The 287431-nt window shown below is 39.4% G+C and overlaps 12 protein-coding genes across 24 annotated transcripts in view; 10 read left to right on the forward strand and 2 right to left on the reverse strand.

The window, feature by feature from the left end:
* The first annotated feature begins 337 nt into the window (after positions 1-337).
* Positions 338-24065, forward strand: TNFRSF8 (TNF receptor superfamily member 8). Of its 3 annotated transcripts, none has more exons than XM_074925007.1 (12): positions 338-478; positions 612-822; positions 9606-9696; positions 13255-13380; positions 13790-13945; positions 14048-14141; positions 14574-14854; positions 15067-15177; positions 15733-15780; positions 16935-17005; positions 18816-19023; positions 20488-24065. In XM_074925007.1, the coding sequence occupies exons 2-12, from the start codon at positions 751-753 to the stop codon at positions 20730-20732; spliced, it is 1503 nt and encodes a 500-aa protein (XP_074781108.1). In that variant the 5' UTR covers positions 338-478; positions 612-750; the 3' UTR covers positions 20733-24065. The 3 variants fall into 3 exon arrangements, with proteins under 3 accessions (XP_074781108.1, XP_074781109.1, XP_074781110.1); XM_074925008.1 differs by having other exon boundaries at positions 380-481; positions 16935-16960; XM_074925009.1 differs by lacking the exon at positions 15067-15177 and having other exon boundaries at positions 380-481; positions 16935-16960.
* Positions 24066-24752: 687 nt separating this feature from the next.
* TNFRSF1B (TNF receptor superfamily member 1B) lies at positions 24753-42135 on the forward strand. 2 transcript variants are annotated; one of them, XM_074924795.1, is made up of 10 exons: positions 24753-24806; positions 31227-31329; positions 34058-34186; positions 35327-35476; positions 36362-36455; positions 36540-36733; positions 37499-37573; positions 38550-38587; positions 39056-39326; positions 39884-42135. In XM_074924795.1, exons 1-10 carry the CDS (start codon positions 24753-24755, stop codon positions 40180-40182), a joined length of 1407 nt encoding a protein of 468 aa, XP_074780896.1. In that variant the 3' UTR covers positions 40183-42135. The 2 variants fall into 2 exon arrangements, with proteins under 2 accessions (XP_074780896.1, XP_074780897.1); XM_074924796.1 differs by having other exon boundaries at positions 40408-42135.
* A 443-nt stretch (positions 42136-42578) lies between these two features.
* Positions 42579-151390, forward strand: VPS13D (vacuolar protein sorting 13 homolog D). 4 transcript variants are annotated; one of them, XM_074925067.1, is made up of 70 exons: positions 42579-42687; positions 45256-45426; positions 46287-46364; positions 46618-46808; positions 47106-47186; positions 48528-48644; positions 48864-48968; positions 49273-49443; positions 50443-50543; positions 51147-51315; positions 52907-52999; positions 53710-53920; positions 54440-54619; positions 55056-55186; positions 55937-56009; positions 56525-56695; positions 57848-57978; positions 58941-59073; positions 60589-62811; positions 63160-63311; positions 64083-65117; positions 66011-66101; positions 66660-66786; positions 67752-67932; positions 68918-69100; positions 71690-71909; positions 72364-72574; positions 72711-72882; positions 74196-74308; positions 74666-74875; positions 76843-77108; positions 77287-77420; positions 78343-78498; positions 79080-79305; positions 80156-80230; positions 80934-81140; positions 81596-81685; positions 82619-82759; positions 83979-84101; positions 84730-84804; positions 86863-86968; positions 87321-87473; positions 88096-88231; positions 89179-89226; positions 89966-90116; positions 90725-90935; positions 92062-92309; positions 93681-93872; positions 94460-94586; positions 95504-95646; positions 96495-96625; positions 96870-97045; positions 97129-97252; positions 97936-98171; positions 98931-99039; positions 99653-99813; positions 100075-100183; positions 101115-101294; positions 101566-101682; positions 102024-102173; positions 102999-103148; positions 103963-104059; positions 105730-105878; positions 108380-108514; positions 108866-109033; positions 123277-123409; positions 125983-126178; positions 143415-143546; positions 147954-148194; positions 148995-151390. In XM_074925067.1, the coding sequence occupies exons 2-70, from the start codon at positions 45330-45332 to the stop codon at positions 149124-149126; spliced, it is 13185 nt and encodes a 4394-aa protein (XP_074781168.1). In that variant the 5' UTR covers positions 42579-42687; positions 45256-45329; the 3' UTR covers positions 149127-151390. The 4 variants fall into 4 exon arrangements, with proteins under 4 accessions (XP_074781168.1, XP_074781169.1, XP_074781171.1 ...); XM_074925068.1 differs by having other exon boundaries at positions 71693-71909; XM_074925070.1 differs by having other exon boundaries at positions 53710-53824.
* Positions 151391-172503: 21113 nt separating this feature from the next.
* Positions 172504-253237, reverse strand: DHRS3 (dehydrogenase/reductase 3). Of its 3 annotated transcripts, XM_074924866.1 has the most exons (10): positions 253135-253237; positions 217192-217373; positions 215120-215188; positions 207241-207380; positions 203344-203830; positions 180435-180578; positions 180040-180159; positions 179055-179293; positions 177900-178025; positions 172504-176716 (listed from the first exon to the last, which is right to left on the reverse strand). In XM_074924866.1, the coding sequence occupies exons 5-10, from the start codon at positions 203536-203538 to the stop codon at positions 176632-176634; spliced, it is 909 nt and encodes a 302-aa protein (XP_074780967.1). In that variant the 5' UTR covers positions 203539-203830; positions 207241-207380; positions 215120-215188; positions 217192-217373; positions 253135-253237; the 3' UTR covers positions 172504-176631. The 3 variants fall into 3 exon arrangements, with proteins under 3 accessions (XP_074780967.1, XP_074780968.1, XP_074780966.1); XM_074924867.1 differs by lacking the exons at positions 215120-215188; positions 217192-217373; positions 253135-253237 and adding an exon at positions 211506-211593; XM_074924865.1 differs by lacking the exons at positions 207241-207380; positions 215120-215188; positions 217192-217373; positions 253135-253237 and having other exon boundaries at positions 203344-204302.
* On the forward strand, positions 212203-221355 carry LOC141969400 (arylacetamide deacetylase-like 4). The gene is made up of 4 exons (XM_074925131.1): positions 212203-212860; positions 217149-217365; positions 218847-218910; positions 220584-221355. Exons 1-4 carry the CDS (start codon positions 212690-212692, stop codon positions 221353-221355), a joined length of 1224 nt encoding a protein of 407 aa, XP_074781232.1. The 5' UTR covers positions 212203-212689.
* The window catches only part of LRRC38 (leucine rich repeat containing 38), an 87368-nt gene continuing 17259 nt past the window's right edge, over positions 217323-287431 (reverse strand). Inside the window, exons 3-4 of one of the 4 annotated variants that reach the window (XR_012635014.1) lie at positions 286505-286660; positions 217323-217373 (exon numbers count right to left, since the gene is read on the reverse strand). The gene's annotated coding sequence lies outside the window, so the exon portion shown is untranslated. Of the gene's footprint in view, positions 217374-224238; positions 224352-256104; positions 256429-281373; positions 281578-286504; positions 286661-287431 lie in introns of those variants that run through there. The other 3 variants (XR_012635012.1, XR_012635013.1, XR_012635016.1) reach the window with 3 other exon arrangements.
* LOC141969321 (arylacetamide deacetylase-like 4) lies at positions 226391-233728 on the forward strand. Its single transcript, XM_074924965.1, has 4 exons — positions 226391-226546; positions 230867-231083; positions 231873-231936; positions 232951-233728. The coding sequence occupies exons 1-4, from the start codon at positions 226391-226393 to the stop codon at positions 233726-233728; spliced, it is 1215 nt and encodes a 404-aa protein (XP_074781066.1).
* On the forward strand, positions 240105-246565 carry LOC141969267 (arylacetamide deacetylase-like 4). Its single transcript, XM_074924864.1, has 4 exons — positions 240105-240287; positions 240671-240887; positions 244174-244237; positions 244574-246565. Exons 1-4 carry the CDS (start codon positions 240105-240107, stop codon positions 245346-245348), a joined length of 1239 nt encoding a protein of 412 aa, XP_074780965.1. The 3' UTR covers positions 245349-246565.
* Positions 247640-251978, forward strand: LOC141969264 (arylacetamide deacetylase-like 4). Its single transcript, XM_074924860.1, has 4 exons — positions 247640-247816; positions 249076-249292; positions 249659-249722; positions 250446-251978. Exons 1-4 carry the CDS (start codon positions 247640-247642, stop codon positions 251218-251220), a joined length of 1233 nt encoding a protein of 410 aa, XP_074780961.1. The 3' UTR covers positions 251221-251978.
* On the forward strand, positions 252397-255907 carry LOC141969266 (arylacetamide deacetylase-like 4). The gene is made up of 4 exons (XM_074924863.1): positions 252397-252573; positions 253463-253679; positions 253960-254023; positions 254864-255907. The coding sequence occupies exons 1-4, from the start codon at positions 252397-252399 to the stop codon at positions 255636-255638; spliced, it is 1233 nt and encodes a 410-aa protein (XP_074780964.1). The 3' UTR covers positions 255639-255907.
* LOC141969265 (arylacetamide deacetylase-like 4) lies at positions 257253-261681 on the forward strand. The gene is made up of 4 exons (XM_074924861.1): positions 257253-257513; positions 259482-259698; positions 259904-259967; positions 260660-261681. The coding sequence occupies exons 1-4, from the start codon at positions 257346-257348 to the stop codon at positions 261432-261434; spliced, it is 1224 nt and encodes a 407-aa protein (XP_074780962.1). The 5' UTR covers positions 257253-257345; the 3' UTR covers positions 261435-261681.
* CFAP107 (cilia and flagella associated protein 107) lies at positions 261786-266310 on the forward strand. 2 transcript variants are annotated; one of them, XM_074924869.1, is made up of 4 exons: positions 261786-262213; positions 263234-263347; positions 264234-264411; positions 265045-266310. In XM_074924869.1, exons 1-4 carry the CDS (start codon positions 262115-262117, stop codon positions 265341-265343), a joined length of 690 nt encoding a protein of 229 aa, XP_074780970.1. In that variant the 5' UTR covers positions 261786-262114; the 3' UTR covers positions 265344-266310. The 2 variants fall into 2 exon arrangements, with proteins under 2 accessions (XP_074780970.1, XP_074780971.1); XM_074924870.1 differs by lacking the exon at positions 263234-263347.

The raw sequence follows: 287431 nt of genomic DNA on the forward strand, positions 1-287431 counted from the left end.
CCAGAGTAACACATGAAAGTGGGTGAAATGACGAGTAGCAGTCCAAGACATGATGGTCAGAACAGGAATTGATTTCAAGTGGGATTGGAGGAAAGAGAAGGATTCTCAAGAGGATAGTCTGTTGGTGTTTAAATGTTAATGTGTAAAGCCTAAACTTTTGTGAAGTCACCCTGCTTGGTTGTGAGTTTTCAAACACTCATTCAAACAGGAGTAAAATGACTGTAGTGAAAAAATGAGTGTTTCTTACTGGGAACTCTCTTGAGGCTTGGTTGCAGCCCTTGAGAGTGTGGCAGATGGACGGGGCAGGGCTTGGACTCCCGCCTGGCTGAGGCTTTGAGGTAGCGAAGTGCTCTCTGAGGGCAGCCTAGATGACTCGGAAGCCTGGGTTCCTGCGCAGCCAGCTGTGTACTTCGGGCGACAACCTTGATGCGTGCGACCGACTCACAGAAACCCAACGGCTCCAGGACTAGTGATTGACGTGGTTTTGTTTTGTTCTTTTTTACTTTTCTTTTTTGAACAGCCCCCCCCCCCCCCCCTCCCGCCCCTTCCTTTTAATTTGTTTTCTCAGCTTGCTGGAGTCTCAAAGCCTGTCTCCTGCTTGTCTTGAACAGCTGGAATGGCTCTGGACTGAATGAACAGACACGGAGCAAGACTGGGCTGGACCCTGGGCAGATCTCAGCCTCCAGGAGGAGCAACCTGGCTGGTCTAACCTGCGATGCTGGGAGCTAGGGAGATTTAACACCGCTGCAGATGGCTGCCTGCAGCCTGGCACAAGGACTGTGGCTGCTGCTGCTTCTCCAGGATATCCAGACAGCCCCACAGGTAAGGCAGGGTGGCCCCAGGGTCCTGCAGCCCCTCAGGATGCAGGAGCCTGGCGAGGTCTGGGAGCACCCCGGGCTGCAGGGCTGTCCTGCCCACAGGCTGGGTGCTGGGTGGTGGGCGTCCCCAGAAACAGGCTTTGTGCAACACAGTGTGATAAAGGTGTAAAGCAGAACTGTCAGGAGATAAAGGTATAAAGCAGAGCAGCCAGGAGAGTTTGCCTTCTCTGGGAACTTTGCAGGTAGGGGCAGGGAATACAGATTATAATCTGCATCTTTTTATTGGCATGGCTAGTGTTGCTGCACCTCCAGGCACATTACAGCTAGGGAATGAGGAAGGATTTGAGGCGGGGGGGGGACAGACGGACAGACTGTTCTCATTTGTTTGGGTGGCTTTTATTTTCACCTGGATGACCAGGTGTTCTGTGACAGGTGTATTCACTGTGGAGCTTGGTCCAGAGGGCTTCTGCTCAGTCTGATCAAGTGAGTCAGGGCTGGAAAACTGAAAGATGTAAAGGCAAACGAAACAATAAAATACCTTCCTCTTTATAACCACCCACCCCTCTGACACTGACTTTCTCATGAATGGGCTATTAATTCTGCATCAAGTTGACTTAAAATAGACATAACCCTCTAGTTGCACTCAGCTGATGCTGTAGATGCAAGCTAGGTCCCTGCTCACATTGTGTCACCTCTTGTGGGTTTGCTCCCCACCTCCCCTGCCACTTACTCCTCTCCCTAGTGGATCACGTGGCAACGAGCCCTCAGCACCTGGCATAAATCCAGGTGATTTCCCTGGCTGACACTTATGTACGCACATTAAAAAAAAAAAAAAAAAAAAAGGTCATTTGCAGAGACTCTTTGCATAGGTAAATTCAAGTAGGTGAATAACCGTGCTGTGCTGGATCCTGAAATTGGCCATTTTCCCTTGCAGTAGAAATATGAGCATGTATTAGCCTAAGACACCTGTCTATATATTGCAACTGAATGATACAGCACATCACTTGGGCTCTCAGGAAATTTTTTACAAGTAACTGACTCTGATTAGATCTTTGAAAATAATCAACTCCTGCATCCTCTTCATAGATATTTGAACAAGATCCTCCTGGCTCTTTTGGTACAAGAGTAGGAGTTTGCCCTTGTGTCTTTAGCTGTAAATTCCCCTCCCACATTGCAAGTTTGCTCTTTTTGCCCTGGTTATCTGTCCTGCCACTGTCTCCTTCCTGAAACATAGAGAGATCACTGTTCTGCTATAGGACTGGAGTCTGTAGTCCTTACCCACCTGAGGAATACTTAGGAGGGCATTCAGGTAAGCTTGCCCAGTCTGCTGAACTCAAACTACTTTAGGAGAAATGCGGTAGGAAAAAAAAAAGATGGTATTTTTGCTATTTGACATCATTTTTGGTGATCACAGAATGAAAGGGACAGAGAGAAAATTTGGGTTTTGGATTTGGATACTCATTGTCAACATTCAGACTCACTGAAAAACCATCAGTTACCTGGAATAAATATGTAGGTCTTGCTGGGATAAGCAACTGGCTTTTCACTGTCTTTCTGTATTGCCTCTATCACAACAACCTTTGCTTTTCCTGCCACTGGAGTACAAGTGGTATTGTTTCATGTGAGCAAGTCACAATTATCAGTCATATTTTAAACCATATTCCACCTCACTTGAGTTCACAATTTGGGGTTTGTTTTAATATTCAGTTAACTCTCATTTGTTAATACTGTCTTTACTATCAAGCAGATAAAGCTTGACTACTTGAAGTCTTAGATTATCATCTTCATTTGTACTGTCAGAATTTGGATAGAAGCTTGAAAGGGAGTCAACTGTTTTGCTACACTATTAGTCAGTTCTAGAATAGCCAATGCTGGTAGAAGATTTTTTTTTTTACCGTAATATGGTTTCTTCCTGACTTACAGCTCATCTGTAGCAAGCTGATTTCTTACTCTGCCTCACCATCACATTTTCTCTCAGACCTCAAAAGACCATAATTAAATGAGTCAAACCTTGTACTGACTGAATTGCAGAGTAGCCCACTGAATTCAGCAATATCTTTAAAATTGCAATTATTTAAATTGGAATAGCAAATGTGCGGAAAGTGACAAGAGCTACAAAAAGCCTATTTTCTAAAACAAATTATCAAAAGCAAGCACTGAAAAACCCCAATGCTTTGTATCAAATGTGTTTGCTTTATTTAATTGGGCCTTGATCTCCAATGCTTTAAAAAAAAAAAAAAAAAGTTCCAATATTTATCTGTTCCTCTACAGCTGGCGTAAAGCAGTATTAACTCTGCATCATGTCTCATGCCCAGTCCAGATCAACTCAATTCTGATAAGGCATACAGATGCAGAAATAATGTCTGTGAGGTTTCCCGTTACAGCTGTGCCCATCAGCAGAGACCTGTCCCACAAAGCGGGGGCCCTGCTCCTGGCTACACAGTCCCACCAACTTCCTTGCACTGAATTTAGTGCAAGGGACTGTCCAGCCACAGGGTGAGTTGTTTCAGTGCACTGACCCCCTGAAAACCAACTTCACAAATTCAGAAAGCAAAGTTTTCAGTCAAATGAACTCCTAGAACTGAGTTATCCTCTGGAAACATAATTACTCTGGTCTTTAAATAATCAAGGAGTTGGATGGGAAAGAAAATGTGGGTAAAGGCAAGAGAGGGGAAGTGGGATTGCACCCTTGGATGGCAAAGAGCCACAGGATTAGCACAGCTGTAAGAGACACGTATTCCCACTTCGCTAATCCATTCTTAGTACAGGCCCATCCATTGAGAGTTTCCTCAGAAACAGAGAGAAAGACAATGACCTACTGTCCTCCACAGCTGGATTCCTCGCCCCTACTCACCAACACTTCTGTGATCTTCCTTGAATTTTAAAGTTTTTTTATTATACATATGAATGAACAGAATTCTAAGTACTAATGGGCTATATGTCATTGGCGTAAAATTGGTATTTCTTCATTGAGACTGGATTATCTTTTGGAGAGGGGACAGGCAAATGTACATCTCCTTCTCTTCAGGAAATACTAGGGAAAGATGCCTTAAAAAGTGAAATTGTACTAGAAATTTTAATTTCCCTGGCAGAACCTGAGTTCTGTTTCTGTCTGTCTTGAGATTCAGACAACACTGGATAAGGAGGAGGGACAATCAAAAGATGAAAGAGAAAAATACTCTGAATGTTAATGAAACAGGATTTGGGGGTTGCCGCATTTCATTCGGTGCCTTGCAGAGACGATGAGTTTGTTCTGTAAAACTTATTGGTGATTTCCTTGATGAAGCAAAGCCGCATTCTAGTTGCTGCTGAGTATGGATCATACCACAGTCTTCGGTGTTTCTAGGCATTCTTGGAAGAAGAGGAGGGAGTGGGGCAGAAGTGAAAGTTCTTACACACAAATCCTTCCTTAAAAAAGAAGTAGTAAGGGACAAAGGGACAAAAATGATGAAGTGAATCTTCTCTCACTGGCTAATTGAGAATTTCTGTAAGCATACTGGAGCCAGGAGAAATGGCCAACACTGTAAGTGAAGAATTTCTTAGTCCTTTCTTTTTTGTGGGCCTCTACACACAGGCACTATGGAATGAAGAAGGTGACCCCCCACCCCCACCCCAACACTCACAGCTAATGCTTTTTTGTAAGAAGGTGATAGTGTTGAGGTTTTGTAATGTGAGGCTGAAATTTTTTTTCTGTCTCTTTTGCTCTAATTTCCTTTCATTTCAAGAGCTATTTATGAGCAACTAGGACCTGCTAAGTCAAACCTTAACCTTCAGCTTCTGCCTAACAAAGAGTCTTAATTTAAATAAACTGGTTTTGCTCTGGAAAAATTAGTTTTATTAGTGATATTAACACAATCCTGAGTCAAAGTAATTAAGTTTTTTTGTTTTTTGGTTTTTTTTTTTTTTGAGGCAGGGTTACATTTCCACTGTCACCCTAGAATGTCTTAAAATATTACTCTTTGACTTAAGCTCATACTAACAAATGGGATAAAAGTCCAAGGCAGAAGACTTTCACTATTTTGTAGTTAAATCTCATGTGTCTTATTTAGTATTTTATAATGCTTGGATTTGTCCAAGCACTCAGTACCAGAAATATATTAGAAATGTCTTAATGCTGAGGGTTTTTGTTGGCAATGCAAGCAGTAAGAACTCATATGTTGTATTCTTGAGCCATCATATGATAAAGTATCCCTTTTTACATTAATATTTCCTTTTTCCTCTCACTGCCCTTGTGATTCCTTCTCTTCTTATGATCCTTGTTCTGACTAAGGCTTGACAAGAGGGACATTTTCTTTGAAACTTCCACTGTTGGCTACCATCATCTCAGTCGCAATGCTGGAAACCCAGTACATAGCAGGTTTCCACAGTTGCAGCCGTTGGTAACGCAGCTCAAAACAGGTCTACGCAGCTCAGAACAGTGTGTTTCTGTGCTGGGGAGATCAATGCTGCTACTGTTGATGGGAATTTTCCTCAGAATTTCCCTCATCTAAACAGAATCATTCTGTGCTCTCATCAGATTCCTTTGTAGCCACAGTGTTAGAAGACAACTAGCTTTTCCCTTCTCTGTTTTGATTACAAATAGCATGCGATGTCCTGAGCAAACTGCTTATCCAAGTTTTTGAGTGGGAAGATGCTTTTATATTTCACTGGAAGAGCTAGAGAGAATGTAAACTCTAAGTTCTGCTCTAGCAAACTGACCTGTCCTGGTAGCAGTTTTCCTTCCCTTAGCAATTGAGCTGCAAGTGTTGGCAGGATAAGAAGCGTTTACAGCACCACTGGGAACAGTTTGGACGAGATTTGGTAAAAGCAAGCAAATGTAAAGTTGAGGACCCAGTGGGACTGGAGTGACAGTATGTCCTGCATGCCCTTACAGAGCCTATCTGGGGTTCCCTCGTGCTACCACCAAATTTGAATGGATTTGATGGCTGATGGCTACTCCTTTTTAGCAGAAATCTAGATAACAGCTGAGGAACAAAAACCCCAAACATATTCATATTACTTGGAGTCTTCTTGCAACAGAGACTTAAGATGATGGTCAAATCAAGAAAATCCATAAGGTATCTTTCCATAAATGCTGAGTCATGAAGGGAGTTGGACTAGAAAGTGTTTCTTGATGAATTGTTTTCAGTGATCTCTTCCTAATTAGAAATACTGAGCTCATCAAAATGAAAGATCAAACAAGCCAATATTTTATTGCAAACTTGCACCTTAATTTCTCTAATTGTAGATGAGATGTCAGAGGTGGTATTTTACACGTGGGAAGAGAAGTTACAGGTGGTGAAACAGTTAATTCACATGGTCAGGCACCGAGTGGGTAAATTACTTCAGTTCAGGACTATTGCTACCCACTAATAATGCGTAGTTTTGTTCCCTTTTCACTTCATATCTTTGTCTGGGTATCTTTTGTTTTAGTTAATTTACTACCCTGATATTCATTACACATAGACAGAAAAAGGAAAATTACGTTATCCTTGTATGACTGACTTCCCTTCACCCTTTTCCCAGAAGTGGCCTAATCAAACCTCTGCAGAAGATGAGTTTGCACTATAATTTAATGGAAGATTTAAAACATTTTGAGACCTTCACCTCTGCCATTTCTTCAAGGCATGTTCTTTTTTGCATTTAGGCACCAATTTGTTTCAATCCCTCAAGAACTTATGGAAGTTTTGGTGGGTTCTTAGTACAAGATTTTTTAATTCCAGATGCCAAAACCCTTGAAATTTAGCTTACAAAACACCTTTTATAAGTTAGAAGCAGAGCCTATATAATTTTTAGTGACACTTGCCTTTCCACACTGCCAGTATGTTTATTACAAACAAAATATTACATTTTGCTTATGTAATTTATTTTGATCTTTTAACCCTGAAGTGCTAGAGGTGTGGGGGCTTGGTTTATACCCAGGTCCATACCTTAAAATACACTAGCTACAAAGGGCCAAACTTTCTGCTTAGTTTAAGAGCAGAACTTCGCATCATTGCGTTGCTGTTACAGGTCACATTAGTTATCATTAGGATTTAGAGGGGAAAAAATGACAAGAATGGGGAGATAACGACTGATGCTGGGCATTGATGTGTACATTATTTATCACTAGAAGGATCTATAATAAGTTTCATACTCATGAAACACCTCTACTGAGCAGAGGGCAACTCTTAAAGTTTGCAGATAGCTACTGATTAGAAGTGGTGGGGTCTTCAGAGGGTGGTTTCTCAGCCGTAGAAATCCATCATGATTTGTTAAAATGACTTCTTTTTACATCAGAGCACCTTGGGCTTAGCTCAGTAAGCGATAAAGGTGGCTACAAAGCTGTGCATAACTAGATATTTGAAAGCAGCATTTGTTGTGAAGATGTGGGTGTCACGTATTACGTAGGTGGCTGTAGTATATAGCTGCCCTCTTGTGGAAAGGAAAAAAAAGATAAGGTTGAGTACTCTCTTTTGTATGTATATTTTCATAATTTGTATAGTATGTATGCATAGTTCATGCAGTAATTTACCACAGCACTAGTATCAGGTCAAATTCATAATCAGAATTTGCACTTTGGTAACTAAGAGCAGAATCTAAACTCCTGATTTCAGTATTTTAGGCAAGGTAAAATGCAGCCCTTCCCTCACACTTTTACACAGACACTATTCCTTTATTTAAATCTGAAAAGGGACATTTAACTAATCTGTAAGCTGCATAAATCATTCAAGAATTTTGTTCCTATCCCAATTTAAAATTCAACATGGTTTGCAGCCGGAGTTGGTTGCCCAGGAGAACCAGGAAGACAAGATCAGGCTTTTGTGGTGACTTCCCATAGCTCTTACAGAGAAACTAATCCAGTTTTTCCTGGATTTTTGGTTACTTAGCTACAGACAGGATGCTGTTGTTTCTTAAATTTTCTTTATAAAACTAGTTAATTCTCTTCATATGACTGAAGTGACTCCTGAATGACCCTTTGCCTAGTGACTGGTCTCGTGTCATTTCCTGTTATTCAGTTTAGTCTCAGAGTGTCTGGCTAACTGGGGTGCTTCTCCACACAGATGCAAGGAGATTCCACTTCCTTTTCCTACAGTCTAGGGCTTCCTGTTCAGAAAAGAAAAATACGGGGTGCACATTTGTAAATTTGATTTGAGTCAGGCTGAGCAAGCACACATCTGCTATTTCCTCTGCAGAGTAAACTAGAAAAAAATGCTCTATAGGGAGGCTGTGTAGCCCAGTGCTTAGTGCAGAAATGTGTCAGGCAGAATTTCTCAGTTCTATTACTGGAGCTTGATGAAATTTAATGCTTTCAGTATGTTTCTATTTCTTGTCCTTTTGTTAATTTCCTCCTTGACTGAAAGTTCCCATTTTCTGATGTAACCTGGGGCAAGTTAAATAACTTCTGTGTTTTATGCTCTTGTGGTGAAAAGAACAGTGTATTAAACAGGAGAATACAGCTGTGGAATTAGGTAGTGAGATTCTGCACTGCATACAAAGGCAGTAGGAGACAGTAGGTGTTATTTCGAAGGCTGATGGGAAATTCATCTGCAGAAAGTGAGATGTAAGCTTTCTGAAATGTTTAACTGCTCTACCAGTATCATGTGGGAAAATCTCTGGGGAATCTACTGCTTGAGTCTTAACAAAAAAAATGCCATTTATACCTTCTAGCAAATACTGAAAATGAAATTCAGATAACAATATTTTTAGGGGATTATTAAGGGAGATGCCAAATTTTTAAAATTACATTTTCTCATCAGAAAACTTGTAACAGTGTAATTTCCCAGAGCATGCAGTGGCCCTGCCATATAAAAACGAAGTCTTATTATATGCTTCTTGATACAGTTCACCGCTGAGTCTCATTTTTTTAAGCTAATATTAGAACTATTGTGTGGGGCTTTTTTAACTAAACAAGTATCAGTTATCTAGTCAAACCAAAGGTTGCTCCTGAAAACCTTCACTCACAACTGAAGCGGGATTAGTTATTTGAATAGGGGCTTCATTGTATGAATATTTATAGTATTCTCTTCAAGGCAAAAACCTCTCGCTGTCAGTGTAGGATTTGTTGCTGATAAGTAAAACAATTTATTGGGGTTTAATAAATACATTTTTAGGTCACTAAATTCAAGCATTATGACTGCATAAATAACTTATTTGCTGCAAACAAGAATTACCTTTGTGGATTACAGCCAATCTAGCTAGATTTAGATGGTGCTGTCTATGACACCCTCTTAGTCCAGTGCACATAGAGCTGGAAATCTGTTACAGATGTTAGGGATTTTTATTTTATTTTCTAAAAAATCCTTATCTCAAATTAACATGGCATCATTTCAGACAGTTATTTTTAGCCTTTTGATTTTACTTGCTAACTGCTACAAGATTTCTAAAAGAGATAGGAACTAATTTCTTACTGATCCTGCAGCTAGATTTCAAAGGGTGTTTGGAGCATTGGCTGAAAAACATTTTTGTAGGGCAATGCCACTACCCTTTTTATTGTATGAAACAAGGAGTTCGTTTCTGAGCACTGAAATACTTGATACTTGGTTGGGCTATGGTCTTCCATTCCTAGGTTTAAGTGATTTTCAGATAAAAGAGCCTGCTGAGTGAAGATACATACTGAATTGTTGCTAAATACACTGATTATTGCAATCTTTGCTTAAGCATATGGGCAACAGTCGTTTAGTTGCTTGAGGATACTTGAACTTTCAAAAAACCGTAGGCTTTTCCTTACCATCTCCAACTACCACCACTTGAGACAGATACCGGGATCTGCTCTAACGCAGAACTAACTGTTTTCTAACTGTGTCTTTTTTCTGTTTCAATTTCTAGACATCATTAACCCCATCTCAATTCTGTGATACACTTGAGAATTGGTTTTATGATGAAACGTCACGAAGCTGCTGTTACCAGTGTCCCTCAGGTCAGTATGTTTATAATTCAGTCAAATTAACATGGAGCCTTTCTCGCAGAGATAGGTGGGAACCATGTATACCTGCAGAATTGCCTTTTGTCCCTGGAGAAAAGTGCAATTTCATGAATCCCTGTCTAGTGTGGATCCAGATGTGAACTTGTTCCCCACTGCCCTGCCTCTGTTCAGTCAGCATGCAAACAATCTGTAACTTACAAACAAGAGAACTCGCTAAACTTTTTAATGTGTTTTTTATCAGTTTACTTGACACTTTGAAGTAGCAAGTAGGCAGGTCTAAGAATTCATTTCAACTTGCCTCGGGGTGTGAAATAGCACAGTGAAATTAGGCTAAATAAGTTTCTGATCAGAGAGCAAAAATATAAAATGAAGGTGTGGAAAATCTGTCATTATCCTCATCGTCAGAAGAGTTTAGAAAGCGTCTCACATGAGGAAGGGAACATCCCCTTGTCAGGGGACACAGTGGGCCTTGCACAAAGCTAGTTGTGACTCAGAGGCACTTGAGGTCAGAAGCAGGAAACACCTTGGTGAGACAAGACTTCTGGAAATGTCTCAAACTCCCCCTGTTGGCCAAAAAGCCCCGTGGTAGGTGGGGCATTTTGTGGTACTTCACCGTCATCAATCTCTTCTTATAGAAATGTTTTCTCTTTTTTTTTCTTTTTGAAAGGAAATTTTTGACATTTATTTGTGCTCTAATAATAAAGAGGAGTTTAGCACTTGATTGCTAGAGTTTGCATGTAGTTACATCAGGGTTCCTGTTGGGACATCTTGTACTGCTGGCCACACCACTAGAATCATTCAGAGGTTGTATGAGTAAACAAGACCAAGGGATGGAGAAACTGGCCCTGTAAAAGAAGAGGGGTGGGGATCTGACTCTGAGACAGTCCCAAGAAAAGTTCTTCTCTCCTTCAAAACCATACTCTGCAAAAGCTCCCATAATGACAGATGTCATAGCATGGTCTTGTGAAAAGCAAAGATCTGATTTACATCCGGCTGCAATGAGCCACCAGCTTCGATCATTTCACCTCTGCTTATTTCTGAAACTCATTTTGTTGCCACATCCTCATGTCAGTCTTAGACATCCCTTCACATCCTCCAGGAGCTCCTTTGTAAGAATCCTTTTTCATTTTGATCTTCCACTTCTCCTTCAAGCGATAACCTGTTCATATCTGCTGCTAACTCAGCTGCTCACTGCAAAGAAAGAGAAGCTTTTCTAAAATTCTACTTAATCAAAGTGGAGCATCTCGAACCTTGATGCAGACTGACTTTACATTCCTTAGCGTTTCAGCCCACAGATGTACGGCTTTCAGTCTGAGCACACTGACCCACATGCAAGTCATCCTCTCTTTCAGTTATTTTCAAGTTCAATTTCAAGATAGACTTCGAACCAAACCTCAAAAGATCATTCTATCAGTTTCTACAGTTGCCCCATCTCTTCTCATGTATTTAATTCTTGTGCAGGTAAAATGAGACTTCATACCTGGGATACTAGAAGAATATTTTCTTTCTGTCATCACAGAAAAAAATATTTCCCTCCTGTCAAGGGGAGAAACAAAGTTTCATGGAAAATAATGCTAGAACAACTCATGTTATGCAGAAGTTGGTATTCTACTTCATTTTTGTTTATTCTGTTTAGTTTTTTACGTTCTTTGTTTGGGTGTTTTTTTGTGGTGGTGGTTTTTTTTTTTTTTCTTGGTTGGTTTTGTTTTAGACTCTCAATCAGATATCCAGCTCCACAGGATAGTGCTGCAGTCAATGCTCAAGATAATTTCCCACGCACAGTTAACAGCAAATCCTCAGGAGTGAATGAATCCACATACAAAATAAAACACTTAAACCACTTATTTAATCTACTTTCAGCACATTTTTCTGTACAGGTGGTTGCAGCTGGTATTCCTACTGCTCAGGCTTTTATCTGGTTGGTGAGCTGTGAACACAATCAGTGGAGAGCAGCACCAGAAGACACTGTTAAGCAAGCTTCAAAGCTACTGCACCTGGGGCACTCATCCCCCAAGGGAGGGACCCATGTGTACAGGAAATCTCAAATAACTGAAGTTAAAGCTTTTCGGTCGTTGGGGGAAGAAGGGCAAAATGACACACATGTGCAGGTACACGTGTGTGTAGCTTGAGTGCTGAGATTCAGCAGTCAGCCCTCACCTTGGAAAGAATAGTCTCAGATGAGTAGTTTTAAGGAGGTGGGTGTGATGTGGTTTAGGCTTGTCTGATGGTATTTAGTGGGCCAAATATAGCACAGCTGTTTTTACCTGCACTCCTACATCATGCTTGCCAAAATGCATAGTAGGTGAGTTATTTCCCTGCCAGGTTCCCCCTCCCTGTGATTAATTCTTTGTGACTGGGTGGTGCAGGCTGGATGCTGAAACTGGGATTAGTTTCTCTCCGATTTTCCATCTGTGAAACGTGCAACTCTTCTGATCTTTATGTTGCTGCTTTAGCTTTTCCTTTTGCTTCTGCAACTGCTTTCTGGTAGTTATTTCCACCTTTTGTCAAGGCCACAAGGTCACAGCTGACCACTGTGCCTTCTAATATCTGTGGCACTACAGCCAGTGGTAGAATACCTCATCTCTTGCTTCAGGAGCTGAAACGTTAGGAATGCTTCTGTCCCGACATTTCCCATACTCCTAGCTGGTTATTGTTACCTGACTAACCAGATGGATGCTTTTAAAAACTAGTCACTAGAAAATTATTACCAGACATAGAGTCAGGGAATAGCTTAAATTTGGCAAAGACCTGTAGAGGTCTTCTAATTCAGCCAGCTGCTCAACTTCATGCATGATGCATATACACAGAAGGTCTGTGAGGTCCAGGGTAGTGTGCTTGCAAACTGGGAGCACTGAGTTCAGGGGAGTTGGAAGTGTTGAGCAGAGAAAGTGTATTGCATATACATCCAGCATCGGAAAGACATACATGTGTAATCTGATTTGTTTGAAGGAAAACAATTGAAAAGTTAAACTATTAAACCATAACTAACAAGGCAACTGTAAAACTAGCAGGACTGCTCAGAAAGCACCCTACTGCAAACCTGCTAGGGGTGTACAGGGCACAGCTCAAGAAGTACATCTCGTAACCTCCCGTTGTGAACATGGGAGATGGCGTCATCCCTGCATGAATCCATGCACACCTAGGTGATTCTGGCAGCTTTTGAAAGGAAAAGCGATGCCTTAGGTAACAAAATATCAAGACTCAGTTGCTGTAGTCAAGAAGAAAACATGAAAAACAATTGCCTGTGAGTAATGGCAAGACAATATTGTCCTCTCTGCAGACTTGGCAGTCTTTTCTAACTGTCAGCAAATGCCCATTGTGCAGCAATCCCAACCAACTGTGATGCCATGCATGGCGTTGTTGCAACAGGACAGCTGTGATCCCTTCACACTTCAAAGAGAAAGACAAAAATTTTTGCTAGAGACACAAATGACAGGTACAAAGAGAAGACTGTGGTAGTGTGTCTGACAGTTAAAAGAGCATACAAGAATACTTCAGGATGGTTGTCTCCTGTGAGACAGGTATCTGCATATTTTGTGTTTCTTTCTCCAGGCTATGTTAAAAAGAAAGAATGTCCTAGGGACCCAGATGAAGACTGCATGAGATGTGGACCTGAACAATATGTGAATGAAGCTTTCCAAAAGCCACAATGTGATGCTTGTGTATCATGTGCAAAAGGTTTGCTTTCCCTCACACTTACCTCTCAGTCATATTCTCTCTTTACGCTTTATTTATATTTTATTCATTTAGAATTTCCAGCAGCAAAATTATCCATCCTTGGTTACTGATTTAGAGAACAGAATGCTACCTTGCACATAATTAGTATCACTTCCTGCGTGACCTGGGACTACCAAAAACTTCTCTCATCCAGTGCTGCCCAAGTCTGATTTCTGCTTTCTGTCTTATATTACAAGCCATTGTCTACAGGCTTCTCCAATTATTCATGACTTAAGTTGCCATCGTGAAGAGTGCCAGCAGCTTGTTCTGTTTCCTGAGCCTTTGAACTGATGTTGCTCAGCTCTGGCCCCTGCTTTGCGTTTTCCTTGCAGGGTGATCCTTTGTTACCACATCTGTTTCTTCCCCACAGAATCCGACCTTGTGGAGAAAGAGCCCTGCTCCTTCAATTCCAGCCGTGTGTGTGAGTGCCGGCCAGGCCTGTTCTGTCAGACCCCTGTTGTGAACACCTGCATACGATGCCAGCAGCACACTGTTTGCAAACCTGGTTTTGGAGTCAAAGTCAGAGGTAGGAATTACTACCTGCCTAGCTTACCTTTCCTGATCGTGGCCATAGGCCTGGACATGATGCATTTTGTTTGGTTGGTCCTCAGTCATTATTTTTATTCAGGCACCTCAACAAATGACGTTACTTGTGAAGAGTGCCCTTCTGGGACCTTCTCTGATCAAAACTCCAGCACTGACATCTGCAAGCCCCACACAAAGTAAGTCCATAGTTCTTTAAAGTGACTAATTAATTAAAGTTAATAATGAAAAGGGACTCCTGTCATTTCTGGTACAAAGTATATAAATTTATCTTAGAGGCAATGGGATAATTTTGAGCCTCCATGCAGAGCTTAGAAGGCCTCTGTACCTGTGGCACAGCTCTGTACTGAAGGAAGGAAGGAAGGAATCCTTCTTGCCTCAGTTTTAGTTTTAGTTTACCAAATTGTACACATGTGCAAGTATCAGGTTTGCACTCAGGTCAAGAATTAATGCCGCAGGGGTGAGAGGAAGGTTAGACTTTTTCACTGAAAGCAATAAATGCAAGTGGTACAAAAATGACCAAAGGGATGTTTGTCACATGAAAAATACTCCTACCATGTACCATGGCAGGTTCCTGTAGCCCTGATCCACTGTTCTCTTTCATTCCCCAGCTGTGCCAAGTTAAACAAAGTGACACTAAGCGAAGGAAATGCCACACATGATCAGGTTTGCCTAGACCAGTTGCCCACTTATCTCAGCCCAAGTACTTTGTCCATGAGATCCAGCAGTGAAACAAACAACTCTGACCCAAGAAGGTTTCACAAGAACCTCGTAACCATTGCTACTATCCTCTTAAGTGCCACAACAACTGAAAACCCCAGTTCAACTCCTGAGGATAAAGCTCTGACTGGCACTTTTCCCACCTTGGCCATGGGGGAGATGACAACAGGAGGTAACAAAGATAAAGCATTTACTCTGTCTAGCATGTTTTATTTGGATGTATCTTGGGTAAATGCAGTTTTTATGTGGGATCTTCTTGCATATCCCCTACAATTTGTGAAATGATGTCCATGGATCTATGTCCAAACACATAGATCTACTAATAGTTTCCCCTCTGCCTTTTCTTGGCCTTTCCTGTACTCCCTTTCCCTTTCTGTGCTATAGGTGTAGTTGTTTGGGGAGTGGTTCTCCCTGTGATAGTGCTACTTGTGGGCACGCTGTTATTTTGGAAATGGAAGGTTTGCAAGAAGCGGATCCTCATCCTCAAAGGAAAGCGTGAGTTTTTAAAGCTATAATACATAGCATGCTGCTTGATCTCCAAGTCTATGCCAACCGGGAACTTGAATATCCCCAAATTGTTGGAGGTCATTGGGGTAGAGGATGTTCACTACTGCCTGGTGAAGGCAAATAAGGGTTCTAGGCAAACTGTTGATGCAGCATGTTGGAGAACATGAGAGAAAGATTGAAGCAGCAGAGAACTTATGGAAGAAGATGCTGTAGGCTGGGTGGGGAAAGGGTAACCAGTGGTTTCTTTTCTCAGCACAGACACTAATATTAAGTGATACCTGAAGTGTTTTGTGAGTATTTGTTTGTTCCAGGAATGGGGTTGGACTTTGAGCATGAGAGGAAGAGTGATTTTCACTGGTAGTGACTCTCAATAGCTTTGCCTAGAGTTATACATGGGGTGTGCCTGTGGAACCACATTCCGTCTTTTATAGAAAGCAGGATGTGCACGTTGTAGGTTGCTTGTAGATCTGTGGGTGTGGTAAAGTTGTTAGAGCCTGCATGCTCCATGATGAGTTTTGCTAAATGAATGGTTTGTTTTATCAGCACATCTGCATTCTGTCACTTCACACAAATCCGGGCTGAAATCTCAAGGTGAGTGACTGATGGCCAGGAATCGTCATCCATGCGTGTAAAGAATAAGTGGATAGTTTTAATATGGAACGTTATTATATGGAATTTTAATTTAAAACATGGAACTTTTTCATGTCAAATGTACGTCTCTGCTGAGATGCTGAAGGGCCATCCTGGCTGTGCTGCGCAGGCGGGTGACACCTGGATATGTGACAAGCCACTAGATGGCACATTCTTCCCATGGCACCTGTATGCCTGGGCCATCTGTCAGTGCAGGGAGGCTTTGCTGGAAAAACGCCCAGTTCATTTCTGGGCACTCAAATGTGGGAGACATGTTCCAAAAAAAGTGGGTGTTAGCCATAGCAACCCGTGCAGATCCCCTCGAGTACACACATTTTGCCCAGTTAACTGGTCCCCTCTCAGCACGTCCATTTCCATTGACTGATCTGTTCTCTTACATTAGATTCTCCTAATCACCACACATTAGAGCTTTTTATACTCATTTATTCAGGAATATGGTTTAAAACCTCTCGTGTGTAATTTTCTCCAAGTGGAATTTTTGCTTCCTCCCTTGCCTTACACAACAGAAACTGTTACTGTGCAGCATTGCAGAGGTGATGCATTGTAAATAAAGGTGGCTGCATGTCAGGGTGAAATTAGATAGTGAGCCTGAGCCCATCTAGCTTCATGGTACTACGGAAGGATGCTGTACACTCCCTCCTTCTTACCTCTCTTTTTTCCCCAGTGTTCTCTTCCTCCATCATGGCATAAAATCCCATCCCCTTAATCTGACCACACAATGAATTGATCCAACTTGTTAATCCAGTAGAAAGTTACTAATATTTTTTTTAATAAGCCTGTCTTCTGCTTATCTAGAAAGTTTAATCACTTCATCATTTCATTAGATTAATACCAGTGGTGGTGTGGGGAAAGTGATAGGGATGGCCACAAAGGGCTCTGGGGAGGGCAGGATCTCACAGTCTTGGCAGCAACATGTTGCTGGTTCACCTCAGCCACATCACGTAATGTGCCCTCCGTGGTAAAGAAAGCATGCAGGTGGGTTGGGCAGTAGAGTCCTTTAGGACACATGGCTAGGTGATCTTTCATAGTAAATATTAACATTCTTGTTGTTGCTCTGAAGTTTCTTCTGACGATTTTTCCTCTTTCCATTGCAGGTTCTGATCTAGTGAACAAATGTGCAGTAAGTGTGAACAATAATCCAAAACAGATCACTTTGCATTCCAATGTAAAAAATGATATTTTAAAATGTCCTGTTAAAGAGTTTTTGTTTGGACTTGCCTCTACAACATGTGATCCTCTGGGTGCAGCAATGAGATGTACTAGAACTTGCTACTTTCATGTCTTGGGCTGCATTTAATGTGGCGCTAAATAATATGATGCTGCAAATCTTGCTGGTGAAGGGAGTATTTGGTTTGGTCTTATGCCATTCGTGTTGCATTCTATGGGACAAGATCCAAAATCACAGGATGAACACCTTCTACCTTCTGGGAGAGCTTTGTCAGTCCCATTTTACCTTACTGCTCCAGTCACTCAGGCGGGATTCGTACTCTTCTTCTGTCTCCCTCCATGTCACCTTCCCTCTTTGCAGGATTTAGCATGACTGTAATATGGTACACAGTGGGTGTGGTTTGTCTCCAGACTCTCCATCAAGACCAGCTTCTGGTTTAACAGTGTAGTTTGCAGACTGTTACAAGGCGAAGGTCAGCCAATACGGTAACAGCAGAAAGTTCCTCAGCTGCTGAAATCATTGCAGCTCTGTTTGATTCCCCAACTTTCAGTGAAATTACAGCAACTTTCATCCTCTGAGTCGTCTCAGTTTTAGGCTTGTTATCTTTAGATGTCTGTATCTCCTAAAACACTCTTTAGACTGTTCCCTTTTTTAAAAAATCAGTTTTCTTTTCAGTGTTATACATCTGCACACGTACAAGATACTACTTATTTTAATAAATCTGATTGCAATCAGCTATCATAATTTCAGTGTATCATTGCTCATTCCTGAATTGTGGGGAGCTTCCACTCTTGCTTTCAAAATTAGTCAGACAGGAGCAAGAGTTTTAAACTGCACGTTTCAAAGTCTTACTGTGTTTTTATTTTTATTTTCCAACCCTGTGGAAACAGAGCTAGGAACGATCAGAAATTTGTGATGCAGGACCCTGAACCTCTCTCAGATTCTGGCTCCTCTTTTAAAGGACTGTTTGTAATTAATTCTTCCCATAATAGTCTGAGTTTGTTTCTCCTACCTGACGTTCTGCTGAGGCAATTCCATTGTGAAGTTCAACCAGTTCAACTTCTGGTTGGTTTTGCTGTTCCATAGGAGCATGATAGGTCTTTGCAAAATCTAAGAGGAAGTTAAACCATACGTTTTCGGTTTTGACTGTTTGACTCTTTCACTGTATGACTACACATCTGTATAGGTTTGTCCTCTGATACTTATCTTGCACCTAAATATGAAAAATATCTTGTTAAAGTTCTTTCTGAGCAAATCCCTTAAAATTCTTACCTCCAGCATCTATCTTGCCTACTGATGTTATACCCTTTGCTGAAAGGTGCTACTGAGCTTCAGCCCCCAGAATGCTGCTGCTGCTCTATTATAGGATAGCAGACTCTGCAGCAGAGCATGCAGTGTAAGACTTGTGGCAAAAAGTCAAAAGGACAGATAGGTGGATTTACAAAAGTTCATCAGCACCTAAATTGCGGACAAAGCAGTGGAATTTACCAAAGCATCCAAGCAGGCCCAAGAAACTGGATTTCAGTGGAAGTGAGGTACATTCTTGCAAACGTCATCAAAAATCTGTGCATTTAGTTTAGAAATGATATTTTCAAATATGGCCTTAAGTGATGCAGGGACCTAATTCAAAGAATCTTAAGTTCCTATATCCGTTAGGCACTTTGGAATTATTTACTCCCTGTGACAGTGGTGCTGAAGTACATGATGTCGTTCTGACTGCCACAGAAGGAGTCTGTAGACCTACTGCATTCTTCACAGCGTTGTTTTTACATTCACCCCACTTCTACTTTCCTCTTTGTATTGGCAGAAGATCATACTGAGTACTGACAGTGGGCCAGAAGAGAAGGAGTTAATCGACAGAACCCTCCCTTTGGAAACCAACAATAACTTGGTCTCCAGCACAGACAAAGCACATAGTCCTGATCTGAGTCTGACTGACGTGACACAGAGCAATGGGAATAACCCAGATTGCCCTATTGATTCTCGAGTCAGAGACCACACAAATAATCGAATTGGTGAGTCTTGCTTTTTTTTTTTTTTTCCCCCTCTTGCCTCTTCAATTTTTCAATCATGGGCACATAATGTCATTCTGAGATTATTAGTAAACCGCAAAGTGTCCAAAGCTTCTAACAAAGGTTGGAACCTATGACATACAAATTCTGGTATTTGAATGTAATGCTTTCTTACTTTCACGTTTACCTTAATCACTTCTGAACCTGACAGAAAAATGCTGCTTTCCCTCTTTTTCATTCCAGAAGATGTAAATTTGCAGAAGAAATTTGAAATCCAAAATATGTCAGCTGGACAGGGATGCTGTAATACTTAATGACAGTTTTACTTCACATGTCTGAAGCTATCATTTTCTTCTCTTGGTTTCACAGTAATGGCTTGAAATGTTTCTCCCGTATGTTCCATAAAGTCTTTGACCATGGCACAGGGGAGAGGATAAAGTCAGGCAAGGAAGCCTACTCCTGGCGGGAGAATTGTTACCTGAGACACAGGCTACAGGAGACATTCTGACAGTGTTTCCAAACCCAATTTTGAGATATTTGAAGGGGGTTTTCTGGTATTACTAGAGCTGACCTTTCCTTACTAAATGCCCTTTCTGTTTTTTTTCTGTGAGTGATGGACTTGGGATGAATGTGATTATTTGACTTAACATACCCAAATATCTCCAAGCAATTGTGACCAATAACCTGCAGTGTCCGATCTGCAGCATCCTTCTGAATAAAATGTAGTGGTCCAAGACATAGTAAAGGCCTTATTTACATTTGTTAAAGGAATAGGGTCAACAAATTGGACACAAGATTCAAGCCTACCCCAGCTGATTCTCTGCTGGAAATAAATTAATTTTTTTGCTGGTCCTAAGACCCCAGATAACTACCCAGAATTTTTGTACAGTGCTGATCCTTGGCCAAAGGCTCCTTTTAACACAGGTATTGTTGCATCTTGAAACAGCAGGAGCATAAACCTTGGACTCTCCATATCTATCTTCCCTAGATGCCGATTAATTGCTGCTTCTAACAGACTCTTGTGAATATCTTACTGCCTTTTCTAACTTGTCTTTCTCCTGTAGTCCTAGCTACAGTGCAGTGACTTCATCACATTGGAGCTAGATCTACTCAATCTAAAATGCCCAGAGTTCCATTGACAGTGGTCCGAAACCAGACAGTGTAGTACAAAATGTGCAGGACTTCTTTATCACTTGGTATGTTCAGTGCTTTGTTTTCAAAATAAAGCACTTTATAAATTAACAACGAAATAGACAAAATATGTGAATTCCAAAAGCTTTAGTGAGTTACTGAATTCCGTGTTTTTACAGTGATGGGCTTGATATGCATGCCTCTGATTAAAAAAAGAACAGGAGAAAAAAAACCCACCTGTGTACTGAATAAAGATTTTGCATGAAAAGGAACCATCTCTAGAGTCAGCAGTGATTGTTAATTACACTCAGCACTTTTTTTTTTTTCCTTCCTCAGAAAAAATATACATCATGAAAGCTGACACTGTTATTGTGGGATCCATTTCAGAAGTGCCTAGTGGCAAGAACTGTGCTGCTAGAGGATGTGAAAGTAATGTTGATGCCCAGGAAAACATGGAAGAAGAACTGGCAATGCACTATCCAGAGCAGGAAACAGAGTCTTTTCTAGGGAATGATGTAATGGTTCCTGTGGAAGAGGAGGGAAAGGAATTTCATCACCCCACCACTGCCACTGAAAAGTGATAACCCACTGGGAAGATGTGTGAAGCTACAGAAACATCCAGTGTGACACTAAGCCTGAATCTGTGACAGGGGAAGTAAACACATAGTGCCTTAGATTATCTGAAAACTCATGTACATCACTGAAACACATACAAACAAGGAGTGCTAGAACCTATTCCATCTAGCAAACAAGAGGATCATCCAAACTGTTGGCCTTCGTAGCTGATGTCAAATATTTCTCTTTTCCTCTCTCCCAGTATCATGCTGGAAACAAATCTGAATCAAAGCTACAAAATTCAGAGGATGTCTGAAGCTCAAGTTTCACAGCTTGCTTTCTCTGCGTGAAGGAATGGATTGAAAACTAGGTCTGATTACTTGTTAGTTACGAAAATTCTGGCCAGAATTCCAAGTTAAACTTGAGACTCAGCTACGTTTCATACATTATTCCTATTCCAATATTACCAGTACTTCCAATTTTACCATATTTTACAACATCTGTTATTTTTCTTAAGGCCTCAACTCTTGACTGAAAGTAATGACAATTTCAGTTTTCCCTAACACAAACAGAACTCTTAAGTTTGTGGACTTCATTTTTCTTGAGGAAATGGGATAAAAAGATGCCACACAGGCTCAGAAAACAGAAGGTAAACACAAATAATTGAAGTCCACTCTACTTTAGACCATTTTTTCTACGTTTTAAAGTCTGCTGATTCACGTTTTTTTGACTACTTCAAATCATCAGTAAGTGTACAAAATGGCCTCTTCTGATGGAAGCCAGACTGGCTGAACACTTGGATATTGGACAAACTGTGCGTTTAGTCCAGTGTGGAGTCTGTAAAAGGGGAAAAGGAGAAAATTAATTTTCTATAAAAATGAAGGACTAAAAGCCAGGCACATCAGTTATTTCATATAACATTGTTAATATCTGCTTGTTTTAGAATTGCTCATAATCATCATATTGACACTGATTTGCATATGCTTTAAAAAGAATCTGGTTTGTGGTCAACCTGTCTTGTGTTGTGCTATTTCTCAGTCTTTCATGCTGCTTGTTTGATAACTGTAAATGTAATAGTGCTGACTATAATTTTGCACAGGACAATGGAAAATGAGCAAGATGACAAAGTGTGCCTTAATAGTCAAAAAAAGGAACCACAAAAACAATTACTTGCTTTGTAGTTTTACCCTGGACAGAATACTGTAATAACAGCTGTGCAACATCAGCATCTTTTGTCTTAGAACACACAAAAGGAACATAAGGGCACAAATAACACCTTCTTGGGCCAGACTAGTAGTACAACCCCAACATTTCCTCTCTGACAGTTGCAGTAAGAGATGTTACTTAGGAAGAGGACATGTCTGGTTAATATCTGCTGTTTGCATTCCTCATAGTTTGGCAGCAACAGCTGTAATAGGATTAAGGATGCTAAAAGAATTTGTCCCAGCCTTTAGTATTCATCCATATTGCCATTAATTTTTTTTCTCTTTTAAATTTCCTGGTACAATCTGCCTCCGTAAGTGCTGTGGCAACAGATTACAAATAATTACCATTCATGGTGTAAAGAAGTACTTTTACCACTTAAGTGACCTCTTACTTATTTCAGTGAGGGCCACCAGTTCTTGTATTACAGAATTTAGTGCAATACTGAGTTGCTTTTAGAATACCTGACTGTATCCTCCTCAGCCTCCAAGCTGAGTTCCCATCTTTTTATATTTCTCAGGTAAGTTAGATGCTCCACTGCCCTGATTGTTTTAGTTCACCTCTTCCACATCGTCTCTAACTTCACTACATTCTTCTGGACATCTGGAGGCCAGAACCACGCACTGCACTGAAGAAGAGGGGTGGGCCAAGGCTCTGAATAGTGGCAAAATCGTATTTTCTGTTTTGTTCTCAATACCTCACTAGATGATGCATACCACTTGTTTGCTTTTTTGGCTGCCCCTGCACACTAAGCAGATGATTTCAGAGAACCATCAAGCATGACCCCAAGATTTCTTTCCCAGGTGATAGCTGCTAGATGTGAATTCAGCACCATGTATACCTGGTTCAGATTATTTTTCCCTGAATGTATTGCCTTATCTATATAGAAGCTTATTTGCTACCTTTTTATGAGCTGCTTCTGGCTTTATGTGCCTTCTTTACGTCATGTAGCCACTTGGAGAAGTTTAGTATTGCCCTCACTGTGTGGGGACTCTTTTACCCAAATCATTGATGAAGATATTGAATAAAACTGGCCCCACCAATCCCCCTTGATAACTGTTCTCTATTCTGAAAAATCACCTTTATGTTGTGCTCTTTCCCTCCTGCCTTTTAAACAGCCATTACTTTTGTATCCTGTAACCTTTTAGCAAATCCATAAAATGACCTTTCCTCCAATCCTGTGACAACTTCATTTTTCTACCACCTTAGGTGTGGAACCTCATCAAGGGCTTTTTGAAAATCTCCATGTAGTAGGTCCTCTGGATCTTGTTTATCCATTAAGCCTCACAATATAAGGGAAGGTATGTTATCAAGATTTTGCGACTGGAGAAATCAATCTAGAGAAATTAATACATTTCTTGGAACCACAGCCCCAGAGATGAAGTGGGAGAATCTCAGCATTCTGAGATCTAGTCACTGACTTCCATCAGTGGATAATCTACCTGTAGTATGTTTGAAAACTGGTTGTAATTTCAAGTGTTAGTTCCAGTATTCTTCAATTCCATTCTTCTTTACAAGAACATAAAATACTTTCTAAAAACAACCGCTGCCGGTGTATGTTTTGGTTTGTCTACAGAGCCTTGCAAGAGAGGCAATTAGTGGATCCTTTCAGTGTACTTCTGTGTTTGTACTTGGTTTGTTTCATGCAGAAGGTAAGCTGCTCCTAATGCTCTGAATTGAAATTTGACTACCAGTATTGCCATGTCAGTGGCTGTTACATGAGGTGAAGAAGGAAATAGGATAAACATTTTTTTGGTTTAAGTGCTTGTGCAACAGAAGGTCAAGTCACCAAGTACTGACATAAAACAGCAACGCAAGGAAGAAGAAAAAGCTGTGTAGGACAAATACTGGTCACCCATTCCTCACTTCCAGCCAGGGTAGTTCATTGTTTTCCAGTGCATACACTTCATTGTTTTAGAGAGCACCAATCTGTGTATCCACAAACTGTGAATAACCGTGTTCACCTGGCTGGGATTGTTAAAGGATGTTCTGTAATGACAGCTAATTGTATATTTCAGCTCTGTATATAAATTAATCTTTTTTAGTGGAACAGCTTTCTAGATGAATCGTATGCATTGCAACCTGCTAGATATATTATAGTTGATTAGTTTAGTAATGCTGGTAATCTTTGAATTAAAAATTGCATGGATTTTGGCCATACTTTTCTTGTCTGATATGTAAATGTTTAACTGTTGGTAATTTCAGTGTATGCATCAGTTGCAGAAAAAAATATTTTTGCCAGAGAGCCATTCAAAGCTCACGAAGCTATTTGTCGACTGGAGTTTTTCCTCAAGAGCAGAGCGGGTCTGAATTTGCGTTAAGTCTCTCTATGGCATCCCAGCAGTGTGTATGAGGCATGGGTGAAGGTGGTGCAGCGGTGGGCATCAAGGAACGCTGGAATGCTGCAAAGGGCAAGTGCAGCCTTTCAATCAATCATCAGTCACAGGATGGTTTGGGCTGGAAGGGACCTCGGAGACCGTCCGGTCCCACCCCCTTGCCACAGCCCAGGTTGCCCAAAGCCCCGTCCGACCTGGCCTTGAACCCCTCCGGGGAGGGGGCAGCCACAGCTGCTCTGGGCAGCCTGTGCCAGCGTCTCCCCGCGCTCCCGGTAACGGGGCACAAACGGGGCTAAAGGGACCCTCCGCTGAGAGGCCGAAGTAACTCTCAGGCCCGGGCAGCGGCCGGCACCGGGCCCTGACACCGGGCTGACACTGCGCGCAGCCCCGCGCCCCCGCCCCGCCCGGGGCGGTGACCCGGGGCGGTGACCCGGGCGGGGGCCGGGGCCGGGCCCGGGGGGTGGCGGCAGCCCCGCCCCGCCCGGCGGAGCCGCACTCGGCGGCGGGATGGGGCCGCGCTGGGCGCTGCTCGCCGCGCTCCTGCGGGCCGCGGGCGGCGGGGTGAGTGCGGGAGCCCCTGCGGGGCGGTGCTGGGGGCGGGGGGGGTTACCGAGCGGCCGGGCACCGGGTGCCGTGCGAGGTGCGACGGGCTGGGCTGTCCCGGCGCGGTGCTGGCGGGCGGGCATCGTTTGGGGGCCCGTCTGCCCCCCTCTACCTGTGCGGAACTCGGGGGGGGGGGGGTGTCTGTGTGTGTCTGTGTGTGTCTGTGTGTGTCTGTGTGTGTCTGTGTGTGTCTGTGTGTGTGTCTGTGTGTGTGTCTGTGTGTGTGTCTGTGTGTGTGTCTGTGTGTGTGTCTGTGTGTGTGTCTGTGTGTGTCTGTGTGTGTCTGTGTGTGTCTGTGTGTGTGTCTGTGTGTGTGTCTGTGTGTGTGTCTGTGTGTGTGTCTGTGTGTGTGTCTGTGTGTGTCTGTGTGTGTGTCTGTGTGTGTGTCTGTGTGTGTGTCTGTGTGTGTCTGTGTGTGTCTCTGTGTGTGTGTCTGTGTGTGTGTGTGTCTGTGTGTGTCTGTCTCAGCCTCAGGTCCCCCCCATTTGGGCTTCGTTAAAGCCCATCCTGCGCCCTTCAGCTCCGGCGCTGCCGTTGCCTGCCTTCCCAACAGTGTCCTGGCGAGTGCTGAGTGTAAATCTGTATTTTACACCGCTGCTTAAACAGGAAGAGCTTGTTACGCTCTGTTAGAGCCCTAAAACTACTCCTTATTTACATGGAAAAGCCCTTTAATTTATGTGTAAGACCTGATGTGATCCAGCTGTGACTGTTCTCGTTTATATCCAGCGCTACCACTATTTGGCAAGGAATGCTTTTAGCTGTTTAAATGGAAGAGCTTGGTGGGCTCTATTCGACTTTGATTGTGTGTACGCTGTACTGGTACATCGAGAGCATTTTTCTGCCTGATTTTAAAGTGTCCTGGATCGTGAAGATAAATATAGAGATGCTGCTGAGATGTCCAGGTCATCGCTTTGTCATGGGATGTATATTTACATGCTTATTTAATCATATTAATTGAGCCTTGATAAGACAAGGGTTCAGTGAAACCAGGTGAGGATGTCAGAATGCACATTGAACCTGCAGTGGTCTTTTAAGGCTTGCTGGGTGCTGTAGTGACTTGATAATGTTTTAAATTAATTCTTCTAACTGCTTCTTACTAATTTTGAAACCTGGTTTGTAAGGTGATAGTATTTTGAACATGATTTACTGAACACCTTGAAGTGTATAGGATAGAGCAGTTAAGGAAATGAGTCACAGAATTGTACCAGACCTTATCACCAAAATTTAAGTATAAAGTTTTGTCATGCTTCTTGCTGAACAAAGGGCTTTGACTCGAAAGGAATTAAGTTTCCTCTCTCCCTAAATGTGACCTCAACGTAATGATGGAAATCATGAAGGAAACTTTCAGCATCACTTTTTGCATTGTGACAAACTAAAGAAAGGTCCAGATGTACATTAGGAAAACAAACCCAGTCGTTTCAGAAATACTGCGTCTGCCACAGAGCTGGAAAAAACTTGCCTATCAGTGTTAAAAAGTGGTCAGTTAAAGAAAGCTTACTTTTTATTTTTGAGGGAGAGAAGCTAGCAAAGCAATAGTTCTTTGGTGACACTATTTCTTGTTTTTTCTCATTCAGCTGAAATTAGACTGAGCTTCTAGCCTCAGTCCCTGTGTTACTTGCAGGATCTGAACATTATTTTTGCCATTTTGAACAACACAGTCACCAGATAGTTTTAACAGAAACTTTCTCAATAGCCTTAAACCTAAATAACTGTCCTTCGCAAGCAGCACAGTGTGCTCCGCAGTGTAGTTGCTGATGTGTGCAGAGAAAGTCACCCTCTGGATGCTGCTGCCTGGTTGTAGGGAAATGCTGCTGGTACATGGAAGGTGTGTTGATAGCCATGCACATACCCTGAGCTGCAAAAGGATGAGCATAAAGGAGATCTTGGGGGAAAATCCTGAAATGAAACTGAGCAGACTGCTCCAATGTCCCTGCTTTTTTGTGGTCAGAGCCAGGAGGGCTGTGGGTGACCTGCAGCTTTGCTGTTGTATGTACCCACATGCATGGTTTTTGCATCAAAGTTCATGGTGATTAAAAGTCTTAACAGAGCATTGCAAAAGCCATCAGTGATAGAAGCAACACCATCACAAGAACAGAATTTGTTTCAAAATAATAGATAAATGCTAATTCTGGCATTTGGCCTAGATAGAAGACAGTTATCCCCTCTGGCAGTGTTTTTGGCTGGTACATGTGGGGCATCTTGGGAAGGTTCTTCCTCCGCCATCTCTACACTTAGGGCTGACATAGCTTCTCCTTTCCTGCTCTGCGCTCAGGGTTAGGTATCACCCGTCTCCCTTGGGTGCATCTTCTAGGATGTCTCCACTTAAGGTCAAGCCTAATGTGGCCAACCCTGTCTTGCTCATCTTTTCTTGGGAATTTGCTCATCACCTGCCCTTCTCTGACAAGTGATGAGGATACAACCCATCTTCCTCCCTCTCAGGCCTGCAGTCTGTTGTTCCTCTTCTTTTACTAGGTCGTGGTTATACTAGGTCTTCCTACAAACTTTGACTCACTTCTATAATTTTTGCATGTTGTGCATAGCTTTTGTATTCTATGCAGCCTCCTGTCATCCCATTCTGGGAAAATGTTTTCATATTGTGGTGAGTGGCAATGAAGTAGGATCCCTAAACATAAGCAAAAAGATAGTATTTTCTCAGGGAGGGGGGAATGTGGAGTTGTAAATCTGTTTATGTGTGACTATGCAAGGACTCCTGCTTTAGAAAGTAAAGTACAGTATAAGGTGGGAGAACAATTAACATAATAGACCCATAAGCTTAGAGAGATATCTGCATGAAATCAGCTTTAAAAGAAGCTCTATGGTTTGAGTATCGTTGGTACAGCTTGTTACAACTCCAGCTGAATTTGGTGAGGCTTGCTGTTACCTGATAACTAATCTTCAACAGAATTATTTTTGTAAATTACCAGTTTAAATATTTTAAAAGAATTCTGTTTTTTCCTATCTTCAGCAGGTTTGATAGCTCAGCAAATGGTATCTCTTTCCCTCAAGTCCTTTCCACAGCAACAGCTTTTTACATCAGAGTCCTTGGTGACTTCATTGTGGTTTCACATGCGTGAAGAACGTTGCATGCCAGATGTAGTTCCTGTTCAGACTCCTTTGTTTGATAGCTTGAGTCTGAAGGAGGCAACTGTGTGAAAAGGAGATGTAGACATGTGAGTTAGGATTAAAATATATGCTTAAATATGTTTATTTAAACGGCCTACTTGAGTGAAAATTAATGTTATGTGGATGGATTAATATATATCTATTCATCCCTTATATTAGCACATTTTCAAATGTAATTACACATAAAGTCCAAGGTCTCAGCTGGTGTGGAGACTGCTGTTAGCCCACTCCTCTCCAGTGGTGTTAGCTCACATATCTGAGGGATTTCTGTAGTGCAGATGGGAAAATGATTCAAACAATGCAGGGACTCTGGAGAGTCTTGAGACATTGGCTTTTCACATGTAACGTCTTAGTTATTGCTTAATACACAGATTGCAAAAATCTCCCTAGTGAGTTGTTTAGTCAAATGCAAGCATAGTTTACTCATTTCTGTGCCAGATATATTGCTTAATTTGATTGATATGCGTAGAGCTAGACTAAATTTCACGTTTAACGGTGTTTCTGCCTCTGCTGCTAGATAGATGAGGCATTTTACTGCTATCTGTACCTGTCAAATTAAATGAAGTCCTCCAAAATCTTCATTTTGTCCATATAAGTATCTTAAAAGTCTGCTGCCATTAGACACTGCTACCTAATCTGAGAAGTTCCAGGGCTGTAATGCAAAAGATGCAGCATCAGGTTAGTTTTCCTCCACACAATCTGTCTATGGAACATTGAAGCACATTAAAAGCAGAAGGCAAAATAAGGACTTATGAGAGATACAAGCAGTAACAAAATGCAAAGATTGTAGAATAGAATCCGGCGCCTACTCATCAGTCTTTCAGCCCAAAGTAGCCAATGGATCTGGTTGCCAGATACAAATATTGTACAGCGCAACTCAGACCTTAAAATTGGTGAGAAGGCTAGAAAAAGTGGGGTCTTCTTGTAGCCAAGAAACCCAGAGAGTTTTGTACCTGTTAAGTGGCCTACGCTTCCTCTGGCAGAGTAGGAGATTTGACTGCTGGCCTTGTCAGCTTTGATTAAACTAGTTTATATTGGAAGCAACCGCTAAAATTAATGGCATCCTTCCAGTGCAAACAAAGCTGAGCTCGTGTCTGTATATAAATTGTACCTAAGTGAGTTACGAGTCCGTTTCAGTTTCCCATAATGTTCTTTGAGGACAGTTGGCAAGAAATTGTCAATTGTGTGTCGTGGAGAGCCACAGCTCATCAGATAAAATTTCGGGGAGATTGTATCAGACAGCAGAGATATCCTTTCAAGCACAACTTAAGAGAAATAGATGTGAACCCATTAACCAAAGAGGTTTTCCTGTGTCTTTAACTCACAGGACAGTATTTACAACAGAATGCAGAGGATGTGATAAGAACATTTTTTGCCAGGAAGCCTCACCAACAGGATAATTTGTGATGCAGTTTATTGTATTTCTTACCTTTTTTTTTTTTTTTTTTTTTTTCCTGTGTCTGCTCTGGCAGTAAAGTTTCAAGTTTTAAAAAGACTCTCAAGAGCTTGTTTTAATGAAGTTGATCATCATGGCTACAAAAATGTGACAACGCTTGACCTTTCTTCTTTTAATAAACAAGAAAGTAACTTAAATGAAAAGTACTTTTGATGAGAGCAGAGCTGTTTTCTTCTTCATCAGATTTTAGTGTCATCTCACATGTGCAAATGCTATGGTTTATCATTGCCCATCGTGTAAGGGTATAATACCCTAATTATTACTGAACCTAGAAAGAATTGCAAACCCTTGGGTTTCTTTTTGAATTACTACAGTTATTATTCTCATTAATAATAATGAAACTGCTAATGTTGAAACCAGCCTCCTGGGTTTTCTTCAATGTTTTCAATCCTTGTGCAAGCCCCTTTTAAAGGGGGTGCATCATGGTTCCTGCAAAACCGACTTTATTCTCATCAAAAGACAAAGAATTTGAAAATGCAGTTCGTGCTCAGCAGCTGTTTCTTTCTTACTTCACCTGCTCTAGTGTTTAAGAAGGAGAATGATTTTTGATTTTTTTTTTTTTTCCCCCGGTCATCCTTCCCCACCCCATCACAGTTTCTGGCCCTTTAAAAAGCATCTTTACAAGTTTGTTCTTCAGTTTGCAGCTTGACTGTTTCTCATTGATCTGGCTGTGAGAGAATGGGGCTGGTATTGGTGAAACCCATCCCCAGTCTCCCTGGTTTTAAGTCTTTAACTCAACTGACTGATCAGAACAGATCAGAATTGTGCTGATGCCTGGTCAGCGTTACCAGCTTTCACAGTGTTTTAAATAGGAGTGGTGAAACTTCTGTTGGACTTGTTTTTGGTTTTTCTTTTCTGGAACTCAAGAGGCCTTTCGCTGCCTTCACATTCCCAGGAAAGGTTCATTTTGACAATGACCATTGAGTAGATGGGTGAAATCCTGTTTCTGATATAGAGCTAGATAAGAGGTAAAACACTTCATCAAACAACTTAAGAAGATGTTGGATTCTTTTTAAGCAATTGTTGAGGGTGGGAAGTGTTAGTCCACCTTGTCGGTAATGTGAAAACACAATAGATAATCAGCGTGTTCTTTCAGTAAGGAGGAAGGATATTTTTATTACTGGCCTCCAAAGAGCTTGTTCCTGTTTTGATTTCTCTTTTTAATAATATTTCTAAATGACTTCTCTAAATGTATATAGATCATACATGGAGCAATCTTCAGACTGCAGAAAACTGAGCAATGTCACATGCTTTTTGAACAGCATCTTTCTGATCTAGCAGGGAACTCCTATGCTTGTGCTACCTAACATTGGCCCTTTTCTTTTGAGTGAGTATATTTTTCCCTTTGAAAACAGATGGCAGGTCCTCAGATATTTTGACACTTGTTCACTGAAGTCGTTGAGCTGTGCTGATTGGTGTGGGCTGAAAGTTAGGTACACTGTATTCCAGGACTGGTTCTTATGCATTTGACCTGCCATATGAGGTGGGTTTTAAATTTTTATTTAAGTCTTGTAGCCAGTTGGTCCTTTTCAGAAGCAGCAGTGCAGTTTTTGGAGAGATCGTTTTTAAAACATCAAGGGCTTTCTTATTCAGAAAGGAATCTGGAATGATAAAAGCCTTTTTTTCTTTTCCTTTGGTGAAACAGTTCTAATAGTACACGTTCTTTGACTAAAGGGACAGTGCCTTGTAAAGGAATGTGGTTATAATTGCATCGATCTTTAAGTGTTTGTCTCTCTTGAATCTCTACTTTAGGGTCAGAATAGACTTGTTACTCATGATTTTCCATTAATTTCTCCTAGGAATATTCATTGCCTTATACACCACAGTTCGCACAATGCAAGGATCCCAGCACTGAATTCTATGAAGAAAGACTTAATAAATGTTGCAGCCAGTGCCCTCCAGGTAGGTTATAATTCAAACTATTACTTTGCACAGCCAAATTCAGTCAATTTTCAGATGAGCACAGTACACATTTTGATTATTTACACATCTGAAGAGCATCAGATTTTTACTGTTGCAGTGCGCTCTAGCTGGAAGACAATAAAATGCTGTGACTAAAAATATCTGCAGAAGAGACACCTTCATCAGAATAGGAATTCTCATACAAGGTTAAACTGGCTGGGGCTTATCAGGAGGTAGGCTGCTTTTGTAAGCACAGCCTTCTGCTGAGCTCTTCTAAGCACAGCTTGGCATGGTGTTTTGATTAAAGTATTTTTAAGTCAGCACTGGGGAGGAGCAACAGCCTACGAAGGGAATTGCACAAATCAGACAACATATGTCAGACCCAAGCCCACTAATAATAACTATATTGTAAAACAGGACGTGAGGTAGAGCTTAGTTTCTGTACTTTGATAATATCATTTATGTAAGGAGCTTTTCACTGGACAGGTTACTCTGTAATTGCTCATTCAGGGAGTTTTGCTGTCTTTTACTGTAAATCAGACACTGCGGACCACTTTCAGACTACAAGACTACAGAAACTGTCAGCTTTGATGTGTCATGTCTTACACTCCAGTGATAATTATTAGTGATCTTTTGTTAGCAAAAGATCTTGACTGCAGAAAGGTGGGCGTGGAGGGTTGTTTTTCTGGAGGATAGTAATACCATTTGGATATTTTGATATTTTGTCACTGTTACATTAGACACAGCAAAAAAACTGCCTTTTTTTTTTTCCACATTACATGCTGAGCAAACAAAATATGTTTCCATAAATGATGAGTTCCTGTCAGAGAGATCCGGAAGTTTAAGCAGGAAATCAGTATATGCTGAAGCAGCCGCAGTTGCTTGAATTAAACGAAAATGTCTAGATAGATGTGTCAAACTTCCTTTGTTAAAAACACCACAAGTGAAAGATGATAATTCATAGGTAAAATGCTTTTCTGTTGCGGTATGTACTGTTCAGTCTATTTCTCCTTAATTTTGATTTTTCCCAGTAACAAACTGGACAACAAGTTGTAGGAAGTCTAATTTTTTTTTGTTGTTGTTATTATGAGTTTAATTTTTTTCACAATAATTTATCAAAAATTGAAGCCTAAATCATTAGCAGGATATGGGAGGCAGACCTTTAAGCTTCAAGTAAGTACATGTCAAAACACAGTCTTTGGAAATAATTCCTATGGGTCACCTCCAGGGCCCCTTCTGTTGGAGAACAGAGATTCTCCAAGCAGCTCCAGTGTTACTCCTGCTTTCTCAGTATATTTTCCAGGGTGTTTCTGAACAGGATATGAGACATCAACTTTTATCTCCTTCCTTCTAAGCAAGGGAGGAATGGCAACTGAGGTGTTTTCCTTTCTCCAAAATGGGTATGTTGGAGCTCATTTACTTTTTCCCACTGTGAGCCAAAACGTCTCACTAACATTTTTTTACTGGGAATAGAATAGGTCAATGTAACTTTTGGAATGTGCAGACACGCTGAAGGTTGGTGCTTTCGTAAAAAAGAAAGGGGTTTGAAGATAAGAAAATAATAAATAAGACAGTCAGAACCTGTTCTTGAAGATAACAGGAACAAGGATGGGACAAACTAAAACGAACCAGCTCGAGACACCACAGCAGTACAACCCCCCCCAACAGACCTTTGTGAGCGTGCAGGAGCACTGAGGTCAGCCAGCACACACGGTGAGGAGGACCAACAATCACCAGAGACCACCACCCAGCAGGAAAGCCCATGCGTAATTAGGATGCAGATACTGTAACTAGTTCCAGGAAATCTAATGCATATGTAACACACTTCTTCGAAAAATTATGAGTATGTATGATCTCACTGTATATTAGCTGCTGCTTATAGATCTGGGGTGTGGTCACTTTTGCGAAACAATTTGCATGTGCACCCAGTGCTGCAATAAAGGGTCCCTGCTTCCAAAACTCCAAGATGAGTCTCAGAGAGTTCCTCTGCCAGCTCTCACAGTAACACCACCACTGCATTGAACTCTGTTGTTGGTGAGGAGCACTGGAGAAACCACCTTTGACAACTTCTGATTTTGTCTGGAATGCCACTGGCTTCAGAAACCCGTTGCTTCGATCTGCTGGGGCTGGCTGAACGTGAAGGAAAAAGAGTGAGCTCACGTCCCTTCAGTAGTCACAAGTGGTGACGTTCTAGTTCAGGTCTGTTTGTGATAATACTTTATTATGCCTTTTTCACTTGCTGCCTGTAAGTGTAGTAAGGGCCTCACCATCATTCTAGCACGTGCTTGACTTTCGGCATGAAACACCATCCTGTGTTTCACCACAAAACACAGCTTCTGTGAGGGTAAAACATACATTACGTACTGCTTAGCTGCATCTAAGTATACATTGAGGGGTTTTGTTCGGCACTGAGACTGACTGACTGGTTTTGAATATGGCTGGAATTCACTGAACTGAATGTAGGAAAAGGAGTCAAACATAAATAACATAAAAGAAATCAGTTTCCTTGGATACACATGCAGTCCTCCTTTAAATCGGTACTTGCTTGGTGTACATTATGGATCAGATAGTGCCAGTGAAGGCAACAGGTTTCTACAGCTAAGAATGAAACTTAGCTTAAACAATTCCTAGTGGTCTTTTCCAATGAGATGCTTTCTCTGTTTTGCTTTGTTTTTGTTGGGTTTTTGGTTTGTTTGTGGGTTTTGGTTTTTTTTTTTTTTTTAAATAGGTCAGTATAAGAGAGCGAGCTGCACTCACACTGTGGACACAAAGTGCAGTCCCTGTAGACCTGACACGTATACAGCAATCTGGAATCGGTCTCCTCAATGCTTTGCCTGCTCACCACCCTGCAGGAAAGGTAGGCTTGGAAGAGAGGCCTTTGTGATTTTAACAGCCTGCTCAAAGTGGGCTTGGTTTAACCTAGTCTTCTCTATTAGAAAACTAGGAGGTTTTGTCTATCACTTGTGTAGTCCCATTCTTATGCTTTTGGTACTTGGAAGATTTGGGGAGGAGAATCAGGGAAAAATTTTTCAGGGGGCCTTGCCTCTTTTTCTTTCCGAGTCCTAAAAATGTGACACCCATCTTACATTCTTGGAGGCTAAGGCACTGCATTACTCAGATAGATCCAAATGTCACCACTGGAGTAACTTCCTGCTTATATTCTCCAGCCAAGGGAGCTTAAGACTCAACTTGCACAGGCATAAATGGATAATTACATTTCCATCATCCAGTCACTTCTCGGTTTGTCTGCTGAGCTGACAACAGCAAACACCAGTTGTGATATTCCTATATTATTTTTATTTCTTTTGCAAAGCAGTATAGTCACTGAGTATGCCAGTTCAGTTCATTAAAGCAGATTAACAGTATATAAGGTAACGACATTCTACATTGTACCAACATCTGTACGTTGGTCTAACAGATCACGTGCATTAACAAATTCAGTCATACCGTTGTCCATCATTTCTAATGGCAACTGGTAAAATGATCTACTTGACTCACTGGCAAGTAATTTTTAAGGGTAGAGTCTAAGCTGTTCAAAGGACCTTTGGTTTTATCTGAATAGATAATTGTGCAAGGCTGGTTAATTGCAGTATGAAAATATCTGTAGTAAGGTCTCCGATCCCTTCAAATACAGTTGCATGATCTGCGTAGACTACAGACCTTAGTATGGCCCCCACATACTCCAGTGATGAACACATGTAACAAAAATGTGCGTATTTATGGTTGTAATACAATATAATGCAACCACAGGTACAGAGTTTCAAGTGTGCAGCCTACAGATGCAGATCTCTCCTAGAGAGAGAGAGGAAACTCTTCTGAAAATGTTTATGTTGAGGCATACAATGTATTTGTTTTATGATGGTATACTAGCCAGAAACTGCAAAATTGTCTTCAGTTTGTGGTATGTGAACATCACCTTGCATTCACTTGAAAAATTGCAGGCTACGATTTTAAATGTTGCTGATGATATCTTGCTTTATTCTTATTTCAAAAACAGGATTTGTGCAGAATCAAACATGCACTGAGTCACAGGACAGAATCTGTAGCTGCCCACCCAATGAGTACTGCATTTCAAAAATATACGAGTACTGCAAAATATGCAAAGTGCATAAAAAATGTGGAAAAGGTTACCGAGTTTCCAGAAGAGGTAATTTAATTCTGAACGCTCTACACACAAAATAGCTTTACTATCTGAAGAAGGATATTTTTTTGTGTTAATAGTCCATAAATATTTCTGAATCTACCTCCAACTCAGTAAATTACAGGAATATGATCTTTTAATCCCCTGCAGTTACGCGTTCTTTTCAGTGCAAGCATTATCTTAGTAAGTAGGCAGTAACTAGAGCAACAGTATTCTCAAGAGGCATATTCAAAGGGACAACATGTTGCAATCTGTTACTAACATATATCATAAAGTTCCCCAATCCACCTTAATCTTCCTTTGTTTTACTCTACTGTGTGATTTATTCCATACAAGTGACTCAGATTCAAGACCACTTAATTCCCCCTTAAATCCTTGAAACAGGGCTTCAGGTTAAATTTGGTTACAGGAAATAATGATGACTCTATGCTGTTCTGCAGAATTTGTTCTCATTAGATGATGAAATTCACCACTCTGATAATGTAGCTGTTTCAAGATGATAAATAATATTCAAAGAGGTGGAAGACTGAATATTTTTAAGAAATTCAGAGTCATTCAAAAAGATACAGAAGTCCCAACAGAATGGAATTGGTGGTCAGTCTGTCAAGGACTGGTGAAAAAGCTCAAATTTGTCTGCAGTACCACGTTTTAGCCTTTTGGTGGGTTTTTATAGTCTCTTTCAAAGACTGACTATCAAGGGCATTAAACTAACAGACACAAATTATGATTTGTGTTTGGGTTGGGTGTTTCAGATGAATCTCTTCTGTGACAGTTGAAGACTATTTTGTGTACTGCCTCTGTATCACTTCCAGGATCTGTACCGCAGACCTTGATTTATTCGTTCTTGTTTCTCACTGGATGACTAACTGGAGACTTTCTATTTGTTTAAAGGGACAGAGAGCACAGATACAGAATGTAAACCTTGTCCTCCCGGCACTTTTTCACGTGAGGAATCTTATGATACCAGCTGTATACGACATACGGTGTAAGCCAGTGTTTCTGTCTAACAGCAACCTTAACTGTGCACAGGCTTGCTTTGTTTCCTAACTTCTCTTTTTGTTTCTTGCAGTTGTAAATCAGTGGCTGTTCCTGGAAACAGCATAAATGACACCGTTTGCAATGACTCAGGAACAGCAGTTGCCACAGTTCTACCTCACAGTATTTTGAACCTGCTTCTGACCCAAAGCTCTGCTTCCAACAAACCTGAAATAATAACTCAACCTGTCATTTTAAAATCTGCACCTGACACGTCTTACATCATCGGTGAGCTATTAACTCATTTATAGTCACTTTTATCTGGCTAGGAAGCAAGTTTATATTTAGTTCTCAGTTTCTTTCCAAGACTAATTACCTGTACCCAAACAGAACCTCAGAAGAGCTGAATTAATGCAATATGACACTGTAGTGAGTTGCATAATATTTACCTATACATCTGCACTACCCCAGTGCATTCTACAGTCCTCCTAATTCTGGAAATATTTCTAAAAAGCCCCAAACTAGATTATACAAGGCATTTCCTAAGAATTGCTACTATGAAGGAGCTGGTAGTAAAGGTCACATCTTAGATTCTGGACCAAGGCAAATTTGACTCCATAAACCTCCTGGTGAGAGGTCTTTGGAGACGTCAGCCAGCCTTTCCCAGGAAAGTCCTTACAGCATTCACAAGTGTGGATGTCTTCTCTCCTATTCACAACCTATCTAGAAAGTATATATGTTTAGAAGCATTCTGGGCTGCCTGGCCTTGTATTTAACAAATTGTTCCTAGCCTAGAGAGATGTCTTTTGTGACTGGGGCCAAAAGTCTGTCCTCACTTTCCAGGACAGGAAAACTCAATATTATGAAGTGGTGAACTGAAATCAGACCTTGGTATCCAACAATAGAAGCATCAAATGTGAATGTCAGACACACCTGATACTTGTAAATTTAGCTTTTGTAGCCATGGACAGATACTACATAACTACTTCTTTCTAATTAGATCCTTTGTTAGATGGACCTGCTAAATCATTTATCTTTTTTATTTATTTTCAGGATCAATAGCAGGGACGTTGGTTTTGGTCGTGATAATCATAATTTTGGGGTATTGCTTAGTGTCCCAAAAAAAAGGTAAGATTGATGAAGTGAAAACAAGCAGATCTGTAAATATGGGAAAGAGTGTCACCTTATTTCGTACTAATTTGAGCCTAGTGGTAGACTAACGTTAGTGTCTTAAAAGATGCTAAGCTCTCTTTGAAGCTTTTCTCATGGCTGGATATGACTGAAGTATCACTAGTGCAGACATACTTTAGTATCTAATAATGTATGAGTTAATTTTATTTTTTTTTCAAGGGGACAAGGCAATGATTTACAGGCTTCTGCCTCACCAGCCAGCAACTTACAGCTTCTTGAAACTCTACGGAGCTTTTGACACCATTCCCTTGTTACTTTGGGGTGAAATAGGCAAAAAGGTTCAAAGGTCAATAGAACAGAGACTAAGAGAAAACTCATGCAGATCAGCTTGATCATATAAGCTTTGTGGCTACAGAAAAGCAGAATTAAAAAATACTCCATGAATTCCATATGTATTATGTATTTAGAGTAAAATATCTTTATTAAATCACATGGGGTGAAATTAATCTTAGTACAGGGATACAGTGAGGCAAAAGTGCCATTCAAATCTCTCTTGTTCCTCAGACTTTAGATAATTGTCTAAACATACCATGTCCTAGTGGAGTTGGGACAACTGTGCAACAGTTGCGCTCCTACTGGAGCTTGTTAAATATTTCGTACTTCATCATTTAAATATTAGACATCATCAAATGCTATCGTTAAGCAGTCATGACCGTAGTCTGTTGTCATCAGTACCTTTTGTCACTGACATTATCCTAGAAAGATTAATTCATGCAGAGGGTCCTCTACTTGCTGGCTAAATTTAAGTCAACTTACAAAATTAATAGCTTTCAACATTTTCAAACTGTGTGTAATAAGTGTACGTTTGGAGTTTATTTCGGGAGCAGAGGATATCACTCAGACTAGTTAAGAAAGCAGCTTTTGCAACTGAAACCAATTTGGGTGCTAATGAACTGTCTTTCCTCACTTGCAGCCCTTGTATACTCTCCGCCGACTACAGAAGCAGATTTGGTGAGTGTCACTCCTTCCTTTACATTTTTTTCCATTTCTTTGAAAAGTCACATAGAATTCATGCAGTCTTATCTAATTCAAGTAGAAGAAAACTGCACAGCAGAAACACAGATGGAATAAGAATGGGGTGGTTTGGTCCCCAAGCTAGAGTGTAAGATGTACCTTACGTAACCCATAGGTACCATCCTCCCTTTATGTTAGGCTGTATGAGCAGTAAACCACAAGTGTGGCTCAGAAAAGCAGATTTTAGAGCCTTTGTTCCGGGGGTGATCAGTGAAGTAGTGTAGGCGCCTTCAGGAGACAGGTTCATTTTGTTGAATACCTAATGAGCTGGTATGAATTTTGCTTAGTCACCACTATACAAATGGCAATTCTCAGTGGTTTCCCTAGCTGCCCAAGTACTGACCAGTTCTTTGATAGTGTTTTTCAGAAAGATTAATGTTTTCCATTTCTCTGCAAATGTTCCAGCCTTTTTCCCCTGCAGAAAAGCAGTGTGACAAAAAAGTAAGAAATACGGGATCGCAAAACTCCAGCAGTTCTGAACAAGAGGAACAGCATCTCTTGGGAACTTCTGGGTCTAGCAGTAGCTCCCTGAGTAATCCAACTGCACCTGCAAGAGTCAGTGTAATAAATAACAAGAACAATGAAAAGAAAGAAAAAGAAGGATTTCAGCAGCAACATTCAGCTCCAGAAGGTTGTAAACTTCACAGTGGAGACAGGCACAACTCTGCAAGTTCAGGTAAGAATGTATCAGAATGATCCAGAACCTCTGAAATTTCATTATCAATTATGAGTCTTTTCAGCATAATTTTAAAAGGCAGGATAAAACATCAGACTCATGTTCATCCGAGAGAGTATTTAGTTACTTCTGAAAGAAAAAACAATTGGTTGAAGTTGTCAGCCTGAGACAGGAAAGAGCGTGTGCTCAATGGAGAAAAAGTTATTTGCAGATCAGTGTGATGGTGGGCACTTACCTGTGAGTGGGAGTAAGAGCTGAAGGGAGCAGGTAGAAAACATTGTCAAATGCATCAGAAATGGCAACACATGGCTGTGATCTAGGGCTCTGTATTAATTTTTGTGGCTTTTTCATTTCTGGGATGACATGTGGGTTATTTGGTACCAAAAAATCCTGAAAATGTTACAGAACCAACTCCACCAACTTGTCTAAATTAGCTGAAGCAAGAAGATATTTAGTGTCTGTTCTAACTTTAAGTCAGAGAACTGGATAAAGAATGCAACCATCCTGATCTGGGCTTCATTCTTCCATGTTTGATGTGTTTTCTGTTTATTTGACAGAACATTCTGCTAATGGAGGAACGCAGGTGAATGTGACTTGTATTGTTAAAGTATGTAGTCCAGACTGCAGTTCCCAGTTCCTAGAACAGACTAGTTCAGCTAGCATGGATTATGGAAACGGTCCCTATTATTCCCCAACAAGGGAAGAAATTCCTCTCTCCAAAGAAGAAAACCCCTTGAGAAAAGAAACTGAAATTCAGATCTCAGTGGACAATGAGGACAATTTACTTCAAGACTTACTTCCAGAAGAAAAGAAGTTTCCTCTGGGTATTCAAGATGCGGGCATGAAAACCAGTTAAAGGAAATTGCAGATCATATACTGATTGTCTGATAAAAATCATTAAACCACCCTTATCTTCTAAAATAAACCTTATGTTAAATGTAGCATTCCTACAGAGACTTGAAATTTCAGATGGATACAGACACTGATGCTTTTGAGGCTTTTAATCTCTTTTGGCAGCTTTGAGAGCTGAAGGATGATCTTTGCAGTTTTAAAAAATCTGAACACTTTTTCTTTTAAACAGAATGGCCAACTCCTCCCTCTCTTATGTGACACCCTAAAGAGACAATTACCAGATTTGAAAAGGAACATGTTGTAACTTTATGCCATTGATTTTTCTGCTGAGACTTCTTGTGATGATAATTCCGATTCAGATATGCCACCTGTCAAGAACATGGCTGTGACCACCACTTCTAAGAGACCAGATTTAAATTATCATTCATTCACTGCTAATGAATTATGCATTTGATTTTAGTTTTAAAACTGTTGCATTCAGTTTCCTATCCCACATCTTCAGGGACATACTTTCTCTCATCCTCCTGGATATTTTATTATTACAGTTTGCTTTTGCTTATTAGTGGACTGAATTTCTCAAATCAACCTTAAGTATATTAAGGAGTGAAATCTTTTACAGGAACTTTTTTTTACTAGATTACAACTCATGTCTAAACAATAGAATTTAATTAGCTGTACATATTTCATTTTATTTTGGAAAAGAAATTCTTGACTAAATAGTTGTTATCTTGGAGTAGGAGGCGAGTTCCTTTTATTGACAGCTGTAAGGTTTGTCATCTTTGTGTCCTGGCTGATTTAGTATGCTTCCCTGATTGATTCTGACCTCATTTCTGAGGTTAACCATAAACCCGAAGTATTTTTCCCTATGTTCTAGTGAATATTAGAGAGGATCCATGTGAGTATGTATGCCAGGTAGCTCACAGGCACTGACCTCAGGAGAAGGACTCCTGATGATTGCGCAGCATAATCTGTAAAAAGTGGAATTGACTCAAACCTCAGAACCAGAAAATCCTGTTCTTCCCTTCTTGCTTGATGCTGAAGATGCAACCACGTCTTACAGAAAATTAGTTGAGGTTCTCCTTGAATCAAGTAGGAGTCTTTTGGTTTTGGAAGTCCATTTTTAGGATCCCATTTCCCATAATTATGTTTTACATGTGTGACTTAACCAACAATTGTGGTGTCTGTGTTCAACCAGAAGTTGCTGTACGGTGTCAGAATTACATTTGAGTGAAGTCATACAGTAGGCATAACTTTTTAATGCCAAAAAACCAGTATGTTGGACTCTGATCACTGTGCTTCCCTTCCAACTGAACTATTCTACCTCAAGAGAAACTAAATGCCGTCATTATTTTTGAGGCCTTAGACTCAAAAAGGCTATTTTGGAATAGCATTTATTCTACAGCTACAGAAGAGGTACAGGTTTTAAAAATACAAATTTTAAACTTTCCCAAAAGCTCTGAGGTTTACTAACATTTCTGGACCTTGTGAACTGGCAAACAGATTTTTAATTCTACTTTGAAGAAACCTTTTACTACTGTGTATTAACCTTGAAGATAATTTTCAGAAAGTGCTTTGAAAATGGGCACACCGAAACTATTACAAAACTGAAGGATTTAGGCAAGAAAAGAAACTACTTGTATACAGTGCTTTGAACCTCTCGCATGGAATTGAGTATTTTCATGTCTTGTCAGCTCCCAGTATAGGGACCACATTGAAGCAGTGGAAGATTTTTGAGGAAGTTTTAAAAACGTTAAAAAGGAGGATCCTGTTACAGCAGTTAATTTACTGGGTTTTTAAATAGAGGAGGTGGGTGACAGAAGGAAAAATCCAGGTTTTATGTTTAAATAGGTGAAATGTGCTTGCATTAGCTTGTAAAATGTAAAAAAATAAAAGAGCCTGTGTATTTTTGTAATTATGTCTACCCTCGAGTTTCCTGACCTCTTCATTAAACAAATTTCTCATTTCTAGAATGGGTTCTTTAATTCCCTAGCTTCATCTGCCGCTTTCCAAACAATTTCGTTTCCTACGTTACTGCCTCGGGACAAGCGGGGGCTGCCCCAGGCCCAGGGCTGAAGGGGACCCTGACAGACACCGCGCCCCCCCCCTCAGCGCCGACGGATAAAGCCAGAACCTTCCCCCCGCGCCGGGCCGAGCGGGCCGCAGGCGCCTCCCGGAGCCCTCGGGCCCTGTCTGCCGGCCCGGCCCGCCCCGGCCCGAGAGCGCTGCGGGGCCGCCGGGGGGGTCCCGGCCCGGCCCGAGAGCGCTGCGGGGCCGCCGGGGGGGTCCCGGCCCGGCGGGATCCGCCCCCCCGGTGCCCCGACAGGCGGCGCGCGGCGAGCGCGGGCCCCGCCCCCCGCCGGCTCCGCCTCCCAGGGGCGGGGGCGGCGCCCATCGGTAGCTCGGCGCTCCCCTACGCAGGCGTCCCCCCGCCGGTTGGCTCGGGATCGATTGGCGTGCGGCCCGCCGGCCCCGCGCGCCATCCAGGAGGCGGCCGCCACCGGGAGCCCAGGTGGGTACCGGCGGGCCGGGGGCGGGCCCCGGCTGCCGTTTCCTCCTGCGTCAGTCTCCGCGCCGAACTCGACCGCGGCTGCACGGCGCGGGCCGGGCCCCGAGGGGCCCCTCCCTGCCGCACGCCCCTCGCGGGGCTCCGCCCCACCGTCCCGGCCCCGGGGGGGGGGCGAGGGGCGGCCGCGCACGCCCTTGGCTTTACGCCTCGGGGCCGGGGAGAGGAGCGTGACCCCCCGCCGCGGCTCTGCGTGGCGCCGCCGCCCTCAGCCCCGCGGCCGGGCCTCCAGCGTGCCCCTCCGGCGCCCTCCCCGCGTGGCGCAGGCCATTTCCCGCCGGCCTCTCCTCAGGGCTCGCTCCGGCCGCCTCTGGGCAAGGTGACCTTTCGCTTCGCCTCCGACACGAGCTGCGTGCCAGCAGGTCTCCTCTCCTGCCTTATCTCCTCCCCACGATGTGGTTGCTTGCGTGGAGAGAGAAGGGCGAGTGTCCTGAAGGCTCATCCCCGCCCGTTTTCGGTGTAACCCGGCGCTGAGGGAAATGCCCCCTCTCCCTTGCGCAGACCGGCGGCACCGGCCCCGCGCGCTCCCCTCCTCCCCGCCGGGCCTTTGAGCTGCCCCCGGCCCCGCTCCTTCAGGGTCTGTCTCGTCTGCCCTCTTGGAAAAATGGCTTGCTTTTTTTTTTTTTTTTTTTTTTTTTTTTTTCCCAGAAAAAGCCGGCTATGAGTGAGTTCCTGGTTTGGACTTTGATTCTTATCTTGATAAGCGCTTACTGTTCGTTTCTTACTATGTATGTTAAGGAAATAAAGCCACTGTCATAGAAAATAAGTGTTTTGTTTTTCTTTCCAGTGGCACAGCAGTGGACTAGAAAGTTACAAATGTAAAAGACTTAAAACGTTTGAAGGGTTCCTGAGTAGTTACTTATGTTCCACAATTTTAGGTTAAGGAGGTGATTTATCTTATTTACAGTTCTTACGATGACTTCAGGCATGGAATTGTCCATGTACCCGTGGTTTTCAGTCACTGGGATGTTAACCTGTTCTGTGCTTCTGAATCTTCAAGATCTTTTCTCGCCTTTGTCTCCTAACACTTGTAGATTTTTTATTTATTTATCTTTTAAAGGGTAACATGACGAGGGTTACTCTATTTGCTTTTGTTTGATCTGTAGCTTTCTTGTTGATTTTATTAGAATAAAACCCTACAATTTAAGGTGGTGGTCCCATGTGCATGAATGCTTTGTCTTTATTATGTGGTATAACACTGTTGTTTTTGAAAAATGTTGAGAAATTTTACAAAGATAAAAATGTTAAACGTGTTTAACGTGAGGATGTGCTTGATTCAAATGTAACTTCCCTGTGTTATCTTTGATACTTGCATTTCATTCTGCATGACAGCATAGTTTCACTTTTCAGCCTTCAGAAAAAGCCTTTCATTATTTGCTTAATTCTGTTATAGTTAAATATTTTCACTGGCTTTTTTTGAAAGGAAGAAAGGTTTAAATGGGGGTGCCTAAAATCAAGCAAACCTCATTATGGGAAAATCCTGAATCTTAATATAAAATTTAAAACTTAACTCGAGAAGTTTTTCTTTTCTTCTATTGTCAGATGTAAATAAGTCTGACATATCTTGCTTTTCTGCTCTGTGGAATTCAATTTTATGTACACTGCTTTAGAGAGGTATGGGTGATCGGGAGACTTTTGTAGATGCAGAACTGATAACATTTACTGCTTTCGAACCACAACGTGTGGCCTGCATGGTCTTTTTCCTTACTGTAGTAGCATGCTTGATCCAGTCCTTGCAGAAGCTAAGAGTTTTGTAATTCACTGGGTAAAAACTTGAACAGGTACTTAGGGGTTTTGATGATCTGATTACCACATAAGTTGAAACAAGTCCTTGGAGAAGAGTGTGAAGGGAAATGTTAGAATGTATGACCAGTGTTGCTTCAGTAATGCAGCTTTTTTCCCTCGATGCAGTCATCTATGCTATTGCTTTGAAAACCTGTTAGAGTAACTGTTGATGAGCTATATATGTGACTTGTATCTGATTACTTCCCACACATACGCTGTTCCCAAAAAAGGGGTTTGGGTAGGGTGAGTTGTTTCACAGATGTCGTAAGAACTCTACAAAAATACAGTCGAAGGCTCTGGGCTGTTGCTTTAGACCAGGCTTCCAAAACCAGAATGCTGGCAACTTGAAGAAAATACTGGCAGCAGAAATCGAGGAAACCAGTATAAAACTGCTTCAGATCAACATAGAATTTTAGTCTTCCCTTTTCTGGAAGAGGATTGTGGATTGGCCTTCTTGATTATTGCAACAAAATGAAGTGTTTTGATTAGAAAAAGGGTGGAAAGATGAACTTAATTTGCAAATGGGAGTGGTTTGTAATCATCAAAGCTCTATATGAAACTCTAATTTGAGACTTAAAGGGTATAGCATAAAGCATTTTTTTAAGGTAGAAATCAAGCGTGGTTTTACTGCTTTTTAGATTGATTACAGTAAGAATTACAATGATAGCAGTGTATGAGTTCTGCTGAGAGTATAGATCTCAGTCATTTTCTTCGTGTCTTTTCTTTCAGAGTGAGACTGTAATTATGGAACAGAAATCCAGAAAATGACAGCAAAACGTTAGTTGCCCTCTTCTAGGACAGTCATGTTGGAAGGATTGGTAGCCTGGGTCCTGAACACCTATTTGGGCAAATATGTCAATAACCTGAACACGGACCAACTTTCAGTTGCTCTTCTAAAGGGTGAGGCTTTGTGGTATTTTCTGTAGGGGTGTACTGTGATTTTACAAGAAAAAAAAAGCCTTATGTTTTTGTAATGACTGGAAGGTGGAATAGAAACAATCACTTAAATGTGTTTAACCTTTATATAAGCGCCTTTAATACTTGTGCTAGCATTTTACAATGAATAGTAAATTCTCTTGTGTTCCTGTCTTTGTTCCTTCTTATCAACACTGTTAAATGAATTTGTATGAAACATTCAGAAGTCTGCTTAGCATATCTTATCAGCAGGTTTAATTTATATAATATTTGAGTGTCATTTTTCTTAATACTGTTCAGTAATTTTCCTACTGAGGGACTGTGGCAGGAAGTATTCTGTAGCCATTACCTCTTACGTGTTGGTGCTGGTAGTTACATCCCTGTAATTAAGACCTGTAGTTTACGTCATGTCTAATTTACCTTTTGCTGCTATTTGCTATTTTAGGAGAGAATACTTTGTAACACTTCAAAGCTTTTTTCTTCCTGCTTTTTGTAATATTGAGAAAATACTTAACTTAAAGTATCTATTTTGAAAAGTCAAAGAGTGGAAGCTTTCTCCTTGGTTACAATAAAGTTCAGATCTAAAACTCTGCAGAAGATTGCTTCTATATGACCTCATCAAATAGTTTGAGCACGTGGCATTGGAAAATTAAGTAGTATATTAAATAACCACTGCAATTATTACACAACCTGAAAGTGGTAGGTTGGCTGTTTTCGTGAAATCGTATTTGATTGGGTTTTTTTCTTTGAAAGTTGGTGCTAGTCATTTTCAACTTAGTGTTCAACTTGGCATCCTTTATCATAATCTTGTTTAACAGACTTGTCTCTTTTTCCTCTTTGTATAGGTGCTGTTGAATTGGAAAACTTGCCCCTAAAGAAAGATGCCTTGAAGGAACTGGAATTACCATTTGAAGTAAAGGCAGGTTTGTATTTTGCTTGTGTGTGCAGGACAAATATTTATAAACAGGAAGTATTGCATATTTTAGAAGAACCTTTACCTGTGAGTCAGAAGCTTGAACGAAGGAGGTAACCTGGTTTTCAGGTAATCCAGTTCTATTTTAGCTTGTTTGTTTCTACACTGCTTTTTTTTTTTTTTTTTTTTTTTTTCCAAGTTTTCCAAGGGTGATGAAGTCTGTTCACAAGGAATCTCATGGACTCTCTGTTTTGTATATACAGGTTTCATTGGCAAAATAACACTACAGATACCTTTTTATCGCCCACATGTGGATCCATGGGTCATATCTGTCTCAAAACTGCACTTAATTGGTGCACCAGAAAAAAAAGAAGATTTTGATGAGGAAAGGGAGAAGTTGCAAGAAAGAGAGTACAAGAAAGCCCTTCTTCTAGCACTTGAAGAAAAATGGAAAGTGAGTCAGACTTGTCTTTCATGGTGAAGAAACCATTGTGGTAGAGGGATTGCATTTAAATCTCCTATGCATAGGAAACTAAATTAGAATTTGATTTGTATGTGCTAACATAGTGCAGTTTCTGTCCCACTCCACCCCCACCACGTCATGTGTCCAACATATGTTGGAGATGGTGAATTTGTTGGTTTTTTTTTTTTTCTTTCTTCCTGTTCACGGTAATTTCAGTGTAACAAGGTATATGTTTCCTGACCAGTTGTTACAGTGGTGATTAATGCTTATCCCTATTTTCTCTTTTAGAAAGAGCGACAACAGAAAGGGGAATCTTACTGGTACTCAGTTACTGCATCTGTGGTCACAAGAATTGTAGAAAACATTGAAGTAAGCCTTTGCGTTGTAGAGCCTTTCCCACTTGTTAAGAATTATCTGTGCCCACTGTGCTTCACATTGTGTAGTCCTCAGAGAAGAAATATGTAAATCAAAGGTAGATGTTTGGCAGAGGACAGTCCCTTCTCAGACTGAACCTTCATAACTTCAGTCTTAAACTAGTCCTGATGGGGACTTGTGGAGAGGAAAAATCCTCCATCCTGCTTTTACAAAGGGGAAAATTAACTTTTTGGTTGATAACAGTAGGTGGATAATGAATTTGCATGAAATCTGATGGGTTTTGCTCACATTTTAATTCTCCTAGTTATAAACCCATCGAAACACTGAATTGTTTATGAAGTAGAAGAGCATGTTTTGTTTCGATAAAAAGATGATTTGTAAAGAAACAAATCTCAGAGTTTCTGCTGACCTGTGATTTTGATTATTTGACTGTGTGTTGTCTCTCAAGTTCTTTAATTAGTCTTTTTCTACTATTAATAAAAATCTGCCATATGTCTTCTAAGTATCAAAATGACTCCAAAGTATGGCTGTTATACTCTGTTGCTTTTTCTCTTTGAAAGTCCTTGTAGTTCATGACATTAGCAACATTTACATCATTAATCATTTGTGTTTAAGAACCAGAAGCTTTCTGTGTATTACTTGCTAAAGTTTATCTGCTTGCCTCCATGAAAGGACTATCCTTCTTTTTTCTTATGCGCAGATAGACAGACTATGTTTTTTGTTTGCATTTCAACTCACTAGAGACAGTTTAGAAACAAGATACCTCAGACTACTTGCTTTTCCTGATATGATTGAGAAGAGTGTGTTTGGTGCGGGAGCTCAAGGAGAGTGTAGCTATACTTTTCTCAGTCCTGGACTCTGCATTCTCTGAGAAACCACAGTAACTCAGTGCTCTCACCAGTGGGGACACGACTCTCTGCAGAGGGGACACAGGGTTTTACCAATGTAATTTAGTTTGGGTGACCTTGCATTATTATTAGTTTGTAATTCTGGCCTATGTTGGTGATTCTAATACGTAAATCAAATTTGAGTCTTTGGTTGACAATTACACATTTGCCTTTAAAACGAAGAATAACAGCAGGTAGCAAAACAAAGTACACTGTCTTGTAAAAGGGGCTAGATGATTTGGGGCAGAAGAGCAGGTACTAGTGGTGTCTGAGAAGACAGAATCAGAGAGTACAAAATCAGATTATGAGATCTAAGTAACTACCAGAAATTTGTTGGAGACTTGCAGAAATTGAATATTAAATTGTTTCAGTATTAATGAATAGTACTGCTGTCCACTCTAATGATGTAAATAGTTGTCTCTAGTAATGTTTTTTCTTTTCTGTCTAGTTAAAAATTCAGGATGTCCATTTGAGGTTTGAAGATGGTGTCACAAATCCTTTGCAGCCATTTGCATTTGGCATATGCATCAAAAATGTATCGATGCAAAATGCGGTGTTTGAACCAGTAGGTATAACTTTTTGTACAAGAACTCATGGCAGCTAAGATGTGATGCTGTGTTTTATGGGTCCTAGTAAATATTTAGTAAAAAGTGTGGCATTTTAGTAATTTTGTGGTTATTGTAATAAAGTGATTCTGGGCATTTTATACTGTTTATTGAGTATGTAGAACTAAAACCAACATGACTGGTGTGATCTTGACTTTATTCCACTTTTTCTACTTCAGATAGAGAAGCTGATGCGGAAAAAGCAGTTGGATGTTGCAGATTTCAGTGTTTATTGGGATACCAACTGCACTTTATTGGGTGACCTGCCTCCTGGTCAGCTGCAGGTACAAGAGGGAGATTTTTGTTGTTGTTGTTAGTCTGCTTTCTATATTGCAGACCTAACTGACTTAGAATTTATTGGATCTGGTGCTTTTAAGAGCAACAGAAGTTTATGGTTTCATGCTGTGATGATAGGATACATGTGCAACCCACAAAGGCTTGTTTTACCTTTAAAGAGAGAATATGTTTACGAGGTTTTTGTAGTGGACTGGCATGCTAATAAAGTGTATCCTAGTATATGAAACCAGTGCATCCTAAAAAGCATTGTACAATCACTTCTTATAGAATAAATTTGCTTGTAACCCGTAGGAAGCAATGGATAAAAGTATGGAAAGTCGTGATCACAATTACATCATGGAACCTGTGTGCACTTCTGCTCTTCTTAAGCGAAATTGTTCTAAGGAGCCTTTAAGATCACGCCAGACTCCACGGCTTGAGTGTGACATTCAGCTTGAGACTATACCCTTGAAGCTTTCACAGGTACATACCAAACATCTTCATGGAACTCTCAGTATCTGAAACAGGGACTGTTGAGAGGGGGGTCAGGGAGGCTGTCAGGAGCTCTCTGCTGTTAACTACAGCAGGCTGTGTTGGGTGTCCAGACTAGTCAGTCTTCAAGATCACTTGTCATTTTCTAACAGAATGACTGATTAAAGAAGATATTCTTTTATGTTTTGGTTATCACAATGTCTACAAATTCAGATGGGTAGTTTGACATGGGCTGTGTTTCTTCCTTCCTACGTGCTCCAACTGTTGTTTGTATGTCAGTGCTTCTGAAGATTCTGCTGGTAAAATGCCATCTTGAATTAACCAGTTCTAAGAAAACAAGTTGCTGATTGTAACAGGGAAATACTTGTAGGGGTCATAAAACTGCGGTAGTGTTTGTAACAGTGTAAATACCAATTATTGTAGCATAAAATTAATACTTTCTTAAAGATTTAATTTTAGAGGCAGCTGAAAGGGATATACTGGAGAAGTTGTTTGTTTTAAAACCAAGCATTCCAGAATATTTTAATTATTTTACTGCAACTGGTTATTGCACAAAAATTACATTCTTGTTTGTTAATTGTAGTAACAGGAGGGATGCATATGGGGTTTTTTAGTCTATAGAATATACAATAGTGGCCAATGTTAAGTTGATAATCTGACGTGGAAGGAGATGTCAATCTCTGCATTGTAAGTAAGGAAGTAAATTGGATGTCACAACTACTAGCTGCTGGGAGAAGATATGTGACGCTGGAGAACCAAATTATGAATTGTTATTAACATTAATCTTAATTGTTATTAACATTAATCTTAATTGTTATTAACATTAATCTTAATTGTTATTAACATTAATCTTAATTCTGAAGCCATATGTGGACCAGTGATGCAGATAAACTAAGCCTGTGGTTGTTTCTTGTTTTGCTTTGTCCTCCCCTTTTCTTTGGAAAGCTCTCCATTATTGCCTAATTGATCTCTATGTTGTTTTACTAAAAGATGCAGTATCAGCAGATCATGGGATTTTTAAAGGAACTGGCTAGAAAGGAACGACAGCTTAAATTCAGGAAGTGGAGACCAAAGGTTACAGTAACAGAGAAGTAAGTATATCTACAAATGTGGTATTAATATATATTAATATACTAGGGAGACTAGAGTGAAGACAAATATAAAAAAGTAGATGATAATCAGTTTCAGTTTTCATGTCTTGTTTCCCCAACCTCATAAATCAGTTTTAAATATTCAGATGTAATTCAGCCTTAAAATAAAATTATTCTTCCCTGAGGCTTTAAATCTTTCTCTCACAGTTTCCAAGAACTGAAATTAAGTTGGAGGTTCTACCCCCATGCGCACACTGTGATGTTCTGAAATTTTCTTTATGGAAAGAGCTCCCATTAAGTTTCTTTTATTGATAAATAAGGAAGATGGTATCAGTTCAGACCAGAGCTCTGTGTAACTCATTTTGTTGTCTCTGCCTGATATATAACAGCTGTACTAAAACGCACTGAAGTGGTGGGGACTTTGCAGAGCACTGTTGCACAGAATTTGTAGAACTAGCCCACACATGCTGTCTAATACTGATGCTTTTTCTGACCAGTTGCCCTCTGTTTTTTCACTGAAGCTCTCCTGGACTTTTCACAGTTTGACATGCATTTGGGGTTTTTTTGAAATATTGGTAATACAGTAATTTTTAAATGTTTCAGCTGCCGAGAATGGTGGATCTTTGCTTTGAATGCCAATCTCTCAGAGATCAGGGAGCAGAGACAACGTTCTACCTGGGAGTTTGCTTTACATCGGGCCCAAGATGCAGTTTCTTACACTGACCTGTATTACAGCAAGTTGAAGGGGGAACCACTGTCTGCTGCAGAGCAGGTATTTAGATTCGTGTTTTCTACGTGTTGATTAATCATTTTATAATCGATTTGTTTCATTTTCTCAAATTTAAAATCTGTTCTAGTTTAGAAACATCCTCAGTTTTACTGCAGGCCATTTTCACTGAACAGACTGTCTTTTGACCACAACTGAGTTTTTAATGCTTGAAACCTGGGCTTGTGGGAGGTGTGTGTGCAGCAGGGTTCTTCTGTTTTTGTTTTGCTGTACAAAAAGCTGTCTTTTTTTTGAGCTGTAACTGGTTTTCACCAAAAATAGTATTAACTCTCATAGAATGCTCATGTCAGTCAGTGATATGCTTTCTTAACTCATGTTCTCTATAGACTCAAGAAGTATGTCTGTATCAGAAGTGTGTCAGGTCACCCATATGGTTGGGTAGATAATGTGGGAAAAATCATGGCTAGTTGACAGCGTGCTTGGGGCTGCTTTGTTGATTTTTTTTGTTTTTCCACAGTTGATTTTAGGATGAAGAATTGAGAGGGAAAGTGCCCCTAACAATGAACCTGTGTCCTACTTCAGAAAGAAAAAAAAATACTGTGAACTAAAATTAACTGGTGTTTATCTTTAGGTTTTCATTAAATAAGTTCAAGGCACTATGTACCTCACATGTCTTAATTACAAGTGCAATTTTATTGATACTTAAAGTTGTATGTAATCCTTACTTGTGTTATTTAGACATGAACTGTAGGAGAAGGTCAGTGTACTGGAGATTTTATTGTACCTGGCAGAGCAGGAGACTTCCACATAGCTTGTATTGTCTTCAGCAGAGCTGTGAAATGTAACAAGGACAATGCTATTGGACTAGAAAAATGTCTTTTGCTTACTTGTTCTATGATACATTTTTTAGATGTGGTGAATCATAAGCTTCCACAAACGACTTCTTGACCAGCACAAAGAAGGCAACATGCCTAAATAACTAAATATGAATACTATGTTGTCCTAATTTATGCAGTTCATTTTCTCTACCTTCTTTACTCACAGAATCATCTTGGTTGGAAAAGACCTTGAATATCATGTAGTCCAACAGTTAACCTCACCCTGACCGTTCCCAACTCCCCCAGATCCCTCAGCACTGGGTCAACCCAACTCTTCAACCCCTCCAGGGATGGGGACTCCCCCCCTGCCCTGGGCAGCCCATTCCAACGCCCAACAGCCCCTTCTGCACAGAAATCCTTCCTCAGAGCCAGCCTGACCCTGCCCTGGCACAGCTTGAGGCCATTCTCTCTTGTCCTGTTGCTTGTTACTTGGTTAAAGAGACTCATCCCCATCTCTCTGCAACCTCAGGACAGACCTTTTTTTGCTCCTGGCTAGCTAGACATTCTGTTAAATCAGGTTATTTTCCATGGCTTAAATTTTATGCTGTAAATGTTGCTTCTGATGCATGATATGAAGATATAGTTGGTCAAGGGATTTTTACAATGCAGATAAACTTTCTTTGTAATACGGGGGAATGTCAGTGTTGCCTTTTTTCCTTGGAATCTCAAACTTACTCAGTGCAGAGAAGTTTGATGTATTTGTCAACAAGTTGCTATATTCTTCTAATGCAGTTACTTAACCTTTTTTGTCTTTTCAGGCAGAAATGCATCGTATTGAGGATGAGCAGTCTTATGAAGAATTGAAGATACTATATGAGATAGTTCATGATAAATTTCATGACCTAGCTGAGGTGAGGAACATTCTGCATACAGGGTAGTATTTGGAATCTTTAAGTCAATTATTTTGAGGTATTGTGTTCTGCTAGAGAGTGTTAGCATGTGGTATTAATGCTACAATTGCAAATAGTGCTTGGTTCCTGCAGTTTTTACAGTTCTGTCACTTGCACAGTGAAATCTTTTGTCCAGTCATATGATGATCTTCCTCAATGATATCCTTGCCAGAATTCCTACAGCAGGTACTCTCTATCTTAGAAACAGAGAGTGGAAATAAGAGCTTATAATGAGTATTTTCCCAGAATAAGTATATGGCAGAAGTGAGCCTTGTATAAATGGCTTTCTGAGCACACTTCATAAAATATGGACTAATCTCTGTAACAGTACAATGTTGTTTCTCTTTAAAATACAGCTGGTAAAATTTAGAGCTGTGTTTCATGGTGTCAAGTGACTTCTTATTTGGTTTACTGTCTCTAGACCAAGATTTAATAATTTCATATGGCTTCATATGTGAATATGCAGAAGTTAACTGGTGATGTGTTTGTTACTTTTTGCTGCTGCTCTCCTAATAGGCTAAGTATTGATTGAAAATATCACTGTTGGTATACTGAAGAGTGTTGAGTAAATAATAGATGGAGTTGAATTTTTACTGTGATGTTTTCGTACGTGTATGATATTCTTTCACTTACCAGCAGTAATGTGTCATGTCTTCAATGTTCCAACATAGAGTGTTAAAGAGCCGTTGCCCGAGTCCCCTGGAGGTTCCCCTACAGCAGAGTCTGCACATAGCAGTAGCACTGGAATGCTGCAGTATCTTCAGTCTTGGTTTCCTGGTTGGGGAGGTTGGTATGGGTATGCTCAGCAAACGTATGAAGGTGAACCTTTTGAAGGGCTGCTGCCAGACCCACAGGAACAGTGGAGTCCAGAAGACATACTAGGTATGGCTGTTTTAAGGCTGTTAACACTACCATAGTTACATACCTGGTAAAGGTGAACAGAAACAACTTTTTGGTCTGTACTGTTAAAAGATGACATGTGTCAGCTGATGTACCTGGGCAGCAGAGCCTGTCTAACACCTGTTATAAAAATCTCAATACCTGCTTATTTCTAAAGCAGTATATGGAATACATTTGCTTCCAGTATTGTAGATATTTATGGCAATATGGCAAACAGCTTTGGGGCTTTCTCTGCTCAGGTGGGTGGAGGTCATGTAGTGTGCTGTGACTGGCTATAACATTAACAGTACTGGGTTGTTGGGGTCCTCGTAAATAGAAACTGAATATAGAAATACTCAGTTTTGTTAAGGAAGAAGGTATATCTGCTTTATTTTTTGTTTATATTTTTCTTCCCTACAGCTGGGGAAATCTTTATTTTCAAATTCAGAGAGAATTTTGTTCTTCAGTAGCCTTCCAGAAACTTGACTTACTTAATGTGTTGGTTTTGTGTCTTTTAATTAGGTGCAGATGAATTTTTTGATCCTGCTGCAGATGCTTCTAGCATGAATACCTTTACAAAGAGAGATCATGTTTTTGCTAAATTAAATCTACAGTTGCAGGGTGGCTCTTTCACTCTGTTGCATAAGGTGAAGAAGGCGGTACGTGCTGAGGAGACTGCTTTTATGCAGCTTGAGTTTTCAGGTATTAATGCAATTTTCTGTTAGTTCTCAAAAAAGACTAGAGCTTTGTCTGCCTTCAGACCTTCCTTTGATTTGTGTTTTTAATTCTTTAAATTACTATATCAAAACAAAGTTCAAAATGAAAATTTGAAAACAGCTTGTGGAAATTGATGTATCAAGTGAAAATAAGTTTCTCCAGATATGTGAGTGATTTCAACTCAGAAATCTAATTTTAGAATTTTTATGTGTGAAAGGAAGACAGCTATGGAAAAACATGCTTCACAATCATTGTAATGTATTCCAAATTTCTGTGTTTCTTTTTTTTTAGTAGAAATAAATATATATAATCACTTCCAAAAGACTTGTTTGTTGGATGATATTAGTTATCTGTAAAATTTAAATAAAACCTGTGCTCTGTACTAAAAGAAATAAAAGCATTTTATGTATTTATATTCCAGGTGTAAAGATCTTAGCAGAATCCCTTCCTCGCAGAAATTCTTCCCTGCTCAAAGTTCAGCTTGGTGGTCTTTTTCTGAGGGATTTGGCAACAGAAGGGACTATATTTCCTGTTCTTGTTTTCCCGAATCCTGTAGGTGAAAAAAACTCTCTAAGTTGCTATGTAGGATGCATAAGTGTGTATGGATATAGTTATATTTCAAAACTCAACACAGGTTTTTCTTGGTTTGAGTCCTATCCCAGAAAGAGACACAAAGGTCTCGAAGAAAAATTTCAACTTGTTGAACTTACTTTTCCCCTCCTTTGCTAAAGATCATGTGTAGAAATCTCAAATTGTTTGCTCTGTATGCTTGTAACTTTGACATTATGGTTATATGTGTTGGAAGGAAGATAGTTTGTTGAACAAGATTTGATTTTTGGAACAATCAGCATTATGCTCAGTCTGTGATTTTTCTTTTTCATAAAACTCTTTGGTTCAAGTTATTTCACCTGTATACTCTGACACTAAAAGCAGAAATACAGGACTTTTTTTTTTTTTTTAGTTCCTAGTGAGTCGCTGAGAAGGTTTTGAATATCTCTTCTGAGAAACAAAATTTGAATCTAATTCCATGAAAATTTTGTACTTTGTAATTTTTAGAGAACTGACTGAAATTTGCACTTCAGACTTCAGTTGGTTATGAGTAGATGGTGTTAGCTTCTTAGTCATACTTCCTTCTCTTGTTTGACTACCTCAAGGAAAAAAATGCATATAATAATCTCAGAATATACATGTAATTCAGTTATAAAGTGACCATAAGACTAATAAAGAAAATACTTTTATATTTATATCAGGTGGCTTGATTGATTTTATCTAAACAATCTTTTTCTTTTAAATTCTTATCAGCAAAAAGAGGTTGGCTGCATGTCTTCCTTTGGACTTCAAAGTTTGTCCTCAGAAATGACTAATCAGAACACTGGTAAAGATTTCATTTTATGTTTGATGATAACAAGCATATGAGATAATTCCTGCAAACCAGAAATTTCAAAACTGAGTGCCTAAAGTTTGAATTCATGGAAATGCTTTTTGCAAATAGTAAAGATAAAATCATAGAAGCTTTGTTCAGGTATAAGGGTGTGTGCAGGTTGACTTTAAAGAAAGTTAGTAAGAAAACAATTTATTTCAAGGCAATGTGAGTTGCACTTGCTCTTTTTCTTGGTTTAAAAAAAAGAAAAAAAAAATGTTAACAGTTCAACATTAGGACCCCAGTTCTGAAAATGTTTTTGTATATGCAAACATGTTGCATTCTGTTGATTGTAAAAGCTGATCATATTACTTGCTGTTCTGTTACTGAAGAATTTTCAGACAGGTACTACTTTCCTAGAAGTACCAATTAAAAGTTAGTTATCAAATTGTTTGGGGTTTGTTTTTTGCTCTTGTCCGTTTGTTTGATTTGTGTTACAACTGCTTTTTGTAACTCATTTTTTTATTCAGTTGCAGATCCAGATGCTCCAGTGTTTGAGATGCTTTATGAAAGAAATCCAATCCACAGCAATTTTGAGAGGCGCCTGGAAGTCAGTACCAGACCTCTAAATATTATTTACAATCCACAAGCCATTAAGAAAGTAGCTGACTTCTTCTACAAGGGAAGGGTTCATACCTCAGGTTAACCTTTAATGTGTTTTTTTTGGTGGGGTTGGTGGTATTACATCTTTTCTTATCTTTGATTTTTATTTATTTCCATTCTTAGAAATGCTAAGCACTAATCAGAGAATCTCCACTTAAAATTCAAATTAAGCAGTACTCTAAGTCTTGCTCAGAGCCCCATCCAGCCTGACCTTGAATGTTTCCAGGGATGGGGCATCTACCACCTCTCTGGAGAGTCAGTTCCAGTGTTTCACCACCCTCACTGTAAAAGATTTCCTCTTTAGTCTAAATCTACCCTCTTTTAGTTCAAAACCATTGCCCCATGTCCTATCACAACAGGCCTTGCTAAAAAGTTTGTCCTCATCTTTCTGATAAGATCCCTTTAAATATTGAAAGGCCACAGTAAGATGTCCCTGGAGTCTTCTCTTTCTGACTCTCAGCCTGTCCCCATAGGACAGGCCCAGCCAGCCTTCTGATCCTTTTTGTGGCCTCCTCTGGACCCACTCTGACACATTGAAGCTGTCCCTGCTTATTGCAGGGGTTTGGACTAGATGACCTTTAAAGGTCCCTTCCAACCCAAACGATTCTATGATTCTATGGATGGTTTTGTTTGTTTCTTTGTTTCTTTGTTTAATTGAATTGGGGATTTTGCTTGGGCAAACTCCTGAAACTTGTACTTTAAAATTGCAAGTTGCTGCTGTACCACGTGGTGGATGTTCATGCTGCCTAAATTAAAATGCATAAGTTAGGAGGCCTGTTTCTGTAATCTCTCCTGGAAATTGATGGAGAAGAGGTTTTTCGAGAGGACAGTTAAAAAGAGTATTTTTTTATAGTAACAATACTATATGTTGCCATACTTAGCACCCTTTCTGTCTGGCCCAAATTTAGTAATTCAGGTTGAAGGTCTGTCAAATAAAGACCAGAAAAATGTTTGGAAAGTGCTTTTTCAGTGGGATTTTTTTTGTGCTTAGATGCTTCCTTTTTTCTGTGAAGCAGTGTGGTGTGTAGATACAGCCAAAGGCTTGCAACTGCTACATTTTACTGTCCTATATTTTACTGCTAAAATTTAAATAGATCTCTTATTTTTTCTCTCTTCTTTCTTTTTTTTTTTCCTGATTCAATAACAGATGAACAAAATTATACCTTGTCAGTTTTGTATCTCTTGTGCAGGTTTTGGATATCAATCTGAGTTGGAGGCAAGAGTGGCTGAAGCTGCCAGAAGACAGTACAACAAGCTGAAAATGCAGACAAAAGCTGAAATCAGGCAAACTATCGATCGTTTACTAGTAGGAGACTTCATTGTAAGTTTTTGCCCCCCCCCAATGTCTATGTAGCCTTTTTTGCCATATGTTTTAGGACTTGAAGCTCTAAAGAATGTGGGGGGGTGGTTGTATGGTGCTCTTTTTAAGAAAGTGGGGAGTTTTACATATGGTATTGTAGTATTCCTTTTGCTGTCAAAAAATCCATTTTTGTGGTGCAGACCTATTGTGATTAATGGCAGAACAGTATTTTTCTGTTCTTGGTCCTGTTACTGAGAGGACTTCATGCCACCCTGCTGGCTCCGTTGGAGCTCTGTTACATCAAACTTATTAAATTTGTGCGTAACTTATTTAAAGATTATTTTCTAAATCTAAAAATTGTTCCACCTTTATTTGTTTTTTGCTCATTCTTCTGTTTTCAAGTAATATTAGTATATGTATTGGTAGCAATTTATATTGTTTTCAGTGACATGAAAAAATACTTGTGCTGAAAAAGAAGTAGTTTGATGTTTACTAAAATAGCCTATCCCATGATGTATGTGAGGATAGCCTTGATAAGGATTTATCAGACCATTGTCATGGAAAAGTTAGATGCCTTCTCTTAGCTATGCAGGTAGATTCACTCTCCTCAGCTTAGAGCTGGGTGGCTGACTAGATTGACTTGTCTGACAAGCCTTGTTTCGTATGTGAGGGAAGACTGTTTCGTATGTGAGGGAAGACTGTTTCGTATGTGAGGGAAGACTGTTTCGTATGTGAGGGAAGACTGTTTCGTATGTGAGGGAAGACTGTTTCGTATGTGAGGGAAGACTGTTTCGTATGTGAGGGAAGACTGTTTCGTATGTGAGGGAAGACTGTTTCGTATGTGAGGGAAGACTGTTTCGTATGTGAGGGAAGACTGTTTCGTATGTGAGGGAAGACTGTTTCGTATGTGAGGGAAGACTGTTTCGTATGTGAGGGAAGACTGTTTCCTATGGGCTGTCACATCTTTCTTCATAACTTTCCAGGAAAACAGCAAAAGCTGGACGGTGTGCCTTGATATTTCTGCCCCTCAGGTGATCTTTCCTGATGATTTCAAATTTGCAGATCCAGTGTTAGTTGTTGTAGATCTGGGAAGAATATTGCTTACCAATTCTCAAGGTATGATCTAGAATTATTGCAGCTTTCCTTTTCCTTCCACCTTCTCCCAGAAACTCTTTTGTCTGTGTAGAAAGTAGAGATGTCTTAAGGTTATTTTCCCTATGTATGCATAGAGTTTCACATAATAATTCTTCTATTATCAATACATTTTTAATTAAGATTGCTATATGGTTTTAAAAATAAGGGGGAGGGAGATGTGGTTGGTTTTGTTTTGTTGGGGGGATTGGGGTTGTTTTGGGATTAACTTTTAAATTAAAGGCTCCCCTGTGATATCTTGCACCTTGTGAATAGGTGTGAAGCTAGTGTGTCAGGCACTTCACCAGAGTAATGATTTTGGCTTAGAGCAGCGTAAGATTTAGCTATCGAATGCTTTTTTGGGAGAGTGCTCCCAGTGAAAGTGTGCTTTGAATAAGCCCTCCAGTTTGGAGTCACATGGATCTCTGTTCTTGGCACATGTGTCTGTGTATAGCTAGTGGAATAAAAGTGAAAGGAAAATTAGTGTCCTTCGCTTGTATCAAAAGTTAAGATCATTGCTTCTTAAACAAATCATTGTTTCCTTCCTGTTCCACTAGGAAAACATTGCAGGAAAATGAAAAAGAAAGTACAGTGGAACTTGTAAATAAAATTAGACTTAAAATCTAGCTGAACTGTATGGTGTGTGAGGATATGTTAAAAAAAATTGGAAGAGATATATATATGGGATTCATTTCTTTTTTTAAATAGTACAGCTGTAGGATGAGCTGTTTTGTGGTACAGTGGAAAGTTGAGGTGTTAAGCTGAAAATTGTATAAAGGGAATTTTTTTACTCTGGATGTCTTTGAATCATTTAATCTTTTCTAGCACCAACTAATCTCAGCAAGATTTTAGTAGCTTCCTTTTCAGTGAATGCTGTCTTATGGCAAACTAGAAAAAGAGCACAAATTATTTATGCAAGATTGATTTGTGTTTCTCTGAAATTAAGGCATTGGGTTGTTTAGAGTAGCTTGAGCTTAAAAAAAAAAAAAGGTAAAGTACAGGAAAGTTTTTGGGAAGTGTTCCTGCTTTCTAGAGTAGAAAAAAATCCTTTTCTTATGGTAATAAAATGGAAGTCAATATTAAGCAATAAAGTTAATGAGACAAAACCTTCTTATCATAAATATATAGTAGTTAAGTTCCGCTGGTTTTGAGGATTGAAAGAATTGCATAGGAAGAGTAATGGATTTTTTTTTTTTTTTAAACAACTAAATCTTGTAGTAGTAGTGGGTTAAAAAATGAGACGATAGTGTCTTCTAATAGATTTGATAATACATGGTGATGGACATCTGCATGCATGTAAAAGAAGTGTAGTAGATTTCCTGTTGAGAATAAAAGAAAAGTGACAGTGGAAGTGTGCAAGGAGAGTACTGGATATGCTTTGTGTTTAAAAAAAAAATACACCTTCAGACAGGATGATCAGGTAATGCTGGGAAACATGCAAGGAGAGGGGAGAATACTTTTGTTTATTTGTTTGTTTACTATTATTTTTTTAATCCACAGAAGAATCTAAAAGGAGTGCAGATACTTTTTCTTCAGAAGTCAATGAATTGAGTGATGAGGAATATAAAACACCTCTTGCAACTCCTCCCAATACTCCACCACCAGAGTCTAACACTAATAGTGGCATCAAAATGTCTGAATTTACTGGAGTAGAAATAAGTGAGGAGCAGCTACAAGCACACTTAATGAGTAAAAAAATGTATGAGACATACACCCTTTCGTTTATGGACCTTCAGATCATGGTGGGCCGAGTGAAAGACAACTGGAAACACGTTCAAGATAGTGATGTGGGTCCGACTCATGTGGTAGAAAAATTCAATGTTCACCTGCAGTTGGAGCGCAGATTGATATATACATCTGACCCAAAATATCCAGGAGCTGTCTTGTCTGGCAGTCTGCCGGACTTGAAAATTCATATCAATGAGGACAAAATAGCAGCTCTGAAGAACTGTTGTACGCAGCTGAGTACATCTGAAACGAAGTCTTCTGATGCCCTACATTTAGGGAAAGACAAGATTTTTGCAGAGGTAGACCAGATTGGCAGTTTGCATGATTCTGTAATGAATCTAACACAGAGTGTTGTAATGCTAGAGCAACATACCAGGGAAGTTCTTGTTGAATCTCAGCTGCTTTTGGCTGAATTCAAAGTAAACTGTATGCAGTTGGGTGTTGAAAGTAATGGACGATATATTTCTGTACTCAAGGTTTTTGGCACCAATGCCCATTTTATAAAAAGGCCATATGATGCAGAAGTGTCCCTGACTGTTCATGGCCTGTTATTGGTTGATACTATGCAAACATATGGAACAGATTTTGATCTTTTGATGGCTTCTCATAAGAATCTGAGTTTTGATGTGCCAACAGGAAGTCTTCGAGACAGCAGGGCTCAGTCCCCAGTTTATGGGCCGTATGATGCACGTCCCATTGATGCAGCTAGTTTGACAGAGAAATGTGCTACAGCCTCAAATACTTCATCTGGTACCAATGGAAAAGATCAAGAGTCCCTGATAAAATTAGAGTATCAGTTTGTGAGTGCAGAATGCCCGTCGATGAATTTGGATAGCAGTCTGCAGGTGATCTCTGTACAGGTGAACAACCTCGATATTATCCTTAATCCAGAGACTATTGTTGAACTGATTGGGTTTCTCCAGAAGTCTTTCCCAAAGGAGAAAGAAGATTCTAGTCCTCAGCCTTTAATAACGGACTTGGAAAGAGATTGGAGGGAACAGGAAACCTTCCAGTCTACTTATGTGCAGAATACAGAGGTAGCAGTTGATATTCACTGGTTAAATATACTCCTCCTCAGGACAGTTGGCATGGCAAATGGAGAAAAATATGGCAGAAAAATTGCAACAGCCAGTATCGGTGGCACCAAAGTCAATGTCTCCATGTGCAGTAAATTTGATGTAAATGGCTCTCTTGGATGCCTTCACCTTATGGACCTAACACAAGATAGTGTTAAGAACCAGTATGTTGTCAGCATAGGGAATACAGTAAGGTATGAAAATCTCATTGGTGATGTAGATTACTTTGAATCTTTATTCTTTAGGCTTGATGATGGAAATAGCCTTCCAGATGCTTTAAGTTTCACTTTCACAGAAAAGTCAAAGGAGGAATGTTCTCTCAACCTTAAAATGGCCTCCTTACACTATAACCACTCAGCTAAATTTTTGAAAGAACTAACTTTGTCAATGGATGAATTGGAAGAGAATTTCCGCAGCATGCTGAAAAGTGCAGCTTCAAAAGTTACTACAGTCTTGGCAACTAAAACTGCTGAATACAGTGAAATGGTTTCTTTGTTTGATACAATACCACGATCAAGAGATGTTGCCAATTTAGAAGATCATGAAGGCGATGCATTTGGATCCCAGCTTCTCAAAACTGATACTATTAAGCTTATATTAAATGTAAACATTGAATCACCAATTGTCTCAATACCTCGAAAGCCTGGTAGCTCTGAACTGCTTGTAGGTCATCTAGGACAAATATCTATTCAGAATTTTGTACCAGGAGAAGATGAAACTACAAGTGATAGACTGCAAGTTGAAATCAAAGATATTAAAATGTATTCTTTAAATAGCAGTCAATTTATGAGCAAGAAGGAGCCTGCAAGTGAAATATCTCATGGGCTGCATTCTTCTTCAGGTCCTGCCAGTATTAATAGCCAGGAAGAATCTCATTTTACTCGTCATGACTTCTTTGAATCATTACATAAAGGCCATGGTATGTTAATCAGAGGACTTCTAATTATTTTAATATGAGTAGTAGATGGTACTAAAAATGCACATTGACCATAGGTCTGATTATGCATTCTGTCTCGCCCATCCTCCTGAAATATACTGTTCAGTTTTAATTACAATGGACAAGTTAGTTATATCCATTTTTAGTCTCCTAAGCAAAAACTGAACAGTGCCTTTCAAGCAGAAGCTTAAAAAACCATCATCATATATACTTACTTCAGCATCGCTAAAAGATTATGAGCATGTTAAATATCTCTGTTATCTCTGCTGTACAGTCTTTATAGGATAATCAGTTCACTTATTTTTTTTTAATTTCACTTTCTCTTAACAGCTTTCCACATTCTGAATAACACCACCATCCAGTTTAAATTGGAAAAAATACCACTAGAGAGAGATTTGGATTTAACTTTTCCTCTGAGTAATGAAGACTTTGGAATATCGAGCATTATGAAGATTGAAGGGAAATTTGTGAATCCTCTTCAGGTATAGTAATGTAGTATTTCCACTATCAATATAAAAGTATTTCACTTCATAGAAGATGAGTATTTTTCAGGCAGATGTCTTCAGGTTTAACGTGTTGGTAGTTCAGAAATCAGATCCGTACACATGTGGTTAGAAGAGACAGTAAGTCAGAAAACCAGTGACAAAATTTAATTTTGTTTTGGGGCATTTTAGACATCTTTGTGGATTAGTCTAACTTTTACTTACCATGAACTCCTCTCACAGAAGGAAGAATAAATGTGTCACTGTCCAGATATGCTTATTTGCAGTTCTAGTAGAAACTAAGAATTAAAATGCCATTATCTTGAAAAAAATCAATGGAGGAGCAGAGATTTTAAATAGAGGAAACTGAAACTTCTAAGGCTAAGGAGACAAGCGGTGATGACAAGTAGAATATTTTTTCCATATATTACTGTATAATCTCAGCATGAAAAATTAAGGCTAGTTTGTATGGTGAATTATTTTTAACTAACTCTGTGTGGATGCTTTTTGCCTAGGAATACAAGGTATCCTATTCTAGGATCCTATCCTGTATGTTTCCAGATTGTGTCATCTTACAGAGCTAATGCAGAAGAATTGTTTTGCTTCAACTTTGCATTGTACCTTGTTCTGGATTTTTTTTACTGTGGGCAAACTTAAAATTTGTCTGGTTTGAAGTTCCACAGTCTTTCCACTTGGGAGTTTTAAAATATATGTCCTGATTTTAATAATGTAGAACACTCTGACGTGATGATTCTTTTTTCTGCGTTGTAGGTGGTGTTAGCAAAACATGTGTATGAACAAGTCCTTCAGACTCTGGATAATTTAATTTACAGTGAAGACTTGAACAAATTTCCAACCACTTCTGTATCTTCAACTTGTCATAGTTCTTCTTCAGCATCACTTCATAGCACAGGCACAGAATTCTCAAGTGAACGGAAGGAAAATGGCTTATTCAGCCATTCTGGTTTAAATTCTGTTCCAAACAGGTCATTAGCTATCAGGGAAACAAAATCTTTTACTCAGATTCAAGCAAACTTCCATATCTCAGAGCTCCAGGTTCAGTTAAGTGGTGATCTTACACTTGGTGCACAAGGCCTGGTCAGCCTTAAGTTTCAGGATTTTGATGTTGAGTTTGCTAAAGACCATCCTCAGACTTTGTCCATTCAGATTGCCTTGCGTTCTCTGCTAATGGAAGATCTTTTGGAAAAAAACCCAGACTCTATGTATAAGAATCTCATGGTCTCCCGTGGAGCACCCAAGCCATCCAGTTTAGCACATAAGGAATATCTTTCACAGTCTTGTCCCTCAGTGTCCAATGCAGAATATCCAGATATGCCACGTTCCCTACCTTCCCATATGGAAGAAGCACCTAATGTCTTTCAGCTATACCAAAGACCAGTTTGTGCCTCCCGTAAGAAGCAAAAAGAAGATGCTGATTCTGAGTATCCTCTGACTCCACCTCCTTCTCCAACAGCAGACAGATCCAAGTTGCCCTGTGGAAAAAGTAACTTTGATGATTCATTAGTTCATATCAATATATTTCTAGTGGATAGGAAACATCCTGAATTTTCTTCTCAGTATAACAAAATTAATCGTAGTGTAGATGTTGATTTTAATTGTCTAGATGTCTTAATAACTTTGCAAACTTGGGTAGTGATACTGGATTTCTTTGGGATTGGATCCACTGCTGATAACCATGCTATGAAGCTGCAACCTGAAGATACTCAGCAGACAATCAAATCAGAAATAAATACCTTGTCAGCTTCTCAAGCCCAAGAGCCTGTAAACACTAAGCTGGATCTGAAGGTATACTTGAGATGTAAAACAGTAATTGGATTGTCTGTCATAAAGCATCTGGTTTATAGAAACTTAAGGTGACATTTAAATAAAATATTTTATATTTAGTGGAGAATGCGCATAAATTCAGATTAAAGTGTGCGTAGATGTAGATTTTTAAAAAAGTGCAGAAGTTACAGAAAAGCAAAACATTTGCAAAATGATTGGCTCTGTGACCCTCAGACACGCATATGCCACGTGAAGGGAGGCTGAAATAGAATGCTCCATGTTCGTCCAGTGGAGCTCTCACGGGTAGAGTTTGACACCCACCCCCCAGCCCCATCCAGTCTGCTCTGTGCCTGAGACTAAGGGGAATGTCAGTCTTGTGGGCAGTGACTTGCTTCCCCAGGATAACACAAGGCACAGACTCAAAGTCTGTGATCTCTTATTTATGGTTGTTTCAGCTATTAGAGACCTGATGTACTGAAATTGGCACTGTGCTGTTCTAAGTATATCGAGTTCTATTTTTTTAAAAGTACATACTTTTATAAATATATATATATACATATATGCCTATATATATGTATAAACATACATTTTTTTAAAAAGAAAAAGAATATATATATAGTCTTTGCCTAGAGGTCCTGCAATCTACCTTACAAATGACAAAACTTGAAAGGAAAGGATGAAGAGAACAGTGTTACGATTCGTTGATGACCTGGTCATTCTAGGTTGCTTGGGAGACCTATTAATGTGCAAACAAGGATGTAAAAATGTTGCTTTCCTCCAGTGTCTCCCCAGGCAGATAATTCTTGTTTGTCATTTATGTGTTACAGTGCAGTTGTCTTGAAAAAAATTAACAAGATGTTCCAGCTGTGAAGTCATATTGTTTAATACCGACCTGTTCCTTTTTGTTTGACCAGGTCCATTCTTTATCATTAGTACTGAATAAGACAACTAGTGAGCTTGCTAAAGCCAGTGTGTCAAAACTTGCAGCTCACTTGGAAGTGATTGGTGAGTAGACTGGAGGGCCAAGATTGTATGCAGTTTAAAATAAAAGGAGGCATACACTGGAGTTGTGATTTGAAATGCTTTTATTTTGGTGCTCATTGGGGTTTTTTTGTGTGTGTGTGTTTCCTGGCCAAGCTGCACATTTCCTTTCCACTTATTCTGCCTCTGCTCTTCAGGCTTGATTTTAAATCCTTGCAATCCCTCCCAGCTGTCAAACCCTTGATCATTTTAGCTGAGATTGGGTAGGGTTTTAGTACTGCACTTTCACAGAGCAGAACAATGATGTATGTTACTGTTCCAGAGAAAAAAAGAGTTCTATCTAAGTTTTCACAAATCACAGTGATGTGATCACATTATCTGTGTAAAACACAGAGTTATGTTTGGGTTAATATAATCTTTGTAGCAGAAATATGTGATTTTCTTCGAATATGAGGTTTAATGTTTAATTCAATGTGATTTATTTAATTACTTGTAACAAGTTTATCCCACTAATAGAAACTTTTGGGTTTTAATAGCTTACCTGTGTTTGAGGATCCTAATTAATTGTCTTTTCTTTTGCAGAGGGAGATTTAGCCCTGCGAGGAAGTATTGGAAGTCTGTCCTTAAGTGATCTTACAGCTCATGGAGAATTTTACAGGGAACGTTTCACTACCAGTGGTGAAGAAGCACTCATTTTCCAAGTCTTTAAGTATGAATTTAAACTTCTTGTTCCTCGATATTAGCACCATTAATTCCCCACCCCCTAAAAAGACAAACCAAAACCCAAACACACCCCACAAATCCAAACCCACAACTGTCAGGTCTGCATGATTCTGCTTTGGACGCTTGTGACTTAATTTCAACATTTTCAGTCATAAACTTTTTAACTTTTCTTTGTCCTGCAATGTACATGGTTTATTGGGAAAAATACTTTTTTATTTCCCTGTAAAGCTACTCTTGATAGTATTTAGGTGATAGTTTGTTTCTGAGTAAAATAGTAATTGTTTTTTGAAAGTTGGAAGAGGTTTTCAACTGATGGAATAAATTTTCCATTGCTCCTTAATTTTGGAATTAAGGGTTTGCTTTTTTCATAGTGTGCTTTTGAAGTTGTTCTGCTTTGTGTAAAGCAATAGTTCTTACCCTGTGTTGTTTCATGATTTTTCACTCCCCTCCTCCACCCACTAGAACTAATCAGATTAGAAATTATTCAAGTAATGTTATGGAATTAATTTTAAATGTAACAGTACACTGATTCAGAGTCGAATCTACAGATTATTATGCAATGGAGTACTTAATTTCTAAGCCACTGTTCAGATGTATAAAATCACCAAAGGTGTAGCTGTTAGATGTAGAGATTAGAGGTGCATTCCAAATGTAGAATTTTCTTGTTTGCTTAATTAAAACTCAGTAGCACTTATTAAATATATTTCTAAATCTATTTCTTATTAATATTATTTATTCTGTTTATTATATTGTTGTTTAATATATTTAATATTATAATTCACAAACAATGTAAAACTAGTTTTTCATATCTGTAATTGAAATAGTTCTAATTATATCCTGTGAACATCAGTGAAATCCTCTGTATTACTATTTTAAATGCAAAAAAATGTATAGCACTATTTGTAAAATGTAGCCAAAATAGCTGAATTTTACTTTCAACTTTTATCACAGATATGGGAGGCCAGATCCGTTGCTGCAGAGGGAGTGTGATGTTCATGTCACTCTACGAATGGCATCTGTTCAGTATGTGCACACGCAGCGTTTCCAGGCAGAGGTTGTGTCTTTCATCCAACATTTTACTCAGCTTCAGGATGTCTTGGGGCGGCAAAGAGCAGCAATTGAAGGACAAACAGTATGTCTGGGTTTTTTCTGTTCTTTCCTAGCCTATTTTTGGAAGTTGAAATGCAGTATAAAATTTATATTAGTGCATCGGCTTAGTGAGTTGAAATGATGGGGGGTTTTAGAGTTCTGATGTTAGTGGAGAATGCTCATATTCATCTTGTAGTTAAAAGACTTATTTAGGACCATCCTGCTGCTATATGAAAAGTGCAGAATTAGTTAAAAATTTGGTACCTGGATCCTGCAGTATGCACTGATACGGGTGTTTTCCTATCTTTGTGATGGTGGACAAAAAGGGCTCAAGATATTGTCTTGCCTTTTTCTGCACTGTTTACCAGACAGTTATAATAACTGAATAAGGAGAATCAAGTGAGAAGTCCTCCTGTTCTACTCAGGTGTATGTCTGTGATTAAATATGATGGCTGGTAGACTGAGAATCAGATGCTGAACTTCTGCACAATAGTGTATATAAATAATCATGACAGTCATAGCCTATTTTGTACAAAACCTAATGTGGGAGTGATTGATATAGTTAACAGTAATCTTCTTTAAAAGGTTGCTTCTCATAATTGGAAGAAAGTCAGTTAATATTTGCATATATTAAAATGCTTCATTGTGCATCAGTTAAGAAGTCTGATTTTGAAACATCTGTTCTAAATGATGGATTTTTTTCCCTTTAGAAATAGTTTTTCTTAAGTAATCTTTTTAAGTAGTGGCCTGAGTAGTGTCTGTTACTCCTCTGGGTCCAGTGGTGAGTGTGTTTCACTCCTGATTGCTCAACCTGTTGTGCAGGTGTGGGCTGTTTGTGTCATAGTCCTTTTTTAGGTAGTCTTTATTCTCTGCCTAAAACAAGAGATTGAGTTCTTTTGGGTTTTGGTATAAAATTTTATCACATCTTAGTTTTGTAAATGAAGGAATAGTGTTTCTGAATGCAGTACTAATAAGTGTGAAATACTCACCTGTATTTCTTTTTTTTAACAAATTTTTGCTCTTCCCAGGTAAGAGATAAAGCACAGCGAGCTTCCAGAGTTCTTCTTGATATTGAGGCTGATGCTCCTGTTCTGCTTATACCTGAAAGCTCAAAGTCTAATAGTCTTATTGTAGCTAATCTTGGAAAACTGAAAGTCAAGAACAGATTTTTGTTTGCTGGTATGCCGGGTACTTTTTCATTAAAGAACAAGGTAAGAACATTACTTCTTAATTTAACAGCTTATGTTTTTTCTAGTTCTTGTGCATTTTATTTCTGTGTCAAAATGGTAAATGATTCTTACATTTTACTTTATATATACACTTTGTACTGTTAGTAGTGAAACAGTCCATGCCAGTGTGCTGAGTAATCTTAAGGATCTGTTGTGCTGCTGGTTGAACCGAGCTCTCCCTCCTGTGCCTCCACCTGGCCTTTGCTTTCTGAGACCCTCAGGGCAGAGGGGAGATTGTTCTGTGGGACTCACTAGAACTGGCCTTACTGGGAAGCAGGGCCCAGCTGGGTGCACCCCTGAACATGGGAGCATAATGGGCTTTCAGCTAACCCTTTCTGGTAGCTGCTTCAACTCTTCACCAAACACAATTTTGACAGTAGGAGTAGTAGGAAATACAGATCTGTATTGGCTAAGATTTGCTACACCATGGAACACCAGAACTGTTTTGGTTTGGTTTTTGGTTTTTCTTTTTCTGCTCTTAATGCAACTGAGCGTGTGTAGTTGCTCTAATTAGGTGAAGCCTAATGAGAGGTTTCCAGTGAATGCTTAATCCTAAGGCTAGGTGCAGGGCAGGGAATAGTTGGTGTTGCTGTTGACAGATGCTGCCACAGACTTTGGTGTAAGGAAGATCCATCTTGGATGGCTTTCTGTATCTAACCTGTGCAGTGAAATGGGTAGTTGTTCTAGGAACCCCTAAATGCCATTTTAAAGGGGGGTAGAAATTAGGAGGACTGAATTGCTGATTGCCATCTGATTTACATCTACCAGTGTCTTTACTATAAGGAGACACTGGACTGTAATATTGAGGGATTTTTGTACTTTAGTGTGCTGATGTATTTAAAGGTTTGTAAGTGGTAGATTCCTAAATTAATGTTAGAAGTTAAAAGAAAAGATGTGTGCATAGTAATTTGATTTCAACTTTAAAATACTTCTAAAAAGTTACGTAGCACTGTAGAAGCTTAGGGGTTTGAAATGGGATTGGCTGGGGTTTTGGTTTTTTGTTTTTTGTTTTCATTTTTTCTCTGTCCTATGTTTATTTTCGAGGATCGGATTTTGCAAGGCAATGCATACAAGGATCCAGTTTTATTTGAGGTATTTCATATCTTTATAGTAGTGCTCAGGTGCTCCTCATTCATTTTTAAAAAAACCAAAATTTCTTGTGGAATTTAGCACTTTAAAAGTTCCTTTATGCATTATAAAATAGATATTTTTGTTCTAAAGACTTTGCTGAATTCCATAAGAACTGGATTTAAATTTGTTGTGGTGTGCTCTTTATGCATGTCTGAGGAGCTATTAATTTGGATTTATTGCATAAATTCATAGATTTATAGATGATGTGATGATTTTTTTAATGCATGTACTTTACAGTATAAAGTTAAATGTTAATGTCCTCAAATTTTTAATCTTAAAATCTTTGATCATGGCTGCAATGGATTTTTCCAGTGAATAATATCTAAAAACCACATAAAGCTAGTAAGATTAATAATTAAAACCAGAAAGGAAAGTTTATGGTAAGGATTGTATGGTGACATCAGAAGCTGTCTACAGAAAGAAGTTGGGAAATGATAGTAACAATGCTGCAGTCATGGGCAAAGTGAGCAATCCCAGAGTAAGGGCAAGTGAATCATTAAGGACAGATGATTGTTACCTGCTAGAGCATGTGAAGCTGAGTAAATTTGAAACATGAAGTTAATGAATTTAAATCAGGACAGACTAAATGAACCCTGAAATTTGGCTTCAGAGTATAAAAGTAATGTGTAAACCTGTTCCACCAGACATATGTTTTGGGAGAATAAATTCCTAATGTTGATGTGACTTTTTTACTAGTGAACCATACCCTTTGCAGGTTTTTGATTCTAGACAGCATCATGAAGGCAGAAAAGCCTCTAAGATTTCCACTAGATATGTGTGGGGGGGGAAATGTCTAAAATGGTATACATCAATATAAATGAGCTTTGCTTTTTTTCCCCTGTGGGGATTTTAACAGTAAGGGCAGGGATTTATTCTATCTTAAGCTTAGCTACTGCAGAAAAATTTGGGGATGATGACTGAAGTATTTAAAGCACATAAAATTATACCTTCATGTATAGAAGTATTTGTTCACGTATTCTGATAAAATATTAAGTTGCTGACATGATCTTGCAGAAATAGTGGCATATGTTGTTTTCATCATCTGAAGAGGTTCTGAAAAATAGCTTTAAATATTTAACAATCTTTAGTCAACAGAAATGCTTGATAACTTGACAGTCTTAACCCTCTATTTTGCATTAATTTCATTTACATGGATTTGGGGTTTTTTGTTTTGTGCAAAAACCCACTGGTTTTGGATTAATTTCTTGTTGAAAAGATTGCACAGCTTTTTTGAAAATGCTGCTGAAATAAACATGTTTTTATCTGTTGTTCAGGTTATAGGAAAAAAGTTTGGTGACCTTTCTACAGTAAAAGATACTGGTATTCAAACAAAATACGTAGTTTTTTTACAGGAATTTGTTGTGCCTTGAACCTTGATGTATTGGTTCCTTAGAATTTAAATTAAAAATCTGTTGTTAATTACCAAATTACTTCCATTAGCAGGATTCAGTTCAGTTTTCATCTCCTTTGGGAACCCCGAAACATGGCATGAAGAAAACAAGTGCTGATGAATCAAAAGCAGTGATGGAAGGATTGTTCATGAAAAAATCATCAGGAACAAACATTTCTAGGCTGAAGAGTGAGCCTACACCGAATACGTTGACTAAGCAACAAGGGCAACAATCAAAGCTACCTTTTGTGCCAAACCCTGACAGCCCAGGTATGTGATAAATAGTAGAAACCCCGCATAGCTGCTCTTTTTCCTTGTAAAATAATGCAGTTCAATTTTGCTTGTATCTTATGTGACACTGGAAAAGAAAGGCTCTGGGTCTAAAGACTAGACTTCTTAGTTTCAGGGTTGATTTTTGCAGTAAAGGATTAGGGAATTGTAGCTCTGTTTCTGGAATAATAGCCCTACAATTTGGGTGTGTTTTGAGATGCAAATTGCAGACATATAAGGAGTAGAGTTGGACTCTTAATTAAGACTATATTTACCTGTGAATCAGCTTGGTGTCTGGTAGTTACAGATAATTGATTGTGAATAAAAAAAAATTTAAAGCCAAAATTGGAATAACTTCCAGGAAAAGCTAAATTTCTTTTAAAAGTAAATTGTATTAGTTTTGTACAGATTCCTTTTTTTCTTCTTTAATGTGTCATCTCCTGTGCACTTGCAGAGGATCACATCTGCCTCTTAGACTGCATTGTGGTTGATCTGCAGGACATGGACATATTCGCTGCAGAAAGATATCAGAGAGAGTATTCAAAGGCTGTGGAAGATACTAGTGTGGACTTGAGCTTTCCATCCTACTTCGTGAGGCAGACAGGAGGAAGCCTATTAACAGAACCTTTCAGGCTGAAGTTACAAGTAGAGAGAAACTTGGACAAGTGAGTTTATCTAAACAGGATCTCTTTATGTGGTTAGCCTAAACTCAGTGTTTTAGATTACTTTTATTGTCCCTTTAAAGTGTTGCCTGCTGTGTTACAGCACCTCGAAATACTGAGGTTTTTTCCTTTGTTGTAGAGAGCTAAGTCATGCAGTTGCAGACATATCGATACATGGCAATCTGTCATCAGTCCATTGCTCTCTGGATTTGAATAAGTATAAACTGATACGTGGACTACTGGAGAACAACCTTGGAGAGCCTATAGAAGAATTCATGCGGCCTTATGATTTGCAGGATCCAAGAATTCATGTAAGAGGAACAATATGCTGATGAAATTCAGTCTGGAAATGTCTGGGGTTTTTGCTGATAAGGCTAAATATCTGTTCCTTTGTCGTAGTTTAACAGATGGACTGGTAGATTTAAATTGGAAAAAAAAATTAATTTAGGTAGACGATCAAATGAAGGAACTTTTTATCTGCAGATACTCTTGTGAATTCAGGTTTGTCTCAGCGATACTGTTGTCCTTTCAGGTGTGGCTTGCTCTTACATTTGCTTCGTGTTACTGAGATTCTAATCTTTAGAAGAGACAGTGTGAGAAACAGCCATCATTGCTTGTATTTGTTAGTTCATTTTAGGTCTGTGGAAATGTATTAGTGGGGAAAAAAGTTAACAAATCTATGAAAACTGTACTTTTTTCCTGAAGTATTTTAAGATGAGCTGCTATTGCAGTATATTGTTGGTACAGTAACAAGTTTTAAGTTTTTTCCATGTGAATGGAGGTTTTTGGAGGGACTTGAAGGGTATCCTGTAATCACATGCAGGGTGATGATTTGTTTCCCATGGTGTCTATGACATTCCTGAAGACTTAGGAGATTGTGGAATGTGTACTACTTTGTGTTAAAAGCCCTTTTTTTGTCCTATAAATCTGAAAGAAGAATTTCAGCAATAAAAGCTTTATAGCAGAGCTGAGCCACCTTTTTTTTTTTTTGAGCAGGTTCTCAAGTATTGCCTATTTGGCTGTTGTCAAATACTATTCTTTCAGGAAGAGTGGGGGCAACACCTGGAAATAATGAATATTTATCCTTATTACTGGGAAGGGAAGGAAGGTGTTGGACAACATGTTTCCTCTTGATCTTGTGGGGCTTTTAAATGTTGTCTATGTTGCATGACTGTAATCTTTGCTTAAGAAGTAAGTATGTGACCACAGCAGGGGGAAAAATGTTAGGAAGTGTCTAGGATTCTCTTTTAAGAAAGAATGGGTACAGTTCTCCTGATACAAATATGCTCCTCATGTCAGACTTCTCACCTAAAATTTAAAAAAAAAAGTTTTAGAAACTACAAATCTGATTTAAGAATAGAAGGTACCTGAAACAGTTCGACAGTGACATTTAATTTAAGAACAAACAAGCTATAGAACAATAGTGTGAAAATGGATTAATAGTTTTCAAGTTGAAGGCTACACTGTTGTGAAATGTAACTGTTTCCCAGCAATGGTTAATGAAACTCTTTGAAGGAGAAAGACACTACAGATGTTTGCATTTTTCTGAAATCACAAAATTTAATTCAGGAATTAAAGTTACAGATGCTCTTAAAAAGAATGCCTTGATGTTTTCCACTTTCAGACAGTTTTGAGTGGAGAAGTGTATACTTCCATGTCATTCCTCATCGACATGGTTAATGTGAGTCTGGAACTGATGGATCCAAAAGGAAAAGATGGATGCAACTCTTTAGCCAGGTATGGATTTTCTTTTGTCACTGAGTACCTTGTCCTAAGGACTATGCTCATTTGAGAGATAATAGGACAGGAATTAATATAATACATGACATCGTTTAATAATACAATGAAATAGAATTTCTTATTCCAATTTGAGTTTCAGCTGATCTGAAAGATGAAAGGACATAACACTGTTCAAAAGATACCATCTGTGTCTTTCAAGTTGTCCTTGAAATCAGAGTTCAGTAACCAGTTGCCCAAGACAAATGGTATTCTAAATAAGAAAATGGTGAGAGGTAATCTTAGGAAAAACAGATTTCTGCTATATTGTTTTGTTGTTGGTGGGTTTTTTTATTGTTTTGTATTTTATTCTCCTAGGTTTGATTTTAAGAAATCCAAGTTGCTTTTTGAAAGTTCTTCAAATGGAACAAAGTCTGTAAATTTGGTTTCTCATTCCATGATGGCATTTGACACACGTTATGCTGGACAGAAGTCTACTGCAGGGACACCGAATGTGTTCAGTTGCATCTTTCAGTCATCAAAGAATACTAGTAGTCCAGGAGCAATCCAGATTGAATTGCATTTCAGGTTGGTAATTCTGGGTTTGTTTGTTTGTTTTGATAATGATATCCTCAATCAGGATTGTCTTGTTTTTCATACAACTGTTATTAACATAGATAATCCTGGTGGCATTGTATTTAAATCTGAGCCCAGTTTTGGAGTGGTCAGTGGTACTTGATAGATTAAAATTTGCGGTTATTAATTAACTGAAGGTTGCTGAATTTTTTTTCCCCCTCATTGTAATAAAATTTAGGTTTGAATGTGTAATGAATCTGATGATGTACTGGCCTATTAAAATTGGTAGTGTTTAAAGCTTGATAAGTTTGGCCTATCACTTGTATGTTTGCCTAAGGCCATATTACAGAATTTTAAATGTATGTTGTGCAAAAGCTGTTTTCCAGTAGGTGTCACACTCGCCTTTCTGTGGGAATCAAATAAATAAACTATCTCTACGTTCTCTGCTGTATGCTGTCCCATGCTGTTTGTTTTTCCTTATCTAAATCTCTTGGAATTCTTAAAGGCATTCACAGTGGATATCTATTTTGTTCTATTTTAATATTGGAAATGGGAATGAAAAATATAATGTCAGTATTTACCTGTATCAGCATGGTGTTTTGTTGTGGGAACTAACAAAAAAGAGGGTCAAGTGAGATGACTAGAGATGTTGCTTTCACTTTTGATCAGGCTTACTGTCCACGTTCAGCTTTCTGACTCTTTTATAAGTGTGATACCTTCTGAAGCAGTTGCAGGAGTAACATAGAAAAAAGTGTGTGGACTATTGTAGTCCAGTAGAAAATCTTGATGACATTTATACATAAACCCCAACCAACCAGACTTAAGGCAATTGAGAGAAATGTGTTACAAAGATTTGGATAATGCATAATTGTTTTAAGTACTTAATAACTTTGTGAAAGACACCAAAAATTTTGATTTGAATAAAATGAAAATGCCATGATATTTATCACCAAAAAAAAAAAGTTTTCATGTAATGTTTGATCCAGTATCTGCCTAGATTGGAGTTCAGTTTCCACAGTACAGCCTACTCTGGTTTACAAGTCACAGTTTCAGGAATTTTCTTCCCAACTGTTGTGCTTTTAAATTTTAGCCACATAAGCATGTGTTACGTTTTTACTGGTGAGAGCATCCTTGGCACTAGATGTAAGCTTTTGCAGAGCTCAGTGATAGTGTTATGCTGGCTCGTGCTTTTTGGAAATATCCTGGCGAGCCAGGGAGGGTTAAAGGCTTTTACTATTGGAAGCAGTGCAGGCAGGCTGCTTCTCACAAAGGAATTACAGTTCTTTAGAGATTTTATAGTTCAGAATGTGTTGGATATAAAACTGTTTCATGGTATTTAAGCACTCAGATTATTTTCCAGTTAGCATGATCAAATATAATTGGTATTCCAGATCATGAAGCCAAACGCTTTTATCCCTCCTAGCCAGATATTCAAAATGTGATGCTAAAAGTTCAGTAAGGCATTTTTTCTGAATGACAAAGAAGCTTCCTGTGCTACAAAATGCTGTCAGGGTGTGAGAGGAAACACATTGTACGTCTAATCTTTTAGAGAGATATGGAGCCAGGTCTAAGTTTCACACGCAGTACATTAAGTTTGATACCAAACAGATGTAAAATAATAATATAAAGATCAGTTTTTAAAATTTGAGATTCTGCAAATTAATATTGATAATGTAAATGTATTAAAGGAGTTTTTATAAGATAATTTCTTGTTACATAATCTTTAAATTCCTCTTTGCATCATAACAGCTTATAATTCTTGCAGTTAAGATCTGTTGGGTATCTGTGGGTACAGCAACTTCATGAATTTTATTCTGTTTAAATACATATATGTATATTAAAGGCCAGACACTGTAAACTAAGTGTATCCCTATAAAGTTCCTTATAGTTCTTCCTTGCTAGATTCTGATAGTTTTCTGCCTCTTTTTAAATATATGCAAGATGTAAAGTTCATATGTATGCTTTTCTTTTCTTGAAAGGTCTACTAAGGATTCCTCCAGCTTCACAGTTGTTCTGAATAATCTCCGTGTGTTTCTAATATTTGACTGGTTGTTACTTGTTCATGACTTTTTATATACTCCTGGAGATACCAAAAAGCGGGAAAATCACCTTTCTTCCCGGCAGCGAACTTACAGCAGTGATACAACTGTAGTTCCAAAAACAGTGAAAAGTGGAGTAGTTACAAAACGTTCATCGCTACATGTGTCTGCAGAAAAACAACTGGAAGTTAAGGTTAATGTGACAGGTAAATGTATTCTTCTCTAGTGCTTTTTGGGGAGCTCTTCTGATTAAAAGCCATGTGCTCGTGGAGAAACAGATCTGTGAAAGGGCAGAAAATCAAGAATGCTGCTACAAATGCTTAAAATACCTTAGTGGTATTTTCAATTGCCCTGTTTTATTATTTTTTATTTTGTTTTGTTAAGGAACTGAATTTGTGGTTGTTGAAGACATGTCTTGTTTCGATACCAATGCAATTATTTTGAAGGGGACTACTGTTCTCACTTACAAGCCCAAGTTGTTAGATCGTCCTTTCTCTGGTAGTTTGTTTGGCATTGAGGTAAGAAGAAATAAATTTGGTTTTGTAAAACATCTAAAATTAGAGAAGCTTATGAAGTTACTTCACTATGTATGAAACAGGGTAGTCCACAGATGATTATTAAAGTTTGTTAGTTCCTCTTCAAATGCACTCATTCTACAGCAGTTTTAAGAATGGTTTTGTATTGTTTCTGTTAAGACACTGAAACACTTAACCATAATCTTAAAATATTGGTAGTTACTAATCTAGCTTCCAGCCATGAAGGGGCAAATTAATTGAAAGCTGAAGAGTGACTGGGTAGACAGAAGCCAGCATAGTCAGCAAAGGCCCACAAGCTGTAATCATAACTGACTTGAGGTGAACAAACAGTGTCGTGCCGTTGGAATATGCAAGTAGGGATCTTTTGCAAATAGGAATATTGAGCATGCAAAGTGATCCTTGCAGTCTGTTCAGCAGTCAGACCACAGCTGGAGTGCTGTGGCTCGTCTTGGGAAAACAGCTGAAGAAGCTCTGAACAATTGATGAAAGTGCAATAAGGATACTAGAACTGAAAATTTTATAATAAATTGAGAAAGTTTAAAAGAACTTGCTGAGAAGAAGACACTGTGAAGGGATGTAGTAAGTCCTAAATGGTTATTATAGACCAAAGAAAAAGTGTTTTCCATATCTGTGATAGGAGTAGTGGAGTTAAGTTTAGCAGAATTTGGGAATATTTGGTTGCATATCAGAATTTCTTCTCCTGAATTTACGGCACTGGAATAAATTGTCTGGAAAGATTCTGGAACCTCTGCTGTCTTAAAGTTTACAAAAGGAATTGTCTGTAGAAAACAGTTCATGGCTGTAGTTCATGTTTTGTTATCAAGAGTCAGTCTTTGATTTTGAGGTTCTTGCTAGGCCTATTTTCTCAGTTCCTAATTTTTTTAAAACCATTTTTTATTTTTAGGTTTTCTCGTGCCGGTTAGGAAATGAGCAAGAGACTGCACTGTCCATTATTGATCCAGTACAAATTCATATGGAACTTGTTGGGAATGCTTCCTACCCAAGTGGTTCAGGGCTGTTGGATGCTTTCAATAGTGAGGATTTTCCTCCTATTCTAGAGGTAATATTAAAGGTCTGAATAAAGCTGTATGCAGTAGAGAATACTAAATCATGATCTAGCACAGACTTTTTTTATGCCCAAGGATTCAATAAAATACTTTCAAATGCATAAGAAAATAATAAGATAGATTTTCCTGAAGTGCAAAATGCAAAGAAACCGTCATGCAGAAAATGCTTTTAGTAGTAACGGAGGAGTGATTTCTGGGATATATTATGGAGATTAATAGTGAGGAAAAAAGTGGGGTGATAATGGAGACTTGTTAGATGGTTACTAATAACTGAAAGAAAAAGCTTTATTTTCTGTATCTCGTCATTAGTTTTTATTAGAGGGAAAATCTATTTAGAGACTTTTTAACCATTATACCAAAAGAAAACTTTTTTGGTTGTTAGTAAATAACAAGTTTGGTAATTTTATTACTGAAGCTTTAAAACAGTGCGGGCATCAGATTTTAATGCTAAATTTTGTATACCTTTGGGAAAAGATTTGTTAATATCCAAAGTACAGAAGAAAAATATGTAGGAAAGGATTACTGAATCTTTAGGAAAGGATTACTGAATCTTATATCTTAATTTTTCATTTAGATTCAGTTGCAAGCACTGGATATCAGACTGTCCTACAACGATGTTCAACTATTCTTGGCAATTGCAAAGTCAATTCCTCAACAGACTAGTGCAGCTATGCCTGACTCAACTGTACTGATTGCTGAAAATACTGCTAATCCTTCCAGTTTAGCACTGGTGAATGAGACTTCCTCTCTGACCCAGGAAAACAGAGATATATCCAAACGCACGTTGGATCCTGTTCTTGGTACGTTTTTAACTGTTGTAGTGAAGCCATTTTTTGTATCTAAAGGAGGTTTCTGCAGTGTGAATCTAGACTATATGCTTGACACAAAAGATATCTTCATCGTGTAAAACCATTCATTGATTTGAATTATCTGATGATAGCATTATACTGATGATAGTAGAAAAAACCCCCTTTTTTTTGTTGTTTTTTTTCTGCCTGTAGTATGACAGTGGGTTGTTTTATAGTAAGTTTTATTTAGCATCACTTGTCATTGTAAATCATCATGCCTGAATGCTTCTTAGGTCGCAAACTTCTAAAGGGGGAGAGGGGCTGCCTCTTCAAACTCATTAAACTGGTAGTAATTATGATGGTTTCCATTTCACTAGTTATCTCTTCATGTCTAGCAAGCTTTTGTTTTGGTGACATTGCTTTTTTTACAGACTAAAAAATTGTGTGTGGTCACAACCACCACCTGTCAATAATGAGAAAATACACACTAGTGAAAAAGGCTTCCTTTGCTACTGCACTTGAGCCACGTGGGGAGTTGAAAGTAAATAAGTGATTGTGTTCTGAATGGTTGGTTTACAAAAAAAAAATTTAGTCCCAGCTGAAATTCATGGAGTATGTTGGCTTGCTGTAGGAGAATAAAAATAGCCCATATATTCTAAAATGTAAATGTTATGGGTTGGGGCTTTGGTTTTCAGGTTGGGTTTTTTTTGTTGTAAAAGTATTGCTGAATCATATGCTTTTTCTACAGCTGAATATTAAAGAAACAAAACCCCGTTTTTCATACAGATCTATCTTAATTTTAGAAATGAAAACAAGTAGATAACTGTCAAGGATTTATGACTGGTTAACTGTTCAATTACAGAGGTACAGCTGGCTCGCCTCCAGGAGTTGGGATTCCGTATGGAAGATTGTCATAAAGCTCTTCTTATCTGCCAGGGTAAGTTCAAATATTCTTAGTTGGCCTTGCAGATTGTTCGTATTACCTAACTTGCAATTAAGTAAAAACTTTCAGACTCTAAAGTAGCTGATGCACAGGCAGTATTTCCTTCTCTTACTTGGCTCCGTGTTGGCATTTAACATTAAGCATCTACTACTGTGTAGAACAACCTACCCCCCAGAGATTCCCCTTGCCTTTTGGGATGTGATATGTGGGGTGTTTGAGTGTATTTTTTTCGAGGGTTTGGGTTGGTTTTTTTTTCCTTGTATGGTATACCTATTTCTTGCTGTTATCCATCTCTTTCTCCTTAGAGCACGTGTTTTCATCTCTCCCTTTTTGAATCATGTATTTTACCTACTTCCACGTGCAATACGCGAAAAGAAGATGGAACTTTAACACAAGCAATTCTTTTTCTTTAGCACTGTCATGTTTCCCACCTTATTTATAGGCATGCATAGTATTAATATGGATTTATATTATGTCACCACTACATTTGCAACTTCAAAACACATTTCTTCTTTAGAAAATACCAACGTATTTATAATCTCATATTTATGTTACTAAACACAACACATTCAAGGCACTCTTGGTGTCTTGCTGTGCTTCTTAAGAGAGAGGGAATTAGGCTCCATATGTTTTTTAAATAAGAACTTTTCATTTAGAAAGTAGATGATGGTTGACTGGTTGTTTGGTTTTATCTAAGGTGACTTGAAAAAAGCAGCAAGTTGGTTGTTTAAGAATGCTGAGCCTTTGAAATCAGTTTCCCAGACCTCTTCTGGTCGCGATAGCCAGGGGATTGTGCCTTTTCAGTTCATCTCTGGCGTGGAAATAAAAGCAGAAAGCATATGCATTTGCTTTATTGATGACTGCATGGACTGTGATGTTCCCCTTGCTGAATTAACCTTTTCACGTGAGTATCTTGTTCTGCTGAGTGAGTTGCATAAAATTACAGTCAGTTACTGTGTGTGTTCAGCACACAGCTCTAGTTTCTTAGGACTTGTCAAATTTCAGTTGACAGTGTTTTGGGGGGGGAGGGTTGAGTTCTTTTTTTCTCTTTTGGTTTTTAGTTTTTGTTTGTTTAAGTTTTGTTTTTAAGAAGATTACAGTTTTTGTAGGGTTAAGATTCTGGTTTTCCTTTTATATATCATGTAACAAATGGAATCTGTCCTGAGCAGAACCCTACGGAGGCTCCACATCATAGAGCATGGCTGTCTATAAACGTTATTTGAAGAGTATTATAAGCTTTTTGTGCCATTTCGGTTTAAAAAACAAGACAAAACCTTCCATTACTTGCTTAACAGTTTATGAAATCAGGAAAATTGATTGTTTTGCATTAGTATAATGTTCACTTTTTTTTTTTTTCAGGTTTGAATTTTCTCCAACATTTGAGAGCCAACCCTGAAGGCTATGCTCATTTTACCCTCTCTGGAGATTATTACAATCGTGAGCTTTCAGGTGAAATACTGGGGGGTTTATTTTCTTTAAGTTTAGTAAAACAATACTACGGTAGCCTGAAATTCACCCAACATAAAATCCATGTAAGGGAATGTGAAAGGCTGACTTTTGTGATCGTGTGTATGTGGGGGGGTAAGCACATGTGATCCTAGACAAGGTATGCTAACTTGGTGTCACATGGAGGGATGTGGAAAGTAGAGAGGTTGCTGGTAAGAAAGGTGCACTGAAGTTTTCAGATGTAATTGCATAAAAAGGTTATCCAACAACATGACAGTTACGTAACTAGCTGTCTCTGTATTCACTGCTATTTTTTAGTATGTAATTGCTTTGATATATTCAATTTATTACTTAGGTAATTAGACCGAAGACAATGTATTAAGATAAGACCATCATAATTTATATTTTAGATACAAAAAAGAGAGTTACACCTCAATACAGGTCAGACACTGACAAAAGAAATACTGTTGTGTGTTTTCTCAGAGAAACTGAATTTTCTCAGGAATTACCTGGGTTTTTTTCTTTTAAAAATATGTAGGGTGGGTTTTTTTAAATACCTTTTAGAACTTTGTCTTTTGTGATACTGAATAGTAGACCAATATGTATAATAGTGTGAAAACAATTTTCAAAACTATTTCAGAGAACTTAGTTCCAGCTAACTTCAATACAAAGCTGTAATTGCCTTCTAATGCTTTCCTCAGAATTAAGATATTTCTGCAAGACCCTACATATAATACATACTGGTTCAAATGGAGGAGCTGGAGCAACTTTTTATTAGCGAGCAGATTAAATCTGTAGGCTCACGAGTTCAGATGCATATTGAAAGTAAAGGGTCTCATTATTAAAGTTGCATTATTAAATACTTAAATATGTAAACAGCATTCCAGTGTGGCCTTCAGATGTGTGATATATGTGACGTTTTCTGTTTGTTCTCAGGCTGGGAGCCGTTTATTGAGCCATGGCCATGTTCAGTCTTTTGGCAACAACAAGCTTCGAGCCGCCTCCACCCTTCTCGACTGAAGCTGGAAGTAAAGGCTAAACACCGTTTGGATATTAACATTACCTCTGTCTTGATAGGTATGTGGGAATATTCCTTGAGGGCATCGCTCTACAGTCTAATTTTTACTGTACTGAAAATGACAGACAATTCTAATTGAGTCCTGCTGGTGTGCCATAGGTGGAGGGAGGGAGATTTGGCACAAGTCCCTGCATACTTCACGTGATACTGTACACAGGTGTGCATTTAGGCAGCCTGTATTTTATCAAATATTGTGAAAGTGTAAAGACATGAGCTACATATTTTAGAGGTTAGTAGGAATTCTTTCTCTGGTCATATGAATTCTATCAAGTTCATATGTAGTTTGAAATATATTTTTAATGAGAAACAGGCTTTCATCTAAAGCTTTCCGTACTTTACGGTACTTAAAAATATTTTGATAAGCTCATAATTTTTAAGTACATTGACAGGTGTAGTGGGGAGCTATTCATTTCAGTTCTACAGTCTCTGAAAAGCTGAGCTGTCAGTTCCCATCTCAGGAAATCAAAATATTTTGTTCATCATTAACTCAAACTTCATGTAAGCTTCTGTGATGTGAGACTATGATTGTGTGCATTTCCAGAAATACACTTGCTTATTCTGTATGCAAATCTGAATGAGTTGGTGGTCATAATAAAAAAAAATAGCTGAGCTTGCAAATGTAACAGAAGAGCCTTCCTTGTTCTTGAATATTTGTCCCTTTCTCCTGCAAGGCCTGGGGGGTTGGCAGAAAGAAGGAGACAAGGTGAGAGAAAAAGAAGCAAATCAATGATTCCTAAGAGTTCCCATGATGCTTTTTAATACTAGTGATAATAAGTAGTAAGGTTAGTTTATGATTAATACTGTGCCAGAGGACTCCATTGGTGTCTTGATATTTATGTAGGAGTGTGCATGTACCTCTTAAAAAGAAAAAAATACAAACAACTAGAATCTGCTTCTAACATGAAAATATTTAAGGTTAATTGTCTCCTCAGGGAGAGCTCTTATATTGCCACAGGAGTATCTTAAGAACATGGAATTCCACTGAAAGTTGGGGGTTTTTTTAAAAAAAAATTCTTAAGAATATAAAAATATTTGGTTTTGAAGGTACTGCTGTGATTTCATGAGCGGTTGTTTGTCTTTAGCTTATGTAAGTGGCTCATAGAAAAACAAGTAAAGTAAAACTTTCGTCATTAAAGTGGAGTAACTTTAGTGTTATGAATTTAACATACTTTTCAATTACTTTGGAGACATTTACTGTCTGTGCTTATGCTCCTCTAGAACAATACACATGTACCAAACAGTCATGGATGGAAGATTACTGTAAACAGGAGAAAGAGGTGAACGTAATCAGTTCAGAAGACTGGATGGGTTCTTCGGTGGATCCCCCATGTTTTGGACAGAGTACGATATTCATTAATCAAACTTTATTTGAAACAGTCCTGACATACAGAGTCATCTGTATAATGTATTACAAACATAAGTATTTGGTCTTCATAGCACACAATGAATTGTTAGAGATATTTGGCAAAAAAGACAAAAATGCTATTTTCTGCTCTATTCTTTAAAAACAAAAACCTTTTTGACTATTTAGCTTTGAGTGTGAACTTTGCACTGCTAGTTCTGCTTCCTTTTCTGTCGTGCTTTCTTAATTAATGAGGGATTATCCTGTCAAAGGTTAAGTAAAAATGTTGAGTTTAGGGTGTGTGCAGAGGTGATCTTTTTATTTCTGTAGCCTCAAAGACATAAATGACTGAGATTCTGGAAAAAATGCTGTTGCATTAGTGGAACAATTCTCTAAGTAACAGCTCTTGATATGTGACAGATCTTTTCAGCTTTTTTATCCCAGTGTTACTTCTGAAGAAATGTTAACAATTCGAATGCTAATTTAGTGTAAGCAAATGGATAGAGATTCATAGACTGATTGCATGATGCCAACTCTCTGTCTCTTCCCTGATGGATGATGGGGAGGAGTCTACCTGTATTTGTGTGGTTTTTCTTACCTGCTAACTTTGTCTTTCCTGTCTGCCAGGCCTTCCTCTTGTCTACCTTAGAACTAGGAGTACAGCCAGTTTGACTAACCTAGAGCATCAGATCTATGCTAGAGGTACTGTATAGCAGAGAGAGACAAAAAGGGGTTTTTTATTCTTTGGAAGGCTCTTGTACAATACTGTGTTGTATATGTGACTTGCTGGTAGATTAGCCTCTGTATTTAAAAAACCCCAATCAAACAAAAAACCCAATACCAAACAACATAACAGCTATTTTGCTTTTAAGCTGCTTAACTTAGTATTTCATCCTCTTTTTCTCTTGCATTCCTGTCTGAGCCCTTCAGGAAAGAAGGGAGAATATAACTAATCCCTGTGTAGGAAGACTGTCTCTTTGAGGAAGGTTATATGAATTGTTGACTATTCAGTGTCCTCTTTTTAGATTAAAATTAGCATAATAAAATCGCATGATTTTATTTTATATTCTAAAAATATCCAACAATATGTTCAACATGCATACTTAAGCTGATTCAGCATGTATATTTAGCTACTTTAAAACTTTAAGATGCCTTCAGAAGGAACAATCTGTTTTCAGTAAGCCTTAGGAAGTAAGGCATTCCTAGTAAATATCTTGTTAATTTATTTTATATTTGACAGTGGAGTCTTTGGGCAAAACCATTCAGTTTAAACTAAGATTTTTAAATTTTTGACATTATGGAAGACAAAACAGCACTGATAAATATGTTACCCCTGTAGAAAAGTTGCTGAATGGGAGAACAGAAATCTTTCTATACATCTGTGGCCTGTTCAGACTGTCTTAAAAACGTTTCCTCTGAGTGTCTGCAGACAGTTCGTAGACTTTTTTTTTTTTTTTAAATGATAGAAGGCTTTATTTTTCTGAGCTATTTTTAAGGAAGCTTTTTTTTGTGGAAAAAATCAAATGAAAAAACCTCTTAATCTTTATTGCTTGGCTTTTAGTGGATGTTGCAACTAAATTCCTAACCAAATTATGGAAAAAAAAAAAAAAAAAATCCTTACAATGTTAGTCTTTATTTTCAGGCAGTAGTCACAGCATGCAACTTTTACATTATGTTTTCTTTTGAAAATCAGGCTGTAACCCAAAAATTCTTTTTTAAAAGTCTCAAAAAATAAATGCCAGAGTAAAAGTTGATTTGGCTTATGGTATGTAATTTTGTAGTATCTGGGCTAGCCAAAAAATTGTATAAAGTCAAGCTCAACACTAAAACAATTGTTCGTTTGCAGTTGGCAAAACCCAGAGTTTTCGTTTTCAAGAATTTCATCATCTTGCCATTTAATTGGAAAGAACTTTCTCTGTAAGCTTTAGAGAGAGATCAGATTCAAGTCTCCAATGACAATGTAAGGTCTATAGGAATTGGTTGTCATCGATTTGGAAAAAAGTTGTGTGCAATGACTGTAACTCCTTCAAAAACTTATCTCCTCACCCTGTGTTACCCCTTTTTGCAGTATGGAAGATGAGAGTACCATTTGTGTGCTTGTTAGTAATGCATACTTGAAAAAAGTCAAACGTAGTAGATGAAGTTTCTTTTTCTGGGGTTTTGCTGTCTCAGCATTTTAACAAAACCAGATTACCTTTGGTTGCATTCAGATGATTTTTCATACTTTGTTTTAGTAGGCTTTATCCTGTATAGGCAAGTATTTCTACTTGTTCAGTCTTTGAGGATAAAAGTCCCATTCAGAGGGGGTACGAGGTCATCCTGTATTCATCACATTAAATAGAGCATAAATTTTAATTAAGTGAATAATACTTTATGAGCATTTGGGTGTGTCTAAAGAGTTCCTGATTATGATTGGGTTTTTAGTTAGGTTTTCTGCATGTTAGTTAGAAGTGGAGGCATAGTATTTTGTAAGACTTGATAAGAAGAAACAAAAGAACATGTAGATTAAGCTCATTTTTTGGGGGGGGGGGGGGGGGGGGGGCGTTGATGAAGGGGAAGACTTTGTTTGCTTTATACTATTTCTGTAATGGTCACTAAATTTTAAAATCTGTTTAGTAATCTGTTATCCTGTTTCTTCAATATGTGTTTCTTCAATTATTGCAGGTTGTGGTTCCCTAGCCGTTATGTCTCACTCTACGTTAGTATCTGATGAATGCTTCCCTCATAAGCTTTTAGACAAATCTTTATTTTGTTTTATAGCTGAAATGAAGACTCCAAAGCGTAGGCAGCCGTTTGTCCCATTTGCTCTCAGAAATCACACTGGATGTACTCTGTGGTTTGCTACCCTAACTACAACACCGACCCGGTAAGAAACTGTTCTGGGATCACTTTTGACAATATTTGTCTGGCTTCTCTAACATGTCAGCCCAACCCTGTTGTTTTCAGTGCTTTTGTTTTCTTGCAGAGAAACATAGGCCACTGCCAGTCTTTTTTAGTTAAAAGCCTTTTGTTTGACAGTGAGATAGTTTTACTACTAAAAAAAATAGATGGGTTTGTTTTTTTCAAGAGGGCCAACAAAATTTTAAAACCAGTCAGATACATTCATGCTGTATATGTGTTCACTGCAGGACTTGTGTAGACTGAGGCAGACTAAAAAGCACTTGTTATTTGAGGTAATCATTTTGTCAGCTGGTAAAATTATGTGATTCTCTTCGCAGGGCTGCACTGTCTCACAGTGGGAGTCCAGGTGTTGTTCCTGAGGAAAATGGGACGTTGCTGGATGATGCCCATAATGTCAGTGAATGGCAAGAAGTTATCACTGGGCAAGAGATTCCATTTGAATTTGAAGCCAGAGGGAAACTCAGACACAGGTGAAGGGACCAGGCTGTGAGATGTGTTTTGACACGCTCAAATATGGAACACATAGATCGTAGTTGTGATGATCTAGCAGATCTTAAATAAAAAGTGAATATTTAAAAAAATCTCCTCTTCATGTTTTGTTTTTAAATATTTAAACTCATGTATAGAATGAAATTAACAGTTTTCTAGCAAGCAGCATATATTTGGTGTTAGTGGCAGCCATTCCTAGATGTGAGTTGAATCATTATAATCTTTTAGAAAGCCTTGGGGAGCCTCAAGTACAAATCATATGTCCTTTATTCTGAAGGACAGGGGAGTGAGCGTTGGTGTTATCGGTGTTAAGAACTAGAAGAATTTGTTAACAAATGTGTAGCGTGCTTTTGTTTTTGATTATATGATGTAATTACATAGTTGTACTTCTGTACGTTCATTAGGGAAGGTGGAACGATTGAAGAGACATAAAATCAGGTCTGTCTTTATCCATGAAATAGAAGAACTCTTGAGACTTCTTTTTTTTAATGCTTCAGTGAGATTCTTATTTCAGAAGCCAGAGGATGTTCTTGGTTTGAACTGTTTTGTGTTTACACTGTATAATAATGCTTAATAGTAATTTAACTTGATCTAACCTTGTAGGCACACACATGATCTAAGAATTCATCAGTTGCAAGTGAGAGTAAATGGCTGGGAAGAAGTCAGTCCAGTATCTGTAGACAAAGTTGGAACTTTTTTCCGATATGCTGCACCAGATAAGAACTCATCCTCTTCTACTGTAAGTTCTGATTTCAAGTGTTAGTTTTAATAGAATATGTAATTTGAGAGTAATGATGTCTCCAAGATTTTTGATCTGAAAGCAGCTGTTGTTTGAGATTGTCCTCTTTCCAGTTAGTTTGGTTTGGGAGAGTTTGGAGATCCTGGGTTCCTAACTGGCAACTTTATGCACAACAAAACCACAGAGTAGTTAGGCGGTGCTTAGCAGTCAGAGCTTCCAGTGACAGAATTAATATATTAGCGACAGTGTCATGGACTCATGGAGACTAAACTTTAAATCAACACAGCATTTCAGCAGTGATTCTTATTTCTTCTATTGCAGGAATGCTTTTCATGTGTTTAATTTACTTAAAATAAACAACACTGGCTATTTCCTGTAAGCCTAGAGATTGTTGAAATATGTTGCTGCTTAGACAAAATATACTTGTCATGAAAGAAAAATGCAATTGTAATAATCAGCAGGCTGGCAGTTGGTGGCTGAGGCTCAGTGATAAAAATGATCTTGTGGATTTCAAAACCAGTTAAGTTTTGAGCCTAGCTACTGAAAATTGTTGAGCACTGGAGAAATTGCAAGTTGGGATCTTTTTGGTTTAAACCAGGATTAGAATTTAATTTCATGATACTACTGGCAAGAGCCAGTGGTCTCTTATTTTAATAATTTCTGATGTTTTCATACTGAAGCCTGAAAAGCATCATTTCTCTCTGTAGCTTGAGTGCTTTTTTTTTCCCAACAAAAAGTCTTCCTTCAGCTTCATGCTTTTAAAGCAGTATTACAAACAGATTTTGCTAATACAGTTCTGACATGTTTCCCAAGATGTATTGAGGATCAGAAACACAAAGTGATGAAAGTATTTAGTTTATTCTTGTGTAATAATGTTCTGTATTACATCTGAGAGTAATAGCTTAGAAGTTGAACAACTTTAACTTTCTTGTTTACTTTTCTCCCAGCTTGGAAGCCCAATAAGTAGAACAAATATAATACATCCACAAGTCTACGTGAGTATATATTTTCATATTTTGAGAGCTACTTAAATGAGACCAGCATAATTCTACAAGTGAACTGGCTTTTGCATCCTTCTAGAACCTTTTCAATATAAAGGAAACAAAAGTCAAAGAAGTGAAACAAACTTTCAAATCGGAACACGTATTTAACCATTTCTCACGAGTGTAAATGATTGCTTCAGGAATGGGTCTTCAGTCCAGTATGTCAATTCCAGCATGTGAGCCCATATAAAATCTGTTTTTCAGGATCAAAGCGGCAATGACTTTGTGTAGTGTAGGAGATACCACAGTAGAAGGACAGCAAAGAGTGAAGGAAGTATGAATATTTTAAGAAAGTTCCACCTTATTTTTTTAGTTTTGGTGGCTAGGAGGGCTGAGTGACTGGTAATTATATGAGGCTCAGAATTCTAACTCCATGAATTTATAAAATAACTAACAGTGAGAGTGTATAAAGTGTTCTTTTAGGATCTGTATTGCTCTTACTTGAACTTGCATCATTTTGAAAAGGATAATGGAGTTAGTAGAATTTAAAATTGCTTTTCCATAGTTAATTTTATTGTGGTTTGAGGAGGAGGTACAGGATTATAAATAATTTTTATGAAACTGTATATACCTTAGGTGTTGGACTCAGTTGGCAACTTATACTCCAGCAATTACTGCTTCAAAATTGAAGTGTCCCTCTTCTAGATATAATCATTACCTGAGCTTTTTAATGCTTTTAAATATCTTCCAGTTTTCTTCATTGCCTCCAGTTCGTGTGGTATTTGAAGTTACCATGGAAGGGAGCGCTCGGAAGGTGATAACAGTGCGCTCAGCCTTGATGGTGAAAAACAAGCTGGAAACACCAATGGAACTAAGACTAGATAGTCCTTCTGCTCCTGACAGTAAGTGTTGTATATTCCTTCCATACTGTGGGGAATCTTTAGCTTCCTCTTGAAGAAGATTCAGCACTGCCTGTAATGGTTAACAACAAAGTAGATTTCCCTGGAGGGAAAATGGGTGATGTTAAGAAGAAAGTGATGAGAAAAGTAAGACAGAGAACGCAGTAGGATTTTTCTTATTGTTCAGGTAAACAGGGAAAGCTGAGTTTTCTGTATGTATCATGTTGTATCTTTTAGTGGTATGGAAGTTTTCGGGTGTTAGCATGCAAAGGTGCAGTCTAGAAATGTAGTGATACACTGATAATGTAAGCAAAATGTAATGAAGGAGGTCTTTTTGAAATAAGCATTTTCACTAAAGCATCCAAAGAAAAAGAATTGTAATTCCAACAAGATTTTAGTCTGTTTCTGGTTTCATATTTACACACCTAAATGTGTCTGCTGCCAGATTGTTAAGAGGGCTTTAAAGAACCGGTTGGTGTTTGAAGCATACATAAAGTAGCTAGAATTTATGTTAAAATGCTTCAAAAATTAGAGACTTACTATTTGAAAATTTTAATGCTTTTCAGTAAAGGGGCCTGTTCTGAGATGTGTATTTCCTTCTCCGGTTGCAGAGCCTGTAGTTCTTCCAGCAGTTATGCCAGGAGATTCCTTTGCTATTCCATTACATCTTACATCTTGGCGTTTGCAAGCCAGGCCAAAAGGAATGGGAGTCTTTTTCTGTAAGGCTCCGATTCATTGGACTAATGTTCAGAAGACAGCAGAAGTATGTAGCAGCAAGCGAGAGTGTCATTCCATGGAGTCTGAAAATAGCCGATTTTTCAGGTAAGACCAAATTATTTTTCTGTAAGCTACGTTATCTACTGCTGATAAATGAAATGCTGTGAAAGTAACTAACGGGAAATAAAATACTTAGAAAGGAAAGCTTCTGCAGTTTAATGGAATGTTTTGTTTGGTCTCTTGAATAATGAGAAACATTGAAGCATAACTGCTGTATTACTGCAAGGCTCCTTGAAGCCCCTCTGACAGTGCCAGTTAGCAAATGTCTGAGAACACTAAGTACACTATTAGTATTTATTGTAAAAAATAGAAGTTCAGAAAAGACAGTATGGTCTTGTGTTAAATGATCTCATCTGTCTCACTGAGAATAATGAGTGGTTTGCCATGGTGTGTTCTCAAATTCACATTCTTTGTCCTGAATGTCCTGTACTCTGTTCTAAGCCCCAAAATATCACTGCATCGTGAGGATTAAATGGAATTTTGTGGTTACCTGCTAAAATGGATTTAGGGATACTCTCAAATTAGGAAATACTGGAATAGAGATGATTGAAATTGTTTCAGGAAATGACTTTTGCATACTCTATAGTTACTGCTTTGTGACAGTTCCATAGTTAATTTCTTAATATGCTGATTTTGAACATATCACAGGGAGGAAAATGATTTAAAATTAAGGTTTACTTAATTATTTTATTTAACTAATGCAAAACTGAAGTGTCAGGTGGCCAAAGCAAGGATATATCCACTGGGAAGAAGGACGCGTTCAGCATTTATGTTTAAGAACATGATTATAGTTTAATAGTTAAAATCTCTTTTTAGTTACAAATGATAACATGGTTCTGTGAGTTTATGGAAGTTGATTTTAGAGTTGGTATTCTGTAAAAGCAGTTTTCCTGTAGGTCTCTGAACAGATGAGGTTTTTTGAGTGACTAAATTAATTCTTTGATTAAAATCAGGAAACTCCTGTTGTCTTAATATTAGGCATAAATACAAAATACCTTAGAAATAAATTCTAAAGGGATTACATGGAGAACAATTCAAAATGATTTTTTTGCTATCAGTCCTGAACTTACAGCATGTTGTGAGATCTAGTGCAGTACACAAAGATTCAATTATTATATTATTAATATTGTTATATTCTTTGACGACTTCTTATATACTTCTGCCTTCACAGGTTTTGTGTGGCTATAAAGAAAGAAAATTATCCGGATTACATGCCTTCCAACATATTTTCTGACAGTGCTAAACAGATTTTCAGACAGCCTGGGCATAGTATTTATCTCTTGCCAACAGTGGTAATCTGTAACTTGCTACCTTGTGAACTTGAGTTTTATGTTAAAGGAATGCCAATTAATGGGACATTAAAACCTGGCAAAGAGGCAGCATTGCACACAGCTGATACATCTCAGAACATTGAACTTGGTAAGGTTCTTTTTCAGATACCACTTTCTGATCCTCCAAGAGGAGTACCTCAATATAACTGTTTCTTGTGCAAGGAGGTATGGTGCGAGAATGGCAAAATATAAAAATCGAAAACGTTTATATGTCTTCATTATTTCATTTGTGATTATTTCATTGGATTGCAGAGCTGCTTGTAGTTGATAACAAACTGCATGCATCCAAAAAAGATACTAATATTGCCATCATTCTCTCAAATCTGTCAGCTATCTTGGTCTCTTCCTTATTTGTCTCTTTTCTCATTTTCCTGAGAATGGAAACATGGGAAACTGGAAAAAACAGTGATAAAGAAGGGAATAAATAAGTTCCCAACATTTTGGGTGTTTTTGCTGTTTTCTTTCTGACAGAAAAAGTCAGTGTTGAGAGTGTGTATGGAATTACTCAGCACTGGCTGGACTTCTGATGCCTAAAGCAGTAATTAGCCCTAATCAGGGTTCTTTACAGAACTTCTTTTGCTGTTTGTGACTTAAATTGAGGCATTTCTTCATGAGTTCAGAGGTTACTACATTGGGCAGATTTAAAAAATAATTTGTGTAAGCTATATGAAATCATAGACTCACAGGATGGTTTGGGTTGGAAGGGACCTTAAAGATCATCCAGTCCCACCCCCCTGCCACAGCCCAGGTTGCCCAAAGCCCCGTCCAACCTGTTCTTGAACCCTTCCAGGGAGGGGGCAGCCACAGCTGCTCTGGGCAACCTGTGCCAGAGTCTTGCCACCCTCACAGGGAAGAATTTCGTTCTTGCATCTACTCTAAATCTGCCCTCTTTCAGTTTAAAACCATTGCCCCTCGTCCTATCCCTACACCCCTGATCCAGAGTCCCTCCCCCCTTTCCTGCAGCCCCTTTCAGCCCTGGGGGGCCGCTCTAAGGTCTCCCCAGAGCCTTCTCTCCTCCAGCTGAACCCCCCAACTCTCTCAGCCTGTCCTCACAGGGGGGTGCTCCGGCCCCCCGAGCATCTCCGTGGCCTCTGGCCCCGCTCCAGCAGGTCCGTGTCCTTCTGCTGTTGGTGCCCCCAGAGCTGGACCCAGCACTGCAGGGGGGTCTCCCGAGAGTGGAGCAGAGGGGGAGAATCCCCCCCCCCTCGCCCTGCTGCCCACACTGCTCTGGGTGCAGCCCAGCACACGGGTGGCTTTCTGGCTGTGAACGCCTGTTACTGGTTCACAGTTAGTTTTCCATCTACTGATACCCCAAAGTCCTTCTCCATGGGGAATATATAAATATATAAATATTTTGAAAGATCACGCCATATGAAACACAAACCCGTATGCTTATCAGATACTAATGTTTCTGTGTGAGTGATGTTTGGTTTTATTTTGCTTTCTTTTGTTTTTGTAGGGGTATTGCTAGAAAACTTCCCTGTCTGCAAAGAGCTGTTGATTCCTCCTGGGACGCAAAACTATATGGTGCGGATGCGACTGTATGATGTGAACAAACGGCTGCTAAATTTGACCATAAGGATTGTATGTCGTGCTGAAGGTTCTCTAAAAATACTGATTTCAGCACCATATTGGTTAATCAACAAAACAGGTAAATTTACAGTAATTTCCTTCATAACTGTCGTCATGAACTGGGAATAAAGATGTCATGCAGTGTTTTGATTTCCTTTCTAGCCAGATAGAGCTTTTAAATACTACTTAAGCAGAATTAAAGTTGCAGGAGTTTTGGGGTTTTTACATTGTCTGCAGCTATTTTTTGATAAATGTTACAGCAGATAACTTAGACATTTTAGTTGCTATATTGTAGATTTTCAAACATGAACTATTGTACCTTTAAATAATTCAACATAGATTAAATCACTGTTAAAATTGTGTTTTTCAAAGACTGAAATGCCTTCAGATAGCAACAGATCTAAATTGCAACTAATTATGTTAACATCCATTGGCACTTTCAGAGCTGCAAGAACTCCTCTAATGCATGGACCAGACTCCATGGCTGGCAGCTGTTAATAAGTCTGTTAAACAGGTTAGACAGACAATGAGAGGGAGAATGCATGCAGACTACTATTACAACCAAAATCCTTTAGGTTGTTCCTTAATTTGAAGTAGTTTTTACCATTCTCAGTTTAATTTGTGCAGAGGTGAGGACTGACACTCCCTTTATATGTTTACTTAAAGGATTACCACTTATCTTCAGACAAGATAACGCAAAAACAGATGCTGCTGGTCAGTTTGAAGAACACGAGCTTGCTAGAAGCCTCAGCCCACTTCTATTCTGTTATGCTGATAAAGAACAGCCAACCTTGTAAGTAATACCACAAGAAGAGCAGGCGGGAGGAACAAAGTATGAAAGCAATTTGCAGAGGTGCTGATATATTAGTATGAATATAACGTAGGAAAAGTCTTTCCCTGTTAAGATGACCTGTTAGGTTATTCCATTTCTAAATACTGAAATAAGCATATTGTATCTTTAGATACTTCCTACTTAAAACTCCTTGGTTGGCTAATTCTGTTGTGTCTGCAGGCTGCTTTGGTTTTATTTTGCATGTTTTAAACTCATGCTTTTGTAAGAGAAAGAAAAACCTTTTTGAAGAGACTTAAGGAGTTGTATAATTTACTTTGTTACCACTAAAATACCCCACTCTGAACCCCTAATCCTAAACCCTGATTGTTAACAGAGAAGTAGTAGCAGTCACTCAGTAGAAAGTCCACATGCTGAAGAGCTATTGTGATTCTGATGTAGAGGAAATGGCAGCATTTTGGAAAGGAAACTTTTCAGCTATTCTAACTGGCGTCAAGGAGAAAACTTGCTTTGTCCCTGAAAATCAGAAATAACAACATGATTTTAAATAAATTTTTCTGAAATATTCTGGTAATTTTGCTCAAACGAATAACAAATTTATTGCAAAAATTTATTCTAGACATCTTTTTTTATTCTTTCAAAGAAAAAAGATGCACAAATGTTGTCGTGATTAATCAGTCTGAAAATTACCAAGTCTTTTACATGACATGGTCACTGAATCTTGACCAATATATTTAAAGGAGCTTATGGCAGCAGAATGATTACTGAAGAGATTTATTGTGGCTTCTAATGCTTTTATATTAAGGTGTTCTTTTTGTGTCTGAGTATGTATCTGAGTATGTGTCTGATCATCAGCATTGTGTTGATATCTGATCCTTCATTTAAATGAGTAAGTCTTTGTGTTTTCTTCTTACCCCTAGTTGTACGATGCGGGTTGGAAAGGGAATCCATCCTGAAGGTATGCCTGGCTGGTGCCAGGGTTTCTCCCTGGATGGTGGCAGCGGTGTCAGAGCGCTTAAGGTCATCCAGCATGGAAACAGGCCAGGCCTCATTTATAACATTGGTATGTGTTCATAGAAACATCTGAAAAACACTGGAGAACTTGGCAAGACGTGATGTCAGTGACACCAAAACCAGAACAAAACCATTGTTAAAGGTTTTTCAAGGGTCCAGAGAAAATTATGAAACAAGAAATTGTATTCTAAATTATTTTCATCTTTATTTTGAATTTCATTAGCTTAAAAATCAGGTTTTAGTTTATTTTTATTTTTACATTTCATCACAGAGTGTTAATAACTGTGATTACAAACTGTTCTTTCTCTTTCTGTGTCTTTATTCCCCTGTATTTTAGTTCTAAGTACATTTGAAATCCCACCTCATTACTGTCTTTGATTATCTTGGGTGTCCATGTACTGCGACTCTTTAGCCATGTGTTACTTCTGTGGGTTTTGCTTTGTGGTGCCTCTGTAGGCTGATGTAGAGGAGTGCAACTTCTGTCTTCCTTGTGCTCCTAGTGTACATAAAGTACAATTTCCTCAGAAGCTTTTAAATTTTAATTAAATGACAGTTTGGAAGTTACTCCACAGTGAATTTTGAGGAATTTTTCATATGTTTAAAAGTGGAATAATTACTTGCATTGATTTACTTGTGATGGGAGATAGTTTGCATTTTTTTTTATCTTCAGTGCTTATAATCTCTAAATTGTACTTGAGAAACAAAGGGTAACATATGGCATAAAATCACATTTACTCTTTAAAATAAAATTTCAAAATATGGCAGTGGTATGGCGGAAACAGTGCATCTCAAGAACCCGAGAAAAAGGACTTTTGTTGTGTGAAATGTATTTTGGCAGGTGTCTTTTGTTTTCTCTTGTAAATAATAGCTTTATTTTTAACTTGATTTTATTACTAGGTATTGATGTTAAAAAAGGCAGAGGCCGTTACATTGATACATGCATGGTAACATTTGCACCTCGTTATCTATTGGATAATAAATCGACCTACAAACTTGCCTTTGTTCAACGGGAATTTGCCAGAGGTCGGGTAAGGTGCTTCCTTTTCGTTACTTGTTATTACAATGCCTGTAGTTAGTCACAGCATCTTCTAACCAAAAAGAACACAGGTGTTGCACTTGAAAGTATTATTGGCTGGTTATGAAGATCTTTATTCTAATACCATCATCCACCTAGCAGAACAATTGCTGTGTTTGTATGTGAGGGGTATATAGAGTAATGCTGTAAGTTTTTTAATGCCTCTAGGATATGTATTTACCAATTTCTGTTACTAGGGAACATCCAATCCTGATGGCTATATCTCCACGCTTCCTGGCTCCAGCGTCGTGTTCCACTGGCCACGTAACGATTATGATCAGCTGTTATGTGTGAGACTAATGGATGTCCCAAACTGCATTTGGTCTGGGGGCTTTCAGGTCAACAAAAATAACTCGTTCCATATTAATATGAGGTAGCTATTATATATCCATCTTCTGTCGCATACGAGTAACAGATAGACGCCTGCCTCTCTTGACCTTGTTTGTTCTTGTTCAGGGACACCCTGGGAAAATGTTACTTCTTAAGAGTAGAAATTACACTTCAAGGAGCCACATACCGCATTGCATTCAGTGACACAGATCAGTTACCACCACCTTTCCGCATAGACAATTTTTCCAAGGTAAAAGACTAAAAAAATAACTTTAAGTAGGAGTTCTATTATATTTGTTAGAAGAGGGAGCTGACTAGCTTGTATAATGAAATAAAATGAAAGTACATTAAAAGTCTTAGAAGGAAGAGCATTATTACTGGTGAGAAAATTGTGCTGGAGTGATAGATTGTAATCTGTTCTATGTTACTTTCAGCACTAGAATAACCTGTAGAAAGAATGTGGGCTATTGCTGCCATTTCCTTTCTTTCTGTCTTTGGGCTTCCATGTCAGTGATTGTAAAAATCAGAGAATTTACTTCGCATATTTTACAGTAACTTGCTGGCTGCCTTGTGATCAGAGCAGGAGATGGAGCTCTTAATAGTTATTGGTTCTTGTTCTGGATTTTGGTACTGAACTGTTAAATAAAACTGGGCAAGTCCTAATTTTGATTAGAAGGGTTTGAGATGCTACCGTGGGACTGAAGACATTTTGAACCGTGGTTGACAGATGAAAGCAAAGACGACATTTCGCATCCCTTTGAGACTGTCTTTAATTGAGACCTGAATGGAAGAAAATGCCTATGAAACCACTGAGGCGGGGAGTGAGCTGAACATGTTTCAGTAATCAGCTTCTGAATAAGTGAACAAATGATAGCAAAAAATCTGATAAACAATTTTTGTGTGAAACCAAATCCTCTTTCATAACTGTTACAGGTCCCAGTTGTTTTTAATCAGCACGGTGTTGTTGAGCCAAGGCTGTACACTGAAGTGAAGCCCATGACGTCTCTGGATTATGCATGGGATGAACCTATTCTACCACCTTTTATAATGCTGACAGTCAAAGGGGCAGGCTCCTCAGAAATCGTCTGTAGCATGAACGACTTCCAAGAGAGCAAGCAGCTTTACTATGAAAACTTCATTTATATTGCTGCTACGTACACTTTCTCGGGGTAATTCTTTATTAGATGAAAATATTTTGAATGTTTGTGGTGGTTTTTTAGGTTTTACATTAATATTCCTTAATGATTGCCATTTAAAAGTTTTTCAAATGCAGGTAAACTTTTGTCAACTTTGTAGCTAGCAGAAGAAATACCAAAATTCAGAAGCTGAGTCTGGCAGTTAGTAAGCTGTGTATCTTACCTTGTTTGATCATGTTAATTTAGCTTTATAGATGCAGCTTGCCTTCGTTTATTTTATCACCTAGAGAGGAAGATTTAGCATATGTCGTCTGCTGTGACTCCACTCTATGATCCTAGAAGAGCAGGGATGTTTAAAGGTCATGTCTGGGGGCTTAATTTCCTTTGGTGTATGAAGAACACTTGACTACAGGACAATACCTATTTATGACATATCTGTGAATTTTAAACTTTCACCAGTTTATATGCTGTTGAAAACAGCTAGAGGAGATTCATAAATGCTTTGTTGCTTTCTTCAATATAAGGTAGAAAATTTTATTTGGAATTCATATGCTTTGCCTATGAAGTTCCTAGTGGCAGTGAGAAACCAAAGCCCCTTTTAAGAAGGTATTCAAATTGACAGCTTACACTGGTACTTCCAAAAAGTGGGAAAAAAACCAGTATAGATTTTTGTCTGATTGGCTGTATTGGAAGCTTAAACTTCCTCAACTGGATTTTGGTACAGATCTAATTCAGTTTACAGAAGAAGCATCTACTCTGAATAAACATGACGATGTTTCCTTGGTGTTCTAGTTTGCAGGAGCCAAGTGTAAGACCAGTTGCTTCGAATAAGGATGCTGCATATGCAGAGCTTGTCCTTGATGTTTCTCCAAAGACTCAACGAGTTGTATTGAAAAAGAAGGTACCAAGACACGTTTTGTTAAAATACTGTTGCTATGTGCTGAAGTAAAATCATATGCAACAAACCCAAAACGTTTTTGTGGTAACTTTTACATGGTGGAGACAGACTCCACTGAAAGTGACAGGTTATTGCAGTTCAGGTTGCCTGAATTATGGTGGTGCTTCCATATAAGACTTTCACAGGGGGTAAGGTTGACAGAAAAGAAAATTGGAATGAAAGTAGTAAGGATTGTTGTAAATGCCTCATAAGACCACCAAGTTGTGTGTTGGATGTTCTAGTGAATTTACAAGGCAGGGCATGCTTCCTTTTTGGTTGCATTGTAAGCTAAGTCTTCTGTTTCTGGAGCTCTTAAGAAACAGAAACTGTATTTAAATATTGCTGAGATTTAAAATAGCTGGTAAATACAGCTCTGCATCTAACTAATGTAGGATACATACTCATTGAATATCAGAGTTGAATTATTAGAAGTTTTTATACAAACTAGTTCCTCATTCAGGGCTCTGAAGTTAAATATATACAAGTCATTTCAAGAATTATGATTCAAATCATTTGATCACAAAACAGAACAGAAATACTGCTGTGTTCATTTAAATGTTGAGTTTTTATGCAACAGGAGCCAGGAAAACGATCCCAACTTTGGAGAATGATGGGCACAGGAATGCTTTGCCATGAAGGTTCTTCAGTTCCTCATAACCCCCATAAACCTTCTCCTCGGTCTGTGGACTCTTGCATGATTTTAGATATTGCAGGCCTGGCAGCTGTCACAGATAACAGGTATTGCACATACAATTTCTCAGGAAACTCATGTAGATTTTAACCATGTGTTTGAAAGCCTACTTAATGTGATATTCTCTGAATAAGAAAACAAATTATTCTGAAGGCATGTGGACGAGCTAGATGTTATCTGTCTTCGTGAACAGACCTCATGATCACTTTTGTGACTTGGAAATACTTCTGAAAGCCATTGATACATCTGAAGAGTAAAACTGGCAAGTTGTAATCCTCTAAGTACCGGGTGGCATGATTTCATTGCAGGTATGAGCCCCTCATGTTGAGAAAGCCTGATCGACGGCGCAGTACTACCCAGACGTGGAGTTTTCGTGATGGAAAGTTGACCTGTGGTATTCATGGACTGGTTGTCCAGGTCAGTACTGATTATATGTTGAACTCATTTTAACTGTTGCTGGTATAGATGACAGAGCCATTTGGGCTTACTGTTGAAGTGAACTAAAAGCTTTAAGGGCAAAGTTCACTATACAGAGGCAGCCAGACTTGTGCAAACAGCTTGTGTGGTTTAAAATCATGTTTGAATGTTCTTACCAATTTCAAATAATTAAACGTCTTGCACTATTAATTTGAAAGTAAATAATTAGAAAATTAATAGTACATCATTGTTGAAAATGGACAATATAGTGATAAAGAGGTCCTTCATATTCTCACAGGCTTGTAATAAATAATGATATTATTTTTAATGCATTCTTTTGACAAATAAATTGTGCCAGCTGTGTCAATGGAAATCAACATCAGTTCAGTGCAAAAAGTACTGTTATAGGGAATAAGTTAGCTCTGTGATTAAAAAAGGGTCTTATGTGCACAGTCAATCTGGAATGGATCTGTAAGGTGCAGAACGATAATACCACTTTGAAAATTACTACTTGTCAGTTTGAAGCAACCAAAAAAGCGCTGCATTGCTGTTTTAAGATGTTGACTCAGTAAAAATTTACATTTTCATCTGCAGATCCAGAATTCATCTTTTAAAAAGTTTTCTGTCTTTCTGAAAATATTTTCAGGAAGGACTTCACATGTTCAGTCATGACATGATAGCTTCAGTTTCTGAATGCGATGTGGAAGTACTTAATTATTGATCTTGGCTGCTGCTTCTAGTTGTCAAGCTGATTAAACATGAGTTACCAGAAGCTTTAGTAATATCAAGTAAAATGTTGCTTTTCTTTCAGTTCTGATTAGTAAGGAGAGGAAAATAAAATACACTTTTAAATTACTGTATGTAAATAGTTATCTGAAGCCTTTGCCTATCACTTAATTTTTTTTTTTTCCCCTTACTCTTCTCTCTCCAGGTGAAGGGAGGAATACTAGGTCTTCATGATGGAGCAGAAGTTGTTCTTGGTCCTGATACTTCACTTGAACTTTTGGGGCCAGTTCCGCCTGAACAGCAGTTCGTAGACCAGAAGATGAGGCCCGGGTCAGGAGTACTAGCTGTTAGAGTCATCCCAGATGGGCCAACTAGAGTTCTACAGGTGGAAGTCCTTCATTAACTAAAATCTAATTTCATTATTTGCTTGTACTTGAAATACCTCTTTCTGCATTGCATCTCTAAATTCTTACAAAAAGTTACCTTTATAATGATATGAAGGGGGAGGGGAATATCATCAAGCGAAAATAACTACAACAGAAGTTTTCATTGTATTATTTTTCTAAAAAGATGGTTTTGTAAGGTAGGACAATTTTAAAAAGGAATTATTTTATAAACAGGAAAGTGATCATTGTAGTAATTTATGTGTTTATCAGATAACGGATTTTTACCAACGAAGAAGCGATCGTTTGACCAGTGAAGGAGATGAACTTCCAGTTACAGAACAAGATCTACGCAAATTAAAAAATCCAGATACAGAGCAGGAATTAGAAGTAAGATATTACCACTGTGATTTGTCTCTTCTATTTATCATTTCCCTTTCTAGATTTTAGAGGGGCTTGGTGAGGTTGGTTGTTAACTTTTCCTCATGATGACCTCTTGTTATGAACTTGTACATTTTCCTGCTGAAACTCCTAGTTCTTAGAAGTTGCATTTATATGTCTTAGCACATCTTTATTCAAAGACTAATTGTCAATGAGCTGTTCAGTCTCTCCGCAGCCGAGTCTAAAAAACCAACTTCTTTGCAGAAGTATGTATTCAGTATCACAGGTTTTGATCAGTGTTGATTTGTTGGTGGGTTTTATTTTTTCCCTCTTCAAATACTTTTTTTCAGGTGATTGTGAAACTGGAAGGTGGAATAGGATTGTCTTTGGTCAACAAAGTTCCTGAAGAGCTAGTATTTGCAAGCCTCACAAGAATTAATGTCCACTACACACAACTGTCAACAAGTCAGATGCTAGAGCTCAGTGTTCAAGACATACAGGTATTTGCCATTTTAAAACAAATTTATTTGTTCATGGGTCTTCTGCGTTTTTTTGTGGTCATAATAGGTTTGAAAAATGTTCAGAGCTGTTCCTGAGATTTCAATTCCTAGGTATTATTGAAGTTTTGATTATCATTGGTGTTTCCTTTTTTCATTGTTCTTTTGTTACTAATAGCTTAGACAATGATATATTGTATTTCATGCCTCTGATTTCTATTAGGTGAGTTAGAATCTTTTCTATTTTATAAACAGGTCAGACTGAGATTTTTCTTCCTCCCTGGTTCTTGGTTCTTTTTCATTACATAAGGAAAAAGCAGCCATTGAAAGCAGGAGTCCTAATGCTGGTAGTACCACAGTATAGAATCATAGACAAATAAGATAAATACAAACCTCTTATATTTTTTTCCAACTGGATTTTGTTTTTAACGTCGCAGAATTTTGCCTTAACCTATGTTTTCAGTTCAGTCTTTGAAATTCAGAATTCACAAGTTAAACAGAAGACTATAAAAACTGGTTTTATTCTACTAAAAATCTCCTCTAAAATATTGGTATTCTATTACCAATACGTAAGATTTCCTTGGAAAGGGAATTGTAGATTATATGAGATAAATGGATACTTACATGCATCAGTCAAACTGAAATGCAGGAGTAGCTTAATTCTGCTGTTGCTTAATATTTTTGGCTTTTTTTTTGAAAAAAGAAAGAAAATCACAGAAAACATAGCAATTTTGTTAGAGATTTTGTTTGTTGGTAATTATAACATTATTTTTTTTAAATGGAGGACATATCTGAATATTTTTGTTGTCTGCCTTGTTCACTCTGTAGGTGGACAACCAGCTTATTGGCACCACACAGCCTTTTATGCTCTTTCTGACACCTAAGATGAGTGAAAATGAACCTGTGGAGACCGGCCCTGCTGTGCAAGTAAATGCAATGAAATTCCCCAGTAAAAATGCACTGACTGATATATACAAGGTAAACTACAATCTTTTGATTGTGCCATGCTCTTTAAATGACCTTTCCTGTTCCTAATTTTTAATAGTAATGTGAATTAAATAATTTGTGAAATAGACTTTGCTGAATTAATACTGAGGCTTAAAGGACACAATATCCACCTTCTCGTGTTCATAGTGTTTAAAGCTACAGTACAGTGATGAACAGGGTAATAATTATGTTTAAAAATATAACAAATTAGGCCAAACCCCTGGCCTAATTTGGCCAGACCTTACTTCTCAAGCCAGTTATTCTCTGCTCAGAATTGATAGGTACCTTTTAGTACCACAGGAACCGAAATATCTATGCTGTGCTTTTCATCAGTTGTGTACAAGGTTATTACTTCTCTCTGGTAAGCTTTTATTTTGTATCATAAACCCTCTCTGTGTACTGCAGCTGTGTGGAAATGTTTGGAAATTTATCCACCAACTGTGGTATGTATTGAGGGCAAAACTCAGTTGCTTATCAAGACCTGTTTTCTCAACTGGAATCTTCACCCATGTATTTTGATACGATTTTGAAAAAATGCTGATTTTGGTGTGGGAAAATGGCCAAGTATCAGATTCTGTTAGGTAATGAAGCACAATACCTTCCAAAGGATTGAAAAAATCATCATTAGTGGTAGGTAACTTTGTGAAGAAAACTACCAAGACATTTTGAAGGTGGGGTTCTTACTACAAATCCATTCCAGTGGAAATATTCCATTGAAGTAGAACATGTTGTCCTGTTCAGTGGCTTACATGGATTATACCTCTAGTGTTAATGCTGTAAACTGAGACTTTTTTTATCTTCATAGCATCTAATGATCACTGCTCGAAGGTTCACAGTTCAAATTGAGGAGAAACTACTGCTGAAGCTATTGAGTTTCTTTGGCTATGATCAGTCTGAATCAGGTATGGTATAAAATTACAAAGACCAGTTTTACAAGGTACAGGGGTATTATGATCTTCGCATATAAAGTAAGTTCAAAACACCTAGCAAACTCTTAGCTGCCTGAAGACTTCCGCTGTTGAACAGAAAGCTGGAAAGCTAATATCTCAGTGGGCCCTAGAGAGCTATTCATGTATATTGTGCTTCTTACAGTATTCAGGTAGTGACCAATGTAACATGCTGTTGTCCAGTACATGGTGGCTGAGCTGAGCCTCTGTGGGAAGGAATTTAGTATTCATCTTAAATTCCTGTATCTGGGTTCATCTGAACTAGCATACAAGAAACTGTGTTATTAATTTAGCAAACCACTTTGTTTAGTAATGTCTGTTTATTTAAACCCAAGGCTAGAAATGGGATCTCATTTGTTCCTTGGGCAGTTCCTCTTGCTTCACTGAAGGAAAGTTTTGGCTGTCTGGCCTTTTAGTTGTGGCATCCATACCCTGGCTTTAACTGTAATATAAGTTTTCTTCCATTCAGTGAAGCACGACAGAGTTCTTGAATCTTCTAATCTCATAAATATTGTACTAATCCTTCTGTTGTAGGATTTATTTGTACTTTTGAAACTTTCTGAAATGTCTGTTTCAGAGTGGCAATTGAAAAAGTCACTTCTATTATGCAGTAGGGTGTGTAGGTTTATATAATAAAATAACTGTTGGCATGATTTCAAATGGGGACAAGCCTATGAATGATCCTCAAGAGTTCTGTGTCTTGCTATCCACAGTATCTTCTGAATTGTCTCTGAAAAAATGACTATTATGTTTCACAGGGGATTTTAAAGACTTTAAATTTGTAGTCATAAGGCAGAAATAAAGATTTTGAGTTTTGCTTTTATGCTGTTCCCTAATCTGTCTTTTGGTTTGCTTTACCATGATGTTTTTGTTGGGTTTTTGTTTCCTTACTTACTGTATGTGCTTTGTAGTTTATCCACTGATACTGATGATGTCATCCATGATTCAGACAAAGATTAGTTTGTCATTTACATTCAACGTTTGTCATTTACATTGAACCTCGAGTTCATAAGACTTTGCTGTCTTTCATATTTCCCTCTGCCTTCTCACACCACCAAGATGCTCTTACAAATAACATACGAACCTATTAGTGCCAACCAAATTTGGGTCACTCTGTACGTAAATTGATTTATTTGTCTTCCATATAAGCATTTTATCCATTCTGCAATGCTAATTCAGAAGATTTTCAACTTTGCTTGCTTTGTACATTATATTGATAGTTCAGTGTGGAAGGAAGTATAGAGAAAGTAGAGAGAGGAAAACATGTAAGACCATGACTACACGGTAGGAAACATTGCATAATTATGTTTCTATCTCCTTGTTTCTGTATATTGACAAAGATAAATTAGAAGTGAGATTAAAAGATCAAGTAACTTAGACGACTTTTTTTAATCTAGCTACAAATGCATTCAGGTTTTAGAGATGCAGGCAGATATGAAAAAAAACCCTTGAGCCTCAGAGGTCAACTTCATGTCATAAGGCATGAGTAATTTTGCTGGCTACACTAGCAGTCGCACATACTTTTTATTTGTACAGAGAAGTTTAACTCTACAGAGTATGCATTCATAACCCCATATTTATTTATATGTAATCTATTCTGATTCCTGTGTTTTGTCTGTATGCAGAGGTTGAAAAGTATGATGAAAACCTCCATGAAAAGGTTGTTGAACAAGGCGGAGGACAAAAGCGATACTACTTTGAAAATCTGAAAATTAGTGTGCCTCAAATAAAGCTGAGTGTCTTCACTTCCAACAAGCTACCTTTGGATCTAAAGGTACACAAATGCATTCCAGAGTACACTTCCAAGTAAAGAGATTCTATTGGAAGAGGAAGAGGGAACAGAAGCTTTAACTTGCTACTATTGATTTCCATTTACTGTTCCATTATTTAAGTTACAAATAGAAGTTCCAGTAATTACTGTTGTTTAATTTGCATAGTTTTCATTCTCTTCTGTAATATTCTTTAATTTTTGTACTTTCAGTTGAAGCATGGCCAACTTCACCTAATAACTAACTACTTTACAGAGGATCTTAGTTGCATTAATGGTTGTGTAAAGAACTTAAAGGGAATGACTATCACATGGGAGGACTGAGATGAGGGTGAAGAAACATAGGAAGTTATTCAATTTAGGGAACAGAAATACAGGACAACTCTGAGCGTTTTCATCCCAAAAAATGTTCTCGTTGGAATTGGAGGGCTTGCATGAGCACTGTGCAATTTGATTCAATATTAAAGTGAATTCAGACTGAGTATGGGCTTAGTTAGAAAGTCTGGTCCTTCTCATGTGGTAATAAATGTTCTGGCACAGTCGTTCAAGTGAACCAGGGATTCCAAATTACAGAAAGAATATAATCTCATCCAGTATTCCCAGTTTGTGTGTTGGGACCTTTCTGGACATAATAAGGTGGTAACAGTCAGCAATATTTCAGTTCCTTCTGAGCTAATACAACTCATTTTCTCCAAGGTGGGGGAGTTGAAACAAAACCAACCAAACCATAAAAATCCCTCCCCACTGTGGAGGAGCTGAGCTGCTGCCTATTCAGCTTACATGTTCAAAAAACCCAAAATTGAGACCCTGACCAAGCTCTTTTGTGCCCTTGGTATTATGGACATTAAGATGTGCAAGCTTTTAAAGAAGCTTTGTGGAGTGATTGTATATCATCAAGTCCTACCAAGATGACCCAGAGTATCATCAGTCCTGCATTCTTATATTGTTTTTACCTAATCCTTGTGCAAAGTAAGACAATTCAATAGTTAGCTGTAATATTCCTTACCGTTCAGCATCAGCAGTGTCTTGAATGTGTTTGCACTTCAGCTTCAACACAAAAATGCTTATCATCCTATTATCTCAAATTTAGAGAGATTAAAAGAGTGTTAGTGGTGAGTGCCCTTAAGAAACTAGTTATGTGCACTGTGTTGTTTGGATTTCCAATCATCTTGGTATATGATTGCATATGGATATGTCTTGGCAGCCACCAGCACTGTTCCCAAGAGAAAACTTTGACGTATACATTTTTTTTTTTTTCCTCTAATGATAACAGTCACTAACTGTATTCTGTATATTAACTTTCACAGAAAGAGTTCCATTCAGTTTTGTAGCACAGGAGAGTTCAGGGTAGGAGGGAGAGAATAATCACAGTAGAGCCTTTGTAGAAGTTTTTCTAACTACCTCTAATGTTTCTGGCTTGGACATTTCTGTCTGGTAATTTGGTGTAGACAGATTATTTTTATTAGGTACCAGTATTAACAAAGTTGCCTTATATAATATCTGATAGTTAAACAGGAAATTACTTCCTACCCAAGTGAATAATGAGGACTACTTTAGTTAGTCATCCATTTACTGAAAAAATAAATAGGTCCTTTCTTACTTACAAACTTAAATCAGACCTGTAATTTACCTTAATTGCCTGCAGATGGCAGAAAAACTCATATTACTTACTACCAAACATGCTCTAGTGATTAATGTAGAAAGGTATAACACGAGTATCAGACTTCTTGCCTTCTTCAGATTTTCTGATGTTGGTGACTCTGCAGGTGTCATTATCAAGGCCTGAAATAGAAAGAATCTCTTTTTCTTAAAAGATTGGGGGTTTTATTAATTTTTCTGAAACTATTTTGTTTTTCTGTGTGCATATATAGATACATAGCTTGTCCACCTTAAATGTGGGGTTTTTTATGTATAGATTGCACAGGTTACAGATAGCCCATGGACTAATTACTGTCTTAGTTTTCTCTTCCTTGAAAATAATTGAAAAAGCAGGTTTAAAGTGTTTTGGTACACCACATAATGTTTAGAAATGAGCCTCAGGCTTGCAGGAAATTATGTATGTTGTGCCTTCTCATCCTGATGCTTAATCCATTCATAGAACTTACCAGGATAGAAAATACCCAGTTTTGTCTTCACTACATGTCAAGGAAATTCATTTAGGTTTTATTGAACATCAGAGCAGTTGTAGCAAAGTGCTAAGCATGGAATCTTAAATACATTTTATTTTGAAATATTCCTATCAAGTGTAGGAAACAGCTTGCATCAGGAAGAGCGTTCAATGAGTAGTTGTTAAAGAAATGCAGTTCTAATAACTGATCATTGCTTACAAGTCTCAGGTTTACAGAGGGATTGCCCTCTATATCAAAGTGTCTGCATGGTAGTGGGAAACTACTCCAGCAGCTTCAGATAATTTTGGTTTGTTACTCATTTAAAGATTACTTACTTTGGGTGCTGTGAATGAGAATTAGAGGGAAAAATTGAAGTAGTATTATCTTTTATTTAATTAGGCATTGAAAAGTACACTGGGATTTCCTCTAATCCGATTTGAAGACGCTGTGATTAATCTGGATCCTTTCACTAGGGTCCATCCATATGAAACTCAGGAGTTTATCATGAATGACATTCTGAAGCACTTTCAAGAGGTAAGTGTCATACAGATTGTATTGTGGCAAAGCTGGAACCTCTCCTGATGGATGAGTTCTCTACTGAGTGTGCAGGAACTCTTTCTTGACTATTAAGTGCTAGTGCTGTATTGCTGCTCTGGTATACAGAGAAATAGCATCACATGCTTCTAAGAAGACACTGCATTTTAAGATTAAACTGTTGTTGATCTTAGTGGTATTCGTGTGTTCTTTTCTTCAGTAAAACCGTCTGATTTTGTATATGCTTTATTTTCAGGTAGGACCTTTTTTTTTTTTTAATTATTTGAATCAACCTTACTGGTGTTAACGTGATCTGTAAGTGATATTTCATTCTTCCTGTTAATTTTACAGGAGCTGCTTAGTCAGGCAGCAAGGATTCTAGGTTCTGTGGATTTCCTTGGCAACCCTATGGGTCTGTTGAATGATGTTTCAGAAGGTGTTAGTGGACTTATAAAATACGGCAATGTTGGTGGTCTCATAAGAAATGTCACACATGGAGTATCAAACTCTGCTGCAAAGGTAATAATTATGCTATTAAAGTTTGCTTAAACAATAAGCAAAAATAGTCAGGAAACAAGTCAAATAGAATTATTGACCATCTTTAAATTGCTTTATGTCCTGTTTGTTTTGTAAAAATTGTGTTTGCAGTGTAAAAGCTTTATACATAACTTCAGGGACATCAGAAGCCCTGTAGGAGTCAAACCACTCAAGGCCTTATTATTGATAAACACACATTGTACAGATGTAATGCAGTAGTTAACTAGAGTGAGAACTGAAATTGCTCAAATGTGGCACCATCTCCTATGTGCAAATGACCGAATTTACGTATATAATAGAGAGAGCAAGTGCATTATAGAAATTTGGAGTATTTAAGGAGCTTCTTAGTATAAGAGTTGTTAACTTTTATTTTTGAAAAGTGATTAAGCTGATGTGAATATCAGTTATGGGAATGCTTGAGTTGTTTGGGGTTTTTTCTATGCCACATAGCAAAAACTAAGGAATTCCTAGATTGCTATGTATTTATCTGCATGCTGAACATTCTTTTGTTCTTCTTGATAACAACTGACAGGAATTAATTATATGAGTGTTATCAGTGAAAATAACTGTCTTAAGTGCCTGAGAGAGGTATGATCTGAGTCAGCAGCCAAAAATAGAAAGTGGTTTTGATCATGGTCGATACTGTGCTTGATACTGCACAAACATATGTTCTTGAAATATTTTTGATTACATACATGGTGTGTCAACATGTACTATAAATGAACTTTGTGATCATGGGTAGAACTAGACAAATTCTTTCTTCACATAAGGGCATGCTGTTAAAATCTGGGTTTTGTGGAAGTTCTTTACTTCCTATCATTTTCATTTTCCAGACTGGTAAGTTTGTACAGGTATATTATCATGGTTCATCCTTTCAGAACCTATTCCACTTACCTGTATATAAGGAAATCTACATTTTTCCCCACGTTAGTGGGAAAAGGTAATTTAAGAGATCAGAAAATTGAAATGTAGAGTTTGTGTAATTACAGATAGCTCAAAACTAACATCATCAAACCGAGTTAAACTGCCATAGAGATCTGCACTCCATCACCAGTTGCATAGCTGTGAGCTTATCTAGCCCAGGTGGTTGGACTATGAGGAAAGATGACATGTCTTCTCCATCATAATTACCTTGTTGCCAGCATTAGCCGCTCATTTTGGACAATTTCTAGAAATTCAAACAAAATACTGTGTTGGTGGTATTCCTGTCTTAACCACAGAACCAACTAGTACGGGATTATCAGCACTGCAGATACAAGCTTATCCAAGCAATCTGGTAGAAGACTTACCAAGGTTCTGTAAGGCAGTATAAGGCAGTATCCGTTTGTGCAAATGAGTATTTTTGTCCATACTTTCTACTCATGGTTCTAGTCTCTTGTGACCCATCCACTCCACCCAATAGAGTATGTTTCTTTAGAGTTTCCTTTCTATAAAGTGTTGTTTCCTCATTGCAGTCACATCTGCAGCAACCGTCTCATAAATCTTTCTTTAAAAGGCACGAGCCTTCCTCCGTTTCCCACAAGGGCAAGGTCATTCTTTGAACTTTGGAGTCATTTGTAACCAAGGGTTTTGTGAAGGAAGATTTTCAAAGGCAGAGGGGCAGTTGGATGCTGAACTCTTTTCAAAATTCAACAGGAGCTGAGTGCCTGCTTCCCATTTATACCTTTGAAAATCACCCCATGTGCTATTTATCTGTCTTCCCAGGTATTTTTTTCTTTCTCCTTGATATATCCGAAATGTCTGTGATGCAAGTGTCATGCAGTTCCCTTTTCAAAACTTTTTATATGGATTATGTATTTGTCCTTTTGGAACAAGGGGAGAATTATGTCCTTTAGGAAGACTTAATAGTACATCATGGAACTCCTTGATTAATCTGTTTCCAAAGGATGGATCTTAATTCTGCTACATAAAATATAACGGTAAAAAAGGCTCAAATAATCAGGCTGAGTTCTTCCCTATATGTTGCACTGCTTTTAGGCATCGAAATCTGCTAGAAAACTAAGCCAGGAATGTCCGTATGATAAAAAATTGACATTTCAAATACAATTTATAACGCGTTATGTACATGGTACAGTATAGAACTTTGTCTTTTACTCCTTTCTTCTCTACCATGTATATACCTTATGATTGTGTCTAGGATATGTGAAGTTTTGGTAAAGAAAAAAATGTGAGGGAAAAAAAAAATTCCAATTGCTCAAGAAAAACATGACCATAACAGTAGATCATTTTCATCTTGTTATCAGTGTTCTCCATAGGTAAAGTATTTTAAAGTATATTTTCACTGCATAAATTTTCACCTGGGCTACAGAGATCTTCATCTTTGCAGCTTGTTCTGTGGAGCTGGTAACTAATGCAGCCAAAACTAGATGAGTTCTGGGTAGAAACTGGCCATTTCACTTGTTTTGAGTACCTGACTTTTAAAGTGTCTTAAATAAAAATCTGTCCTAGATTTTAAGATGAGTTAGCTTTTAGGGTGTGAGTAGATAGATAAACAAACTTTAATACTATAATCATCCCTTTAAAAGTAACACTGCTTGACTGAATTGAAAAGTAAGCTATTTGAGTTGTATCTGGTTTTGTCATTTTATTGCTTTTCTATTTTATAGTTCTGTTGATTATCCCTGTAATGGCTTTTCCATGCATTTCAGAACACGCAGTGGGTAATGCCTTCTTTCAAGTGGAGAGCTGCAGTGTATTTAAGTTGGCACAAAACCTTAGGTTAAATAAAGTTCACTACAGACAGTTTTGTAGTTTTTATCCCTTGGAGACTCCAAGTTCTGTATTTTAAAAAGTTCTTTGATCCTAAATATAGACACCTGAGGGAATTTCATTCCCTCTGAATGGAGACTTCTATAGTTGCCATATGCGTAGAAATGTCTTGCATTCTTGGCATCCACACTTTTTTTTTATTTCCCCCGTTAGGCATGATAGTACTAAATCCTAAATTATTCCTGTTTCAGCGGTTTTTCAATTAGAAATTAATATTGAACAGTGAATTAGTGCATGAACAAAAATGTTCTGTAACTTGTGTTCTCCAAATGGAAAAGCATGGTTGTATCTATTGCTGGCAAATAGGTGTTGTGCTAACATAATGAATATTTCTGGCAGTAAAGGCTAGAAACGGTTAATCAGCTTGCCAATACTGTATTGAATTTTTCTGATTCTTTCAACCATTACAAGGAATTCTATTGTATTATGAAGTACAAGCACATAACAATATAGTTGTTACGACTCTGCAGCTATCTCAGTTTCTCTCTCTCCCTGATGGAAATAATTGTTGTGTCCCTCCCTTCTTCATGAAAACAATTAATTTAATTAACTTCTTGAAGGAGCTTAATTTTCATATTGAACTTTGGAGCTTCCAGTGAGAGATTTGATTAGTCTTTTTAAGGAAAGGTAAGCCATCAGCCATAGTTGGATTTCCTGGTTAGGTTTCTGTGGAAGCGTGCAGAGTCCTGAGAGGTGGGCTTCCTTAGGCTTGGGACCAGGCACCTGAGATGCCAAAATTGCATCTAGAGGAGTTGCAACAGATTGTATGGTGGGTGTTTGTTTTCTTTTATGGCTGCTGGAGAGGCACAGTGAACTTCTGCCCTGGACTTTCATTCCATATATTTATTTGAATTCAGTTCAGAGTGATGGCAGAGGTGTTTAAGTGCTTAAGAGAGAGAGAGGAGAAGAGGTAGAGTGTTAGAACTAGGTAAGAAAATTATAAGGCTAGTAAGGAGATGAAGATTGCTCCAGGTGAGAGTTTGACATGGAGGCATTTGTAGAAAAGGAGCATGAACGCAACAGGAAGGGAAATAGGAGTTTTAACCCTCATTGCAAGATAAATCAAAGCAGAATCTCAAGTGGTTGGCAGTGACAGGAAAATAAAGATAACTGAATGGAAAACGAAGAGGAAGTAATAAAGGGATTATTTAAAAACAAATCATGAACAAGTGTTTGACTTCTGTGAATGTTAACCCTAACAAAACTGGCAATAAATGAGAAGTGGATATAGCAGAGCACAGAACATAGGTACAGTTTAAGCAGGTTCTGCTCAGGACCAGACAGAAATGTTTCTAAAGCAAAGCTGATGGTTCTCTTTTGTTTAAAGTTTCTCAGTTTATGTAACCAACCACTCTTACTTGATACCATTCAGAAGCAAGAACAACTGCTGTTCTTGCATCTTTGGAGACAGTGTGGTTCAGTAGTTCTAGGAATACTAGCTCAAAACACAATCAAAGCTTCTGACAAAAGCCTTTGTATATGAGAATATTAAACAAAATAGTGAACTGATAATGTAAAAAGATCATGGTGGCATTTGGGTTTTGGGTTTCCTACCATTCTAAATTTTCACAAATAAGGAAAGCTGGAATACATGTCATCTTTCTGGGCAACTTTACAGATTTGAATTTACATTTTACTTTGGGAAAGCTGACGGTCATCCTTTACAAGGGTAGTCTAGGTATTGGAATTGTAGGATTTAGCAGCAGCTGCTCTAGGTAGTTTTTTCTAGTCCAAGAAGTGATTTATACAGTTCGGGTCAAATGTATCTTTCTCTGTGTTTTCTTCAGTATAATGAAGATTTTTCTCCTCCTGTCTTCCCCAGTATTGCGTAGGGGCTACTGCAGCTTGTTCAGGTAACGCATCCAGGTGGCACTGCAGATTATCTTCGGTTTAACTTTCGTTTTATTCAAAGATTAGCAGTTCACGTGCAGGTTCACGTGCTGAGCAGTGAGAATCTGTATGGAAATGTGCAGATTATGAAATGGAAAGTAATTGAAATTCACAGGCAGGAATTCTCAGTGCTGGGAGGAGCATTATAGAGGAGACCACTTCCCCATTTCCTGGCAGTTTTAAAAGGCAGCAAGTTTTATGGCCAATTAGTGACAATCAGAAGCCATGGGAAGTGTCACTTTTTATGTGCAGAACATCTGGTATCTGTAATCAGTATCTTTGAAAGAGGTTTTGGGATAAAGGATTGTCTTTGAAAAGTTTGAAGTATTATTTTGTTCTTCCTGTTTTTCATTTGCACCATGGGATAAAATGTGAGTGGCCAGCATTCTGGTTGAAAGTTTTCTTCACAATTCAGGTTAAATTCAGCCTTTCTTTTACAGAGCCTCTTAGACAAAGTGTTTGTGAATGCACTTTGACTATAGTGTATTTTTATGTGGAGAAGTGGGCATGGGTAAGATCAAACCAAAATGGGGATATAGTCTATGGGAAGAACTGTTTTGATCTGGACTTGATGTCTTAAATATGCACATTCAGCATCAAACGGACACATTGGTGATGGCTTTGATTGAGGCTTTTCCAGGAGAAATTACTCAGTCAACAGTGAGAAACCTGCAACAGTGCAACAACTGTGGACAGTGAGATACTTACCTGTATATAGACATATACAAGTGACCATTTTGACAATTAAAAAAAAAGGGGGGCTTAGAAAGCTTTTACACCTGCTCTAGAGCTTTATTTTGAAGGGTTTTACCAGCTGATTTTCTTTCAAAATAAAATACAATGATCCTGTTTTGCTGACTCATTGGGCAGTTAAGTGAAAAAGGAGAAGTTAAAATGTGATATGAAAAATGTTGACAAATCATAAGGTGTGAAATTAGAAATAAACATATATCATAGAGATGAAATGAAATTTGATCTTAACCTACAGTGGAATGGTTAGATGTCATGATAACAGGCACATATATCCCATATATCATCTGAAGGAGAAAAAATGGGGTGTGGGTTTAAAATGAATTATTTCAGTCTTGACTAAAGACTTATCTGTACCTCCCTACTGTATATATAAAGTTATATAGTTGTGTAGAATATATTAAATAGTACAGATTTAAACTAGAAATTCCTTAGCTGTGTATCCCCAAGGAGGGAAAACTGTTTTTATGTCCAGGGGAGATGGCCAAGGTACCTCTTGGAAGCTGTAACAGTAGATGATTGGCACCAGTTCCACAGACCCAAATGTGTTGTCCCTCAAAGAGTTGTTAGCTATTTACACTGCACATGTGATGGCAGGCTGAATTAACGTGTTTGCATTAGATTTCCTTCAGAAATCCAATGGAACACAGAAAACCCATGGATTTTTAAGTAGGATCCCAGGCGTGGCCACAGGTGACCATGGCAGAAAATGAAACTGGCTGGGAGGAGACTTGACTGCTGGGGTGTACTGCTGGAAGGAAATGCCCTGTGAAAATAAGAATCAACAGAGATGGTGAAGATGATGTTAAAAAGCAAACTTAATCTGCTGCCCTCTGAATAAGTTGTTGTTATGTATTAGTTTAAGGAGCTGGCCTCCATCTCTTCAGGCTTTTTCTCAGGTTTTCAGCAGGTTTTCAAGGAGGGGGGTGGAGAAGGTCAAATAATTCCATTCCCCCAAAAATAAACAAACAGGAAGAACTTAAAGCTTTGTAAGAGTTAATGTTGGGGGGAGGGGAATTATCTGTTAAGAGTATTAGTTGTTTAATAAAGCGCAGTTGTCCTCCAGATGAACCCGCCAGTGACTCTGCAATTGGGGTCATTCCAAGTTCATGCTGTGGACTTTTGACTGCCTTCTGTGTCTGTGAAAACAGCCGGCAGTTCCTGCAGGGATCACTCATTCAACCCTGTAACACAAAACTATTGCCAACGGGCACCTGCTGGTGCAGCTTCCCAGGAGGTCCTTGAGGGAAGCTACCCAAGGCATCAGGCATCTGGGAGATAAAAACAGTGGGGGCTCCCCTGGGATACCCAGCTAATCAGGCATCCATACAGGCAGCGCGTCGGGGGGGCTTCACAGATTACCCAGCCAACGTGCCGTTGTCAGGATGCATTAGGAAGCTTAGTTAACGATGGGATGTGAGCTAATTAAAGCTCCTTTTACTTCGGTTATATGACATAAATAGGGGTGGAGAATGCTGAGCAGAATGTCAAGAAATGTATGTTTGTTCAATGAGAAAAGCTGTTGCCTCCTCTTGGTCGTCAGTAATTTAGAGAGGGTCAAAGTTTATGTCTCTCTTAAAATGAGAAGCTGATTATAGCATTTTGCTGATTTAGTATTTTCTAAATTAAGAGTCTGTCAGTTCTATTCATAGTTCCATTACACGTTTCTCTCTGCACAATTTGACTTGGTTATAAATGCAATTTGTGCTCAGCCTGAACCATCTTTTCTGTTCAGGATTGTATTTAACGGTCGACCTGGGTATGTATTAAAGTGTCAAGGAAAGTATAAAAGTCTGTAGCATCTAAATTTAACTGAATTCGCAAACTTCCCTGCTTAAATTCTTAAAGAGACTGACAGAAGTCATGGTAAACGTGTTTTGTGGAACAGCTTTAGATAGCTAGACCTTTTGAATCTGACAAACACACACTTGCTATTTTTTCAAATACTTAAAGCAGTTCATTTTTTAGTCACAGTATAACGCACAGTTGACCACAGTGATGAGAGGAGGAGGCTGTTTGTCTGCTTACTGAGTCCAGTTTGTAAAATTAAATACATAGTGCCTTCATTCCATAAGTCATGTATTGATTAGTATTGAAGCTGCTCAAAAAGTTATTTAATGCTAAGTCACAGAAATGTATTAAATATATCAATCTTGCAGTAAAAGCCAGTGAATTTAGGCTGAATAATTTACCTGTACAACCTTTGTACAATTTTGTACAGTTTACCTAGTCATGTATATCCGAGAATACTGCATGTCTTTCTTTCTTTTTACACTTTCAAAAGAATAACAGCAAGATTTGAGCATGGCTAACAGCTCTGAAACTCTTTTTTTTAACCACAAATCCTAGCAGCATATATCTAAGTCTCCTTAGACTAGAAGAATTTTGCCTCTATATAGTGAAATAAATGCTTAATTTTGAACTGTTGTATTTTACTGTCAGAAGTCAGTGTAAAAATTGGCTGTAACAGGTTGGAGAGATGTAGAAAATAAAGGTGATTTTAATGATACTGCTAGAAGGCAAGTAACTGCAAGTGATTAAACTTACAGATATACATTAAATGTTTCGACCTAGTCCATTGTATTTAATCACTTGACAGAAGAGTACTTCCAAAACTTCTGCTCAGCAGGGAAGAGAGTGGATGTGGGTTTTTTAAAAACAAAACAAAAACACAATACAAAAGAAAGTAGCCTCTAGTTTCTAATGCTGTCAGTCTACTTGAGCTTATTATATAATTTATAGGTATGTTTTATGTTAAGAGAATGGTTTTAAATATATATAAAATGTGTGTTGACACTTTATTTTAAATGTATTTAGCTAGTATCTAAAGAAACAGATCATCATTTCATGGTAGAAAGACATCCTAATAGTATTTTATAAAACTTGTAAAAATAATTACTCTGTGTAAAACATTTTGTACTATATAAGAATGTATATTTTGGGGCAGGGGGTGTCAGTATTCTCCAGCTAATATTTACTGTGTATGCACTAGAGTTTTACTGTTAGGTTCATTCCTTTCAAGCCGTCTGTGCTGTGATGCCTTTTGCTTCTGTTGGTAGTACATGAGAAAGAAGGTAAATGTCAAGGTAGCAGAGAGGAGGAAGACAATGTTCCAAAGCCAGTGTTCCTGCTTAAGGCTGTAAGGAAGAACGTATTTAACAGAACTCGCATTCAGAAATCTGATAATAACTGTTCTTTCTTTACCTATACAGCCTTTTGTTCTTGTAATAAGCAGCACTTCTCTTTTCAGATGGACAATTAATTATATTTAGGGGAGTTACTGTTGAAACTGCGGAATGACTTTTAATCATCATGACTAGGGATTTTCGGAAAGTGTAAGAGTGTGTGTGAGAACTGAAGATGACATAATTCACAGTTTACATTAGAATTTCTAACTTAAATAAATTTTAAATACCCTTTTCTACATTGATGAAATAACATACTTAAATTTGTGCTTTGATCTCTGAGAACCGGCTTTTATTATTGGAGCTAAAAGTATGAACATCATCAATGTGTGGTGTTCAGGGTTTTTTTGGAAGGTGGTGGTTTGGGGCGAGAGTTGAAGAGTTCAGCAAAGAACTCCTTTTTAAATTAGCTCTGCAAAGCAAAGATGAGAACTGAGTGAACCCTGTGATTTCTAATTTAAATGCAGTTCGTTGTGAGGTTCGCACAGAAGTTATAACTGACCTATATTTAATTTCATCACTTTCTCCCTTAAAATTCCATCTTGGAATGTTCTACTTTGCTCAGTCAATAATATTTGTAAATGTACCATACTCTGATGCTAGAATTACAATGGAATGTTTGGACTGAAGTCATAATTGTGTATTTATCCTTTTGGGATGTCCTTAGAGAACCAGGCAGCGCCAAGAGCTTAAAAAGACTTTAAAAGATTACTTAAACCTTATTTCCATGCTGTGTGCTTCATGCATCTGGCTTAGAGGGAACATGCAGTACAAAGTCTAGAATTAGTTTTCATTTGCTTTGAATTCTTCTTGTGCCCCATAAGCCTTATTGTTTGGCACCAGCTTTGATTCACAAACACTGTATATGGGTGTTTTTGTTTTTCTTCTGTTGCTTGAAACAGCAAAGGGTACATAGTCAGTGGTAGAAGTTTTTGTGGCAAAACTTCCTTAATTATTGGGTCTTAAAAAGAAAAACACTCTCACACACACTCCAATAAAACCCCAGAACATGAGTAGATTAGTTTCTTGTACAGATAATATTTCAGCTGCTTTTGCAGATCATGGTAGATAGTTAATATTTATTGGTGACACTGTGTAAACGTAAAACAAGAAATGATGAATCATCTGTTTACTTGAGTCTACAGAGGAGGAGGCTAGGGCCAGTGTGCCCCGAGCTTATGAAAGTGTAATAACATTTTTTAATAATCGTGAAGTGCTGAGAGTGGTTTACGTGTTGTTCCAAAGATAGTGTTCACAGTAGCATAATGTCTTGGAATTTGGAGGGAAATGTGAACATTGTCGTGTTTCACCCTCCTCAGGAGGATTAGTTTTTGATAGACCATATAGGCTTAAGTTAATGTAGTGTAGTGGGTCATATTTTCTGCTTGCAGTATATTACCACTTGGTAGCTTCACATCATACATGAACCAGTGTGGGATGAAAACCAGGGATCAAGTGTCTTCAGAACGTAGACCTGGAAGGAGAGGTCAGTGTCCCCCCATAGAGGGGAAATACAAGAAGTACCATCTGCTTCAGGGACAAAAAGAGTCAGAGGAGAAAGAAGGTATCTGAATGAAGGGGGACAACTGCTCAGATGAGTGGAGCTTTTTGGAGAGGTTCTCCTTTTTCTATCCAGGTAGAATGGATGATGCAAAGCATTAAACAGTGCATATTAATGAGAAGTTGTAATATTTTTAGTACCTGAAATGGCAGAACTTTCAGTTAGTAGTCTGGAAGACCCATACTGTGCTTCATTTGGAGATGCCAGGTTGACAAGTAAAATACCTGCCTTCTTATGTGTACCTCCTGAGTAGAGTGGCCTCGTTCAGTAATACTTTCATGCCTTTTGTTTAGGAAGCAGGTAACTTACCTTGGCCAATACTGATGTGTTGCAATGCTGTTTCAAGGAAAAGGATATCCGAAATGGGGGAAAATGCAGAGATAAAAAACCAAGTTACTATTTTCTTTTTTTCATCAGCAAGTAGACAAAGAACTCATTACAAAAATTAGGGTAGAGAAGGAAGGAAACTGTTTTTTAGAAGCCCCTGATTAGTTTCATGTTTGTTCCACAGACTGTTGTATTTAGCTGTGTTGGCATTTACATGGTCTTAAGTAGGCTTTGAAGTTATCAGGTCACACCTTATTAACAAAAGCTAAGGAAGACAAGGGTGGATTGCACTTTTGTTCTCACCTTTGTTTATCTGGAGACCATTTTCTGCATGAATGGGTTAACAGCTCAGTAAGCCACCATCACTGCTCTTCCACAAGTCTTAATATCTTAATCTCAGTATCTAATATTGCACTTCTCAAAGGAGTTATCTAAAAGCAAGACATTTGTGTGGAAAGCAACAAGTCTGCTTTTGTGCTTTAACTTGTTCAAATCTCCCTTCAATGTACAAGGTGGACTTAAACTGCTTAAATTTCTGATACTTACTCAAGTTTCTAATCCTGAAGTAATTTGCCACTGCTGAGTAACTTTTTCTTAACACAGTGATTGTAATCTACACATATTAGGCATAAGATGTTGTGTGGGTGTTTGGTTGGGGCGGGGGGGGTGGGGTGTTATGTTAGAAATCTTTAATTTTCCTTTTTGTATATGTAGATGCAATCCTGCTTGCTGAAATAGGCTTCAGAAATCATTTCAGGGAAAGTATTTGTGAGGTGCACAGAAAAGAATGGTTAAAAATTTCTGATAACCCAGCAGTTATTTGTGGTATTACCTCTATTGGGTAATAAGAGAGGTGACATAGCTCTTGTTCAGATCATCAGTCCGCATAATGCTGACACTACAGTCTGAATCTTTATGGCAAATAAGAGTCTAAACTTCACAGCAGAAAATGGTGAGTTGCTCACTTACCTAGCAGACCTCAACATGACTTGCTAGTGCCTGTGAAATGCCTCAGTTGTTTTATCTTAACCGGTGTTTTACCTCTAATTGGCAAACTTGATCACGTTACACTCTGTACCTCAGAGCAGGAAAAGTGCTGCAGTGGTCCCCAGCTGGAAATTGTCCAGCAGGGACCTATTCACATGTGTTCATTGAGGTAACCCGTTGTTTTAGGTACAAATGGTACAGATAGCTACAAAAGTTTGGCTTCAGTCTTTGTTTAATGAGGCCAGAAAACAAACAGTACTGGGGAGGAGGGAGGAGGAGGAGTGTCAAAAAGTAATTCAACATGAAGTTCATGTTTTGTAATGAATGTGTGTTGAGTTTAGATTTTGTCACCTGAGTCAAGGCAAAGTGGAAACATTTCGTGGTACATTTGGTACATTAGACTCCTTAAATTGTTCTATTTACAGCTGTAATACAGTGTTATTTTCTAAATAACAGAAACAAAAATGTCCCCATTTAACTTTGGTTTTACAGTTAATGGAGACTTCCATTACAATTAATGGAGTCATCTTTTAAACTGTGTGCATGTGATTCTTTTTTTCCTTCTTACTAAGAGATAATCTATCACATTAAAATTCTTCCTATATGCTAAAACGGAATTGTTATTGACTCTTAGATGTCACATTCACAGAGAAAGGAAAATCTGAGGAAAGACTAGATTGTATTTGCTGGGAAAGCTTGTATAGTGGAGCTGGCAGATTTGGGGGGGAGCCAGAGCTGTAAGGAGAACTTACTAATTTTGATCAATACTAGTGAGTTGGTTTATTCTTGCTGGCTGGTTGTCCAAACATGCACTCATGTAACTTTCAAAATGTGTTCTTGAAAAATCGTTTTCAGGCCTTGACAGATTCCTTAATGAGGTTTGAATTTTGAAGGCCTGTTGAGCCTTTTAATTTTTATAGCAACTACTCTAATCCTCTTAAAGGAAAGCTTTTGTCCAAAGTTTTTGTGCAGAAAAAAACCCAACCTTAAACACAGTTAATAGATAGCTTCAGGTTGGTGTGTATTTCTAGGCTAATTAAAAAAAAAATAAATCTACATTAAGCTCACAAAGAGGTCAGAAGTAACCCAGTCACTGATCACTATGTTCTGTTCAGTGTCCATATGATCAAGTCACAAGAAGGGTCATGGAGGTCATTTAATTTTTGTTCATGTTGTTAAAGTCTACTTGTTTAGATAATTGGAGCCACTGGACTAGTTTGTCTTTGAGCTGGAAAGAAGTGTCTAAAACTAGGACATCATGTGATTAGTAAAGAAGAAATGCAGCGTTGGAAAAAATGACAGAAAAAGGAGGAGTACTTCATCATTACATCAAGCACATAAATTAACTGTTTGTCTTATTTCGTTTTTAATCTTTAGTGTATTATAATCAGAATTTCACACCAGGTTTTAGTTGTCTTCTGGTGCACACCTTTATCCCAGAGGGGTTTTTAGCATAACTAATACAGATGCGAAGGAGATAATACATGCAACAAAGCTAAGCTGAGCAATGGAAAGGGCAGTGTCCATATACAGCTCTTAAACTATGAAGTACTTGCATAGGGGAGCTGTGACCATGCAGGACAGCAAGGATTTCACCATTGCTACAGCTATCGAGTGTCTCTGACATTCCTGTGGCACCTGGTACATTCCCCAGCCCTAGTCAAAGACACAACAAAGCATTAAATTATCTTTCTTTTGGGGCGGGGGGGAAGTTTTTTATTGAAAGGAGAAGATTGTAAGAATGCCAATGCTAGTCGAGGGAGGTACAGGAGGTGACCGACTACACATAACCAAAAAATGGCTAGGTTCTGGAGGTTATTCCAGGCAAATCCTGCTAGGAATTCTTTTCTATAATAATATCCTGAGTATGAGGTAAGGTTTCAGGCTTTTTGTCTTCTTTTCTTGCCTCCCTCCCTCCCCCAAGCTTTTGTTTTATATCTGATTACGTCAAACTAAAGGTCAACTGATCACAATAGATCATTTTTATTTGGTGCTTTTTCACTGACTTGTACACAGTAGTGGTCAGAGTTCTCAGAACAAATCCTGTTTGGACTTAGTTGTCCTCTTTTCTCTGCAAGTATGTCTCAAGTCTTCCCCCATACTGTTAAAGGGAGATGTAAGGAGTAAAAATGCTCCACACACACATTGAGGGTTCCCCTTAGACTTTTGTTTTACAGGGTGTAATAGTACGTGTGCACACTCACCAACATGGCCATCTTTCAGTGGATCACCCCGTGTGCCACAGTCAGCGTGGCCTGGCTCCCCCACCAAGTCTGTTCATAGGAGAGCCAGTTCTACATTGTGTCACTAAAAAGAATTTAATTAACTCCTTCAAATGTTCTAGTTTCATGACAGGCATATTTGCCTTGAAGCTTTTCACATATCTTTGCAGAAGAAAAGCTTTGTATCTAAATAACATTCTTGTGAGGTTTTGAAAGGTTACAGTTGGGTCACTGGCACTTCTTTTGGTCCATCTTTCACAGACTTCATTTATTTTGACTTGACCACTGCAATTGGGCACCTACTTGGGTTTTGACTATCGTGTTAGGATTTAAGTTACACCAGTGGAAAGCACAGGCTAATGTACTTCAGAGCTTTCTTCATGGCAAAAAAGCTGGAGTGAGTGTGTACGTGTAACAAAATGAGTTGTACAAATCTGTATTTCACAACCAGAATCTATCCATTTTCTTCAGTAAATCTACAGAAGAGAAACACCTTTTGTTCTTTTAATAACATAAAAGGTTGCTCTTTTGCAGTTCGCCGGGACCTTGTCGGATGGTTTGGGAAAGACAATGGATAACAGACATCAGACCGAACGAGAATACATTCGGTATCATGCTGCAACTAGTGGAGAACATCTTGTAGCTGGAATCCATGGACTTGCACATGGTAACCCTTAGCTGTCATTTTAATTTGTTTCTCTCTTAAAAGTAATGATCGGTTTGAAAAGAGTAGTTTGTATGACTCTTGGGTGATTATTTGAAGCCAGGGAAGTGGAGCTATCATAGGCTTTATGTTTGAATTTGAATGCGTGTTAGGGTGGGGGGATTGTTTTTTAAGCTGACGGAAACTATATTTAAGAAGGCTTTTTGCATGCAACTGTACATAAAAGCTTGTTTGCAAATTAATATGAAATTTCAAAGAAAGTTCATCCAAAACTTCAATTTCTTTGTAGAGACATAAAATACCCATGTGAACAGTCTTTCTGAGGGCCAGACATTAACATAAAAATGAGTATGGCTGGATTGTAGCTTTCTCATGTTTGCTTTCAGTTCCAGAAACCTGAGTTTCCTCAGAATCAGTACATCAGTTTAAAGTTACATTTCACCAGTTGGGTCGTTTTGTGGTTTTGTTTTGGTTTTTTTAAGTCTACTAAGAACTAGAGAAATGAATTTGTGTAAAAGGCAGTGAACCAGTCTTAATTTGGCCAGAATCTCACATCAATTTAGTTCATGATTTATCTGTTGAAGAAAGTTAAATCAATACAAGCCAAGTTTAAATCAAATATTTATATTTTGCATCATCTTGACTCAGTTTGTTTAAATGTCATTTGTTCAGTGCAACTGTTGCAGCCTGTGTAAAAATAATCTGTCTTTCACTAAAGTGGCAATCTCTTCTGTGCTGAGCAAAAGTCTTTATGCTGGACTTGTGTCATAAAGAGACACTGTAGGTATTTAAATGCATCATGAGAGAGGTTTTTCTCACATCAGTGAGAAGTCTGATGTAAATTATATTGGTAGAAGTGCAGGAAATCTGAAATATGTCAGTCTTTGCTGAAAAGTCAATTATAAAAAAACTTCATTGTGTTGTATTATGCAGTTATTAGGGGGACTGTTTTAATTCTGTAGAGTTTTTAAAGGCTTCCCATTCAGTTGCATTCAAAAAATCAAATAACTTAAAACTTTTCTGTCCTGCCCATGGGTCAGGGCAATCCCCAGCACAAATCCAGGCTGGACAAGGAGTGGATGGAGAGCAGCCCTGAGGAGAAGGACTTTGGGGTGTTGGTGGGTGGAAAACTGACTGAGCCAGCAACGTGTGCTTACAGCCCAGAAAGCCAACCCTGTCCTGGGCTGCACCCAGAGCAGGGTGGGCAGCAGGGCGAGGAGGGGGGGGGATTCTCCCCCTCTGCTCCGCTCTCGGGAGACCCCCCTGCAGTGCTGGGTCCAGCTCTGGGGGCACCAACAGCAGAAGGACACGGACCTGCTCGAGCGGGGCCAGAGGAGGCCACGAAGATGCTCGGGGGGCCGGAGCACCCCCCTGTGAGGACAGGCTGAGAGAGTTGGGGGGTTCAGCTGGAGAAGAGAAGGCTCTGGGGAGACCTTAGAGCGGCCCCCCAGGGCTGAAAGGGGCTGCAGGAAAGGGGGGAGGGACTCTGGATCAGGGGTATAGGGATAGGACGAGGGGCAATGGTTTTAAACTGAAAGAGGGGAGATTTAGAGTAGATGCAAGGACGAAATGCTTCCCTGTGAGGGAGACTCTGGCACAGGCTGCCCAGAGAAGCTGTGGCTGCCCCCTCCCTGGAAGGGGTCAAGAACAGGTTGGACGGGGCTTTGGGCAACCTGGGCTGTGGCAGGGGGGTGGGACTGGATGATCTTTAAAGTCCCTTCCAACCCAAACCATCCTGTGAGTCTATGAAACATAGGAATTAACCATAAATTATAGTTACTCAAGAGAAGTGACTTAAATTCTTTGTGCTTCTTGAGTTTGGATGTTAAGATGCTGCCTGGTCTGTACTTCAGTTACAGACCTTGAAGGGGTACGTGGCTGCTGAGTGCTGAAGAGCCAAGCAGTGGTAAGCGTTTCTGAATGAGTGCTTGAGCCAGTTCACTACAAATTGTGATACTCTAATCATGGGGATGTGAAATCTGTAAAGCATGTTCTCAGATAACATGAACTGTTCCAAGTTTTTTTGAAGCCTCCCTCAGTAGATTCCTGATTTCTTCAGAGCATTCAGATTCTCAGCAACGGAAGCGTGCACAGAAATGTCTGTTGGCAGCATCAAAGTTAGAATCACACAATGCCAGTTTAAAATAATCTATTTTTTCCTGTGGAGAACTGCACTTTTCTATTTTCTGTCCTAAATTGTATAAGCTTTTGTGGTAATACAATTTTGCCACATTGTAAGTAACTGCTTCACCTCAGGAATAGATGAGGACTGTTTGTGTAAATACAGCTAGGAAATAAAACAGAATAGAAATATTTTAAAATATACATATAATGAAATCAATTTTTTCTGTGGTATATTATTGTCTGTATATGCATGTGTGTACTATGTACACGAAGTCTGAAGTTATTAGCTAATGTAATCAGTTCTGAACAGTTCTTATATTACATTAAATGCACGGTACATTTCTGTCAAGCTTGACAGTAAATCATTTCGGCAGACAGCATCAGCTGTGACAAGATTCTATAATTTTATAGTCAATACTTCTGGCCTACTTTGCTGTTCTTGTCTTTGCTAGGTATCATTGGAGGATTGACAAGTGTAATAACTTCAACAGTTGAAGGTGTGAAAACTGAAGGAGGTGTCAGTGGTTTCATATCAGGCCTTGGGAAAGGGCTGGTTGGCACAGTAACCAAACCTGTGGCTGGAGCTCTGGATTTCGCATCGGAAACTGCACAGGCAGTGAGGGACACTGCAACTCTGAGCGGCCCCAGGTCAGGAAACAGTTCATATTTCTGATCGATGGTACTGTAAAAATGTGTATTACTACCTGCTGTGATTTCTGATTTGGTTATCTTTCCTTACCCAAAGAAGCAATAATTTAATCAAATTTACTATGAGCTACTGTTAATGTAGCCCGTTTCTTTCAGTTTGCTTTTTCTTTAATAGATGGCATTGGTTGATACCATAACAAGAGTAAAATGTGCACAGAAAAGCTGCAACATAAAATAGGAATTATTAAGCTACAGCATTAAATGAAAGCAACATTTTTAAAAGGTGATATGTAATGAGATTAAACTTGCTACCATGGAGTCCTTATGCAGAGTTGAAATGGAAGAGTTCTGCCTGCTGTACCTCCATCTTCCATTTAGCTGTGTAGAGTAACAGCTCTTCCACGGTTTGAAGAGTTCTGGCATCAGTATAGTGTCATGAACTTCTAATTTTCATTTTGTCCAGTAGTTCTCACTTAGAGAAAGTGTAGGTATGTGCCCTTCTGTCCTCATGCTCCTCTGCTTACCCATACATATGTGGATGTTAAGTGTCAGCACAGCAGGACAGTTTTGGCTTCCTTCCTGTGTTCAGTTACTAGTCATGTGGTCTCTACAAAATAACGATGATTGTTTAAAGTAAATGAATGTTCATTAGCACTGACTGTGAATGTGGAAGAGGGAAAGAGCCAAGTTCTAAAAAGGCTTCTCTGAGAGAAGATTCTTTTTACTCTTTGTGGCCAAGAATTTACTTTATATGATAGTACTGTGCCAAGAAGTGGTGTTGTGTGTACGTGAGATCCTGTGTGCTGAAGAAGTGAAAGAAAATCCTAAGTAAATTTTTATTGTCAGAAAGCTTAGAGAAAAATATTTGCAAAATGTTGGGTTTTCTGGTTGTTTTGTCTTCCCGTTCGGCTTTTCCATTTCCTGTGTTTTATTATGCCATGCTTGGAATCCTGAAGTGTCTACCATGAGTGTTTTGCTAAAGAGCAGCAAGCCTGATGAAATGTGGGTGAGTGCAGGAAACTGTGAAGAATAAACCTAGGTGTACTTTGTTGTGAAAATGGAAGTGCCTACATGTCTGTCTCTTACCTATTTGGTACTTAGCTTGATTTGAAAAACCAAGAGGTCAAGGCTTACAGTTTGGTAAGTGCATAGGCATACACCAAATTACATGAGAACTCTCAAGTGCATCCCTGGAAAACTCATCTACTGTTCTGCTTGTACAGGTCTTAATTTTGTGACTGTACAGATTGATTGATTTCTTTAAAGGTGAGAAGAAACACACCTGGCTATACTGTTAGTTGTCTTACTAGTTGAGCTGGGCTTTTATTATAGTTTGTTTCAAGACACATACACTTAAAATTAATGTTTTAACATACTTCTGTGAGATGCAGCCTTTCACAGTAGCAGTGATGTTATCAACAGTTGACAAATTCGATAGAAACTGGGAAAGGGAGAGCCTCCAGCCAGCCTTATCTCTGGCTTGAGTTTTTGCCTGTGTGACATATTTCCCTTTGACTTGTTAACTGTCAGTTAAGAGATGTGGTTAAGGCAGATGAGCTGAACCACATTTTTTGCTTCCACTATATTCTGAAATACTGTTGTCGTAGACGAGCACTGTGAAATTATTTTAGTGTCTGCACATACTCTGCAAAAAGTTTCTGACCCAGCAACCTTCAGCAAGGGAAAAAAAAAAAAACACCACCAAAAAGAAAAACCTTTCTCAATTATTACACTTCTCGAGTCTGCAAAATCTGATCAGAACTTTTTTTAGATAAACAAATGTACTTGAGAATATGTAGATAATGTAGGAGGGGAAAAAACCCACACCACCACCTATAAGCAACCTTGCACTCATGATTTGTTTGGTAAGGGTTTTTTTAATGTGCTTATATAATGAAGCAACCAAATTGTGCTTTCGGGGGTATAAAAAACCAAAAACAAAACAAAAAACAACCAAAGGATTTGTACATTTTTTAGACTGCTGTGTACCAGTATCCCCCTGCTGCATTTGTTAACTGTTCAAATATGTGTGGTTTGGAATCAAAGTAGAACAGTGTTCCAAACCCCAAGTTGCTGGCTGCGGTTGAATATTCTGTTTGAGCATGCTGGGCCATGTAGACTCTTCCAAGCAAAGTACACACAAAACAGCTTAACCCTGAAGAATATAAGTTTATGGCAGTGACAGATCCCAAGTGTAGTTCTGCACGATTGAAGAATGTGAGTGTTAATAAGCACGGTAAGAACCATCATGACCTTGAGACTGACAGCGTTTGTGCAAGTTTCCGGTACTGGTGCAAAGTTGAGTCAACCAGTTAATTACAGTTGCATTTGAGTAGTATGGTACATAACTGTAAATTACAGGCCTTTTGCAATTCTCTAATTACGTGGTTGAATTTTTAAAAAGCCCTGAATTTTTAAGCTGCTTGACTTTAACCATTGGATCAGTTTTGAGTGAGATGAAGAATTTTAATTGAGGCTGTAGGTTTTCCTAAAAGGCATGTTCTAACTCCAGTGAGGTTCCTGAACTGAACAGAGCACTGAGGAAGACTCTGAAGCCTGTGTTACTATGAACATGCTACATGGATGTTAAGTCTCTTTTGGCCTCAAAATGTATTGATTTATGTTGGGACTCATGCAGCTAGCACAAACCATGTGTTCGGAACATGGAGCCAAACTAAGAGGGCTGAGATGCAGACGATGGCTTTATAGCTCATGGTGGTAGTTTAAAAGGTGACGTGTTTAAAGTACCAGAAAATATTTTTTAAATCTGACTTTAAGCTGGATTTTTGCAGGCTAATCTTATAACTTATTATGTAATCATATCATTTATTGTTATTTATGAATAAAGCTGCCTTAATACTTTTAAATTTTAATGCAGAGGAGAGCATAAAATAGTTGTTGACAATGCACCATACATCTAATTTATAAAAAGTCAATGCCTGTGACTTGATACCTTTTTTTTGGGCGGGTTTTATGTGTTCCAAGTACTCCAGTGTCACATACAAGAGTTCTGATTATTTCCATATTTGTCATATACTGCCAAAAATCTTAAAGACCAGTTCAAAACAGGAAAGCTGTTATGTCTCTAGATATGCTTGGAAAGCTCTCTCCTAGAAACGTGTTTTAAGTCCTAGTGCAGCACAAGTAGAGAACATTTATATTTAGATGTGTGTCTAACGTAACAAGTAGTGCAGGAAACTGCCATTATGGCTTTCTCTCAGGCTTCTGCCAGGTCAGTCCAAGTTTGAGATTATTCTTGAACTATTGGTGCGAGGGTTTGTGTTGTTTTCTGATAGTCACAATGTGAAACTCAGAAGTAGGGAAATAACTTCATGACCTACCCGCTTCTAATGAATTCTGTCAGGGAACTAGACTGCATTACTTAAGAATAGTTTGAGATTGGCAAGTCATTATGTCACAGAAAATTCCTATGTGAATGTTTGATACTTCTAAATGTACTTCACCTGGAAGGAAGCAGCCTGCACTAGTTGTTCTTTTGTTCACCACTTTCACTGCATCACTCAGGTGCAAAGAGGTTGCAAATTTGAAATGATATCAGCAGCAGGTGGTATTAATTTTTATTTTTGCCCTTCTGCATCCATCTCTCTATTAACTATGATTTCAATTGTAAAGTCAAAAGCAGCAGACTTGAGAGCATGAGTATCAGTGACACTGAGAAGTAGTGGTAGAAGATATGTACCTGATTGTATGGGACGCCAGCTCAGCTAATAGAGTGCAAGGAGTACATTCTCAAGGCTCTCAAGTGTTAAATATCGCTTGAACCTTAACACCTCTGTATGTGTTCCAAATTCCATCCTGACCTTGGACTTGATCTAGATCTGACTTCAAGAGTCTTCACAGTAATGTCAGGAATGCATGGGCCACGACTCTGGTGAACGAGATGTTGTTATTCTCCTACTGAGCCCTTCCTAAGATTTTCCTAGAAGCCAGAGAGAAAATATATTTATCGGCTTGTATTCATTGTGTTGTGTAAATCTGGAAATGTCCCATACAGGACAGTTTAGCTGATTTATTGGTCTAATCTGTAAATTACTTGGGCAGTGTGATTTCCTTCATATCCTCTCTCTTCCCAGTGGAATAACAGGTCTTTGCAATGAACTGTTTTCTCAAAGGCTCTGTTTTCTTTTGAGCAACTTCATCCAGTTTACTCCTGTGGCACCCTGTTAAACGGCTCTTCCTCAGTGTTAGCCCTACCTCCCATCTTCAGTCACTACTGAACTTGATTTTATGGGTTTACATTCTTCTGTCATTAGTCTATCCAGATTCTTCCATTGCTGTTGTTGAGTTCCTTTGAAATCCCCTCAGTCGGTAAGTTCCCATCAGTATTGTGTGAAAAGGGACCGTCCTATCCCTGTTCTGTGACAAACTGTGCTCTGCAAGTCATCCAAAATTGTGTTGGCTGGTTTTACTGCCGTATCATGTTGCAAATTGATATCCAGTTTTCTGCTTGCTATTTTCCCCCCAAGAGTTTGGGGTTTTTATGTTTTGTTTTATTTTACTGCTTTGCAAATATGTCCTTGTCATTTAATATTTGTGTTCTGGATTATTTTTCCCCAGATGAACCAGGTTGCAATTTTGTAGGTTGAATCCCATTTCATTTCCTGCCATATTTCTGACCTCTTCAGGTTCTTTAGTACTTCACTGTCCTCACCGGAGTTTTAAACGCCTCTTAGTTTGTCCTCTCCAAATATAATTTCACATGCTGCTTTTACTAGATCCTTGAAGTTAAACAAGCCTGGTTTTGTGCCCACACATTTTGCAGCACCTCGGTAGACGCTTCTTCCTGCTTTAATCATTTTCTGTTACCAGTCTCACCTGCTCAATCTTCTCCTGTTAGGTTTTAATTTATCAAGGGTAACTTTGTGTAGTTCTATTGGAGATCCTGTTCTGTTCCTCAGATGTCTACTCTTGGTTGTTGTGTAAGTGAATGTAGATTTTCTTGTGGGGGAAGTTCTTCAAACAGCAGCCCTCTTTGGTATGGGTAATTTCATCTCAAAACTTTAAATTTTTTTTTCTGAAAATGCACCTTGGCTATTTTAGTTTCTTAACTACAAAGATACAGTAATCCACCATCTAAGACCTAAAATGATTTCTAAATAAATGAAGCTACCTTTAAGAATGAACAGAAAACAGTTCTCTATTCCTTTTGCCTATCCAAAGAGTGCTTCTTACTGCCATGAGACACATCTGGCTTGTAGTTGTGCTTGTGCTTTTCTACAGCTTTCTGTAAGAATGATTTATTTTTTTTCTTGCCCTTATTCAAAATTATTTTCCAAAGGAATGACTCAGATCAGAAAGAAGTGCAGTCTTTCCTAGACTACACAGAAGCAAGTCTCACATACTAGATGTCAAGAAACTAATAGGGTTTTTTTGTCAGAAAAGTCACAAGTAATGATTACATTTGACTGTGAGTGCAATCCTGTCAAGATCACTTTGTATCTTCACTCCACTGGTCTGTTTTCCCCTTAAGCTCCACGGAAGGAATTGAAGCAGTTGAGCCATGTGGTAACTCTGCTGGAGTGCCTAAAATCATGAGAATTGAGGATGGAGCACAGTGCCATCCCACGTGTCACTGCATCTCTGCATACTCACACAGTGACTAATCCTAAAGAAGTCAGTCCGTAGTTAATAAAACTTACTGTTTCAAGAAATAAAAATGTAATTTTCAAAGTGATCCGACTTTAGAAGTGAAGGACAGTAGAGTTAAGCCCAAGAACTTCTGTGTGTGTGAGAAATATGGGAGTGGGCAGCTTTTCTTTCTTTTTTTCTGCACCCTCCTCCAAGACTGACAGGCTGGGCATCTCAGTTTTTTCCCTTTGCCTTTCCGCTCTAGGACAAAAAACTGAAGGACAGTTACTTGGAAGCACAGCCTCCATTCTTCTCAATAAAGCAGGATTTTCTATGCGTGGTTGAAGAAAATAACTGATGCATTTTCTTTTTTTTTTTTTTAATCCACAGGATATAAAAAAGAAAGATGAACCTTGAAAACATTTAGTTCACTTAGTTGTATTTTACTGTAGAGCCTATAATTCTGGAGCTGCACATACAATAATGGCACAGTTTTCAGACCAATACATTGTTCATTGTAGGAAAGCACTGTTAGCTGCTTAGCACCCAGCAGAAGTCCAGATGATGTGAAGAATCCAAACTCTGCCCTAATATATCCCTCTCCCTTTCTCTTTTAGAGGGTTGACTGGACATAAATTGGTCCCTGCTGTAAAACCAAACACAACACCTTTTTATGCATTGCTACAAACACCTTGCTTTACACCCAAATAGTGTTTCCAGGAGGTTATTGCTAGGTACCTGCATTACTAGATACCATTTATATTTGGACTGTTTGTTGTCTTTACAGCTGGTTGTCTTTGTCCCCTTTTTTGAACTTGACTCAATTTAACTATTTGGAAGGAGTGGAAGAAAAAACCCACAGTGTTTGGACCTACAGCAGCAACATAATATTTCATTAATACTGTATAGATGTGGTTACTTTCACATCTGCTGTATATTAATGTTTTTAAGTAATAGGAGGTTTTAGAAAAAAAATAAGCAATTACTGGCTTGCATTAGGCAATGTTTAATCATACAGGTCTTACGTTTTACATCTATTACATCTGATTAGCCTCTGGAGCTTACAAGCCAGACTTTGAGTAGCAGGGTCTGAGACAGGAAAACCTGAAAGCAAACGCCTCACCTGTTTGTAAAAGGGCACTTATGTAAGCCCAAGGGTTAAAGTTGCTGAGGCTGTTCGTTAGAGCTCCCCTTTGCATTTTACTTGTGGGTTTTTACACACGCTACCTATTAGCAACGAAGTTGTAGATGGTTTAAATTCCAATAGGGAGTGCTAAGCCTTTAGGTAATACTTGTGTAACTTCTTTTGTTTAAAGCCTTTTTGCTTTGCCATGGCAGAAGGTATTCCTACTGTTAAAACTCAACAAAAGCCTGGTTTAAGAAAACTGTAGTCACTGGGTTCACCATCTATCATAACATTTAAAAGGGAGACTTTATGAGGGACTGAACTGTCATTCTAAATACCAGCATCTGTTTTGTAAGTAAGAAAGATTTTCCACTAAAACATTTGTGTTTAACTTGACGTTTGAGGGCAGAAGCTCTGGATACATTTGGACAGTTGGTTAAGGGACAGGAAGGGGCAGAGGCACTGGAAGGGAATGTTGTGAGGGGAGGACAGATGAGTGAAAATGGAAGACATTAAAGTGAATAATGCTGAGCAGTTAGCTGACCATAAAATGTGAAATGATGTTTTTCTTTATATGTCCATTCATTATTAGCAACAAATAATTTCAAAAAGATGAATGACTACAGAGTCATTACTGTGACAGTCTCCACAAAACCAAAATATTTACTAGTGCCGTGGTAAGTTACAACTAGAGGAAAGGATGTTTCCATCCCTGGTTAAAGGGTGCTGCTACGGCTGCTACTTCACAGTGTTTAGCTGTTAAGTAAAAGGAAAATTTTATTTCCCTAGGAAATAGTTGTATTTCTAGAGCTTTCGTATTTTGTCTAATTATCTTACCTTTCAGCAAAAGCTTTTGGACACCAAGGCCAAAAAGTAAAAGGAACACCTTTTCCTAGGGTGTACGTTTCCTGTTTTCTGGCTTTTCTGTGTTTTTTAGATCCTTCCTTACTCAGAAAGCACTCTCTCTGCTAAGGGATGCTGCTGTTTCGGTATGGTATATGTAATGGTTTTCTGGGGTTGAAACAATTACAGAGAGCTGCAGATTTAACTAGACTGTAGTGACATCTCATAGAATGGAATTGGAGAGACTTTGAAAAAGAAAAAATTATATTCATGCGTTAGCATCAGGAGAACAAACTAAAAAGTCATCAAAGACCAGGCAATAAAGTATTCACAATTTCCATTCACAAATCGACTTGCTTAGAATTAGGTGGGATAAGTTGAAAGCGTATGTGCACCAGAAAGGAACAAAAGCTTTATTCAAAACAGACACGTCTGTTGGAATGTACCAGGACAAATCAGCAGACGGCATTAAACCAGTCGGACTTGATCCCCAGAATTGAAAAAAATTTAATATGCATTCTGTGGGTTTTTATAATATCTTTTGGCCCTCTTACTAGTATTTTCAGTTCATAAAAATAGTGGGAAAGATGAAACTGGTGCAGTGCAATAGGAAGAGAGCGTTTGTTTATTTACGTATTTCTGAAGCACAAATGGCAGGAGCTGCTCACCCGCGCGGTGGCTGCGTGACCTCGTGTCCCGAAACATCTGCTGCTTGTGCCAAAGGGTGAAGTCTGGTACAGCAGGTCTGGGGCAGCTTTCTGGGAGTACGTTTGAATAGTCTTGACAGTGATGAGGGGAAGCACAGCTATTTTCTGTCCCGACGAGTGAGGGCACGGGTACCATATATTACATGCAGGGTCAGTAAGAGTCCTTGTGGTTTTCTGTGTATTTATTTGTTTCTCTTGGGTGTATTTGCAGCACCATCTTTCAAGCTGTCTTTCCATTTGCTTTCACTCCAGATGATTTTGCCTTGAGATCACGTTAAAGGTTTCCTTACATCCTTAATTTTGTGACCTGTGTCAAGAAGTGGCCTTTCATTACCACAGTAATAAAGTTCTGAATAGAGAGGATCTGAGCATACCCAAAGGTGGACCTATTCCATTTGGAGACAAAATATAAAGCTGGTGGAAATGCCTGTTATATACAAAAAGCAAATCTTCTTTACGTACTATATTTCCATTAGTTTTGTGTCTTACTAGAATTACTTGCTACATCCTCCCACGCATCACAGCATCAGGTTCTCTGAGGTTATTCCACGTTTAAATTGGGAGCAATATTAAACCACGCGGCCGGTCAGGCAGTACTGTTTGCACTGGCAGGTTTTACTTTCAAATTAAAAGATACAGCATTGCTTTAAAATAATACCACTTCTAAGCAGTATTTTAAGCCAGATTAGTTGAGGTTCATATTTATGTAGTAATTACAGGCTTACTTGAAAGCAAGGGACCTTGCGGCAAGGTATGTGCTAACGTACCGCTGGGCTGTTTACCTGTTACTAGACAGATTTTTCCCTTTGTCATTAACGGTGAGGTTTTCTGTTCAGTCCTCGTCTGGAGTCTGTAGATGGGAGCCCAGGGCCTGCTGGGATGGGGTTTTACACTTGTGCTGTCCTTTTGCCCTTCCACTGAACTCTTTTCATTTCAGTCATGAGCAAACAGTCAGTGCCTGAACTAACAACCCTGCAATCCTCCAAAGCACGCCTCACTTACAGTACCAAACAAAGGGAGGCCCGCGTGGGCCGGCCCAAGCCAAGGAATGCAGCTTCGGGGTTCTGCTCCATAAATTTAACCAGCACGACAAAAAGGAGATAATATGAGCCTTCGTGATGATCTGAAAGGGGGAGGTTTGTGTCCCATTGATTGCGGTCTGGCCTAGTGCCAGGCCCCGAGCCTGACCGACAGTTGAACCATATCGTTAAGGCGTGTAATACAGCTCAAGTCTTGTACAGCAGCCAATGAGTACATATCCAGAGGGCAAAAGTTTATAAAGAGTTGAGGCTGTCCTGTTTAACCCTCTCACACTGCATGTAATATATACTGCTGCCATTCAGAAATAGTCGCGTTGCTATTAAAAATGTAAACCTTCAGCTTTCTGTACTTGGAAAAAAATACACGTGTGTCTGATTCCTAATGTGCAGCAGATTTATAAAGTGATCGGGGAAAAATATGTAAAACTGATCTTTTTTTTTTTTTTTTTTAACAAAAAAAAAAAATCCAGCCCACTTTTTTTTAGTACTGCTTTAGCCATAGTTACTTTTTTGTTCAGAGATGTATTCTGGGTTGTTCTACAAACTCTTTCATACAGATGGAGCTATTTATTGCCTTGATGTCACCTCATTTAGTATGTGGCTGGTATTTTTATAGATAATTTTTTCACCTAATGTTGCTGTTAACATGTGGAACGCTCTTTATCAGTTTTGTAAGTACAGCTAGTTGATTTAAATTGCTCTTGCAACCGGCTAACTTTAAAAATCAAAACAAACTTTCTGAGCAGCTTTTCTTTTGATAAGTCTGGGCTAGGGGACTTTGCTGTGCCTGTTGCAGCCCTCACTGTACTAACTGAAAAGTCTATATGAGGGTCTGAAGAGAAAATACATGCAGTCACCACAGTTCATTTCACACAGCTCTTCGTGCACATCTCACAGTCACTGTCCTGGTGCTGGGCAGGGGCCCTGGTTTGTTTTCTTCCCCAGAGTGGATTTGCTTCCCCTGAAATGCAGGAGCACAGTATGGAAACATTTCTGTCACGCCCGAGGTAACCATGTTTGCACGTGCATCTGGCAGGCACAGTTTGGCCAGCATGGATAGTGTTTGATGGGACCATGATAAACATGACCACAGAATTAATGGTCCATCTGCTACACCGTCCCCAGACTGTATTCAGAAGTTTTGAGACTACACGCTGTGCCCCGAGGCAGAGTAACGTTATGGCCCTGGGCACTTTAATCTTCACTAAGGCATGTTCAGCTCCAGTTTTTCAGATAGGTGTTTGCAAGAAATCCCTGTGAAGAACCGTATCTTTTACATTGAATTTGAAGGTGAATGGGAGCATTTTTCAACACATTTGTGAGACAGGAAACTTTAAGGTGACAACTCTAGTCATCACTCTGTGATCAGTACAGGAAGAGTCTGGGAGAAACAGGAAACTGAGATGGCAGCGTTACGTTTTATTAACTTAAGTTTGATGATATCAAAGTGCTTGAAAAAGTGTCCGTTGGCTGCAGAGCTGTCGCAGTCTGAGCTGGAGCAAGTGCCAGAGGCTGGACACTGGCTGAGGCACAGTGTGACTGGTGTCAGTGCCCTGCGGGCGCGTGCACCTTAGGCGCATCCTGGATTGGTAATGTGGACGTCGTAACAATGTGCCATTTGGCTGAGTCCATCTGCTGCTCTGCTGGTTTTAAAGAAGTGATTCTTGATGTCTTAAGCTCTTCTTGCTTCCTTTTGGAGTCTGAAGAGGTTGTACACAATCATAAACCCAATTAATAGTTTGCAATTTTGTTTTGATCTTGCACATAGAAGAAAAGGGGGAGAAGAGCTGCATCTCCAAGAAGTTGGCAGGAACAGCCTACATGATAAACAGCTGCTTCTTCAGCATGCTGTAGTTCTCCTAAAAGTATATTAGGTCAGATAAAGGTCTTCGGCATCTGAGCTGGTAGATCCCTCAAAAGAGGAGGGATTTGACTGTAAGTGGGAGGTTTTAACCCCAGGCACCATTTATTTGCATGTTTCTGCCTGAAACTAGCATTTTGGGAACACATTTAACAAGCACAATATATTCCATGCGTTTGCTGGAATAAACGGTGCATATAAGCTTCCTCAGATATGCAGTCAGCAGGGAGCTGTCTGGCTCGTGATTTTACACATTCTTGCATCTAACTGAGACATTCTAATGCCAAATCCAACACTCAAACTGACTGCGCTGTGTGTGCTTTTTTAACACACCTTAAAAGCATCTGTGTCTGAACCGGTGAATGAATTCCATCAGAGCTGTGCCAGCTCTCCAGGTTCAGGCGTCAGGTCTTCAAGAAATTATCTGCCTGTTGGGAACTGAACCCCCAAAGTCCAACCCTGGGAAGGAGGCAACTGTACTTACCCTGTGAAATACAGCATTACCAGCTGCCTGCAGAGTCACAGTGGCACGTGAAATTGAGATTGCCGTAGGGTTTTTGGAAATGAGGCCCAAGTCATTTAATGTTCTCGGGCACAGAGAAGAAGTGAGGCTGGCTGTGCCCTTGTGCTCAGCAAACGCAGGGGACATTGCTGCTTATTGCAAGGGTTCAACATCTGAAACAAAAGTACCAAGTGAGTACATTGGTGAGGAAAGAGTCGTGAAAACTGGGGATTTGTAGTGTTTTGCTGAGGTGTGATATGAAATACAGACCGTATCAGGAATGGCATACCTTGGTTGTCATTTGTTACCCTTGTGATCCTGAGGTAGGACTGTATCGCCTGGCGTTTGCTTCTGTGATGGCTGAACTTCTAGGTTCATTGTTAAGGTATACAGTGTTCAGCATTTAATTGATTCTGGCACTTCTGAGTCTGCTTTACACCGTGTCCTCCCATTACACCGCTCTGAGACAAGGACTGTCTTCATCTGCGTTTTGTGGAAATGATGCACATGGGATGGTGATATCTGCAGAGGGCTGCCGGTGCAATTCAGGGTCAAACTCAAGCAAGTGTAGCAGGAATTTTAGTTGTGTATTTTATGATAGAGGAGGTAAGGCTATTCCTCCTTTAACATATCAGATTAAGTCACTTCTTAATGTCTGAAATGCACTAAAGCCTCCTTAGACAAAGCACTCCCTGTATTTATGAAGCAGACTTTTTCCAGAGCCAAGTAAGTAACAGGTTTGATATTGCTTCTTCAAAATACTAGCAGCAATTGAATTGTTTCATAGGCTTATATTACCTGCCAATTTTCCTTTGTTTGAACTAAGGTTGTTTTATAATTATTTCAAGGGGATAAAAATTGTTCCCAGGCTGAAAGTCAGTATGCCAAGTTATAGCCCAGAGCAGGCTTTTATCAATAAATTTTATGCAAACCTGAAAAAACAGGTTTACAATGGAAACACTGACAGAATTTGAGCTATACCAGAACCAGTAAGTTACTGCTCTAAATGGGTTGGTATGATGAGGTTGTTAAACTGGAGCACCATTATGAATGCGACATGTTGGTGGCAGTTGCTGGAAGTTTTGGCAGCAAGAACTGGGTCTAGCTGAAGAAAATTATTGCTAGAGAGTGTGGGGAGAGCGCTGTGGCCAGAGATCTCTCTGGAGGGCTTACGTGGCTGACTTGCACACCGGTGTGGGCGGCCGAGGGGTTTTGGGGATGGGCAGTACAGCAGGGGAAGTCTCAGTGAAGAGTCTCTTCCCTTAAATACTGGTTTCAGATGCCAGAATGGCATCTCCTTGCACTTAGAGCTGCTGTTTGTGCAGGATTTGGGGTGCTCTTGCGCTCCTCCCATTATGGCTCAAAATCTGTGTATGTTGCTTAAGTTGGGCTTTTTGAACACGTTTGTGTCTGCCAGCGCTGCTCTCTGACCAAGAGGACAGATGAGAAATTCCACAGATACACGTTTTACATGAAAAGTTGCAGTGATCACTGTGTTGGTCATAGGGGTTTTCCTTGTTGCTAGATTTTCTAAAGTTGTTTTATTTTGAATAATTATTCTGGGTGTGATACCAAGGAAACTGAAAGTTGTAAATTTGTATATAGCTTTAGAAGTACAGTGTTTTGTTTTCACAGACTATCATCTGTTGGTACACAAAGTTTCATACCTTCCATTTGGGGTTTTTTATGTTTTTGTCAATGCAATGTAGGTACACTTCAAGGAAATTTTTTAGGTCCAAAAGACACTCAAAAATGAGTAGTAGTTACTGTTCTCAAAACCTTGTGTGTTTATGTACTCAGCAAGAACCACATCAACGTACCTGATAGCGTAAACCTGTTGGGTACCTGATAGAGGTGAATGTGGGGTGAAGGGACAAGTAATTCTGTAAAACATGTGATGACTCTTCTATTTCTTTCAGTCTAAGTTGGTAAATAATTATCACCAATACCTGAACAACTTCCTTACATCAACGGGTCAATGATCTGTTTGATTATGAAACTTCTGGCTTAAAACTGGGCAACTGAATCACAGGAATTCTGTGAAGTGTTAAGCAAAAGCCAAGCAATTAACACTGTTAACTGGTTTTAGTGTGCACACAGTCATCTGAAATGAGACTCTCCAGCGTTCAGCTTTGTCTGAACAGTGAAGAACTGGAGTGTGGCCTCAACCTTCTGACACCATTTCCAATCTCTTTGTGTCTCCATTCAGCAGCACTCTTCCCTGCTGTGACTAGTAGACGTGAGGGCATTTCTGTCTTGTATTGCCTTTGTCTGCTTATTAAAAAAGAATCAGCAAATCTGTTGAGTGCATGTTTAATGTAACACAGATGTGGGCACACCACCGTTCATTCTGCTTTACAAATCTTCAGCTTTTTGTATTTCATCAGTGTTGCTTATTATTTACAGAACGTAACTTGAGACAGTAGAACAAATTTTTAGATTAAAAAAATCAACTCGTGTGGAATGTTTTTAGCTGTCCAGACCAAACAGACCCGTTTGCCAAGGGGTGATGGACTAAATCAATGTAATTTATGCTCACACTTGTGGCACTTAGTTGAAAAGCAGATGACCTTATCACCAAGATGACAATTATCTTTTATCACCAGGATGAACATTTTAGCATGGGGCAGTGGGGACAACAAGCACTGTACTCTGAAGGACTTCTTCCTTTTAAGAACAAAACCTAAAAACAACTGCAGCCAAACTCACAACTCAGAAATGGCCGAGCCTTCCAGAAATTCACTGTGGTGCCTAGTACTTGTGCAGCACGAGTACTTTCTCTCTTACCTGCTTCTAAGCTAGACAGCAGCGTTCACCGATATTCTAGTTTCTATGGAGTAGGTCTGATTAAAGGGCCCTGTTCCTTACTCATTTTTGCAGTAGTCCTGCAGTGCTTTTGATGCCTCTTCTCATGGTGCTACAGAATATTAGGGGACATAGCACAGTTGAACATTTATCTGAAAGATGGTTAATATAGAAGCCATTGTGCAGTGTTGTTGCTCACCTTCCATACAGATGTTTATCTAACTTGCCTGAATGCATAACAGGGAAATGTCCAAGTAAAAAGTTACTGATGAGCCAACAGTTAATTAAAAACTACATTACACTTCAGACATTCACTCTTTAAACTTGTTAACAGACAGTACGGGTGTTGTAGAGAGGTTTAACAGCCAATGGGAGCTTCCTGGATAAGTGAAATTTTGCCATTTTACTGCTTTTGGAAGTTAGGAAGGAGGACAAGCAGCAAGATGTGAATTACACTGGTTAGAACTCTTTAATTTCTCTGGAACTTTACCTCGACATTTTGCATTTCACAAAGGCAAATGCATACTTCTGTTTACTACTTTGTAAGAACCTAACAGATAAAACAGGCACTTAACTTGTTCACCTCTGGTGTAGGTTCAGAACGATAACAATACCATCATGTAACCGTGCCTGGTACAGTGAATCCTGTTTATATCTAAAAAAATCTAAGGGGCAGGAGAGGTGTCTTGCTCCAGAGTCACAGTACTGAACAGTGAAGTTCTAATCACTGTGTACGGCTGCTATTGAGTGGAACAATTTTAAGTCATGCATAGTTTGTAGAAGTCATCTTTTACCTACTGTTTAGGTTATTTTGATTCAGAGAAATGTTCCTAATAGAAGAATACAGTTTTAAGACATTGCACTTGGCAAATGAGGAAAACTAAGTAACTTTGTGCAGCAAATGGCAATTTCCATACTGGCCTCTTTTAGCTTGGGTGCCTAACACTGTACTTAACTAAGGAACTTCTAACCAAAAGCGAAAGCAGTGCAGCAGGATAGGTAAAGCAGTGAGAACATCTGTCAGCAGCAGTAAAACTGAAAATCTGACTGATAACATTTTACTGGTGCTATTAATGACAACATTTGTTATGGTTTCTTAAGCCCCTGCGCTGTTTCACATTCTTTTAGTTGGAGAATTTCCACTTCTCATTTCATCCTCCCTGCTGACAAACTGACTTTTCATCTTAGCATAACCATAGTTCAGCTGAAGTGAAGTCAAGAGCTTTTTGTCTCTCCTGAAGTTTCTCTCAAAGAGGATCAGTGATAAGCACTACTGCCGAGCCACTGTAATTTGTTACACAGGTCAGGGATGTAATAATCTCAGTAACAAAATCAGAACTTAGCAGACAGTCGTCATGTATTAAAAAAACAAATTGGTTGATGTTTTTCTCTGCTGTGCTGGAAATCCAGTATCTTTGGCTTCTCTACCTTGTTTGCAAAATACATTGTTGATACCAGAGAGAGCGACGCTGGCCAAAGGCACGGAGAGGCCCATCACCAATGGGAGAGCAGCAAAGATGATACGAAGTCAGGAATGACATGTAAGAGATTCTGTTCCAGTAACAGTTACTGCAGCCAAGAAGGGAAGGGGAAAAAAAAAGTCTGTCACCATTAAAAGGCAGGGGTGCCAAAGACTCCAAGGAAAACAAATGTAAAAGGTTGCATGGGCTTGAAGTGTGGGACAGGACTGCTGAAAGGGAAAGGTAACAAAGCAACAAGGCTCCAGAGAAAACATCTGCAGAAAACAAAGCGTAGAAGGCAAGTACTCTTGTGTGCTATTGCCAAGCAGCTTAAAAAGAAAACGCGTTGTTACATGGGATTTTTTTCCTGTCTTTTGATCAAAAAGGATAGAAGCAGCTCATTGTACAGATCTTTACAAAGAATCAAGATGGGAAGTAGAAAGCACTAATCAAAAGTGCTGCGTTTGACTTGGAAAATTAGTAACAGCAGTAGCCTCAAAGAGACAGGAAAAAGCATGCAGCAGACCTGAGTGATGCTGCTGGGGAAGGACAGAATAAAGCAGGGCTCAGCAGCCTGTAACACAATTCTTCAGGGGTAGGGCATTCCAAAAGCTTAAAGGAATTCAGAATATTATTTTTTAACAAAATACTGCAAAGGGAGGAATAGCCTGCAGTTCTTTAGCACTGTGGCCAGTATCAAACTCTGATGTCTTAGGCCACACATGTGTGTCTTTTTTTATTATTGTCATTTTCTAATAGACATTCGAGAAAATTAAAGTATGCTAAACCCTACTACAGAGACTATAATTAACTGTGATTTTTTTTTTTTTTTTGGTTTTGTCTTAACTGCATGTTCCTGTTTCTGTAACCCTTCAGTTTTCAAACTACTGTCACTGTCTTTCAATGCAAGTTCTGTCTGGGTTGATGCACTCTTTATTTTCTCTAGTAAAGTGAGAAGAAACAGTTAAATCAGTAAAACTCTGCTAATAAATAGAGTCCAAAATCTGCAGAGAGTATACTTAGTTTAGGTTGCTTCTATAGTTAAGGCGCAGTGTGCTAAATTAATAGGAAGAGGAAAACTGGGTGACATTTGTTTGAAATGTAAAACCATATGAATAGACATCATGTCTTCCAGAACAAGTACTACAGAATCTGTATTCTGTATTTATGAAGAACTTGTCTTTAAAGGCTTTGTCACACCTCATATTTCAAAATAAATAACTTTGTGTGCTGATGGGTTTAAGTGGAAGGAGAAGTGCTGCTGTTGCACTAAGTCATTTTTCTGCATCTATTTTGCATGTAGGACACAGGCAGAGAGAGTGAGAAAGCCACGCTGCTGCAGAGGACCTCAGGGGCTCTTGCCCCGCTATTTAGAAAGTCAAGCAGAAGGACAAGAGCAGCTGTTCAAACTGACTGACAACATCCAGGATGAGTTGTAAGTACTGACTTGCACAGTTACTTCAAGTACTTCTGTTTGCTGCCATCACATCTTCACGTCTTTGGGGAAGAGGGACTACGACAGCTTCACACACGCGCGCGCACAGACGCTTCACTGCTTTTCTCCTGGTGCCCTTCAGGGCCTGGTGACTTCCCCAGTGGCCTGTCCACAAACACCACTGCAGGTGCCCCAGGGCCCCTTTGCCTCACTTGGTGGGAAGTGCCATTGCAGGCTGTGGAAGAATCAGGGCCTTGGTTTGTTGACTCCTGGTCCCCTTTTATCATTACAAAAGATGAAGTCTCAGTGAGTTTCTAAGTAATCGTCAGTCCATTTAACATGCATTAACACATCTCCGCCCCTCCATGTGCACTGATTAAACAAGTGCATGTTTTAAGCCTGTACTTTTCCTCCTCTGTAACATTCACACAAGCAGAATGAGTATCTCTTCCCTTATCTGTCCCTCATCTTCTACTTCTCACAGCCCCAAGCCCAGAGAGTGGCTAGGGGTTCTGCGACAGCACTCCATAAACCACCAGTCCTGCACAGAGCGTGCTCTGAAGTGGCTCTGGTTTACATGTGAGAGAAGCTAACTTGGATGTCTGTTGTACATGTTACTACCAAGCTATGGCTGTTAACAGTTGATGACCAAAATAACCTGCAAAATTTATTATTTTTTTCTCCAGAGAAGTCGATACTGAATAATTTGAATGGGTAATACACTAAAGGTGCATTTACATTTGAAGCCCTGGATATGGGTTCGTGAAAGCGAGTGAAACCAGTGTATAAGTGTTGTTAGTGGTCAGGTTTGAGAGTACAAGAAAAAAAACGCATAGAGAGTGAACGCGTGGAAAGATATTGGTGCATTTGTTCCCACCCCTGTACTTGACTCTGGTGAGGTCACACCTCAAATACAGGGTTCAGCTTTGGGCCCCTCACTACAAGAAAGAGACTGAGGTGCTGGAGCACATCCAAATGAGGCTGGTGAAGGCTCTAGAGCACAAGTCCTATGAGGAGCAGCTGAGGGAACTGGGGGGGTTTAGTCTGGAGAAAAGGAGGCTGGGGGGAGACCTTACTGCTCTCTGCAACTCCCTGACAGGAGGATGCAAAGAGGGGGGGATGAGTTTCTCTTGAACCAAGGAACAAGCGATAGGACAAGAGGGAATGGCCTTAGGCTGTGCCAGGGAAGGGTTAGACTGGCTATTAGGAAAAACTTCTCCACCAAAAGGGCTGCCAAGCACTGGAACAGGCTGTCCAGGGAAGGGGTTGAGTCGCCATCCCTGAGGTATTTAAAAGACATGGTGCTTAGGGACATGGTTTAGTGGTGGACTGGGCAGTGCCAGGTTAATGGTTGGACCTGATGATCCTAAAGGTCTTTCCTATAGAGTCATAGAACTGTTTAGGTAGAAGATACCAGTTTGTTGGACTGGGGTCTTAAGGCATAATTCGTTACTTAACCTGAGCTCTACCACAGTTACCTGAACAGCTGTTTGCAGTGGAGGTGTAAGATACTGTGTCTGGCATCTGTCATCCATCAGACTATCTGCCAAGGCAAGGTGGTTCAGACTGTAGAGGGAGGTACTGATTCAGTGGGGTGTCTTCAGCGGTGCCAGCGACCCAGCCCTGAAACCATGGGCCACTCTGCAGGCTGCCTGTGAGGAAGAGTCTGTAATCTGCCCCTGCTTGTGGCCCTGTGATCTCACACTCTCATTACTCTGCTTTAATCTTACTTAAGGGTCTTTATGCATATACAGTCTGGCTGTTAGGTAGGGAGAACTGAAAAAGAGAATTTGTGACCAAAAAATACTGTCAGCTTTTTGCAAGTGTACCTCATAAGCAGATCAGTGGGCTTTTGTCATCGAGTCGCACTGTTTGTTCACAGTGACTTTCACCATTAGGAACATCATTCAACAAGAAAACAGTGTTTCTTGTCATGAAAAATAAGTACAAAATTATGCCTCTGACTTTTATCCTAGTATCATAATCAGAAACACATTTAAAGACCTGATTATTTGCATATTTTCCTTCAGAGTTAAATCCATAAAAGGGGGTTTAATACCTTGCTCTACTGTTCTAACTAAATGTTTCCACATTTTTTTCCAGTTAGGCTCACTGTTTCACTTCTGGAAAATATTGTGTAATTACTTCCTGATGTCGTTAAAAAACCCACAAATTCTCCAGAGATCTGGTTGCTTCTACTTTGTTCTACTGGATCATGTTTCATTTAATTTTTCATTTTATTAATTTGAGATTTTTTTAATAGTGTAAAAGTATGGGTGTAAAAAAAAAAAAGTATCTTGAAGCAGTATCTTAAAAGGTTAAATACCCATTTTGAGAACTAGACGCACAGAAGAAAGTAACAGTTGGCAAGAGAAAATGCGTAATGATGCATGACTCAAACTGAGAACAAAATGTAGAGCCTCAACTACAAATTAGCTAATATTTCTGTGCTTCACCATTAAATCACTGTCCTCTGCTTCCATTCCTCAAAATATATATATGACACCAGTAAAAATCTTGTATGGAAAACTAGATATATATAATCTGTTGTTTTATGGAGAAAATACAAACCCGTAGTCTGCTTACCCAGTCGCTTCAAAGGAACTTCATAGTAGCCTTTAGTGCTCCAGTTCTCTCCACGGATGTGCCCCGTAAAATACTCTACTTGCTTTTATGTGCCTGTCCAAAGGAAGAAGACTTTTATTCTGCAGACTATAATGCTGCTCTACTTTAAAATCAAGTTTTCTATGACACTTCATAAAAAATACCACTCTCCATCCTACTTATTTCAAAGACAAAACCTTACCCTGAAGTGTTTCAACTCTGATGGAAAACCGAGAGGCAAGTGCTAGTTTCAGTAACCATGTTAACATAAATAGGAACCTCATATTTTACATGAGGGTTTTTTAAGCTGAAATACACGGTTTTGGTCGTGTTGTTTTACTTGAAGGAACACAATTCAGTTATCCTGTGCCTTAGTTTTATCCAAGGTTAGAGCTGGGCAAAGTACATTACAGGCCTTTTTTTTATTAGAATGGCTGTGCTCTTCTCTGCACTTAAATGAAAATGGAAGTTGTCAACTTGTGTGTCTGCCTTTCTCAGGTTCATGGAAGCAAGGGCATTTGTCAGCTGACATGGCTAGGAGGCATCAGGCAGGGAAAAGACAAGTTCAGTGCACAATACCATCTTTCAGAGGCCTATTAATAGAAAATTACTGGCATGATTCTCTTATACCACAAAAAGAAACCATGATCTGACCTCTTGAAATATTTTTGGCTATTAAAACTCCATGGTTTTACTTGGGTACAGCTCAGAGTAATTTGTGCAAAGTGTTACTTAAATGGTAGAGCTGATGGTCATTTTGGAGATGGTAGCTTTTCTGATCTTCCAAGAACTCTTAGTACCAACAGTCTTCACTGATTTCGAATATACCAAAGTATTTTGCAGAATATATGAGGACAACAGCAGACAAGATTTGTAAAAGCAATGGGTTCACAAAATAGTAAGTTTGAACCTCCCTGACGGGATGAGAATCTAAGTTTCACAGATATGCTTGTTGACAGAGCATTATTACTCTGTTTAGCATTCTTCCTTAGGTATGATTTCATATTTAATTTTCTGAACTTTTCAGCATCTTAAAAAAGAACACTAATGAGGTTCATTTCAGTAGTAAATCAGAGGAGGAAGAGAAGCGTTAGTATGTGAAGTATCCTTTCACTTCTGCATTCCTTACTGCTGTATTTTACACATCAACCTTTTCAGCCATCATAATTCTCAATATTCTTAACTCACTCATTTCTACCTCTACTATTCATCACTCAGACTAATCTCTCTGGGGAAACCTGCTTGCTGCTTAACCTTTCACCCCAGTGTTAAACAGCTAATTTCTCTTTTCTAGCTACTGATCCAGGCAGCAGGTTAAACTTGTTTTTTGTTTTTAAAGGCAAGGGAGGTGTGTGGTAAAAGGAAGCCCAGTGGGTTTACAATGTGTAGGATAATGCTCTTGTCATAAATGTCTACAGACCATTCCCGTATCAGCTATGGAACTGAAGATAGTTACAATTAAACTTCAGCATTAGGACTTGCAGCGTTCCAGTGCAAGGAAATTACTCTTCTTAAGTCTTGTTAAAGGATATTCTTATATGGCCTTTTAATGGCCAAAGCTAGAAGCCAGGCATTTAGCACTAATATTTGATTTACAGCATGATCTTTTTTAACTGGGTGAGAGGGTACTTCATCGGCTGGATTTTTAGAACAGTTTAAATTAAATACAGATGAACTGTACATGTTACGCTATTAATTTTTCTGAAAGACTTCTAAAGGTCACTCAAAACATAACAGGTGAAGACATTTGTTAGTTTACTATTTTTAGCTTCAAGTGAGTACTTTTTTTTTTTTTCTTTGCAGCTTCATAGCAGTGGAGAACATAGACAGCTATTGTGTTCTCATTTCATCCAAAGCTGTTTATTTCCTGAAGAGTGGCGATTACACCGACCGGGAGGCCATCTTCCTGGAAGTCAAGTATGATGATCTCTACCATTGCCTTGTTTCCAAAGACCACGGGAACGTGTATATACAGCTGACAAAGAAAGCTGTCAATACAAGTAGTGGCGTAGCAATGCCAGGCCCCTCACAACAAAAGCCAATGGTAAGGATCTAGCACCTATTGTTTCATCCACACGGGGGTTTCTGAGGGCCTGAAAGTGTTTGTAGTTATTAGCGTTTGGTTTCCTGTGCTGCATAACAATGAAAATTTTGTTGTGTCAGCAGTAAAATAGCTGCCTCTGAAAAAGTTTAGGCAACAATAGAACTTGCTGCCTAAACTCCTGAGAAAAGCTGAAGGCAAAACCTAAAATATTCCTGCAGGCAGAAGAGTTACCGTAGGAAATGTATATTTACCTGAGAAATGCTTTTAACTTTACAACGCATACATAAAACGTAAGTACTTTGCTGTATATTTACTCTTGTCCTCCTCTATGTAGTATTTTTTTCCTGCAGAGTATCTAAGATTGGAAAGAGTGTTTATGTTAATCAGAACTCTCACTTCTAAAACCCATTACAGGGCTTTTTTGCTCCATTACAGTAGTTGCTCTGGGGTCTGTTTGACAGGCAAGGTTACAAGCTCACCCCTGACCCAAGTCAGTTTACATTCCAAACAGACAAGCCAGATAAAAGGAAGGAGGGGAAGCAAAGGACGTAACTTCACATACTGCAAGATGTTTCTGCTCTCATCCCAAGATACCTGTCGCTCTTTACCTGTCTCTCCCTCTCTCTCACTTCTTCCTTACTTCAGTTTCAGCACTGAGAAGGAATCTCCACTGAAAGATTTCTGTTGTTTACAGGAGACCTCAAACCTAATCCCCTCAGTTAATGAAGTAATAAAAAGATAAATGTATTCTGCTTTAAATGATCGCACTACATTAAGAAAAATCACATTTCTCTTTGCAGGTGAAAGTGAAATCTGAAGTTCTTGCAGTAAAGCTATCTCAAGAAATAAACTATGCAAAGAGCCTTTATTATGAACAACAGCTTATGTTAAGACTCAGTGAAAATCAAGAACAATTAGAGCTGGACTCTTGAACCCTCTTCCTTACTGCCACAGTGAATTGCAAGTATCTGCTGGGAAGTGATGGTGTTCTGTAACTAAAGAGAGTACTACATGGGAAGGAAAGAAATACAATTTGAGTATTTAGCTAAATGGAATCATTGTGCATAAGAAACAAGTGAGGTGGGCTTTCTTTTTAAGAAAAAAAAGTATTAGTTGTATAACAAAGATAGAGCTGAAATGCATTTTGTTCTGGGAGAAGCCCTGTATTTTGCTAACATGTATATATGTAAAAGTGTTTCATGTAAATAAGAAAGTACAGATCAGGGTGTTGGTATAAATAGAAGTCTGTTTACTGTGTAAAGAAATTAAAGGAGCTATACTGAGTCTTACTGCACTACCTGAAACTAGCCCTTCTCTCTCTTTTTTTCTTGAGAAAGATGATTTGCACAGTGCAGGAATGTAGATAAAAGTTTAAAAAAATAAAAGAAAATTAAGATTTAATTGCAGCTGTTGGAGCACAGACATCCAGTAGTTTGGAGCTTTAACAATGTGATTAGGGTGCATTGTTTGGGGTTGTTTGTTGGGGTTTTGGGTTTTTTCTTAAATCACTAGTACAGCTAAATGCACGTTTACCTAGCGTTCCACTGAGATGTCATTCTCGTTTTTAAGAAAAATAATTGCATTTTGTAAAATATTGCACTGAGGACTCACTAATTCAGTTACGTTTTTGAAATATTAGAAAACAAGAAGCTGATTCTCTTCTGAATACAGCACTCAAACCTCAACAAGTCCACACCTCTGAAGGCCCCTGCCTCTGAGTTGTTTTTAAAATAGTCCAAGTGAGCAGCCTTGGAAATGGAAATCTTTTAGTTTTTCCCCTCACTCAGACTGAGTAAGTGTATATAGTTGGCTGATTACTGTGGAATTCTGCTAGCACTGGGAATGCTGGGGGGGGGGAAGGAAATCACTGCATCATTGTCTTCAGAGCCACCTCTTCAAAATTAAAATTTCTGAAATAAAAAAATAACGTGTTTTTCAAATGTTGTACATCAAACCGGTATTTGTCTCATCAACTTGAACCAAGCTGAAGATTGAGGAATGAGTGTACTTCTATCCCTTTATTCACAGAAATGAGGAAATTGCATTTTCACGTTGGCATCCCGGAGACAGTTCAGGCGCTGTGAGGAACGGCTGCTTGTGCTACGGCATTTTGCTGGGCAAGGGTTAAGTGTGAAAACACAACTCCCCTGAAACCCCGGAGTAACCTACATTCTGAAAGCCTTATTTTGTAAACCTCTGACTCAAAGTAAAGAACCCCACTATAGCTATACTTTCAACTTAGTTTACCTTTTAATATCCTTTCATAAAAGCATACAGGACTATTTTTAAACTGAAGGTTAGAATTAAACCAGTTCTCAACTCTTATAAAGTGAAAGGCAGAGGATTATTGTCTAAGGCAAAAATGTGGTATCAGTCGATGTGTGTATGGTCTGTGACTGGAAATCAAAATCCATAAAGGTCCATTACACAAATGAAACTGATTTAATGCATTACTTTTGTATATTGCTCTGTATAATTTTTAAGTAAAGTGTAGAATTCAACAAGTGCATTGGCTCAACAGTGCTTTAATGTGTCAGTCCTGTTGGACTCTGCTACCAAGGTTCCCTGCTTCTCTCCTCTGTAAAATTCTTTCCAATGCAGCAAATACCTAGACGGTAAGCAGCTGGGGAAGGAACATAAAAACTAGTTCCTTGCTCTGTGTTGAGAATTTCCAGCAGAATGGCTTGAATACTTGAGTTTTGTGACGATTAGTTAAGGAACACGGTGGCTGGAGGCGAGGCCAGGTTTTCTCCGAGGGGCACATCCACGGTGCTGATGACAGGGAGGGATGCACAGGCACAGCTGAAAGCAGCATATTGCCTCATTTAGCATTCCAAACCAAATTGAATCAGAACTTTTGTTTTTTTAAAAGCACAAATGATGTTATTTATTGCTGTAACCCAACTATTTTTGTATAATTTCAGAACTCTTACTGTGGACTTCCTATTGCTATTGGCACTACTAACATCATTACTCAGTGAATAAATATAACTTGCAGATTCCAGGAGCCATACTCAAAAATAGTTTACAGAGACTGTGGAGAGAAAGTGCAAGTCTCCAGCTTTCACTCCAATTCTTAAGAACTCACACACAAGCTGTAAACAGTCAGGCCGATGTATTAGTTCCATTTACCAAGTTCTGCAAAGTTATTCAGATTCTGAGCCCGATGAAGACAGCATGCTTACCCTGTTCAGCCTGGTTTCATTGGAAGAGGTGTGATTGCTGCAGCAATGAAAGCAGATTCAGTCTTTACATTTCAGAAGCTGGGGAGGAAAAAATTCACGGATCAGAGAAAGTAACACAGCTTTCTCCCCCTGCCCACTGTCTTCAGCACACAGCCAGTACAATGCAGGGAGGACAATGCTTTTTCATGCCTCTTTGCTCAAGTCTTTATAAAAAGCCATTCACCTTCAGACTCTTGATAAAGATTAAATCAACAATGCAGGTAGTATTTAAAAAACCCTATAACCCATGCTATGATAGGCTGAGGTAGAAATACTTAGTTTCAGCCCATTAGTGTTGATTGTACCTATATTTTGCTGAGAACTGTACAACTTGTTCTCTGCCTACCCTGACCAACTTTGTTTTCTTGCTGGAGTTACTACTGAAGAAATGTAAAATAAAGATTATTGACATAAGAGTTATTTCACCGTAATTCTGGAGAAGTGCAATAAATCGATTCCACCCACACTCTACATGTGCCCTTGCTTGCAAAACCATTAATTATGTGCAGGAACAGAAAATTACTATAGAGGACAGGAATGAATAATTCTCCAAGTTAGGCACATGCCTCCTGAAGGGCAGAACAATTCAAGACTGTTCTCACATCACGTATTTCTGCTGTGAGGTAAAACCTGGACAACCCCCTCGAATGTTGGTTGTCACTGTAGGTCAGACCCAGACTTACACTGCATGTCTCTGACTGGACACACAGATCATCTGTTTGAGATGGTCTGATTTTCCAGAAGTCATTTAAGAGCAGGAAATCTAGGTGATAAGTTACTTAAACTTAGAAAAAGAGAAGAAAAAGCACATTCTGTAAAATAAAATCCAGCAATCTTTCCCACACATCTGGATGACCAGCAGGGCTGATAAATGCTTTTGTGCTATAGCAACACCTCACACTATGTGTCACCTACCCAAGCTAGGCAATGCCAGTGTTAAGTCAAACAAAACACTTACAGAAAAAAGGCACTTCAGGTATTAATATAATTTTATGCGCGAAAAATGCATCCTAATATTTCTAACACCCAGACCCATGCGTTCTGCTGTCACTAAAATGAGACAGACTTGTGACTGAATGAGGTAAGCAGGTTTTCAATGTGCAAAAGAGACACAAGAGCACAGATGGCGATGTCATTTTATTCTAGAAGCAATTCTGGACAAGCAGAACTACAAAAGTCCTTTTTGTTCTGACCTAAATCCACAGCTGTGGCTGCAAACCTCCGTTTTGCTGCTCTGTATCTGACAAAGCAATCAAAACATGGAGAATTACTATTTTTGGAGCATATTGTTTTAAGCTCTATGATATGCTCATAGCTAACAGGAATGTGACAAGGCCACTGAAAGATTTTTTTTGCTGAGGAAACAGTATTCCTGGTAAACAAGCTGGTAATGCAAAAGTATTAAGATCCAGGGACGATGTGCATAATATGGCTGCTAAAGAGGCAGAAAACACCCCACTCGCCAATACAGAACTTTGTACCCAAATGTAATTCCTGGAGCCAGACCTCAGCAGGTAGCAGGATCTAGCAAGTACAGGTGGGCAGACACCTTATCTACTCCTCCCACTTGCTGCCTCTGGAAAAAGAGAAATTAATCACTTTTTGACCAGAATAAACTGGAAAAAAAAAGTTTGGTAACTTTATGACACTGGACTCCAACCAGGGGTGAGGGTCTACATGTCCTTACACATCTTACTATGGTACGATCAAGCTGAAACAGACCTTTTGTTATAGTCATTACTGGATCATAAACAATGCTGTTACCTACTTAAACTTGGCCATTTCTCAATAAAATCTAGGCAATGAAACAGGAAATACAATATGAGGTATGCCCGAAATGAGGTGAACTGTGTGCAAGATGTGAATAACATCCTTCCCTTCCTTCTGCTCCTGAATAATTTCCAATAAATCAGCTAGATGATACTTACTATCTGAACAGCTTAAGTTGTGAAGGCTGTTTACCAAAAAAGTGCAGTGCTTACATTTTTGTGGAGAGAATGTAAGTGGCTAAATGGTCTACATCTCAGAAGAGAAAAATAATCATAACATTTCCTTATGACAAGGAGGTTTTGATATATTTGCTATCCCATTTTCTACACTGCATGATGGTTTTCAGCATTCATCTATTTTCTGATCAATAGAGTACGTACTTACTTTCTAGGATCCTAGGCCACCTATATATATATTTTTAACTTCTGTTTTCTCTGCAACACAGCACTGACCTGTTTCCTACAGTGCATGAACCACTCCATGATGACTCCTCTAGGAAGTCTTCTTAGAAGAACATGCCTCTATTTGCTAATCACAGTGATTCCACCTCTGGTATCCAGGTCTAAAAATGCATGTTTCGAGGAGTGTACTCTTCAAAGATATTAAAAAAAAAACCAAACCCACACAACAAAAACACCACAAACGACATCAAAATACAATTGTCAACAGTTCCTCAAAATCCAATTATACAATTGGTTTCTTACAAAGAATAATAGCACGCAGTGTGTATGCTTATATACTTCTTTTTTTAATACACACACACTCCCCCCAAATATATACACATCCATACTCATACTTTTCTTTGAAACTTATACTGAAAATTGATAGCCGTACTCCAAACTCTTCTATTCTTAAAAGCACAGTTGTTACAGTGAAGGAACTCATAGTCTTATTTTTCTGGGAAAAAAACAACTCTGCCCAGTGCTTTGCATTCCAGTCCAGACTTCTGCAAAATTCAGGCTCTGAATCGGTACATGGTATGATGCTTAGTTTTATCAAATGCAGGACTAGGACCAAAACCCTTCCAATTCCCCACTTGTATTACTGCTTCAACTTTATTACAGACTCTGTATTACAGCCTACTGGTAGTTGGCCCAAAGCTCCAACAGCCTTAAAAATATTTGGGCCAGCGCAAAGCCATCTGCCTCAGCACTACATACAGTTACCTAGCTGAGAAAATGTTTCCTTATCAGAGGGGACAGATCGGTTTGACTGAACATAGCTCTCTATCAGCAGATTTCCTGAAGTGGGAGACTGTGAGGAGCAAACAGCACCAGATGTGTACATAGGGCTGGTTCCTCACACTGTGACCAGCTCTGCACGTGTCTCATCGGTAAGAGTGCAGCCTTAATCACATGAAAGGAGGCTTGCCAAAAACAGTAACAAAAAGGTTACTCATTAACCACTGACAAACACTGGGGAAAAAAAAAATTTTTTTGCGCTATTTTCCTCAGTAGAGCTACAGCACATTCTAGTATAGAAATAAAAATAATCTTGGAGCAAACTGCAGTTACATAAGAGACGCATGCCTACCGCATTATATCAATTCTATTAATGGCCTGTTGTACAGTTATGTTGCCTCAATGCAGCCGGACTCCAGTATCACAAGGGGCTTTTGGTTTTGCGGGGTTTTTGGGGTTGTTTTGGTTTTTGTTTTCCTCTGTAGCTGACACACTATTGCCCAAGCAATGTGCGCAGCACAAAGAGTTCTCTCCATGGATAAGAATAACCTTGCATCTCAGGCCTGCTCTGGTCTGACTCAAAACTACTAAAAGGCCATGAGAGAAGTAAACAGCTTTCATGTGCATTTACAAATGGATAAATGAATGGGTCACCCAAAGGACAAGGATTGTGTACAGGAGCTACAGAACAATTGTTTCTGCGCACTGAAAATGCCAGCAAAAAAAGTCCCCTGGATGCTGCAGCTGCAGAGAAATTGTAACAAGAGAAATCTATCATACCAGCTATCCCTCAACACTCCAGACACAGCAACAGCAAACATTTGCTTTGACCTGGGAGGGTGACTCACCTTTCCTAACAACTGTTGCTTCAAGGCCCTTGGCCAACAATGGACAATCAGCAGTACAAACCACCGGCTATCAAAATAATGATGTAGCAAAAAATTTGTGACTGCATATAGTTTTGGTGGGAGGAGAAGGGGAAAAAAAAAAAGAAGAAAATAAAGGAAAAGCAAACCACCATTTGCAGGACCAGACTCCCCACCCAGCCTTTTTTTGGTAAGGTCAAGCCCCTGAGACAGCCACGCAAATACCAGAGAGAACACCACCAGCGATGTTTTCCCCTCTGCAAATGTTCAGTTCTGGGCTCTCTGAATAACCCTGTGTGTGCCAATACATTTGTCAGGATTTCTTTTAATCTCGAAGTATGGCGGAAACAGTCTTTGAGGTAAACATCCCAGAAATGTGAAGATTATATTTAGCACTACTTCTGTGCCAGAATACGTCTTTATTTGTGGTATAACAGCAGTTGCACTATGAGTCTTCAGAGGATTACGCAGAGACAGCATCTTTACACCCCGAGTTCAGACAGGTACATGTGGAATACAAGAACACAATACTGGATCTAAAAGGATAAAAATATTCCTTCTGACCTAGCTCAGTATAAAGCTGATCTCTACTCATGTTTACTTGCTACCTGTATTAGTTTCCAATAATGCTTCTTAAGGGCTTCCCTACCCTGTTCCAGCCTCAGTATGCAACACTGAGTCAACCTGAAATGGGACCACCTTGTTAGTTCTGTGCCAGGAGAATCTGTTACTCACAGTGCTTGCTCTTAGATCTTGTAGCATGACACTAGTTACTATTTGTACATTTTTCTTCACAGACACTAATGCCAACTGCTGATCCTACCCATTAAAAAGAAAAATAAAGTATTTTAAACCAAACCAATATCCACCCAGAGAAACTATCTGCTGATAAAACGTGAGCAAATGCTGCCAAGTTCTTAATGGCACTGAGATCACACCAAGAGCTGACATTTATAAGCAGCTTTAAGAGCTAACTCCCCAGCTCTGAGCTTCCTGATCTCAAACGCTAAATCCACGTAAGACCTTCACCCACCTTTCTTTCTTTTCAGTAGTTAACCTTTTTGCCCTCTCCTTCAAGCACAGACCAGAGGGAAGTCGAGGTGCAGAAGAACAGGTGTTTATACCAGGAACCCAGCATGCAGCACAGGACATACAGAAATTCCCCCAACATCAGCAGTGTTGGATGCGCTCAGAATCTGAGCATCCGTTGTCAAAGCAGAGGTTACACTGGAAGATTAACCATCAATGACAGGCGGTTAGCCCTGCATATGTGCCGAAGCCTTAGCTGTATATTCACCCACAGGAATCTATCTGCTGTGGGTTCCTGTGGAAGCCTGAAATAACCCCCACAGAGCACAAGAATTCGTTTTTGCACCCTGCACACACGAGCAAGCCTTCTAGCCTCACGTTGGTACCTGGACTGCTATGGGGAAAAAGCAGGGGTCTCTGCATATTTCATGGACAAATGCTGAAATATGAGCAATTTGCTACAGAAACCTCACCACTGACCAACTGATGACCAAGGCAACACAGCAGAGTGCCTGCATGTTCCACAGAACAGGCATCTGCACCCTTTCTGGGTTGCGTTTAGCAACACCTTCCCACTACCTGCACCGAACACGTAATAGTAAGCAACAGGTTTCCAGCACGAGCAAGACACCCGGAAGAGCTGCAGCACTGCTCTAGAGACAAGCAGAGAGGAGGCATTTCTGGAGGCCTGGCTCCTATTCAGAAGAGAAATGTTTCCCTTGGCTTGTGAAAGTTGCTCAGCCTGCAAGCAGTAACAGGCTGAAGAAGCCAGCTTTCCATTCCCTGTTCCATTACTCTTTTTGATTGGCACTTTAATGAGGGCGCTAGGGGTCGACCCCCTGCCAGGGGGCCGGTTCATGCCCCGTTTATCTCACAGTCCATGTAAGACTAAAATAACACGCCAGGCTGAGTTTCACTGGCTTGTGATCCAACAGCCCACCATGATGGATTGAGTGACTGCAGCAAGTTGGCAGCTAAAGTGTGTTGTAACAGTATCTTTCTGTCAGCACAACACAATGGATTTGCTGATTCCCGGGTTTTCCCAGTGTTCACTGTTACCATCAGCTCAGAATTTTCTAAAGTTCATTTTCCAGGGGGCTGCAAAGTGATAATAAATAACATACCACAGGTTACGCCAAGCTTTTCTTCCCCTCAACTGTCCTACTGCTGACAAAGTAGGGCTTGTGGTGCCAGCTTTACTACACACACACACAAGAAGAGCCATAAATTCACTTGCTTTTCCAGAAAGGAAGAAAGGGGGCAGCTATATTGCTCTTTTCGTGTGAGCTCATCCTGCTAGGCCAACACAAGCTACACAGGACTTTTCACCCCTGAACAGAGCAGTGAATACAGTCCAGCACAAGAGGAGGTTGCTATGTGAAGTGGCTCTCTCCAGAAGAGCTGTTGGCTTCTTCAGGGGCTGAGTTCACAGACTGCAGAAACATGGCTAACAAGCCACTTAGTCCTTCTGATCATCTTACTTATTTGCATGGCTTAGAACCACCAAAATAACCCATAAGTGAGCTAGAAAATCCAGGAATCCTGTGCAAGGGATGGCTTATGTTTTAGATCCCTTTCTTTAATATTTTAAAATGTCCTCATATCTTCTCTGTAAGAAAACCCCAAACGAGAGGGGTTTTTTTCCTTTAAAAATATTGGAGTACTAGGAATCTGACTGGTTTTTATTGGTCATCTGAAGGATGCACAGTATTGCATATGTGCTGTCTGAAGGACCTCTATGTCCTCTCACTAAGACCTTGTCTCTGCCCTGTTCCCTCAATATCCTTTTCATTCTCCCTGCCACTGTGAAATGAGCAACTCACCTCAGATACTGGGGAGAACATACTTATTTTCAGTTGTTGCCGTCCCAACCCCTCCCAGCATGAGTGAACAAATGAGCTCCACAACAGAAGTGGCTTTTCACTTCCTGTATACGCATAGTTGACAGCACAAATTTCAACAAGCTAACAACTCTTCCACCCCCCAAAAATCAGATTAACACCCCGCCTCCAGGGCTAATAAATAGAGAGGGCGAATGCTGTTTTCCTTGCTTAGGGGAGAACAACTCTGTAGAGCCGTAGAACTGTATGCCTCTGGTTTTTTAGTTTCTTTTAGGCCTTGCACAAGACAGTAACACGACCAAAAATACCTTTAAAATCAGCTTTAGAACTTCAGCTGCCCTAATGACAATGTGTTCTGAAATATTTCATTGTGGGCATCCAGGACTGATCCAGCCTCACTCTTTTCCATCTCTGGGACCCATCTAATACTGGGCAAAATCAAGTGTGTTCCTGCCAACAGAAGAAATTACTGAAAGAGAGAATAAGCAAGGAAGGTAAAAGAAATGAGAATACAGATGTAGAAGTGACTTAGGCAAGATCAAGGAAAAATACATAGGGATATGAAAAGAGAAGACCATGATGAGAAAAAGGGGGCCGGACTGAGGAGCTGATTGAAGAAAATATGGCTGCTCTCAACAGCTGCTTACTGCCTACACTGACAATAGGAATCACTGCACAATACAGATTTCAATTTGCAGTGCTGGAGAAACAAGCCTCATGGGTTGAAGATCTTTGTGAAACAATCATAACTACAAACTGGAACAGCAGAGCACATGGGGTCCCTACTGGTGCAAGTCTTTGCTAGCACAGAGCATGTAATTAGCGTAATTCTTTGCAGAACTCCTCTAGAGAATCCAGTTTGTATTCTGTGCACCCCAACACTGTAGCCTGCAGATACATTACTCATCTAGCTTTAAACTAGCTACCTCAGAGACTGCCAATGCCACAGCAGAGCGAAGTAGATGTGCTGTGAATGTGGTTTGAAGATTTACTGCAACTGCCAGTAGTCAATCTACCTTGCTAGTTCAATGCCAGCTCATATCTGCCTACACAAGTTGCTGCAGCCAAGTCCTAAATGTTCCTTTGGGGAGAGCTAGATACTTACACCTTAGCACAGTAACACAGAAGAGGGCATACTGAGCCCACAAAGCCTGGGAATTATTAGGAAAAACGAGTGGGTGGGGGAGCTCAAGGGACCAGTGGGAGGATGCGGGAAGTCAGTAACACTGATCTGAATAACTGGTAACAATTATTAGATCTTTTTTGGTATGAATCATCTCTCAGAGTCTCATCATTTAAATGATGTCACTCAAGGGGCAGTAAAAAATACAGTAGAAGAAACAAGCCTGCTATGACACAAGGGTTTCAAGCCACAAGGTGAATAGCCAAACAGGTCTGGGAAACTTCACCAACACATCTAAAAGGGAGCAACTTTTGTGGAGAATATACACTAACTGACAGATCAGAGAAGCAAATTTGTCTTTAGGAAGATTATGATGTTACTTAGAGCTCTGCTGGATCTCTTAAACTGCTGGAAAAGGAGTAGTCTCGCTTATCTGATAACCACTGAACTTGTCCTTGTCCCCATCCCCAGTGGTGGTATTTCCATTTGAAACTACAGGTTGTAAAATTAGCCAGCCAGAACCATCCCAGGGGAACCAAACAAAACCAGAACAACAAAACAAAAGCCCAAAACAAGCAAAGAAAAAAAAAAAAAAGTGAGTTTAAACAGAATCCATTCTCTGATTGGGCTCACCAAACCTACAAAAATGCTCCTGTCATTGCAGGGGAAGGGGCAGCAGAGAGCAGTGCTGCCTAATGCAGATTTCTACTACCTCTTTTATCTTTTTAAACAACCGCATGAGAAGAAAAACTGTTTGATAAACAACTAGTAGCATCAGCAACAGGCAGGCTCAGGAACTCAACGGCAACCACACGACAGTTCACACCCCCTTTCTCCACACCTTCTAGCACACCCCCGCTTTTCCCAACCTCTAGGACCTTGGCCCGTTCCTGTCAATAGAAATACTGAGCTTCTGCCGCCAATCTGCATTTGTTTCTCACCTGATGGGCAAAATACGGGAATGTTAAGAAAGCAAAATTATATTCTTGTCCTCTGGCATGAGAAGCATGAGCAAACTGCAAATGGTAGCAGTAAGCTCTACAAGAGGCACGGCCTTTCTTCCCCATTACCTTCCCCTCAGGCTTCCTGTAACCACGAGTGGCACCACTGGGAGAGCTGAAGCCAGCTGTTCTGCTGCAATGCAGGGCTGACCTGCACGCACAACTGGACAACACGGTCATGTCAGTCTGAGCTCCTGTCCTTCTGAGCACCCGGGAATTTGGGATACCAAGGGAGGTGCTGGCAGCACTACTTTGCAGCTCATTGACTAAGGTAAACCTGGCAGTGGCTGAGGAACTGTGTGTGAACTGGCATTCACAGGTAGCCCAAGAAGAACTTGACTCCTTCCCAGATCCAAAGTGGGAGGTGGAAATCATCATTCTGTGTTGAGCAGAGCAGGAGGCAAAAGTGAAAATATTCACTGTTCCAAGAAGGCTCAAAGCTTCCTGAAGTCAGAGATTATCTCTAGGTTTATACAATGCTCTTTCCATTTTAGATACAGAGCTCCCGACATTCACCACCTGAAAGTGCACTACCAGTAAAAGTTTCTTAAAGGGGGTCTTGCAAGGACCCTTGTTTTACGGAATTTTGGCATGCACACAGAAAAATACAGGACTTAACTCCTGGAAATACTGTGCATTAGACAGTTTCTACCTGTTTCAGATCTTCCTTACCTATGATGAGTGAAAAGAAAAAAGGAAGATCAGAAGAGAACTTGAGAGTCCCAATTTCAAACCAGTAATTTTTAGCCTAAAAACTAGGTTGAAATGCTTTACCAGATATTACTCTCCAACAAATCTTCCACACCACAAAACAGAAAAATGGTCTAAACTACAGCCTTACCACTATGCACTGACTTTGGTGAGTAAACTACTTAAAAAACAGTAACTTTAATTTTCTTGGAGCTTCCTTGGGAGAGGAGAGAGGGAAAGGAATCAGTAGGGATTTAGGAAAGGGTCAACAGGCTAAATTCAGTTCTTGGTTCCATAACACACCTCTGGAGCAAAGCCCATTACATAGAGGTGATGTCAGCAAGAGCCCAAGTACGTCATGTCTCATTATCAATATATATTATTAACTAAGAAAAAATAAAGCTTAAAGGTTATATGTTTTTACAACATCTGCCAGCAATTATTTGTATTTACTTACAGTGCAAATGCAGAAGAAAAGTCAGAGAAATATAAACACCAGAATTCACTGAATTCCCACCAGTCTTGCATTTTCCCACAAAAAAAATCTCTAATCATCCCTGTTTAGACACTGTCATTTGTTCCCTGCCCTCTCCAGTATGGAATTTCTTCCTGATCCTCTATGACCAGAAATTATTGGTCCTTGTTCTACACTGGAGCAAATAATGACTAACCCCTCTGCAATTAGTGGTGTTAACTTCAGTACTCTTAAGACAGTAATTAGAGCTATAATATTTCTTGGACTCAAAAAAGCAAATCAAACCCCTTTCAGTTCCTGCTCTCCCCTTGGCCATGCCTTACACTGCAGGGAAAAAAAAAAAAAAAAAAAAAAAAGAAGAGGCAGGGAGAGCAAGGGTTGTGCTCTCATTGAGTTGTACTCCACCTGTGCAATGAGGGTGAGGAACAGGTTAGCTGGGTGAAAAGTTCACTGCAAGCTGAGCTGTCTGTTTCTCTTGCTTAATTTATCTGATATTTGGCTAACCTTGCTCTGAACTCAGCCCCCAAGACCCCCTTCCTCTCATCCCTCCCCAGCGGGTTCATGTCAGCCAAAGACACCGCCTCTTATTCCCTTCTCCCTGACCCTGCTGAATGCAGCGGGGGCTGGGACCGAGGGCCGAGCACGGAGCGAGAGCCCTCGCGCTGGAGAGATAGCAATTATTTATGCTCTAAACTGCAACAGGCCTCATCCTCAGGAGCAAACAGAAAAGTTCTACAGTCAGCAACATTGCCTGATACTGTGTTCAAGGTTATCAGCTTTCCCAAGGCCGGATGGCACCCACCCTGCAGCCCCACCTCCTCTGCGCCCTGACACTCTGTCAAGGATGCGGCACTTCCTCGGGTCACTTACGACAGACCCCTTCTCCGCGCTGGCAGCCCTGTAAGGGGACTATCACACCCTTCCGACTACTTTCATAATCTCCCAAATTAGCCCCAGTTTGTCTGTTACCTCGTTTCTGCAGCTCGAGATCCTCAAAAGGAACAAACACACACACTTACCTAAAATATTGCAAAGAACAGAGCAGTAACACGGAGCATAAGCAGGAAGACCCTAGATGGGTTTTCTCCCCTCAAATCCCATGAAGTTGGTGAAGGAAAGGCTGGGGTAGTGAGACGTGCTACTGCAGCTCTTTGGAGGAAAGGCTTCCCTGATCCATGGACCTGTACATCCATAAGGTACTGATACTGCGGAATACAGAAAAGCTTCTGCTCAGAAACGGCTGAGCAGTTCCCCTTTCAGTGAGAGGCTACAACTTACCCACACATACTCCCCCTGTTCCCCCCAAAAAAGTGTGACAGGAACATCCTGAAGTTACCTCCACTGTGCAGGCAGTACCAGGGCACCGGTTTCACCCCCCAGAAAACACATCCAAAGCCACTTCTTGATTCAACACGTCAGAGCTCCACATCGGGTGATGCAAACTACTGGAAAAACTGCCCAAGAACACGCATTTCTGGCAGGCTTTCATTATTTGCCTGCTGTGCTCAGGACTGCTCACAGCACTTTGTGGGGCAACAGCAACACCGAGCGTATTTGATGGCCTTCTCAACGACTGGATACATCATGAGAACACAGTGCACAAACCCAACCTGTCATGCTTTCACTGCTCCACTGAGCAGTAATACTCTCTTTGGGCTCCCAAGAATCAACATGCTTTTATACCTGCCTGCTGGCACTCTCTGCTTCTATGAGACGGTGAGTTAGGATGGGACTAGACTCTGCTAACTGAGAAGAATAAATGTTTCCTGTAAACCTTCACTTCACCATATTCCTTGACCTGACAAAGTACCATATTAGCTGTGCCACAGCTTTGATACACCGAAGCTGCTTTTGCTCCAGTAAACTCTCACAAACAGCTTATTATTATTAATAATCTGTATCATCACAGTGCCCCAAAACTCCATTACAGTATCACTGTACACACAAAGTTGCTGTCTGAATGATTTTGGAGGGAGACACAACACAGCCTGACAGCTTTACAGTAAGTGGAAATTCCTTGTGGTCTAAGAATAATATTAAACTGACTTCTCAGGATCACCAGATGACCTTGTCTTGACATACGGCTTAATTTGTCTGGAAGCAGTGCAGACCAGAGTAGTTCTGATGTGGTCGCTAATTTAGTAACACCATCCATTTCAAACTTCACCACTCCCACACCAAGGTAGCAAAAGACCAGTTTGCAACAAAGAGTCCTTGTTATTAAAGGAATCCCGGGCCCTTATCAAAGAACATGATCCTGCATCCCCCACCTAACCCCTGCATATTTTCAAGGCATGAAAATTGCTAAGAAGAGCCATGCGAGGTTGTCAGGAAGACATCAAACTTCAAACTGCTACATAAGAAGACAGAGGATACACACCAAACCCCCAGCCCACATCATGTAACTCACCCAGGATCTGTATTTCTCAACAGCACCATCAGCACAGATACTCACTTACCATTGCATCAGGATAATTAAACTATTAAAATAACAGACAACAGTAATTTCCATACAAGGAGTTCTTTGTGCAAACTTTCAAAGCCTTTGTGAGCGATTTTAACACCTCTTCAAACTGCTGAAACTATTCCAAGACAGGCAAAGAGGCATAGGATTGATACAGAAGTTAAAGATGATGCAAAAAATCCATCAAGGAGTTCAAGTGACACATACCCAGGTTCTCTGCTCCTTCCATCCACCACTCAGAATCAAAAATATTTCAGAAGATACCATACCAGCATGGGAAAATTAAAGGCAAGCTGAACTGAAATGCAGCTCAAATAGCTTACAACTTGTGGTTTAAGAATCACCTCATTAAAAAACAAAACCAAACACAAACAAACTTGATGCAGCAATTTTAATCATTCTGTCCTATCCCCAAAAAATCCAGTGTTGGTTAACAACAGAAAAGAGCTTATGAAAACCCAGCCGTTTAGAGAGAAACAGCTTTCACTTTAGAAATTACAATGTACATGAGGACAATTAACAGGTCGAGCTTTAAAGGAAACTAATGTTCTCTTTCCAATGCATCCAACTTACAGGCTTCGGCTGTTTGTTTAAAAAAAAAAAAAATCGAACAAAAAAAGGTCAAAAAAATCTGTCAAATCCTTCCCAAAAAAACCCCATATTATGAAAACATAAGAGGACAACAATCGGAAACTAAGCGTTTCAATCTCTCCGGCAGGTTCTTTTGTTCTTGCCGATTCTACAAATGGGAGGAAATCTCCTTCCCCTGCGATCCCAGACAGACCTTTACAGACATAAATCCTCCACTTCCAGATACTCAGGGTTCAGCGCACTTCCACTTGTTGCTTCTGTCACGAACACGTATCTGGATTAACTCTGATAGCAGACCCTCATACTCAAGGGGCAGGCTAATTACTGAGAATTTTGTATAAACGAAATTAAATTAAAGAAAATTACAGGAAAATCCCCCCACCTGTGGGCTTCCACCAGCGAGGTGCAGGGCTCCAGGCCCTTGTCTCCGTGGCTGGAGGGCATGCGGCGGCTCAGGCGGGTCGCCAGCCTCCCCTGCAGCTATCACGGGCAATCGGGGTGTATCGCTGCACCGATACTCCTTCAGGGGCCGGTAACCAGCACTTAGCGTTCACTCCTGGACTCACCCCGCTCCTTCCCCCACAGCACGGGCCGCTCTCTGCCTTCTGGCCAGGGCTACCTGAAGGCCGTTCAGGCTCCCTTGTGCCCTGGACCCTCAGCCCCGCGCCCGCCCGCCGCCATTTTGTGCCCTCCGCGGGCTTTCCTCCCTCCATAAAGGCACTCGAGCCTCCTGCCATCTCACAACGCGGGCTTTTCTGTTTTGTTTTGGTTTTGGTTTATTTTGTTTTTTCCACTGCCTCCCCCTTAAGCCCCAAAAAAACCCCTTTTGGCTCACTTGGGAGGGCGTCTCGCCTCTCTGGAAGGTTCTGCAACTACAGGCAGGTGTGGCGGGGCCAGTCGTTAATGGCCGCACAGGGCCTTGCAGGGCGTGGCCCGGGGGAAGGAGCCTATAGATCCATACAGATGCACATAGATCCATACAGATGCACATAGATCCATACAGATCTGCATAGATCCATACAGATCCGAACCCCTAGGGCCAGGCCGTGCCGCGGGCGACACGCGTGGCTCCTGGCAGGCCTCGCTGAAACCCTCAGGGCTTTGCTGGCCGGACAGCGCGGTGCCGGAGTGTGTTTTGACAGTGATCTCAGGCGTCGGCGTGAGGTGGAGGGACAAGGCACCGGGCAGCGGCCGCTCGGCGGGAGCGGGAGTTTATCCCCTGGCGAGGCAACGTCCGAGGTCTGCGGCCAAGACCAACCGTCCCACAGGCGGGTTTGCTACCTACTGAGCAACCAAAATATTAAAAATTGCTAACATGTGGAATCTATTAGGACATTTAGAAGGAATTCACGTTCATTGTTTCACTTGAAATATAAAGGTTATAAAACTTAATGGCCACATGACAAGGAAACTATATGAAACACTCGGAGATTTACAGAGCAACTGTTATGCTCTTTAGGCATGTGGGCTGAAAATTGCTTTACAATAGGCAACGCAACCTGTGGTTTGAGCGCTGAGGTTTTCTGGCAGTTTTCTTTTTTCTTTTTTCTTTTTTTTTTTGACCTTGCAGACTGGTATTCAGTTACCACAGCAGCTCCAAAGTAAAACAGAAACACAGCTTGTATCTTCTTTCAAGTATTTATTTCTTTTGTCCTGTTAACATCAAATAATGAAAGGAATTGTAAGGATTTTGAAGGGGGGGGGGGTAAAAAGAATGAAAGCAGGAGAAAGGAAAAAAAAATACCAACATAATGGCTTTAATTTCTCACAGCATGTGCAGCGCAAATGAACAGTAAACACATACCACAGAAAAATGCAAACAAAGGCTACGTTTGCTAAAAGTTCCAAGAAAAAAAAAAACAACATTGTGAGTGCCCCCAAGCAAACATTTCTGCGATTAAATCCTCAGAGCCTTCACATTTCTAGGCCAATTCAGCAGAGCAGATACCTTCCCCCTTCCCCAAAACACACATCAGCAAGCTACAGGGAGGAGGCCAAAGGGCCAGGTTTTCAAGCCTTGTTTTGTTTTAAGGCATGGAAATGTTGCAATTACGACATTGAGAGGAAGCTGTAATCTAATCTAACGGGTCAAGTGCAAGTGTGAAAACCCGGTAACAAATTTGCCACTAGGGTTTGTCTACACAGAGCAACATAAGTAAGCAACAGTTCAAGGGCAAACACCGCGTTTTGCTCTGCTTGTCAAACCTGGATCTCAGCAGAGACAGCACTTGCCTCTGAACCACAGGCCAGGAATTTACAATCTAGGGTGCTCATACAAAGGTTTTAGGGAGACCTTAAGGGTTATACCATCAGTGCAATCACATATAGTCTCATTCTGTGACATCAGGCAAGACTGTACGATTCTCTGTTTCACCCTCATGCTATGTCTAGAAACTGAAACAGGATTTGAGAAGATGTATGTCAAAATATTATGCTTGCAGTTTTGATACAGGATTTTCAAATCTACTCAGATGTTGGAGTGAAGAGGGAGAATATGGACATCAGGTGAATTATGCTCAGCAGCAAGCATGACCTTTCTGCTAATGCACCTGTGTGTCTCAGGGCATTCAGACATTCTGCTCTTTTTCTACATATGCTCACTTTCCAAATTTAAGTGGCAGTACAACTTTATTACACTTATATTTTCTTAAATGAACTAGGGGTGAGTATGCAGCAAAACAAATCCCCAAAAATCATGATGCCATTCCCCCTCGTATGGCAATAGGCTATGCCCTAATATCAGGGGGTCATTTTTATATTAATTAACTATTTCCAGGATCAGCACAGTGTGGTTTTTTTTTTCCCCTGACCATCTGAGGCTAAGAGAGCGGTGAATCCAGTGAAAGAAAACCAAACTGTGAAAATTTTCTGCTATAAGCAAAGGCAAATGCACTGTTGACAGTATCCCAAGTTAGTTATTTTCCCTTGAAAATGTCTATAAGCACATTTTTGATCACAAGATTGGAATATGTCATGAGAACACACTGAAGTATGCATTTGCATTAATATTGTTGCCAGAAGCCATCTCACAGTCATCATCAGACATACTGGAGCCCCTAGAAAGCTTTCTGTGGGATTGGAAGGCATCCAGCCAGGGGAAAGCAAAGCCATCATGTGATTCGGATGCCCAGTTCCACAGGAAAACTATACATTAATGAATGGCAAGTGCTCAAAGTAGTAGTTATGGTGAATAGCAAGCAAATCACTGGCTGAGAACAATTAAATATTTGATAAATGAAGATTTGAAAGAAGCCTATTTTAAAATATTTCACTGAAAGAAAATAGACTAATTTTACAGCAAGAATTGGCCGTGTCGAACAGTATTGCTTAGCTCTAATGAAGATCACTAGAATATGAGTTGCCCATCCAGCCTTAAAGCATATCCAATATGCACTTTCTACTGCAAAAGGACAGTTTCAGGTATCATTACCACCATCTGTTTTAATATTCCTGAATGGTAAATTACCAAAAGAACTCAAACAGCAGCGCGGAGTACCCTGCAATTCAGGGCTTGAAGCATATTTCCATTACTCAGACAGATGGAAAGGGTTCATGTGCTGTACTGCGTGTTTATTTTCTACGTCAGTACTGATCTACAAATGCCAGTAGATCAACAGTTCAGTTCTTTGTCCCAGAAGGCGGGGATGTTGCACCTAAACTTACCGTTTGCACTCTCTGGCCTTTTCATGTATATACTACTCATTTCAGCAAACCTTTCTTCTTTCATTTCTTGACTTTGAATTTATGATTCCTGCTTTAGCCATAAAGTGATGTTCTGGCCAACCACTACCTAACAGTCCTTCCCCGTTCAAATTCAAATCCTGTAGGTGTTAAAAAGAATATGCGTTTATCAGCTCATTGGGCAGAAGTAATGCTAGTTCTCTGGGCTTCTGGTGCACTTGGTGCTTTAAAGGAAGGTAATCTCCAAGACGTTTAGGGCAGTTTTCAGCGTTAATGTATTCGAAGGTGTGGACACAGGCACGCACAGGTGAGAGACTGCCTGAAGGGAAGGCGCAGAGATGAATAATCTGCATGCACAGCATTCTGGCTCAGAAACTCTCAAAACACAGTCCTCCCCAACAGGAACAATTGGAAGATACAGACAAAATGATGAAAAATGAAGGGATCAGCAAAAATCAGACCTAATATAAACCCAACTAAAATAAACTCAGCATGGCTCCTGTAGCTCATTCAAAAGAAGGTCTTCTCTGAGAGTTCATCTGCAAGGACTCAGTTCACTGAAGGACGATAGAATATAACTTCCTCTAGTGTGTGCTATTAGGAGCCTTTGGCAAATTTGACAACATGAAGAGGTTTTTCAAGGGAAATACTGAAGACTGCAGCGCTACCTACCAGATTGCTTCACGAGAAATATGACATCTCCACCCAGAAAGCATCAGTGCTCCTCAATACTGGTCTCAAGAGTTTGAAAGAATTATTATTTTCTTAATTGATGTAGGGAACGAGAGCTGTGAGGAGTACTTGTCTGGATTAAAAAAGAAATTATAATTTTTACATAAGAAAATTTACAATTCTGTAATTTGAACAAAGGGGACGTGTACTGGGAAACCTATTTTTTAAAGTGGAATAAAGATGCATTTTCACAGTATGTTTAAAACAAAAACGAGGTCAGAAGGCTCATTGCTATAACCCTGTAATGATGGAAGCAGAGCATTCTATTGAATGATTAAATGTAGTTGTTTGTACATGACTTCTTTGGTTTTTAACGTATGTAGCAACTTTTGCTGCAGGACATCACCACTTTTTTTAAAAAAAAAATAATTATTTTTATGTGTCAGCAACAGATCCCTCCTAAAGAAATTCAAGGCTATATTTCATTTGATTAACATGCTTGTTAAACCTCAGCTATGCCAAAAGGACAACAGAGAAGCTGAAAGTGTTTTAGGATTCAAAAGTATTATGATAGTTGATGTGGGTGAAGAAGGATTTGTTGCAATAGCAGACAACTGAGAAACACATCAGTTAATACTGAATATTCAAGACTATTAGAATATTGACAGTTACAGACTCTTCAGCCACCAAAGCACACACAATACTGCTTGCTGGTGTCTCTCTCGTCTTTTGCATAGCCCTTGGAATAGTAACAAAAGATTGCCCAGATCTGCAAGTACTCTTCATGAATTTGCAGCCCTGATGGGAGTTCAGAAGTGACCACAAGATACCTTGTTGCTGGGGAAAAGAAAGCCAAGCAATAGCTCACACAGTAATCTGTGACTCTGTTTAATCCTATTGCTGATTTGAAACAATCACATTCTTCCCACTTTATTTATTATTAACAAGGGGAAATGTGGCCTGAGACCTCAACAAATCGGCTAGCTTTGTTCTTCAATGGATAGATTTTTTTTAAAAAAAAAAAGAAAATCACTTATTTTGCTACATTCAACAGTTGAGAGAGCAGAGACAATGAGCTTGTCACCTCTGCCATTACTGCAATAGGCAGAGTTGCAGGGGGTATAATGATCATGGGAGTGAACCGACTTCGCTATGACATGTCTGTGTGAAATCAGCATTCCCAGCAGGCCCCAGGAAGAGGAACTGTGTGTTCAGATACCACTTGTTTTCCATTAGGACCATTTCCACCTTCTGTTGACATTCTTCTGAGATGAACCCTTTTTATCATAAACCCTTACTCCATACGACAGCATTTATCCTATTGCCAAAATATTCCAGAAGCCGTATCACTCCTGCATTTATTTCAGTCTTCTCTGCATAAAGGCACTAATCTTTTCCTGGAAAAGACAGCAATGAATTGCCTCCTTTTTTTTACTGCTAACGTTAATCCTGCAATGTGCCAGAACAGGATCTGGGAACACTCATCAGATCAGCAGCAATGCCCAAAGCAGCAGCTGGTGGCTGTGCTCCAGAGCACCTAGTGCTAAAACAGGAAGGTGAAGCAATGCCCAGTGTTGGCATTTGGTGGTTCAAGGGAAGGAACCAGTCAGGGGTCAAATCTAAGGCAGGACTTCTGGGAGTCACGTAGGCTACTCTCAGGCACCGAAGGGCAACTAGAGATCTCGCTGCAGTACTTGGTTTTGTACTGGCTATCACACGTCATCTCATTCTTCAATCTATTTTTTTCAAAAGTGGCTTGCAGGACCAGAAGTTTAAATCAGTTTGGTCAGTGACTATATGTACCACAGCTTTCCGTGCAGTCTTCCTCTGTACCAGTGCACCGCACTTGTGGTTTGCTCAGGTAAGCAACCTCAGTGCAGATGGCCTCAGAGGACATGTAGGAAGTCAATTTTGGATGCCAGAATCGTTTTCATACAGAAGCCAGCAGGCTTCCGAGATGTCTAGATTTAAGGCACTGATATTCCAACAGTGTTCTTCCAATTCCACATTGCTGGGGAAGAAGATGCTTGGGGAAGGTGTCAAACAGCAACTTTTCGCTTCTGTATTCTTTTCATTATCACTTGATTAACATAGACAGGGAAAACTCATGCCTAGGATGCCCTGCCAGTGAAAAGCTTGTACAACACAGCGGCAACTCCTTCAGATAAATAAAATTGCATAAGAAAAAAACCCAGGAAACTGAACCACATCTACCTAGTAGCACTGGGTCAGGTTGATTACTAACACAAGGTTGAGAACCACATGTCCTTGTAATACCTAGGCATGATGGGTGACCTCTGCAGCTGGCTAGGAGAAAGGGAGTGGTGAATCAAACTGTCCCTTCCTTGTTTCCACATGTATGGGTTGCTTTCCCTTCCTCAAAAAAACAAGAGACGCCAAACAGTAACTGACATATTAGGGTGTTCTGAGCCAGCAAGCTACAAAGTAAATGGACTGCTTCTTTAGGGCATAGTGACCCAAAGGAACGAGCAGCAGTAACAACACGCTTCTTTCACAGACACCGTACTAGGATGGAAATCACATGCCTCTATAATAGAACGTGGAATCTCTTCAGGATAGAAGGTGGCATCTCACCTCTGTTTCTTTAGGGCCACCACACTCCCCTTAAGATTCCATCTATCCTCTATGTTGTTTTCTTATATACTTACTCTTCAGTCACTCAAGCTCAAATCACAGTGCTCTCTCCCCTCATTTAAGGAGGAACTGTTCTTTTTCTAGATTTATGCAGAAAAATCAGCATATACATTTGCCTTGGGTTTTTTTCTGCATTAATATGTCACAACACTCATAGCAAAGGTGAGTATAAGGCACTAATAAGTTTGGACTCTTTGGGAAGGTGTGAAGATATAAACTGTCTCCTCAGAGGTCTATGCTTTTCAGTTGTATTTAGTCCACACAGGTTGGACCAGTATGTGTTTCTGCTAAAGCATGAGTTTGAGGGATCTGTTACAGAAACAAAAGAGGGTATTATGTTTCAAGAAAAGATGGCAGGAGCAGGGGGAATTCACTGCCTTCTGTGGTACTGGCAACATTCAAGTTGTGTCTTGTGTCTTCCATCTGTAGGCTACAGGCTGGTGTACCTCAGTCCCATCAAACCAGAGTCTCGTCTTCTCTCTAACACATTACCTTGCTGATCTGCCTCTCCTCAAGAGTACAGAAAGGGTTGTTTCTGATGAAGCTGTCAACTCCCTGAAGGTATTGAAGAAAGCTACAGAGGCAATCAGTAGAATAGAGGGTGGGAAGAGGGGCAGTTTATCAGTCAGAGAAGTGACTGACTTGCCAGCTCCCTCTCAGAAACACTGGATAAAAGAGAATGAGTAGCAGTGAGAAGGTGAAGTTCTGGTTTTCTTCATGTCTTTCTCCAAATTAGTTGCTGAAGTCTGCAAGAGGTGCTAGCCACTATTCATATCACAAAATCTCCTCCAGAAAAGCACTCTAACAAAGGATTCTGTTCACTAGAGAATGTAACTGCTGCTTGTGACTGACAGGTTTTGCTCAGTCTCCAGACTCCAGCAGGCTAAGAAGCAATACCAGGTTGAAGGATCTTAGTACCAGGGAGGCGAGAGCTGCACAGTGCAGAATATTCTCAGGGCTGTCGGTTATTTGGTGAAAAATGCAAAAGATTACATGTGACATCATCTTGCTTTACCCCCAAATTTATGAACAAGTGCTGTCAAAAAGTGGCTGTCACCCAGATTAAGTTTATTAAAGCCACATGAAGAAAGAAAAACAGAAATAGATGATCCAAGGTCATCCTGTATTCTTTTCCTCAACAGTTGCATTTGAGCTAGAGGAACATACTAGGCCAAATTAATGTCTGCTACAAACAGATGTGTTCTCTTTGAAATAAATGCACCCACTTATGCTCTGCCTGCATTAAGTCTGTTACTAGGTTTTTATGAGATTTGGCAAGTGCAGTGCTATCTGTTAATATCTGAAGGTGGGAGTGTTCAGGGAGTTGTCTGAAAGGCTTGCAAGGCTAGATCTGATCATATCCACCCACACTAATTAACACATTACATAAAAGTACAAGTTTCTCTTTGCAAACATCAGAATCACTTGCCCAGGCACTTTCTGTGAAGTTCTAGAAGAGCTATAGGCTGGACTCCATTACTTTTTAACCTCAACAGAACAATGGATGAATAGGTAGGGTATAGTTCCCACTTTCAGGGCTCACACCTTTTCTTCATCCTGCTAAAAACGTGACATCAACAGGGATATGGAAGGACATTTTTAAGGGTGCATGAGGGAACATGGGGTTTTTTCTCATCAAAACCAAAATACAAAATCAAATATTGAACATGAAGAATCAGGTTTACTTACAAAGGACTCCTCCTCTCCCTGCCCTGCCTCGCTAATTTTGAAAATCACTTTGTGCAAACACCAGCCTCTGAAAGAACCTGGAACTGAAAAATCCTCCCATTTAAATAGGGTCTTTTTATGTCAGGAGAACATATGTCCCAAAATGGCTAACATTTCTCTATCATTGAAATTTTAAAACAGCAGCAATCTCCTGAATAAAAATGATATTAAGGGGTCTTCTTCATAGATTGGAGCAAGTAAAACTAATTTTATATGAAACTTCTATGATCTGCTTTGACAACTTCACCTAGATTCCTTCAGCAGGATAATATATACCCCGATTTTGATTTACTCCAGACTCTTTGTATGACATCTGGATTCAAGATGGTGGCACTGAAAAGTGCAGTAATGACATAGGAAAACAGAAGGAAAAAAAATAATTGTGACGTGGAAAGCAGGAGGCAGTGGAGAGAGCAGGGAAAACCAAAATTAAAATAAGTCAAAGGGCGGAAATTCCTTTGAGAAGGCCTTAGGCTTCAACAAAGCTTGTCAACATTTGCAGCACTTTAAGATTACCCAATACTAACCTTATGTGAAAAGGGACAGCAGACCTCAGCAGGCATTCCAGAGGAGCCTTTCTATGAAAAAAAGTCTTCAAATGTATCCATCCAAATCTGCAAGTAGCTCACTGGATGGAGAGCATTCTATCTCGCAACACTCCAAGAGAAGAAACTGTTACCCAACTCTTCCTACTATCTGAAAAGCAAAGTCAATGTTTTCCTCATTATTTTCTGTTTGCTGCATACCTCTCCCCCACTGTGACTGCTATTTGACCTGCTGTCCGCTCAGAGACCCTGAGGGAAAGGGAGAGGGAAAGGGAAGTGTGTGCGTGTGTGTATGTGAGGAGTGAGACGATGAGTGTCTCAGCTACGTTCTGATTTGTTTATATTCATTAGAAAGAAATCAACAGCACTTAATATGTGAGACAACTTCTGAAGATAGGGAACATCTTTTATGCAGTGCAGGAAAGGAGCAGATTCATCGAAGGGACAGGATTTGGGGATGAGTGGAGACTTAATTTCAATGTGTGTACTAGTTTTTACCTCACTTTTGCATCAGGGTGTTATCAATGAATAGAATCTCAGCATAAAGGTTTAATTTACAGGGGACACCACAGGGTGCCCTCTTTCACCAATTCTGTTTGCTCTTGCATCTACAAGCCTGGCATGCCTGAGTGTGATTAATGAAAAACTAGAAAGGATTAGAGGGCATAAGGGGAGGTATGTATAATCATCCCTTCCTCTCTCAAGTGTCTCTTGATAAATATGGTACCTTCAGTATTCCTGGCAGATTCTGGAAGGGTTCTACACTCCTTGTACTTGTGTTTTCAATGAACAGGACTACTTCTCAAAAAATTGACAAAAAATAAAGCTGAAAGCATCTATTAGGGTGGGCGTCAAAACCACAGAGATCAAAGTTCCTTTTCATCCTCTCCAGAGAGCCTCAGACATCTAGGAATTCAAAACAAAACTCCATTGTAAGAAACCTTTTCAGAGCTGGCACAGTGGTACAGCTTGTATGTTCTGAACTCAGGAGGAAAGCACTGACCCAGACAGGAGAGCTCCTCAAAGCACCCATGTGGGCAGAGTGGCTTGCACCCATGGCACTTTGGCAATGTCTTGCCCTTGAACTGCTCAAGAAGAAATATATCTGCTGATTTGCAGTAAGGTCCAGACCTTCAGATTTTAACACTGACATCATTGCACCCAAGCAGTTGGTCTCCCTTCTACATGACAGAAGCAAAGAAATATTCTAAATAGAGCTCACATCTTTTCTGCTGTAATTCAGAGTTCTTTTAGGAAATTATACATTTTGGCATATGGGTTTTTTCGTCTTCTAAATTTTTGTATAGAACCTGTTGGTTTATGAATAAATACTGCTTTTCCTTTCTATGGCATGTTCCATTTGAATTTGCTGAGCTTTTGACAAACATTTAAGTAGTGAGACTTTCAACTTTTGAGGTAGGGAAACACTAGAAATATCTGCTTTGCAGGTCAGGGTGCACCTTGAAATTATGCAGTTTGCCCCAGGTCACACAGGACATCTATGGAAAAGCTTGAAATTCAAGTCAGGAGCCCTAAATTCACTCCTTTAACCACCTGGCCTTCCTCAAGGTGCTTCATTCAGGTGTTCTCCAGTTAGGCTTGCTACTTTCCTGTATTGCAATTATATTAATTCCTCTTTTAGTAGTGTTCCAATATGTTTCAACTACACTGCTATGCCTAGTGCTGCACACTGCATCTGGCATCGGAATGCAGTGTTGCTCTTACTAGGCTATCAAAGAGAATATATCATTACAAAAATAAATAATGTCTAGCTGCTTCTGGCATTTCAGTCCAAGCAGTATTTATCACTTTTGGCTGATCAGTGCCTGATTCAATGCCCCTAAAAAACAATGGGTATATTCCCAGTTGAATTCAACGTGCATTTAATCAGGTCGTTGCTAACTGTGCTTCCAAACTTCACATTTCATGAGCACTACAGTAGTGTCTCTTCTTAGAGCATTATTCCACTTACTTCACTCTGCAGATTGATACAATGGATTTTCTTCTGCATGGATTATGTCAGTGATTGTATGTTTGTACAAGCAGGCTCTAGTTTTAGGTCTAGATTTAGTTCATTCCCAATGTGATGCTGCCTACGTGCGTGGCAATCTGGGATTAATGCTAAAAATATATAATTTTTTTTTATCATAAATGAACAAAAATATTCAGAAAGACAATTAAATTTCATATATGAGTTCAGTGACAGAAAGAATCTTCCACTATCCAAACTGTCTGCTCTCTGACTGAGCATTCCTCTCCAGCCTTCACAGGTGAAGTAAGACAGCTTGTTTAGGCCCAGCACAGTCCTTCCAGACAGAAGTCCTGGGTGGCCTTTAACAAAGAAAACACTGCTCCATCGTTTGCTCCTTCCCTGATGTGAGTTGGGAGCAGCTTCATCAAGGCATTTAAAGTGAAGAAAGGGAAAGAAGCTTCCATTAAATGTCTGTAACTTTTAGTTCTTCCAAGTATTTTTAAGTTCCCCATCTGAAAAGCTGAAATGAAACCAAGGGGCAGTTTGTAATTGCAGTTCCTCTGAAGAGAGGGGATAAAGCATGTATGGGGTGTGATGTGCTGCCTCTCAGCTGAGACAGCCTACAGACACTTTAGAAACAAAAATTACATCTTAAAACTATGAGTAGATTTAACAATTGAACTCTAAAGAATTAAACATCATATAAACATTTCACACTTTTTGTTTTTCTTTCCAAGGGTCCATAGTCTAGTCCTTGAATCCTGTGCAAAGGTCGTGTTACTATGGATATGACCTGCAAGAAATGTGTTGCCTCAGAGCAGCACAAGTCACATGAACAGGCTGAAAGCCAAGCCTGCTGATTCACAGTCTTGTCAGGGTTTTCATGCTTGTGTTGGTTTCACTGAAGAATAGTCCTTGCACCAGCAAGTCTATGTTCGTCCTTTAAAAGTGTTCATGCAGGTGTAGCTCCCCGAAAACTTATGGATTTCTTCAAGTGCTGCCTGAGGGAGAATGCTGCAGGAGAAGCAGAAAGAAAATAAGCAGACCAGACAAACCTCTTAGTCTATTCTAATAAGAGGATGTGTAAAATATGTGTTTATGTACACACACACATAAATACACACGTTCTTAGAAATCAGCTAGTGAGAGTATGCAGACAAAGCTTGTGTCAGCATCCTGCTGTGCAAAGGCCTAAAGGAAGAAAGTTATATCAAGTTGCTCTTTCTCTACAGAAATATTTATCCAAAAAGGTCTGTAAAAACCGTAACTTGGAAGATACCGTCATGTTTTATTCCTCCCAAATGTTGTTCAGAATCTTGTTCTCTGAAACACACAAATTTAAACTGAGTTCTCTCGTTAACATGCCATCTATTTGTGCCAGGCATGTGGCCTTCTTATCGTAAGGTATGGATATAGATCTAATTTCCTGACAGCTACTGTAATGGAAAATAAATTATTAATTTTTACAATAAAGGAGAAAGAACAGCCCTTTTTCAGCCTGTAGAATTTCTGGTAACTTTTGAGAGTATCCCAAATTTTACATTCAGAACAAAGCATGTATTGCGAATTATTTTTTCTTGTGTGAAATGCAATATTGTAAGTATTTTCCACAGAAATCTCATGGCCTTGGTTCAGTTTCTGACTGAAGTAGGTTTTTCCAAAGGCTTTAGTGCAAGCTCGCATGGAAACACAATTTTACATGTCCTTTCTCTTTAGCTGTTTCAGGATATGAAGTTATGACTTTCCTTAGGGACTTTAAAATTTTTGTCCTAATCATACACAAAAATATATTTTTTTAACAGTTTCATTGCCTTAATACAAGCAATGCTCACTAAATACAGCTTACAGAAATCCCTTACAATATAAAGCCTGGAGTCCAAAGAGTGGCTCGCTAAATCAAAATCAACTACGTGCATATGTTAATTGTTAAAAAATTTCCTAGATACAAATACCTGCTCAGACCTCAGGAATCCAAATTTTGGGAATGAAACTGGTTTCGTAATGGGGTTATACCAAAGGGAATCTCAGGAAGTTTTCTCCCTTCTGCTTCTCTGTCTTCTATGGGAAGGGATGCACCAATCTGATCCTGGATATCGGGTGACAGTCAGACTGAGGCTGCCTTGGTGGACAGACAGGAGGACTGGGAGGCAGTTTAACCCAAGGGGCTAGGCTACTGCTGGGCAAAGGAAATATTTACCTTTTTAGGATGACAAGAACATGCATTGTCCATGGAAGGAGCAGGAAGGCTTGATTCATCTGAACAGCTTCTACCGTCCTCCTAGCCACCGTCTCTGGCTTGAGAGGAGGAAAAAGATTAGGGAACCTGAATAAAGAAAAAACTAAAATAATTATTTGTTAACAAAACTCCTTCTTTAAGATATCACTGTCCAAGTCCTGTTATTCACTAAGCTATCGCTGGTTACTGGCATTCAAACATGCCCCAAAGCAGGCTGGAAGGAGCAGAAAGTTCCAGTTCCAGCCAGGAAGCTGGAAAGCAGAAAGCCCAGTTCCAACCAGTACTACCTGGGTTAGCTAACCAGTTAAGAATGTAGATGTTGGTGCCTTTAGGGAGAAGTGGTAGAGTGTACTCGGAACCTTGATTCAAGGATTTTCTTAAACTCCATGCAAACCAGTAACAAAATGCTCTTTTTTTCGGTGTTGGCATTTCTCATCTTCCTCTCTGTTGCTCTTTGCTTGATTCAAATTCTTGACAGGTGAAATACAAATATCTTCCCCCATTGCTTTTAATACCAAACATAAGGCTTTCCCCTGCTCCAGCAATAGCTTGACACTGCATATTTTCTTGACTAAGAGAGCACAAACCATACTAATGGGTTATTTTGTTCATTGTAAAAGATTAATTTGGTCAGTCATTAATCTTTGAATTTTAGGTTGTTCTCTTAGTGGTAAAAAGGAGGTACTGGTAGCCTTACTTCAGTAAGTGGCTGTCATTCCTTTCAGTAGAAAAGAATTAAGTATATCAATGAACAAAGGAGGAATTTGTACTGTTAATTCCCAAGTAATTTGTAGACTGCTCCTTTTGAATGACCTCAATTTTCAGATTGCCTCCCCTCCCTCTCTGGTGGCTGCATATGGCCCAAATACACTCAGGGAAAAACAGCTTTCAGTTTGCTCTGTAGAAGCAAATGTCTCGGTACAGGCAGGCTGTATGAATATGCCAGCAAACTGAGGGAACCAGTCTGATGAGTCCCAGGTGGCCTAGAGTGACCCTCTGTTCCCAGGCAGCCAAATGAGACATCAAATTCTCTTAACTAAATGAACCATTAATTAGGAGTGTATTCTGATGATTCATTTAAAATGAGATGCTTTATTCTAGTTCTCCTGCACTGACCTGATTCTCATGCCCTGAAACATCTCTGTGCTGGTGTGGAAGGGCAGGACTGTTGTGGCATTCACTCCGGGACAGTCTAGCAGCCCCAGGGTCAGGCTTTCCATAAAGGCAAAGGACGAGGCTTTGGAGGTGCAATAGTCAATGGCACCAGGGATGGCTGACAAGGCCAGGACAGAGTTCAGGCAAACAATGTGTCCATTCTGCAACTCCAGCATCCTTGGCAGGAATGCTTTGGTGGTCTGAAGAACAACAGATTAAAAAAAAAAAAAAAAAAAAGGTTTGCTCAGCAGAGATACAACAAAACCAATAGTTACTGAAAAAAATAAAGGTGACACAATGACAACAAGCCAAACTGTGCTGTTCATTATGCTAGGAAAGGAGTGGGAGAGTACGTCGTTGCTTTGTCATTTTCTGAAAGATTCAAAACAAGCAAAGTCTGTGCAGAAACAAACCAAAATCTTTCCCAGCACTTAAGCAGTACCTACAGATAAAGACCATGAACAGAATGCTTTGTGTGTTTAAGAACCTGTAGAGGATAAACTCTTCAACAAAGTGATGAAATAACAAGCAGCTCTTTTTTAAATTACAATTATCTAATTCAAGATGGAATGAGTTTCACACTAGCTTTCTTCTGTAAGCAATGCAGTTTCATGCTCCTCTGACGTTCCATACATATCACTGTACAAAAAATTATCCTCTGTGAGCTCAAAGTTTCTCAAAAGAAATCAAATGTTTTTCTGGAAATCACAGAATGGGGATACAAGAGCATCAAATCCTGTGTTACTACTGGAAAAAATAAGGTTTTTTAGACTTCTTTCCTCTGGCCTTTGCCCCTCACATTGTTTTTTCTGTCACTTTTTCATGTCCAGACTGATTTAACCAAGCATCATTTAGAAAGACCTAGTAGCAGCCAAGTGTTTACCAGCTGTAATCTGTCACTCTGATTCCCAGTTCTGAGTACATGTGATACAAGAGCTTATCTTACCCAGAACTGTCCCAGGGTGTTTATATGTTGTGATTTGAGCAGTGCATCATCATCGCTGTCCATCAGGCTCTTACCATGGACCACAGCAGCATTGTTCACCAGGATAGTGATATCACCCACCTGCAAAAATAAATGACTTGTTACAGCTAGTGTCTCTCCTCACAAACCACCAGTTACTGTTATATCTGAATATCTATTATTGCCAAAATACATCACTATTTTCAGAGCTTTTGACATTCTTGCCTATAGGCCTTGTAATCACTTAAAACAGGTAGCTAGACTTTGTACAACATAATCTGGATGGTCACCCTTCTTTTTTCCCCAATTTGCCAATATTTTTTTCTCATCAAATAGGAGTCGTTACTAAATTCTGCCCAGAATTCCCAGACACTAACCTTTTCCCGCACAGCTTTGGCTTGCCGATAGACCTCCTCTCGATTTCCTACATCGCAAATGAAATAATGGCATTCTGTCCCCATCATCCTGATTTCCTCTGCGGTCTCCTTCAGGCATTTCTCAGTTCGACCCCACAGGATGATCTACAGTGAGAAAATTTTGTTAGAGTCAAAGTGCTTCTGCTTCAAATCTAAAATAATTAAAACATGCTTCTAACTTCAACAATTTGATGAATATCTTTGATGTGTTTTCACTGCCAGCCACATTGCATTGTTTCATTCAAGACTAACAATGCTTTTCTATTACATGGGGATGGGACTTGAGTATCATGGTGGTAGCTGTATCCCACTGCTGCTATTTACAGGTTCTTTACAAGCAACACAATAGCTAACACAAAAACTCAGATCTTTAGCCTAACGTGATAAATATATTAAATGCTTGGCAAATTTTCTCTATCATGACATTTCAAATCTATCCTTGCTTTTGCTATATACACACACAAAAAGAGAAATTTATTCTAAAATCAGAGACCTTCCTGTATATCTCGTATGTATCTAGTTCTTGCTCTACATTTGGAGAGAGTAACCACTCTGCAGTAAAACATATTTGTTCAGCATATCATATGTAACTATTTGCAATACTCTTTGCAGGCTGGTGTCTTAGATGCATTTCAAGAGGCTCATTGTAATACAGACATTTAAAGGAAGCAGTTTCAAGCATGAATTTATTTTACAACTAATATATGCAAGATTTCACTTGCTGCTCCCATTTAACACAAAAAATGATACAATACTTATTGTACAAAGAAAATTCTGAGTATCTGTGGAAAGAAAACATTAAAGTCATATAGTGTGGATTTGCTATATAATGAAGACATAACCAATGCAACCCTATCTGTATTTCTACACCATCGAGGATATCAGAAATAGAAAAAACTTGAGAAGTTACCAGGTTCATTGATTTTCATTGTGGGGCTTTATACAGTATGATTTTTCCTAGTAAGACGACAATATTAGACTCAAGTATGAGATGGTGCTTCCACCACAGTTTTTCAAACATTAATCTACAGCTAAACAGATTTAACCAAAATATTTTTTCCTGTAACCTTATTTTCTCTTTCTTTTAAGTCTACCGCAAGGAATATAATTTAATGTCTCTGTTACGTAAGACATCACATCTATATATGAATCAATCTATCCTTTCTGCTATTCAAGCTAAGTCTGCTCAGCATTCATCATGTTATGAATGGTGAGTCACCTGTCATTCTGCAAAAAATAAATTACTGAATGGAGTATGGTTACTGAAATGAGGTGATTGCTCTGTGAATCAAACAGCAAGATCCAAAAGAGAAAGAAGAAAAAGGTTGACACTGCTCACAATTTCGGTTGTGAGCATTGACAATGCAAAATTACTACTTAGTACTAAAAAATAAATGAGGACATTCACATAGACAAATGTAGGTTTACTCTGATGAGGGGACTGGGAAAACGGGCTTTGAAAATGGAAACAGCTTTGTTGCTCTCAGAGCCGTGCTATTTCCAAGCAGTGATTGAAGTACAGTTACTTCCCATACCACTTTGTATTAAGTATGAATCTGACTGGTATATTGATTTTTTTAATGGTTAAAAATAAACACACCTAAACGTTAAAGATATAATAATCTTCGAGTTTTTTGAAAAGTTGAAAGAACAGGAAAAAGTAGTCTAAACTACATCACAGTTTATAACTCAATCCCTAAAATTAACTTAGTAACAGCAAGGTAGGTAAACATAAAAAATTAGGACCTGCAGTATTCCCTCCCCACAACAAATCCTTGCAGAGAGCTTTAACATGCTTATTTTTAAGGTCTAGTTAAGCTTATCTCATAACTGGTACTAAAGCTAATCTCTGGCAGGGTCAAAAAGCTCTTCCAGCGTGACTAGGCAAGGCTAAAATCCAGAAGTACCTGCATCCTCAAATGTTTCCTAAATAAATTTACAATTAATCCCATTTACAAGTCACTGGCACATCTGCAAACATAAACACACACAGGCTGATAGACTTATATTCTCAAAATCACCAAAGGACTGAGTTGATCAACCAGAGACTTCAGAGCATGTATAAATATGCCAGAGCCATTTCATGGGAAATCTTACCTCAGGGGAAGTAATTTTCAAGGAAAAAGTTGTGATCGGACTTAAAAACTTTAAGAAAGCATATGGATAAAGATTTGGCTTGTGTACTGGCCTGTCTTCAAAAGTCTGAGCATTATCACCCTTGGCCATCAGGCTTTGGCATCTACACAAAGCTTGTAAAACTGATGTGTATTTACTCACTTCTGAACTCAGCGCTAGACTCAGTGATATTTTTTATGCCTACTCTACAGGCTTGAAGGGAAATCAAGAACACGTGAGAAATTTCACAAGCTTCCAGGAAATATTTACAAAATACTGTTCAACTATAAGCATAGACACTTGCCCTCTCTTTCACAACCAACATCTCTGTTGAAAGGGGATAAAAAAACCTACAAAATGTCAAACATAAGCATCAAGTTTGATGTCCACAATTTGCAGTGTGAACTTCAACCTCTTAGCTGGATTGGATCAAACGCTAAAACAAATTAACTGACAAGTTGAAGAGTGATGGAAGGTAGGAGAGGAAGAGGAGAGAAAGAGAAATAAGGTGTCAGACAAGGGGAGTAAGGCAAGACACTGACCTCACATACCTAGTACTCCAGGGTTTCACACTGCTATTGCAAAATAAAAAGTAGATCCCTCACTCTTCACTTCAGTCTGTTTCAAACATCCATACAGCCTCTTATTCCCAAGAGTTGCCACTGATGCACTGAATGTCAGGAAATATACATGGAAGAATAGTTAAGCAAAGGATGACCTGTCAAAGGAACATCTGTCTGTGATGCAACTCTTGGACATAACATTTTTTACGCCCCAACAGTTACTTTGGGAGTTTTAATATCCTACAGGCAAGTCTTGCAAGGTGACCCCATTAAAATCTGGGCCATCTGGGGAAGACAGAATTTTCTGGTTATCCTGCTGACAGCATTAACTTCAGTACGGATTTGTTTCTGTGGGAAGTTTTCGTGTCCTTGATACTGTTTACACTCAGGCGAAGGCTTCAGCCTGCGTAAGAGAAAAGTAGTAAATAAAAGACCATTCTTTCGTGAGAGGTGAAAGTTCCCCAACAACACAGTGGGAAGTGAGGTTTCCTGCCGTTATTTCTGCTACTTTTTACAGGTGGATAAAACTCAGAACTCAATACAACACACTTTTGGTCCAAATTCAAGCTTGACTGCTCCTACAAGATCATATGAGACTTTCAATTTCTCTCTTAGATCTGGCCAAATTAAATTGGCATGGGCTTCCCCCTCTGGCCTCCTAGGCTATCAGATCTTACAAAGAGACAAGACTTCTAGTTGCTGCATTAGCATCATGATTGAGGCTTCTGTTGCTCCTGAGCTCTGTCCTTACAGAGGGCTTTGGCTTAGTGTTTCTGTGTAGGCAGTATCTCTCCCTTCGTGCTTGCAGCAGTTCCACCAATGTTGTTCTGGGTCCTTACTCTACTACTGCCACCTGAGATTTTTCTACAAACCTACTTATCCGTCCTTGAATTCACCTCCTTCTGCAAAATCTGCAATTTGACAATTTGCTGCTTAGCACTGGTTGGGTTGTGTTAACTTGTAACTAAACCATTCAACTAGACAGCTTAAGAGTCAGCGATAATCATGCAAGTGCTCAGTGCTCCTGAACAAAAATTTCTGCTCACTGTTGAACTGATGAATATGATTGTGGGCCTGGGCCTGTGTCCTGCTGATGCCCGGTGAGCTCCCGTTAGCTGAAAGCTGGGTGGCTGGCATTTCACTTCCCTTTATAAGCAAGCAAGCATGTAAGGAACTCTCACTTTATTCTTTGCTCAGTCAGCATCAAGAAAGGCATAGTTTAGCTTTACCCTGCCCTAGCTAGGATTTGAGGGCTCTGTGTTTGTAAGCAGTCAGATCTGCAGTTTAGGAAATGGTCCACTTCATTAGGAAACACAATTTTCAAAAGGTAGATGGGTCAGAGTCTGGTCTGTGTCCCCTTTCCCTTTAAAGTTTAATTCTAAATTGGCAACAAGTGTATCCCAACTGGAGGCTAAATCCTGGAGAGAATCACTCTTACAGACACAAAAGTTCCTGTCTGGGACTGAGGAAAACAAAAAAGAATAAAGGAGAAGAGAGACATGGTACTCTGTATTACACGGCCTGTCAGGATGTTGCACAGCCACCCGTTCACGGTAATTTAATGGTGGATAGAGGAATATTTTATTTATGTTTCGGCTAAATTCTTGGACAGACAATTTTCCGTGCTGGAAAGAATCCAGCCCCTATTTATTCTCCCCCTTCATCTCTCGTCATCCTCTCCTGCCGGCCCCTCCCTACGGCACTAGACACGCTCTCCTTTCAAAAAGTTACTGACCAGAAAATTGCCGAGGGCAACAGCCCAGCGAGGCGGTTAATCCCCGCTGTGGCAGGCCCGCTCCTGGAGGCTTCCTGCCCCGTGGTTACCTCTGGGTGACCCCGGTGGTTGGCAGTCAGGGAGGCAGGTGGAATGTTAAAGCAATCGCTTATGCTGCAGGCTGCTGGCGAGAGGCGGCAGCAGCAGGGTAGGAGTCTTCCTACCATTGGACATAGGAAGGAATAGATTTATGATGACAGAGGAACTTAACACGCCCTGCTCTTAATTAACCTCAAAGCAGGCAAGGGCTGTGACATCAGAGTTTAGTGCAGATTTTCCCAGGATTTATTCATGAGCAGATTTTTGCAAAACAAACCTTATCTCTAGATCTTCTCCCCTCTGGCAAGTCACAGAACTCCTTATCTGGCCTTAGGAAAATCATTTCAGCTAGAGTGGCAGGCTTAGTAGACACTGCATCCTTCCCTCCCAGAGGACTCGTTTAACTCTGGACTTAATCTGCTAATGAGACATGCCCTGAGGTCGGAGGGGAGTCGAAAGGAAGGTTTTAGCTGCTGTTGTACTAAGGCAAGACTTTCTAATAGAGGCCTGCACTGGCTACTTGCCAAAAACCCCAAACCTGACTGCAGGTTTAAATCCTGATTTTCATCCGTAACATGAGTAAGAGTTATGCTTCTGACCGCCACAAAATCAGATAAAGCCACTAATTTATATAAACTAGCCTAGATTGAAGCTGCTATCAACGACCATATACACACATGATCTATGCTTCCAGAGTCTTAAGTATATTATTGGTGCAGGAGATGAGGTTAGAGCTAATTTCACGTCATTTACAAGGCTATTTAACTTGTTTGGTCCGATTTTATTGCTAGCACAGTTCAAGAACAGCAGCAAAGGAATGTTGCCCTTTTACACCATCAATTAATCTGGCACTGTATCTTCAGCAAACCCGCTGTGCTAGACTTTACCCTCCAGTGAGCTAGACCAGTGTTGGAAAGGTGTCCCATAACAAAAGCATTTCTGAGACTGAACATGTGCCATTTCTTGACACTCCTCTCGAATTATCTGGGTTGTATTTTAGTACAGAATTGTTCACTCATTTTTTTTTCCCAACACAACGTGCATACTGATTAGCAGACAGAACTTCCAAAAGTTTCTGCACTTTTACGATTCGTGAAGCAATTCTCTGTATCAATTTGAAGACACTGAAAGATTAAAGTGTTGCAGAGACACACGAAAGTGCCCTTCCTGCTTAATCTCATTATTGCTGCCTCTGCAAATGAACCACAACTCCTTGCCACAGATGAGCAGAGATAGGAAGTAGTTGGTAGGTCAACACATTTCATTCCCCTTTCAACCTCCTTCCTAGTCCAGTGAAACAGAAGTTGCTCTGTTTGAGTTGGTATCTGTAATTGCACAGACTGCTAGCTTTGTTCAAACAGGGAAAGCCTTTCTGCACCCAATACTGAAAGTTCCTGCATACTTTTAGGAAGTACAAAGTGTAGATAATCCACTGAAGTATGTCAGTCTTATCCCCATTTATTTACAAAGCGTGGTAATACTAACTCACAGTTGGTCCTCCAAAGAAGCGCATTCCAATGTATCCCATAATCCTGGCAGAGTTTTGCATATCATGAGAACAGGATGCTAAATCCTACAGCCTCAAAAATGTTCGTGTATTTTGCTTGTCAATGGCGTAAGGGTTTTCTCCTCCACCCCTTCCCCTCTCTAGCCCCCAGGGCAAAGCCAGACAAGTTTTTTCAGGAGCTCTCCATGGGAGAGGCATGCTGGAGACAGATTACTGGAAGAGTGAAAGGTGTGGCCGTTCAGTGTGAAAAGCCAATCTTGGCTTTAGAAAGGAAAAAAAGAAGCTTTTGATGCCTGAAGTAGGTCAAAATACTTAACCCAGCCCCTTAGTGACACTTATATAAAAGTAAGCAAACAAAGCAGGCCACTGGCAAAATTTTCTCAATTCCCACAGTGGAAAGTGAATATCAAAGCTGCAAGGGACGGGTATAAGAAAGAGCACAGGTAAGCATGGGGGAATCAAGGGAGTAAACCCATTTACCTACTTCACACACAAGCTTTTCAAGATTAGTATTTAGAAGTTGTAAAGACATTAGACTGTAAGAATTTAATTTAAATTTAATCCTGCCACCATGGTAAACACAAAACGCAGGCTATTATAAACTGGTTTGAGTTAAGGCCAGGAGTAATATACAGTAATGAGATTAAAAGCTAGGTCTAAAGAAACTTCAGGAGACAAAGAGCAAATTCCAGTTCCTTCAGTCTAGAGTCAGAACTATTATTACTTTATATGTTGATTTAGCACTCGATGGGATTAACAATATTCACCTAAACCAGAGTCAATTCCAGTTGTACCCCAGTCACCCCTTTTTTCCTCTCAAGGAAACAAAACAGCACCTAAAAATATCACAGAGAAGTATGTAAACACCTGTCTCCTATTCAACAGGGGCCTTCCTTGGAAAGAAAATTTGTAATTTTCTGTCTGCATAGAGGCATTTAAGACCAGCTCCCTTTAAAGAAGGGAACAAATGCCTACTGTTCTCACAGTCGGGACTATTTAAGGACAGGTGGCCCCATGCTGACTTTTTTCCAGTGGTTTTTCCAATTGCTTTCGTCTGCAGCATGAACTGCGACTCCAGACTGCCTTGGGAGCAACACTTTTCAGCTCTGTTGTACAGAACAGTTGAGGAAGGGGAAGGGTTAGGGTTGTTTGCAAGAAGAGGTCACGCAGGAGTCAGCCTTTACAATCCTATTAACGCTGGGACAGGGTCAAATGGAGTGCACGTTCCAACAAAAGCACCAAGTGGCCACAAGCTGTCACCCTGCAAAGGTTCATGGAAGCATTTGTGGAGGAAAAAACGACAGATTTTTAATGGTGAATGTCTGCCACACCATGTGTTAGAACCGGCCTCTGCTCCAGGGAACCAAAGCACACAAAGAAATATCCAGCAATAAAATTCTCTGGCTGCAAAGCAGAAAGAAGTGGCATATCTGGGGGTTGGGGAGAGGGATAGGTTTTTTAAAGTCATGTGTTTGAGGTAAGGCTTTGCAGATATCCACCAACAGAAATATAATACTCCATCCTGTAAAAATAACTAGAGTGCTGCCGCCTCCATTTGCTTGGCATGCCATCCCTATAATCCAGATTCATATAAAAAATGTCCACAGAGATCTCAGGAAATTGTGGGGAGGGTAAATATGCAGGTGCAGAAAGCCCTTTTGTACTGCAAGCACAGCAGACAGTACGAAGGGATAGAACTAACATTTCAAAGGAAAAAAAAAAGACGACTGGATCTGCTCGACAGAAGCGCCATGGTCCAACAGGGCATTTCAGCAGAGCTGAAGGTTCCTGTTTACAAGTTTTCCTTCCAAAATCCTGCATTATTATTTTTACTTATTGCATATACCTCTCAGGGTAAAGAGTTCTTAACATGTGGCAGGTTAAAAGTTCCTGTAATATAGTTAAACATTTACTATGACAGAAAGTTATGTTGACACTGAACGGTTAAGATTGTTTGGTTTTGTAAAGCTAAGAACAATCAGAAGTTTAGATTACAGGGTAATGCTAGAAGTAAGGGACATGAAATTAAAAAAACGTGGATCCAACATAACATTATTTCCATCACCCAACTGGGTGAAAGTAACTTCTAAAATTGCCTGGTTCAACCAACAGTCAACTGAAAAGTCTGCTACTTCTTAATGAACAGAGTGGATAAATCAGACCCAGTGTAAATTCATGGAAAAGAAGAATTAAAGAGCTGCCAACTGTCTGCCAATAGAATTGGACTATTTTTTAGAATTTGCCTTTATATTTGTGAGATGAATTCTGTAACAGAGTGCCTAACCTTGAAACGCTGAGTGGTTTTAACTTCTAGTGGAGAAGGCTTGGCCACTGCATCACCCCTTTAAGACAGCACTCAGACTCCTAGGGCCAGATGCCCAGAGAGTTTACAAAAGTATCAATTGTGCTGGATTACCAGTTCAGAGCAAAAATTGTCGGCTTTAATTCAGAACATCTTCAGTTTTGCTTTAAGCTAAATCATATTTCATCAGCACTTTACTTATTTTGGGGAATACAAACAACTCCACTGCAAGCTCTATAAAAAATAATAAATACAATTTTATCAATTAGATGCTATACTCAAACGGTAACAATTAGCCCTTCTAATGCTGGCCTGGTTCTGAACGTTGGCAGGAAGCTATGATCACAACTATGCAAACTGGAGCTAAGTTAACTCCACATTGTTAGGGGGATGTGTGATATGGCATTACAGTCCTGTCACCAGCCATGGGGACCTTCCATTTTGCTGTACTGTCACATCAGCAGAATCAAAAAATAAGGTGGACAACATGGTAAATGTATTAGAAGCTCCGATGAAGAAGGAACCACAAGAAACATTTACAAGCCAGAGGAAGACATAGGCAGACAAAACCAGGTCTTGTAGGAACATTACAGAAAAGGAAGACTAAGGGAAGTGTTTAAATCTGTTAAACTGGAAGAAGGCTTGCAACAAAACCTGACATGGAAGCCTAGGATGAATAATGTTTCTAACACTGTCATTATAAACTACCCTCTAGAAAGGCCTAAAATACGCTCCAGATCATCCACGTGTGTAATATGATGCAGCTCTTTATTGAAAAAATAATTTCTCCCATGAGTCTACTGGAGAAGTACTGGGAGTTAAAATTGCCTACATTAAATTTGTATATACACTGAATGCTAGCAACAGCTCCAGACAAGCCCCGCTACAAGCCTCCTTTCTTTGCCTCCAGAAAAAAATTGCTACCATTTTAAAACCATCTAAAAGCTGTCAAAAGGAGCTTTTCTTGTAAGTATTTTAGTCAAGGAAATAAAGGATACAGAAGAAAGCTTCAACATCTAAATGTTTAACTGATTTCCCATCTCTTTATGTACATTTCAAAATGTTATTTTTTTTAATGGTGGCTGTTGCTATGCAACAGGGCAGAATTTCTAAAATCTATTCATCTGTTGTACAAATGACAGTTTTCAGGACATATTTAACTTTCTCGGCCTATTAAGTCAAAGAAAGAGGATGGGAATCGGAGGATTGTAAGCTCCCAGAGCATGCATCCCCCAGAGGGGCACAGTGTGGCTAAGAAGGGTCTTTCACTGATTATACCAATTTTTTCAATACTCTGTTAAGATGAAGCAGCTACCCCACTTATGAAAAAAATATGAAAAAGAGTACAGCTCTAATTACATAAAATGATACCTACATGCAGAATCAAAGTTATGATCATTACTTTTATCCAGAAATGATCAAAACAATTCTAATCAGATCCTGCTACAATGTTACTTATTAAAACTAGAGGGGCTGGTCAGGCAATCACAAATTAAGCTCTAGCATATTAATAAGTTACAGCTCCCTGGAAGTTACCATCCTTTGGATGCAATTGCCTACATGGATGCTTTTTAGGCCACTGCAATGCAAAATGAAGATAATTCACTACAACATGAACATAAAATCAATTAAGCAATCACAGAACACAAGATAAACTTTACTTTCCAGTCAAATAAACTCTATGAGGTAACTTAGTCCAGTAACTAAGATTTAGCCAAGAGGGCAGTAATATAATATTGATGCACAATAATTCCTTAATGTGTTCAAAGTTGGTAACAAGCACAACTCTGTGCCATAAGGGTTTTCTACCTACCAGTAGACAGGAGAGCACTGGGGATCTGTAAACTACTTGTACGAAGTGTGTGAAATACAGTCCTAAAAACCAGGCCTGGCTTTGGTTGACTCATATTCACTGTAGAACAATCTTTACTTCCACTGAAAAATACAGGTACACAAAAAGACAGAAACAGTTGAACTAACTGACGTGATTTGCAGGCGTGCTGACTGACAGCAATCTCCATGTGCATCAGCGGGAAATCTGTAATGTATTGTCCTTGTTGAAATTGCACTCAGAAGTCTAGATCCTGAAACAAATAACAAGACTTGGCCGAAATCTGTAACTCAAAAGCAAACCAAAAGTATTTTAACTGTTTTCACTGCTTCTAGTGGCTAAAGAAGCCATTCTGACTTAATGTATTGCAGAACACCAGTTCATCCCTATTATACTGAGATGGATCTTTTTTTTCAATCTATAACCAGCATTCTGATTATTTAGTTGCATTAACAGTTTAAATGACAACACGAAATACTGTTCTTGTAATATAATTACAATGGTTAAGAATTTTCTATCTTTTATTTCCCCTTTTAATTCAGTCAGGAAAAGAAACTAAAATCACTTTGTAGCAGTAAGAAGCATTTCTAAATGTCTGATTTTGCAAAAATGCAGGACTAAAATAAAATGATGACAGTGGTCAAACCCATCAGCATAGCACTTCCTCTGTGTGAGCAGTAAACAAGTGTAATGATGTCATTAGGAGCTGGCTGACCCACTGCTGAACTCTGGGCTGTAAAGGAGCTGCAAGGTGCCAGATCACCGCGCACACACACTTACCCACACACAGACACACACGTGTGCATACATACACACACGGCCTTACAGCGGAGAAGGTGCCACGGAGCAATCTGCAGCAGTTGCACATCATCATCTAGGGAAATGAAACCCAGAAAAACCCCTTTGATGGCTAAACGCCTTGCTTTTAAAGAGGCAAACCTCTTGCTTCCATAAAGCACACATTCAAATATAAACACAGCATAGACAATAGTCTCTAAGGAGCCTGGATTAAAATCAAGTAATAAGCAACACAGAGAACACTCTACCACACTGCACCATCAGCATATCTCAAAACCCGAAATCAAACAACTCAGTTCAGTGAGACAGGACTCCCGTGTTTCCCAAGAGTCCTGAAAATGTTCTTACATCATTCTGACAGCTTGCTGTGGTTAGAGCCAGCCAGAATTACCTCTTTGGGAAAGAAGCACTTGTACCAGCTGGATGTCTTTAATATTCTACTTGGAAGCACCCTCTCTTCTCTTTAGGGCAGTAAGCCGAGTTTTGTCCTCACGGGTAAGGCTTTTTTTTAGGAGGTAGGGCACAGGGAATTGAAGTTTGTAGTCAACGTAAAACCAAGCTGCTGGAAGTGGATCTCAGGATTTCCCCATTCCCTCTCCAAACTACCACAGCCAAGTCTTGCCCAGCAAATGTGCTGTTCAGAGACAAGGTGTCTCTGTTTACTACTAGCAAGGAGATTAAAATGACAGATCTAAAACAAACACCAATTTAATCTTCATGTAGAAAATATCTGATTGCCCACTGTTATTGTTGAGCCATTCTTTTTAAGGGCATGGAAAGGTGAACTGCGCGGTGTCTTTACAACATCTTCCACTCCCATTAATTTATTTTAAGTTAGTATATTTGAGGTTTTTCTTAAGGTCCAGTTCAAAGATTGGCTAACAATTTCTGCTTTCAGTTAAAGTGGTGCAAGTTTGTCCACTCCTCAGACATGAAGAAAATCTTGAAAGTGTAACTGGGGCGTACCCAGTGATTCAAAGGGCAAATAGAATGAAAAAACAACTATAATTACTTGAAATATCATGCTTTTTTTGAGTGGTAATTCCTGATTTCTTAATGTAGGCCTAGCTCCATACAGGAGACATTTGCTGCCCAGTGAAGCTTCTAAGAAACACTGAACTTCGTTCAGTGTCTGAAGTTTTTACTTTATGATACAAGTCTACACTCAGAACAACTTAGCTAGAAGTTTCAGTCCAGGACTTACTGGGAAAGAGGACATACCTAAAAGACAAACTCTAGCTATCGAAACAACTAGGGCAAGCTGATATCTGTGCTGACCAAGAGAAGGAACACTGACTGAGAAGCGAAGCTTGAACTCCGTCTGCACCTATTTTAAATTGTTTCATTTAGATAAGGGATTAAATATATTAGCCAGGTCATATCAACTGTCGCCCCACCTTTATATAGGCTCCTTCCAACCTGTGGTTAAAAATACATCATAGTAGAGAATAATCACGGCCCAGAATCTTTCCAGGCATCATTTTTATACCACCTCAAAATATGTATAATTTTATGCTGTTTAAGTGTGCTCAGAGGTACAACTGCCACTGATTACGTACTGAGAGCCAGATTTATCTCACAGCCACATACATAAAGCATAACTGATGTCAGCAGAGCTGCATTTGTGCTTTCAAACACTATTTTATGGCCATAAGTGGAGCACTGACACATTTGCTCTGGCAGTGCTAGACAACAGAAATCCCTATGTTAATAAAAACAAGCTCCGTAGCACTATATTCAATGAATTGAAATTAAGAAGGTGACAACCTAAGGGTGGCTGTCCACAAAATCCTTTTGTAATTATGCATAGTTTATGGCTAAGCTAATAGGATGAACAACTAAACTAGTTACAAACTCTGCCAAGGTACCCATCTATTCCAGAGCCTATTAATTAGAATCAATTTAATCCCCACTGGGATAAAGGTCAAACAGCATGTATTTGACCCTTCTCCACTGGCGTCAGTGTTATCAGCCAATGGATCTGGCAGTGCCTGGGTCTGACTTGTTCGACTCTTCAGCATGTTGTCATGATGCTTTGAAGAACAGAGCCTGGGCCCAGCTAAAAAGATCTCTCTAATATTTTCTGCTTCATATTCCTGATAAGCACACAAGTTTAAAAATTCCAGTTTGTTCTCTCTCAGTGGCCAGCTCTGAGGCTGTTGTTCTCTGCTTTAAGATTTTTCCTTTTCAGTCCCTTTCCTACACAATACCTTAAAGCTGCAATGGTATGAGATTTGTATCTTCAATTCATTCCAGAAATCAAAGTGAAAAATTAACATTAAAAACTAAATGACATTTGTTAATGGATTTTAAAACAAACACTCAAATAAATAATCATTAGCTGACATTTCCAAACTGACCAGAAGGAAACATTCAGAATTTCTACACACTTGTCCAATTTTATGGGAAGGAAATAAAGAGAGTTGTTGTCTTCTTTTCTTCTCCCCATAGTTCCTGTAGGAACTTCTGTGGAGTACATCATCATCATAATCTATTTGCCCTAGTTCTTTTATTGGAAAAATTGTCATAATACTTTCACACCTCTCAGGTTATTGTGAGGCAAAGTTTCTGGTCTTGGCTATGGTAGTATGATGTAAAATCACGTAGTTCTTGATGTACCCACTTTGTGTGTGTATGTTCTCTTTGAATGTTGCTGATCTGACTGAGGAATGTAATTTAGAGCCTGTTCAGAGTTTTCCAAGTTTCTCCTTCATATTTCTATCATCCACTGGATACTATCACCCTATTAAGACAGGTGTCCACAGCAGAGTAAAAAAAAAAAAAAACAAAAACCAAAAAAGCCAAACAAAAACCCTTCCAACTTTGACTCCTTCTAAACATTTTAGCCAGAATGGTTAGAAATGCATGCAGGGCTTATGGTCACTCTTTAAAGCAAATTGCTGTGCCAGACCAATTAGACATTAGCTCAGCAGCATGTTTAATTCATTTTATAATGCAGTAAAAACTACTTATGTATCTCAGTACTTCAGATGGAAATAGTTCTACAAATCTGAGACAACTTTTTTCTAGCCTGTGCCAGACTCATGACATAAATGCAAACAGAAACACAATCAGCACATTGACAAGTCTCTGTAGGTGACGAAACCACACAAATAAAATCGGGATGAATAACTTCAGATAAGTAAGGTGAAACATCATAAACCAAAACCATCTTGTCAGCCATGAAATTCAGAAAAGCAGCCTTTTTCCTTTCTTTGGTACAAATTAAGACTAAGATTACAGAATCACAGGACAGTTGAGGCCGGACAGCACCTCCGGAGGTCATCGGGCCCAACCCCCCTGCTCAGGATTGTATACTTAGCCTACTGCTTTGACCAGGTCAACTCTCATTTTGAATTTTACTGTCTCCTCTTCCAACTTTCCAGATCTAAGCTTCCATATCCACCTTCAAGGTCACTATCCCCATGTTACTAATCACCTTCCATTTAGCATCAGATCTCCTATTGCAGCCTTTATCTCACAACACTAATTTTCAAAAAAACCCTTTGTGTTTTCTACCAGTTTGCACCTGTGTAAACATTCCCCCAAACTCTTAATGTGCTTTTCAAATCCCACGTTAAAACCTCCATTGCTGTGATGCCTTTTTAAAAACTTAAAAATGGCTAAATGAGTGGTGCTGAAATACTTGCTTACAGTTGCCCTGAGTAACTTATGTGTTTGTATTCAACTGTTGCCTTTTGGTTTATATCTACACTGTAAACCCTGAGGTAGGCATCATATTTTTCTGATGCCCTTATACAGCACATTTAGCATCTTTATACCAAATAATTTCTGGTGCATGCGTGGGTTTCTGAGGCACTACAACAACATTAATATATAACCTCATCTTTAAAACTTACCTCAAGATTTCTTAGAGCATTGACACAGTCCTTATATTTTGTGGGAAGCCTCATTTAACTGTCTCGATGCATTTTAAAAAGTGCTGGATTTAGGTGTGCCAACACAGCACGGTCTCACTGGGACAGTATTTTCACATGACATCACTGTATCCTGATGCGAGATGACAAGCCTGTTAGTTGGCAAGTTCCACTTCTTGTTAACATTATTTATTCTCCTTACAACATACTCAGTAACAAGACAGGTATGTTCTAAATTATGAGCTAAACCAGGTCCAGCCAGAATGCTGCTTCACAGACATCAACAGATCCGATATCTGATAAATTCTAGCAGTGCTTGCCAACCAGAGACACTTATTCAGCATGTTATCCAAACTGCTGGCCTTGGCACTAGCACACATAACAGGCTTAATGCCATCTAAGCCTGGGACTTGAAACAAGGGTTCTTCTGCCCATCCTTAAATTCAGTCAACACAGAAGTGAGCTGCCAACAGGAAGCCATTAAATAAAGTTTATGTCAGTATATAATCTTTATGGAAAGAACGCCTTTCTAGACACCATAAAGCAACTCAATCAAATTTATGCTCTCATAGTTTACCAAAAGTTCCAAATTAATAGATTACTTTGCATGACATGGAAAAACACTCACTCCCCAATTCTTTTCACATACTTCTGGTTAGCAGTAAATTATGACATGCTCTGATAGTTCACTGTAAGATTAAGTGCTTAAATTTAAATAAGATTAAAGTAACCATCATTAAAAATATGCCTGAAACTGTTCAGTTCCTATGGGGTTTTTTTAAATCACACACACAACAGGAGATTAATTATGCAGAACCTAATTTACATGGGTAAATATTCTCATTACACTAACATATCTACAACATAGAAAATGCAAAATTTCCTTTTAGATTACATTATCATTTTCACTTTCAGACATGTCAGATTGCCTTTTCAAAATGGCTAGTTCCTTATTTGCATTTCTAAATTACTATAGAGAAATCCATTAGATACATGGACTATATGTCATTCTGGTATCTCCAGAGGGCATAAAAAGCATTCAGGATGTGGACAGATGCTCTCTTGACAACACTGTCTTAGTACTGAAATCTAAAAATATTTATGTAAATTTTACACTGAGCCTTTTTAAAATTATTATACAGCAGGCCAACTCAACATCTGTTTGTGCAGTACATTTGCATACTGCATTTGCGTCGGGTAAAGTACATCAGGACTGTGTCCATTTCATTTACAAACATAATTTTAAAGGCTTTATGATTTCATTATGTTAGATCATGGTGCCTGTTAAAAACAAGTACATGGTGATTAATCATATTCTGTGGAAAACCAGTTCCTCTCAGCTCTGAAATGATGTAATTTTAATTCAGCTCTTTTCCTTATATCAGAACTAATCTCCTCTGGGGTGGCCAGATCAGGTCTATTCATGTTCTGAACTCAATGAATTGCAAGGTACATGTCAAAAATCAGTTATTACTTGCAGAATACAAATGTCTTCTTGAAGACTGGCCCAGCTGCAGTGGATTTAAAACCTGACAGGCAGCAAGCAGGAGGACTTACTGAGTTTACTTCAGGTATGCTTATCACATCCCTTCCCCACTCCTCCAGCACATTATCAGAAATTATACACCATGTACTGACAAAATAAGTGGTTTTTGGTTTGGAACACTACAGCCCATCTGGATGGAACTCCATGGCAGATCAAAATTCTTGTGTGCTAAGAATTTAACGTCAGGTTCTTCTTTAGGCAAGAGCTAAGTCAGTCAAATACAGTTTAGTAAGAATATTCTACAGGTTCTGAAAGTGAAGTCAGAGATGAACGCTTGAGAATAACCAATATTTTAAAAGACATTTTAGATTAAGAACTGTTACTGAAACCCATATGAGATGCTAATAGCTTGTGTCCTACACCCTAAAGGTCACAGCTCTGAATGACTTAGCACCAGTCTCAGTATTTTGACCTCACTTCAGGAGATGAGTATTAATTTCACTTCCAGCACTAGTCAAAACACATAATCTTTTATCTATAGCATTGGTGTATGTTATAAAGAAGCTTTTAAAAGGCATATACTAATTCATACAAACCAGGACAATAATATGTCAATATGATTCATAAAGACCAAAGTGAATATTCATAGAACTACAGATGCAGTTTGTGTAGATAATGTAGGAGGAGCATGCCATTGTAAAAACTCATTTCAAAACTTGCCAGATTTTCCATTAGTTGAAATACAAAGCTATATTCCAAGACCTGACACCATTTTTTACATAACCTCTCTGCAATACCCTCATCCTAAACACAATGTATAGCCTACAATCTCATGGAGCTAAGTCCCCAATTATACTAGGCTCTCAAGCACCTGCAATTCCTCTGAGGTTTTTTCATTTCTGCTGAATTCAGTGGAACACTGCGGGAAACTGGCTCTAGGTTTCAGGAGCAGTGTGGGCTTGCACAGCTCTCATCCCTTCCTCGGTGCTCCTTCCCCCACTGACTTCTCACCATCCCAACTGTCATGGAGCTGACAGAGGATAGCACACTCAAATGACAAGGTATCTTCCTAAATGAAGACATTAAGGTCTGACTTAGAAAATGTGGTGAAAGTAATGATGGAAAGAACAGTTGAGATTTCAGGGTGTTTGGGTTTGGGTTTTTCTGGTAGCCTGAACAAAATCAGGAGTGATATAAAAAAAAAAAAAAACCAAAACGACAACAACAAAAAAATTTCTGATCAGTTTTCAAAGCAAAAGTTTTCAAGTAGTGCCTTCAGGATCTTTGTTAGCTATCCCATAATGATTACTGTGTTTGTGGCATTCTACAGCGGCCTATCACATAGCCATCCTGTTACAAGTACCTTGCAAACTTGCAGACATAATTGTCTAGACTCCAGTGCTGACAGAGCGAGGTCATGGCTATCAAGCGGTACATTCCACGCAAGAGCAAAGTTTCCGTTTCTTGTTTTTGTTGGTGATACTAGCTCCTTGCCATCCAGTAAGGGCTCTTGTCTGTCCTGATATTCCAGACTGCTTACCTCATCCCCCACACAAGCATGCAGACCCTTTGAGTCGCACAGTCTCCTGCAGTATGGGAATGTCCAGAGGAGAGAACAGTGAAAGGAGAGATCTTTCAGTGTATTTACAGGGCCATTTCTTGTACAGTGATGAATGTGAAGAACTCCCAACAAGGTTAATGGGAACTGTGCAACTCTCCTCTGCAGTACTGTCACACTAACACAAGGCCAGGGCTGCCTCTAACCCATTTGGTACTTTGGAGAGAGACAGCTCTCATGCCAAAACACCCCTGATTGTCTAGAAGCCCACCTGTTCCTTCATCAACAGCTATAGTTACCAAATAGACAAACATATCACAGCTGGAGGGGGAAAAGAGCAGCAAACATGGGAGGGAAAAATATACATTGAAAGAAACTGAGATCACAGAAATGATCACAAAGGAACAATAGAAAAGCACTGCTGTATAAGATCCCTTGTAGATACGCTACTGAAGATCCCTACTGCTGATTTCTGAGCCCACAGCTCTCCATGCAAATAAAAAAAAAACTAATGAAAAACAATGGCTTTTGACCAGTCTCCTAACAGGAAAGGCCCAAGAAAGGCTTCCAAAGTCACTGTCAGATAACTTTGAATACTAAAACACATATCAGAGTTGAGGAATCTGTTTTTATCCTACAATTATATCTTTCTCAGTTACTTTTATTAGGTTTTGGTGATACTGAAAAATCCAGAATGCTTAAGAATGAAGCATCTCTTTCTTGTTCAGTCAGACCTCAGATTAAATAACCTGTGAACAAAGTAAATTAAAATTACAAGGAAAATTTTTAGACATCAAGAAAATGCCCTTCAAGAAAGCCTAACAAAGAGCAAGACATACAAATGACATACAAAAGACATATGAATCAAAACTGCATCACTGCAGATCATCAAAACCAGGGCTGACAACTCTCTGGCAAAAGCACTATAATAGAAAATGCTGTAGGAAAAGCAAATGGCTTAGAGGAAACCAGAGGCATTTTCCAACTCTAACCACCAGTGAATGAACCCATTCAGCCTCTACATCCCCGACTACTCACATCTGCAGAGGGCTGGTCTTCCACACAAGAAATATTGTTCAAAAGGGCCAGACTTCCCAATATTAACTCAATTATACAGTATATTCTTTGCAAAACACCATCAGGCTTTGGAAGTGGATTTTTATTTCATAGGCATTAAATCACAAACTCATAAAAATCTCTCCTTCTCCCTTTTCATTAGCACAGGTACACTCTGCCATGTTGGCTAACCACAGAATATCGAAAGCTAAGAGCCTTAACAAAGCTACTAATGTGTGAGAGTGAGGCAGAGGTGATGCTCTATTGGTCAAATACTTTCAAGGTCTAGTCAAAATTCTCAGGAGTTAAACCCACCAGTAGTCTCAGTTTTGAATTTTGCAAGCAACCAAGAAGGAACTGAAAGCAAAAAAGCACATTTCTCCAGCAATTCAGCAGCAGTAAAGTAACTGCTCAGCTGGCACTTCTGAATCTGGACATAGCTCTGGGGAACAGTGTGAAAGTTGAATTACAATATCTGAGTACTTCCGGAGAAAATGAAATGCTATTCATCCCTCATAATAACACTAACATGTCCCCTATCATCTGTAAACCACTCTTTCTCTGTATACAGCAAATTTACATGCTTTTGGTTTTTTCCAGAAGTGCTACAGGAAGCATTTATGTACACAATGCCTTCCATAGCCAAGTAGTTTTTGAAAACTTCTATCCCAAAGTAAAGATGGAGTATGGATCCTTTGACCTGTTAGTATACACCTAAACAGGGATGGATGATCTAATGATTAAAGTCTCTCATAGAAATCACTGGTAGTCTTAATTGAAAAAACTAGAAGATACACACTTCCCTAACTGAAAATACAACTGACACAGCTTTGTCCCCTTTGTGGCCTTTTCATCAGAGAGGCCAATGAACAACCATAAAAAAAGAAGTATCACCTTAGAAGGAAATGTCTCCTAGACATTCATCTGTCCAAGTCATATTTGAGGCACAATGGACTTAAAAAAATGGGGGCAGAGAATGGGAATCAGGATGGATTTACATGATCATGCCCAAGAGACTTCCGTTCTGTTGGATTCAGAATTTCAATCTCCATGCTAATCTATCAAGCAGAAGACACTGTATTTCCATTTGCATAAACACTTTTTTTGATTTATTTCTTGCCACCTTCATAGCTTTAAATGCAAGATCAAATTTTACAGTAAGAAAGTTGCAGATGTGACAATTCATAATCTTAGTGAGATACCGCACTTGTTATTTTACATGAGAACTGTTCAGATACATCTCATTTGTGATTAACAAAACCAGCCTCCGAAAACAGAGTGTAAGATGAAATCCAATCCTGTCTAATTACCAGAGGAAATTTAATATGCTAAGTCCCAACTAACCTATCTTTCAGAACATTCTAATCTCAAAAATATGGTTATATATCGCCGCCTACCTCCAAAACTCCGCCACTATGTCTGTGTGCGCAAGCGCTGTGATGACTTTTTCAAGATATACTGTACACCCACTATTAGAATCTGAATCTACACATTACTGTTTCCACTCACCTCTATGTAACACTGTGCTTGGCCTCAGAATTTCACGCCTTTGGCGGAAATGTTTTTCTAAGCTTTGAGTATTGTGACTACACCATCCGATAACCAGAATCTGTTGTAAATTATTAATTATAATCAATAACTGAAGCTTTGGATATAACTGTAAAACAGGTAACTGTGTAAGAAGACAACAGAAAAAAAATCGAACAGTTAATTTTCACAAGCCTTATTGAAAGATGACTTGTCAGCCACTTCAAGTCTTTCCTTTCTTTTTGATTGTCTAAGGCAAAGCATAAAATCGAAGAGAGTGCCAGGTCTCCTGAATTCTACATAGACACTGCAATAAATTAACAAAGTTTGGGTTGAACATAGATGGCGGGAAAGAAGTGAAATCTCACAGCAAAGAGAATGGAAATTTAGGTAAAATTGTCATTGAAAGTGTTAAGGAAGAAAAGGATAAGACTACTTCAGTGTTGCAGTGAAAACGTGCCACTACCAAAGGCAGAAGGGCAGTGCCACTGCCAGAGAGGATCGACACTTGGCTGGTGCCATATTTGACTCATTAGATAGCCATGGTATAACCAAAAGGAGAATCTAATTCAAATTCAGTAAATGCAAAAACTGAAACACCTTGATGACAGACCTGGAAAAAAGCCCATGAAGAAAATCCCCCAAGTTCTAAACAATAACTAGCACCTACACAGTATTACATTACACAACATCATATCAGACAAGTGCAAAGGTTCCCAACAACTATTCTAACTTATTTCCCTTCTGAGAAACAAAGATCTTACAGATTGTAGTTCATTTGTATGTCTTATCTATATCTGTTTACAAGAATTTCACCCTCAGCTCTACATCTTTAATAGCTCCCTCTCCTTTTGGCCCATGTCACCTGGTTCATTAAGGCTGACTGCCATTGTTCAGCTTCTAGCTCAACTGCAGCTAAGCAGCTCTTGAATTAGCTGCAGAAATGGTGGTACTTCAATACCAGAGCTTAGCATAGCAACCAGCCGGACTAAATAAATAAATAATAAAGCCTGGTATTCTAACAGATAATATAAATACACTTTCAGCAAATTGCTTGGGTCCAAAGGTCAGTCAACTTGTTTGCTCTGTCTCTAAGAATTTGTAAATCTCAACATGATGTTTAAACACAAGCATATACAAACATCAAAGTTCAATGCTGACATATTTTACACCTCAAAGTTGTATGCCAGAATAGCTCTATACCACACATAGAAAACTGTAATGCATGTGTAAGGAAGTGACAAAACACTATCCCAAACTAAATGCAAATTTTTCTTTAAATATCCTCTCATTCTGTATTTTTCTTCTTTATTCTCTATTTACTCTCATTCATCCCCTCTCGCAGAGGGAAGTATTTATCCAGCTAATTTCATTATTCTTCCCTTTCATTACCCATAAAGGGGGAGATGGAAATTTCAATCTCAAGCCTCGTTTCAGGGTACGTATGGTTTTTGTATTCCTGATTGATTCACACATAGAGCACACCTGTACTTATGAAAGCACCACGTTTCAAGGTAAACCACCAGCTCCTGAGCTAGAGAAAGGACACACCAGCTACACTGGCATTTCCAGGCTGCTGTGCAGACAGACCAGTCTCTCAGCCTCTCTCCCTTTTCCTCTTTTCCTAAAGGAAACGTGCAGACAATCTCACAGCTCCTACTCATGGTGTGCTTTTCTTCCTTGCTGTGTCATCTTACCTCTGAACAGCTCCGGGCTGGCCAAAAGCAAAACACAAGAGACCTCAGAAAGCACAAGATATTATTTTTTCGCGAATGCGAAACCACTAGGGTGAATCTGAACTCTCCTCCCCACTTTCCGGAGAGAATGCATCATTAGGAGCGAGAGCCAGAGCCCCCCCTGCACACACCACTTGCCCCGCTCCGAGCCGAGCCCCTCTCCTTTGGGGTGACACGCGTGGCAGTGGCAGCCGGGCTGCGCCTAAGGAGAGCTGAAGCTGTGCTCAGCCTGAAAGGCTGGAGCCGGCAGGCAGCTGCCCCCCTCTCTGTTCGCACAGTCCCAGCAAGCAGGACTGCCAGGAAGCAGCCTAGTAAACAGAAATGCGAGTGAGCACTAGCTCCACGCCTGGGAATCGCTTAGCTCTCCCCTGCCTGCCACAGGAAACCTAGGCTGGAGCGAAAGCCTCTCCTTTGTCAGCAGAGAAGGATTCGCGAGGGGGCCCCTTTCTCACCTTCACGTTTTCTGAGCTGAGGTGGGGAGGGAGGATGCAGGGAAGGAGGAGCGGGCAACTTCTGAAGTGTAACTCCACGTACTGGCTCAGCACGCCAGGGTTTTGCAAAAGGAGCGCCCCTTCCCCCTTCTCACAGCGGTCCCACCAACCCCACCCAGAGGTGAGGGGAAAGGTTTCTAAGTCTGGGAGTCGGAGGGCTCCCGGTAGAGCAGCAGGTGGGAGCTCCCCCCCTTCATGCCGGTGCTCACCTTTCTGGCTCCCCGCTTCGCAAACTCCCTGGCCAGGTGGCGGCCGATGCCTCTGCCCCCGCCGGTGACGAGCACGTTGTCCCCGGACAGGTCTCGGAGCTTGGGCGGCAGCACCATGCACACGGCAGCTTTCACCACCAAATAAACCATCTGCACGGGGAAAAGCAGCAAAGCGCCCAGCCATTTCCAAATCATCCTCGTGTTCCAGGCAGGTCAGGAAGGCAAAATTCTCTTCCAGCCCTTCACAAAACCAAGTTAACAGAGAACCAACACCCTTCATGCACCCCCAGATGGGTGACCAGTCTTCAACCCCCTTCCAAAACTTGGGGGCAAGAGATTCTTGGACTGGAAAAAAAATCCTTCTTTCCCCGTAAAAAAAATTGGGGTAGGAGTAAAGTAGTGCAGAAGACCAAGTCACTCCCCTGTTTCTTGATCGGTGTCCTCTGGGATTGTCACATGCAGGTAAAACGGTTTCCTTGCTTTTTAACTGGAAGACAGTTTTTTTGAATTAAATGAGAGAAAAAAAAAGTAAAATTAAAAGTAACCATACATCCCTCCGCTTCAAAGACCGACATGAAAATCCAGTATCCAAAGGGAAGGTTTTTATACTTGGAAAAATAAAATAAAGCAGCCTATGTCTCCAAATTTCAGCCTGCAGTGCCTTCCAGGCAGCTCATTTCTATTCTTAGACTCAGGAAATTGCTTAAATAAGACAGAATTGCCAGGACCTTCTTTTTAAGAAAGGCTCTATTCAGGGTAAGGTTGTTGTTTTTGTTTTAATATCTATAAATATCTATAGACGTTCTGTCCTGAGCCGGTTGCAAAGGTTGAGCTGATTACCGCCTCTCTCTACCCCCTCTCCTGTTTTTTTCACTTGGAGTATCTGTGATCACAGAGCAGGAATTATGCCGTACACTATTTCAGCTCCGACTCTTACTCATTTCTCCCTATTGCTCTCTCTGCCTATCACAGCCGCGGCGCTGGGGAGTTTTTATACCCCATTAAGCCTGATTGACAGTTAAAGTGTTGGGGAGATTTCACTACTGTTTCTGTGAGTGGCTGGCTTTGCTCTCCCCTCCCCCAGAGCTATCTGGGAGCCGCTGCACATAAACTCACACATGCAGGCAGGCTGAGGCGTACGCTGGCTCCGGGGCTGCAGCCTGCAAGCTGGGGCTTGCTGCGTGCCACGCCGGGCTCGGGGCTGGGGCTGGCGCAGGCTGCAACCGAGCCGGGCAACCCCTGCCGCCTCCCGAACCCACCCTCTCCCGAAGGAAGGTGCTTTGGTCTGGCTTGAGCCCGGGAAAAAGCAGTTCCAGGAAGAGTCAGGGTTAAGGCTGAGTTCAAGGGAGCCATCTCTGCCTTAGGGAGAGCTGGCAGAGAATTGTTTGCCCAGGATCAGCTGGTGTGGAGGGGGAAACTTCTTTCAGCCGTAGATTGCCAGGCTGAATGCAGCCTAGGCTGATAATCACCAGAATCTATTAGCACTGGACCAACGTTTTTACGGACAACATGACAACTCCTGGATTTTCCCAGCTGGAAGATGCCTGCATTGCTGAAAACGGGGCAATGAAAAAGGCAGGCTCTGAATGAAGGAGGGAGACTCGCTTCCTCACAACAAAGGGTGATTTTTCTTCTCTCCCTTTCCAAGACTTTTTTGTCCAGTTATGAGGGCATAGTTGCAACACAAGGTCTCCATAGTACTTTAAACTGTGTTGTAACTGGAAAAAGGGCAAAGTGTATTGCAACTAGGTCCCCCAGCTTGGCTGGCTGCACTGTTAAGCATTAGGCAGGTAAGTTCTGTTTTCAACTGTACGGATTAAGCGTTGCTGAGGAGGCTCTAACTGCACATTTGAACTGAGGGCTGTTCGTGCACGGTCCGTAACTTGTGGCAGCAAGCAGAAATAACCTGATACGCAAAGCTCTGAGGATGTCAAAAGACGATCAAGAGCGTCAAACATCACAGCGCTGTCTTCACAGCTGAGCTGGAAAGAACTTCGGGTTTATGACTGTATATGTCACTAAGAATGTGACAAAATGAATCCAGTCCCACATGTTGATTCAGGTCTGGATCTCTATCCACTATCCTGGGAAGCCATCTAGTGGTGAGAACTGGAATTACTGAAAAATGACAAATTTGAAAGACACTTCCAAACTTCTTGACATCTATAGTTACTAAAGCACCGCTGCGATGGAAGTGTATGAGTCTAAGCATCTATACATAGGTAGCCCAGTTATCTTACGAAACCAGTAGAATTGAGTTAGGAAACTGAATCCCTTTGAAAATAAATTTAATTTTATGCTTTGGAATGAAACAGATATTTTTGAAAACAGGCATAGGTCAAAGTGGCCATATGTAAACAGAGTGTTCAAGGGTTATTTGTTCGCAAAAAGAACAGCAACTGAGTTCCTGGTGCCACCCACATTTAAAACCTATATCACACAAAATACGAACAATATCTAAATCCTTGCATTTCAGCTCTGTTAAAAGTTCCACAAAATTTTTCAGAAAAGAGACAATAAAATTTAGAGAGAAGCTTGCAGAGTCCTTACCTTTAAATGCCAGGTTACCTCATATGAAATAAGCTGTATGACTATCACTGCATCATGATAAAGTGTCAGGAAAGAGGTTTTTGGAGAGAAGAAGATGAAGCATTCTAACCTGAAACTCTAAGTCTGTACATATTGTCAGGATCAGGTGGTATTCCCTAATTTAGCTGCCACTGAAACAGCCAGAGCTCAGAGAATTTCCATTGCCGCTTGGCAGCATTTAGCACCTCTGTGTTTTTACAGTAATACCTCTAGAAATGGAGCTAGGGGAGGCGCCTGGCATTACAATTTTCCTCTCAGTCCAAAAACTCTGAAGGGGAGAGAGAAATTACACAGAGAGCCTAGTGTCTGGTTTAAAAAGAATGACTCAGTGTCTGGACTGGTAACAAATATAACAACTTTCTGGTATGGAAATAAGGAGCGGTGTTAAAAATGAAAGGATATGAAGTTCATCAAAGTAATTCTGATTTTTTGATTCCTGAGTTTAGTCTCTTTATGCATAAATCATCACAGACTCATTTAAAATAGAAAAGTCAGCAATATTACACAATTTGTTCAGATTAGAAACAAAATTAATTATTAATTTAAAACATTTGCAGGTCCTTTGAAGCCTGTGGAAATGGAATAATCTTATGAATATTGATTTCATGTATCTGTTTCCAGCTTGAATAATATTCTAAAATGTACTGGAAGTGGTTTTTCTTCATTCGTTATGATTTCAGTTTATTGATCTATGTGCAAAGTTGCTACCAAATTTGGAGTGAGAGTAAAAATAGTTCTAGATATTTAAAATTTTCCTAAACAGCTCTTCAAACTTCAATGAAGTATGAACTATTTTACTCCTTTCCTCCTTATACTTTGATTTACCTTGAAGCAGAGAAAACCAGTAGTTACCACATTGTACAAATGTACAAAAGCAAGAAGCAAAAGCACACTTAGAGTAAAACTGAAGTTACTGCATCTTGCCTGTAATAAATATGGTGAAAAATATGTTATTTTAAAATTCACCTAATTCAACCAAAAAGTCAAATAGCCTTAAAATCTACACGTACCATACAGAACACTGAGAAAAGATGAGGTTTGTCCCTTATTCATTGCAGTTCCACTCTGAAAAGTGGCAAAAAAGCAGTATTCTGGGATTTCATCCGATTTTTGTATAGTAACCATTGCGTTCTTTTTTGGCAAGATGTCTTTTTCCAGACTGTGACCTTTACAAAACCAGCATGTGCTTTTATTCAAAAAGTTCATCTCTGTTAGTGAACCCCCCTAAACTATACATTCATGTAGGTTTCATTACCCAAACTGCTTTTGGTAAATGTCCATAGGTGCAAACAGACACTTAGTACATACCTTTGTTGATGGTAACAAGGATCTGTCACATCACAGCTGTTGTTCCTAATTATAAGTTAAAAGTTGTCCCAAAGTGAATCCCTTCCATGTTTCTATTCAGAAGTCCTTAACCAGTGCACTGGAGCATTCAGTAAGCAGGCCTGTTAATTTTGTAAAATTGCATCAGTTTCTAATGCTATCACTTAGTAACAGAATTAATTTTGCATTTTGGATAGTTGCACAGAACTGCTCTATTTGTTTCCTATACAGACACTCACAGTAAAGTATAAATTACAAAAAAACACAAAAAACCTAGGTTTAAGCCATATTCACAGCACCTTAAATGATGTTTTATTCCAGTTTGCAACAAGAGCAAGGTGGTAGCCATATAATAACATCTCAGTGATAACTCATTCAGTTTTGGCTTCTGCTTGTCTGTTTAAATTTCTGGGTTTCTACTTCTTAACAGAAGGGTAAAGGAAGACAGCTTTAATACAGTTCTACAAATATGTTCTGAATTAATAGGTTTAAATTTAGATCATCCCTGAACGGCCCATTCCTGGGACCATAGCTCAAAAGATGCATTTATGCTTTCTAAATATTTAACCACAATTATGCCTAGCTGTAATAGTCCAGTTTAAAACTAAACTTGTTCATATTTAGGCTAGCTAATGTAAAGGTAAGTTAGGAAGGCCTATAGTAACTGAAACCTAGCTTTTGGATTGTAGTTAGTGTAGATTTACTCGTACTCTCAATGAGAGTCATAGAAAACTACATTTTTTCTTACTTGCCCTGTCTTGAAGGAAAAAACAGCAGTGAAAAATCAACATTTACCTCCAAAACAAGTTGATGCACTCTGCATACACATCACTTGCATAACAAAGGTCCCTTTTTGCATGTTACATGGATCTATGAAGAGGCTCAGGTAGAAAGTCTGAATGCTCAGACCTTCATGTCACACCTATATATATTGGCAGAACTCTAAATTTGTTCATAGAGCCTTTGCAGCCAAGTTCCTTGCAAACTTCAAGTCTGTTCATGCAAATGAAGTTGCTAAACTGCAAGAACTTTTGAAAGGAAAAGGAGCTGGAAATTAAAAGCATGCTCAAGGCATGTCTGAAACACATTTGGGCTAACAATTCTGTGTTTTCAACTTTAAAAAACCCACCCAAATATATACAGTACATTGGTAAGCAGATGTGAAAAACTGGGAACACAACAGCACTCTTACACAATGGAAAGTCTGTGTTACTAGGGTGTCAAGTAATACCAGTTTTTTACATCAGTGCGGGGTTCTTGACCATGGACAATCTATCACGATCACAGATTAAAGCTAAACCTCCTTTAAAAAAGGAAAACCTTTTGCCAAGCTGATCTGTTTTTTGTTACATGAAGTACTGCTGTCAGATTTGGATAAATCAAGAGCTAAATTTTTGTGCTTCTTGATTTCATTCTTCCCTTGAGTTCACATTTTCCATTTGAAATGTGTCCCAGTGGTTCTATGATTTCACACTGTCCTTCTATATGCTATTAAGTATTAAGAGTCTGATACTGTTGCCTTGTAAGTGGAGTTTTGCCATGGACTAAGCTCAAAGGGACCAGGTTGCTGTTTAACTTCCAGCCTTGACAGAAAACAGTCTGTGTCCAGCCTTGTGAGAAAAGCTACATTTGGATGTCTTACTGCTTTCCCAGGGTCTCACAACAACTCAGTATCATGAGTAAAGTATAACAAACCTCTTACTGAGCAATTCTAACTTCTAGACGACATCCCTTTCTAGATTCAATATCTGTAAAAATACTTGTCTTTATAAGCAGAAGTACAGTGTTTTCAAAGTACATATAGGTGCTGCCTGGAATTCAGACAAAGGGATGCAACATCAAGAATGTGGTATTTCTTTCAATTGCTTAGTCATCTTAGTGCATGTTCGATTCTGTCATTTGTACTAACTGCCCTTCTTCTTTCTCACCTATCTTTAATTAGAAGCCAAATCTGTCTCAATCTGTTACCCTGCTTCTTCATATTGGAAGAGAGAACAGTGAAAAAATACCACATGTAAACAGGAATGGAGTGACTACATTTTGTTAAACTGATTGACTCATCCTATGTTCTCTTCAGTACATTTACCTCACTTCTATGCCAGTCAGTATTTACCATTCCTTCTGACTAATTCCTCAGTCCTGACAAAACTTTTAAGACACGCAAGGAATCAGGACAACAAGAGACTTAAGTCCATAAAGCCCTCAGAATTAGAGAAGCTTATTGTTTCAAGAGTCTGAACTGAAATCCTACTAAACCAACGTGATATGGATTTTGACAAAAACAGAACAGCAGGCTAATGCCTGTAATAAGTTTGCACTGGAAGCTTGTAAACTAGCTTAGGAAAAAAATCTCTAGAAGAAAGGTTCTCTGAATCTTTTCTAACAATATATTTTTAAAAGAATTCATTACATGCAGCTATAATTTCTTTCCAGAGCTAGTGGTTCTCTAGTACATAAGTCCTCTACTTGTCATAAGCCTCTTCAAACTTGATAATTCTAGAAAGGAAGCCAAAAAGAGGGGGAATGTTACAAAGAGAATGCTGTTGTCAAAGGCACACCTTTCTGGTTGGAAGGCTAGGATGAATCAGCTTTAGGTGCATGAACTGATGTGTGAGAATAAGATCACATTATAAATTATGATGGGAAAAGAAGATCTCTGGAGAGATTCAGTTGAGCTAAGAGAAGGCACAGAGCGATGCTGGGGGTTCTTCATTCAAACAGAACCCACAGCATTCTGACGATGGTCTGAGCAAGGATAAGGTTTGGATTTTTAATAATTTATCTGGATGTTTCTAGATCTTTACCCACTGCTGGCAGAAACTCAGTTTGCTCATTCTTGCTGAATTACTGCCATTACCCCTACAAACTGGTATGGACTAATCCTTTTGAGGTAAAAGCATTTCTGGAGAAGGACACTGGGGCAAATGATACATGGGGTAAACAACATTGGGCTTCCAAAGGCCAGCTGATCCTTTAACTCATTTCTGGGGATCCAGGTTTTTAAAAAAAGTTATTTTATCTTTCCTGATATGCACAATGGCACAGGGCAGTGAGATCAGCTGATTCTTTGGAGGAAGAAAGATCTGCTATAACAGTAGCATGAGTACATCCAGGTGATTCCTAGAAGCTGACCTGTAAAATAATTAACAGAGGTGTTTTTTCAGAACACTCATCCCTGCCCTCTAATTAAACTTTGTCCAACACTATTTGATAAAAAAAAAAAAATCTCCTAAACCAACCGACCCATCCAAGAACCCGTTTTCACAGGACTCCTGCGTCCCCTCCAATCTCTCATTAGATGCCTCATTGCTGGTCTGAAAGACTTGATATCATGGAAAAAAACTCATGTATATTGGGAGCTCCTAAAGGATTTGGCAGAAGGTAACCGGTATTTTGACATCCAGCTTTTATGAGAGGAAATCTGGATATTCCATGATCTCCTCAGACGATAATATCAGTGGAGTGTTCAAATCCACCACAAAGACAATTAAACATTAATAAAGAAAAAATGTCTTTGAAATTTCACTTCTCATATTTAAAAGTATGTTTATATGGGGACATTCAGAACTTAAAACCTATTAATTTTAGGATGGATTAGTAAAACTGATTAAACCCCAACCTAGATATTCCTTCTCAGAATATAAAAGTAGCCTTAATTTTTGCTTTATCAGTTGTTGGGGTTTTTTTTTTAATCATTCAAGTTAGTGTATCTCCACAGGTCTGGATGGAGTAGGAAGTTGGGAGGGGCTCAGTTAAGTGTCTTGCACCCTCACAGTAAAGGAAGAGATCAATTATTCCCCAGCTTAGTCAAATAATCTGAGTCAGTATTGGAAAGTTGCCTACTACAATCACAAATTCCAGGCCTGCTGAGTTAAGCTGAGAGTACCATGGTATAACTTCCATGCATTTCGTGAGTTTCTTACTCTCAATACCTTTTTATTTATTTATATTGTAAACCACACAATTCAATCAGTTGTACTTGCTGAGTTCCACTGAAGTTAACAGTTAGACCTATTCTCTGAAGAATACAGTCTAGTCACTCTTAGAATCTGGTAGTTTATCTCTTACGAAGCATGTTGTTTACTCGCACTGCACACACTTAAATATTTGTGTACTCTATTGACCAATTTACATTAAAGTTTCACACTCTTTCCTGTAAAGCACATTTTACATAAATGAGATTTTTCTAAGCAGATATATTTCTTCTGCATCTTTTAAGGGTATAAGAAAAACAAGAAAGGACTCACCTTTTTTTAGTCAAGATCCCACTTTCTGAGTGAATACCACTACAGATTTGTTAGCCAAATGCAGAATCTTATGGCTCATGAAAAGGAGTACTTCTCTTCTATGACCACAATTACAAGCTTTTATAAGGGTTTTAAAATGGAATATCTGGGAGATTAGTGGGGATAAAGAAATATTTCAGAGTGTTCAGGGGATAAGCATAGGTTGTACTGATTATGTCAAGCTGAGCTGATGTTTGTTCAGTTTTTACTTTTATCCAACAAGTTTTGTCCAGACAGAAGTACATGGAGTTGCACCTGGGCACTCATTCCTTCGCTATCATCACCTCTGTTGGTAGAAGCATTTGGGCAGCCATGTGGTCTAACCACAGCCTAAATTACAACAAAGGATAACTAGAGCTGTCTTGACAAAAAAATAGCAAACTATGAAGTTGTGAAGACATCAAAATCCTTTCTTTAGAATGAATCAGACTAGAGGGTTAAGGCCAAAGTTCTCCAAGTCAAGGGAAAGTTCTCTCTGATATCACTGGACCCTTGGCAAGCCCAGAGACCCTGGCTGCACAGTCGGGTAGGGAGCTTCCAAATCACTGACAGCTTGGTATGATCTCTAAAAGCAAAATTCCTTTAGACTTTCTTCAGAATGTCTGTTCTAACTGTTCTGGCCAGCTGTCTGCTTCAGCAACACAGCAGGGAAAAAGAAGATCAGCATTAAGCAAAAAACCTTAGAATCACACTTCAGACCTATTCCAAGAGCAGAACCATTACAGTTCCTGGCCATGGAGACTGGAGTTCAGCATTGCTAGTCTTCCACAGGTTCATACTTAGAAGTCAACTAACTAGTACACCTGCAAAAAATCACACATAGCTTTTCAGGCCCCAAAAGCAGAATACAATTAAAACAGATTAAAAAAAAAAAAAAAAAGATTAATTTGCAATTTTGGAATATAGAAAATAATGACACTTCCTGGATGTGAGTCTTCTATGTATTAACTTTGACCATGCCAAATAAAGTTGTAATAGCCGGATGTTTGTAAGCTTCTAGCATCTGGCAGCCTTATCCGTAGGAGGAGGGTGGAGGAATTTTGGTATGCAAATTATTTCTCTGTGGAGTCAGTCTGGAGGATATATATATATATTGACAGATCATATCAACCAGTTCTCTAATAAATTATTCCCACCAAAGAAAAATGGAAACCTTTTATGCTCTGGCTCTAATCGCAGGCATTCTTGTTGCTTTTGTATTACTGGTTTTAACTGCAACTTATCATGACTCCTTCAAGGCAGAGATTCCTCCTGATGTTGACCAGCCAGCAAAGCTCCGCTTATATCATTACTTATATACTCTGATGGAAATTCTGGTGAGTTTATTGTGCTCTGTGATATTGTGATTTTCAGGAAAGGAAAAACTTGAGCAGAACTATGAAGATATGCATCTAAATATTGCAGCTATGTGTAATAGGAACCACACAGTAATGCAGATTTAAAGATAAAGGCCAAAGTTTGATTTGGTATTCTATTACTGTATATAAAAGCAGCCAGTATGAGATGAATTCTTTTAAATACTGACATATGCATTCTTTTGCCACAACTGTAATTTGATTGTCTTCTGTAATGAAATGATTGGTCCTGTGGATGTCAGGACGGCTGTGGATATCATTTACATGAATAATAATAACCAAACCATCTGTATCTCAATGCTCTTTGATATATTTAAGGTAATTTCCTACATTTGGAACTATCTGCAGTAATTTTCTTGCCTGTGATTCTGTTCTTATTTCCACAGTGACTGAACTTCTCTGTCTTAGTTAAATACCATAGAATCATGTAGGTTGGAAGGCGCTGCCAGAGGTCAGCTCATCTAACCTCCTGGCCAAAGCTGGTTCAGCTAGACCTGTTATCACTTATTATTTAAGTACTTGTAAGCCAGACTCACTGTGCTGTGTGCTTTGCCATCAGAGAAAGAAACAGCTTTTGCCCAAAAAGCTTTCAAAGAAGGCAACAGGAGTACATAAGAGCAGCCTAAGCCCTGTCATGTCTGGCACATAACGCGTCAAAAGAAAGCCTGCAGGAAAATCACAGAGTGGTTTCATTAAGTACAGAGTGGTATGGAGATCATCTCAAGTAAAGGCATTCTCTAATCCTCTAGTTATACATAATGAACACAGTAAATAAGGCCCACATACTGAAAGGTGACTGAGGGCACTATAATCCATTAAAGATTTATATGGGTTGCTTGAATTTACATAGCAGCATTCACCAAATCCAGTAATTGTCCCTGGTTCTCCAATGGCTTAGGCCCCACATACCTTTCTGCACTGTCTGGCATGAAAGAAGAATCTGCTATCCTTACATATCCCACACTGCTTTTCATGTTAACCTATGTATAAACCTAATATAATAATATGACCATAATATAATAATATGACTGTATGTTATTAAGTTCTCTATGTTTCTATACTTGGATGAAAAGATTCTTTCAGATGATTCTTTTTACCTGCTTTTACAGCTTCTAAGTGGCTGTTATGCAATAGTACATACTCTATCTTCATTGACAATATGCTCCCGAAATTTCAGCTTCCTTTTCTGGATAGTTTTAAAGATGCATTTCACTATCTACTAAGCACTGAATCCATTCAATACCCAGTTTTCCTTTGAAAACCTTTAGACATGTGTTGGTACTTTTGGTGAGTTTCTAGGTTTATGTTTATGCTCACAGAAGCAGTCCTCATAGAGAGGACTTCATAGGTTTCTTATAAACTGCCTGATGCTTTGTGCATTGCACATGTCAGTGAACATATCCTGCTCATTCTGATGAATGCTGCTCTTTTTGTGCCAGTGATGTATCTGTTTGTACTGTATGCGGCAGTAAAGACCTCTTTTTTTTCTGCAATACAGGACAGTCTTTTCCTCTTTCCTTCCACCTTACTTGCAATATGTCTTAGAAAACTTCATCAACAGTTAAATGTGTACCTTCTACAGCACTGGTGTCATACAGATGATGCTCCTGCTGCATCTATCCACATACTCTGTCATAAAGAAATCAATGACAGTCCCAAAGGGAAGAGAAGAGAGAAAGTCTCCTAGCTCACATCCTAGCTTTTGTTTTAATCTATTCATACAGATCTGCATTTAGACTAACTGTGCATATTGCACTGTGATATAAAGCTTTGATGATAATTATTTCAGCTGGCAAAGCATAATACTTCAAAGTGACTGACAGAAAGACTGTTTAATATAGTCTTAAAGTCCAGGAAGCTCCAATTGAGTGTCTTTTGCTAGTTGGTACGTGATTTCACAATTATTTTTTAAAGTAAAAATCTGGTCCCCATATGATCTTCCACATAAAAAGCCAGTTTGTGCCAGAATTTAGGTGTTCCAGCAAATAGTTTTTCAAAGACCTTATTTCACAGGAAAATGTATGCTCACATGCTGATCTGGTCCTCTTTTTCTTACACATATACACATTTTAGAACATGGTTTACATAATATGTTTCACCTACTAACACTGACCACATCTGTCTAGGAATAGTCACACCTTTTATTTTTTGAGTGTATTGTTATTGGTTCTGAAGTATTTTGTAAGTGTTGATCAAGAAGTTTTTCAACAGAATACATACCAAATTCCCCATCCTCCCTCATGACAGTGTGTTCCCTGAATGTGAAGATGCCTCTTTGACCAGGAGCTCCTGAGATAAGGAAAGGAAAGAGGATATTTAGATAGAATGCTCTGATCATATATATTACTATCTGTCATCTGAATGCTCTGTAAAAACTCAAATATTAAAAGTACAGATGAGATTAAATAAACACAGTATGGCAGTTCTGCTAACTTTAACCATTCCAAAATCATAACTCTGACGAAAAGACTGACTTAAGAGTCATGAGAGTTTTTGAAAACTGATGTTTGGGGAAGGTTATATTGACCCTGTGGTTTCTGCCATGATTGCTTTGGCTCTTATATTCATTTTCCCCTTCACCAGGGTACCTAAAAATGTGCATTTTCAAATGTAAGGGAAGAAATGTAGCTATCCGTTTGTCTCTAGGAACTGAGACTTAAAACACCCTGAGCATGGCTGGCAGTTGTGCCAGTTATTAAAAACTCCACATCATCTCTGGGCTGGGTTCCCATCTTTGTTTCTAAATGATCTTCACTGTCTTCCACAGCTCACGGTTGCTTCTTTTATTACTCCTTGCCCAACTGTTTACTGCAGTCTGGTCTAGATTATTAGGAAGAAAGAATCTGTGTTGTTTGAGAAAGGCCTTGGTGAGGATTTGGGTGTTGAAACATGCTTGAAGGATGTGAAATTTGGCTTCATATGTACATGATAGCTGGGATCATGCACCTAAGAAAATTCTGCCTCTTTGTCTTTCTCTGGCATTCTTTCACAGCAAAATTAATATTTAAGGCCAATATTTGAATTGTCTCAGAGACAGACAGAGCAGATCTAAATTAAAGGCCAGATACACAAGGCTGGAAAGAACAATTTACAAAGGCATGGCTAGCCATTAGTTTATAAGGCTTTGATACAGCAGTGTACATGGAGATTTCTGTTGCTCATAAGAGAACAATACAATTTGCAAATTGCTTGTGATGATTATCATTCTGATTCCAGAAGAATGAATTATAATAGTTCATAAGGGCAATTAAGTCACCATTTAATGGGAAGGGAAATGTTGTCCCTAGAAGACAATGCATCCGTTCCAACATGTATTCAAAATAAAGGAGGATTCCAGTGTGATCTTCAGGCTATCTTAATCAGCAGCAGTTGACTGGCCTTGGATAAGAAAATGTTTTGACACATTTAACAAACCTCCCCTGTCTTCAGAATATTTGTTTTCTCTGGTTGGATGTAAGAAACTGACTGCAGAGCCATTTCATGAATACCTGTGAGATCTTGATAAAAGCAACAGTTTCACTGATGGAGAAGGAGATAAGATTCAGAAGCATTTTCATCAGTCCTTCATTTAGGCTAGCAGCCCTTTGTAGGCACTAATGATTTTCTTAGAGCTTGTTCTCACTGACCCAGTGGCATAGAGATGAGCCAAGACCAGTAAGTTACCAAATCTTGCACACAAACTGGGATGAGTCTTTTCCTCCCAGTATACTAAACGCTGTCATGCTAGGGACTTTTTCATCTCACCTAACCTTAAATACTTTAGCTGAGGCATCTGAAGTACACAACCTCCCTTTATAATCAATGGAGATGAAAAGACATCTCCAGGGCATGACTTCACACATCTGAAATTGGAACCATCCTCAAGAAATGCCTTTCTCTTCACTGATTAGAAAAGGAGCCTCAGGCCTCATGACTCCTAACTTCCATACCTATGTAAATGTCTGATGTTACTTGTGGCAAATCCAGATCACAAAAATTAGAAGGTATTTACATAACACATTTCATGGAACAAGTATTACAACATTCTTCCAGAAACAATGGTCCCTCAGATCATGAAGATGTATATTTTCACTTTCATAACTGAAATCACAAAGCCACTGAAGTCGTTTGTGGTAATCCTATAAAGTGGCAAATAACCAATACAATGATCCCAAATATAATATAGAAAAAGGTAGCTTGTGGTCTTTATAGAGTGGGAAGACTTGAATTCCCTATACTATTTCTCATTTTTCTTGTTATATCTATCTAGGCAAAGAACTTAGAAAGTCTGGGTATCTTTGAGGAGCACATACTTATAAGGTTGGTTGTTGATGGACTGCCAGCATGCAGGGATTCAGAGCTCTTCATAAAGGATCTGCATTTTGATGAGGTGCCAGTCAGGATTTACCTCCCAAGAGTACCATCTGCAAGCAAACGGAGAGGAGTCGTCTTCTTCCATGGAGGATGCGGGATGTTTGGAAGCATCAGTAAGGAACTGAAAGAGATTATTTAGGATTGTTAACTATATATCTTTAAAAACTCGCCTGAACCTAAGAAGTGACGGAAGATTAGTTTGAGAGGTAGAAAGCACTTAATGGTTTTTTTTACTTTTTAAACTCTCTAATCTGCCCTTATTTAGTATCTCAATTATTTTTTAGAGGATATGGCACTTTTATGGCATATATATTCCTTACAGTAAGGGGGGCCGCTAAAGAAATAATTTTTTTTTTTTGTCTGAAAACCTGACAGAAGTTATTAAAACCTGCATTCCTTCCTTTGATCTCTAACTGCAGCATGATTATTGGGACTTCTATAAACAGTGCTCATGGCAATTCAAGTGGCCTATAGCAGCCATTTTAAAACATGTGTCCATAATGCATGTGTCCATAATGCATGTACTTTAGTTATGTTGTCTTTTTTTTTTTTTCCAATTTATTAGGGAAAGCAGATAATTACAAACATGCAATTAAAAAAGTTCTAAAAGATATTGTTTCTACAGGCAGTAGACATGCACACATATCAAATGGTGTTAGAATTCTGTAATTGAAAGAACACATTGAGCAAATCTTCTAAATGCAACAAATTCAGAATTAAGGTTGAAGGGAAACTCAATATATCTTTAAATACGTTAAAAGAGGCATATTTCTGCCCACAACCTTACCGTGGAATGATTATATAATTACACAATTTACTATGACACAGTTTGGATGCCTTAGATTTCTGCCTCAATTAGCCACACAGAAATATAGTGATTTCACAGGGGGCATATCAGCTGCACCCTTAATTCTTCAGAAAATAGTCAAATCTCTGCTTCAAATACAAAATTTATTTAGACTCAGCTATACTACTACACTTAGCATTTCCACAGCAAAATGATATGACATGCCTAAGTCAGTCTTAGACTCACGGTGACTTAAAATAATCTTTTACAAAGATCTCAAGCTATCTTCCTTACAACCTCTCTAAGCAATTGTGTGTAATAGTCATAGAAAAGTTGGGGTTGGAAGAGACCTTAAAGATCATCTAGTTCCAACCATCTTGCCACAGGCAGGGACACCTTCCACTAGATCAGGTTCCTCAAAGCCCCATCCAACCTGACTTTCAACACTTTTAATGATGGGGCATCCTGTCCTGGGCAACCTCACAGTGAAAAATGTCTTCCTTATATCCAATCTAATTCTACCCTCTTTCAGTTTAAAATCATTGCCCCTTATCTAATGGTAATAATCAGAATAAGAATAGTTCCTTTTTTTTTCCTTACATATCAACAATCTCTCTAGATGTATGAACTTTACAGTGTGTCCTGATGATCAAAGGTCGAGATTATTTTTATCCTAGAGAAAACTTGGGTAGCTCACTAACTAGGCAAGGGGCCCACTCTCATGGCAATATGTCATAAAAAAATAAGGAACAATACTGCTTCAAGTATTATAAGATATTAGTTACATTAACAACACTTGTTCTTCAGGAAGTCACGAAAGAATATGCCGGTACATAGCCAGAACATCTGATTCAGTGGTTGTGTCTGTCGGGTAAGTGAGCTCCACCCAGTGCTACACCCAGAATTAGGTAGTTCCGCTGCTTTCTCCCCTTACATCCCCCCCACCCCTCGAACAACGCCCATTCTGTCCTTACATCTCCTTGGATATAAGGAAAGAAACTGAGCTCTTGTGTAGTCTACCCCTAGGTTGCTGATATGTGTGAGCAAGCATGTGCCATGAAACGACAATGAGAAATACCCAATACAAGCTTATTAATTTACTAAAGGAATATGTATGCCAACTATTTTCAGGAAAACAAAGGGATTCGTTCACTTTGCATCATTATCGCCACAAAAATCATTACCTTTGTTTGGGAATAAGGAATTATAAGATGGCTTCCCCATTTCAGGTTTTAATATTAGACTTACTTAAAATTCTGCATGCTGAAGCAAACCAGAACAGCTTCCCCATCAAAATACAGCGACCATTGATCACGGAGGTTTATTCCAGCATAATTTAAGAGCATGAGGGCTTGAGCAGGGCAGTCCCATCACCCACATGATACAAAGCCACACATTTACACAATTCCTGATCCGAGTGCACCTGCCTGGGATTAAAGTTCACGCCAGCCAGGAAGTTGCAGTCCTCTCACTTGGACTGACCTTGCATATATGTATGAGTCAATCCTGCTTACCCACAAGACCCAACCAAGTTCTGGCTCCTCAGCTTTTTACACTGGGAACACTAATTAATGTATTATTATATACTATTAGAGTGTTGTATATTATTATTACACTTTAATATAAAAATAATATTTTAATAATATATATTATAAAACACAATACAGTAAATGTACTGTGGTGACAAAATAGTTTCCTGTAGACAATTCTTTCATTTATTTTATTAATTGGAACAAGTGAATTACAGAGGAGTGATGTTAAAATACCAATCTCTTTGTTTATTTCTTCACTAACAACTTACTTTCATATGATGAAAAGCAAGGCAGGCATAACAGTCAGATACCCAGTCAAGTTTGTGGAGTAATTTGATTCCAATGACATAGAAGACTGCTTTGAGACTACATTTTTAACAGCCATGGTTCTTTATTCTCTGTATTCAGAATGGTCTTAAGGCTTTCTGGAGAAGATTAATAAGGAAAAAATAAATACTACAAAGGTAACAGTGCAGGCATTCTTGTTTAACCGGTCACTATTTGCTGAGGCACACTGCTTCTGCTTTTCAGTTTTTTCACCATTCTGTGAAATTAATTAAATGGATTCATAAAGTAAACATCCTAATAACCAGGGAACAGAAGTATATCAATATGTTATTTCAGAGTCACTTTGTACGCATCGTGACTTACCCAGACAAGATAGGAAATATGCAATTCATTCTCAAAACCAATTCCTCCCAACTTAATAAAATCCTTTACTAATTAATTTTTTTATGGGAGACTTTGTTGGAAATTAAAGTTTCTTCATACCATCAGCTATTTTCCATAAACAAAACATCTTTAAAAGGAAGCAGTGGTCCACGCAGTTTTAAAAAAATATATTATCTTTAGGCTTGTTATTTACTCTTTAAAATCATCCCTCAAACTCCCTAAGTAATAATACTGGGTTTGGTGAGTTTTTGCAAATGCATGGGATGCATTTAATCTGACACATTCAAGCAATTTACAGATAGCTGTATTTGTAATAACGGCTGTCTTTTGGACTTTTCAGGTATCATTTATCTCCTGAGCATAAGTATCCAGCCCAAACTTTGGACTGTCTCACTGCTACTGTACACTTTTTGAAGACTGCGGAAAACTACGGGGTGGATCCTGATCGGATTATTGTTTGTGGGGATAGTGTAGGGGGCACTTATACTGCTAGTGTTTGCCAAGAACTGATAAACAGAAGAGATATCCCAAAGATACGTGCCCAGGTACTGATCTACCCATTTCTCCAATCACTTAACTTTAATCTGCCATCTCACCAGAAAAATGCTTTCACTGCCTTCTTGTCCCAGGAACGTACAGTCCTCTTTATTCTGAAGTACTTGAATAAGGATTGCTCTATGAAGGGAGCTATTTTGGCAGGCTCTCATGTTCCTGAGAGTATTAATTTGAAATACAAGAAATGGATAAATCCAGATCTTATCCCAGAGATATTTAAACTGGACTATAAGCCACCATTACCCGCTTCATTTTCACCCCAAGTCCATGAAGCAACAAAAGAACTGTTTCAGACAAGATTTTCCCCACTGATAGCAGAAGATGCTGTTTTTTGCCACCTACCTGATACTTGTATAATTACCTGTGAGCACGATGTGCTCAGAGATGACGGACTTTTGTACAAGAAACGGTTAGAGGACAACAATGTAAAAGTGACCTGGCACCACATGGAAGAAGGCTTCCACTGTGCACTGGGATTTTTTGGTTATGGTATTTTCTCTTTTCCGTCATCAAGTAAAATGGTGAACCACATTGTAAACTTTATAAAAGCCTATTAAAATTTTTTCTAGAATATAGAGAACTGGTATGCAGATAGAATGTGTTTCAATTAACTATTTATTAGCTATTTATACATTAGCATTTAGGCAAGAAATAATAAGATTAGACTTGTCTGCTGAATTCTGATTCTCAGTTTCTCTTACTTGGGAATATGATGGAATTTTTGTCTTCTTTTATTATTATTATTAATTATATTTATTATTTACTATAACATTATTTTATTTCTCATATTTATTAATTATACCATTAATTGGTATGCTTGTTTTGCTGTTCTCATGTGTAAGCATTTTTGTTCTTATGTCAAAGAATAAAAACTTACCATAGCAAAACATTTTGAAGCATGCAATATATAAGTAACCAGCAATGTGCATAGGCATATCCACATAATACACACAAAATCAGCATAACAGCACAGTTAAAATGTCCCCTCAGTGCCTACGGAGATTGAAGATATTTCCAGTACTTCTGAGATGAGTAGTAATCATCATCATCAGACTTTACTTGGTTGTAAAATCTGAAGGAGGGAATTGGCTGTACTTACAAATCTGTTTTTAAAGGGAAATGGCTGCCACAGAGGAGAGGTACAGAAATGTGAGCTGTATGAGGTGGCTACCTGTAAGTATCTGAGACCAGCAACACAGATGCAGTGAAGGAGAACTGCACAAACATAACTGAATGTCCTCTAAATTATATTCCATAAAGTTCCTTTCTGAGAAGCACTGGGCTGTATTCAGGGAAGACAGAGTGTTTTTTGCCTTTTTGTCATCAAATAATCAACTTGTTTAGGCAGAATTTAGGAAGAAAGTATGTCAACAGCATGGAAGCCACCAAAATAATTTCTGCAAATATCCAAAACACAAAGGAAATAAAAATTATTTCAGCTCATCTTTACTTTATTAGGACAGATCCACCTTTGCTAAACACAGATGGCAAGGTAATTGCCGTTGCATGTCAGAATAGTTGGCCACACAATGCCTAGGAATTGTAAAACGTTTCATCATCGTTATGCAACTACCTTGTACTTGTAATACCTATGCACACACAAGTGTGGAAAGAGGTTAGTACTTATCTTCATTCTCTGCCAGCCAAACTGTGAGTAGGAAGAAAATGGTGGGTTAAATTCTTCACTTGTCACCACTTTAATTAAACACGGCGACAAGTTAGCAGTTACAAATCTCTGGAGCAACAAGTTGGTACTCGTGAATCCTTGTGCTCCAGTCCCTCTCAGCAAAATGAAATTATGTTTCTTCATGCTCTGCTGACACAACAGATATTTTGTTTCATGTTTCCTATTGCAGGTATTAGCAATTTACTCTTTAAGCAAAGACAGTCTTCCAGGAGTAAACTTGATAAAGTTCCAAATGTTCCACTGTTGGAGGATTATAGGATTTGCCTCGGTTATGCAACCTGATGTGAAATTGGGGACTCATTTTGGTTTCTGATCTCAAGGTGAAGGTTGGCTTACTGGTTTACATGCTGGCAGCTGAAGCTAGGCCAGCAGGTTGGTATCTGCTGTAAAAGCTATGCAAAAAACTGTACATTTGAGCAATTAATCCCTGTCTGTTCTGCCATGGCTGTGCTGTTAATCTGTACATGAGCAAACTGGCTTAAAGTTAGTTTGCGTATGACTTCATGAACTTCAGTCAAACCTGTGAGAGTCATCAGGCTTACCTTTATTTAAGATAATTTTTATTCATGTATCACTCTTCTTTGCATCTTATATACCAGGCTTGTTCTTTTGATGATTCTTTGCAGGTACAGAGATGATTTGAAGTGCCAGAACTGAGGATGTCCTTACAATTCCACCTTGTGTGTTTCAAGTTATGAGGTGATCCCATATGATCTCATACGATTTTACACACATGCACACATCACTCAGTGCAGCATGTATTATACTTGTCAGTTCAGCAATCCAATACTTGTTTTCTTTTCATCTCATTTATGAGCCAATGTCAAACTCTACACTGATCTACTTCTGAGATTCTTCCATGGTCCTTTATCTTTAGGTCTTACTTTATGACAAATATAAACAAATTTATCTTTATAATATGTCAGCAGAATTTTAGGATGCCTTGAACACATACATTTTAACCTGTATTGAGGGTTATAACCATGGTAGTGCAGATGGATGAGTAGAGAACAGCAAGTGCTGAAAAAAATTATTCCTTTTTTAGCAGTGACTCCCATTATTTTCTGAAATTTAGAAAGTCACAAGATCTAATTGTCTCCATGGATGTTCCTGTCCTCTAATTTAATTAATTACAGATCTGCCATGTGTCTTGCATTGCTAAGATAGAATGTTTGTTCATTTCAAGACATTTTATGGTTTCTAAAGTGTGGAATTTGTTTTCAACTACTTAAAACACAATGACAAACTTGCAGTGCACCTACAGAACTATGGACACTGATGCCTTTCCACAAAGCATTATGCATACAGAGAAATACACATAGGTACAAGTGTGCACACACAAGTGACCGCACAAAATAAGCCATTAACAGATCTTGTCAGAGCTTTGCACACACGCTTACAGCTCATGGCAGCAGAGTAGCTGGGGAGGACCTGGCTGGGCTAGGTGGGTTTTCCAGTTCAGACTCGAAGCACCAGATGGCTCTCACGCTCCGCAGAACTCCAAAGCAGTTTCTTGGGTCAAGCAGCATCTTCTCTCCGGAACGTTTCCCAGTATGCCAGTACAGGCACCCACTCGGTGCATCTGAGTCTAAGCAGGTGAGTACCTAGTTCCCACCGAATCAGCGCCATGATTCAGAGACAGGCAGAGACCTCCTGGGACCACCTGAAGACTGCCTTGCATCTGTCTCTGCCTCCCCTAGCATGTGCAGCTACACAACAGAGAAAAAGCTCAAGGATGCCAGCCCAGTATTGACAAGAGTTCAGGCACTGACATTTAGCTGTTCGTTGGAAGTTAATAATAAAAGGAGAGCCTGGGGTAGCAGAAAATGAGATTTTGGCCTCAGGGACCAGTTCCTCTGGTCTATCCTACAGAAGCAAGAGGTTACATTTAAAAAATCAGAAGCTGGGGAAAGCATACATTTGAAAGATTATTTAGGGAATGTTTCTCCATTCTGGGACTCAAGCAAGCTTGTAAACTGCTCAGTTTATGCTTATAAAACAGTAAGTATTACTCTGTGTATCTGCAATGCCCAAAGGAAAAAAACAGTTTATTACTTCAGGGACCAACTAGTTTGTTTCTTCTACAGCTGATACCAGATTCCAGCACATCCAGTGTTTGTGTGGAGCCTCTGGGGTTGGTGGGGGTGCTGTGATGTCTGCACCTCGTTAACATGTCCAAAAGAGTCCAAGACCTACCAGCTCTTGGTAAACTGGCTCCCACAAGGACTGGCACCAAAAAGATTTAGAAAATAGATGAACAACAGGTGGTGAGAACCTTAGTACAAAGGATCTTTCACAAGTGTCAGAAGACTTCTCAGATCCCCAAAGGGGCCAAATCTGATAAGCATACTTAGACCACACTTAACTCATTGGGACAGCAGAGTTTACCGAAAGCTGGTTACTTTCACTATTAAAAGCTAAAGGGAGCTGCAGCCATGTGTTGTGTTACAGGATTTCCTAGTGATCCTGTCTGAGTATAAGAAAGGTGAACCCTATACACACCTCGGTCCTGAAGAGCTTGAATTCACCACTTCCATTTGCCAAGAGAGTGTCCCAATCACCAGGCAACGCGCCTTTCACCAACATCCCTTATCTAGCTGGGCGATTGTATCAAGGGCCACAAGGAAGAACAAACAAAAAGGAACCTGATTTTATACTTTGCATGTAAACAACCTTCTGGCAAGGGAGGGAGAGAGAACAGGGACATTGAGAAATTAAAGTCTGCAAGGGGTTGTTGGATATAATGAAGAAACGATTTGGGCAGAGGGAGCAGAACACAGAAACAGCTTCTTAGAGAGCATAGCACCAGACTCAAAAATTCTAAACAATTAACAAACAATTCCTAAAATCAAGGCTTAAGTCTTTGTTCCTATGCAGGTCATGGATTGTCCACTCTAAAGCTCTGGGGTTCTGTGTGTTCAAGTTCCATTTTAATATGCATCTCAAGGTCAGCTTATCCCTTGCATTCTTTTTTTTTTTTAAAGGAAAAATTTTAGACACTCATTTTACCCATACTGCTATTTTTCAGAGTGATAATCTGTTGCCTTCATGATTTGAGCAGACTGTAAAAAGACACTGTTCCCAAAGGTGACATTATATGAGCAGAAAAAGCTATGCTTTACAAATTCTTTGTTTCAGGTTAAATCTTATCACTAATGAAATTATGTTAGTTCCAGAGGAAGGCACAGATCCTAAAGCTCACCACAGGGTACAGAGAAATGAACAGGCTGCTGATGTCTATAGTCATTGCTACTAGCACTGAAACCATGAATCCAAGTCTACTTTTCATCAGCTGGAATGATATTTCTACCTGGAATGACAACAGGTTCCATTAGACTCAAAGATGCATTAACTAGCAGCGTACAAAATCAGTCATCAAAGGTGATGAAATGTATTTGCGTCACTGAAACATTGATTTCACTAAAACTCTGAAGTAGTAAGGTGCATGTGAATGATAAATTGAGAAACTGACCAGCTCTGAAGATGATTACTAAGAAAACCTGCTCTATGGGAACTTGCAGAAACTCAGAAATAATACAGACTTGAACGTATTCAAGAAATAAGGAGAGCCATAACAAGTTTTTCTCTTCTCATAACACTGACGCTACAAATGCTACATCAAGCACTGGTTCTATGGTGATGGGCACAGACCCAAAACATGTTAGCTCCAAGTATGAAAAACTGCTTATGCAAGCCTCTCCCATGACTAATTGTTACTGTCTGTTTAATTGTATGGTTCGATTGCCACATGTTTTCATCTTCCTACTGGCATTTTTAAAAGCTGGATGATGCGATATGAAGAGAATTGCTAATCGTGTGCCTTTAACTTCAGAAATCCTTCAAAAGTCAGAAGGGGAAGGAAGCCACAGCTGGTTCTTCCATTTGGCTCCTAACAGCACAGGGAGATGGAACTCCTCCTAGCGATTTTTCTTGCTGTTTTGACTGTTTTTGTGGCAATGCCATTCTATTATGAACATCCCAAGGCAGAAATCCCTCATGGATTTAGTCAGCGCCAAAAGCTTTACATTTTTCATTACATCATGAATTTCGGGTTTGGTCTGGTAAGTAAAACTTGATTAAAGCTGGAGTTTTTAATTTAATTTCTGATAGAAGGGTAATGGATTGGTGAGGCTTTTTTTAGAATCAATGTTTAAATATATTGCAAACATGCAACTAGATTAATTTGGTGATGTGAGCACCACTGCAGATACCTTCAGCTCAGCTGGGTATTTTAGACTACTGCTTGCTATACAGCACCAAAGGTAACAATATGGAAAAATAAAATTCTGCAGACTGTGTAATTCCCAGTTTTTTCTGATGGCCTATCCTTTAACTTTTTAATCCTGTTGCCTCAATGCACTGCTGGAAGGTTTAAGAAGCTTACTGCACTGTATATGTGGAACTTCTGCTCTGTATAACAGCGCTTAGTTAGAAAATGAGGAACCAAAGATGTCTGTGATCTCAGTTCTCTTCTATAACTGTATCACTCCACTTCTGAGCCATCTGAAAGACAGCTGTCACATTCATAATCTTTTGCCTTTCATTATCACTTTCTGTTTTGAGATAGCACACATAAGATTAAAGCTGCCTTTCTGTGTCATTGTTTTTGGCGTATTTTTGATCCTCCCTTGTGTTTCATCCTTGTTTCTTTTCAGAACTAAAATGTGACTTCCACTTGTCTTTCTGTTTCATCAATTATCCTTTCCCGAATTAATTGTTGCCTCTGTCATTTTAAAAACACTTCTTCTGTGATACTTCGATAAAGCTTTTCTTTTAGTTGTTTAAATTGTGAAAAAAACCCCATCAGTTCCTTTAGCTTGCACATTACATTTTACTCAAATTCCATGTTCTAGTGCTATTATTTCTTCCTTTTCCCCTGCTACATAGATTATTAAGTTTTGTTTCAAGTCAGCCAGTAAGTGCTTAAGAACATGAGTCATTGTGCCTCTTGAGAAGTGCCCCACCCAGGCCTGAACACTGCTGCGATAGTAAAGCAATGCACTGCGATAGGATAGTAATAGAAGTCAAGTTAATTTTTTCCTACTCTATTTTTTTCCTGTATTATACAATACGTGGACTTCCACATTTTCAAAACACTATATGAATACTCTTTATCCATCAAAGTTTTACCTTTGTGTAATTCATATGTAAAATGCTAAACTACACTATTTAGAAATTTACTGATGATGAATGTAGTATTTAACTTCCTGTGTTATAATTTTGTATCCTTTCTGCCGGCCAGTGAGAGGCCAAGCAGAAGCACTGTAGCATATCACCTCAAAGGAACAGAAAGATAAGCATATTAATGTATGGTTATACAAAAGTTTAAGTGCAAGTAAAGTTGGAGTCACTTAGCAACTCTTGGTATGGCTGTTAGGCCAACTACTTATGCAAAAGTAGCCAAAGCCTTTCAAGGGATGACAACCCATGATGTCAAAACTGCAGGGAAAATTGAAGTTTTCTAGCATATCCAGTCTTCAGATGCGACAAGAGATGCATGTGAAGTCACTGGAGACAAACCAGTTTGAAGTAGCTGTGCCCAAACTAATAGATTCTATGAAGAAATGCCTGCATTCACCTATAAGGATATACTTAAATAAAAACAGTTAGATCTTACTGTTAATAAAACTTCTTCACTGAAAAATCTACGAACTCATCCTCTATTTTTTCATCTAATGTTCAGTCTATAAGAGGAAAAATTGAAATATCAGTAAAGCTAAACAACAGCCAGGGGACTTATGACTGACACTGTCTGGGAAATAGAGTGGCTGATTAAACTATGCTGCCTACTGTGTTAATAGTTCTGTAAGCTTCTTGTACCCAGTTTATTCTAGTAATGGTTTAGGTAGAGGGCTGGTACAAAGTGCAATTCAGATGAGTTCTGGGGCATACATGGTAGGCCTTTGTACCTGTGTAATGAGGACAAAGGACTTTAAGAGCTTTCACATCCCTCCCACAGACATTACTATGTGCATGTTGCTGCAGGCCCTAGTCCTTCGCTTGAACATGTATCTGGACTCCCACTTCTAAGCTAATTCAGCTTTTACACAGCTTTTCTCCTCGTGTGTGGAAATCTCCATGCTGGTTGTTGCCAGTGGGATCGATTTTTCAGTACCTAACTGTGAATGCCAGACACTGTTACATTTAGCGTGACTGCAGTGGCTGAGTTAAACACTTCAAACAAGGTTGCAGTTATCTAGTCCCATATTTTGACTGTCTTATGTTGCCTGTGAGTCTTTATTCATTTTCAAGCTGTCGTGTCAGCTGTAGTGTTAGAAGATCCTTAATCAATATATAACCAAACTGTCCAAATAGCGGTCTACAAATTACACTACTAAGCAGTTGCACTTATTTACAAATGTCAAAATGTAGGTCATGTTTGACTGACTTGGGTAATCACCCGCAAAAGAACAAGCTTTATGAACGTGAAGATCCTGAAAGTAATAAAGAAGTCAGTGATGCATAGTCTAGCTGTACTCTAAGTGTACCTTTATGTACACATAGCCTGGTCCTGCAGCTGTCATGCAAGGGATCACTTTTTTCCAGAAACTGTATGCCAAAAACCAATACCTCATCTCGAGGGAGCATATATATTTAAAAAATTTACTTGAATCAGAAAACAAAGGCAAAATACAAATTCTGCTGGTTCTTGTACAACTTCTCTTCACAGGAACTGTACAGTTTAAAACAACAGAAGATTAGATTTTCATTTGCATATTAACAGAAACTACGAAGATTATGTGTGATGCTACTAATTATGGATGTCTGCCATAACTGTACGTTGTTGGAGATGATCCATAGAAGATATTCACAGTTAACAGTGAACAGCTAAAAGCTAAATAAATGCCAATCTGTATGAAAGCTGACTCATGAAACTATCGCAGGTTTGACAAAAATGAGATAGCAGACTGGCAACAGTAAACACAGAAGTTGATAAGGACTCCTTTTTTTTTTTTTTTAGTATTTCCAAGGCAAAGATGATCCCTATATTATATACAAACAGTATAGCTAATTACAGGTTTAACCTTTACTGTTGCAAAAGTATTAGTGAAAGGAAAAAAATACCAAAGGGAATTGGGGGATTAAAGAAACAAAATTATCTTCCCATGGACATCATTTTGTAGAAGGAGTCAGGATCAGACTAAAACTTGGCCACAAGATGATCCTTCTTGCATATGGGATCAGCTCCTCAGATGGCCTAAAACAGGGTACCTACTTCAAATTTAACAGGACCACATCATTGAGCTGCATGACATCTATGAAATGTGAGGGGAAAGCCACAAGACTTACTGTGGGTTTTTAAGATACGTGCAGCCTATAGCTTTGTATATGCAATTCTTTTTTAAATGAATACACATGAATAACAGCAACGCAACAAATTAAATTATTCATTAGAGAATTCTACTGCTGAAGCAGAAAAGTACAAGATTTAATCCACTATAGTAGAAATACAGCAATACTGCCTCACATTTTCCATCCTGGACAGGAATAGACTAGAGCAGACTACAACCGAAACAGCTTAAAGCCATCCAGATGCATCCAAAAGTAGACTAGCTCAGAGTAACATAAGAATCTTCAGCCTCAGTGTTTAAGTAAGAATCGCTGAGCTGTGAGAAGATCAAGTTAAGGTTCAAAGCTATTCTTGTTCAGGAAGCCAGCTGAGGTAGATGCTACAGAGGTTTTTTTTCTACAAGTTAAAAAAGTAGCATGAGTTTGGGAAATGGAAGTATTAGCCACATTTCTGCATCCAGAGCTAAAGTTTAAAATGCTGTAACTGCTTTCTCCTTATTTTGTTCAAGCACATGGCTACTTAAACACCTGACAAGTTGAAATATTTGACACCTTCTTTTATCTACTATTAATAGTTTGATTTTTTTCCTACTGATAAAAACTAAACCAGGATTTCACCACCGAAGAATGAAATAATTTGAAAAACACCGTGCTCTCATCTAACACTTCTAATATAATCTGGAAATTACCACCAAAGCTAATCCTATATTCTGCTAGATAGTACTGGTAACATTTTTGCCAGGGATGCAAGATGGTATTACTGAGCCAAGTTACTGAGCTTCTGTGAAAGCAGCTCTCAGGTAGGCTTACCCACAGGCTCAAAGGCCTTGCATTTGGGGCAGCATGGACACAAGGTGGCTACAGAAGATAAATTCATCCATTCCTGTCAAATCTACTGCTCTTTGAATTTAAAACTTTGGTAGGCATTATGTTACAATGAAGATGTATCTAAATCATCATCATAACTGGTCACTTCATTGTAAGAACCATCAGTAGATAAAGTTTGAATTGACCACTGAATTTTAAATTTTTCATGACCAGTCTCCATGGAAATGTGCACTAATCTGTAGTTTCTTTCCCTTTATTAACAGGGAAGACTTTTGGAAAAAGTAGGTATCACCTCAGAGGTCCAGTTCCTCAGGATTATAATGGATGGAATACCACCATTAGAAGATAAACACCTTTTTATCAAAGATTTAAGGTTTGAAAAGGTTAAAGTAAGAATTTACCAGCCAAAAATACCAACCACTGGCCAAAGTAGAGGAATTCTTTACTTTCATGGAGGAGTTGGACTGTTTGGAAGCATTCGTAAGTAAATAATACTAGCTATAACTAGAAATACTATGTAGTTTCTGATCTGATATGGTATTTCTAAAATAACAAGAAGGGTCAATAGGTTAAGCAAACCAAAATTAATTGCAGGACAGCAGAATTTTATTTTATTTACATGCAGTAGGTGTCATGTTGAATTGTCTTTATACAAGTCGTGTAGCCAGAAATTTGATTCTCTGATTATTTATAATACCTGTTTTCTTCTTTCTTCTCCATCATGCCTTGACAAAAGTTGAAAATCTCATTAGAATTTTATTTCTTATTTTAAAGAACTCAATGTTTGTACATGTTTGTGCAAACTTGAGTGTATGTGTGTATACTGCTGTGTGTCTTTATAGTTGTAGAACAAGGAAAAAAAACATTTGGGCATTTAAAATGGAAAGGCGTAAGAGATGAGATGGTGATTCGTGCACAAGAAAAATTCTTGTGCTAGATTTAGGAGGGGTTTTTTATGGTTTTGTGGATTTTTTTAAAATCACTTCTCATCTTCAATACCACTTTAGAAGAGGCAGTAATGGTGCTTTCTATTCACTTTTCAAAGAGCAGACTGAAACAATGCATTGATGTAAATTCCAGGTTTCTTACTGGCAAGAAGATTCTCACAGATGTAATGAAATTGTGAGCTATGTCCAGATTAGACCATGCCACAATAAGAGAACTGCAGTGTAGCATTAATCACAGAATAGAGATAAGAATTTCAGAATATTTTCATTCAACTTATTTTTAAAGCAAGCTGCGATTCCATTGAAATGTTTTGTTTTATAGGGGCCTATGAAAGGACATGCCGCTATTTTGCTAGAAAAAGCAATTCCGTGGTTGTGTCTGTTGGGTAAGTGGAATCGGTTCAGACACATGACAGACATCCGTGCCTCCTTCTAGGTTTGTAACTCTTTCATGCACAGTCACCACAACCTCCTTGTGAAGTGCATACAAGTGCTTATATTTAATGATCACATGCATTTCAACAGCACTAATTACTTCTAGGAAGAATTAGTCAACTAATCCCCACTTGCTTATTTCCAAACAAAACCATTATAATAATTTTATAATTTATGGCCACCACTAAGCAGTAAGTATGTTTTTCTTTCCTAAAGCTGTGTCCAAACCGCCTTAAGTTGAAAGCCAACAATGTGTTTGAAGCATAACTGTTTCTGCTAAAAGCACAGTTGCCTAGACTACTAAATACTCATTTTAGCAGTAGTTCCTAAAAACTAGGAGGGGATATTCACATTTAACTTGCAATGAACTGGAGATAAACATTCCAAATACTTTTCTGATGAACTGTAATGCATTTTTAAAAGAACCAGTTTCTAAAAGTTCAGGAAAAGAGTTGAGATCTGAGAAATTGATTAAAATGGCACTAATTACTATTTACACCCTAAAATACTTGAAGAACCATTAACTCTCATATGAAAATATGAAAGGTTTTCAGTGGTTACAAAGTCAATATTTTCATTATCAGTTTTCTATGCTCATATTCTGTAACAATTTGCTGAGAAAAAAAACCCACTAATGATCACTTCAATTTCTAACTAGAACTGCTGATAACTGATGCATACATGCTTGCCTTGCCATCTAATTCTACAGTAACTCAGCATGTGCCTTCAATCACCTAAAAGATAGGTAAAGAAGTATTTTGTGAAGATGTAACAGTATACTGACTCCCCCAAGCATTAACAATAGTAGCAAATAATATATCAAAAGTGATAATGATAATAAATTCTATTGCTGTAATTATAATCCTAGAACATTTTCCTATCTTCAGAAAGAAATATATGAACGAAAAGACAATGGGACCAGTCACTCGATATGACTATGGTAAAACAATTTCACTCCTATTTAGGTATCGCTTAGCTCCTGAGCATCCATATCCAACCCAGTTTGAGGACTGCCTCACTGCCACCATACACTTTATGAGGACTGCACAAGATTATGGAGTAGACCCTGCTCGCATTATCATCTGTGGAGATAGTAGTGGAGGTACACTCACTGCTGCTGTTGCCCAGGCACTGGTGAACAGAAGAGATCTCCCAAAGCTGAGAGCACAAATCCTAATATACCCTTTTCTCCAGAGTATAAACTTTAATTTGCCTTCTTATCAGCAGAATGAGGGAGTCCCCATTTTGTTAAAGCAACGAATCCTTGCTCTTGGTTTGAAGTATCTTAATAGAGACTTGTCAATCATAGAAGCAGTGTCTAAACACAGTCATATTCCAGAAGATTTGCAACTGAAGTATCAGAAATGGGTGAATCCTGACTATATCCCTCATGAGTTTAAAACTAGAGGCTACAAACCAAGTACAACACATCCATTCTCAGAAGAAATCTATACACTGGTCAAGCCTGTGTTTGACACTGTTTTTTCCCCATTGATAGCTGAAGATAGTGTTATTGCTCAGCTTCCCGAGGCTTTCATTTTGACCTGTGAATTTGATGTGCTAAGAGATGATGGACTGCTGTACAAGAAACGATTAGAGGATCATGGTATAAAAGTGACCTGGTGCCATCTGCAAGAGGGATTCCATGGAACAGTATTCTTAGCATTCTGGGGTAGGGCGATAGCATTCCAATCTGGAAACAAAGGTCTGAAAAAGATAGTAAATTTCCTAAGATTGATGTAAAATTCCATTTCTTGCTTTCCTTTCTTGATTCCAATCTCTTATTGCTTGCAAAGATTTTTTAAAATCTCCTTCAATTTTCATTTCCTTAAATTATCTTCTTAAATTTCTGCACTGCATCTGTCTTCTTTTTACCCAATAAACTGATTTGGTGATGGCTTTTCCTTTGTTTTCTTTTATGACAGGCAAAATCAGGTGTACTTGATTACTTTTCTTCCCTCTACCACCTCTTCAGAGTTTTCTCCTGTACCCATAAAAGATCTGGTCCTTATGGAAAGAGTTTTGTGATGCAGTTTGGCTCCATAAAGTTCTGGTAATACACAAATCACAATATGAGGACAACTTGGGGCAGGCAACAGGGCAGGAATCTATGGGTTAAGTGTATAATAGGCATGGTCAAATAGGCATTTATCACAGCCTGTATCTGATGAAAGCTGATTTTGAGGCAAGCTTAAAGGCAATTGAATATAGCAGAGAAGATTTCAGCATAGATATAAAAGAAAGAAGTGGAAGGAAAGGAGAAGAGGTCAGGAAAAGGATTACGCTGGAACTACAGATGATATTAAAAGTATTGCTTAAGGAATATAGCATCTATTAAAAAAATCATGCATATACATTTTATATATAGATAAAGATATATGGGAATATACAGTAGTATCAGTTACTTTACAAAGAGCTTGTATTAGCTATAGGCCTGCACTGTCTGAAGCGGGAAGCACTTTGTCTCGTAGAAGAACAATGTAAAGTGGCAGTATATCACAAAAAAAGCATTCAGGAACAGATCAGAACACTGTCAGGACACGAAAACTAGTGAAATGCTGTAAAGTTCAGTACAGCTTGGAGGTCTTGACACCATTTGAAAAGCTCTGTGTTACAGGAAGATGTTAAAAGAAATTAAGAAAGGGAAAGCAAATTGTTGTGCATCATTCCTATCACCAGATGCCAGTATACAACTGATTTTCTAATGCCAGCAGAATAACCTGCCAAACTACTTCGTGCCCTGGGACCAGAATATGAGTACCTGAAAGGCATTAGAGAAGGTCAATCTGTGGTTTCGACTTAAATATTTTTACTGAATCTGTGGTTATACCTTCATATACTAAAGCTGTATGTTTAATAAGAGAACACGTTTTAAGCCATAACAATTTTAGATTACCTGTTCTAAACCAATCAAGTTACAGTGGTTTATTAGAGAAGTCTTCAATTATCTTCAGCTTTGCTACCTTTACATTACCACTTTGTACCACTCTAGTTAGAAGTCAATATACAACAGTATTTGGAAAAAAAAGCAGACAATTAGAAAATATTCCAAATCTATTAACTCTACTATTTATAAATAATATTATTTATTTGAAAGCATTTAACATTATTCTCTCTCTATAATGCAGTCTGTGCACTGCTTCTGAAATAAATAGGCATAATCCTGCAAACGATGGCTGCTTTTATTCCTGTCAATCTTCTTTCTCTGATTGTTCATTACCTCAGTGATTCATTGTGTTCACTGACTCTCTCATGATAGTGAAGAAACTGCTAACCTAAATATTTAGGGTAATGTGTCTCAGACAAATCTGGCCACAGCAAATTACGGCCAGTTGCAGTTTTTATATTTACATTCAAGCTACTTATGACTTAGTAAGAATACATTTTGCTGCAGTGTCATGAAATCCTAGGTGGATGTTCCAAAGCAGCTTATTTTGGACTCCTTTTGTGTCGAGCAGAGTTCACCCATTCTGAGGAATGGAACTGCACAGCTACTGAGACACATACAGTCAAGAACCCATCCACATTTCAAAATGCTATGCAACAAAAGCCTTCTGTTGAGTCACCATTTCAAAAATGGACCTGCTCTGAATTGTATAGTACAAGATCTGAATTTCCATCACTGAATGCTAATATATAGTATTTTTCATCATTTTTACTTGATTTTTTTTTTTTATATATATAGTACAGCTTTTTACTGCAGAATTTGTTAGTAGATGTTTAACCCAGGAGTCATTTGGAAGGGATAGACTTCAAAGAATAACTTAGGGGAAGGAAGGCTAAAATAAAGATGCACGGCAGACTAGATGAAAGATAGCTTTCAGTCATGAGTAAGAGCAAAATGCATAGGGAGTAGCAATTAATTTGGGTGGGGAGATGGAGATAACAAAAAGGGAGGACACCGAAAGGTAGGTAGGAGGCAGGCTAAATGACAGACAGGAAAACATATAGCACCTTTAAAAACTGTATCACAGAGCACGTCCTAAGCTGTAGTTGTTAAAGCTTCTTCTTGTTACTGCAAAGGACATACTAAATCCATCTCGCAGACTGGAAGACTAAGGCTTACAGGTATGAAGAGGTCTGAGATGCTTGCAGTCATTTGTTTACATAAATACAAGAAGAGAAGTGAACTGGAGGACAGTTAAGTTTCTTACATGCTCTACTTGGTGAAGCTGAAGTTGGTTAAATTGCATTACAGAGCCTAATTGTCCTACTAAATCACTTGGAGTGAAAAAAAAGGAAACAAAAACCAAAAGCGCACCAGGCAAACTATATTTACCGGAGTGTTTCATTGTGAAATGTACATTAAAAAAAAAAACAAAAACAAAAACAAACCAAAAAGGAATGTAACAGAAACTTTTATTTCTGCTTTAAGATCTTTGGAATACATTTTTTTTCCTGTTTTCTTAGCTTTATGCCTTCTGGTTAGTTTTTAAGTCTGGCTATACCTGATTGCATCAATACCTCAGTCATTACAGCTGGATAATTTACTATGCTGTTGCTAATCCTTGTAGTATTTCCTGTATTACAAATAGCAACTCCGCAATAGTCAGCTAACTACAGGCTAACTGTTAGGAAACAGAGCCTACAATCACAAGTGAAATGTTTTGCAATGTTTTAGAGAAAGACATTACAAGAAAAACAGTAAGATGTGACATTCATATAACTCATTAGCACCAAGTAACCTGGCACCTCTGCTGTTATTAGTGTTTGGTTTGAAAGCTGCCTGTCTCTTGTGCTGATAAACAATCCACGTGAAGTTGAGAGGTTTTATGCATTCTCAATCTACAAACGGGTCTGTGATTTCACATCTACATAAGCCTTACAAAAACCGACAGGTTAAGCCAGGGAAAAAACAGAAAAGATCATATTTCTTTGAATTGTTATAATATTTTGCCTTCCCATCATTACCATAACCAGAAGAAATATGCTGAAAAATTAAGAATTTTAGAGGTGACCAATTTCTTGCATAAATGGAGGCTTACTGGTGAGAAAATGGGAATAATTTACTGAATTATCATCAATTCTGTACTCATGAACTGATTATTAAACATGTCAGTCTACAGCAACATTAAATTCAATGAATAAAGTATCAATTTTGTGAGCTCTGAGTAGCTGACTGTTTTATAACAATAAAGAACCCTATGCGTATCCATAATGCACATTACAATGCCAAACTCCAAGCTGTGTTCATCTTCTCCAGTTTAATGGAATCTCTTGAATCTTCTTTAGCTAATAAGGCTGTTCTCATCTGGGGATGGGTAAAGACTTTGTGAAAACTGGGGTTTTGCAATGAGCTTACTGAAAGAATGGATGTTACAAAACACATCAGCAAACACCTACAACTTAAGGAGCTACTAGTAGTAGCTTTTTATCCAAGCTGGATATCTATGTACTGCCAGAAAGAGAAAAAGCATTTTGGTTTGCAAAGATCTAAGGTACTCATTTCATGGAGTGGACTGAAAGGGAATATAACATTTTTTGGACAATTTAACACCTCAAAAACTATTAGGAGGAAAACTGCACCAAAACCCCCACTGTTACAAACGTGAGAGACTGACAGCGATCCTAGATATTTCCACCCATACCTCTGCAGGTACAGGAATGACTGACCAATATTTGAAGCCTCTCTGAACAAGCATCATGAGAAGCGACATGCAGCAACAGGATGATTTGAGTCACGTGAACATTTTGGAATATAAGGCACCAAATGTCATGAAACAGTTGTGAATATGAGCATCCCCAGAAGGACCAAGGAGCTCTAAGACCATGAGATTTGCTCGATTCTGGAAAAACATGGAGACTGTGGTAACAGGACAGGGAGGAAGGACTGAGGTGCTGACATAGCATACAGTTAGAATATGCTCTAACAGAGCATGCTCAGACTATGCTTTAAGAGTAAAATATTAAGATATTAAGAGTAAAATATTAATATACTATTCTGAAACATTACTTAGCCAACCTTTCTTTCACAACAGAAGGGCTATAATGCATAACCGAAAGATTTTTTATTAAGACTCACAACTGTACAGCAAGTTTTTACTGAAGACAACTGCCAGGGTATAACACCAAAAAGCAAACAGAGAATCTAAATTGTCCTTTTTAAAATGTATTTTTAAATAAAAAAGACAGTCAAGAAATATTCCTTCCACTCTATAACATCCACTGAAGTTTCAAAACACAGATGGCATCTGTAAGATGCTTTAGTTTGGGTTAAAGGTGTTTAATTATTGACACACTATATACCATGAAGAAAAGACTCCTGCCAATATGGTGTCAGAAACAGCTTATAGAGCTACAGCAGACATACATGTCCTCTTCAGTATGAAGCTTTCATAACCTGAGCTATTCCAAATATCAGGTATTTAATTAATTTTTTTTTGGTTGCTCTTAAAAGTTTCATTTACTGCCACTGCAGTAATAAGTGCCTTTATGAGTTTACTATTCTTGACTACAGGTTCTTCTGAAAGCATGGCATTTTCCTTCTCTGAGGATTCAAACATAAGAAATTGTCAAGAATGCTGAAATACAATATTCAAAGCTGATCTCCATGTGGTAATTTATTTCAGGGTATATTGACTGATGGCACAGACATCAGAAATAAGCATTTAGTAAGAACCATGTTCTCTGCTGTTTTGTCAGGAATATACAGCAAAACTAATAATAAAAAACCACAGGCTGTGCTATAATACCACACTACATCGAAACTATTTACAAAAACATCCATAGGATGACCCTGTTGTGCTGCAGAAAAAGCTCTATGGATAAACGTTGATGAGCTTAGGTCAGAATGAGCATTGACCACGGATATCTGGGTTTGGCTTCACCACTCCACAACCTGACATTTGTTACTAACTATACATTCGTGCTCCATGTAAGGGAGAGGTGGCCCCAAATCAGCCAACCTCAGCAAAGTAAAAGCCCTTATTGTGAACAGCTGATGATGTGCCCATTTCACAAACCCTGGTGCAAATTTGTGTTGCTTTATCCCACACGTTCTTATCTCCACAAGCTAAAATTGCGCAAATCAGCTGTCATGATTGCTTTGTTTTAAATACTGTGGTATTGAAGCTAGGGACTAATTCAGTTTTCAGACTGGAATTTCACTTTAAAGGACAGGACAGGAAAAAAGTTTGGGAGCTATAACTTCAAAATTGTGTGGAAAACGAAATTCTGGTAGGAAGAATACAAGCCAGAAAAATTACTTCATCAAACAACTGCCGCCAACTGTAATCATCCCTCACTAATATACATGTATTCGTAATGCCTCTACGTTGACCTACAAACAAGAATTACAATTAATATAAAATTCTGGGAATTTAATTAGTGAAAAGCTTTTACCAGAAACAATTGTGGCTTAAATCTACAAACACACCTCCATGTATCTGGAGAGACCTTAACGTACATTAAAACCTGCGCTGCCTAGCACTGTTTTTACTTGAACTGCTACTCCAGTGTGAAGAACAGTATCTGTACATAAAACATCTTGCACAGCTAATGTAATGTAGACATACATCACATAAACAGAGCAAAGCTTTCTGCTGGAGCGTATCACAGGTTATAATCCGAGCAAATGTACTCTTACTTAAACCAAAATTAAAGCATGAATGTGTCTGTGCATTCTACTGTGAAACAAAGTCTATCAAAGAAAATGTGGATTTGAATATTTTTCTTCTCAGAGAAGTATACACCTTGATGACAAGTGCAAGTAGCCCCACGTCACTAAAATTTAACACTACAATGGGAATATCCATCCTTAATGGATCCACAGCAAACCAGACAGAGACAATCTTCAAATAAGGGCCCCTCTGAATTACCATTTCTCATTGTTAGTGAAGATCTCATGACATAAATCAATTCCATATACTTCATATTGTACCTTTTGTAAAGGGTAAAAACTTCCCCCTCTCCTTTATTTAGTATAAGGAAGTGTTGCCAATAATATCATTAGCAAAAGAAGGGTGGAGAAAATGAAGGTATTGCAACATTAATAAACATTTTATTTCTGCTTATGAACAGTGTGCTTCACAGTGTCTCCTGTGAAGACACCTCAGAAAGACTTGAAAACAAGGCTTAAGACAGCATAGGCTTTTTCAGCGTTCACTTCTGTTGAAGTGAAATGGCATCTGTCTATACTACTTTAGCAATAATAGGAATGGTTTTCATCTCTCCTGTTGTAATACCAGCACTGGTTTTGGGAGGGTTATTTTATGATTTTTTCAATTCAAAACTGCCACCTGGAATTGACCAACCTCTAAAGCTTCGGGTTTTCCATTCATTGTTGATTACAACCATGATCTCGGTAAGTCAACTTTCTTGAAATCTGGGGATTTCACTTTTATTCTGGTAGGATATTTGGGAGTTGTAAGATAATGGTTTAAGAAAAAAAAAAAAAAAAAAAAAAGAAGCAGCAACTGATCCTCCTGAAGCCTGTAAGCATTGTTATATGAACCAAATAATCTGAAATTAACTCACAAAACTGATATGTCTAATCTTAAAAGCTTATTTAGATTTTTCAGTGCATCTGTTAAACTGCAGCCACTTTACATTGGAAAACTGTTTCACATGAAAATTAAACAAACATGTCTACTGTACCTATTGAACTTCATGTATGTATAATAATGCTATCTATTCAGAAGCAAGCCTACATTACTCCTCTTCTTCTGAATTCTTTCTTTTCAACAGGGAAAGATTTTGGAGAAGCTAGGGATCTGCAGTGATCTAAGCTTACTGCGCATTTTGCTAGATGGAATACCACCATGGAGAGATTCAAAACTTCTTATCAAAGATCTCAAAGTAGATGAGGTACCACTGAGGATTTATCAGCCTAAATGGCCACCTACTGGCAAAAGAAGAGGAATACTATATTTTCATGGAGGCGCTGGCACATTTGGGAGCATTAGTAAGAAATCAGCAAGTTTTATTTTTAAAATGAAATCGAAACCTTTACACTTCTACCTTCAGATGTGTATCAGCCAATATCTCACCTGTCCTTCCTCATGACAATAGGCTTTGAAACCTCAATACTAACTGCAAAGCACCTTGTGGAATTAATAGTCTAGTGCACAGCTCAGAGTAGATCACATTTCTACTTCCTTTGGGCTACAGGTGAAGTTGATGAAAGCAGCTCTTAGCAGATCTGAAGCTTCTAAATCTGGAAGTGTGATCCAGAAACCCCTCGATCAGCTGTCAGCTAACAGCAGAGGGACTTTGCTCCACCTCTTGAAGCTGTTCTGAAAAAGATTCAGTTTGCTGGGGCAGAGAAAGGGAGACCATTAAAACAAAACACATGTGATTAGGTCACTGTGAGGGAAGCGCAGCTCACAGGATGTTCTTGTATCTTAACTAATGACTAGCTAAAAATAAGATATAGCAACAGTCCTGGAGTAAGGGTTGGAATCCATATCTCCTCCTTCCTTCTCCTCTGCACTCCATCTTTTCTGGAAATGTAATTTAAAATCCTTTTAGGCTGGTATGAAGCTCAGCCTAGATCTACTTTCTGGAATAATTACAGTATCAAGAAAATGTCAATGCTGTTGCTAAAAAGAATACATTCTGGTGTCATTCTTCGGAAAAATTCTTTGGTTACTTCTCAAGGAGAGATTTTTTGTTTTGGATCTCAACTGAAGTGTTTTCTGTAAGCTTGGATAGGGCCTCAAAAAACAGAATTTAAGAGATACTTCTGTGATCAGCACTCAACTTTTGTGTAGAAACACTACAAAAGTCAGTGTTTCTCAACCTGCACTCCATGCATAAAAGATGTAACATGGTCGAAGAAAGAATTTAAACAATACATAAAAAAAAGTCTGTTAATATATTCCCATTCATGCAAACAATCAGAATGAAAGAAAATATAAATAGTAACTGAACATTAAAATTAGAACGAATTTGGGGGACTTTGATTCTTGTGGTAACATTGCACAGAATACTTTATTTCCTTTTCAGAAAGGGAGACAATCCTTTGATTGTCTCAGTAGCTGCTGGCTCAAACTCCTAACTGCTCTGGGTCTCTTTCTGAGCAACCAAGTCTCTCTGTGCTTTGTCTGGAAGCCAAGGCAACTAACATGGAAATCAAGATTTCATTCCAGGGGTCAGACGGGGAAGTTTGAGGGGTTTGAATCCTTTACTGTTTCAAAGGGTAAGTCTCCACTAGCACTATGTTAGGCAGCCTTCAGTTATCTGCAAATGAGTTTGAGAGCCATTTAGCTTCGTTTTGCATCATGCAGAAACAATAACGTAATTCTAGTAATTTAGGTTCTATGCAGCACTGTGGCAGAAATAATCTGCCCTTGTTTTACTGCAGAGCACGTTAGTCTGGGTGGAGTGTTAGGCTGACACCAGCTGTGATGCTTCTAGTTCTAGAGCTAGTTTGGGTGGCAGTGAGGACTCAAGAGATGAGCCTCTACGATCTAAGTGAAAGGTGAATTCCTTTCGCTGGAATTTAAAAACCACACCACAAAGTTGCATAGTTGTAGCTGTTGTTCACAACACAATCACTGTTGCACCATCAGCACACTGAGGAAGCTGTATCACATGCCATGGCTTAATATAATACCCATACCTATACAGTGACTGTAGTACACAACCCTTCATTTGAATTCCCGTTGGTACTTGGTAACAGGAAAGCAAATAACAGAATGACAAGTTTTTAAAAGAACTTGGGGAATCTACATACTAGTAAGTCCGAAGTCTGCAAATAGCAAGTTAGTGGAAGCTACAATGAACAGAATCAGTGGACAAATAAATATGACTTACTCCTAAAAATCCATACGAATGGAAGACATGCTTTTAAAAAGGTAAGCTTTTAAAATTAGTCAGCAAATATATGTATAAAGAGACTGAGTTTGATAAAACCTACTTTGATTTCCAAAAGAGTCTCCGAAAGAGGCTATGCATCCATGACACAAGAAGGAAGGTCTTTCATTTGGATAAAAACTGATTAAAAGACAGAAAAAAAATGGGTGGTGGGAGGTTCCTGTGAGATTCCTATAAGGAGATCTGTGCTGGGACCCAGTGCTAATCAATGTATTAAAAAACAGAAAAAGTGGTGAAAGCTGCTACGATACTAAACCTTCAAGGTAGTAAATGGATGGCTGAAAAACTGCAGAATGTCTTTATGATAGCAAAGGATTAGACAATAAAATGACAGGTGAAATGACATGTAGAGAAGTCAAACAGATGAAGAGAGCTTCCTAACTTTATAAAAATGGACTCTAAGCAGACTATATCCTTGTAGGAAGAAGATCTTGGGATTATCGTAGAAAATTGCCTGAAAATGTTGATTTTGTGCACAGTAGCAGTCAAAAAGTAAATAAAACGCTATAAATTATTATTAGGACAAAATAGGAAACTATTTTATGCGACTGTAACAAATCCATGGTGCATCTAAATGTACTATACAGCTTACAGTTCTAGCTCCCATACCTCAGAGAGGATATAGCAGTACCGGGAAGACTCAGAGAGAGGCGGCATGGGTGAGAAAAGGGCTTCTGTACAGAGAATAAGCAATTAGACAGTGACTCTTCAGGCTGGAAAAGACAGATAAAGAGAGATACACTAAACGTCTAGAAAATCATGAGAAGCAAGAGAAGTTAAAGGGAATGATTATCCACCATTTCTTACAGCACAAGAGTAAATGTCGCTAAATGGAAGCAGTGAATGCCAGGCACAGAACAAGCAAATAGAAATGGTTCTTTGCACCTTTGTAAGCAAGCTATGGAATTCTTCACTGCACAAAGCTGTTAATGTTAAAATCATGGGCTCAAGAAGAGGTTCGAATAATTCAGGGAAGAAACATTAATCAAGGGCATTAAATATAAAGACACAGTTTCTGTCTACAAGCAGTGGCTCGAGCCTCAACTTCTTGTGTGCTGCTTCTTACTATATGTTTGTCCTCATCTTATGCTTCTCCTTAGACACCTTTTGTTGACCACCAGCTGAGATGTGATACCAGCCTAGACAGACTTCTATTTTTTCCTAGTATCACCATGCTTACACTATGCCCTAACAGCCACTGACCAAAAACCAGGAAATAGGTTAACGTGTAAAGACCGCATTGCATAGCAGAAGTTACTCATCCGTCTCATGTTGCAGTGCCTTCCACAGAGCATATGTTTAAGGATCTATGTTTTCATTTCAAAAGGATATTTGATTTTTAATGCTTCAGTTCTGATAAACTTTCTCTTTAGGGACCTTTGAAAGAATATGCCGCTATATTGCCAAAAAATGCGACTCGGTGGTCGTGTCTGTTGGGTAAGTTTGTTTACATAGAATTACTTATGGTAATACAGTTCACAGTTGAAACATTTCTGAAAAACATGCTGGAAATATTTACTATTTTAGATTGTGCTCCCTAATTTTCACTTTAGCCTTTCACTTAATTTAGAAATGCGCTTATAGGCAAAGTATTCTAAAATAGCTGTAACACCATTAATTTGTCTTTCCAATCTACACTAGTTAAAAGCAAATATAATCTTCAAAATTTAGAGAAAAAGGCCTCCATAACTGCCATATCAGTCAATCATGAGCAACAGAAATTAAATTTTTATAATTACTTTGACAATAACCACAATATCTTCAATATTTCAGTTATCGTTTGGCTCCTGAACACCCATACCCAGGGCAATATTTTGATTGTCTCAATGCTACCTTATACTTTATGAGGAATTTAGAAGAGTATCATGTGAATCCTGCTCTCATCATCATTGGTGGTGACAGTTGTGGAGCTAATTTTGCTACGGTTATTTGCCAAATACTGCTGAATAAAAGAGATCTCCCGAAAGTACGTGCTCAGATCTTACTTTATCCAGGACTACAGGGGCTCGATTTTCATTTGCCTTCCTATCAGCAGAATGCTTCAGTCCCCATGTTGTTTCGGAAGCTAGTCATCTACTTCTGTTTTCGTTACCTTAATAAAGAGCCATCAGTTTTGGAAGATGTCGTACAAAATTGCCACGTTCCTGAGAGTATGAAAGAGAAGTATAAAAAATGGATAAGTGCTGACATTATTCCTGATGAATTTAAGATCAGAGGCTACGTACCACAGAAATCCACTTCATATAAACCTGAAGTCCATGAAGCAATTAAAGAAATTTTAGCAATAACATTTTCCCCACTTTTAGCTGAAGATTCCATTATTTGCCAGCTCCCCGAGTCCTACATTGTGACCTGTGAGTTTGATGTGCTTAGGGATGATGGACTGTTATACAAGAAGCGATTAGAGGACAATGGCGTTCAAGTAACATGGTATCATTCTGAGAGTGGTTTCCATGGAATTTTAGCCTTTTTTGGCTATGGGATTTTTTCCTTTTTATCTGGAAAAAAGATAATGGATAGTACTGTGAATTATATAAACAGCTTATGAAAGCATTTTTTCAGAACAAAGATGCAAGTCTTACATTATCCTTGGCGAATTTATACTTGGCAAAGAATATAAATACTTTTGATTTATGTTTTGCATGTTGACTGCATTTTATACTTTCTAATTTCTCCTGCAGTGACTCTCAAACAAATGTTAAGATTATTTAAAGCACCACCATTCTAGAAAACATTAGAAAAACACACCTGTATGATCAAGATGCAGAAGCGAGACACCTGGCACATACTCTTTCACTTCAACCTTAGCAATCCTAGTACCTTTGCATGATTAGCACACATTCAAGGCAAGCAGCAAGAACAATTTTTCCTGAAGATTCTTCAACAGCTCAGAAATGCTGAAGACAACAACCACCATCTACTTTGGCCCTTAGAGAGGCAGGAGATGTTTAGGGTATCAGATGGAGAGCCCAATGAGTCAGGTTCTGTGAAGTCTTATGTCAGACACTGAAATTGCAGATCTACATTTCTAGTTAGTTTGCACAAAGGCTATGCTTTTCTTGGAAAATTGTAGTCAAAAGAAAGGCTTCTGTCTGCAACAGAAGCTCTAAACTAGAACTAGTATGGGTTTGATTTTGTTTGGAATCTGAGAAATGATGTTTTGTTTTGGAACTTGATTCCCAAACTGGAATCCCCAAACTGTAATGAGCGTGTACATGTTAAGGAAGTGCAGAGGTGAGAAATACTTCTTTTCCTTTTTGTACTCTTTTTCTTTCAAGATTATCTTATGCTCAAGACTACCTGCTATGCTACCTGTAAGGCTATGTTTGTTGAAGTTCATTGTTCATTTGTTGAAAAAGATCATAGATGTAAGAAGGTAGAGAAGAACAACATTATATTATCTCATTACTGTAATGCCGTGGCAATTTTGTGATGTTTTCAACAAAAAGCAAAACTAGCATTTAAAATATTTCTGTTACAAGAGCAAGTTACATTTGCTAAACATAAAATCACTGATAAACCTAAATGAACACCTCATGGTGAAGGGACAATGCAACACTGACAGAGACTACAGCCTTGCTAACTCTACCTAGTCAAACCTGTGCTGCACACAGTAATTAATTTATCAGACAACTGGACTATCTAAGACTACTGCATATGATCACATAACTGTGGAAACATAATAAAAACTGAAAGTCCAGAAACACTATTGGTTGGGCTATTTTTTTTTTTTTAATCTGGGCTTTTGTTGGTTTTAAACAAAATATTTCCTTCTACTTCAGAATATTTTATGATGGCCATCTGCCCTATTAAAAACACTCAGCTTTTCACTGGAAAAAATTAACAAATTTCATTTTTTATAAAGATTTTTAACTAAAATGACATAGTACTTCCCCCCACCACTTAACAATTTAAATGAAAAACAAAATAAAATTGCAACATGTCTGCTTAATGAAGTTAGATTTTTACCTGTTTCATTTCCCTGGGAATTTGCAATTTCAACAATGTTCCAACATCCTAGTTCTCTGAAGAGTCGCAGACTCAGATTCACAATTAATACCTCAAGCACCATTTACACTACAGCATCTCTACGTTACCACAATCCCATTCTACAGCAAGAACAGCATAAAGCAGTTTGATTTGAAACTCTTTAATTGTTGATTACCTTAAGTCATTTTATGCTGTACCTGTTGCACACTAAGAGTTACTGAAGTTTACCTGGTACCAGGTAACCCAATCATGAATCTAAACTCAGCCTCCGGTGTTGTTTTTTAAGCATGTTCTTCTTTTAGAAGAAAACGCAAATACTAAAAAAACTGAGATTGAGGTAATGATGTAATTTTATAGATGCACCTTTCCAAAAACATACTGGTGACAATCCATTTAGCGACTTGGACTGATAATCATATGCAGGCTTATTTCTCTGCATAACCCTTGAGAAACTGTTCTTCAGAATAGTGTTTTATAGCATCACAAACCCAAAGCACACAAATGCCCTGTGTCCATTTCCCACCTCTAATTAATTTAACATTAATGCAGTTTATTCATAACACTCTTCTCCCAGCTAAGGACTGGTTTTCTGCAAAAATTCTGAAATGATGCTGGCAAGGATCTTTTAATGAATTTGGACTTTGACCAACTTATCTTTTGTGAAATAAAGGGCGCGGGCGGAAGGAATGTGGGAGAGGAAAAGAGACCTACTAATGTATTTGTAAAAGGGAGAAGAAAGGATTTTACTGGAACGACCTTATGACGAACAAAGAATCAGGAAGTAACAAGCCAAAGATATCTGGGAAAGTCAAATCAAAGACATTTCAGATCACTTTGCTGCTCAGCAAAATGGCAGTTGTATACACACTGCTGGTGTTATTCTTAGCAGTTTTTGTTGCTGGATTTATATTGTTGGTCATGGGGGCAATTAATTTTGATTTCTCCAACTCAGAAATTCCTCCTGGAGTGAATCAGCCTGTAAAGCTCCGAATCATTCACATAATTTTAATAAGCAGAGCTGTGGTGGTAAGTAAACCTGGTGTGATGTCTGGGGGAAGAACAGTGAACCTGTATTTTAAACTTAATACAATGCTAGAACCCTGCTTGGGAATAATTTTCAGAGAGGAGAGAGGGCATTGCTATTATGCTGCATATTGTACTTAGAAGCTCAGTTTTGCTCAAGAAACCTTTACCAGATTTTTTTACACTACGCTGCATTATCACAGTCCTGCCTAGCTCTTACATTAGGCATTATGTAAACACTGCCTAACAAAAGCATTTGAAAGTCGGATTGCTTCTACAATGGGTTGTGCTAATCTAGCAATAATTTGATTAAGAACTCTTATACATGGTGGATCACTTATATTTCTGTCTAGGTGCAAAATATATCAGATGTCTTTGGGTCAAGCTTTCAGGCTTTTCTTGGACTCAGGGATGAGGAGTTATGTATTTATTTTGAAGATAACATTGGAAACTGAGTATTTCAGAACTGGTTTTGCAAGGGGCAGTTTTTGTCACACAACTGACAAAATTAGGTAACGATGCTCAAGAGGAGCTGCAGGAATTCCATCTCCCTTGAACACATATTTATAACTCCTGAAGCAACTAGGCAGGCTTGTCTGGTGGGAATGACGGGTTCTGGTGAGGCCAAATTCTTCAGGTGAACTGGCCTGGAAAAGAGTGGGAGGCTAACCAGCCCACAAGAGCTGAAGCTCTTACCAGCACTCGACGTCTGGTGATCTCTGCTGACAAAGGATCTCACTATCAGGACTATTTCCAGGTAATGATAGATGTTGAGATGACGGAAGGTCAGTGAAGATTTCTGAGATGAATCAAAAAGCAATTATCAAATATATTCTCAACTTAGTCAACTCTGCTTTGGGCAAGTGTCCATATCATGAAAATCAGCACCAGAACTATCATCTTTCGCTGTTTTCACATCTTCTCAGGGCAAGGACAAAATAACCAGTGAAAACCAAGCTCGTTTTCAATGTTAGGTAAAGGACCCGCTGAGAAAGCAAAGGGATGCATTTCAAACAGTCTTTGTTAATGCTGCATTGTTTTGGGATGATGTTCTTTGGTGAACACTGCTGTTCATGTGACCTCTCATGATGCTACTGTTATTTGTTCAGTTGTACTGCACCTGTACCACTACTCAAATATTTTATGATTGCCCTAAAATATACAACTTAGACAACATGGGTATAACTGCCCATACAGTTCCTTTACTTTGGAAAATACAGAATCTCTTGAGTGAACTCCCTATTCACTTTGCCTTTGAGCAGGGAAAGATTTTGGAAAATATTGGCATCTGCAGTCAGGTTGGCTTTGTCCGGTACATTCAAGGTAGAAAGACTCCAGGAGTGGACCCGAAGCTCTTCATCAAGGATCTGTGGTTTGAGAAAGTGCCTGTAAGGATTTATCAGCCTAAGGCCCCATCTGCCAGCCAAAGGAGAGGAGTTATGTTTTTCCATGGAGGAGGATGGGTATTTGGAAGTCTGGGTAAGATATCTAACAGGAAAAAAATTATAATTAAAGAAGTATCTATTTCATAAATGGTAAAGTTGGTTGTTGCTTGATCTGTAGCAATCATGAGGTTTGAGTATAAACAGATGCACTCTCTTAAGTCTTGCTGTCAGAAGCAAGCATCTGCTGCACATTATGTGATTTTTCTTAAAGAAAATGAGATACGAGGGGAAAAAAATACAGTAAGAAAATACTGAAATAAGAATATGAGGGGGTACAAAAGATCCGAGAAGCTATGTAGGAAGGGGCAGAGAAAAGCAGAGAGCATGTTCTTCTTGCAATTCTTTGACTTATGCAAAAAAACAAAGCAAACACAAACCCCTCCAAATATGTTTCTTTCAGAGACGCATGAAAAGCTATGCCGCTTTATTGCCAGAGAAAGTGAATCAGTAGTTGTATCTGTCGGGTGAGTCTTTCCTCATGCTAAATACCACTTTATAGCCCCCCCTGATCACAGCAACAACCATTCTCAAATAAATGTTTCTGTGGGACTTGTCAAGCATATGATGTACAAATTCACCCTGCTCTTGTTTGGAGTCACTGAAGACTGACTCAGGCTAAGTCTTCACTGTCTGACAACATCAGAAATAATGCCTTGGGATATATAGCTGGGAAATGAAGTTTTGAATCAATGTTTTCAAATTCCAAACTCAAAACTGATAATAGATAGTAAGCCCTATATTTTACTTAATCTTTATTCAAGGAAACTCTGCTTGATGCTTACAGAAGCACTACGTATTCGAATGACAAGCTAATATCATCACTATACTGACATAACGATTTGGATTATGAGGATATAGTTGCACTGTAACAAAGACATAAACCAGAAGTATTGTAATTTGCATCCAACCCATGGAAAGCTAAAGCATAAAACAACTAAATGACTGTCAATAAAACCTAGACACAGCTGGCAGCTGAGTACTCCTGTGTTGTTAAAGACCTGAGAAATGTCCTAAACAGATCTGCACCACCCGGTCCAACTAGCCTCAGTTTATTTATGATCAACCTATGGAGAAAGGGAAAATTATGAGGTAATCAGAGTATTGCTGGTTGCAGGAAACAGCATTTTCAGCAATACATTTCATTAGTATTTCCTTCTCTTCCTTTTGTTGTCTCTTCTCTGTACTAGGTACCGTTTAGCCCCCGAACACAAATACCCTGCCGCATACGAAGACTGTCTTAATGCCACCATACACTTTATGAAGAATATAGAGCATTATGGGGTGGATCCTGCCCGTATAATTGTCTGCGGGGACAGTGCTGGGGGCAATCTAGCAGCTGCTGTTAGCCAGACCCTTGCAGGTGGCTCAGACCTCCCCAAACTGCGTGCTCAGATCTTGATCTACCCAGGTCTGCAGGCAGTGGACTTCAATTTACCATCCTATCAGCAGAATCACAGAGTCCCTCTCTTATTCCGAGAACGTGCTGCTTTCTACGTGTTACAGTACCTAAATGGGAATGCAACAAACCTGGAAGAGGTCTTGGAGGGCTCTCATATTCCTATAGATATTAAATTAAATTATAGGAAGTGGGTGAGTCCAGATAACATCCCCGAAAAATTTAAGGCCAGAGGCTACAAACCACATGTGCTACTTGACTGTACAAATGAAGTTTTTGAGGAAGTGAAAAGACTCTGTGAGCCCAACCTGTGCCCGCTCTTAGTTGAAGACGCTATTGTTCAGCAGCTGCCCGAGTCCTTCATCTTGACCTGCGAGTATGACGTGCTGAGGGACGACGGCTTGCTCTACAAGAAGAGATTGGAGGACAACGGTGTTCAAGTGACCTGGTACCACCTCGAGGATGGATTCCATGGAATCATAAGCCTGTATGATTATTGTGGTTTCTCATTTCCAGCTGGGAAAAGGGGTTTGGACAGTGTTGTTAACTTCCTAAAAAGCTTATAGAAACAATTTTCCTTCCTTCTGTAAGAACTGACAATCTTCTGTGGTCTTTTATGCTTCTGAATTCCACATAAGAAGTTTAGATAGGACAATCTGTTAATTAGCAATTATGCCAGTGTGACCACTGAAAAAGATATTTCAAGAATGCTATGAAAGTTTCTTTTAGTGCCGTTTGAAGTATTCCATGTGCAGTCTGCCTGTTTTAATGATCTATTTGGATGAAGCACTCGCTACTCTCTCAGTAAATACTAAAGATTCAGTAAAATTTTAGATCAACATCTGGTCTGACCCATTTTATTCAGTTATGATCTATGGTTTCATTCTTCCTAGAAGGCGAAATGTGTTTTGGTAAAGGAGAAAGATACTGGTATTACAATGCTATAATGCTTGTGCTATATGCTCCATGTAGCATCTGAGTCTAAGATTCCCAGGGACCAACTTGCAGAAAATTTCTAAGGGCTAGGTAACTAGTATTTTAGACTTGAAAAAAATGAAGTCAGAACTGCAACTGTCCTCATCAAGGGTGCTCTATTAACAGCTTTCTGTAAAACACAATGGAGGAAATGTTCTAAATGTTTTCCTATGTTTATCAAACATGCAAGTATGGTGAAAAACTTATTCCTGTGCTTAAATACTCTAACAGCAAAATAAGATTGATGCATTTGCTTTTGTAGCGCACACGTTAACTTTTTTTCCCCTAGTTTTTTCCAGTTTTCTAAACATCGTTGCTAAAACCCTATATTCCAAACTACTTAAGGAATGTCCACAATACAGGAAGCCACATGTGGCTGAAGATCAGATGCAAGAGACAATTTAACCTCCACATCAGTTGCCTCTCCTTGTAAATAGCAACCTGTCATAAACTAGAATTTTATTCAGTACTTAACTGCTATCTCTCTGAACAATCTTTCATGTCATCCGCAATCCAAGAATACCATGCAGAATACTAGGCCCTGTATGAGTCCCACAATTAATGTGAAGCTAAACAGGAAATAAAATACATTCTCCTCAGCCTTTTCTGCAGTGTGATGCATGCTGGCAGCCTTCATGTTTCCAAGGTCTTTAAAGTGTGTGGCACCTGACAGATCTGTTGTACTTGGACCGCTCTAAGGTTTACTGTTATCTGAGAAAGCTAAATCAAAGATAGGCGTAAAGACGCCTCACCTTTGATTAAGGGAAATGGTGTTTTTTTATATACTGTTAGTGATACTTCTGGTGATTTTTACTGCTTCATTCATACTAGCAATTATAGAAACAATTCAATCTGACTACTTCAATCTCAGTATCCCTCCTGGAGTGAATAATCCCGGAAAACTTCGAATTCTCCTTGCTTCTATGATTACAACATCTGCTGTGGTGAGTTAGTCTGCCATGATTTCTGCCAGAAATATGGTTTAGGTGTTATTTTTTGTAAGATTATATGTGTAAATACCAGAATACTGTTGGCTGTATTAAGACTTAAAGAAGGCTTTCCTTTTTTGGGGGGCTGATTTAAGAGGGCAATCAGAGGTTTTGTTAGACCTCAGAGACCTTCAGTCAGGTCTTGCCTATTACATGGGGATGAAGCCAACCCATAAGAGTCCAAGCTTTATCAGCTGAGCTTCCCTAATTAAGTTTACAATAATTATTCATAAAAAAGTGAGATTGCTTTGATTTCCATTTCAGCTAAGCACAGATGGTGTTTTTAGGCCAGTTTGGGGGCTTTCCAGTAATGCCAACGGAGGGCCAGGTGCTTCTTAAGCAGGTAAAACCAGAGCCTCATGCGAAACCTTAGAGGAATGACATCTGGGTTGTAAGGCTGTAAGCGGTGGGAAGCTGATACAAAACCGTAGGGCTTGGCGACACCAGGATGGAAACTCCTTTTTTTCTCCCCGAAGCCATTTTTCCTGACAGCGTGAGTGGGACGCATGGGCCTACCTGCTCAGGCGCACGGTGCCAAAGCGACCCCGCTCGCCCAGGCGCGCGGCCTCACGGGGGGCTGCCACGGCTCCATCTTCTCCCGTGCCAGCACTGTGGTGAGGGCCGAACCGGAGCGGCCGCTAAAGGCGAGGGTAGAGGCGAGCGGCTCTGGAGCAGGCTGAGCCCCGCCAACACGAAGCCTGGGCGACCCTCAGGCCTCGCCGCGGCCGGGGCAGAGCAGGCGCGGGTCCTCGTCACGGCACCCGCCTCCCCCGAGGCGGCCGCTGGCTGCCCCCGGGGAGGCCGCCCCCCGCTCAGCCGGACTCTTCTCCCTCTCTTCCAACAGGGGAAGATTTTGGAAAAAGCGGGGCTGTGCACCCAGATCGCCTTCACCCGCTACTTGCAGTCCGGGAGGAAGCTGGGGCCGGACCCGCAGCTCTCGCTGCAGGACGCGCGGTTCGCCGGGGTGCCGGTGAGGGTCTACCGGCCCCGCGCCCCCTCTGCCGGCCTGCGGGCGGGCGCCATCTTCTTCCACGGCGGCGGCTGGCTGTACTGCAGCATCGGTAAGGCGGGCCGGGCCGGTTCCCCCCCGCCACGCTGTGCGCGGCCGCTCTTACCGCCGGGAGGCGGGGGGAATAACTGCTCCGAGACCTGTGGGAAGGTCTGAAATGCGGCGGAGATTTCCCGTCATCTTGGGCCAGCTCCGCGCTGCGGGCGAACAGCGGCCGCCGGCCGCGCTGAGGGGGAGAGGGGCGGGCGGGAAGAGGAGGCTTCCACCTTCCTTGGCTCCTGCATCTGGAAACGGAGCGGGCAGCGAGCTAACCGCCCCGCAACTTTTTGCAGATTCCCATGAAAAGATCTGCCGGTACATTGCCAGAGAGAGCGAGTCGGTGGTTGTGTCTGTTGGGTGAGTTCTGTCTACTACCCTATGGAAGTCTTTTTTGCTTCTTTGCACTTCTCGGCACCAGTGTTGCACGTCTTGTAGGAACACTCCTCCTCAGTAAACCACTTCCCCAGGATCCCAGATGGTCAGACAGAATTTCAAGGGCACTATTTTCATTTCTCCAACCCCCGCAATCTGCTAATGCAGGAAGAGTGCAAACAGACCCCAAAGTAAGGTTCATGTATCTCCCAACACAGAGATCTGCTGGCACAACACAAAAAGAAGGAATGCTCTCTCCAGAAGAGTTTTCTAACGTGTTGAGAACTGACTAATAAACAAACTTGGAAGGTGGTGATTCAGTTAGCTGTTTAAGTAGATGTAATCACCCTGTAAACTTTAAGGAGCTTTATAACAGAGTCATAGTAATACCAATAGTGCCAAAAATAATATTATTAATACCAAAAAATATAACTCTGTCCCAGTTAATTAAATAAACAATGAAAAATAAAACTGTTCTCGAGAGGAAATATCCTAAGTAAAGGCGAGATGCGGACTGATTAAATTATGTCATTGACAAACCAGATGCAGTCTCTGCCAGAAGAGTAAAATTATCTTGTATCACTTAAGTTCTGATCAGTGCTGTGTCTGAAGATCCCAACTATGCTACTTCATCCTACTGGCTATCATTTCTATGTGATCACTTGCAGGACAGTTAGTTACCTGTTTAGCAGATAATGCCACTGGGTTTTTGCTGAAGGAAGAATACTCCAAACAACATAGGGAAAGCCAAAGTGCTGTAGGAAATTTGTAATTACAGTTATGACATTTCCTTCTCTTACTTTTGTTGTCTCTTCTGTGTACTAGGTACCGTTTAGCCCCCGAACACAAATACCCTGCCGCATACAAAGACTGTCTTAATGCCACCATACACTTTATGAAGAATATAGAGCACTATGGGGTGGATCCTGCCCGTATAATTGTCTGCGGGGACAGTGCTGGGGGCAATCTAGCAGCTGCTGTTAGCCAGACCCTTGCAGGTGGCTCAGACCTCCCCAAATTGCGTGCTCAGATCTTGATCTACCCAGGTCTGCAGGCAGTGGACTTCAATTTACCATCCTATCAGCAGAATCAGGGAGTCCCTCTCTTAATCCGAAAACATGCCGCTTTCTTCGCTTTGCAGTACCTAAATGGGGATGCACTGCATATGCAAGAGGTCTTGGAGGGCTCTCATATTCCTCCAGATATGAGGCTGAAATACAGGAAGTGGGTGAGTCCAGATAACATCCCCGAAAAATTTAAGGCCAGAGGCTACAAACCACACAAGCCCCGTGAATTCAAGGCTGAAGTTTTTGAGAAAGTGAAAAGACTCTGTGAGCCCAACCTGTGCCCGCTGTTAGCTGAAGATGCTCTTATTCAGCAGCTGCCTGAGTCCTTCATCTTGACCTGCGAGTATGACGTGCTGAGGGACGATGGCTTGCTCTACAAGAAGAGATTGGAGGACAACGGTGTTCGAGTGACCTGGTACCACCTCGAGGATGGATTCCATGGAATCATAGGCTTTTATGATTATCGTGGTTTGTCATTTCCAGCTGGGAAAAGGGGACTGGACAGAATTGTTAAATTCATAAAACACCTGTAAAAACAACTTTCCCTCCTTATGCTTCTCCCACCCACGTCTCTGTTTAGGCTCCCAAGCCTCAGATGGTACTTGTTGACAAAACTGTGATACCCTTTAATGTGTAAAATACCAATTTTGATATTAATGAGCTTCAAATTCTGTCTGAACACTGGTCTTTGTCCTCCTGAGACTATTGACAGTTCAGTCTTTACAGTTTCAACATTTTCCACATGCTGTGTTTCAGTCCCTTTTCTTTTAAAGCACCATTTGATTGTTTCCTTGTATTTCATTACCAGATGATTTACTTCTATGTAAATAATGTCTGTGGAATGATTTGGATTAAAGAACTCTTGTGAATTAGTCAAGATCTTTGGGGTGTCCATTTGATAATCTCCAAAGCACAACTTTATTTTATGTAGCTAAAAAGTACAAGTTAGGTACATCATGAGCTGGAGGGAGGAGTTAGAGGAAAGCTCTGGAAATCCAGGCAGAGATCAAGGTCTCGGTGAGGGGGTTCAACATCCCTTCAGTGGGCACGGCAGAGCCGCATCTGCAGAGCAGCAGTATGAGGCAGGAGCTAATCGGGGACACCTTGCTGGAGGTAAGGGCTGCCCTCATGTTGAAATCACAGGAGCTCTATAAACTCCTACTTAATTTTAGGCTGTCTCCATTACACCCACTGAAGCTCAAGGCAAGAGATACTGGTTGGAGGGAACACTTCCTTCTCAAACTTCCTAAAACTGTCAGGTTTTAGGAAGAGAGCAAGAGTGAGTGAACCGGGCTCTTGATCTGTGTATACTGGAAGGTTTACCTGAAAGAGAGAAAATACAAACTCTGTTCATGTTCTTTCAGAGAGTAGTTCCCCAGTGGTATTTAGAATTTGTGCTGTGATGTTTCTCCATGTTTTTTAGTTTTCTTTATAGGACAAGGCCGTGTATTCCTTGACATGATGCTTCATTATACTCTGCTGATGAAAGCAAGGAAAACCAGTAGTGAGCACACCAGTATAGGAAGACTGAAGAAATTAAAATCCTGAGGAAAAATCTGAGGAAAACAGAATTTTTTACAACAAATGCTGCCTTCTATTTAGATTTCACAGTGCAAAGGCAGCCCTTCCTCTAGCTTCCGGCAGGCTGCCGTTAGACAGAATCCCTAAAATTCAGGACAAGCAACCTCCTCCCGGCGATCTGAAGATGAGTCCGCCAGGAACGCAGGTGCCCTGCAACCCGCCGGCGCCGCAGGCTGTCCGCCTCTTCGGAAACGGCGGGGCCGGTGCCAGAGCCCGGCGGGGCCGGTGCCAAGGCCCGGCAGTGCCAACCCCGGGGCGCGGCGGTGCCAGCCCCGGAGCCCGGTGACGGCAGCCCCGGGGCCCGGGCTCGGAGCTCCCCCCCCCCCCGGCCCGTCCCGCGGGTGGCGGCGGTGGCGGCAGCGCCTTCCCCGCGCGCCCCCGGCGCTGCCTGCGCAGGTCACGCGCTGCCTCCTTGAGCGGAGATTACCGCTCGCCTCAAGCCGGCAGCGCGGCCTCCCCCCGGGGCTCCGCCGGCCGCCCGCACCATGACCCCGGCGGCGGCTTTGCAGAGCTGCCACACACGGGCCGTGACGCCGCCGGCCCGGGCCGCGGTGGCGGCGCGGAGCCGGGGCGGGGGTGGGGGGTAGCGGGGCGGTGGGGGGGCGCTGTGCCGGGCCCCGCCGCGGGCCGGGGAGCCCCCGCGGGGCCGCCGCCGGGCCATGGCGCTGCTGCCCGCGCTGCTGCTGCTGCTCCTGGCGCTGGCGGCGCTGGCGCTGGCGCTGGCCGCGGTGCTCCTCGGCCTGCCCAGCTACGACATCCCGCCCGGCGTCAACCAGCCCGCCAAGCTGCGCCTGGTCCTGGCCGTCCTCCTCGCCACCGCGGCCCTGGTGAGTAGTCGCGCCCCGCCGCCCCGTCAGCGTTGCGGGGGAGGGGGGTCAGCGTTTCCACCCGAGCCGGGGTGCGGGAGGGGATTACAGGGTTTCGCGGGTCCGTGGGGCCGGCCGGGGCCCCCCGCGGTGAGGGAGGGTGGGCAGCCGCCGCCCGGCAGCCGTTTGCGCGACACGCGGGGCGGCCCGGCGAGCCCCGGCCCACGGGCTGCGCTAGGAAACGGGAAAAAAAAAAAAGCGGGGGGGGGGGGCGCCCGGCTTAAGATCCGCATGTCCCTGCCGGCCCGGTGTGATGCTCCCCATCCCGGGGAGGGTGCTGCGGGGGAGCATCCCCCGTGGGGACGCTGCTCGTGTCAGAGAAACCCCAGTGGCGTGCCGGGGCTCGTTAGGGATTGCCAAACGGCGGCGGTGGCGGTTGAAGTCTCGAATTCGGAGCTGAGCCGGTGTTTTGTTTGATAACTGCCCTCGGCTTTAGGCGAAGTCACCTTGCACAAGGAAAACTACAGCCCTTCAGCTGCTCCTGCCGCGGCTGACATTTATGGTACAAAATCCGGTTAGGGCTGCTTTGCTTAATCCCTGGACTCCCTTTTACAGCATTGCATAAACGGCATTAGAGCCCTCCTCAGCTCTTCCTCTGTCACTTGCGGTATCTTTTGATTTTTGTTTAATGTTCAGTTTTCTCCTTCGCTCTTCAGCCACATCACCTTTGCTATCACACAGACCTTGTTTTCCTCCACACTGTTCCTTACACCGTTTCCATCCTCTTGAAATTCACTGACAAAGCTACCCAGCTCTCCTGAACCAGCAGGTGACAACAAGGGTTTAACATTTAAAACTGCGATCTTGTTTAGCAGCTGAATTGTAACTGTTTATTTGTTTGATTACACTCATTAATTTGGTTCCCAGCTTCTTGTTTGTTCACTTATTACATCAGATTTACATTCCAGCTTGCAAGATCATTGTAAGAGCACTGGGAGAGGAAGCTTCTTGATTTTGCTCAGTCAATCTGTTGTGCAAATAAAAAGCAGTATCTTAAGTTGCACAACACAACTCGGCACTTAAGATTTCCAAATTCACCGAGTTTTATGGTTTAATTCAGGAAAATTAGTTTATGCAACGACGAACTATTAAAGCTTTTATTGCTCTTTCTCTATACAACATTTAACTGTCGTTACCAAGTAATAATGAAACAAGAATGAGCACAAAGGTGTGCAGGACAACACTGACAATGTGTACTTCAAGACAGACAGTTTCGATGGCCTATATAAAATTTCTGATGTGATATTAGAATGACACTGGATGTGAGTAATGGAAGTGAATTTTTTTACAGTCTGTAAGATGTGAGAGCTTGGGAAAATTGTTTTTCTTGAATCAGAGAGCTTTATTTTTATCAGACAACTGGGGTCAAATTTCTGTATGTGAAGCCTAGATTTTTCAATCTGATTCTTCAGATTCCAGCTGATACAATAAAGCATAGAACTCCTTTTCGGTAAAACTAATCTAGGCAAACTTAAATACTGTTTTCTGACTCTGTCATTGGATCTCTCACTTTCTTAGGACTGGGCATTCCTATCAAGAAAACCAACTTTTCCTCACAGTTTTCCACGGGTTTATTAAGGCAAAACCCAAGGACTAAACAACCTACTAGCATGAACTCTCCTATCAGCACACAGGAAGCCATTTAGAGAGCCTGTGGGAGATGCTTCCATAGCCATTATCCTCCTCCACGAACAGTCCTCGTGGTAGTTATTGTAACTTCTTGTGCTGTTATTATTATATCTTCTTACAGTGTATTAATATTTTACAACATTACCACTTCTTTTTTTTTTTTCCTTTTTTTTTTGGTAAGCTCTGTGTTTCTTTAAAATTTTTCTCAAGTACAGTACAGTGTAAGTATGGTGCAGAGTTTTTATACCTTGGCTAACTCAAGACTTTCAATGAAGCCTTAATTTCTTTTACCATTAACAGGGAAGGATTTTGGAGAAGACTGGACTTTGCAGTCAAATCACTTTTGGCCGATACGTGCGACAGGGACGGAAACTAGGGGTGGATCCAAAGCTCTTTATCCAGGATCTGCAGTTTAACAAAGTACCTGTGAGGGTTTATCAGCCTAAAGCTACCTCTGACGGGCGAAGGAGAGGTATCATCTTCTTTCATGGAGGAGGCTGGGTATTTGGAAGTCTTGGTAAGATACTTGCTGAAGGAATTATAGTAACGTAGAAAGAACATTCTCATCTTTTTTGTAAAATTGAAATAAGAGGAGGTTTCAGCATGTGATTTGGAAGGAAGTCTGAAGGCAAATGCCTTCTGGAATGAACGTTCCCAAGCTGTCTCAAAGATTAGGGCAATAATATAACAATAGAGCACTAATGAAAATATTTCTTTTCCAGATACCTATGAAAAAGTATGCCGCTACATATCCAGAGAAAGCGAATCAGTAGTTGTATCTGTTCAGTAAGTGAACCCTACCCAGTTCTATTGTTTGGAGATTATTGTTGCTGTGGTGCCACAGCAGAGCTAAACGGGTTTTGAAGATGTTCTTTTTTGCAAAGAAATTTCTATAGAATTTAGTGAAGTCCATAAAGAGACAAATAGCGATAATGGAGATTTCACAACTCTTAATTGTTTATGCCCTGATATACTCAGAAAAGACCCAAATGGAAATATTTGGCACACTAAGAAAATCTGTAAAAGCCCATCAAACACTTAGGTTAAAAAAGTCTTCCTCGTGCTGACCGTATGAACATGTAATAAGATGCTCCAAACAATTGTGATTTAAAGAAAAAGAGAGCATGATCACACTGTATTACTCCCATTTTACAGATAGGAAGCAGAGGCACAAAATTATTAAATAACCTTGTCAAGAGTACACAGGGAGATTTCAGCTTGACTAAGAAATGTAGAGTCTTGGTCAGGCTCTTAGACAGATGACAGTCCTACTTTACTGAGTCCCCGTGACTGAATACACTATCTACAGCTTTTCCACAATCACTGAGGAGCACCTGCTTAAGAGGTAATGAATATCCTGACCTGGAGGAAAAACACCCCAAAATGATAGGGCTGGAAGACAGCATAGGATACCATTTTCCTGATTAATACTAATGACATTTCCTTCTCTTACTTTTGTTGTCTCTTCTCTGTACTAGGTACCGTTTAGCCCCCGAACACAAATACCCTGCTGCGTACGAAGACTGTCTTAATGCCACCATACACTTTATGAAGAATATAGAGCATTATGGGGTGGATCTTGCCAATGTAATTGTCTGTGGGGACAGTGCTGGGGGCAATCTAGCAGCTGCTGTTAGCCAGACCCTTGCAGGTGGCTCAGACCTCCCCAAACTGCGTGCTCAGATCTTGATCTACCCAGGCCTTCAGGCACTGGACTTCAATTTACCATCTTATCATCAAAATCGAGGAGTCCCTCTCTTATTCCGAGAACGTGCCGCTTTCTTCGCTTTGCAGTACCTAAATGGGCATGCGATGCATATGCAAGAGGTCTTGGAGGGCTCTCATATTCCTCCAGATATGAGGCTGAAATACAGGAAGTGGGTGAGTCCAGATAACATCCCCGAAAAATTTAAGGTCAGAGGTGTGAAGCCACTTAGGCCCACTGATTTTATAGCTGAAGTTTTTGAGGAAGTGAAAAGACTCTGTGAGCCCAACCTGTGCCCGCTCTTAGTTGAAGACGCTATTGTTCAGCAGCTGCCCGAGTCCTTCATCTTGACCTGCGAGTATGACGTGCTGAGGGACGACGGCTTGCTCTACAAGAAGAGATTGGAGGACAACGGTGTTCGAGTGACCTGGTACCACCTCGAGGATGGATTCCATGGAATCATAAGCCTGTATGATTATTGTGGTTTCTCATTTCCAGCTGGGAAAAGGGGTTTGGACAGTGTTGTTAACTTCCTAAAAAGCTTATAGTAAACATCTTAGATTCCACGAGTCTGTTCATGCCTCAATCTAGGAAAATATCTTTTTAGGATATTTAATATCAAGTGATGGGTAGTCAATCAAGGGCAGCCATTAACAATGATAAACAAGGCTCATCAGAACCTCATTCCAGCTGTTAGTTGGAACATGGAATATGCAAACCTTATACAAGCCTGTACCATGCTGCAAGCCCTTCTCTTTAGCTATGTTAATAAAGAACAATGTTATTTTGAACGGACATCCTGGTTTGTCACTCTTGTTTAAAATAAAATGCGTCAGTCTGTTAAGAGAGACTGTGTCACACAGGTATGTGTGGTGTGTTGGTATAGAGGAATATGTCATATCAGAGTGTTTCCAAACATAATTCTGTGCTCTGATTCCGAACTCTGTTAGCGAAAAAAAACCAGTTGACTTCAGTGGGTTAGGAGCCACTGTTTTGGTCAACAGTGAATATGATGCAGCCTGGAATGTGGTCACTGGAACAACAGTCACCGTGGGGACAGCAAACACAAGCAGTTCCACACAGCACCCGTGTTTCTCAGCACAGACAGACAGAAGCGGAGCCCCTTTCTGCCCTAGTTTTAGCACTGGACTACTGAGTAATCTTTACCAACATAACTTGAAGGACAGTTCCAACAACCAGGGAGGGTAGTGCTGTGAGACAACGGAAGATGTGTGCTTTGCAAAAAGACGGACAAAACTGGTGGAAAATTCAACCCAGATACTCTAATGAAGTCCTCATCGGAAATTGGCTGGAAGAGAGGAGAAGGGTAAGATCAGGACGGAAGTGTGAGAGCAGTAGTGGGGCGGAACCCGTGCTGTGGAGGTAGTATACTTCTGCAGTCATCAGCTGGAGTCCAGGCTCATCTCAGAGGAGTAATAAAAGGGAGAAGATAACATCTTGCTTGGCCTACATTAATTAATTTTCTTTATGATCTGCCATTCTTCCCTCTTAAGCCAGGGCAGAAGCAATGCCTAAGCATGGGTTATACTGTATGGTTCATACCGGAGATCATATTAGCCAATTAAAAATGCTGCAGCACTTCTTATGGCAATCCCTTCAGACTGCTACACAACTTACATACAACTATACAACTTAATAATATTTACCAACATTATACAAGAGAGGCTTTGCTAACCCATAAGTTAATACTTACTATTACTTGTACTAGAGGATCTTTAATAATAATTTGGATATTGGTTTCATTTGCTTATATAAAGGAGACCATCTTTGCTGGAAAAGCTGCTTGATAGATTGCATGCCCTGCTTAAGAGCTGAGCAAAATTTTATCATTAGACATTTAACTTTGTCAAAACATGCCAGTTGGGTTCAATATTGGAGCTGCTAGGGCAAATCCTCCTGACTCTGAAAATTACTTCCTTTAGATTTTTTTTTTTTCCCTGCAGCAAAATGCTAGCAAAATGCTATATTGCAGAGACTGGCCTGCTGCAGCAGAAGTAGGAACAAAGGGACAAAAAAAAAAAAGGTTTCATTCGTCCTTTTCAAATGCTAGTTCACATGATAGGTCAAAGTATTTAACACCAAACTATGAATAATTTTTCAGGGCCCTTACAGTATCTCAGTATCTTATATTTACGCCAAGGAATGAATCTAGAATTTTACAATGGCTGATTATACCAGCTGACTTCACCATCTGAGAAAAAGTACACAGCACAGACTTCTTTCCAAATAAGTGCTTTTTAAATGTGTAGATGAAAGCAGCACTGGAACAGAGCTTTTGTAATTATCAGATTGCCCCAGCTATACTGAGTGTCATGTATCTCTCTAGTTTACAAAAGACTCTGGAAAACTCGGCAGCAGCATATACAAAACAGACTTCATTTGGTTCCCAGATCACAAACCAGACCAAACACTAAGGAGAACCATGATGGAAAAATTTGAGGTAAGTACAAGAAATTTCAAATGTAGGGCTGTGTGTGCCAGAATTCTAAACAGTGATGATCTTTGACTAATACTTAAATTATACTTTATATCCCTAAACAACTATATGCATAAAAGAAGGCACTGCAGCTCCACGGCCAGTTTACAGGATCCAGAGCTCCTTTGTATGTTTGATTAAAGTAGACTGCCTTTCCGAGGCAGACAAACAGCACATACTTCTTGGTACTTTCTGGTTGTTTCCCAGTTTTGGTTGTTTGCCTGGGGCGACCAGGGCACGTGAAGAAAATCATGTTACTACCAGCTACCATACCAACTGGGTATGGTGTCTTCAGGACATTCCATGGGCTACAATATGAGCTTGCTGGTAAAAAAGGATTCTTTTCATCAGCACACCTCTGATTTGTAGGAATGAACTGCACTTAAATGAGTCCCGGATCTTTCATAACAATACTTTTTCCCTAAGTATCATCTGCTAGAATGTCCCATTCTCCAAGGTGCTTCTCCACCCTAAATCTTCTCATCATTCTCTCCTGACAGACAGCTGGAGGGTAGTATATGTAATGCTAGTGCACAATGAAACGCTTATGAGGCACAAGACAATCAGCTTTTCATTTACAGACTTTTAAAATGTATCTGCAAATTTGTGGTCCATGTGTTGAAATCAGACTAATCAGATCTCATGACATACAGATGTAGTTGCTTAATGTAACTGGATGTTTACTTTACTTGAAATGCAAATGCCCTTATTTTCAGGGAGTGAAAAAAAAGTAGAAGTAATACAATACTGACAAAATGCTATCCCTGGTGGTACAGACTGACTCAGAAGCACACTACGCCATCTCAATGCTATGTACAAACAGCACGGTTTCATCTACATCTCATTTCAGGGCCTGCCAGTGCAGCACTTCTTCACCCATCATGATGAACCAAGAAGCCGAAATCTAGTATCGGAGTATGATGATAAATACAATAGACATGGTTACAACCCTGTGCTGCTTCCCCTCCACAGCCGGAATGAATACAAGTTTGCCTGGATTCCTAAGAAAGCAGATTACCCTATTCTTGGTAGTTTTTGGCATTATTAATTCAATAGATGGAACATGGTGCAGTGGTCAATATATAGACTTAGAGCCAAGAACCTCCTTCTATTTTAATTCTGAAAATGGGTCTTGTGCTGATTTTTTGCTACTTTCTTACCCAGTCAGTAGCTTTTTTTTTTTTTTTGATTGATAAAGTGGAAATGTTATCCATACAACAATACTTAATCACAACAGGAGGCAGTGAAGGATAACGTCAATGAACAGATTTCTTTCCCCTATGCAATAATGCAAGATGTCAGGTGAAAACAAGGAGAGGTGTGAGATATGACTAGCAGGAGAATTTATGGAGTATTACTATGTTTCTGAATTTAAGTGACATATACAGCTCTGCTAACTTTTTTCATATCTACCAGAGAGACTATGAAGAACCAGGACTCCTTACATTTATACTATCACTGCTATCCTATCAATATCTAACAGTGATTTTCCCTTTCATCCAGAGGGTAGACACACATTCCCTAGGAACAAAAAGATCTGTTTTGTCCTTAATCTGCTGTCAAAATAGTATAGATATTCCTTATGACAACTGTGGAGTAAAAACACCAGGACCAAAAACTTAATTCTGTAACTTCTAATACTTCATAATTTCTTGTCTCAGAACCACCCACCAACTACGGCCTTCTTGAGCACCTGATGAAAAAATGGCACAAGAAAGAATATGGAGTGATGAACAGTGTCTACACCACCTCCTATGAAAGCCCACCGATTTCTGCTTTTGCTACTCGTCAGCTGGGACAAGCAGCTACAACTCATGTCCTCCCTTCCAACCAGGGACACCTTCCCCAAAACATTAGTAGAATCCTGGACTATGAAGGATGTCAGAAATATCTGCAAGTCATCCGCCAACTGGTGAGAGACAGAAAAGCAAGGGATGCCTCTGTAAACCGCTTAGGGTGAGCCTAAGTACTACTTAATATAGCTTGTTGCTCATGCACGTAAGAGTGATCTGTTCCATGCAGAAGGAATGAGAATTAGGTTATAGAGGCGGAGGGCTGCCTACTAGTTAGAAGAAGTTGCTGGGTTACATTCAGACCTGCAGATGGCTGGGAATATTTTAGAAGATATTAAATCACTGAAAACAAAATTTTCATCTGTTGGTTTCTAGTAAATGAATAGTTAGAGTAAGAAAAAAAGAAAACAAAGTTGGATTGAACCTGAAAGAATATAAATCTTTTAATTGCCCCTAGTGCTTCTTTCATTTTCACACAGCTTGCTCTACATTTCTTCAAAGAGTGGAATAGAAACTTGTGTTACTCCATAACGTGTCTGAAACATCCAAGAATGAAGTAAACATTTGAAGTGACTGCATACCTAGGGACAAGGTGAACCACGGTTTCTCCCAATGCAGTACGCAAGCAGACCTTGATTGCCCTTGGCTTTACATCCTGAATGGCACCTAGTGGTAGATAAGCTGCAAAGTGAGCTACATTACCTGACCTTACATTACCAAACAGTAAACCTAGAAGAAATTGCTGTAGGTGGCCTTTATACTGCTGGCCACCCCGATACTTTACTTGGTTAAGAAAGTATGTGAACAACCTATGTAAAAAGTGCTGACAGAAGTCCAAATTCTTACTGCGCTGCTGTGCATTTAAATCACGTTTGGTCCAGAGGAGATATTTGCAAGGGTCAGCTGCTATTAGTCTGAGGCTCAGTGATAAACTTGCAGCAAGTTAAAGGCTTAGATTAAATATATCTGGAATTAGTTCAATGCATATTTATCTCTTCATCAATTCTGCTCAAGATTAGCAATAACATAATTATTTTTAGGAACACGATAAAGCATGTTCTGAAGTCTTGGCATGGACAAGCCTCTGGCCATGATCTGTACAGAGTTTTTACCTCTGCAACATTTTGTTCACTGTGATTTAGGTTTGCTTTTTCAAGGTTGGCTTTTCAGCTGAAGGACATTGATGATTCAGATGTGTGTGTAGAGCAACAGTGGCACCTATTGGCAAAGGGATTCTTCACTAATTGGGAGACGTCCAAAAACGTCTGCAGGAGAGGAACCAGACCCTCGGCTGGCCGCAGGAACCAGAAAGCAGCATTGTTAATGAAATCTTTTAGAGATGCAAGAGCCCTGATAATTAGATAAGTATTGTGTAGGGGTTTTTTGGCTTCAAAGCCCCAGGGAGAACAAAGGCAATTAGAAAAAATTGAAAGCAAAATAGGTGAAAGTAGTCACTGAAACACAGCCAGCTATTAGTGCTGTGCTATAAAAAACACATTCTGTTGAAAAAGCATTTTTAAAGTAACCCATAAAGAAGGGGTTACAATGGAATAAAGAAGCCTTACAATGGAATGAAAATTGGTGGATACAGAAATTCTTGTATCCACAAGGAACTCCATCCAGATTAGTTTTATTGCCAATACAACTATAAAAAGTGTATTTTTTCTGTTTGTTACCTATGTGCTAATATTTTTAATGAAAATACCAGTCAGGCATGCATATTAACAGCACAACAAAGCCTATATAATATTTATAATATTTAGCCCATATAATATTTAAAATACAGCTTAGAAAATTACACAAAGGTAGTCTTCATTTCACACAATTCTATCAGTTTGCTTAAAAATCTGGTCATCAATCATTCATAATTATTAAATATTTATAGTAAATTAAACATTTATGGTTATTATCTACCGTGCTTCTAAAACCAAAGCTCAAATATGGAAAGACATGACCAGCCTGATGTACAGGGAGTTACTGAGGTGCACAATTACACATTACTGTGAGATTTGTATGAAAACATTAATTCCAAGTCTGTAAGCTGACTGGACAGGGCTCCCCAAGCACAGCTCTAATCTGTTCAACTATTGAGACATTTACAAGTAAAATATATGACTATGACACCCAAAGGAACCAAACAAAGCATTTTGGAACTGGATGAAATGCATTTTGCTTCTTAAATAGAAAACCGCACAACTCTGTAAGATATGTCAATTGTGATTAATAATACCCAGGAGCAAAATATCTGCTTTGAACTGTTTAACTGATAAGCTGTTTTCACTTTGGTAATACTAAATATGCGTCACAGATATCTAGCTAGCTTTTTTGGTGACTTAAGCCTCAAGATGAACTCATGACAGAAAGAGTCCAAGCTTCTCCATCTCTTAATCTCAGTTCAGTGAAGGTGGAATCAAACACAAACCAGCCAGTAACAAAAAACTGAATGAACGTATCTTTATCTCAAACACATTGCTCAAATATTCTACAAGACAAAATTTCAAACAGAGTAGCACTGATAATCAAGCTTTTCCCCCCTTTTTTTCTTACAAAGTGGAGCTGACCTCAGTTATTCCAGACACAACACCCCAAAACCGTAAGGTCGAGCCATTGCTGAAAGCAGTGCTGCAAACACATGGCTACACCAAGAATACCTCATTTATCATTTCTGGCTGACCATTTTGATTAGGTCAATCCTAGGTTCTGATCCTGTACATCTGTTTTATTGCCAGTAGGTTGAGGTAAGCATATACACAGGTTTTTTTCTGAGTACTATACTGCATTTGGCAGAAGTGTGTTGAAGTAGGAATGGCAGATAAAAATGAAGGATACCTACACCTGAAGTTCATAGACACCAATTCTTGCTGAGACAGACAATGCCGTCTAACAGCGATTCCTTTAATAATAAATACCCTTGTTGTGTCTAACACAAATACATTTCCCAACTCCCTCAAATCTTCAGACATTACAAGGACTTTAATTGAAGATAAAACCACTAAAACAGGCCATTTTGCCTGTGCTTCAAGAACAGGTGAAAACTGAAACAATTTAGATGTTCACAGCTGCCATGGAAAAGAGGTGAGAAAATGTTAAAAAATATGCAATAACTCAGAAATCCCTTTACTAGTAAATAGAAAATGCAGTGAACTAATGGAAATGTACAGCAGAAATGCTGGGCTAGACTCTGAAGATGTACCACTTTTCAGGAAGAGAGAATATTAATGATTAAAATAGCATAACCTTGTAAAAAAAAAAAAAAAAAAAAAAAAAAAGAGATCCACTTGCAAAATAGACCTGGAGATAAAAACTCTTGAACTTGGAGACCTCTGAGATATGGATCCAGTTCGGAACTTAAGTACATTACTACCAGACAAGTAAATAGGTAATGTTTATTCTGGTACACTCTGCTGTTGTAAGGCATAATTCATTAATGTACAACAAGCACTTTGGGACTCCTGGGAATCATTATAATATGCAAAGGACAACATTTTGCTGCCGATGTGTCGTGTTTATCCAAGATTTTTTTGAGAAACTTTTTTTTAGTCTCAGGGCCTCATGGTCATTTGTGACTGGAAAACAAGAGTGCACTGGTCTTCCATTTTTTGTGGAGCAAAGAGATGTTTTGATACAACTCTTTGTTATGAAAATGTTCTATACAGTCTTGATTGCATGAAATCAGCCTCGTATTTGAACTTCTGTGACATTACAGAGACAAAGTAGTAGTTAGAATTAATGCACATCTCTCTAAGCAAGCATATTTCTTGCCTTGAAGGAGACCGATGTCAGCCTGGATGAGCTGCATAAACAAGACGATAGATTCTTTGGACTGAGAATCTGTCAGGGCTGGGACTCAGACAAGGGAGCCCTGATTCTGGCTGGCAAGTTCTGCAGTAACTGGGGACTGTGGATGCCAGCTACGAAGTGAGGGTGGTCACAGAGACTAAATGGCAGGGTTTCAGGGAGAAGAGAAACAGGCTGTTGACATGAGGTTGTTCTCATGGTTAGGAGGCCTCTTTCAGAAAGTTAGAAGTATTCCTTGGAAGGTGCTTAAAAAGAGCTATCCAAGTCAGTTCACTGGTAAAATAGCTTCACTGGTCTGAATTTGAACACTACCTAAGGGGACCCAATGGCTGCCAAGTCCTGTCCTCCAAACCTGCACATTCCATTGCACTGATTTCTTTGAACACTACCTCTAAGCACGTACAGCTCCTGGGACTGGGATTCAGACTCACCCTGCTCCCATAAGAATACAAAAAAGCTTTCTTTGATGGCAGTTACACAAGGCACACGTATCTGGCAAACCCTGTTGTATATTTAAACACGTATTTTTCATACCGGTGATGAAAAAGTCCAATTGCCATTAGTAACAAGTCTTTTCCTTTTAAAAATTTTTGTACTGTTTGTTGAACTGAGCTGAACTGATCAGCTCTTAAAAGGCACCATCTTAAAACCACGCCACTGATACTCTTTTTTTCCCCTGTAAATCTAAGTAGTCTAAGCAGATGTCATTTGCAATACACCTATGATGATAATCTTCCTGCCATATGGGGTTGTAACACTTCAGGAAAAAAAAAGAATTTACTAGCTTTTAAAAAGAACTCATATTTGGTCCTTCTTTTCTAGGCAGTGCGATTTTCCTCATAGAAATACTATTACACATCAGCAGTAACTACAGGTCCCATCAAGATTTTCATCAAGCAAAGCAAATACTTGAAGTGCTGTATCACACAGCTCTTAAAGGGGCACAGAGGGGCACCGTCCCACGGATTTCAGTATGACTAAGCTAACCATTAAGGGGGGGGGTTAGGCCCTGCTTACTCACCTGAACAAAAAGTGCAAAAACTCCCCCAAACCTGACACATTCTTTGCAGAAACCTCTGACTTAATCTATACTCCACATTCACATCTCAAAGGAGCCACTTGTCTCTGAAATTAGCTAGAAGCAACAAAAATGCAGCAGCATGTCATGAACCTGATTTGTGCTCTGAGCTGTCTCTTATGAAAACATTCCCTTGTTTGTTTGGGTTTTTTTGGTCTTCCTTTCTTATGGTTTAAAATCTACACAAGTTCAGAAGGTTGTTTGTAGGAATATCTTCACAAAGGAGTAAGTCTGGGATATTGAAAAATTATATTTTTCTGTATGTAACTGTGAGGTAGCTCCTAAGCTTGTTGTTGTAGAGAAGAACTCTGTCCTGACAGCGTATAAAGGAAATAATTCTGTAGTTGCAGTGGTGGGGGCATTCACTCTGGGTATGGAAGGACTCGAGTTCTATTCAACAATGACCCATAAGGGAATTGTTATATAAATAATATACTAGTTGTTTGGGGGCAATAACGTTTTCTAAGAAGGAAAAAATCTCTATGCACAGTCATTTTATAGGGAGTTGCTCTTTATTGTCACATACTTTTATTCTTTCAATTGCAACAACCCCTAAGGATGCCAGTCTCATTGTGCAGGACTCAGTTGTAAACAGACAATACAAAGACAGCCCCTGGCCCTGAGAGCTCTCAGACCTAGGATTGTTTAAATATTCTGTCAGAATTTTAAAAAATACATTGAACAAAGCAATCCATTTTTTTCAAAATAAGACCTCAGGATTGGCTTTCATAAATATGTACTTACCTGCTTCAGTGCTGTAAATATGTAATTTAGGCTGCTGCCTCATGACATATTTTGTGTCTAATTTAAGGAATTATATATTTGGACAAGAGGGTCTGGATGCCTGTCAGGTAAATATTACAAGCTGTGAATTTTCACAGCAGATTTAACACTAAATTTAGTTAGCACTATATATAAAGAGAACATTGACCTGATGGTAGCCCTTGCCCTTGACAGTGGTTGGCCTGAGAGGGAGTTAAGGATCCCCAAGGAATGTCGCCAAAGTCTCCCTTAAGTTTCAAACAACTGCATTCTGCCGTGGCACCCTGACATCCCTCAGAGCAGCACTTCAGCAGCTTCAGCTGCCGTGGCAGCTTATAGCCTTGTCCTCTGTAGTTCACCTCAAGGTGGGGAACACTCACACCAGACAGCAAGTGCTTATGGGGAAGGGCTTAGAGACTAGGCTTTGCCTAAGCTTCTTGCGTGCCTCAGCCTAGCAGCCAACAAAGAGAAAATCTTGGACTTTAAAAATTAAAAATAAAGCAATTTTGAATTCCTACAGTAACGCAGAAGCTACGGCTTTGCACATGCTGGTTGCTGATAACTGCCCACAGCGTCAGCTTTCTAATTTAAACTCTTTGAGATATCTAGAGGAATGCTATAAAAATCCACTGCTTTGTACAAGCAAGCCTGCATTTTTCTTCTGTTCCCTCTGATGCTTGAGCTTTGAAAGGACCTTTAGCTATGTCACTGCTCTCACTGGACAGCCCACTCTCCCTCAACACCCCTGAGATTTTGTGTTATCAGTAATTTTACTTCTAAATATATACTTAGCACAGTCCAAGTATTTGCATTTGTAAAACAGCTGTGGACATTCTACACCAGGTATATCACTACATACCGCATGGACACTTTTCATTACTGCTGTTGCTTATAAATACTGAAAGCAAATCACTTAATCTAGCCTCTCAAGTGTTGCAGGCTTAAATACAGCAATCCCACTGGTAAACACAATCTCGGTAAAATCTCAGCCAGGTTAAAGCAGACCAAGGCTTAGTCTATTCTGAAAATAAGGGCACTGTAGACGTGTAGGGAAGCAGCAGGTGGCAGAATTTGCTCTGGTTTTGTGTTCCCTGAAGACTGCACCAGGGTGCCTTGGGTTTTCTGGCAGTGAACAGCTCTTGCGGAGCTGTCTCCTGGCCTCTGATCTGTGACACCGCACCATCTGCGGGCTCTGAGGCTCGCTACACGGTCTGCAAAAGCCTGAGTGCTAACCTAAGCACTGCTCTATCCCCAGGGGCATAGACCCCCTCTTTGATCTGAGGGAAATGAGCACCCCCTCTTTCTTACGGGGAAGAAACTTCTACATGTTCCTTAAAACAGTGCTGTATCTCTGTTTCAGAACATCTCCAAATGTTTTGAAATCCCTGGACATGAAAGGTGTCATTGTTATTATTCTTTATTTCTACTACAGTAGAAACAAGGTCAAAGCAGGGGCAAAGGTAAACTGTGCTTGATTTTATGCGGTCAACACAAAAACCAGACCATGGTACATGGCTGATAGACAAGGTAGCAAGAGGTCTTGCTCTCCTTCACAAGGAGTATTTTTTTTCTGGAAATACTCAATGCACTCACTACAAGGTACATGGAAGACAGAAAACGTTGATGCAAGGCAGCCTCAAATGACCTGCAGTGTTTTAACATGAACAGCTTGCACTGTCGCAATAATTCATGCGATTTACACATTGGCCACTTTCACCTTTCACATCCCATGATGTCATTTTTGAAGACATTGCTATAGCCAAATGTTGCTCCCACAGTTTTCGGGCGGGAACCAGCCCTTTGTCAGTGATTAAATGACAAGGAGGCAAGGTGATTTGCCTGCAGCTAGGCAGCAGGAGAGCTGGAGAAACCACACAGGCATTTTGATCCTTATTTCCGTATTTTAAACACTTGACTAAACTTTCTCCCCACAGAATGTTAGCGTAGACCAAACTGTTCTGCTTGATTGTTCAGACAGCACCGTCAGCCTGTGTTTACATGATCAGCGTTAGGCAGGGCTGCTGGTCTGTACCTGGTTCCCTGATTAATGAGTCTTTCCTCTAGCTGGCCATTTCACAGAAACAGCTTCTTATTTTCTATTTATAGGGACTATTTGCAAAGCCACCTCAGTCAGCTGCATCGAAATCTCATAATCAGCAAACTGCTACAGGGAAAAATACGTTCCAATTAATATTAAATGAGAAATGTGCTAATTTTTTTTTTTTTTTCAGAGCTAGTAACAAGGAAAATCAAAATAACATCTTCCCAGGAACTGGTGATAGATCTAAGGTGTTAAAAGTTTAACTCTGAACACAAACAAAGCACTCTCAAGCCCCCAAATACCAACCCTATTAATGGGAAAATGTCAAAAATGCCTGTGAGGTTTCAGATGGCCTTTTAAAAAACTGAACACCAGCACCAAAATCCCGAAATAATGGACCATCTTATTACCAAGCTGGAATAAATTTCATGGTTTTTTAAGGTGAATGTAGCTTTGGCTTATGGTGCTAGTTTGACAGTCTTAGAGATCAGAGTCATCTGCTTCCGCCTCAAGCTAAGACAGCAGGCGCAGAGGCAGGGTGAATTTATTCAGAGTGCTCTAATTTTATTCAGATTTGTTAGAATAGAAAAGTGTATTTAACTTCAGACAGTGAGAAATAGCAGCTTTTAAATCATGTCTTTTACAGAGATTACTGCTGTGGAATCAAAATGGTAGAATTTGCCAGCTTCATAGTTAAAAAAAACATTTTTCCTTCCTTAAAACATATTGAGTCATAGCAAACTTCCAGACGTTTTTAAGGCCTATTTTAAGGAGACCCACTATTGCCAATTATTTTCTTCCCTTTAGAATTCTGCAGCAGTAATTATTTCCTTATTTTCACATATGTGATGGAATTCCTATGTCAGGAGTACAACAAATTGCCTATATAAAATAAATATCAACATGCAGATTTACTGTAATATCAGCCACTGTATGACTAAATTGAAATACCTAAGCAAAAATTTGCTGTGAAGCTAGTATTTATCATAGTAGGTCCTTAAACTCTGCTGGAAATGGCATCGTAATATATATATAACACAGCAGAGACCCAGACTATATTTCCAGGGGGAAATTAGGAATTCTGCAGCATGAGATGCATTACATACAATGAGGTCCAAAGTAAATTGAAAACAGTGGAAAGATTTCCAACTGTCTGTGAAAGATTTATGGTCAGACTGTTAATACTTGGTTCTTAGAACTGCAGCTCTTGGGATTACAAATAATTCTATTCCTAGACCATGGTGATTCACAAAGAAATGCCCCTTTTGTCCACTTGCACTTCAAGGTTTCGGGGGACATTCTTCCTTTCTCCGCCTTTTTTCTTCATAGATTAAATCACACATTGTCCAGTTAGCCAGTCTCAACCTTGAAACCAAGAACTGTCATTATTAGATTATGGTGGCAGTTATCTATGTTTTTTCTTTAGTTTTCACCAAATGTTTTTTCTTTAGTTTCAGAGGAAGAGTCATATTTCAAAAACGGGATATCCCCTGCACCCTCTTCTCTTCCCAGAATGTTGGGACTTTCCATAAACGATCATGAGACATTTTAGCAAGAGATACCAAATGCAATTCACCTCTGTTTAATTAGCCAAGTAAGCATGCAGTGGCATTGATGTAGACATGGGTGGGTCTACAAACAAGTCTCTGACGGCAGTGCAGTAGTAGGAACGCAGTAACTTTTAAGTACAACCTGTGTACTCACGGCAGTCTGGCTATAGTGCACTGTAGCTCAACTTTCCGGTGGGTTTTGCAGCTTGTGCCACATGCTGTGCAGCTGGGATTAGACAATTTCTTTGCACCTAAGATAGTCAACACTGCAGCCACACCAGTGGTATATCTTTCATCACTGCAAATAGTAACAGTGCTCATCCTCCCTGGTTGTATACAGCAATATACTATTACCAACTTCAGTGTCAGCGTTTCTCTTCTCCAAAAACTTTTAGGTGACATTCTGGCTCCACTGAAGTCAGAGGTAAAAGTCTCATTTTTCCAAATATCTGTTGGACATGGAAAAAGATCCCCAATTTGTCATTCTCCCCCTTTCACAGATTGGGAAAGGCAATAACTATCCATTCACTTGCACCAAAGCTTTTGCCATCATGACTTTGATTTCACAGACAATTGCCTTCAGGCCTTACAGCAAAGTGCAAAACACATGTTTGAAGAGGTTATTTAAACACTTGGCCTCTCCGTGGTACAACATGCCACCCAGGAAACAAATTCCAAGAACATGTGCCTTTGAAAAATAACCTTTAAAAAAGACAGCTGTTGATGCTACACATCTAGCTTCAGACATTTGGTCGGTTGGCTTAAACCTCTGACAGGCTGTGGCCACCTACATATAGAAGCCATATTCCATCATCAGCTAAATATATTCATATCTCTGTAGGGGCAGGATAGAAAAAAACCCTCAAGTCTGCACTTACTAAACTAAGGGATCAATTCTCTAATTCAGCTGGGAAAAGTAGTCAAAGCAGACTGGAATAGTGACATTCCAGCCAGCAGACAAACAAGATTGTATTGTGTGTGTATCCCGGAAGAAACATCATGTGAATTCTCTACTTGGCCAAGAAAACTGAGATAATTAGGAAAGGGAATCATCATCTTTTGTATAATGATCTATTGATTGAAGAGTTTTGTCCTAGCTGAAAAATATGCTAAGAAGTGAAAATTAGAGGTGTTTGGGGCCTTTTGTCAATAAATTTTACTCCTCTGCTGTTCAAAAAACCTCATACAAACCTAGGGGGTTTCTACCTAAACTTCAGGGGCTTTTATATTTCGTATCCATACCTACAGCAATCAGGTGTATTTCAGCCAATATTTAAGTAGTTCCTCAATTTAGGGGGAGGGAAGGAGTAAGAGAAAGAGAGAGACCAACCTGAATTTATCACATATCTAATTTTACCCACTCGAGCAAACATATTTGCCTGAGACAAGGCTAATGAAGTAGCTTCACTGAAAGAAGTGTAGAGAAATTGTTAAAATCCCTAGATTTAGAGCACACATTTATCACAAACTGGCTTAAAACAAAGCTTATTTGCCTCAACATCACAGAGGTGTAACAAGTCCAAAATTAGGGACTTAAAATTGGGGGATTGTTTTGCTTTTGTGGGTTTGTTGGGTATTGGTTTTTTGGGGTTTGTGGGTTGGTTTTTTTTTTTTTCCCCACAATTCATCATCCTAACCAGATTCATATGCATGCTGAGCTCTTTACTGTATCACCCTGGGTATAATAGAGCATAAATATGTGCTCCAAAACACTGCTAAACGTAGCAGAGACCAATTATTTCTGTATTTAGGGGGGCAGAATATGCTTGAAGTGAAATTTAACAGCAATGCTATGGCTTCTCTACTCTTACTTCTATGTGAAAGAGAATAAACAGGCTCTAATTAAGATAAGCAGTGAGAACATTGCTTATGAATAGAGTAATCATAACTTGCTGGTATTGTATTTAATCAAATCAAGAAAAACAATCAGTGATTTACCTGGGTTATCATAACTAAAGACTTAATCAACAAAGTCTAGAAAAAACCAAAGTTATAATATTTATTTATTCGATAATTGAATGAAAAACTTATTTCATCATGAAAATACCATCCTACCCACTGGTGTGATAAAAATCCTGCTGTAAACCCGAGCCATTTAATGTCTGCTCTTTTTTATTTTGCTGATTGTGTTACCTCTATAAATAAGTTTAAAAGGAAGGTGTTTGAAGCAGGCATAATTTATCTCCATGTTGTAACACAGCCTTGGATGCTGACAATAATTCAGCAGGTAGGTTAGTGCTATCTTGTATTTTGCAGAAATGCTTCTTTTAGTGGCAACTTCCATGCTTTCTTAGCCCATAAATTGTCTATTTCTCCTCTCACTTCTGCTTTTGTCATAACTTTTTATCTGAATCTTGTTGTCCTTTTAACTCGGGCACTGTACAGTCGGAGGAGATCCTGACCTTGGATGGAATGGGGAGGCAGTTCTGGAGAGACAGAACACTCGTAACCTCCTAAAGTGAACAATGTCAAAGGGGAAGGACATCCTCAAGTTGATGATCCCTTTTGAGTGAATCCCTAGCAAACACATTTCACCGAGTCACCAAAGGTAAAAAAAAAAAAGCCCAACAATTTTTGCTGATCATTTTTTCTCCTTTCATTTTAGAGAAATATAACTCTTGGCTGGATATACTCAGCCAAATGTTTTATGAATTGGGAATCTCCCAAGCTTTTTTATTTAAAGAGCTCTTGATATTCTTTTACTGCAGTAAACACTGAGCCTTTCATAACCTTGCTATGTGTGATCCCTTCTGAAAGTCACTCTGCCATCAAATGTACTGGGATTTCATAATAGTAATTTGCCACACTGTCAGAAATAGGCTTATCATGCTGCTGTCATTGGTATCATGTGAACATCACTCTGCTGTGCCCTTCAAATGAAAGCCAGTGCTCTGAGCCAGTAGTAGAGAGAGAAAGAAGGAAAAAAAGGGAAGAGTAAGAGAACATTAACTCTTTAAAGTCAAGCACAGCCTCCACCTGAAGGAAGAAGATGCAGAGCTACTGTATATGGTGCGAGCACTTGTTTAAACATCAGTAATATTGACTGGGTAATAAAATTGCATTTTTTTCCAGTCCATCTGAAATCTCTGGTAAATCTGTTCCTGTTGTGTCTCATTCTGTGAGCATGGCATGAACTAATTTCCAACACCACTAGAAAGACATCATTCCCAATGCCCACAGGCCATTAGCAGATCTTGACTAGTTGTTCAGGTTTTAAAAATATGTTTCCATCCTTTTCCTTTTCCACTTTTTTGCAAATGCTTTTGTGAGTAGTTTCCTAAGCTTTTCCTGTAAAAAGCCTTGGGGATTTGGAATTCTCAGAGCTTTATTTAAAGAAGCAATAGGTATTATAACATCCTTTAAAAGGGGTTCTCACCTGCACTCACACCGTTGAAACAGTGCTCTTCTCAAAACTTTTTCTCCTATAAAGTCACGCACCCCGTAAACTCTTTAGCAATTTCCATGGTTGTGTCACGGTTGAATCAGGGAAAAAACAGCTATCGTGTAGCTTAGATTGACCAAATCAACTTGAATGATAGAAACTCGAGTGGATTTTTGCAGTGCTAAGTGTCACTGACTGACGTGATTGCTCTTAAAGATTATCCAGAAGCCTATTTTTATGAGTAAATAGAGAAAAAAATATTGTCTGGTCAATTCCATACATTTTAGCAACAAGCAAAAACTACAGGTTAATACTGCAGAATTGTTTGGACTATGGATTAGATGTTTTGTGCCTGAAGAGGGTATATCTTGGTCGATAAAGCTTTTAACCTTCATAGCTCTTCAGGAGATTTCTGAATAGCATGGGAAGGAAAAAGAAGAGGAAAAAGAACTCACTAAACCAACAAAATACAAAGCCATAATATAGGTAATGGCTATATTGTCTCAGGTTACATTTTATAAACTTCTTTCCCTGCAGAAACTCTATCATAGAAGACATCTGGTCTTCAGGTAAAGAGGTAATGCTCAACTGAAGATTTAGGATTTTTAAACATACTGAAGTTATTTGGATAACTCAACATTTTTAGCATTTTCCAGACAGCAGATGTCCAGCACTTTAAGGTCAAGTTCTTCTGGACTTCTCAAGTTGCACACTCAGGATCAATAGTTATTTCTGAAAGTGTTTGCTTAAGTCTTTTGGTTGTTTTAAGAATTCATTTTATAAATTGACTGAAACCCCCACAGTGATCTACAGATGCTTTGGGGGAACTTCCTTGTGAATGAATCAGCAATGGAAAATAATCAAACTCATATATTTCTAATGTCATTGTTTTGAGACTCGGTGTGGATGTCTCTTCCAGTAATGTTTTTTGTTTAATTCAGACTATTCCAGTTTGTCTGGAAAGTTTCATTTTCTAAGTGAGTCTGAAAAAGAGACAATAAAAATCTTGTGAGCCAATCATTGCACCTCCGGTAATAGCTTCACAGCACACTGAGGTGTGTGTTCTTTATGGCCTTATTTAGCTACACACTCAAGAAATTGTTTGTAATTCTTTTGTAAAGAACACACATGTGGTTTGAAGTTCTGAGATGACACAAAGAAGGAAACTTCACAGAACTCCGTATGCAGTCACTTCGCATAGCGGAATTGCACTTCAAACATTGCACCTCCAGTACTGTGGAAATGAACAGTAATTACAGTAATTTTGTGTGGGTTTTGTGCCTGCAAAGTACACAGTGTCAAACTTGCTAAAAATATTAGGTAAGACTGGAATACTGTAGCATATATTAGGCAATTTGTCAAAAGATAATTAATTTTTTTGTTTCTGTTGGCTGTTAAATATAAGCAATTATATTTTATCATAAACATAACTCCTGAACGACTCGAGTACTTTATTAGTAAAATTAAGTATTTTTATAATTATTTTTGAAACTGTTGGAGGGCATAGGGGGTAGAGAAATAACTTTGAGAATGATACCTGGTCATATTCCATGGACAATCAGCCTGAAACGTAATGCCAGGGCCTTCTACAGAAATTATTCATAATGAGCTCCCCATGAAGGTGTACCATTACTTCCTCTTCTCTCTCATGGACCCAGGAAATCTGTTTTGTTGATAGTAGTCTACTTCGGTTGTTATAGAAATGCCTTCAACTATGTTGTCCAGTTCCTTCTGATCCCAGGGTTAAATTAATACAAAAGACTGCCTGCCAGGATGGAGGTCTGAGCTTGTGTCAACATGTCTTTAGAAATGCATTAACAAGTTGCTCCATATGTATAATTAATAGGGACGAAGGAACCCTAGACTGTCAGAAGGTCTGTACTCCATCCCAGTACATCTCTTATGCTTCTTGATAATTTCTTTCTTTTCTGATGGTATTTCTAGAACACTGATATAGCTCACCATATAACTCTTGGAAGTGTAGATCTTATAAAAGCAATAATATCGTAATAAAACTATTTTGTCTCTCCATGCATCTTTTATACAGTGAACTCAAAGTGTTTTAACAGAGCTTGATTAAAAATTAAGCCTCTGTACAACTGTGTCAGACAGGTAAGTAGTATCATATCCATTTTACAGATGGTTAAGCGCACAATAGAAAGGTTAACTGCCTTGTCCATGGCTGCTCACTAAGTTAGCTGCACTGTTGGAGTGAGAACCCACACTGGAATAAATAATCAATTTCTTGATTTGGTAGCTAATGCACAAATAGGAGAAATGGTGATTGCAGTTTCACTAAAAATAATTTTCTTCTAATGACTCTTTTAACCAAGTGAGATACAACTAAAAAATTAATTATTGTCAACCAAAAATTTTAGTTTTATCTCAAAGGAAATAATATTGAACTCTTTTGCTAAACTTTTATATAAAGCTTAGGTCAACGTCAACGAGAAATCTGACATTTTGAAACCACAAGGTGTTTTCTGAGATGATTCGGTTGGAAATAATTTGTTTCACCAGTGAGTTTTGACAGGTGAACTAGCTGGTACCTGGACTCACACTGAATGATAGTGCTAGCCTAAAAGTCACCAGTGACGAGTTCTCTTTTTTCAGAGCAACAGTATTCATGGAATATATTTGACATAGTTAATATTCAACCCCATACTGAATACAGAAGGTCCTTCTTTCTGAAAAACAGCACTACAAGCAGCAGGTTCAGAAGACTGGACTTCTGCCTTCAGAGCTACTTTTCCAACCTCTACAAAAAGAGATTCCAAAATGCCCTGCTTTGCAGCTGTAAAGGATGTAGCAATGCACTGAACAGCATATTCCTGCCTGTACCTTGCATGTAGGGAAATAAAAGCACGTATGTAGCTGTAAGCCTGAGCTCTTGCTCCTTCCTGATTTTGTGACTTCAGAGTGCATGTTCCAGGTAAGGCAACCTCAGCTGCACAGGGCATGCTGTGCAGACAGTTCAGAGAATGAGATTTCTCCCTCCGTGGCTCTGACAGAACCGGCTATGGACCACAGCACAGCATCCCTCTGTTGAGTTTATTCTGTGGTTTTAGTGAAAGGGCAGAAGGTAGAGAAAACAAGTGCAGCACTGTGGAAAGTGGGATTTGATTGAGTGATTAAGTCTGCCGCCCAGCTGGTGGACACAGCAGCTGTTACTATTACAGTCCTGATAGCATTTCATTTATTTTAAAACCCTATCTTAAAGCTTTAATATCCCATCCTTACTAAATCACTTCATCTGAAGGTGGCAGCAGGGGGGATCATCTAGTAAAGAACATGGAAAAAAAAAAGACAGACAAGTCTTACATGTCACTTTATCAGACAAAGCTTCTTATACTTTTCCATTTCAGACTGGACATCCCTAATTTTCTAGCACTGCAATAAAAGACAGACCAAAATCCTGGAAACTTGACAAAAGTTCATTTTTGCTAACAGTAGGCAGATGGAGAGCAGTTTTATAAACGAAAAATTATTTCCATTAATGAACTGACACTTTCCCTTTCTGAGCCATTCTGTTAAATAGAATAATGGACAGTTACCATAAAAGCTTAAGAATAAAGCCTCAGAAATCTATGGTGATATGGATATGAATCAGGTAAGGAGAGAAGTTAATCAGGAACTGCAAAGGAAGGCTTGCAGAGGAAGAACAAGCTCTGGGTTTCTCCTGTTGCCTGTAAATGTGAGCCAGGGTCTTTACCTTGCCGCAAAAGGGGTATGTGATGGAGACTTGCAGGAACACTGTGTCTTTCTGACAGTGAAATCTCAATTCCTGCATCTAAGAAAAGAACAGATGGACTTCAGGATGGGCAAACGAGCAAGTAACTGAATGGCAAGCTTTCCTTAAATAAATACATAGCCCATATGTCCTTGGAAGAATCCAAAGGCATTTTGCTTGATAAAAACCTATACAGTAGGGGGTCTGTGGGGACTCTTCTCTTCAGTAGCCATGTAATTTAGATCAGGTTCTCAAAGCTTCAAAGTGGTAAAATAATAAGTAAATTTGAAATCTATTATTTTCTGTTGAAACTCAGCTTTGGAACCAATTCCCTGCGCGGCCACGGATTTTACAGAGAAGCTACGCTTAAAGCCTCGGTTTCTGTGCATGTAACATAGAGAAAGGGGTAAGCAAAGCTCTATAGGCAACACTCTGCCAAAGCGTGCTACCTTACACGTGTACTGTACACCAACTGCTGCCAGTGATGCTGCAGGGATGAAAATGTAATGACCCCGTATCTTAAAATCTTTTCTACATGTATCAAATCAAAGATCATCTAAAACCAAAACAAAAGCAAGCAATCAGTCTAAAATTCCTATCATTTGATATAACATTTGGAGAAGTAAGAAAACAGCATGGCAGAGATACTTCTCCAACAGCTTAGTCCAGACAAAGCAATTATTTCTGGTTTTTGTGTTAATTATATCATCAATCCTATGTGCAAGAAAATCCCTCCCTTCATCCACCACAGAACATAAACATTCCCACACCTAACACATCCCTCAAGAGATTAGTGTGTCACCTCTCTACGACTCAGCTGAGAAGCAATAATGCTGAAGTCTGGTGCCTATGTTCAGTAACACATAGCTCTGAAGCCTGCAGTAAGAGGGATGCAATAAAATAGGAAACATCTATCCAATTTCTTTGCCCTCTGCATTTTGAGAAGGCTCACTGAAAAATCTCTGCCTGTCTCTGCATACCTGTACCACCAAGGAGAATCTACAAATGACCCCTCACAAGCCTGGCTAACATAACGACTACTCCAGCCCCCTTTGCCACCCCTGCTGAAGACGTACGTCTGGCTATACTATTTGCTCTGACAAGTCTTTGTTGTCCTCAGTGGAAAGGTTATTATTGTATTTGACTGTGGTGCTCTCTGCAACCTGTCTTTCCTAGGGGGCATTCACACCGAGCTAGGTTACAATCCTGCTTTATTCTGGTGGGAGGAGATGACTCACTATTTGTTCTGTAAGAATACAAGGAGACACCTTGAAGCAAAAAAATGGCTTTGAAGTGCCAGCTTGCTTCATAGAGCAGATGGCTGGGCTAGGCTGAGGTTAAAGACATTCATTAGAAATCCATCATCAAATTAGGACTTAGATGTACAGTGATTATCAGATCGAGGGTATGTGCTGAGAATGACAACTTCTGTGTTGCTGCCTGAGCTACACAAGACTGCAGTCAAGCTTTGGTAAGTAGGGTCAGATCCTCCTTTCACAGAGCAGAGTACAATACCACTGAATCCAGACAGAATCTGGAAAAGCTGTATGGCCTCTCTTTGCAATCTCCAAATAATGCCACCTGTAATCCTAAAGAAAATTAGCATTCACCCTCCAATGGAGAAACCACACACTCAGGTTACTAATGTACATACAGATCACCAATCCAAAAGGCCCACATAGAGGTATTTTCTCTCTTTCTGTATGAAAACGTAGAGAATAAACACACACACACGACTGCAGAGTTTCCACTGTCCAGGAGGTATCTTCATTAAGTAAATCAACATATTGCGGTAGCAAAGATAATGGAGCCCTACCAATCTTTACCAGATAAGGACTGGATCCCAAATAATTTAGTAGCGAAATCTGAATTGAGGCCAACATACAACTACAGTTATTTTTGTCAAAACATACTTCAGGTTAAACAGAAAGCAATTACTTCCTTTGATGCACTCACAGAGTCTCACAAAACCCCACACTACTCAGTGATGGATAATCTGCATCCCATATGCCAATATTGAAGAAATCATTCTGCATGAAATATTTTCCTCTGAAAACAATACAAACTTCTCAGCCTAATGACTTCTGTTCCCTCAAGGAATAATATAAATTAACTGTGTTAAATCTGTAGTCATTTTCCTGCCATGCAGTATAATGTTCATGAATTTATGGTTAGAACGCTTTCTGCTTTCATTTAAAATCCTACATTGCAGGGTTTATTTTAATTTGGTTGTTAAAAAAAGCCATTGAGACTGAATAATCTCTAAAGCAGCTTTTTCTTCCAATTTTTGTTTTAAAGAAGATTTTTTTTGAAGATGTGGACAGTACATCTAACTTTGCACTCACATTATACCACTCTTGGAAGCACAATTTACCATTGGATTTTGAGAATTTCCAACCTCAAATTACTCTATGATAAAGTATTTGTATAATATATTTATATACCACTCCCCTGTCACTTTTTACCAAATTTCTACCTGAGGTCAGTAAATACAATGACATTTAGGACTTGCCATAGGAAGAAAGCAGTGAATCCACTTGCAGAACATTTCCTTGTTTCGTCTGTTGAAGCTGCAGACTAGGGATTTTTGGGGTTTTTTTTGTCTTTAATTAATACGATCAGAAGGCAACTGAATTATTCTGAACAAAGCAAGGATCTGCATAGTGAATGAGCAGTGAAATGCAGATGTTTCAGGTTATTAGTTAGGACACTGCAGCTCTAAACCTGTAACTACTACTAATTTATAGCCAATATTTCACACTTCCCTGCCCGTATACAGGCTTTAACATCACCATGTTAAAATTAAGGTAAGTACTTAACAAAGTAATTCACTCAGAAATAACGGTCACCTATGAAAATACCGGTCAATTTAATTATGCTTGTGTTTCCTTTTTAATGCTATTTACAATACATCTGTCTCATCTCTCTGGTTAGCCTTCTATATTTAAAACCTTCAAACGCCATATTTACATGGAATTTTTTGGAGTTCAGTGAAATGTTTTCCCATCTTCAAGTATACAGTTCATATTGTTAATAAGAGCGTCTCTACACATTTGCCCAACTGACCAAAGCAACCTTAAGGGATTTATTCTGGTTATTTTCTCCTGTGACCCAAATTCACATCTGAAGCCAGATCTTCAAAGGATAAAGAGTAATACTTTAACCCACTGCAGATTGCAAACCTAATCTACTCTTAAGAGAGCCACAGTTTCTCAATTCGAGAAAAACTGATGGGCAAATATGTTCACAGTCATTTTGTTCCCTGTTAAATACCATGAAGACCAAACATTATTCCTATTGCAAAATCTTTCAACACTTGCCCTAATTAAAAAGCAAAACCCACACACACTGCCACCAAGCTATGCCTTGCAATGTCAGTTAGCTGGACTGTATCACATTTAGATTTTAAGGAAAGGTCACAAAGCTGGCTTTCCTGCTCAGTTCTCTTTTTGTTCATTCTTCCAGCTAAGGGGAGTGTCTAAGGTGGTGTACACCACCTGTATCTTGTATCTTGCTTAGCTAATGCTAAGCAGCACGACCAGGTGAAAGAAAAGGAAGAGTCAAAGTCTAATCGCTTATGTTCCAGTGATGTCAGCTTGGAAGAATGACCTCACATACTGAAAATTGTAGTCGAAGCCTATCTGCTAGCGCCGTGGTCTGGAGGGGTGCTTTTGACTTTCACAGTTCAGAGTTGATAAGAGATTTTTGTACCCGCTACTAAGTGACATTATCACATTTCAGATTCAAACTGAAGCTTTTAAACAGGCAAATCGGCGCTTTGGTGGGGGGCAGTAAACTTTAGAAATTCAACTCACATCAATTTCTGCTTACAACAGATTATACTACTTCATACCAGGGTGTGAACTCACTAACCTTTAGACCTCCCCACTGCTAAGAGAAACCGGTGAAAAAGCAGCTGAAATCAAACCAATATTGCTTTGAAGCAAACTTGACTCTACCAAAAAACCCTGGGCCAAGCTGTTTCACTCCTTATTTGCTGCTCACCTCCCTGAAAACTTTTCACTTCCCACAAAACTAACAGTAGAAGCCTGCTCTGAAGTGTTTACTCGTGTTTTTTGACAACTCCCAAAAAAGCACATTATGTGATGCTAACCCAATGTTACACAATTTCACACGGCTTCATGGAGCTCTGGGTGGGGTGTGAGAACTGATGGGAACCGGAGACACGCTTCATAATTCAGGCATTCTGCTTTGTAACAGAAGGTCTCCTGTTGCTCTCTGTCAGCTTAAAATTGAATAGTTTTTTCCTGCTAACTTTTTACAATCATAGCTGCATGGTTGTTTGGCATAAACAAAACTGAGTTTTCCTAGTCTGCTGGTTGGATATATTGCTGCTGGTGATTTGTATTGCTGTACCATGCAGGGAGAGAACCAAACCAGGATTCTGTTGTTCTAGATACAGTCCAGAGAGGACGATAGAGAAACCAGGACAAAATGGGGAAGATGACAGCAAGGTGAGAGTGGGAATCTGATTAGAAAACCAAGTGTTTTTGTTACAAAGCATCAGCTATTGTTAGATGATGTATTTGAGGTTCTTTCTTAGCTATTTTCTCCAATTCTATGCTAAGGTTGCATTGCTCCAATGTTAACAGATAGGATATGAAGTAAACGTGGCTCATACATATTACAGGCTGCTTGGCACTCAGAGTCCATGGCAGAGCTTACTCTCCAAGAAATTTAATGTCCTAATGTATTTGGTTTCTTTTTGGGAGGAGTATTCAAGGATTCAGTATTTCGACATCACCTCCACCACAATAAATCACGATTACTTGCGTCCACAGTAATGCAGCTCAGGTGCCACTGGAGGTCGGTAAAACAGGTCACACCACAGATGAAAAGATTGTTCTCAGAGAGGAATGGTCAGGTTCGGAAGCTATCACACCCCTGCCCCTTTATTTTGGGGGACATGAGCTGATCTTAGAAATGTGCCAGCTAGCAGCCCTGGAAACTAAAGTAATTTACTCACGTAGTAGGTAGGCAGCAGATGCTGAATCAGTAAAAGGTGCTGCATGGAGTTGCTCCCGTGGGTTTGTCAGCCAGCACAGAGGAACCTCCGCTAAGGATGAGGGACTCTCTCAGGCTCAGCATCCCCACCAGGCTTCAGCTGTTCCACTGAGGCTGTCTACAGGGGTGATAGTTACAGCAAGCTCTAGTATTGTTATACACACACCTCCTCCGTACCGCACAAGTGTGCACACCCTATCCACATACATAGGTGATTGCACACAGTTCTTCCCACAGCTGAAAGACGAGACCATTTTTGGTCACCTCTAAGTATGCTAGGATACATTTTAGGCTGCCAGTGTACAATTGCTCATTCTCTACTATATATCTGAGCTAGGCAAGCAGTATGCTCCTCTTTATGAGCTTCCAGAACCATCCCTTCAAGGTACTTTCCCAATGCATTTTTATGTTACTCTAAAAAAGGATCCAGTAATATTCACATCTGAGTAAGAATCACAGCAGGACTGAGGCTGCCTCAAAAAGATGCTGGCTGACTGAGGATGAAATGTTAGGTTTGAACAGTCGCTTCAGGTGATCTTTATTTTAATATTCTGTGGATTAGATTTTTTTTTAAACCAATGCACACACTTCTAAAAAGTCAGATTCTCTCTCAATTACATCACGCAGATTTGCTTTCTTGCACATTTTTTGGATCCTCACACATACCAAGATCCAGCATTTCATCAAGGAGACATGTCTGCAGGCAATGTGACAGCTGCTTCCTGGCTCTTTGAGCCAGCAACATTTTATTTGGGTCACGCATAGTGTATCACCTTCCCCTTGAAGCAGGTAAAATGTCTGCTAATTTCTGACAGTGAGAGATACCACCACTAAAGTAAAGTCCTTTTAGAAGGAAAATTCTAAGTGAGGACAAACTTTCTATTGCACA

The sequence above is a fragment of the Athene noctua genome, chromosome 22 (assembly GCF_965140245.1).
Source record: "Athene noctua chromosome 22, bAthNoc1.hap1.1, whole genome shotgun sequence".
NCBI classification, from domain to species: Eukaryota; Metazoa; Chordata; class Aves; order Strigiformes; family Strigidae; genus Athene; species Athene noctua.

Bases quoted from the DNA above. Each gene is read 5' to 3' on its own strand.
- LOC141969400 (XM_074925131.1), top strand. From the start codon at position 212,690: ATGGAAACCTTTTATGCTCTGGCTCTAATCGCAGGCATTCTTGTTGCT. The intron at 212,861-217,148 runs GTGAGTTTATTG...ATATCTATCTAG, and splicing joins ATACTCTGATGGAAATTCTG to GCAAAGAACTTAGAAAGTCT. The intron at 217,366-218,846 runs GTAAGGAACTGA...CTTGTTCTTCAG, and splicing joins CGGGATGTTTGGAAGCATCA to GAAGTCACGAAAGAATATGC.
- LOC141969267 (XM_074924864.1), top strand. From the start codon at position 240,105: ATGGCATCTGTCTATACTACTTTAGCAATAATAGGAATGGTTTTCATC. The intron at 240,288-240,670 runs GTAAGTCAACTT...TCTTTTCAACAG, and splicing joins TGATTACAACCATGATCTCG to GGAAAGATTTTGGAGAAGCT. The intron at 244,238-244,573 runs GTAAGTTTGTTT...TCAATATTTCAG, and splicing joins TCGGTGGTCGTGTCTGTTGG to TTATCGTTTGGCTCCTGAAC.
- TNFRSF8 (XM_074925007.1), top strand. From the start codon at position 751: ATGGCTGCCTGCAGCCTGGCACAAGGACTGTGGCTGCTGCTGCTTCTC. The intron at 17,006-18,815 runs GTAAAAAATGAT...TTGTATTGGCAG, and splicing joins AGATCACTTTGCATTCCAAT to AAGATCATACTGAGTACTGA. The intron at 19,024-20,487 runs GTGAGTCTTGCT...TTCCTTCCTCAG, and splicing joins CCACACAAATAATCGAATTG to AAAAAATATACATCATGAAA.
- LOC141969265 (XM_074924861.1), top strand. From the start codon at position 257,346: ATGGCGCTGCTGCCCGCGCTGCTGCTGCTGCTCCTGGCGCTGGCGGCG. The intron at 257,514-259,481 runs GTGAGTAGTCGC...TACCATTAACAG, and splicing joins TCCTCGCCACCGCGGCCCTG to GGAAGGATTTTGGAGAAGAC. The intron at 259,968-260,659 runs GTAAGTGAACCC...TCTCTGTACTAG, and splicing joins TCAGTAGTTGTATCTGTTCA to GTACCGTTTAGCCCCCGAAC.
- VPS13D (XM_074925067.1), top strand. From the start codon at position 45,330: ATGTTGGAAGGATTGGTAGCCTGGGTCCTGAACACCTATTTGGGCAAA. The intron at 93,873-94,459 runs GTAAATTTACAG...GTTTACTTAAAG, and splicing joins TTGGTTAATCAACAAAACAG to GATTACCACTTATCTTCAGA. The intron at 105,879-108,379 runs GTACACAAATGC...TTATTTAATTAG, and splicing joins AGCTACCTTTGGATCTAAAG to GCATTGAAAAGTACACTGGG.
- LOC141969264 (XM_074924860.1), top strand. From the start codon at position 247,640: ATGGCAGTTGTATACACACTGCTGGTGTTATTCTTAGCAGTTTTTGTT. The intron at 247,817-249,075 runs GTAAGTAAACCT...GCCTTTGAGCAG, and splicing joins TAATAAGCAGAGCTGTGGTG to GGAAAGATTTTGGAAAATAT. The intron at 249,293-249,658 runs GTAAGATATCTA...TGTTTCTTTCAG, and splicing joins ATGGGTATTTGGAAGTCTGG to AGACGCATGAAAAGCTATGC.
- CFAP107 (XM_074924869.1), top strand. From the start codon at position 262,115: ATGTGTGCTTTGCAAAAAGACGGACAAAACTGGTGGAAAATTCAACCC. The intron at 262,214-263,233 runs GTAAGATCAGGA...GTATCTCTCTAG, and splicing joins GGCTGGAAGAGAGGAGAAGG to TTTACAAAAGACTCTGGAAA. The intron at 264,412-265,044 runs GTAGTTTTTGGC...TTCTTGTCTCAG, and splicing joins AGCAGATTACCCTATTCTTG to AACCACCCACCAACTACGGC.
- LOC141969266 (XM_074924863.1), top strand. From the start codon at position 252,397: ATGGTGTTTTTTTATATACTGTTAGTGATACTTCTGGTGATTTTTACT. The intron at 252,574-253,462 runs GTGAGTTAGTCT...CTCTTCCAACAG, and splicing joins TGATTACAACATCTGCTGTG to GGGAAGATTTTGGAAAAAGC. The intron at 254,024-254,863 runs GTGAGTTCTGTC...TCTGTGTACTAG, and splicing joins TCGGTGGTTGTGTCTGTTGG to GTACCGTTTAGCCCCCGAAC.
- LOC141969321 (XM_074924965.1), top strand. From the start codon at position 226,391: ATGGAACTCCTCCTAGCGATTTTTCTTGCTGTTTTGACTGTTTTTGTG. The intron at 226,547-230,866 runs GTAAGTAAAACT...CTTTATTAACAG, and splicing joins TGAATTTCGGGTTTGGTCTG to GGAAGACTTTTGGAAAAAGT. The intron at 231,084-231,872 runs GTAAGTAAATAA...TTTGTTTTATAG, and splicing joins TGGACTGTTTGGAAGCATTC to GGGCCTATGAAAGGACATGC.
- TNFRSF1B (XM_074924795.1), top strand. From the start codon at position 24,753: ATGGGGCCGCGCTGGGCGCTGCTCGCCGCGCTCCTGCGGGCCGCGGGC. The intron at 34,187-35,326 runs GTAGGCTTGGAA...TTTCAAAAACAG, and splicing joins CTCACCACCCTGCAGGAAAG to GATTTGTGCAGAATCAAACA. The intron at 37,574-38,549 runs GTAAGATTGATG...CCTCACTTGCAG, and splicing joins CTTAGTGTCCCAAAAAAAAG to CCCTTGTATACTCTCCGCCG.
- DHRS3 (XM_074924866.1), bottom strand. From the start codon at position 203,538: ATGATTTGGAAATGGCTGGGCGCTTTGCTGCTTTTCCCCGTGCAGATG. The intron at 180,160-180,434 runs GTTAGTGTCTGG...TTATTTTTGCAG, and splicing joins CCAAAGCTGTGCGGGAAAAG to GTGGGTGATATCACTATCCT. The intron at 176,717-177,899 runs GTAAATATTTCC...CTTCTCCTGCAG, and splicing joins GTTCTTGTCATCCTAAAAAG to CATTCTCCCTCAGGCAGCAC.